This window comes from Equus caballus, chromosome 5 (genome assembly GCF_041296265.1).
Source record: "Equus caballus isolate H_3958 breed thoroughbred chromosome 5, TB-T2T, whole genome shotgun sequence".
NCBI lineage: Eukaryota > Metazoa > Chordata > Mammalia > Perissodactyla > Equidae > Equus > Equus caballus.
In genome coordinates, this window is record NC_091688.1 from 6,316,141 (window position 1) to 6,604,498 (window position 288,358).

General features: G+C 35.9%; 2 protein-coding genes across 16 annotated transcripts; one reads left to right on the forward strand and one right to left on the reverse strand.

The window, feature by feature from the left end:
- Positions 1-23,897: 23,897 nt before the first annotated feature.
- On the reverse strand, positions 23,898-202,790 carry KIFAP3 (kinesin associated protein 3). Of its 8 annotated transcripts, none has more exons than XM_070267657.1 (22): positions 202,360-202,790; positions 201,316-201,514; positions 157,999-158,130; positions 153,135-153,289; positions 150,935-150,990; positions 150,234-150,375; positions 142,066-142,165; positions 140,865-140,989; positions 138,311-138,409; positions 129,508-129,686; positions 118,876-119,038; positions 94,070-94,170; positions 87,237-87,345; positions 85,901-86,013; positions 85,329-85,494; positions 84,362-84,487; positions 79,901-79,999; positions 73,065-73,150; positions 59,165-59,354; positions 53,303-53,402; positions 28,324-28,392; positions 23,898-24,355 (listed from the first exon to the last, which is right to left on the reverse strand). In XM_070267657.1, exons 2-21 carry the CDS (start codon positions 201,393-201,395, stop codon positions 28,347-28,349), a joined length of 2,367 nt encoding a protein of 788 aa, XP_070123758.1. In that variant the 5' UTR covers positions 201,396-201,514; positions 202,360-202,790; the 3' UTR covers positions 23,898-24,355; positions 28,324-28,346. The 8 variants fall into 8 exon arrangements, with proteins under 8 accessions (XP_070123758.1, XP_014595004.2, XP_070123760.1 ...); XM_014739518.3 differs by having other exon boundaries at positions 201,316-201,435; positions 202,360-202,773; XM_070267659.1 differs by lacking the exons at positions 201,316-201,514; positions 202,360-202,790 and adding exons at positions 171,893-171,989; positions 172,347-172,632.
- A 56,242-nt stretch (positions 202,791-259,032) lies between these two features.
- Positions 259,033-276,481, forward strand: NTMT2 (N-terminal Xaa-Pro-Lys N-methyltransferase 2). Of its 8 annotated transcripts, none has more exons than XM_023640535.2 (5): positions 259,044-259,309; positions 266,034-266,183; positions 268,779-268,954; positions 274,124-274,388; positions 275,192-276,481. In XM_023640535.2, the coding sequence occupies exons 1-5, from the start codon at positions 259,156-259,158 to the stop codon at positions 275,428-275,430; spliced, it is 984 nt and encodes a 327-aa protein (XP_023496303.1). In that variant the 5' UTR covers positions 259,044-259,155; the 3' UTR covers positions 275,431-276,481. The 8 variants fall into 8 exon arrangements, with proteins under 8 accessions (XP_023496304.1, XP_070123762.1, XP_001491918.2 ...); XM_023640533.2 differs by having other exon boundaries at positions 259,045-259,309; positions 275,144-276,481; XM_014739541.3 differs by having other exon boundaries at positions 259,045-259,309; positions 274,139-274,388; positions 275,144-276,481.
- Positions 276,482-288,358: the final 11,877 nt, after the last annotated feature.

Consider the following 288,358-nt stretch of genomic DNA (forward strand, 5'->3'; position numbering starts at 1 on the left):
TCCACCCGTTACGTGGTATTTCCACCATAGAGATATAATAGATGTAAATAACCTCTTAGCATAGATAATAATAAAATACAGTAAAATAATTTAAAAGTTATGAGTACTTAGTTTTTCTTACCTGTTAGAATAAAATATAATCTATTTAATGATGAGTTTATATTTTACTTTTAAATAATGGCCATGTTTAAAACTGGCTTGCAAAATTCCTGACCATGTAAGTCAGCTCTCATGAGCCAGTGTGAGCCACTTTGCTGGGTGGGCTCGAGCACGCCACTGCGGTGATTCCTTTTTAATCCAGGTTGGACAAAAAGAAATTTATATTAATGTTTTCTTTCATATTTCTTTTCTCCAAAAGTAGACATGCCTTCAGATTCCACACATGGTAACAAGGTATTCATATTTTCTGGTTCTATTTCTCATTGTAAATTAATAAATTATTTTATTAATCCTTGCTTTTATATGCATCAATCGTTTTGAGTTTGATTGTTTTTTCTCCTAGAACTTGATCATAGTTGGTGTCCAAACTCTCGACTCCAGCAAACTAGGACCAGACACTGGAATCTCGTATCCAGGGCCATCTGTGGCAGCCCTTCAGAGACGTGGCTGGGAAGCATGTGAGCCTGCCCCGGGTCACACCGTACAGTCTTCATTGTGCATCATTTTCAAAACCACAGTGCCACTTCCTGGCCAGAGCCCTTCTAGCTATTGCCTTGTTTTACCTTTACGAAGACTATTTTCAACTTTATTGCTTAGTTTCTTCCGATATGCCAGGCTCCAAAGTCAGCAGACCTGAGTTATGCCCACTTTTGCTGCTCACATCTGGAACATCCTTGGGCAAATTCACTTTGCTCAACTGCCATGTTCTCAGCTGCAAACTAAAGCTGGGGACTAAAGCAGTTCCTACTTCATGGCATTTTGTGAGGGTTAGAGCAGATGAAGCATGTCAAGGGCACCATGTGTTAAACATTTCAGTAAATTCTAAATGCTGCTCTTACTCCTCTGGGACCAGCCCAGCCCCTGGGGTGCATGGCTGTTTCACCAGGGTTCTCATTCCCTTCAATCTGGCACCCTCACCTTTCCATAGCCTTAGGGGTGCAAAGCCTCAACCTGGGCCTCTCATATTTCCCTGAGAGACCTCATTCTACAGTTACCAAACCAGCTTTGTTTTTGCCTGCCACCCAGAAAGCCAAACACCGAGGTGACGAGATTGCAGCAGAGTTTACTCACAAGGCAGCCATGTGAGGAAGTGAGAGCATGAGCCTCAAATTCGCTTCCCCAAAAGTAGGGACTCAGGCATATTTATGGGGTGGAGGGCAAGGTGGTCTGAAATGTGGAGATAGGTGATTGGAGGTGAGGAGAGGTGAGGTAATTTATAATCTACACAAGCGTAGTCAGACTTCATGCCTCTTCACAGGACCCGTGTTCACAAAATGGCAGCATTAGCATGATCTGAGGTTGGAGTTTTAGCCTCTTGACATAAAAAAGTCACGTATCAGACATCTGTGCAGGCTCAGTTGATGAGTTTGTGGTCTCAATTGGCCTGAAGTGGACAAGGGGTGCAAATGCCTGAAAAACAGCTCATTCACCCATTACCATGGTGACCTGGGCTCTAGGGAGATGTTATCTATGGGAGCCTAGTGGGAGTCAGATAACTGTGCTGTTTAGGGACTATGCTAACAATGAGTGGGTTAAACAGCCAAAAGCTATAATCAGTAATTGCAAAAAGGAAAAAACCTTTAGTTCCTAGCTACTTAATCATCAATGGCTAACCCTCTGCCAGTTTCAATCCCCCCTATTCTTTGGTCATTCCTCATTCTTGAGGGATTTGGGGCAACAACCAATCAAGCTACTTCCTGCTGAATCAGGGTGTAGATATGGGTTAGAGGAATGAAACTGTTTAGCACTCATTTGGAAATATTCTCTTATTCCAAGCTTCAGGTTGACATTTTTGTATTGTTAGAATTTTGTATCTTGCTCCACATCTAAAACATCTAAAAAGCACATTTTATAATGAAGTGTCCAACAAGAAGGATAAGAAGTATAGACAATCCAAATTTTAACAGTCCCTGAAAAATAACCTAATCCCAGTGGGGCCTCCATCTGATCTTCAGGTGGGGCAGACATCTGGTCCCAGTTCTGATAGTCTTTTGTTTCACTGGATATGCATCAGAGACCAGAAATGCACTATACCCTGATCTTTCAGTTGTCATAGATGCTGGCCATCAGCACAGACTCTCTGCCTGGGGGTCATCACAGTCCTAAGGAACTCAAAAGAACAAAGTTATGAACTTATAGCAGCTGAGAGGGTCCATAAAATCTATAGAGCATGTCTGGGTTAGTTAATCAGAGGTCATTCAAAGTTACAATATGGTTTCTTTTTTACAATATGGCTTCCCTTATGTCAACGTTTTGTGGACTGGTATCAATCCACCCTTTTGTTGTTCATCCTCAATCTTAAGGGATTATCCTGTTGATGAGGGGCGTAGGTTGTTCCATCTCATTGAACCAGTCTCTTAGTAAGACAGTGGTGCAGGTGGGCCCCCAAAGTTCAGCCTGTAATGTGTAAGCAAGTAACCAAGTATTTAATAAGAAGTGTTTCTAGAGAGACAAAAAGCAAAACAAAGTTAATGGGGAGCAAATTATAAACCAGCAAATTATTTCTGAGCCCAGGCAGCAACAAGTCAAAAGATTTCTAGGTGGCAGAGTTGAAGCATCTTTTGCAGTTTGAAATGTCCCTGATGATGTCATCAGGTGTCCAGGTATCTTACACAGCAACAAACATGAATCTCTCTTAAGTTTTACATCAAGTTGTCCAGCTTCAGTATGCAAGGCTTCAGGAAAAAGGGTAGGTTCAGTTCTCAATGACTCCAAATGAAAATGATGGGAAAAAATTGAAAATGTTAGTTTGGAGATTTGTAGCCAGATATTTCAAGAGACTAGAAAAATTCAGGATCCAGTCCAGTTAACAGATGTAAAACAAAAACCTCAAAGACAATTATCAGAACTAGAACCTAGTATCCATGAATGTGTACTATAGTTTTTATTGAAACATAATTTTTCTCTCTAAAATCACCCTCATTTTTACCAAAGATAGCCAAATTAAGAGTAACTGGTTTGCAAAAGAAGCTAGCTTCAATAAAACTTAATTCAATTATTTACATAAGTACAGCAAGAATAACTATTGATCATATAGGCTTTTTAAAATCTGCTTTGCTGGAACTTTTTATAACGAATCTCAGGTTCAACCTTAAAGGCCTCTTGAGACCAGGAAAGCCAAGCCAAGTATTTGTTATCAGGCTTCACCTGCAATACCTTAGATTTGGGTGGATTCCTCTCTTCTTTTGAGGTTCCCCAAAGTATTTCGAGGTTCCAGGCACCTGCCAGATAAGTGACCTTCCTTACTTACCCAGGTTGCAGGAATCCTTGTAAACAAGATAGCAGGCCAATATTTCCAGGTGGCTTTATTCCAGGAAGTCAACCTTTATTCCTCAAAAGCTGTCATGTCATATCTGGGTCTGTATGTTTCTCTCAAATGTGACATTCCAGTCAAAGGTTTGGTAAGATAACCGATGTTTCCAGTTGTGTCTTGTTATAAGGACAACAGATTCTTATTGAACTTATGTAAATAACTATGTTGCCATGAAAACAATACTCACTCATTAAGAGTTCCCAAATCCTGGAGGGATCAGGTAGGGAAAAAAATAAATGTTTCAAATCTGCTTACAAAGGTATAATTTATCAAATTGATATGTCATAGTTAGCATGAGAGAAAAAGACTTCCTTAAGGGGCTAGCCCCGTGGCTGAGTGGTTAAGTTCAGTGGTCCAGGGTTTGGATCCTGGGCACGAACATGGCACTGCTCATTAGGCCATGTTGAGGTGGCATCCCACATGCCACAACTAGGACCTACAACTAAAATATACAACTCTGTACTGGGGGTTTGGGGAGAAAAGAAAGCAGGAAAAAAAAGGCTTCCTTAAATCTGGAAACAAAACAGAACATCAAAAAAATCAGCAATATCTCAAGTGAAAAGTCATATAAATCATAATCATCCTCATCAGTTCATTCAGCCCTGTGTAATCAATTCTTGATCTTAATCGTCTGTTGGCAGTTTTATGAGGTCATCAGTTTCTCTGTTAGAGTTCTGTAATTTCTTACCCAGTTCAGTTTTGTGATCTGAAACTTTATCAGAAACCTGTATTCTAGAGTAAGTGTCAGAGTCCTTTCCATGAATTTCTCTGAAGATGAAACATATTTTGCAAAAACATCAGAGTAAAACAATAACTGTCTGTAAACAGCAAGATCCCCAAATGGCAACTGACAGAGAAATTTTGCTAATTTTGTGACATACAATACTTTAAAATAATAACCAGGATTGTGGCTGACAACCAGGACAGATCAGAATTTTAGGAGTTTTATATAATTTTTAAACATTTATATCAATAACATTTATCCACATAATACCACCTAAGAAAGTTTATGATCACTTATTTGACAATGCTTACCGTGTAATTTAACATACAAAATAAGCCTAATAAGTTTAGTGTCTTCCTCCTTATAGGAAGAGAGAGCAAATCTCTTTGAGAAGTCTCAGAGGCCCTCTGAAAATCCTGAGAGAAATTCTCTCCCTTCTTCTAGTCCAAAAGAAAGCCTGTATTGAGGATTTGAATATTTGGGTGGGATGGGGAGCTTGTCAAAAATATCAAAAGCTTTTAAAGCACTTGGTCCAATAGGAAACAATGTTCACTCTATTCAATCAAAGTAATAACAGAAACAGTCAAGGGAAAACAGTTAAAACAGTCAAAAAAATCTTAATAGAGAGACCTCAGTATTTCTGAACATAGGAAATTATTTTAATAAAACATAGATTTTCTATCTTTTAGGTAGACTTACAACAATAAAGAAAAACAGCCTTTCATAACCCCTTTATCAAGAGCAGACCAGAAGTTCAAGAAAATTATCCTTTTGAGAGAGAAAATCAGATTTTAATTTTTGCACCAGCTTATTTTTTTTTTTTTTACATTAAAACTCCTTGCTTAATTGGATTTACTTTAATCTTAGCCAACTTGACCAGGCATAAAACTTGGAATTTCTCTTTCAAAAAGCTTCCATATCTTTCTTTTTACTTTCAGAATTTATCCCATGCTTCCTTTTTTTTTTCCTCCTACTTCTTTAGGACAAATTTATCTTTCTTAACCCAACAAAAAAATATTTGCATTCTTTATACCTTCTATACTGAAAACATACATTTTACTTTCCTTGTATACAGAACTGTTTGCCTTGTTAATTTTTAGTAGCTTTAATTACATATATTAATTAGAATTTTTAACCCTTACAGACCCTAGTAAAAACTAAGCAATTATGAACTGTCTTTTACATTAGCATACTGTGGCTTGGCAAATTTATAAATACATTTTTATAATTTCTAGAAACATGCTACTTCATGCTACTATCTTAATAAAATACAAGACATATTTATTAATAGACCCAAACACCTTTTAATTTCTTTGTAATAAGAAGCCAAAAGTAGATAAATCTAGATGTCTAATGATAATGTTTCAGTATTTTATCTTCTTTGAAAAATGACCCAGATATTCAGTGAGTTTTTTATCATTCAGTTTTACCTAGCAACACTTCAAAGTTTCAACTTACCAAAAAGATTTTGGAAGTTATTTTAAATAAACATGTCATAAGACATAATTATTTTTAAAAAGTTTACCCAACACTTTTATCTTTTTCACATCTATTTAGTTTACTTGTTTATAATAACTATTTAGATTGCCCATAATACTTCATGAGACATTAGACAAAATTAGCTATAATTTTAAGTTATTATTTTGGCTAACCAGTTTTGTAATCGAGATAACATCAGCTTATTTGATGAATAAACCCAGACATGTCTGCATCATATCCAAATACTGACAATTCTAAGGGCATGCTTATTTCAATCAAACCAACAATCTTAAAAAAGCATTCAGTTACCAAAGATTAATTTCATATCATGTTAACTTAAAAGACATTTAGATTAATTTCATTTCCATTTATAAATATTTAGGTAGGGGCCAGCCCAGTGGCACAGTGGTTAAGTGCGTACTTTCCACTTTGGTGGCCCAGGGTTTGCCAGTTTGGATCCTGGGTGCAGACATGGCACTGTTTGGCAAGCCATGCTGTGGTAGGTGTCCCACGTATGAAGTGGAGGAAGATGGGCATGGATGTTAGCTCAGGGCTAGTCTTCCTCAGCAAAAAAAGGAGGATTGGCAGCAGTTAGCTCAGGGCTAATCTTCCTCAAAAAACAACAAACAAACAAACAAAAGAATAATTTAGATAAGTGTTTACTTTAAGTCAATTAAACAGAGCTGTTAATTTTTGGCCATACCATCCCGAGATAAAAATATCACACACATTTAACATACATATAGACACACATACGTAGAGACTGCACAGCTATTCTTTAAAAATTACTGCCATGAATCAGGTACAAGTCTCTCTAGTTATGAATCCAGGTTTTTATTTTAAGCCTTTCTTTTACTAATATTTGTGGAGAAGACACTCAAGATGCTAGATTTTTGGGGAGGGCACTTTTCTGGCTGTTTTTTTGGCCTTTTTCCTTTTTTTCCCCTTTAGTCTTAGGAATTAGTGATGGGTCAGAGATTCCCCAGAGGACTCTCAGGCTCTCTGAGATAAGGGAATGGGTGGAACTGCCTCTACAGCTGCATTTCCAGTCTTACAAAGATTTCCCTTGCTCTTGATTCCTCAGAAATTGAGTTGTAACTCAAATGACATTATGGGTTGACCTACCTGTCCAACTACATCATAAAAGCACAGGGAAACTACTCAAGTTTTCTCCAAGATGGAGTTTCTGGGGCATAACCCATCCAAAGTTGAAAGTGTTTCCAACTAATTAAAATGCACCCGAGGGGTGAGTCTCTGGGGATGCTTGCGGCGTCCCCATGGCGGTAAAGCCGGTGTCTGACTGACAGCAGCCGGAGAAGGGTGCGGAGCCTGACTGCAGGTGTCAACATAGTTATAAGATTTGGTCAAGTCCCCTTCAGCCCGGGCACTTAGTCCGTGAGCCAGCACAAGGCGAGCCAGGGAGGCAGGAGGCAAAGGCCTGGAGCTGCCCGGGGCGGGCTCCCAACACCAGGGTTGAGAGTTAAGTCCCTGGAAGAAAGTTTTTCAAGTTTGATTTTACAGAAGGTCTAGGTTCCACTCAGGTCCAGCCTGAACTGAACCCCGACTTGATGACAACAGAGGAGCTGACGAACAAGACAGACAAAGAAGGGAAAGAGGTGATCAGGCCTCACCCTCCCGGCCTCTTCCCAAGAGTTATCAAGATAAAGGTCACACAATGACAGCTCCTGGGCAAGACAGTTCACAGAATAAGTTACAGGTCTCCTCTCTCCACAACTGACTCAGTAGGGGCCTAAAATCCTCAACAAGCTCTTGAGAGGAGACAAAACAGGGTTCCAGATTGTCAGTCAAATGACTGACCAAGGGGCTAACCTGGAATCACTCCGGGTGCCCAAAAACCAGAGGAGCACTCCTGGGGGTGGAACTTGGACTCTCTGAAACCAGGCAGAGGACAACTCCTAGGGGTGGAATGAGGACTCTCCCATTCCAGGCAGAGGAGGACTCCCGGGGGATGGGGTGGGGTGTGGAGCTTTCATTAGCTTCTGTAAGACCTCGAGAGGAAGCTGAGATTCCAAATTTGATTAAGTTCTGGAGACTAGTCATTGCGAGAGCTCTCTGATTGTGGCCCCGTGGCATTACAGAAAAATAGCATATTTTTCTTTTTTATGGACTCATAACTGAAAGTCACCCATTTTGAAGAATGCTGCCTAGGGGGCGCTGCAGGTGGGAATCAAACTAGTATAATTTAGACACAGCCAGTCAAAGTATACTTATGCTGCAGCTAGAACCAGATCTCAAAACCAAACCAAACCAAGAGCACTTCTGCGAGCGGATCACCTAATTCTTCCTTATTATCAAGCGTCCTCAAAACCAAGACCCTCACAGGGAAGGCCAGACCAAGGCTTCCCTTGTTGGAAGTCACGGAGGGCGTCCCCTGCCAAACCAAGGCTTCCTTTTGGAAGTCAGACTCAAAGGAAGAAGAAATAAGAATCCAGTCACTTGTACCGAAGTAACTCACCAAAAAGACATCTCCCAAACCCAGAAAGCATCTCTCTACTGCAAAGTTAAAATGCATGCCAAGCAGTCGGCAGCGTCACGCCAGGCAAGAATCCCGGACAGTCCTGGGGAAACACCTGGCGGCTGCTGGACCCACCCACAGGCTCTCCACGCTGGCAGGGGGCTGACGAGTCTCTGGCAAAGACGTCTGTCTGGACTGAGCTCCTAGCTGGCTCGCCATTTGTTACCGAAGCAGGTTTGCTTTTGCCCGCCGCCCAGAAAGCCAAACACAGAGGTGATGAGATTGCAGCAGAGACAGGGTTTACTCACAAGGCAGCCATGACAGGAAGTGAGGGAATGAGCCTCAAATTCGCTTCCCCAAAAATAGGGACTCAGGGATATTTATGGGATGGGGGCAAGGTGGTCTGAAATGTGGAGAGAGGTGGTTGGAAGTGAGGAGAGCTGAGGTAATTGATGATCTGTGCAAGCGTAGTCAGACTCCACGCCTCTTCATAGGATCCATGTTCACAAAATGGCAGCCTCTAGCATGATCTGAGGGTGGAGTTTTTAGCCTCTTGACGTCCAAAGGTCGCCTATCAGACATCTGTGTGGGCCCAGTTGATGGGCTGGTGGTCTCAACCGGCCTGAAGTGGACAAGGAGTTCTAATTCCTGAAAAACACCTCACACACCCATTACCATGGTGACCCAGGCTCCAGAGAGATGTTCTCTATAGGAACCTACTGGGAGTCGGACATCACATTCCCTAAACAGCACAGTTAACAATGGGCGGGTTAAACAGCTAAAAGCTATAATCAGTAATTGCAAAAAGGAAAAAAACTTTAGTTCCTAGCTACTGGATCATCAATAGCTAACCCTCTGCCGGTTTCACTACCTTTTTAAAAAAATTATATTTTAATGGCTTCTCTCTCCCCTGCTATAATGTAAGTTCCACAAAGAAAAGGATCTCTTTGTCTTGTTCCTTTATCTACCCTAAGTGCCTGGAACACTACCTGGCCTGCTGCAGTGCTCAGCAGATAGCCATTGCTGACTGAAGGAACGGAGGTGTGGACAGAGAGGCTAGTCCCGTCACAGTCACCATGTGGGGTAGGGAGGGGATTACTTTTTTCATTACCTTCCTGCATATTGCTTTATATGTTACAGTGAGCATATATTACTTTTGTATTTTTAAAGACAATTTAATAAAAGAATAAGGACCTGAAATGTAAACTTAGATTGGAAGCTCTTGCAGTCTTACATCTAATAAGACAGCGCTCACAGTTCCTCATTATGTGGTCGCAGCCTTGGCGAGGAGGGGAACGTCACAGCAGCTGCATAGCATTTGACGAGAAAGATGGAGGGAGAGAGCACGTGCACATTTCCTGACAAGGTGTAGATGGCCGATGAGTTCATGTCACATACTTAAGGCAAGAAATAGTGACATGTGATCCTACATTAGTTTCTCAGTTCTCTCAGAAGCTGTGCTTCCAGCTCAGGACAAGTTAAAAACTCTTTGCTGTTTCCTTAAAAAAAAAAAAAAACAGTCCCTGTTCCTCCCCATAACCACTGCCCTGAGTCTCAGGCTACGCGTCTCCCGAGTTACTCCCCTCCTGCCTGCAAACACTCAACCCCAGGCTAAGTTCTAAGTCAAGGAAGCAGCAGCTAGATTGGGCAACTGAGTGCTTGTGGGACAAAGGGACTCTGGGTGAATCTGTCCCGTGGTCAGCAAACATTTTAAAAACAAGGAAACAGAGCCCAAAGACTTTAGAGCTCCTCTTACAAGATTTTGCCCTCGCTTTTGGCACTAAATTTTCTTAAAAATTATTTTCCCTTTTTCTCACAGCAACTGTTTTGTTCACCTATCCTTTCAATTCTTTTTTTTTTTTTCCCAAGGAAGATTAGCTCTGAGCTAACATCTGCTAATCCTCCTCTTTTTTCTGAGGAAGACTGGCCCTGAGCTAACATCCATGCCCATCTTCCTCTACTTTATATGTGGGACGCCTGCCACAGCATGGCTTGCCAAGGGATGCCATGTCCGCACCCGGATCCAAACTGGCGAACCCTGGGCCGTGGAAGTGGAACGTGCGCACTTAACCGCTGCGCTCACGGGGTCTGGCCCCTTGATTCTTTCATTTAACTTCTTTTCCCCAACTTTTGCTTCTTTTTCATTTACTTCTTTTCTCCACTGTATGGAGTAATTAGAGTCCCTTAGGCATGAAATCTTCAGTCCAGTGTCATTGTCACAGTGAAGGCCACACCAGTGTGTACTACCAAGTGGACGGGAAAGACGCCTGTGTAACAAAAGTGCAGGGGACAGTCCCACTGCTGCTTCCCGCCATTCTGATAAGAGAAGGAGAGGAAGAGGAAGGGTTTATCTGCCTTTCTTACCTTTTTTAACAAGAAAGCAAGAAAAAGCTAAAGGAGTCAGGTAGGACTGTGCTGAAACCAGATCAGCCCTAAACCAAAAACATTGACAGCATTTTAATAACAGGAAATCAGACCAAGGAAGGGTAATTAGGTTTTACATGAAAATGTGATCACACCGAGAGTCTCAGGGAAAGACGAACTCAAACAGAAGGAGATGCCATAAGATTAGGCCTCAGAACAAAGGCAGGGCTGGGGAGGGAGTTTGTCCAGGTCTAGACAGGGGCTCAATTCATTGGTGCTCTTCCGCTCCTCATGGTAGTAAACACATCGTCTGCTTAGGTAGCTGTGTGCATTTGGAATTTCACTATGTCCTCAGTTTGAGTACTTTATTGCTGCCTCTCTAGAGTGGCTAGAGTGAGAAATGGATAAACGAAATGTGGTCTAGCCAGGCAATGCAGTAGTATTCAGCTGTAGAAAGGAATGAAGTCCTGCCTCCTGCCAGGACATGGAGGAACTCTGAAGAGATGCTATGTGAAAGAAGCCAGACACAGAAGGCCACATATTGTGTGATTCCACTTCGATGAAATGTCCTGGATAGGTAAATCCATAGAGACAGAAGGTAGATTAGTGGTGGCCAGTGGCTGGGGGTAGAAAGGAATAGGGAGTAACTGCTACTGGGTACAGTGTCTTTTGGGAGTGATGAAAATGTTCTGGAATTAGTGGGGATGGTTGCACAACCCTATGAATATACTAAAAGCCACTGAATTGTACATTTTAAAGTGGTGACTTTTATGATATGTGAATTATTTCTCAAAAAAGCCCCTGTAATACGTGTGAGCACATGCACACGTGTACATGAAGGGGGATGGGTGTCATATTCACCAGTTCATTGTGTAACAGCTTTAACAAAAGGGAACTCTATCTCAATAGCAGGGCTTATATCATATCCTATGTCATTAAAAGGCAAGTATGAGAAAAACTGAAAACTAATTGGGGATAGTCTTAAAGCCAACATTAGAAATGTTAAAAAAACAGAACAAGTGGCCAGACTTAACTAATTTTGATGAGAAATGATTGCTAGGCTTGACTTACCTTTCCAAAGAATTTCACTGCATTTTTAGAGTTTGCAGATACCTGAGCGCCCCAGACTTGCGTGGGTCTCCTTTTCAAAAATCACTGAATTATTAAGACTGAGTCCTTCAGCCCAGGTTTGGAAATAAACGAACTCTGAACATTAACGAAAAGGCAAGCGTTTACCTTAACTTGCCCTCCTGGAGTCTAGGCCTAAGCAGGCAGCTCCACGTCCCATCTGTGTGAGCGGTTATATTCGTGCTCTGTGGGGCCAACGTCACAGTCATGCCGAGCGCAGGGCTGTTTACACAGGAGACTTGAAACGCTGGCAATTTGTAGGTAAGGAGGAAAAAGAGCTGGACTCGTGAGAGATATTTATTCTGCTTTCAAGTAGCAGTGACCAACCGCCAGATTCCAGAATCACTTACCTCAGTTCCCCAAACAACCAAGCTGGCAAGATTAAGACTTGGAAGAGAAAAGGAGCAGAGGAGGGAAGGTCCCTGTGAACATTTCTTCCCACAAGTTAATTAACCACAGAGTTTCTGTACTGAGCTGTCATAAGGATCAAATAAAAGTGTTTTTTTACACTGCAAAGCCTCATATATTGGACCTCTGCTAATCAAAGTATTTCCAAACGGCCTTGAGAGATTACAATTTAACTGACGATTTCGCTGAGAAATGCATTTAAATTATACACACTACAGGGTGCTGGAGTGTTGTTCTCTGTTGCTCTTCATTTACGGGATAACTCAGGAACTCATGACCTTCATATCTCTAGAAAATGCTGTTGGTGGGCATAGATGTGCAGACAACGTGAAGAGATTTAGGGAAGTCATAGTACTGGCGATCTGAAAATTTGTATGGGCCTGTGGACATATCCTTCTCTCATACAGCTTATATTAGTTATCAATTGCCGCATAACAAACCATCACACACTTAGTAGCTTCAAACAACATCATTTATTTTTCTCACAAATCTGCAGGAGTTTGGGTAGGGTTTGGCAGGGCAGCTCATCTTGGCTCATGTGGCATCAGCTGTGGTGGCTTGAGACCGGGGGCTGGAATCATCTGAAAGGTTATTCACCTCTAGCAGGTGATGCTGGTTGTCTGCTGGCCCATTTATTGCAACACCCATATGTGGCCTCCCCATGCGGCTTGGCTCTCTCACAGCATGGTAGCTGGTTCCAAGAATGAGCATTCCAAGAGAACAAGGTGGACCTGAAAGTACTTTTATGACTTAAGAAGTCATGTAGCATCATTTCTGCTTAAGTATATTGGTTGAGATAGTTAAGAAAGTCCACCCAGGTTTAAAGGGAAGAGACATTGACTCCACTAATAGATGGGAGGAGTGTCAACATCACTTTGTAAGATGAGCACGTGGGATGGAATATTTTGGGGTGGCCATCTTTTCAAAATATAATCTGTCACATCAGCCTCAAACCCAGAGGCGTAAAACAACACTTGACCATTTTTCACAGTTTTTCGGTTGAGTGGGTGGTCCTTCTTCTGGTCTTGCTGACTGCTTTTTGGTCACAAGTCCGCTGGGGTGGAGTCAACTCAGCTGAGACAGCTGGATGGCCGGGCTTCTCTCTCCAAGTGTTTTCACAGCATGTCAGTCTCAGAGAGCACCCCACAAGGGCAAGGCAGAAGCTGCAAGGCTTCTTGAGGTGTAGGCCCCAGAACTTACACATCATTTCTGCCACATTCTATCAGTTGAAGCAAGCTACAAGATGATCCCAAATTTAAGAAGTGAGGAAACGGAGATCTCAGGATAGAGGAGCCTAAGAATACCATGGCCATCTTTTTCAATGAATAACATTACCTTACGGCCACAATTATTTACATTCTGTCCACATGTAAAATACGCTCGCCTCCCCTGCCGAAAGTCTCATACCATTACGGCATTAGACTCTGTCTCAAAGCGCAGGATCTCATCATCAAAATCACATTCAGGTGAGGAGGAGGCTCCTTGAGTGTAGTTTTCAGGTTCTCCTCTAGTATAGTTTCCTCTTGATTCAGAGTTCTGTGAACTGAAAGAAGTTCTCTCCCATCTTACTCCCTGTCCCCACCCAACATACAATGGTGAGACAGGACAGGACAACCACAAAGGACACTCCCATTCAAAAGGGGAAAAATGGGAGACATGCAGCAGTTACCGGTTCATAGCAAATCTGAAACCCTACCAGGCACACTGGCTGGTCCCCTTTACTCTGGGGTCAGGGAATGTATCTTAGTTGGGGCGCAGTATTGCTCCCTGGGAATGCTTTCCTATTCCATTCCCAACTGTCAGCTCAGCTGACCTACAGCAACTTCAAGCCCCACACAAGACACAGAAGAAACAGCTTTTTGTAGACTTCTCCACTAGCTCCTACAATTGTATAAGATCTAATCTCTATAATAAATTCCATATGCTATCTCAGAGTTGATCTGTTTTTCTGATCACCTTCTGACTGATATAAGAGCAATTAAAAATAGCTGACTCCATCAGTCCCAGAATTTTTTTTAGTGGTATTACGCACTGTGGACTTAGGATTTTACATCTGTGGAAGATCCCTATAGGGTCAAGAAAGGAGCAGCAGCCACCGGTGTGATTTTTTTTTTAAAGATTGGCACCTGAGCTAACAACTGTTGCCAATCTTCTTTTTTTTCTGCTTTATCTCCTCAAACCGCCCCCGTACATAGTTGTATATCTTAGTTGCAGGTCCTTCTAGTTGTGGGATGTGGGACGCCGCTTCAACGTGGGCTGACGAGCGGTGCCATGTCCGCGCCCAGGATCCGAACCCTGGGCCGCTGCAGCGGAGTGCGCGAACTTAACCACTCGGCAACGGAGCTGGCCACCAACGGTGTGATTTTGATCTAAGGAATTCCAGGGAACATAGACAAATTTATATCCTTAGAAGAACAACCATTTTCTATCTAGTTGGACCTGAGTTGAAAGGCCTCATGGGTCTGGTGCCTATAGCTATAGCAACAAAGCTTCTAATTATATTTGGATCAGATAAAACTCTGAGCAGTCCAGAATGATGGCCTAGATCTCGACTGGATTAAAATAACAATGGTACTTTGAGGAAAGGGTCAAACTATAACACTCACAAGCAGGTGGCAAGGCAAACACTGGTCCTCCTCTCTTGTAAGAGATGGCTATGTTAATTGAGATCAGAGGGGAGCCTCTGCTAAAATGAAACATGCCTTGTAAGATTAACAGTGGAAACACAAAGGCTACTTGTGGGTCAAGGATAGCAATGCCACCATAACCTGGCATTAGGTTAAATGCTAGGCTTCCGCCTGATGATTCCCTTGTAGGACCAAGCTAATTGGCACAGTGTACTTAGCTCCAGGCAGTCTCGATGCAAACAGAACAGGAAACCGAGTGATTGGTGGGCTGTAGCTAATGGACTGGCCAAGTGGTCAAACAGATGAAAACAAAATGGCTACATAATTAATGAAAAACCAGTTTGGGCAAAGGAACCATCAGACTGGTGTTATATGTAGATACTCAGTTGTTAGAGAGAGGTTTCTAAATATAATAATGAAACAGATGCTCTAACCTGAACAATAAGCCTATAAAAAGGAACGTGGGGTAATATGGGTTCTTTCCATTACTGATTCTGTTCATGGAAGTGTCTGGAAGGTGGACTCAGACAACATCCTGATAGTTGGGCATCACACTAAAATGAACAAAAAATGGATCTAAATGAGTGAAAGCCAATCAAATATTCTCTAATTTAATGTCCTAACTTGTCAGACATTATAAATAGGTCCTGGGCTGTGTTCCTAGGAGAATACTTTCCGGGTAACATGGTAGATGGATTCTACGGAACCTCTGATGAAAGTCACAACAGACAGTACTGACTTACTGCCCTATGGTTGTATTCAGGGTTGTGGCTGCATTTGTTTCTGCCATAATGACATGCCAAAATGCAGCAAAAAGGTTGGAAGAATTGTGGGAAAGATATGCAACCCCTGAGACCATTGATCATGACCAGGAACCTCTTTTATACCTCAAAATCTATTAAACAGTGAACAAGTAACATGGTAATTCAATGGAATTTTTAGTCCTATGGAATTTGTTCTCCGTAGATTTGATTGTAACTGGAATAATAGAATGACAGAAAGGCCTATTTAAAAAGACAGCTGAAGAAACACCTGGGACCAGAATTGATTTCAAATGAGCAAAAGAGTCAAGCCAATAGGTTAAGGAACAAATGATGAATATAAAGAGGGAACTACAACTTCTGAGAGACAATGTGAGACATTCCACACTGCGTCAAGTAATGACACCCAACCAGGCACAGAAGAGAAACCTTAGCTTAATTTTCAGAAAGGCTTGCGAGGTCCCTAATTGCATTTAGTTGTCGTTCTTTTCCCCCTTGAGCTGCTGGGACTCAGTGGATACTTTCCTCAACCAAAGATGAAGCATTGTTGGGAGTTGTCCTTCCAATGAGAAAAGTACCTTGCCCAACAGGGAGGATGGCTATTTAGGCTATTATAAATCCCTTCCATTTGCATCAAACACTTATTTTGCAAGACTAGAGACCTGCTTATTCAAAGAGAAAGGCTCACCTAAAAGAAAAGCAAGCAGTAGTGAAGGCAGAAGCAGAAAGAGGTAACTGACGGCCTCAGTGACTCACCTGCGGTGAAGATGAACAAGCTAAGAAAAAGACACACTAAGATATAATGGAAAAAAGTTATATTTGCCCTTTTGTAACAATTTTGGCTACATTGTTATACTACACTATTAATCATGTTAAGGATGATGACAATATTTATGACCAGTTGTGCAACTCAGCCTTCATTTGTGATGACCATTAGGATGGTTGATTTTGTGTGCGCTGTATTGTGTGCTTGCAGGTATTCCAGCGGGCACATTTTGCTGTGGCTACTTTTAAGTCACCTAATAAATTTTATGTGGAAGCAGAACCCCTATGTCCTGGTGCCTGAACTAGATACAATAATTGTAGGAATATCACACCACCAGCATCTGCCACATGTGCTGCAGTAATACAGAGATAGTATCTACTAGCACAGGAATTTCACGCTCACAACATCCCTACTCTGCATATAATTTGGACAGTAACCTATAAGTTAGGTGAATGGACAAGTACACTGGCATTTAAAAAATGCTGCGTGTGGGAGTTTATTTACTGGTTTCAGTCAGCAAGGATATGCCTGTCGGTTAGTTTCCTATAAAGTAGAGATTCTCAATGCTAGTTGCACATTAAAATCACCTGGGAGAATTTTTAAACCATAACGGTGCTTGGGCTCCAGTCCCAGAGATTATGATTTAATTGTTTGAGTTGGAGTTTGGGAAGCAGAATTTTTCAAAATGCTCCTCAGATGATTTATTGAATGCATACTAGTGTAAAAAACAGGACCCACAGGATGAACTAACGCAATGGTTCTCAAAGTGTGGTCCTTGGATCAGAAGCAGGAGCATCACCTGGGTACTTGTTACAAACGCAGATTTGGGGGCCCCATCCCAGACCTGAACTGGAAGCACCTGGATGTCGCCCAGCGGGCCCTGCAGATGATTCTCATGGACGCCGGTGTTTGAGAGCCACTGAGCTAGGGAAATGATTCGGTGGAGTCTGAGCAAGCATCATTTTATTTCGACTGATGGGTGAGAAAGAGAATTGTCTCAAACTTCAGCTGGGGCAGAATGCTGTGGTCTGATGTGATTATTTGCTCTTTTTGAGAAGAAATTAGTTTTCCTGAAAAAAACCGATAAACTTCTATGAGAATTAGACTTCTGGAGGGCCAAAGTTAGCTACACAGCTGTTCAACTGGTGTAATAATGCTAAAGCAGAAATTCTTCTCTTTCACCTCCTCCTCTTGTTCCGCCCTCTTTCCCGTTCTTCTACCCCTCTCCTCCCCACCGCCCCCCCTCCCCCACTCCCCCCCTCCCCCCCTCCGCCGGCTGTAAGTGATTCCTGGTAGGTGCTTCTAGACCGGAAACCAGGAAGATCGGGAATATTTGCCTATGTAGATACACTTTCTTTGTGTAGATCCATATTTCCTCTGGTGTCATTTTTATTCTGCCTGAAAGACTTCCCTTAACATTTTTGTAGTGTCAGTCTGCTGGTGATAACTTCTTTCATCTTTTGTATGTCTGAAAATGCCTTTTTACCTTAATTTTTGAAAGATATTTTCACTGTGTATATAATTCTAGGTTGACAACTCTTTCAGTACTTGAAAGATATTACTCCACTGGCTTCCTGTTTACATTGTTTCTAATGAGAAATTTGCTATCATCCTTATCTTTGTTCCTCCTTATACATGACATTTTTTTTCCTTGCCTTTAGTTTCTTTTAAAATTTACTCTTTATCACCGGTTTTAAGCTATTTGGGCAGTAGAGATTGTAAAACACCAGTAGAACACAGCGTGAATATGTATGGATGGACAAGTAAACTTATTTCTATAGCTTTGGCATATGTGTATTATTATGGATTGAATTGAGTTCCCTCCAAAATATATGTTGAAGTCCTAACCCCTAATACCTCAGAATGTGACCTAAACTTGGAAATAGGGTCTTTACAGAGGTAATCAAGTTAAAACACAGTCATGTGCTGCATAATGATGTTTTGGTCAAAGACAGACTGCATATATGATGGTGCTCCCATAAGATTAGTACCATATAGCTTAGGTGTATAGTAGGCTATACCATCTAGGTTTGTGTAAGTACACTCTATGGTGTTTTCACAATGATGAAATCACCTAGTGACACATTTCTTAGAATATGTCTCCATTGTTAAGTGATGCATGAACGTAAGGTCTTTGGGTGGACCTTAATACAATATGACTGGTGTCCTAATAAGAAGAGGAAATTTGGATACAAAGACAGACATGCAGACATGCAGACATGCAGAGGGAAGATGATATGAAGACACAGGGAGAAGACAGCCATGATACTGAGTGCTGCATCTACAAGCCAAGGAATGCCCAGGATTGCCGGCAAACACCAGAAACTAGGAAGAGGCAAGGAAGGGTTATTTCCTATAGATTTCAGAGGAAGCATGGTCCTGCCGACACCTCGATGTCAAAGTTCTAGTCTCCAGAACTGTGAGGCCATACATTTCTGTTGTTTTATACCACCCAGCTTGTGGTACTTAGTTACAGTAGCCCTAGGAAACATAAGTTTCATATATGTGGTTGATTTGGAGCATTGCACAGGTCCCACCTACTCAACCTCCCTCTGCACAAACAACTTATAGGATTCCATCAGGACCAGCTGTCCACGCCAGGGGTACAGCATTCCAGGTCTGAAGTCCAGTTAGTCCTGCATTATCCCACTTCATAGGAAGCCCTGCTGCTTGAGCTAATTTCAAGGCTTGCTAGACCAGCCATTGGAATATGGTGGCTACTGCCTCAGAGTGAGTTTTTAGTACAAAGAGACTAGTCCCTGAAACCAAGGAACTACCAAATTGAGCCTAGGCCAAATTGCCAACCCTCCCAATTATGAGCTAAATAAATGGTTGTGGTGTAAGCCACTATGTTGGAATGGTTTATTAAGTAGCAAAAGCTGACAGACCCTTCTAATAATGCCTTTGCCTTAAAGTTTACTTTTTCCTTATATTAGTATATTTACTCAATCTCTTGTACTTGAATGAGTTTAACTGAATATACAATTGTAGGTCAGCAGTTATTTTCTATCAGCTCACTGAAGATATTCGTCTATTGGCTATCTTCTTGCATAGCTGTTGAGATCTGTTGTCAGCCCAATTATAATATCTTTGTAAATATTCTTTCTTTCTGGCTCTTCCTCTTTTTCTCTGATATACTGCAGTTTCATATTGGTGCATCCAGGGATCTATATGTGTGTGTGTGTGTGTGTTTCCTGTCTTGGGATTTGGTGTTCTTCATTGCTATGGTCTGAATGTTGGTGTCCCCACAAAATTCATATGTTGAGACCTAACCCTCAAGGTGATGGTATTAAGAAGTGGGGCCTTTGGGAAATGCTTAGGTCATAAGGGGGGAGCCCTCATGAATGGGATTAGTGCCCTTATAAAAGAGGCTGCAGAGAGATCCCATGCCCACTTCCACCATGTGAAGACACAGTGAGAAGGTACCATCTATGAAACAGGAAGTGGGGCCCTTTCCAGCCACCACAGCAAATCTGTCAGCACCATGATCTTGGACTTCCTAGTCTCCAGGACTGTGAAAAATAACTGTTAGCTGTTTATAAGCCACGCAGTCTGTGGTATCCTGTTTTAACTGTCTGAATTGACTAAGACACTCATTTTGAAGATTATCTTTCAATTTGGAAAATTATCTCTTCAAGTACTGCCTCATCCCATTATTCTCTTCTAGAAGTTTCTATTCTATATGTCATGTCCCTTAAAACCTTATATTCCTCTTTATCTTTCTGTGATGCATTCTGGCTAATTTTTTAAAAATCTAGCTTTATGTCCTCTTGAACTACATCTAATTTGTATAACTCAGAGATTGAAATTTAAATATTAATGTATTTCATTTCTAGAATTTTTAGTTTTCCATGTGTCTTATCTTTCCCATTTGTCTTTTATTTCTTGCTCATGTTTTTAATGCCCTCTTTATTTCTTAAATATTTTAAACACCTTTAAAAATATTCTCTATATGAAAATTCCAATATCTGATGGGAGAAGGGTGCTTCATTTTCTGTTTATTTCTGCTCTCTCCCATTGTGGCTTTTGTCCTCATTGTTTTGTAATTTTCCCCTGTGAGCTCACGTTCAGTTGATATCTGTGAGAATCCCGTAAACCTGGGTGAAGGGACATTCCTCTGGAGAAGATCTGTGTCTGTTTCTGCCAGGTGCTCCAGAGTTTCCAATAGTATACAGATGGTGTAAATTTGACTTCAGGGGAGACTTCTCCCTCCTCACCTAAAGCCTAGGCTGCATGGGTCATTTTTTCCCTAGGAGATTTTTCTCACTTAAGAATATTCATCTCCTTCACAAAGCAAAAACAAAATACTAAAAAAAATAAAGATAATTGATTATGTGTAGTATTTTTGAGTTCCAAATCTATCACTCACCAAAAACAACTCTATGGGTCAGACTCCACTGTCTTCTGCCACTTAGTGTCAAATGTCTGAGGGCAGGCTGTTTCTTTGAAGGTATTTTGTCTTTCTTTTCAGGATTCTTATGAAAATTTAAATTTATTTTTCTCAAGAACTTTTCCAGAATATGTCAAGATAGATGTTAGTATCCATTTTTAAAAATGGCTCACATATTGTAAGGACAAAATCCTCAGGAATGTTTTCCTCCTATATCTTTGACTGTTGTTCCTGTATATCTTTTTACTTTTTTTTTTTTTTTTTTGAGGAAGATTAGCCTTGAGCTAACTACTGCCAATCCTCCTTTTTTTGCTGAGGAAGACTGGCCCTGAGCTAACATCCATGCCCTTCTTCCTCTACTTTATATGTGGGACGCCTACCACAGCATGGCTCTTGCCAAGCAGTGCCACGTCTGCATCTGGGATCTGAATCGGTGAACCCTGGGCTGCTGAGAATTGGAACGTGTGAACTTAACCGCTGCGCCTCCAGGCCAGCCCCTGTATATCTTTTTAAAATGACTCTTTTATTGGAAAATTGACTAGCCAAATGTTGGTGCTCAAATTTTTATCTTCTATAATATTTTCTTATTGACTATTTAATCTATATTCTTTTCCTTTGCCTTCTGAGAGCTTCTCAATTTTTTCTTCCAAATCACTGATTTTTTTTCAGTATTATTAATTCTATTCTTTAATGCCTCTCTACTTCAGGCAAGAGTTTATCCTAAGTAGTAGGAAGGTTCTCCTGTACTCCACAGGGAACATACATTGAAGCCTAATACATTATCGCTTCAATTTAGTAGACTTTCAGGTACCTGGCTAGAATGTACATATGGGGTTTTAGACATCTGAGGAGACACCAGGATTTTCTAAATTCCCATTAAAGTAGCAAAAGGACACGAAAGAACACAACTCATCTCACTGAAAACCTCAATATAGCCTCAATAATAGAATTTGAGAATCCTGCCAATAACCAGGACAACTGGCTGGATTTTGGAAAAAACCCTCCAGGCACTATTTGGGAAAAATTAGGGAGATCATTTTATATTTCTGTCTTATTCTCTGTTTCATCACTTAACATACACAGAGTCTATAAAATCCTGAAGACCAGGCAGCAAGTAAAAATTAATCTTGTAACAAGAAAGAAGGCCTCTGAAAGTAGGCCTTCAATTAGGTTGAAGAAAAACCATTCACTTTTCTGTGGGACCTTCTGAGAATTTGGCTTAGTCCTAAAGATTCTTGGCGTATTCCTAGCAGCAGGAAGGAGCCCTGCCAAGGGAGAGCCGTGTGACTGTTGGCTCCAATGAGAGCTACAACTAGTAACAGTAGCAAGTTCTTTCGTGTGATGTGCCTTGTCTATCACTTCTGAAGTCTCTATAAAGTTATGATGAAACGTACAGCTTCAGTTCTGTTGTCTGTGCAGAACTAAGCAATAGGTGTGTCACACATATGGAAGGGGAAAGGAAGGTACAGAGCAGCGTTCTCTTCCCCACTTCCTGCATGGAAGCAGTGGTAGCTCTCCCATGTCGAGGGCAGCTGTGATCTCATGAAGACGAAGCAGTGTGGGGACAAGAGGAGGAAACAGAACATGAGAAACCCACTCCTGGCCCAGTGTGAGAAAGCACCTTAGGGAACTCTCAGAAAGAGCAAAGAACTCTTGAGAAGACAGAATTTCCAGCTATAAACCATGGTTTGAAACCATGACAATTTAGTTATCAAAGTAAATGTGACTTTAATTTGTAGTCAAAATCCGGTGAGGCCAGGATATTTGGCTTATATATAAACAGTATTTCTAAAAGTTCCCAAGGCCAAAGCCTTTTGTTCTCTAAATATAGAAGAATTTTAGATATTCTTCCTTGGTCCTTTAGTAAAACTTTCCTTTACAAATAATGCAAAGGTAAATCCGTCCATGCCTGAGTGAAAAGATAACAATTTCTAAATTTGTGAAGCCCTAAAATAATGACAAAAAATATGCAGGGGAGTAAGCATGTGAGCACAGCCCTGGGAATGTTATGACTTGTGGGAGACGTTCCTCCGAAATCAGTCTGGAACAGCATAAGGGAAGTTAAGTGCAGAATGTTTGCTTTATCTTTCCATTAATGTCACTCATTATGTCTATTTACACTTTGTATAGGTGACAAAAAGGCAAGCGTTGAGGTTACTGGATTGGAAGCATGGAGACAGGTTAGTCACCAGCTAGAAAGATAGCTCGGGCAAGTCATTTAATCTCTGCTGGCCACAGTGTTTTCAATGAGAGAGTTTGACACGATTCCTTCTAAAGACTTTTCCAGCTTTAACATTCTATCGTTAAAACAGAAACTCAGACAAATAAATGCATATTTTCAGAAAGATCAATCAGATTGTGAGTTCAAAGATACAAATCCTATCGTATATTCACATATTCCCTAAGGAGCATGATACACTTCCTCATATATAACAGGTAGTTAAGAAAGTATCTGTTGCTTATATTTAAAATTTTTACGTGACCAATTTCTCAAATAAGTAGATGGACTGAGTTATTTCAAAGGCCCTTCCCAGCTCTACTATTCTCTGCTTAAAATATAAATCAAGTCAAATAGTGTACTAGATCCATAAGATTTTAAATTCAAGGACAGAAGTCTTGTCTTTGGTCTGTGTAGTCCCTTCAAAGCCTCATCTAATTCCTTCCACAGCAGGTGCTCAAAGAAATATCTCTATAGTTATTTATTTATTACTTTGTTTTTCAAGTAAATTTTCAACATTATAACATTAATAAGATATTTTCAAAACTCATTATTAATTATAATGTCTTTCCATTTCTTACTATCCAAATAGATCTTACAAAAACAAGTGAACAAATGGGAAATGGTGTCTAAGACAGCAAAATATTCTGTTCCTTAGTTTTCCTCAATCAGACTTACAGTTAGCTTTGCCATACTTTAGATTTCATGAACAATAAAATTTAAAAGCCAAATACTAATCTAGTTTCATGTATACCAATAAATGTTCCAGGTTTTCTCTATTAGAATCAGAAAAACATGAATTCAAATTGCTGACTCTGCTCATATATAACATCCCATAAGGCATATATTCCATTGTTAACTAAAACTCAGAGTTCAGAACTTTCGGAAGTAAGCTTTCAGGCATATGGCATGGAAGAAAAAGGTGACGTTCTTTTTACAAATTTTAAAGGTAGCACATATCACAGGAAATACTCAAGAGTTCACAAGGAGAAAAAAGGGCAGGGAAAAATAAAATTCATACGCACCCTATATAAGCATGTAACTCCTAATGAAACACATTAAATAGGAACACGACTTTTGCTAATTCATTTGTACTTCATGCTTCTTTTTAATAGAAATTAAATTAGTCACTTAATGTACATAATGTAGTGTTTGTTTTCCAGTCTAGTTGCTTTTCAGCATTTACTTTTCAGTCTCGTGGGAAATGTTATTCAGCATCAAGATGTGGCTTGATGACTGAACAGTGTCAAGCATCAATTGTACTTAATACAGGACCAAAGCAGTGGAGTTAATCTGCAGCTAACAACATGGAAAAATAAAAAGAAACACATATCCACAATAGTATCAACATGCATTATTAGGCCAAAATTCAAAGTTAACCCGACCCGCACAGATTTCTTCTAAGCTGAGAGAACAAACGGAAAGGGATGACTTTATCGAGCTCCATAGCCATAGTAGTAAGGTTCATCAGGGCGGAATCCATACGCTGTGGCAGGGCGTCCAAGAATGCCAACTGACTGGCCAAAGCCATCCATTCCAAGGCTAAAGAGAGAAAAAGAAATGATGTTATATTTTTCATCACTCATCTACAATACAGGTCAAGTAAAAGGCCTGGAATTTTACACCTCCAAGATTCTCTTCCTAGCAGCAAAAGTAATTTATGTGGCTATCATTAACCATCTTTCTTCTTTAACTTAACATAGCCAAAAAATGTGTATAATAAATATTTACTTCTAATGATGTGTGTTAAAAATGTTGGAAACCTCTGTCATCAGATACCATTCAAGATGAAGAGGAGGACAGATCATAAAAGCTTTAATAAATTACATTCATATATGGCTTCCATGCCAGATTATGAAAAGATTTTACATGCGAGCAATTATTAGTAATACACTGTTAGGGAATGATAAAATTAAAACTCTAGTAAACTGAGTTTTCTATTTATAATAAGATCTCTTTTTCATATGAAGATATAGGATTAATCCACTATTAGTTAGGACATGCAATTTGAGTTTTAGCAGTAAACTCTCACTCAGGGCCAAATCACACTATATATAAGCATATGACTAAAAGAACAAGACAAGGAATTTTACGAAATTTGCAAGTTAGCCAGATTTGATCTGCAAATCCTTCTTCTGACTCCTCCATGCAAAAATTACTAAATAGCACCTGTTTCTTTTGAGTGTCAGCAAGGTAATTATAAATTTTGGTTCAATTTATTCTATGGAAATAATAGAAGCCCAAAGACAACCTTCACAGTTACAAAGATAGCTTGAAGCATAGATAAACTTTGATTATCATTTAAAAAAAATTATTCTTTTGTCTATTAATAAATTTATTAAAAAATCTGTTCTCCAAAGCACTTTTTAAGAATCAGAGAATTATCCAACACTTAGCAAAATGACAAGGTATTTATTTTGCCAGGCAAATATGGCAGCTGTAACATGCTCATGCATAGCTCATGCAGTGAATGCTAGTGAGCTTATTTCTAGTCAAAGGAAATGGTTTATAATGCATAAATGTAAGCTTTGAAAAAAAACTTAAATAATTTAAGATTATACTAGATGAAAAGATACTTTTCTCTTTACCAGCAAAATCTTAATATGATTAAAAAATATATTCATATAGCCACCAACTTCCTCTCGCAACTCAAAATGAGATTAAAACACTTTAAAAGTAACTATTAAAATGTTAAGGTTTTAAATAATTTGTGTATATGTGTACAGGGACAGACTAAATACTAAATGTAAAGAACCGGAATACATATGGGGCATATTATTTATGTGAATCTACCTCTCAGGGGAATGGAATTTCTGAAATATAAGTTTCAGGTTGGCATTTGTAGTGAGTGATACTGGACAAATCAAACTTTTTGGGCTCCTTCTACATAAAACACTCTATAATTTCTGAAAGTTGTTTGAAATTTTTAAGTTTGAATTTTATTTTGAAATGGCAAAACATAAGCATGCCCCTCCTACCTTGGTCCTACGGGAAGAAAGATGAAATTTTATGATGAAGAGAAATATTACTCTAGAGATAGCTTCAAAGATGTTTCAGAAATTAATGTAGTCCCTGAACTAAGATATACCCGTATCATTTTAAAATTAGAAGAAAAGCTGACAGTTGAATTTTTTTCTCCTGAAGCACTAAGGCTAACAAATATTCATGTATCTAAACAACTCTCAATTACATAAAGGTTGACGTATAGCTTGCGGATTTCAGCTCCTTCCCTTTTTATCTTTTTACTCATTAGCTGCCTTCAGCCACTCCTCATATGCTTTATCACCTCTTCTGAGGCTCAATAGAAGCAGACTTAGGCTAAACTTTGTTTCTCAACCTAGAGGCTGTGCTGAGATCTCTTTCAAAAACTTGGAAACAAGAGGCACACAGTAGTTCAGTGAAGAAATACGCAAAGGCACCTTCAAAACAGAACATCTTACAGAAGAACTTACAGCAATATGACTGTAATCCCATCTAAATGAAGAAGATGAACTTCAGCAGGGTGTCTGTTCGCACAGAACAAGGAGCTGTTGTTCAGCAGAACAGAGGCAATGTCGGTAGAACGAACCTCAGCAATTCCTTGAGGTGACCTATAACACCGTCAGGAGCACCTGACCTTTCTGGCAGTCTTGTCCTCATTGAGGAAGGGGCCTTACAAAGGTTCTCAGAGTCTGTGGTCATTTTACATTCAAACTGCAAAATTCTCCATTTTTTATTTCTATGACCAATAGGCAAACTTCTGATTACTGTTTCCCCATGTGGCTTGCCAACAGGGTAAAGAATAAACTTAGACATTATCTGATCTGCCTGATGGTTATACATTTCACTGCAAATTGACAAATGGATATTCTGTTTTTTTTTTTTTTTTTAACATGTCAGTCACACTGTTGGTAAGAATTTGCATCCTCAAGTTAGTGAAAGTAAGACCGAACCTTGAACACTGATAAGTTTGAGTTTCTGAGCCTGCAAGTTTACTGTGATAAAGTTCTATTTTTGCAGTCAACAGTTCACCCAGGGACATATTACAATGTACAATAAACAACTTTTTAAACTTCCACAGATATCGAGAAAAATTTTCAAGGAGAAAAATTTGAAACCAACTCCTGAAATGAGTTGTTCTGGCATTATCCATCACATATCACAGATAAACTTGCTGTTTAAAGAAAAGAATATTTAAAACATTATGACCAATTTAGATGGTACTTTGACATAAGTCCTAAGTCTTTTTGCATTAAAAAAAGATCAGCTATATGCATACAATTAATATCTTCTAAATAAAATTCACTCTGAAATAGAATAGTTTGATTCTTTAATCTCTCATTTGATTCTAATACAGTGGGGAAACTGGACCTTTCAGGATGCTAAAACTTGGAGATAGATATTCTTTTAGGACACGTGGACACTTAGCCTACTTTCTCCCTTGGGATAAGGATGTAGCCTTGTTAATGCGAAATCTGGTTCAAAACCAGAAGAACCTGATAATCATTTTTCCTTTAAACAGAAGTGGATAGATTCTTTATGTAAATTCTTCTGGAAGGGGATAGAAACCATGAATATAAAAGGGAAGAGTCACAGCAAAAATTGTGCTTTCCTGATCCACTAAGACTTGACTTGAGTCAACAGTATCAAAGGTACTTGCAGGCCTCACTAGGTCCTCTGAGAATCAAGGGAAACTCAGCTGTGATACGCTGCACCTGCTCTTGCCCTGTGTGATTATTCTGCTTCAGGTAAGAGGCAATGTTACCTCAATAAAAAAAAGTTTGTGTATTTTGCTATTTATATTGGAATTTAATCCAACACTGCATGTGTGTCTCTGTATGTACAGATTCTCTTTCTGGTAACCTATATAAAAAGGCTCTGTGTCCCTTGAGATTACAATATGCCACTACTGGACCATCTTTTCTTTACAGGACTAGTTATGTAGAGTCATTTAAACTTTATCCTCAATGTCTAGATAGCATATTTTGGAACTTAAATTAGAAAAAATAATGAAAATGCAATATCTCTTCTTGAAAATATATGATTCTAGTCCAAAGAAAATGGTTACCATTTGTTGTGAAAAGACAACTAGGAAAGGTAAGGCCCCAAAAATCCACCTGCTATTAACTTTTACACCCCAAGAACAATGATTCTTGGGTACATAGTAAGGCAAATGACAAATTCTTCATAAGTAAAAAATTATATTTAAAATTCAACAACAAATCTAAAACCATATCTAGATTTTATTTTTAAACAAACATTTAGAAATCTAATTAGCATTCAGCAAGCAGAAGACTGCATTTTTTGTAATATTTACAAGACTTCAAATTTTTAAGAGCATTCATTAGAATTCTAAACTTGAGATGATTCAGAGAGGGGGAAAAAGAAATCCAGGCATGACAAGTGATGCTCCACATGCAGCACATCACAAGGGGGATGGCAGCCAGCAAGGAATCCTGGCACTCGGAGGCTCTTATTAAACTTCTGTGCCAGAGCTGACGCTCCTGTAGAAAGGGAAGAAAATCACCTACCTCTGGCTGTTTGTGAGGCTTAATTAGTGCATATTTGTAAAGCACTTTGAATTCCTTGGATGAAAAGTGCTGCATAAGTGAAAAGCATTATTATTTTATTAAAATTAGATAAAAGCAACACAAGTCTTTTTCTTCTTTGAAATTCCCAAGTCAGCAAAATGAATGCAGAGCAAATAAATAATGAATATATTACTGGATGCTACAAAAAAAAAGAAGAATAAAGTCAAGCCAAGTTCTCTTTTCATAGGCTCATAGCATCTTTGACTTGGAAACACTTTAAGAAATAATCTAGTCTACACTTCTATTCACAACACCCTTGACAGGATCTATCCAGTTCTTGTCACAACACCTCCAGAAATGGAATGCTCACTACATTGTCAAGGCACTTCGTTCCATTTATAGACACATCACAATGTTAGAAAGTTCTTTATTACACTGACCAGAAATCTGGATCTATTAGTCCTAGAATTATCCTCTGGAACCACACAAGAAGTCTAATTCTTCTTTAATATGACTATTTCACAACTCTCATCAATCCTCATGACATGGTCTCTAACACCTTACCATCTCATTTGCTCTCTATGATCAGTATTTTTCTTAAAACGAAGAAGCTGAAAATAATACTTATGATGTGATCTGAAACCAATACAGAATATAATGAGATCCCATTTCTACTAACGTAGGTTAAAACTGTACTGATCTCAAACAAATTTTTTAAGGAGTTGTTACCACAAAGTGGCTTATACTGAATGTATACATGTGTATACACACCCAGACGTACATGAAATTTTCACTTAAAACTACCATGTTTAATTTCATCTTTTTAGTTTGGGTCTTTCTATAGGGATTCTATTCTCCCCAAGACAAAATCCTTTATGACAATATATTTATCAACAGGGAACAGTAATTCTTATTAACTACCTATCTTTGTAATCCATATGATAATATCAAAGGCTGGAATTCTTTTGGGATTGTCAAGTGAAAGGACTTAACATGGGCTTTCTTCAGAGGAAACTCTTCAGGTTATTATGAAACTGTATGAAATGATTTGATAAAGAGTTTTCTAGAATAGTGCATTCTTTTGATCAATGACTCCAATATATTGATCATAGAATCAACATCAGTATGTTTATTTTCCTTTCTAAGAAGATTATAAATTGATCATCATAGTAATTTCAGCTTAAGTATGATTTGTCATGGGAAATTTAGGTCTATGTAATAGTGATCCTTTGTAAATCCATCCATCCATCCATCCATCCAAATAGTTCTTGAGTTCCTACAACGTGTTAAGTATAATGTGAAGAGTCAGTGTTAAAAAAAAACTGTGCTCCTGGGAAGGCAATAATAAATGAGACGTGGTTTCTGGCCATGGATTGGAGGCAACTAACATGGAACAAAATTTTGATAATAATATGATGTACCACCCTAGTAAACTGCTATAGAAGAACAGAAGAGGACCAAATATTTAATATACTATGAGAGTATGTTAGAGGTATACACATGTTGTTATGGAAGAATCTCAGGAGCTAGAAAGTCTTCATAGAAAATACTTTGATTTTAATGAATCTGTCACTTCCTGACATTATATCTTGTTTTTTGTCTTTATTTCCTATTAGAGTGCAAGCACCATGAAGGGTAAGGACTGTTTTATTCATTCTACATCACTAGCATCTAGCACTGTATGACATGGAGTGGCACACAAAAAGTATTTGATTGCATGAATGGATGAATCTTAAAGGGAAAATAGGACTTCACAGGTGAAGAGAAAGAATTCCTGACAGCGTGGCAGCTTGAGCAAGAGAGAGAAGGGGCAGAACAGCAAATGGTTTGTTATAGTTAAAGTCCTAGGTTTATGATGTAAGCAAGTGACAGGAGAGAAGGCTAGAAAGAGAGGTTAGGACTAGATTTTGAAAGCTCTTCACATGCCATGTTAAGAACTATATATTTCTGAAGTTGTCAGTAGTATTCAAGAAGGGGAAAGACTTACTTCTGTGTTTTAGAAAGATAATTGTGGTAATAAAGGGGGTCGAGAGGCAAAACCAGGGGGAACATTTAAGAGACTGTTATGGCTGTCCATATGCGAAGCAATGACAGCCTGTAGTGGCACTGGCAGAAATAACAATAATCAAATATGCTACATTTCACAACAAAAAAATGGTATCTTTTTCTCTTTTGAAATGGTTTTTTAGTTATACTTTTACGATTTGGGAAGTGAGAATGAAGTGAAAGAATTTCAAAATTGGTGAAAATTTTAGGGGTTACAGTTAATTGGAATGAAACAATTTTTTCTCCTTTAATATGGGAATATGCTTCACAAATAACTAAGAGGCTGTGGTATTCCCTGCAGATGAAATCAGATTGTAGAATATGCTTCATACAATAACTAAGAGGCTGTGGTATTCCCTGCAGATGAAATCAGATTGTAGAAGTAGTTTTCCTCTGTATTCAAGAGGAAGGGCTGGGCTATTCTGGCAGAAGACAACATTTTTTTTTTCTTTAAATTCTTATATATAGTAACAAGAGAAGTAGATTGAATCAGATAATGCCTATAAAGTTATACCTAACATTTGTATAGTGATACACTATTAAATGGAGATCTAAATGTTTTTAATTTATAGACCCACCACTAGATGGAGAGCTTGTCTTTTCACTGAATATCATGCAGTTTTTATAAAGTTTTAAAGCAAGCTTTATCAAATTTAAACTTCTCAGCATATTTAACCTTGATAGGATGTAGTTTCCATTGCTTTCTCATATAATCAAAGTCTTCATTTTATAAATGTGAAACAATTTAGTTAGAGCTAAATAGGAATATTTATCATTCATTAGCAAAAAAGTTTTAGGAATGTGGGGCCTCTGAAAATGACAGAAGATGCAGATTGTCTTGGACCCTGAAAAATGTCATGTACATGCATGTTGAAGTATTACTATTATAGGATAGCTTCTAAAATTTTCATCGAACCTGTCAATAGCATCTTGTTTCTATAAATTTATATGTGATAAATATATATTTATATTACTTAAAGGTGTTACTTATTGCTTTGGACTGGAGATTTTGTATTATTGAGAAAATGAGCACAGTTAAGAAGTCTTTTAATGAATTTCACCAATATATACCAAGTCTAGCTGTCGTTTTTCATTTAGTTTTCTTTAGTCAAACTTTTATATGCGTGATTATCAATTTTCCTTTTATTATGATAAAACTAAATGGTTAAAGAATCTTAAAGAATCATACTTGTAGTGAAACCAAACAAAGTACTATTTTCCCCCAAATCAAGGGCAAATGATATGAGTAGTGCGCAGTTGTATTTAAAGTGCTCATCTGGGATTTATTTAAAAAAAAATCTTTTTAAAAGACATCTGTCAGTTCTAAGGGGAAAAATATAACCTTGGGGACAGACCCTTTCAATTTAGTTACTATACTGAGATGCTTCAGATAAAAACTAATTTGTACTAACGATGAAGGAAGCATGTGTAAAATAGTCAACTGATTTATTACAAACGGTAGGAATTCCATCTCACTGACGCTCCTCTAGCATCATTCAATTTACACTTCTCTTATTACACATCTTAGCCTGTTGTTTAACCCATCTGTGACAAGTTTTGGCCAATTCTCCGGGCTGGTGAATTAAAATCATCTAGTCCTCTTTTCAACCGATGAGAAAAAGGCAGCCTTTTGGAGTTTCAGGCTTGATAGACGGAATTCAGTTCCATCTTGCTACAGTATATAACCTACACCTACTTTAGTGTTCTTGCGGGTAGTTGTCTTTGTTTGTGTGTCACTTGGGGTGCTTCCTATCTTTGTGAACTTTTGTGAATTTGGTGATGTATTATAAATTTTTGGTATATTTTGTCCACCTTTTCTGTTTATCTATATAGGAGGGAAACCTTCCAAGTCAGTTCAGTCCACCATCCGTTCCATTTTATGCTTATCATCTGCTCTGCACACTCAAGGAAATAATTTATAAATCTTGTATTCCTGTGACTTAAAATTAGCTTTCTTGAAGAGAACAATGTTGTGAAAGAAATAACTGAAGCCATTAGAAGATATTTTCTTTTTCCTTATTTGTAGCAATTAACAGAAAAAATACTCTGATAGGTGTCTAATGGAAGCTGTCAGATGTGATTATCAAGCCGAAGTACTTACTCAAAACTATAACGGCCTCAAACTTTTTATAGCAATCTTTTAATGAAAGTATAACATCTAATCATCTTTAACTTACATTTCTTTAATTAAGTAGAAGGACTTCTTGAAATTGGCAGTTCTATAATATCAAGCAATGCCTCATTTCACACCATCAAATGTTAAGGGAACTTACTGAGCTGCTTAAGTAACCCCTAGGTCAACAAAGTGAGTCATTAGCACCTCCTTTGAATAATTGTTTGTCTGTTACTGGTTTAACATTTATATAATCTGTCATAATGCCTTGGTTTTTTAAGGTACAAAAATTACTGCTGTAGGCTTAAAGCAGAGAATATAATGTAAGTAGCAATGTTTTCACAGTGATAGTTTAACCATACTGTCTGGTACTGAGTGAGTTAAAGACTGAACACCACAGCTAATTACTATGTAATGCTAACCTTAGTTGCTGGTTCATTTTGAGACTCTTTAAAATATGAACTGTGTATTTTACCCCTATGCACTCTCTTAATGATTTGTTTTTTTAGACTGAAATCACTTCCAGCCATCAGTTATACTCTTGGTCTCTACATATGCACTTCTCCAAGCACAAATATTTCTTTTTCCTATTGGTGTGCCAGCCCTGTCAGAGCAAATTTCACTTTAAACTAAATGCTATGATACTTAAAACCTCTTGGATTACTCAGGCTGCTAGCGTGATCTATGACCTTCCAAGAATGACAGCTGAACTTTCCAATTTGCTTATATTGCTGAGGGAACTAGAAAGCACATGCCAAGAGGAAAATGTTTCTGATGTTGAACAGAGAGAAGAGTTCTTGTTGGAGGTGGGAGCAGGAGACTATTAAGTACTGAAAAATACTAATAAGAAATGAAAAGCAACTAAACATGCTGTAAAGTCTAAGACCACAAGCATAATTCAGAAGTTAATGCTAGTACTAAAAGCTTTTTAGTCCAGTTAAAATATGAATAGTGACCTTCAGTTATTGTAATTTAAGCACCAACCTGAACCTTAAAATGACAATGTACTATCAAAATGAACAAGTTCAAGAGACGGAATAGAATCTAAAACTATCATGAGTACTATACAAAATAGGCTACATCAATTCCCCATCCTTCTTCATAAAACAAACAGAAATCTGACATATGGACATAATCAAAGAGCCAATATGGCTATCTAACATGCAGGCTACCCCTACTGACATATCAGTCTATTGTAAATGAAAACTTAAATGTTAAGCTTCTGTTAAAACCTTGTCTCCAAAGTCCTTAAATAAGTAATAAAGTTTGGGAATATCTTGATATAGTTTTGGAACTTTTCACTTTCTTTTACTACCTTACATAAGAAGTGGATAAATGTTTGTTCTAAAAAAACCTCAAAAATCTTATCAAATATAAGAAGCTTAATGTAAAGTTTCCAGTTTATGTCATAGTCTTCTTAGTCATTTATTTGTCTCAGTAATTTTTAGGCTGGGAGAAAAATAAATCTACAAATTACCTTTGGCTGATAAAAATAAAATGGTAGTTGATAAGTAAAAACTTTTTTTGTAGCTAAATCAAACTAATATTTTTCTAAAATTGAGGACACAGTATGGATAATAGAAACTATATTTAAATGAATTAAAAGTGTGTGTTTTTAAGTACCTAAGCATGAAAGTTTGAAAATTTGATTCTAAATAAGTTTATAATAACAAATATACAACAAAAAGATTTCCTTGCATTATTATATTTTGAAACATGTCTGTTGGACAGTGTTATATACAGTGAAAATACTTTCAGCCACTAAATCAGTAATTTTAGTAATCAACACAGGTCAGATAAATATTTCATAGTTATTTAGTGTTCTCTAGAACATTCAGGATCTCAGTATATATACAACATACTAACATTGCATTTAGCACCAGAAGAATAAGTACTAAAGTAAATCTCTACTCTTAAATTTTATAGGTTCTCTTGGTCCTTGGGAATGTATTCATTATATTATGGGTCTGTAAAAAAAAAAAAAAGGTAAATTCATTTTCTACTGAGGTCTAAGGCTAATTTTAGATTGTCAAGACATGGACTGATTTAAGTCACTGCGATCAACCCGATCTGACGATGAGACGAGGACTTTCCACGTCATCTTCACAGAATGGGGCTAAGCACCCTTGGACACACATCGCATTGACACCCAGCAAATTCAGCGCAGGCTGCAAGGTAGAAGTATATGACTATAACAATTATATTTCTGATTTGTACCCTATTACTATATTTTAAATTAAAGTTATTTTCAAAGCAATATAAGGAAACATCATACTTATTTTTTTTAATCACTGATATACATGGGCATTTTTCTCTCTTAATTTAAGGACTGGCAATTATGTTCATAAATTCAGCAAAACTAACTTAAGTATGAATATCAACAACTCCTGAAATTTATTAAAGTTAGTGGAGTGCAATGACCTCAAAACCAGAATATCTGGATGTGATTTCTGTCTCTACTGATATAACTTACTTCAGTACATACTTGTAACTTTCTTTGCCATGACTTCTTTTTTTTTGTAAAATAAGAATGGCTATCCCTTTTAACATTTCTCTGCCTTGAGATTATTCTATTTCCAAGTCTCTTACAAGAACAATATAAAGACTCTTATAGTATATACTTGGTATTGCTATCGTTATGACATATGAAAATAATAGAGCCTTCCCTAAAAATCCTTAAGAAATTCTGGCTCCTGCCACATACTCTAGACAGTTAAGAGATACTCTATCATACTTGGCATGCTTCTTACACATGCTTTCTGTTTGCCTTTACAGGCTCTTACATAATTCATAGAGATTTATGCCTACACATAGGTGACTAATTGTTGTTGCACTAAAATAATGCCATGGCCAATCATGTCTTCCTTTTACCATAGTGAGACTAGACTGCTTGTATAAATAAGGTTATTCAATCAAAACCCTTCAAATTCTATGTCGTGATTGATGCAAATGATACAACACCTTTAGGGATGAAAAATACTGGGAAAGTCTCTTTACCTGCTTTTCATCTTATTTTATATTTAGTGAGTTTATTTTGAAAGTAGTAAATCAACGGTAATGTTTTTAGTTATTTCATGCAAATCATCAGTTCCCACACTGCATACATTCCTATACTCAGGTTTACTACTATAGTGTTGCCTTCTCTTTGAAAAAGACACAGGTCATGGAAATGTTAAAAATGGGGTATTTTCATTCTGTGATGTTTGTTGTCTTGGGGTTACGCCAACTTGACAATCTGGGACAAGAGACACAGGTCATGGAAATGTTAAAAATGGGGTATTTTCATTCTGTGATGTTTGTTGTCTTGGGGTTACGCCAACTTGACAATCTGGGACTTGTAAGCAAAGCTGGGCAACTATGGGAAGAATTCTTCAGGAAGATGGGAATGCACCATTCATTTTTGAGATAATGGGCTGTCTAGGGTATTAGGCAGTATTTCAAACTAGCACATAGGTATATCTATCTATATTAGTTATTTCAAGTATGCAGGACAAGGAATGATTACAAATTGATTTATTTAAAATGACTAATGACTATGGTGCCCACTTGCTGATGGCAAACAGTACTTCCCTCCCCCAGACTTTGAGGGAAAAAGGCAAGATGCAACTGTGTAAGAAATTGTAATAGTTTTTTTTCCCCTTGGTATACAGAGAAAGAGTTAAACTGCAATATTTATAAAGTCCTTATAACACAGAAACTTTTTCTACACTTTTTTGAGGCTTTCAAGAATTCCTGTTTATTTACTACCTCAAAAGAGATCTCAATATGAGGTTTGAACACCTATGTAAATACAGCTTTCTGGGGTTTCTTGTATCAATTTGGAAAGATGTAATTCTTAAGTTACAGTTGCAATTTAAAATTTTACTTGCCTAACTATGTTCATAGAAGCTTCCTCCCATCCTTTCTCATTTGAGGGGCTCTAAATTAGCCACTCGATACTGTCCACACAAATATGGATTCCTTTTTAAGACTGCTTTGCCTTTTAATTTCTGACAAGCCAATACGAAGGTGCTTTGTTTTTGGTTGGGAAAATCTGAAATGGAAAAAATCCATACAAATCTGGATTCTTTTTTAAGATTGCTTTGCCTTTAAATTTCTGACAGGCCAATATGCAGGTGGTTTGTTTTTGGTTGGAAAAATCTGAAATGGAAAGAATTTCTGAAAAAGTAGGATGCACTAACTTTAGATAAAGTCTAAACAAAGAAAATAGCCTTAAAAAATATAAGTTATATTACTTGAAATAGAATAACTGACTTACGCCCACACAACAAAAAAGATATTCAGGAAATCACTAATTATGCTCCTGTTTATAAGTCTATTCAAAACAGTATTTAAAATCTCTAACTTCGATTAAGGCCCCACAAAACCACTTGTTGACTGTGCCTCTCTAATCTGAAATGAGACTGTAGAAATATGTAGATTTTACATAAAAACCAAGATAAACATACATAGATTTTTACATTCACCAATAATGAATTTTAATAATAGTACTATAAAGTTTAGACAGTTACTAATCAATATAAAAACAAAGTGGCATTTGAAAATAGATTCCATTACAGAGTGCCACACTTGTCTCTTTGAAGTCGGGGTCTGATTTCTATTTAATTGATAGAGGCACTAAGCAGTTATGAGATTACCAAGTGATTTGGCCTACTACTGAAAGACTGAATATTGGCCTAAAATTCCTACAGTAAAACCTACAGGATTATAGTCCATAATTAATCCCCTTAACTCCAGACATCTCCAATGCCAAATAACCATCAGTGGAGGTTTACTGCCTTTTTTTAAAAATGAGAAAACCTGATGTAATTTAACAAATCCTTTGTAATCTAAAACTCTTTCAATGAAAAGTTTTGAGAATTCATCAACAGCTATGACGTCACTGTTAAAAGTTTAAAGACTAAAATGTTTTGTCACTTGTTCCCTTGGGAATATCCATCATCTACCTACCTACCTATCTAGGTAAATGAGAAGTTTCTACTCAGTTAACATCTGCCCATGAGATGGGAGGATTGGAAATCAACATTTACATCAAATTCCTTGATACAGTGTCTCTCCTCAAATCTCACAATTATTCAAATTACCTTTTGCAGGACACTGATGTGTTTCTAAAGTGGCATTACCTCTATTACAAAGCTACAACAACTTGCTGTCTGGACTAATCCTTTGGAAGTGCTTATTGTTATAATGAAGTGATTACATTCTAGTGAATTACCAGACCATCAAAGTGCAATGTTTTATTAAACAGCCTATACAATTAAGGAGGCTGTATTTCAATAATAATGTGATCCTCTGTCAAATATTGTACTGCTTAGCTTAAAATGCAAAAAAACTGAATCTATAAATCTATTTACTTTTTTATCTAAGAAAATTCATCACAATATCTTTTAAAATTTTTTTAATTTTATTTTTTCCAGCTTTGAGATATAATTGACATATAACATCATCAGATTATCTGATTTCTTTTTGTCTTTGGTAAGAAAATACTAAAGGTATAATCTTTTGTAACGGAAGTAAGTTAATGAATTACAACACTCCAAATAGCATACTTTTATACAAAAAATGCTTATTATTTAAGATAGCATGGCATACTTCTCTAAAGATTAAGGACAATTCAGAGATGTTTAAGATGTTTATTCCGTTGGAATACACACACACACACAAACACACTTATTTGATCAAAGTACGGGAATAACATAAAAGGGGGCAGGAATTGTAGAAGACCACTTATGTCCAAATACTGACACGGTACTTAGTATTAATGCCTTAATTCCCTTTCTAAGCCTGATAATACTATTACCCTTAAATATTTTCAAAAAAAGAAAGTTGAACTAAAAAATAATAGGATACTTTGTCATCTCAAAAAATTATATTTTAACCCTGAATCATAAGCTTCTCAAAGGGAAAAGGATGATTTCTTATTCGTCTCTATATCCCCAGAGCCCATGCAAGTGACTGTCAATTAAACAGGTTATTGAATAAAGGAAATTTTAAGTGTTAAAAGAAAACATTAAATGTATATCCTTACCTTGCTTATATCTTTATTTTATACTCTATAAAGTTAATTTCACTTGTCATCAGAGAAACTTTAAGTAAAAGTTAAAAGCATCTTTCGGAAATAACAAAATAATCTCCAATAGCATATATGGGATACTTCTGATTTACTAATTACCAACAGGTCATTAGTTAAGACCCTGTAATAGGAAAGAAACAAGATCAAAGAAATCCTTTACCCATTTTAAGTATGGGGTAGAATTGGTTTCTACAGAACATAGGCTATTTGATAATGAAAACTAATAAAAAAACTTGTAATATTGGGACAGTATAAGTTTTTGGCAATAAACAAAGATTTTTTTTATGATAGAGAATGCTTACATTTGGGATAGATGAGTACTGGTTAGTATATTCAATTACATATGTGGTAGTAAAATCAAGAATTTCTTTACTTGATCTTAACTATGAAGGCAAGCATCTTCATCTATATAAAATACAATTCAAAAGACAGTTATCTTATATAGATTATTAAAGTTTTCCCATATAACATAGGTTCCTACCAATAATTTTATAATATAAGCATATAATACTATATATATATATATATATATATATATATATATAAAATGTATTTTATAAATACTCTGTATTGTACATTTGGAAGGATGATACTGAAACAGTAAATATTAAATATAAAATTAAGACCAAAAAAGTTAACATGAAAATAAAATACAGCATGGAAAATGGAGTAAGACAAATATGTGTTTGAATACTGGCTGTGACCATTATAACTCATTTAATAAACAAACATCTATGGAAAACCTACTGTGTGCCAGGCACTGTAGATAACTTTGAACAAGATGGTCAAAGTTCCTGTTCTTCTGGAGAATATATTCCTTGGAAGGAGTTAGATAAACAAGTGAACCAAAAAATAAAAGATTAGGGTGCTAAAAAGGACAGTAACTAGAGCATGGGGGAGAACTGTCAAATCAACTTCTTTGATAGTTTTGTCAGGAAAAGACTCTCTGAGGAAGTCACAGTTGAGCTGAGACTTAAAAGATAACAAGTTAGTTACTCAAAAAGTCAGAATATTCAACTTAACTACTAAGGTGCTGAAGTGAAAAGGACCTTTGTGCATGTCTGTGGAACAGAAGGCAGCCCAAAGGGAGTGGAATTAGTAAGCAATTAGGACATTTGTAGGAGATGAGGCTGGAAGAATAGATACATGTCAGATAATGCAGGACTTTACAGGCCATGGTAAGGAATTTACATTGTAGTACAGGAGCATGGGAAGCCATTGTAGGCAGGAGGGAGACATGATCTGATTTACACTTTAAAAAGATTACGATGATTAATGTGAAAAAAGTAGATTTAAAGGGATGTTAAGCTAGAAGCAGGCAAATTAATCAGGAGGCTATTGAATGGTTCATGTGGCAGACGATGGTGGCTTGGACTAGGGTTCTCACAGTGGAAATGGAAAGAAACAGCCAAATCTGAGAGACAGTCTAGAAATGCAAACAACAGGACTTGCAGATGGTTTGCACTGGGGAGAGTGGTAACGGTGAGGAAAAGGGAGGAATCACGGAAGGCTCCAAAGTTTATGACATGAACTACTGGATGGTGGTGACATTTACTAAGATGCAAGATTAGGGGAGGAAACTGTGTGCATGTGGGAAGTCAAAAGTTAAGTTTGATGATTTTATTTAACATTCAATTGGATATGTTAAATAGTGAGAGGACTAAGGCTGGTGGTGTTCAGAGGAGAGGTCTCATATAAAATATAAGTTTATCAGTAGTATTTAAAGCCACGGTATCTGGATGAAATCCTCTAGGTGGAGAGCGTAGTTAGAGAAGAGGGCTCCCCAAAATGGTACAAATAGAGAACAGGGCCAAGACTCTGAAGTAACAAGCATCTAAAGGGGAAAAGGAGGAGGAATATCCAGCAGAGAACACTGAGAAGGAACGGAGAATGGCTTAAAAGTCAGAAAAATGGGGTATCTTGAGAGCTGAAAGAAGGGAGTTTCAAAAAGCAGGGCCTGGACATCTGTACCAAACACTGCTGAGAGTTAAAGATGAGAAAGGTCCACTGGATTTGGCAATATGAAGATTACTGGTGATGTTGACAAGACAGGAGAAATTGAAGAGTGAATGGGAGTCTTTCGAGACGTATTTTATGAAGGGAAGTGAGAAATGGGCAGTAGTTGGAATATGAAGTGGGGCCAAAGAGTTTATCTTTGGAGATTCCAGATTATGTTTATATTCTGACAGGAATGATCTAATAGAAGGGAAAAGAAGGATGACATGAAAGAAGTCCTTGAGAAGGCAAGAAGGGATGACGTTCAGAGCAAAATGGACTGATGAGATTTTAGGAAAAAGGGACACTTCCTTCACTGTAACAGAAGGGAAGACAGAAAGGTGGGTAAAAATAAGAGTAGAGATTGGGTGGTGGAAAGATAACCTTGGGCAAGTTGGTTTAACTCAATACGCTTTTTTTTTTTTCTTTAGATAATAATATCTCCTTCCCTGAGCTGTTGTGAAGATTAAATTAGATAAGAGATATAATAAACAGCAATGAGCATACTGCCTGGTACTCAGTAAATCTATTTCAATATATGCGATCATTATTATTAATCAACATATCTCAGATTGCAGATGGATTTGAAACCATTTTAGAGAATATAGTTTCAAATAATACAATTAGAATAAACATTAAGTCTGTATGGCATTGAAGCCTGCATTGTTTCTAGACCTTTCCAGTAATTTCATTTAAAACTGGACTGGACTATTCATGTTCCAGAAACAAACTTTTTTGAGCAGTTTCACTTTTAATATATATTTTTTAAAGAACAGGAGCAACAAAAACTTAAAAAAATTAATGTTTATTTTGTGCAGAAATTTTCTGTGGATTTTCAAATCCAGAATTTTGGATGGATTATGGACTAATGGTCTGATGCAGATTTAAAGTTGCAGAAAAACAAAGAAGCAAACTACAGAGCAGGTCCCCCTAGATACAGAATCTAAAATCCTGTTTTAGCCTCCATTATTTTTCTCCACATGCCAACCACAGTTGAAGTACACACAGATTAAGTACATATAGGCTTATATGAAAACCCAATAATTTTAAAGTTCAACATTTCTACATTCTAACACCTTCTGAAAAGCCCTAGAACAGTGCTACGCCTCTCTCTCTTTCAAATTTTCAAACCACTCCTCTCTCACCCTTTTTTCTTATTGGGATAACTAACAACTGGTACTTTCACAAAAGTGAGTCTTCTATTTTATCAGGAAATCTGACTTTACTGCCCCCAGTTTAGAAATATTATTCTGCGTTTCAATACATTTTTAGTAATTGTTTTTATGATAGTTATCTAAATCAATGAAAGGGTATTACACAGTTGATTTACACCAACATTTTAACTTTTATGAGAATAGAAATTATTTATTCTGTGAAAGCAGATGGTTATAACAGCAACTGTGATTTTAATGATGAGAAATTAGAAGCTGACTTTTTATGTATTTTGTAATATTTCATATATTTCATAAATATGATATATTTACATACAATATTAAAAATCTATTTATCAATGGCTATCATCTAAAATGGCCTTCTGAAAGAGAATTTCTTAACAGAGATAAGTTCCAGTTGCCAACCACAAAATAAGACAGTAGAAAAGACAGGAAGTATAAGTGAAAAATAAATTTAACAACATATATTAACTGAATCAAATAATTAATGCCTCAACCAAGAGGTTTCATTGTAGCAAAAAAAAATTAAAAAAATGAGATTTTACTGTACTTCAGTATGAAGATGCATACATTTAATAATGTACAAAATTTAGGTTGCTTAAATGTGATTTTGAATTTCCATTGATTTATTCAAAAGATATTTATTATACTTCCAATATGTGTAAGAACCCATTTGATAAGATGATTCAGTGGATGCTTATAACAATATTATTTTTACTTTAAGAATAGCTGTTATAATACAGAGATCAAGTTTTATGAAATCCTTTAAATTCCATTAAATACTACAGAACCTTCTCTAATCAAAAGTGAAAAATAATGTTCTGACATTAAATAAACTCATTAAGTGCAAACTTATGTTGAAACTGAACATAAAAATAATCAAAGAAATAACAAACCAGCATATTTTATTTGAGGGGAAAGAAAGGCTTGGTCTTTCAAAAGCATTAAAGTAGACCCAATTTGAATCTTAATGGTAGTATACATACATGTGCACCCACCCCCCACCCTGCCTCCCCAACACATGTACACCTTTCTTCTCTCAGTTTATTAACATTCTAAATCTTTCTCCCAGGTTTAGTCTTGCAGCCACTTACCTGATAAAGTAGGTCACTTAAAAAAGGAAGAAAGCCCAATAAAATGAATTACAAAGGCAACAAGATTAAACTGATTGCACTGTTTTCATACATCTAGTTGAAATTCTGCAAATATGCAGTTGGCTCTGGTTTGGCATTTAACAGCATGCGATCAGTAAGGAGGAGGAAATTTTATTCTCATTAACTGTTGCAGATTTACTGCAGTGAAAAAGGGCTATGTAACCCGAGATGTGACAGTACAGAAAGATCAAAGCCATGGACTGGAAACTAAATAAACCCTCTGGCTACTTCCTGCAAGGAAAATTCACTTTGGCAATGTAAAACAGAGCCCAGTTAAAAACTACTCTCAGTTTTATGAGCTGTCGTAGCAGCTCAAGTGGTTTGGACTGGCTGAGTTTAGAACATTATATTTCCTTGTTTTTGTCTTAGATACTTCTGTAAGCAGTTTTATAGACTTTTTTTTTTAAACACAATAACAACAACAAAAAAAGAAACTCTTTTCTTTTGGTTGAAACTGAGAGGGTAACCACTAAACTTATGAAAGCAGGCAAGTCTTCATTTGCACATTCCTTTCTCATTTAGTTCAGTTTAATATTTTGCTCTTAGATTCAGCAATATACACTTACTTTAATAATTCATCTGCAATCTGTACAATTCCTATTCAAAATAAGTGCAAATCAGTTTACAGAGCCCACATGGCTTGTATCTGAGGGGTGAGCTATTTGTAATAGCACATCTGGAAAGACTACAAGCAATATGGAGAATATGGGAATTAATTAATACTACACTTAAAAACCTACAGGCTCTAGGTTTCATCTGTTTTTTTTTTTTTAAGTATTTAAGAAAAAAATTTGGTTTAACATTTCTAATATAAGGAATTTTAAACAATTGATAAATATTTAAATCACATTGTTAAAATCAATCAAAACACAGAAGGGCTAGAATACATCAATCTTAAATCAGAAAATATCCCTGAGTTTAGGAGTATGCTCAGTATCATTGAATCCAGACTCAAAGAAAATAAAGATGACATGCTCTATTTTCCTCTCTTTTTATTTTTTTGGAGGGGATGGTGGCACTTATCAACCAAATTGCTTACAGTTTTGTTACTCTCGTTAGAATATGAATAAGCAAGGCTTTATAATGCTAATTTGAATCCTACTCCCTTAAAAAAATTCATAATTTTTTTGAAAATAAGAGTATTTCATAGGTTAAATATGTCATAAAAGCAGTCCTTGCTTAAGGACTTTCTATTTTCTTTCCATTTAAATTTACAACAAATTTTTATATATCAGTATAGCCAAGAAAAATGCTATTAATGCATATAAAAAATGTACGAACTTCAACACTAGATAATCACTCTTAAATGGTGCTGATATAATTAACTTCCCAGTCATGACTGGATTAACTCCCATGTCATTTCCTTTAGTACAAAGCCTCACCATAATTGACGTGTTAACATTTTTATAGGATCCAGTCATATTCAGATTACTTTTCTTTTGCAGACTCAGTTATACCGAATTTCTTCTCCTAAATGAAAGTCTTAATAAAGTGGCAATAATTTGGTTTTCTCTGGGAGCATCTTTGGACTTCTTATACAGCTAATAGGAATGCCTCCAAAAACTCTGCTCAGACCACCAGATTGAAAATTAACACAAACTTGACGAGGCCAGTTCTGTCACCAACTTCTCTTCCTTCTAAATTTCCAAATAAAAGTAAATCATTTAAAATATTTTTTCAAGTCAGGAATATAATTTCTCTAGGATAAAGCATTTCCCCAAGTTTCTAGGATTCTAAGCCTTGTTTTTTGGCTTGTATTTCTATATTTCCGTAAAGTTTACAATTTGCTAATGCTGATGTGTGATAATCTAATAAAATTTGGCCTTAAAAAGTTATAGGCCCAATTTACTAATAAAACCTAATTCAATTCTCCTTGGGAAATGCAAATCATTAGTGTCCAAGCAGTGGAAACAAATTTCCTTGCTTTTCAAGGCTAGAAAGCAGTTGTCTCTATTAAAAAATCTAAACAAATAAGACAATTAAGACTAATACACGAGGGTTAATTTATAGGCATAAAACAACAGCATCATGTATATAAACATTTACGTTGGTTAATTAGCTAAATAAATGATTTGCATGAGACATTAGCCCTTCTGGATGAGATTATCCCACTCATTTCTTATACAACTAGATTAATCTGTTGAGAACTTAATGAACTAAGAGAATTTAACAGTAGTGAACTAATTACTTAATGTGTGAATAAATTTTTAGCAACTTGCCTCCAAGCAATCTGAGGCATCAAATTGCAGTAAACCATGTCAAATGTATTACAGCAAAATAGGTAAACAATATGTTTTATTGCAAAACAAAACCTACCTACTTGTTCTGAATTTTAATAACATTCATTCTAAAACTTTCTAAAGCACAGTTCACTGTTACACTAAAATATTTACTTGCTGTTTGGAGGCAGTAATGGTATAAGAATAAGAGTGCTGCCTCTTACCAAGCTTAAAGGCTAACCTATTAGCTTTCTGTGTTTGGGCTAGTACCTTAAAAATCTCTGAGTCTTAATGTCTACATTTGTTAAAATGGGGACAATACTACTGTTTGCCCTATCTACCTTACACACTTGTTGATGATCAAGTGAGATATACGACGATATAAATGATAGCTAAACGCAAGTTATTAGTCTTTGTGCACTTAGATTTAGACCAAAAAAACCCGCCTGACACATTTTATTCTTTGAAACTTTTAGAAGGCTCTTAAGACATTCATCTTCTGAAATTAAAAAGAACCTAACTGGCAGAATTGCTATGGGAGTATTTAGAAAGAAAAATGTGATTTAATGTAAAGATTGTGCTAGAGCAAGAGTCTCACAGTGTAAAAACCATTTATTTGCATTTGTTTGATTTTCTCATCAGAAGTGTGTCACACAGCTATCCCCACTCTTGCTCTCCTGTTTTCACCATCCCGCAAGTTTAAGAGTAAAATGACCACTTCATTATCTTAGATATACTTTTACCTGTCATATAGTATTATTTCTTAAGAACGGTTTTATTCAAGAAATTTTACCATACATTTCTGATTGGTTAATACTGATGAAGGTGGGAAGAACTTAAAATTATTTCTATTGGTTATACCTAGGTATAGGACTTATTACTGAGCTTAAAATACATGTTTAAAAACAATGTCACTTATATGACATTAAATATGATTATAATAAAAAGTTGCATAGATCTGGATATTTTTAGATTAAATCATATACTTTGAAACAAAGCAAATTTTAAAAGCAAATAGGATATTGTCTTGTTACCCGACCCCGTTGTTTAGGTAAATAAGTTCTACTGTATGTGTTTTCATTATGATTTAACAAAATTCCATTTAAACTGAGATGCAACTCTTGCAAACATTTCAACCTAGATATAGCTAAGAACAAGTATTAGGGACCTATGCAAATGTGCATATCAAGAACAGAGAGTAAATTAAACATATAACAGTGCCTTGTATATACAAAGCATTCAGTTAAGTTTTTGTCTTTTAATATTATACATTGTTTGATAATAGCCTTGTCTTAAAATGAAGATATATTTATACATTAAGATTAAATCAACAAATGTCACAATGTTTTAATACATGCAAATGAATATAAATGGAATGACCAAATATTCTAAACATACTGTCAACTTTCATTACTAGAATAACAGATGCAGCAGTGGTGTACTCAGTTTTATGCTATCAAAACATCATAGGTGAATAACTTTTTTATCAAAAAAGAATTTTCTTTTTCTTTTTTATTGCAGTGACATTGGACTATAACATTATATAGCTTTCAGATGTACATCATAATATATTTTGAATTCTGTGTAGATTACATCATGTTCACCACCCAAAAGCTAATTATAGTCATCCACTCACATGTGAACCTAATCATCCCTTTTGCCCTCCCTCCTTCCCCTCGGGTAACCACCAATCCAATCTCTGCTGCTATGTATTTGTTTGTCATTGTTTTTATCTTCTACCTATGAGTGAGATTAAAAAAGAATTTTCAATAAGGAAGAAGCAAATTAAAAGGTTTTTGTGGTCAATTCTTTAAAAAGTGAATAATTGGGGCTGACCCAGTGGCATAGTGGTTAAGTCCGGTGCATTCTGCTTCAGTGGCCCAGTGTTTGTGGGTTTGGATCACAGGCACAGACCTACACCACTTGACAAGCCATGGTGTGGTGGCAACCCACACAGAAAATAGAGGAAGACTGGCACAGATTTAGCTCAGGGCTAATCTTCCTCAAGCAAAAAAGAAAAAAAAGTGAATAATTTTATGTAAAGTGAATATCTATTGCTAAGTATATCTATTTTGACCTTCATATTTACTTAAATGAGAACATCAGGGTAATATAATCTAATATGTGGAAAAAATCATGTGGCACACAAGTAGGTGCTGAAAATAATGTTTATTCCACAATTAGACAAGTGTACCTCACTATACTCAGTATCTATTTTCTGACACACAACCATTTATTATATTTAGATAATTTATGTATCTAGTCTTTATCTCTGCTTATTTCATAAAGATAAATTCTTAGAAATAAAGTTACAGAGTTAAAGGAACTGAACAATTCAAGGCTCCTGTTTTCTATTATGAAATACATTCCACAAAGATTTTATCCATTGAAATTCCCACAAGAGGTGTATCAGAGTACCTCTTTGCTCCTATGTGAGGGTATTAGCATTAAAAAATCTTTGGCAATTGATAGACAAAAATGGAAGCTGACGATTTATTATGTAACCACTGTGTCTGGAAAAATTACTAAGGTCAGAATTTTTGTTAAAGACTTCATGAAGCATGTTCTCTGCTGAGAGAGGTTAATAGGAAAAGAAATTAATAAATAATAAAAAAGCTATGCTCATTTTGTTTTTTCTTTAAAATTGGCACTGGAGCTAACAACTGTTGTCAATCTTTTGTCAAAGCCCACCAGCAGATAGTTGTATATTCTAGTTGTAGGTCCCTCTGGTTGTGCTGTGTGGGACGCCTCAGCGTGGATTGAGAGTGGTGCTGGGTCTGCACCTGGGATCCGAACCAGTGAAACCCTGGGGTGCTGAAGTGGAGTGTGCAAAGTTAACCACTCAACCATGGGGCTGGCCCTGCTATGCTCATTTTTGATAAAAATTTTACAAAACTAAATAAAGTAGCTTTAGTTAATGATTATCTTTAAAAGGTTTTATAAGTATTTACCAATTCATATAGTTCCTACAATGTTGCTGAAGATATGATTGGTCTCAACATCTCTCAAAGGAAATGTTTCTAGGAGGTTCTTTTCAATTTCTTTTGATCCTTTCCATATAATTTCTATACTACTGCCACAGTAATGCAGGTCACTAAAACTTAAACTATTAGAACAAATGGAAGAGTTTGGGTTATCAATTAAAAACTGATAAAGGACTTAGTAAAGAAGGGATTTTACTTTCCCTCAAAATAAAAGAATTGATTGAACAGCCAAATTAGGGTTGTAACATAGACAGTAATTTGTTTTCTCCTTTGAATAACTGCTTTGAAATAACATCATAATATATACTTCTAAGAATAATGTGTAGTTCTGTAAACACTATACAATATGTTTTAGATAGGGAATATATAATTTTGAGCTTGCTTTTCTCCAGTGAAAAAACTGAGTAAACCTAATAGCTGAATATAATTAAGGTAGTCTTAAAGCTAAAGAAATAAGTCTAATTTTTAGAATTCTAGAGTAGAATTGTAGAATTTAGAATTGTAGAGTCCTCAGGAACTCAAGAAAATTTACACATCTGTCTCAGGAAAAATTATACATTTAAAAATTTGGGTAAAAGATTATTTCTTATACATTAAGGAAATAATTTGTTAGTTCTAACATTTCAACTGTCATTTAATGTTTGAAACAATAAATTGGAGAGAACAAAATATAAGGTGTATATTTGTATGTATAATATATATGTAACACTCAGAAAAAATGCCAAAGTAATTTAAGAAAGAAAAAAAAAGAGGCAGGCTATAAAATACACACACAGAAAATGAAAGTGTAAGAATCAGATGGCTTAGACGATATATACGTCTAGTTCATCTTTGACTCTAGTGAAATGGTCAGTAAATGACATCACTGTGCCAACCACAAAGAACTCCAGGCCTTCTGAAAAATATTTTTCAAAGCCCCAAGGAAATCTAAGCACTCTCTGCAATTTTTTTTCCAGTTTATGAAAATTGGATTCCTATAAAAGAAAAATGGACCATTTTTACTGCAACAAAAACTGATTTGTAAAAGCTGGAAGCAGTTTAAAAATACTCAACATGCGGTTCTTGTTAGTCGTGAAAAGTAAGAGTTATAATAAAAAAAGGTCCAAAAATATGGTGTGGATACATGGTATATAAGGGGAAAAAAATCTAGTCTTACTCCTATTATTTTTAATTAGCTTCAATAGCAAGTTCCACTTTACTTTCAAACACCAGTTCAGATTTTGGGAGGGTAAGATTTACATCTGACCCTCTGAGATTGGCAACTCTATAGCTAACGCCTTGGAGCCCCTAATGTATTTTGCATTACCTCTAAATGTCGGGAAATTCTGGCGCCAAGAGGTTCAAACTGATAGTGACACATGTCTAAAACCCAGGATTTGCTGTCCAACTGCCAGTATCTATTTTATCAAACATCCAGTCTCCCTTGTAGAATAGGATAGATGAGTTTAACAGCTTCACTGTTTCCAATTAAATTGCCTTGCTATATTATAAAAATGCAGGCTTTTAGATTAAGAAGGACCCCTTGACTTGGATTTTAAGAAAAATACCAATTTGAAATCTCTAAGTCTGGCTTAGTTTCCCTATGTTAACAGATTTGTCCTATTACTAAACTTTGTCATTTTAGGAAGAAAGTGAAGAACTTTTCTTTGAACAATTAAAAAAAAAACCTCTTATCATACAAACTGGAAATTTGTAATTTACCTTGCAGGAACTTGGGATCATCTACTCTACCTGAGCCCACTGAAACTGATATGTTAACAAACCCACAAAAATTGAAAAGCCATGAGTACTGGCTGAAGAGCATGCCACTTGGCACTGTCATATTGTTTCATGTTCTCAAATCATTAAAAACAATGGTAATGATAAAAATTCACATTTTAGACATTAATTGTTTTTTATTCTTCTTCTTCCAGATAACTTGACAGTGCTTATTTATCAAAGACATATAATAAAAAACAGAGAAAGAATTTGTAAGTCATCTGGACAATTTCCCTGATTTAAAGGGAAAAAAAACCCCTCAAAATAGATAACATTTTCTCTCTTTAAAAGTATTTAAAGAATCAGCTTTTTCAATATTAAAAATTCAATCAAGACACCATTCTTTCATAGTTAACCTAAATTTTTCATGTTGTCCGCTAAGTCTGCTTACACAGTGTAGATCAAGAATAAAAGTTCAACACCTCCTGTTTACATTTCTCAAAAAATACTCCTATTTTGCTTAAAATCAGCTAAAATGAAAAATTTCAAAAGTGGTATTCTAAGCTAATGTTATTTTATCTAATAGGCTTTAAATTTACCTACTGGATATCAGAAGCTAAAACATAGCTATTAGTTTAAAATTTTACATCTGGAACACTATGCAGCAAATTACCTTGCCAAAATATGTGAATAATTGTGTAGCAACTTAAAATACTTAAATCCTTGCAGAATTAAAAAATAAACCAGAGTTCAGATCCGTGGTTTGTTACTACCAAAGAAGAGCACAGAAACCCTATTAAAAGGGAATCCTAACTAACCAAAAATGATTGAATAAAAGAAAGAGTAAATGATTCCAGAGGAGGTCAATAAAACAGAATGTAGCAAAGAATAACTATGAAGTTTTGGCTATTCTGTACACTTATGCTGTATCTCTGCTGATACATCTTAAAGTCTCTTTTTATTTGATCTATTATCTACAAAAAAACCTGAGGAAACTCACTGTAAATTATTTCTTCTGGAAATAGAAAGAGAAAATGATACAGTTACATGATTTAAGGCCTGAAAAATTACAAACGACAAGAGATGAAAGACACAACTTTCTCAGGGGAAGTTCTTCTTAAAGGGCAAACAATTCTCAAATCAAAATGATTATAATAAAGAAGTATATCACTCTTTTGATTTGAAAAATAGTCTATAGTAAGTTTTATTAACTAATCCTGTAAGCCAACATTACTGTGATGTATCTTTTATGATGTAACAGAAGCTACTTAAATATTTTTACCCTAAAAAGGAACTGAAGTTACAAAGGTAAGATGATTTTCCCAAAGTCATTTTAAAAAGTTATTAACAGAACCAAGGAATAAAATCCTGAAATCTTTGGACACAGTGAATAATCAGGCATTGAGTGTAGCCATCTCCCAAAACATTTTTTGGTTTTGTAAAATGAACATTTTTGAACATCAGAAATGAGAGATTTTACTGAATAAGCTTATTTAAGTTTGTTGTTTTGTATCTTCAATTTTAATGAAAACGTTCAGGTTCTTAAAAATCACATAATTACATTAAAAAAATAAAAGTGTCTTTCTTAAATAAGTAATGTATGATTAGTATCAGTCTGCTTTCTTTAGATTCACAGTATTTGAAGGACATACGAAAATAATGTTTTGTTCATAGTGAAACATAAATGGCAGAATAATTCATTTTGTAAATGCTATCAGCAAAAATCTTTGATATAGATACTAGAATTATATACCCAAATCATTTCCTCCTTTTCCAGTTATGTTTTAGAAAACATTTGCACAGTGAATTATCACATGATGGAGTATAGTAGTTATAATGATTAAACAGAGCCTCTATTTAAATAATTATAGCTAATATAGACAGAAACATCAGAAGTAATCAAAAGCCATATGCTTTCTGGCATTTCACCACGTTTAACTTTTATTTCCTAAGTCAAGGAGCTTCTCACCATGACAATCCAGTACACCGATACAACTATTTCTAAAGTGCTATTATTTATTAAAGTCCTCTACAAAACACTGAACTACGTTCATGTAAGGTTACAGCATTTCATGCAATACTCTTATTTTTCCACTATGCTTTTAAACATTGGGTCACAACCATCAATGAGTTGTGAAATCGATATAGTGGGCTGCAATCTGCATTTCAAAAATGAAATAGAATAGAAGAGAACAGAATATATCATTGTACATTACAGGCAGTAAGAGTAACTACTGTTTAAGACATTTTCATTTTCCATATATGCATAGGTATGTACATACACGTAGGTATATACATATAAACAAATATGTATGTGTGCACTGGGTTGCAATATGAAAGGTATTTCTTAATGTGGGTTGTGGTAAAAAAAACACTTTAAAAGTCACTGAGTAGGCTATGTTTCCTTCCAAATTAGGCATCACGTTATACTGGAAAGAACATCAGCTCTGGAGACATACAGACCTAAGTTCAAATTTTTTTCTCTACCATCCTACTAGCGTGAGTCAGCTACTTAAACTTAAATTATTGGAGACTTCCTTGATTTCTTTATCTGTAAAATAGCTACAATAATATTTGCTTTAAAATGTTGCTGTGAAGGTTAAAATAGATATGATGAATATTTGTCAAACAGATTATACACAATAGATGATCAATAATGGCTGCAATAATTATTATTAAAATGCCTTATTACAAGTGGATCATTAAGAGTTATAACATATTGGTCACAACTGTATTCTTTCCTTTGAAGAAATACATAGACACATTCTCCAAACAGAAAATAGTTTATGTTAATGAAAAGTAGAATTTTATAAGAGGAAATTAAATCAATAATTTAAAGAAAAGAATAAATAGCCTTAAGGGCAAATAAGACTACATCTACTCATTGAACTAGTTTAATGTGAAATTTTAACAATCAGCCTAAATGAAAATATTACACCTCTAGGAATGACATGAAGGGGAAAATATTGTTTACACTTTCTGGCAGATTTAAAAAATCTAGGATACCAGTAATGAAGTGGGATAACTCCTGGGGGAATTTTATTATAATGAAGAACAATGCTGGCATGTCTGAATTTTTTCCCCTAAATGTTTTATTTGAATACCATCCAGGGAAGAAAAGTCTTTAATATAATCAAAGCATCAATTTTTAAAAACAGTGATGTCTGAATAATTGTTAAAATACATATATTGTGTTCTTATTTTATATTATATTTTATTGGCTTTGGAAAGCACTTAGGAAACAATCTGGGTTCATTAATTTGGCAAAAGTACTATTTCAATAGACAGCCTGTATTTTCCAAAGAGATGAAGCATATATTTTTTTTCAGATCTGTGACCTCTATTTTTTTACATAGAAAATGTGACTTCATAAGTTAATTTAAAATCAAATAAGCATTGTCTTGAAAATATTGAGGATATTTTTCCTCTTCAATGAAAAAAGAGAAACGTGGGGTGAAGAGAATTCTAGTTTTGCAAAAACAAGAAAATCATCATATATTAGATTTTTTGCAGGAGACTGTTTACCTGCCAGGAAATGAATGCTGCCCAACTATCTCTCCATTTTGAAGGTGATAATCATTGAAGAAATCTGGACTTACAGCTCCCTCAGAAGCAATTAATCCATCTGGAAAGAAGGAAAATGGTAACTAGTGAAACATATTCGTAGGGAATAAAAAAGAAACTATCCTATCAAGCAACACAATAAAAAATAACCTGTATATTTAATCTGGAATGAAAAATGTTAGCATGACATGCTATGCTCTCTGGGAGTATGAACAGAAGACCATACATATGTAAGTGTTCTTTTACAACAATGCAGCAAACAGTTGAACATTTATTCAACATCTACTATGTGGTAGTACTATACTACCCTTACAGAGACGAATAAGATAATCTCTGCCTTCAAGGGGCTGACAGTCTTGTGGAGAACACAGAAAATGATAAGGGGTGAGGTGAGGTATGGAGGGACAGTAAGGATGGCCCACTCTAAGGAAACAGAAGGAGTGAAAACAAGGACATTAAACATCATGGTGTCAGTAAAGAGCAACACTCAGTATGTCTCACATTTTATACCCGGACAGCTTCATTTATGTAGCATGATTAGGGAATTAGATATTTCAAAAAAGTGAATTTCTAAATAAGCAATGCTTGACACTTTAAGTGCCAAACCTTAAAACTCACACACAAACTTGGGTCAGAAATTTTTGTAAATATATTTTACACTCCCTGTGTTTTTAAAAAGAACACTGAACATAATTTAAATACTTCTTGATGACTCAATCTTCATTACAAGCATCAATTATTATATAGTCATGCTCTAGGTTACTAGATAGACTTCACTACCTATGCTCAATGGCTCTATACTACTATGCTTTTTGAGTTCTTTTTCTTTGCTTATAAAGTGCTTCTTTTCCTAAATCAAAGTCTTTATTATTACATCTTGCTGATTTTAGAGTGATACCAGTTTCTCATTTACTCTAATCTCAGAATCTTGAGAACCTATTTTTGAAAAAATTAAGAATAACAAGAATCTGAGGGAAAAAGATCCAATTGATGGCTTCAGGGCTGTCCTATGCATGGAACAAATAAATTTTAGTATACAGCTTTTATAATAAGTATTTGGAAAGCACTGAGGCCTTTTAAAGTTTCCTTTTCTGAAAGTATTCTAGGTTGCTAAGTGACCTCTAGATAAACGTTGGCTAGGTCATACCCACAACACTGTTTATAAATTTGGCACATAGAAAGCAAATTATTCAGTCACCAGATGATCATTTTATACCTACCATATGGATAATAATACTGTGCTAGGTCCTGTGGGAAATATAAAAAAATTACAATACATAATTTCTGTTTTCAAGAATTTTAGGTTAAGGAAAATATAAGACAAACACTTAGGATGCAATTAAATAATACCTTTCATTAATAAATTATATACAGCAGGAATGTAAATATATACCAAAAGAGACCTGGAGGTAGAAAAAGTTCTATGTAGAGGTATTACTGTGTTCTGCAGGGGTTAGAAAGTCCTACTTGAGGAAAGAGGGCAGCAGAGGTGCAACTGATTTGAGTCTTGAAAAGACAGGTAGGAATTAGATGACAAGATCTGTTTGAGGAATAAGAGTATTAAAAATCGAGTAAATGGTAAAATTAAGTAATAGAGTTGATGAATGAGTGAGATGATTTCTATTTCTCTAAGACTCCTGTAACTACTCATTTGTTCCATATATGCATTTGTTACATATCATATACTAAAGACTTGTATTATTATTTAATTGTTGAACTGTTAATGAATAACTTTGGTATTCATCTTATTACTTTAGTAAAATTAAAATACTTGAGTGTCTAACATTTAGTCCAGTTTTTATGTTCTCTAAAAGTTAAAGATTCTATAAATCAAAGACAAGCTAAACACAAAAAAGTTACAAAAAATGAAAGTATGGGAAATGCCAAGACACCATAGATTGAGAGCTAAGCAGCTAAAAAAAATTAATTTTATATGGATCTAAGACTTTGTAAAAAGTGTGGCTAAATTAACGAGGTTAAGACCACAAAAATCAACAAGTTCCTCTGCTACATTAAAACCAAATAATTGAGGATCAGGGTTTAAGATCTGCCAATTTTAGAGGAGCAAAGCTAAGTAAAATGCCAAAATAAAATGTATACCGCACTTTGAAAATAAACAAAAATATTCAAGTAGAATAAGATTCTAACTCTCAGAAATGTTTCAGACATAAATACAACCAAATAAAAAGATACCTGAATTATGTTTTAGAAGTTTATATCACATGAAACATGACCTAGTAAAGTAAGTCAGATCAGAAAGAAATTAAATGACAAACTGTTGTCAAATTCTTAACATCTTCATTTTGATTCAGAGCTCCCACTGTCTTCAAAGGGAAAAATGAGTAGCAAAAGATAAATGGAATACAGGGAACTACAAACTGAGAGCCCATCAATAGAAAGCAAACAAAATTTCTGAGTGTAAAGATTCAGCCAGAAATTTTATAAACCCAGAATACAACTAGCTTAATAATATAAAAGCTTGATATTAGGTTAGTAAAAAAGAGTAAATTTATACTTCTGAACTTAATTTTTAATAATCCTAGGGCCCTGCAATTCATTCAGTAAACTACAGTTTCTATAGTGCCCTTTAATAGCTTGACAAAATTTAGGCAACTCTAACATATGAGCAATTTTCTTCACTAGAATGAGGTATAAAAGTTAGATGATACCTTAAATTAAATCCTCAACTCAAGCACTCATCTCAAGTTCTCTGGAACTCTGTTTCTCAGTATTCTGCATCCAAAATTAGTTCTTTTACAGGAATACTAAAAAGGAATCATCTACAGTATTAAGTACAAACTCCAGATAAATCTAGGTGTGTCCTTCTCAAGCTGCTCCTCTAACCCTATTGTTTTAAAGACAACAAGGAACCAAGGAATTTCATGTAACATTTAAACGAACAGAGAACAAACAGCAGACAAGATGACATACACCAGAGCACTCTGTAAGCTGTAGAGCATTATATGGATGTAGGTTATTACATTAAATGAAACCTTTCAGACCATAGTTATATAAGACACCTCTTTGAGGTGCTCCAAATAACGAAGGTAAATATGGTTATACGTAAAATGGGGTATGACAAGGATGAAATCAAAGCAAACTTATTGTCAGCACAGGTAATTTATCAACCTTCTGGTTTCTGAAAGTCAGTTAAAAAACTGGCGTATATACATTGTAAATAAAAGTAAAAAATACAAAACTCAATAACTTCTTATATATTGTTACTGAAATAAATTTTACCTTTATTTTTTAAAGTCAAATCAAAACATAATATTGGGCATTTTGGTGAACTAGCTAAAAGTGAAATTGTGACTGTGAGGGAGAAAATAGATATAAATAATGGAGAGAATAAGAAAAAGAAATGACTAAAATAGATAAATCATAACTTATTTGGCTGTCCTTGATAAGACACATCATAGAAACACACAGGTAAATGAAAACTATGGTTTTGCAATGATCCTGAGACAGAAACAAACCATTTTAAGATTCACATTCCAGAAATACATTCACATGTTAAATACTAACATTCACCACAGTTGATGAAGAACAACAACAAAAAAGTAAAAAATCATTTAGAAATGTGTGGTGGCAATACAACTTTACAAATTATAACATACTTCCTCTGTGGATAAAGTACTAAAGCAAACAGCATCATTTTCATGATAGAAAAGGAAATTAATCAGTGACTAAAATCACAATAATTTTAGAGTTTAAGGAAAGAAATACTGTAACTAAAGGAGATGCTAGATTCCTAATTCATGTGACAACACCAAGATCTTTTTTTAAAAGTAAAAGCAAAAGAGAAACAGATACATTTTGACATATTTAACAGTTTGAAAATACAAAGGACAATACTAGTGACTAGGAAGAAGCAAACGTATTTCATTCTGCAGTAAAAGATTAGACCCAGGGAATCACAGGCTATTTAAACTAATCTCTGTGGCTGAAAAGCCACTAAAGCTGCTTTTATTGGAAGCAGCCTGAAGTTTTATGGAGACCGAGGCACTTAAATAAGATGGCTCAAGCATTCAAATGAATCTGTAATATTACAAATTTATCTGATGTTTCTGAAGATACAACTGCATACAATAAAAGCTGACATTATCTCAATTTTCATGCCCATATCAAGAGACACCACAGAGATTCATTTAGGTGACGAATTACTCATGGAAAAGTAACTAGGTAAAATAATAAACTAGAAAAAATATAGATGGCTTGATATGAAGAACTGTATCTCTAAACTCATAGCAATGTAATCTCCACTGCTAAACGTCAACCACATCATCAGGCTACTGGTATTAAAAAAAGCAACAACCATGAGGATATCTAATGATGATATTTCACCTCTCAAATGCTTAAATTTATTTATACTTCCATCAGCAGTGGCTGCTTCTAAATTTTGATATACAAAAATATACATAATTCAGATTTCTCACAAAAGCATAAGTTGTACAATTAATTATAAAATATTTCACTGAAAATGTTTGATTTTCATTTTAAGAGCTTAATTTAAATGAATTAATTTTGGAAAAGTGGTACAACTTTTGAAAAATCCGTTCTGAAATTCTGATTGTGTTAAAGCAACAAAGCTGAATACTGAGGTGGTTAAAAGTTTTATTTGGTTTTGGAAACTGGTAATTGATTCACCCTGAAAAGTAGCTATCAATCTTCAAAGCAAGAAACTTGATTCCAAGAAATTCTGATTTCTATTAACACAAAAATTCATATCATATATATTTTACATCATTTTACTTCATGAATATCTGAATATGTAAGAACAGCTGCTTGCCATTATTGAACTAAGAAATTCTGGTTGGTTGAAATTAATGATCTATTCCATCTGGTTTGAAACACAAAGCAGTATTTCATACTGTAAAGTTCAGTTAGGAAGAAATCTATTTAATGTTCAGAGTAAAGTATCAATTTTCCAGGATTCAAGTATCTATATCAAATATAAAAATAATTCAGTGTTTATGTGCAATTTGCACAATACATGTACACATGTAAACACGTAAGTGAACACAGAGTAGGAAAAAAAAGTAAGCCATTAATTCAGATCTAATTACTTTAATGCTTTTTATTTCCAACCTGCTATAGATCTTAATTAGAAAGCCTTTCCTTCCTCTCTTCAACTAAATGACTTCAAGGAAGTAATATTAATATTGGCAACAAGGTAACATATTAAAAGCCAAAATATGCAAAAACTTACCAATCTTTATGGAAAGAGGCAGTATGGCAAAATCAACGAGGTTATAACATATATAAGATATATGTAAAAATTAAATTTTATCTTGAAAACACCAGCCGAATTTAGAAGGAAAAAACTATTGCTATAAAGTGTCTAAATCTTCCCAACCAAATAGTCACCAAATAGTTTACTAGTTCAAAACTAAAGCAAAACCATAGCAAAATTAGACTGTTAAAATGAAACATACTGAAAAACAAGACATAAAGTAGTAAGTTATACATTTAAATAAATGCAGGATTAAAAAAATGAATTATTACATTTTCAAACAGAAGTCAGAAATCTTGAAGATGTGATTTTAAGTTACACATTCTAGAAAGTAATAAACTAAGAGCAATTAATTTTCCTGGCTACAGCCTTTTTATGGGGATCACATCAAAGACTAACTTGGAAAAAACTAATGGTGAATTAATAGGTTTGCTTGGTGTGTACTCATGTTATGCCTAAAATCATTAGCAGAAGACCATTTATATACTAAAAGAAGTGCTTACAAAGCTTGGGAATGAGCAGGGTTGGCAGACCAAAATCTCTATTTATAGCACACAAACTGTTTATTTTTGCTTTGGTTATCATCTTACCTGAGTTGTAGAAAAGGTCAGGTCTTTCGAGAATATCTCCTTCATGGATGTATGGCTCAATACGATCATCACCATACAAGTACTGCTCACTCTCATCCATCTGACGACTCTCTACCATCTCCAGCCACTGAGAGTTATGCCAACGAAACTTTTCACTCTGAATTTTCTTAGCCCATTCTTCATCATATTCCTAGTGAAAACAAATAGTCAACTATCATTACATAAGCTTACGAAGGGACTCCCTTGGTACTCAGATAACAGCACTTCTATCTCATAAGAAGAGTAATTTGGAGGGCTTCAATTGGGTCAGAGAAAATATTTAAAAAACCTGTTCAGAATTATTTTATACAATAATCAATAAAAATCAATTAAATACATTTCTGTTTGGATTCCCAAATGCCAATGGCAAAAACTGGAAAAGTTTAAATTTTATGAATTCTTCATACAAGTACTGCTAGAATTTAGGTAAGCAATCAGATTTCAGCTTCCAAAGAGTTTTGTGGCACTGATGACAGATGGTTAAGCGTTAAAATTACATCTTTCACTATATCTTTTTGTTTAGCTAACACTTTTCAGTAGGAAAATAGAATTACTATTAAGGTATTTCTCCTAACTATTTAAATGGTTTACTATGGAAAACAAATAGCAGAATCTAACTCAATTTTGTTTCAATCACAAAATAATGATGTTGTCTTATTTAATCATAATTATTTCCTTAAATGTCTATCTCCTGCTTCAACCATTAACTCCTGAGAAACAAGACTGGCTTAGTCACTGCTTTATCTGTTAACATCTGTTCCAGAGAAAGTCCCTGGTGAATGTTTTTGAAGGACAAATAGGCAAGTTACTATAAACTACAGCCCAACCGATCTAGCGCCCTACTTTTTCCACAGGTTGTAGCTACTACTGACTAGTGTATTCACTTAATTAATGGACAGTACCTCTGATGGCATAGATGAAAAAAAGGCTTCAGGTTATTTCTTGTCATCCTAATCCTAGGGATCTTTGTTTTAAATTCCTCTTAATACTTTTAATTATAGTTATCTAAAAAGGAACTGGGAAGGTCCCAGGCAATAGTACTGTCCTCTAGTAGTCAAGATGATCATGATCACTAAGAAGTGGATCAAGTATACATTTTAGTCAAATGTTGAACAATTTTCATCCAACGCTGAGGCTCAAGTCAAAAACTGTCATCACAGAATGAATTTCTGGGATGTAAGAAGTCTTAAATTTTATAATAAATGTAATTATTATGATTATCCTGTTAAAATTTTACTTGTTAAATCTTAAAAGTGTCATATTATCAATAAACCTCTTAACATGTCAGCTGTAAGACTGTATGTTCTACACCATACATCTCTGAAACTATACATATGCTCCTTTTCAACTGAGTTTAGTGGACTTAGAAGATACTTTCTGGCTATGGTCCTGCTAATGGTAATTTTGCCACCAAATTACTAAGTTTTCCTTCTTTCTAATAGGTATCTATTAACATTCCTATTAGTTGTCAATCTATTTCCTAATATAATTATTTAAATTGTATAAAAGAGCTGTCATAAACATTATTACACTTTAAAATAATAAGCATTTATTAATTCAACTGTTATAATTTCAATATTTAAATCATTGAGATTTTTTTTACTCCAAGTTACATCTACAATGGTAACCCATATTTGAAATTGGCAGTTTAGATATAAACAATAAATCCAAAATCCCAATGCTCTATCTTGTTGTTATGGTTACAGTGATTAGATATGATGATAATTTACACAATTGTCCAATCGATGATGACATAAATTCTTCTGATAACGAGATAATACACACAAAGCATTTAGAATATCTATATTGAAAACATTTAGTATTAGCTATTACTGTTAATTAATTGAGGTAATAGCTTTCTGAATTAAGAACTATAATTATTGGCATTTTACAAATGAGAAAATGAGGCCCAGAACACTGAAGTAACTTGAAGAGTACAAAGCTGGTTGTGGCTATTCCAGCACTGCAAACCTTTGGCCAGCCATGTGGAAAAGGCAATTAAACAGAAATGAACGCTGTCAGGGTCACTGTAGAATGGGTTCTTCAGTGAACGAAACTCTAATAAATGACCTCCAAAGTCAACTTTCAGCTCTAAGATTCTATGAATGGGCTGAATTGTTGACCAAGCAGTGATATGGGAGGAAGTGGCTTCTGGTCTGGTAAATATATTACATAACACCTTGTATTGTGAATCATGTTCTTTCTGACCTGGCTGCACATGAGAGGGTGCTAGGGAAAGAGGGAGCTGAAAAAATAATAGCACAGAGATGTTGTTACAAGTAGTTTCACTGACTGTAGATTTTAGTGGTTCATTTTGGGTTTCCAAAATTAAATAAAATACTAAGTGGTGCTAATTATGGAATATGGGCACTGTGATTAGCTTCAAAATAATTTAGCCCAGGGGCCGGCCCCATGGCCGGGTGGTTAAGTTTGCGTGCTCCACTTTGGTGGCCCGGGGTTTTGCCAGTTCAGGCCCTGGGCATGGACCTAGCGCTGCTCATCAAGCCATGCTGAAGCAGCGTCCCACACAGCACAATCAGAAGGGCCTACAACTAGAATATACAACTATGTACTGGGGGGCTTTGGAGAGAAGAAGAAGGAGAAAAAAACAAAAGAAGATTGGCAACAGATGTTAGCTCAGGTGCCAATCGTTAAAAAATAAAATAATTTAGCTCAAACGCTAAATATAACTTTGAACCTCTTTAAAATTCATATGACTTCACAGGCATACGTTTTGGTTCCACGTGAGGCATGGTGTTATGTGCTCAATTAAAGTTAGCTGCAAGAATATATTGTCACACTAGAAATGACCAGATAATTTAAGAAGAATGATCACATACACTTACAAAAGAACAAACTTATTATTCACTAAGATAAAAAATCTAATGCATAAACAAAAAGCAAACGCTATTTGGGGCATGAAATTATCCATATTAATTAGCTTTTTTTAAAAAAGATAAGTTAGTTACAGGTCACCAAAACTCCCAGAATATGCCTTTTAATACCAGAAATCCTATTGAATCTACATTAAATATTGGAACTAATTTGAGTGGTGGTGTTTCTTTTAGCAATACTAGCCTGTTTCACTTGGCAAGAGATATAAAACTAACTTTCCATTTTAGTAGAAAAACTTAAAATCTCATTATCTAAATGAAGGCGTATTCAAGGAAGATGATAGCAAGACATATGATTTGATTGTTTTATTATAATTTAAGTTCAAGCATATGGATTCCTAGTGTAAGAACAGAAGATAAAACCCAGTCAAGTGCCCAAAGCATATAAAATACGGGGTTTGCTACTCCACTAGGAGTAAAACTTGCCTCTTACTAATATCTGTGAAATGTTACAGAGGTAGGTATAATTTTTAAAAAGTAAATCCTTAAACCATGTATTCATAACACATATGTAGCCAAGTAAGTAATGCTCTGTACAAAAAAAAATTCATGCTTATTCTAGGAGTTACCATCTTATACCCTTCTCATAAGATTTTATTATTCTAATTTAATAATAAAAAGACATTTAATAAACGTAGAAATGTGTAACATGATGCTGTTTTCTTCACAAATGATAGCCTTTCTAACTTAACCCTTTTTGTCACCCTTCAAGTTTATAAAATATTCTCATTAATGAACCTACCCATGCAAGCCTGAGTTTTTAAAAAGAGACTACTCACACTCCATTTGACAGAAATCTGAAAACACAAACAAAAAATATCCATGAGAATCCACGGCTAACTGATACTAAAGCTTGACTTGTTATTGTATTGGGAAAGCTGATTTGCCAAGGCAGTGAGTTAGCACAGGCCTAGCACCAAATGTAATAAGACTACCCTTACACTAATCTGAATTCCTTTCAAGTTTTTGCCGCCTTATTTTTTTTTTTAATCAGTTTATGACTATATAAACCCAGAGAACCAGGGCATCTCTTAACATTCTAAGTCCTAAAAGTATAGTAGCAATGAAACAGATTGCACTGTCATTTTATTAAAAATAATTTTACTCTGATTTTTAAGTATTTTTGTACGATAAAACCATAGGTTTAATTTTCTATGATTAACATAATGATTAACATGTGCAATACTGTTTACAGGATCACAATGAAAACACTATGGCTGTCTTCTCAGCTCTTCAGAAAAAAACCCAAACAGTTTCTCCTTCAGGAAACACAAGACAGAATATGTTATTCTATACCAAGCTGTATAACCATTTAGGATATAGAAAATTATGTTTTGCAAAAGGTCCAACCATGATTACAGATTCCCACTACAATGCATCCACTACAATGACAAGGGGCGTTTTCACAAGAGGTGGCCTTGAGACTTAATAAGTAAGCGTGGCTTTTTGTTACAGATCATAGCAAAGAAAATGGCAAAAAACCTTAATCAAACAGAATCAAGGTCTTAAAGTCTCGAGGAGTTATAACATGACTTTTTGAAAACATTTGGAGTTTTATTATCATAAGACTATCTCATTGTTGAAAATTGAAAAATTATAGAACAAATGTCCATAATACCTTTACCTAGATAGAAGCACAATAAATACTGGTATATATTGTTAACATGTTAACAGCCTTATATTTGCAACTCCTCCCCAGCCCCCGTCTCTATGTGTGCCTTTCCTTCTCTCTCTCTCTTTCACACGCAAACACCACACACACGTACTTTCTTCTCTCTTCCACTTTTAGTGAAAACCAGTAAAAACTTTATCATACTCCAATGGACCAGCATTCTGGAATCCCCAGCCTCAGCTATCCTGTGTATCTATCCGTAATGAGTATAGTTTAATAGCCGTGGCAAAGTCATAGCTTCTCTGTGTCTCTCAGTATGAATATAGATATTAGTAATATGGTATGGTATAATACAAAGAACACTGAATTAGGAGTTAGGAGACCTGGGTTCTGGTTCTGGCTCCGATACTAATAGAACTATGCAAACTTCTAAAGGTATTTTAATATTTTTTGGTCTTAGATTCTTCATTTCCAAAATAAAACAAATCTAAGATTTATGAAGTTGTAACATTCTATAAATAAAAATCTACGATTAATATCATTACTTCATAAAGCTGTTGAAATAACTATTGCCCCAAACTGAAGAATACTGGCAGTATAAGGAGTTTATTTTAAATAGCAACTCTAAATGAATATCTAGTGTCAAAAATTTAACAGATTGAACACATTATCAATTAAAACCTATTCCCTCTAATCCCTCTCCCCCAAATCACTACTTCCCTCTTCTATCACCCACCCCCATTATCAGGAAAGAATTATGGAAATTCAGGGATGTCAAAGCTCAACCACAGCCAAGATATGTCATAAAAATCTATCAAGCCATTGTGGAAATAGTGTAGGAATGGAGCTGTTTTTTCCTTCATTTTTGACATGCTTCTTTCCACAAGGAGTGCATCTTGATAGCCTTATTCTGAGACTTGAGTTCGTCTTGTATTTAAAGTCCACACGCTTTGTTTTTTATTTTCTTCTCTTCTCAGCTCCTGACATTAGGATCTTAAGCACTCAGTTTCCATAAATTCTAAAGTGTCATGAAAGACTTATGGTTTGATTTTTTATGGAATGTGCCATCTTTTTTGAAGTCCTATATCATTTTGTTTACCACTTAACCACTGAAACATTAAGAAGCCTTAACAAGCCTATTCTCAGAGCCTGCTCACTATCAGGAAAACCCTTTGTCACTGGCTTCCGTCACACCTTGTATCTGATTAACACACTATAGGATAACATAGAGCTACATAGATCTGCTTTGTGTTCTAACATAACTGATAGAAAACAGATTTTCCTTTCTCCTTTAATGTGGCAGCCCCCTAATTGAGAATGTAGTATGGTTTATTTAATACAATTCTTCATACTAAATTAAAGCAGATCTAGAGTAATTTAGTTGCTCATTAAGCTTAAGGTAACTGCTAAAAAGATGCCTTTTATATCTGAGAAAATACTTCTCCCAATGATAAGTATATGATATGTATATATAGATATACACATAATTAAACACACATACATGATAGAGTTGTTGACTTTTATGCACATACTATTTCTCAACAGTATTATTCCAAGTATTGTGCAATAGTCTTGACTACGACATTTTTTAACTAGACCTCAAGGTACAATTATCTCTGCAATCTCTCTTTAAAGCACTGAGGCTTATCTGTGCAATATCATCTCAAATATCATGTCCAGTCTGACCACGAAGTAAAAGATATAACTAAATCAAACTTATTTAAGTAAGAAATCATGATTTGTCTTTCATACTATGCTTGGGTTCTTTTTAATCCAAATGTTGCCAATTAAAAAAATTTTTAAAGTAATACCCATTAAATTGTCAGGGAATACACACATTCATATATATAGGTATGTAAATTCTGACAAGCAGGAAAAATATCTTAAATTTCTGTTTTTCAAAAAAGGTTTATGCAATACAAAAATGAACTCCAAAGGAGGACTAACCAAACTTATCTTACTAAACCCAATTTGACTGTAAGGAGCTGAGAAATAAAAATTAAACTTACAAATCTGAGAAATGAAAATTTACCAAGACTGTAAAACAAGCAAGAACCAATCCCACTTGCTCTGGAAAGAACATCTTAGAAGTCTCTGTCAACAACTCACTTGAAAATTTCTGCCCTGTGCCCATACCCAACCTGCAAGTCAATTAAAAGTGACTGCTGTCTATCGTCTTACCCAATTCCTACCCATTCCCTGCTTTTGAAAGCCTGTCCTGAAATAACCTGAGTTCTAATGTTAACTCTAACCTTAATCCTATGAAACTTTCTCTATAACTTCCCTTTGTAAGATGTTATGAGACATTTTTTAAAGTGCTCTCCCTTGCTGGCAAGATTATTTGAAAACTCAGCTTTCCTGTCTGACATAGGTTTTGCTGGTAATTTTTGTGGGGACATACCGGTTGATGTCTTAGAGGTCATGTCTAATCCTACACTTGTTTATCTCATTTTGATACACTAGTCGTATTAAATATAATTTTTCTATACTGGAATGAAGATAGCACCTCGTTTTCCAAGTTTAGAATACTATAGTTAGGTATCAATCCTAGATTATTAAAATATACACAATCTGCCCATGAACATAATTAGAGCTACTAAAAGAGAAAGGGCCATCATTCAAAATCTCAATGACACAAACCTGTGTTAGTATCAAATCACACGGGCCTGTGGCTGGCTAGAAAGACAACAGACATCAGTCTCTTACCAGAGAACCTAGGCACATCCCTTTTCCCATAAAGACCCTATAGATACAATGCGCCATTAGTATAGAAATCTCTTGACAGGGCTATGTAGTAGTACTGCCTATGGAAGGTCAGTTCTTGTCTAGATGACAGTATTCTGGTCTTCTTTAGAGTCTGGATTGTAAACTTTCATATTGTTGAAACTTTGTGTTGTTGAGTTTTGTATTCCCAGTGTCTATATTAGCATCTGGAACATAGTATGTGCTTAATAAACATGTATTAAATGTTTGACAACCAGTAACGTCAGGGGAGGAATTTGTTTACCAACTGGGGAAGAATTTATGAGGTTCTCAAATACTTCACACAAAGTTGAGGGAGTACGAAAGGACAAAAATCTAACTGGGGTTTTAGAAGCTCTCTGTGTAGAAGCTTCTGTTCTCCCCTTCACGAATCTCAAGGCCTGGAAGAGAAAAGGCAATGGTCAATTGCCATATACAGGCATACCTTGGCTCATTGCACTTTGCTTTATTGTGCTTTGCAGGTACTGTGGTTTTTACAAATTGGAGGTTTGTGGCAACCCTGTGTCAAGCAAGTCTGTCAGCACCATTTTTCCAACCGCCTTTGCTTACTTCATATCTCTGTATCACATTTTGATAATTCTCACAATTCAAACTTTTCCATTATTGTTATTCTATTTGCTATGGTGATCTGTGATCAGTGATCTTTGATGTTACTATTGTAATTGTTTTTGGGTGCCATGAACCACATCCACATAACATAGCGAATCTAATCAATAAATGTGTGTGTTCTGACTGCTCCACCAACCAGCTCTTCCCGTCTCTCCCCATCTCCTCAGGCCTCCCTATTTCCTGAGACACAACAATATAGAAATTAGGCTAAAATAAGCCTACAATGGCCTCTAAGTTTTCAAGTGAAAGGAAGAGTCACATGTCTCTCACTTAAAATCAAAAGCTACAAATGATTAAGCTTAGTGAGGAAAGCATGTCAGAAGCTGAGATAGGCTGAAAGTTAGGCAACTTGAGCCAAACAGCCAAGTTATGAACGCAAAGGAAAATTTTCTGAAGGAAATTAAAAGTGCTACCCCAGGGGTCGGCCCGGCAGCGCAGTGGTTAAGTTCGCACGTTCTCCTTCTTGGCGGCCTGGGGTTCGCTGGTTCGGATCCCGTGTGCGGACATGGCACTGCTTGGCATGCCATGCTGTGGTAGGTGTCCCACGTATAAAGTAGAGGAAGATGGGCATGGATGTTAGCTCAGGGCCAGTCTTCCTCAGTAAAAAAGAGGAGGACTGGCAGTAGTTAGCTCAGGGCTAATCTTCCTCACAAAAAAAAAATAAAGTGCTACTCCAGTAAACACAGGAATGATAAGAAAGCAAAACAGCCTTATTGCTGATATGGAGAAAGTTTTAGTTGTCTAGATAGAAGATCAAACCAGCCACAACAGTCCCTAAGCCAAAGCCTAACCCAGAGAAGGCCCTAACTCTCTTCAATTCTATGAAGACTGAGAGAGGCGAGGAAGCTGCAGAAGAAAAGTCTAAAGCCAGCAGAGGTTGGTTCAGGAGGTTTAAGGAAAGAAGCTGTCTCCATAACACAAAAGTGCCAGGTGAAGCAGCAAGTGCTGATGTCGAGGCTGCAGCAAGTTCTCCAGAAGCTAATTAATGAAGGTGGCTACACTAAGTAACAGTTTTTCAATGTAGACAAAACAGTCTTCTGTTGGAAGAAGATACCATCAAGGACTTTCACAGCTAGAGGAGAAGCCAATGCCTGGCTTCAAAGCTTCAATGGACAGGCTGATTTTCTGGTTAGTGGCTATGCAACTGGTGACTTTAGTTGAAGCCGATGCTCATTTACCATTCCAAAAATCCTAGCGCCCTTAAGAATTATGTTAAATCTACTCTGCCTGTGTTCTATAAATGGAACAACAAAGTCTGGATGACAGCACATCTGTTTACAACATGGTTTACTGAATATTTTAAGCCCACTGTTGAGACCTACTGCTCAGAAAGAAAGACTGCTTTCCAATTATTACCGCTCACTGACAATACATCTGGTCACCCAAGAACTCTGATGGAGATGTACAACAAGATTAATGTTGTTTTCATGCCTGCTAACACAACATCCATTCTGTAACCCACGAATCATGGAGTAATTTCCACTTTTAAGTCTTATTATTTAAGAAATACATTTCATAAGGCTATAGCTGCCATAGGTAGTGATCCCTCTGATGGATCTGAGCAAATTAAATTGAAAACCTTTCGGAAAGGATTGACCATTCTAGATGCCATTAAGAACATTTGTTATTCATGGGAAGAGGTCAAAATATCAACATTAACAGGAGTTTGGAAGAAGTTGATTCCAACCCTCATGGATGACTGTGAGGGGTTCAAGACTTCAGTGAAAGAAGTAACTGCAGATGTGGTGGAAGCAGCAAGAAAACTAGAATTACAAGTGGAGCCTGAAGATGTGACTGAATTGCTGCAACCCCATGACAAAACTTTAACAGATGAGGAGTTACTTCTTATAGACGAGCAAAGAAAGTGGCTTGAGGTGGAATCTACTCCCAGTGGATATGCTGTGAAGATTGTTGATATGACAACAAAGGATTGAGAACATTTTATAAACTTAGCTGATAAAGGAGTGGCAGGGATTGGAAGGATTCACTAGAATTCTGAAAGTTCTACTGTGGGTAAAATGCTGTCAAACAGCATCGCATGCCACAGAGAAACTGATCATGAAGGGAAGAGTCAATTGATGCGGCAAACTTCATTGTCTTATTTTAAGATACTGCTACAGCCACCACAACCTTCACCACCCTGATCAGTCAACAGCCATCAACATGGAGGCAAGACCCTCCACCAGCAAAAAAAATTATAACTAACTGAAGGCACACATGATACTTAGCACTTTTTAGCAATAAAGTTTTTTTGTTAAGGTATATACATTGTGTTTTAGACATAAAGCTATTGCACATTTAATAGACTACAGTATAGTGTAAAGATAATATTTACATGCACAAAAACCAAACCAAAAAATCTATTACTTGCTTTATCGAGATTCTGGCTTTACTACAGTGCTCTGAAACCAAACTCGCAACATCTCTGAGGTATGCCTGTAATCCCTTTGAAAGACCAAGACTCTAGGATCCTCTCTCCTTGCTTCCCTGCTCCTCTCTGTACCTACCTCATTCCCTGCCTCCTGAAGCTACATATAAGGCCTAATCAGACAGGAAACAGCTTGCTGATGAGGCCAGAGAAACTGCACCACCAAAGGCAATAATCCTCCATGGTACAAAGAGTACTAGCACTGCACATCTGTTTCAATTCACCAATTGAGGGCTTGGGCCCATATACCTTAAATCAATTCCATAATTTGGGGGACAAGTACTTTACACACAGAACGCATATTTCCTTAAGGCTTGCAAGGCATCTAGTTTTTCTTACTATTATTCCATGCTGTCTGTCTTGAGTGAACAAGAAATTTGTTTTCTTAAAGATAAATTGCCTTAAGCTACAAATACTCTCATTACTTCTAAATTTTTTTCAATTTTTTATTATTGTACAACTTGGTCATGTTAATATACCAGGAAATCAAAACCTAATGGTAAAGTCTTAAGGGATCAACCACTCCCATTCTAAGCAGGTTTCTAACAAACTATTTTAGAAAGTTGGTTATTTAGCTATTACTAATGCTAACTGGACAGAGACTTTGCATTCTCTTGACAGCCTATTTCTGGAGTTTCATCATCTTTGCTGTGTCTAATAAAAGTTTCTCCTGTTTCAAATTAAGCCAATTTCCTCTTGTTTTACCCTTCAAAAAGATTCAGGACTAGCAAACAGCACTCTGAGTTGTGATCAGTAATAGCTGAGCTCAAAGAACCAAAGACTGGCAGCTATACCTCAAGTGGATCTGAGAAACTATCTTTTTACTGATGTATTAAAATGGCCTACTCCTCAAATTTCTCCCAAACAAGGAAGTGCAGGAAGCAAGGAGTGTAACTTTGGTCTGAGGTTAGCTGATAATTAAATTGAGGTCAAATCCAAATAAGTCACCAGAGATTCAGAACGTGGGCAATGTAACAGATGATGCACTTCTACACTAGAAGAGGCAGCTTCCCACTTACTGCACTGTCCTCATCAAGGCCTTTTCAGTTATTGCCCTATTCAGTTAAGTGCCCTGATAGGAACTTTTAAAATGCCAAATTCAGCCATTTTTCAGGATAATCTTAAAGTAAACTATAAATAATAACATGTCTGGCCAAAATATATATAGTCCAAATACATACTCCAATACATACTTTCCACAGTTACAATCCAAACAGTGAACAGATTATCTTCTCATTCCATTTTAAAAATTAAAATGAGCAGAAAATAACATAGATAATTAACTATACCAAGGAAGGGAAATGTTGGTTGAGATATTTAATCTAGATATAAACGTCTCAACTAGGTCTGAGTTTTGGTCTAGTTTAAACAAAACATATTGAGTGACTGTCATATGGTAGATGCTTCATATATTTTTTCTCTAACCCTTAGAAGAGCTCTGCAATCCTCAGAAGTGTCATTGTAAACTGAATCACCAAAAAGTTAGCAAAATGCCTGTGGATACAGAGGGCCAATGTACTAACTCAAGCAATCAGACATCTCTTAGGAAGCCATACAGAGCTAGCTGATATATACAAGTTTCATTTTGCTGATTCTTCTTTGAAGTCCTCATATCAACAAGGCTCTTTATGAATGTAATAATCTAAAATAATTTTGTTTGTGGTTTTACATGTTAATTCTGACCAGGATTTAAAGTTCCTTCAAGGAGGGTAGGATCAACAAGTAAAATGAAGACTAAAAGTACTCATTGGATCTAGAAAAACGAAGGTCAGGTGACTTTCGTGAGCACCATTTCAATGAAGTAATGGAGGCAGAAGCCAGAGTTAGCATAGGTTGAAAGGAGGATGAGGAAAGTGAAGAAATGAAGTTAGTAATATGTAGAAAATTATTTCAAGATGTTGGTTCTAGAGAGAAGGCGAGAACTAGGACAGTATCTAGAAAAGTAAAGTAGACACAGGGTGGTGATGATTCCTGTTTAAGATGAGAGACTTGAGCCCAGAGTTTAGAAATAATTGGGAATAGAAATTTTTATCTTATAATAAATATACTCATATTTTATACTATATATTTTTATAATACAACTGAGCTGGCCTTTTGGAACTATCACTGACTTCCATTCTAAACCAAACATAGCTAATACGTAAATCTAAACATAGTATTACCTTCCATCTAACTTTTCTCAAAAGAAGGTAACTTAAAAATTATGTTAAAAGCAATTCAAAATAGACTGACATCTCTCTCCTTTCCTTATTGCTTAAGGTAAAATAATCACATACAGAACTTTAAGAAGTTTCTTATTCTTACACTATATATACAACAATGACATTAGTGATCTAATAGAAAATAGTACATGAGTCATGAAATTGTTCTCTAGGAGTAATAAATATTCTATATTCATAAACCCTGTGACCAGTGTGACAGTGGCTTACATGTAGGAAACATCTTGGTGGAGCAATAATTTAATATGTAAAGTTTCCCTGTTTTGATTTAGAGATCAAAGCTAAAATGTCAATGTACTCATTTAGTTTTAAACCAGTGATGATATACCCAGTCAAATCCAAAAAGCAGATGCTATCAAGTAAGATGAATTTCTGAAATAAAATGTAGGAAATTGACAAGAAGGTGCTTGACGGTGATTGCCCATTTTCATAAGAAAATCACTAACAGAAATGCCAACTTAGAAGATTTCCAATGAAGTTAATTGATTCTTTAAAATGTTATTCTGATCTTTCTAAAATGTTTAAGTTAAACTCTGAAAACTACTAAATAGGCTATCTTCAAGAAACTTTCTACAGGGTGAGCCAAAATAAAAAGTATAAATCCAGTTCAAAGAAGGAAGCAAGGAGGTTGTGTGTAGCAGTATATGCCACAAGTGAAAAAGATATCTAAAGTAATAATCTAGTATAAGGCACATCCCAGGTATGGGCCCAAGTCCCGGCAGAAGACTGGTGTGCAGCATGATTTGTGAAGAAAAGTCCTCACAGTGAGCAAGTTTCTAATACAGGACTCAGATTATCCCTCTGATCACATTCCTCTGGTTATATATTATTTAAAAACTTCTAAAGTCACGAATAACATTAATATTTTTGTGTGACTCATCATTCTAAAGCAACTTACAGAAAAAGTCTATGTATACAAGAAAAACTATCAAAGATTTGAAAAAACAGTTGATATAAGATTTGATTTATTAAAAAAATTTAATGGCCAAACTGCAAAGTTGACTGTGTTGAGTTGTGGCAGAAACTGTCACCAAATTTTCTGCTTCTAAGCAATAATTTCTCTGAAAACCAAGTGATTCTGAGATAACATGTAGACCAGACCTAAAACTCTGAATATGTATAAAATCTCTTTAAGTAAGGAGCCTATACTTAAAAGTTGAAAGCCAAAGGTATTAACAATGTTTAAAAAGTGAATTTAGTATCACTGTATTTTTTGAGCTTTATCAAATACAAATTTGTATTTATACTGAAAGCAAAGTTCTAAAGAGGTGTGCAATGTCTTTTTTCCCCCAAAATGAAGATTATTATACTTTGTATAAGAAGAAAAATTACTTACCGCTATAATATCTAATGTATTATCACAGACCTTTCGGATTTCATTATTTTTATCATGCATCAGATCTATGAGATATGCTGGAGCTTCTGAATATAAGTGGTTAAAGATACAACTGTATTTGAAATTGAGGCTACTCAGTCATATTTAGAAAATCCTGTATTTTCTAAATTTACATGCTAACTTAAAATTTAACTTCAAATTTTAAAATAAAATCATTCATACAAGATGACCAGAAAGATTTAATATTTCATTTGTTTAAAAAACAGGGATAACAAGGATAAGAAAGAAAAACAAAAACTAGATAAAAATGAATAAGAAAATAGAGCCAGTAAATCTCAGAGAGCAAAAGGGCATATTTTTGAAAACATGAAAAGTGTGAAAATAACTGAAGAGGGAGCACCAGAGCTGCATAGCTATAAAAACTTTCTTGATTGTTCTGGCCCTCATAAAAGTTCAGGAAAATTAGTTTCACACTAAAAGAGGAACAGAGGGGCTGGCCCAGTGATTAAGTTTGTGTGCTCAACTTTGGTGGCCCAGGGTTCATGGGTTCGGATCCCAGGCACAGACCTACACATTGCTTATCAAGCCATGCTGAGGCAGTGTCCCACATACAAAATAGAGGAAGACTGGTACAGATGTTAACTCAGGGACAATCTTCCTCAAGCAAAAAGAGGAAGATTGGTAACAGATGTTAGCTCAGGGCCAATCTTTCTCATCAAAAAAAAAAAAAAAAAAAGAAAAGAAAAAGAAAAGAAAAAAAGAGCAACAGAGAAGAATCACAAACCAATTCCCTATATTGTTATCATAAGAAAGAGAAAACAGAAGACATTTTCACATAAAGATGGAAGCTGCAACCTAATAATTCAAAAAGAGACAAAAGAATTTAAGAAAACAATAGACTATGGATGACAGAACAATATAAATCAGAATTAGAAAACTCAGAGAAATAAAATAATTCAGCAAAGAACTGAAAATAAAAGTAAAAATAATTTCAGGTACTTAAAACTAAATTTATAGTAACACAAGAGTAAATAAAAACAACAGATAAAATTAAGAGAAACAGAAGGTAAAAAGGAAGAAAATCTGTAAAATTAAAAAATAAATGAAAAGAGATTTAAAAAAGATTAGAAAATGACAGTTATTAAAGCCAGGCAAAGAAGATCCAACATAATAGAAATCCCAAAGAAGACAACCAAATCACAGAACAAATACTAAAAGTTATAATTCAAGAAAACTTTCCTGAAATTTTTAAAAAAGGACAAAATTACATACTGAAAGAGCACAATTGCATACTTGGAAAAATCAAGCAAGGATGATGAATACCAAGTCAAATTCTAATAAAACTACTTGGCTTTAAAGAAACAAAAACATTCCCTTTGGTCTTCCTGGCAAAAAGACTGAGACACTTATAAGGGAAAGAAAAGTAAATTGTCATCAGACTTTCTGACAGATACCAATAATTAGTAGACTGAAGACTTCTCACTGGCAGCATTCAGGCCGGAAGACGGTGGAAAAATGCCTTCAAGTTGCTGAAGAAAACAAGTGGCAACCTGGAATTCCATATTCTGCTTAATTATTCTTAAAGAGGACAAACTAGTTATTTTCAAATGCAGATATATTTTATTATTCATGGATATTCACTAAGCAGTATAAAAGAATATAATTCATTATGAAAGAAAATCAACTCTGAGAAATAGAGGAATGGAATTCAAGGAAAAAACAGTAAAAGAGGAAATGGGTCAAGATATTGTAAATCCCAAATAAGCCCTGGTTTTTAAAAGGCAATAATTAAAATAATAATTAAATTTAAAATGCTAGAAAAATGTTATAAAAATAAGGTAAAACTATTACACTTAACAGCAAATAACATGGAAGATGGAAATAGGGACATTAGACTTGCAAGGATAGATACATTCCTTTAGAACTTGGTGATAATGTGTGTTGAAATTTGAGTTTTAACTCTCAAAAGAAGTGGAATGTGTAAATAACAAATAAGTAGGGAGAAAAGGAAGAGCAAAGAAAAATCAATACAGAAACCTCAATGAATCTAACAGAGGCAGTGAAGCAAGAGAAAGTTTTGATCTCCAATACTTCTAGTCTGCCTTGGTTAAAACCATACTTGAAACAGAGGCCCAAGGTTTCTACCAAGAAACTCTAGCATGTGTGCAAGCAAATGATATTCTTTGTAGCAAACGACATGCTTTGTAGCACTGATTATAATCCTAAAAAAATTTTTATTGAAGCTGGCCTGGTGGTGTAGTAGTTAAGTTTGTGCACTCCACTTTGGCAGCCCAGGATTAGTGGGTTTGGATGCCAGGTGTGGACATACACACTGTTCATCAAGCCATGCTGTGGTGGCATCCCTCATACAAAATAGAGGCAGACTGGCACAGATGTTAGCCCAGTGACAATCTTCCTCAAGCAAAAAGAGGAAGACTGATAACAGATGTTAGCTCAGGGCCAATCTTCCTCACCAAAAGAAAAAAAATTTTTTTTATCGAGTTTCATAGCAAGTGGCAAAGACAGAGGTTAACCCAGATCTTCTACTTGTCAGTGTTACTTACTAGTTTTTTGGGGAAAAGAAAAGATATATTTAAAATGTAGAAAAATATAGCTGTGTAGCCTCTGGAATGTATTTTTTTTTAAATTTGAAAAGAATATGGTGTTTATTTCCTGTCTTCTCCCCAGAAATGTAAGTTCCATTCGGGCAAGGACTTTGTCTATTTTGTTCACACAGTATCCCCAGCTCTGAGAGCAAAACAGGTGCTCAATAAATTGTTATTTAATGAATAAATAAATAAGAACTACTCTACATATTCTACATGGTTTTTGTGAGGATAAAATGAAAATAAAATTCTTAGGAAAATCTTAGAAATTCTCAGGGGGAATCTAAAAGGACCTAGACAAATTTGTTTTTTTTTATTTCCTTATTGCAATTGTTGGGATTATATGAAAATTCATTATTACAATAGCATTGGTTCTCAGTTTCAGGTTCTCAAATCCTATGAATTGTGCTGAGAGCCATTTTTAATATTCCAAACATCTTAATATAAATCATATATTTACCTAAAATAAGTCTACACTAGCCATCTCCAATGTCAAGTTTCTCTCATTCTGTTTAAAATTATATCAAATAATACTGATCAAATTTTCTAATTTAAAAAATAATGGGAAAAAAGTGATTTCTTGTCTAATAAATCTCTATTTAAAATATTTAAATACATTGCTTTCATAGAGAAAATCACAACAAAATGCTTAAAATTATGGTGAAATATTTTAATAATAATTTTTAGTTGCCAGCCCTGGTGGTCTAGTGGTAAAGATTCAGTGCTCTCACTGCCTTGGCCCAGGTTCGTTTCCTAGTCAGGGCACGCCACCCATCTGTCGGTTGTCATACTGTGGCGCCTGCATGTTGCTGAGATGCTGAAAGCTGTGCCACTGGGATTTCAAATACTAGCAGGGCCACCCATGGTGGACAGGTTTCAGAGGGGCTTCTAGACTAAGACACTCTAGGAAGAAGGACCTGCCACCAACTTACGAAAACACTGGCCATTAAAACCCTGTGAATAGCAGCAGAGCACTGTCTGACGTAGTGCTGAAAGGTAAGAGGATGGCTCACAAAGACTGGACAGAGTCCTGCTCTGCTGTACACAGGGTCACTAGGAGTCGAAATCAACTTGATGGCATTAAGAACAAATTTTTAATTATGTGACAAAATACTTAAGAAGACATAAATGTCACTGACATCAACAAAAATCCTGGTTTTTGAAGATCAAACTGCTGGGCAAAAGCACTTCAGCAATCTTCATCCAATCTTAAGACGTGGATGAAAGCATCAGATCTAAGTAGTATTCCTTGATGCTTTCGTAAAAATTTTAATTCACCACATGTTTTCTCTCTCATTCTCAACGTTCTCAACATGTTATACTGTTCAGAATAACTATTTAAGAAGTACTGACTTCAGGTTCAATAGCTTAATAAAAACCGAACTTGAGAAAAAAGGAAAATAAAGTTACATTGAGAAGAAAACTCAAATGGAATGGGTCTTAATACTGTGAGCTTTGATAATAAGGTCCTGAGAGTACATGTGAAACAGACAGACCAGAGCAGGGACAGTAACACTTATCCACCATGTGTCAGGCACTCAGCAGGAACTTTACATCATTCTTCTTTGTCTTCACAAAAAACCCTACGAGAAGCCATGTAAACAAGGGTTGTCTTTCAGAGAAGTTACCCAGGAAAGCTATACTTTCATTTTCATGTTTTTTAATACGTGTTTCTTACAGTGTGTTCTATAGTTACATAAATATTCCATATATAAAAATATCCTTTTAGAGACTCTCAACCCAGAAAAGCATATTAAAGGTTCCAAGAAGACTCTGTAGCAAGAAAATCTATTTAATTCAGGGTTTCCCAAACTCATTTATTACAAAACCTTTTTTCATTAATCAACTATTAATACTATAGTAATATGTTCCATGGAACACAGCCAGGAAAAGTTAATTTGTTTCAATGATGTTAACATGGCTCAAAAGTGTATTTGGAATTTATATTCCTGGGAGAGTTAGTTTATAGGCTACATTTAAAAACTATTACTACGATAAAAGGTGATCTCTCAATGTAGCTGATAAGGCAAAACAGTATTTGCATTTTGGTAGCTCATATCAAAATGGGCATTTCTCAAGTAGACTTGTTATTCATCAGACTTGATTCTTGGAGACCTTATATAGTTCCAGAAATTAAACTTGTCTTCCAAAGCAAGCCAATTTTCCTCCAAAGATGATACTTAAAGCATGTGTTATTGGCTTTGATTGTAATACCAGGGGAGTTTCAAAATGTTTTGAGCAATAGTCTATCATCATTGAAGAGAAAAAAGTCTCCCAAGGCCTTAATTTTAAAAGGGCATTAACCATTTAGATACATGAGTTCACTGAGCAAACGAGTACTGACTGCATGCTAGGTACTATATTAAGTTTTGGGTATAGATAAAAATGAGGAAAACAAAGCCAGTCCTTGAGCTTGAGGAGCTCAAAATCTTTTGGTAGAGAAAAGTACATAAATACATAATCTAAAGTACTTTATTAGAGGTGAAAATAAATTACTCCTACAGGGAACGAGGGAGGAACAGGATTAGAAAGGCTTATCTGAGAAGATAGTTGATATACTTATCTTTGATGAGCTGAAAACTGTCAGGTAAAAAAATGGAGAGAAATGCATTTGAGGTTGATAAGGCACACAAAGAGGCAGTAAGTTAGGACAAGGTGGGTCATATCTGATACACGAGAAATTGGGTGTGCTAAGACAAAATTATATATCATAAGGTTATAGGGGAAACTTTGGGAATATAGGCTAACATCAGGTTTTGAAAAGCTATGTATGCTAAGCAAAAGAATTTAGATTTTTCTCATGGGTAATGAAGGATTTTATGCAGTAGAGATCAAAAGCAGATTTTTTTTTTTGTACATAAGCAGGCAGACCATCACAATTAAAAAAAACAAAGATGGGGCTGGCCCGGTGGCGCAGAGGTTAAGTGCGCGCGTTCCACTTCGGTGGCCCAGGTTTTGCTGGTTTGGATCCCGGGTGCAGACATGGCACTGCTTGGCAAGCGATGCTGTGGTAGGCGTCCCACATATAAAGTAGAGGAAGATGGGCATGGACGTTAGCTCAGGACCAGTCCTCCTCAGAAAAAAGAGGAGGATTGGCAGCAGTTAGCTCAGGGCTAATCTTCCTCAAAAAAAAAAAAGAAAAAGAAACACAACCCCCCCCCCCAAAAAAAAACAAAGACACAAAGATTCAGCTTAGATACCACTTTCACTGCCAGCCTTTCATAACATCCCCAGACTTGGTCATATATCCTCTCCTTTGCCCTATGCACATACTTTTATGATACTGATCACACTAGATCATAATTTTATATTTCTTATTTACTTGTCTATCTCTCCCATTAGACTACAAACTCCTGGAGGACAGGAACTGACTTTTTCATACATCCAGCAGTTAAAACAGTATCTGTTAGATGGTCAGCACCTGATAAATGTTTGCAGAATAAATGAATAATTGTGTAGTAAAAGAGAGAACAGACACAAAATTTTCTGCTATAGGACTGGGTGGATGATACTGTTATTTACCCACTGTGAATAGAAAAGGTAGACTGTTTTTTAGGGAAAGATGTTGGTAATATTGAGTACCCTTTTGGATGCAATAATGATAAACCACCACTTAGTGAGTATCTCTGTGTGTTGGGAACTATTATAGGCAATTAAAATCTGTTAGTACTTATAACAATCCTATAAGATAGGTTGCCTTTTTTATTTTAATAATATTATGGCCATTTTATTAATGCAAGATTGTATGCTCAAGGACGTTAAGTAACTAACTAAAGGTCCTATAGCTTATAAGTGGTAAAAGATAATTTAAAATTAGGGCTATCTGACTATAATGCTCTGTAGGCTACACCACACAATGCCACTTTAGGTAGGTGCAAGACATCCAGGCGGCAGTTAGAAACAAATGCCTGGGACTCAAGAAAGAGGTTTTGAAGATATTAAATACTTACCATATAGTTGGTAGCTGAAATCATGGGAATAGATGTGTTTTCCCATGTAGAGTGAATGAAGTAAGATTAAAAGAGGACTAAGGATAGTCCTAGGAACCTCTGACATTTAAGTTATGTTAATAGAGAAAGAAGTTCTGTCATGTTTATGTTGCTCTCTAAATTTATTTCAAAGCTTGATATTTTCTAGATTATTTGAACATTTGTAAGAAAAAATACCTAAAGATGCATCTCTTCTGAATATGTGAAATGTCATTGTCTATTGTAAACATTGAAAGGATACGTGTCTCCTTGATTATGACATCTCTTGTGGCTTGGTGGAAAACCATCTGGTAGAAGACATAAATTATCTGACACACAAATTCATCATCTTCTTGTTGAGCTGAAAGAAAACAGAAAACTTCAAATGAAAGAATACTATGTTTATATACAAAATTGAACAACAGAGAGGGGAAAAATGGAGAATGAGAAAAACTAAAAGTGACAATGAGCCACGTAAAAGGACAATTAGTTTAAATTATTTACAATTTATGGGTGGCATATATCCTTTACATTTTAGGCGTTTTTTTGTAAATTACATGATGATGATCAGAGAGGAAATTTCATAGCATTTTTCAGAAGTTTTAGTAAATTTGGTTGTAGTTAAACTAAATAGGTTAAATTATTTTAAAATACAAAGATAAAAAATAAGATTTTGTGAAAGAGAAATTATATCATCTCTGAGCTTAAACTAGACTACTTGAGATTGTCTCAAAAGATTAGGTTGTATTTAGGAAGCACTGAGGAACAAAATTGGTTTAAGGGAGCAGTAACAGTGCTTCTCTGTAATTTTCACTATGTTTTGCCACCAGGTATAAAGAAATTACCACCATTATTTATTTATTTTGGTCCATCATAAGAATTCTTCAAACAATTCTACTTTGTGAAATAAATCTAGTTCTATTTTGTCTCTGTAATGTTGACTTCACATGAAAAAAACAGTTCTTAAAAAAGATCACACCTTCTAAATTCTAAATTTTTGGTAGAAATTAGACTAGTAAAAAGAGGTATTTTTCTTTGTTGAATAACGTTAACAAAAGTAAACTTAGTGACATGAAATAATAAGGTACTTTAGTTTCAATCTAATTAATTATAAAAGTAAAATAATTTATCTAATATATAGGTTAATTAATAAATATTTAAAATCAAACAAACAATACTTTAACAGAACAGCTGATGTCCACTGATTGATATGTAATGAGAACAGGAAATACTTAAAGAAATCTAATTTTTAGATACTGGTTATAAGATTTGATTTACTAATAGTAAGTGTGCTATCAACTCTTGGCAACAGTTCAGTATCTGTTAGACACAGATTTACAGGTCAACAGAGTATACAACTAGTCGTGTGAAATAAACTGTGGGCCCCTTAAAGTCCAATCTATTTCAAATGATTTTCCTCACTAACGTGCCAAAGTATTAGTCTCCCAGACTACTTAGGCTAAAATTCTATTAATTACTCTTTGGTATACAGTGTCCCCCCTCTTACCCCCGAGGGTTCTAATTTGAAAATTCATATATTTCTTAAAAAGAGTAGTATACAGCCTCTGCCTGTGATAACCTCATATCAGAGTTAGAGAACATCAAAACATAGTAAAACCCCTGAGCTAGCTCTATTAACTTGCCTTATCTGTAACTCAGCTCTCTCAATCACCATCAGTGTGGGACAGAAATTCAAGGACAGAGGCCATTTTGTCTCAACATTCTCCAGCTCACCACAAAATCTTCATTCTTGCTCTGCCAACTACATTGCCTTCACTTTCACCTCCCAACTATCTAGTCTCTCTTCTAATTATTTCTAATCTGAAAACTATTGGCTGTGAGAAGGGTGTACCAAAGTAAATACATATGTACTATATGTAGGAATACTTAAAATATGGAAGTATTATCTCTAGATGACCTATTAAAATGCATTATGTTAAAGAATTTACAAATCAAATTTTTAAAAATTCAAAAGAGAGAAATGGGCAAAAGACTTAAATAGGCACTTCACTTTATTAGCCATATCTAAAAGGCTAATAAACACCAAGAGGTACTCAGTTTCATTAGGGAAATGCAAATTAAAACCACAATGAAATACCACTACAAAGGTTACAATTAAAAAGACTGATGGGGCCGGCCTGCTGGCATAGTGGTTGAGTTCATGCACTCCATTTCAGTGGCCCGGGGTTCACAGGTTTGGATTCCTGGTGCGGACCTACACACCATTCATGAAGCCATGCTGTAGCGGCATCCCAAATACAGAATAAAGGAAGACTGCCACAGATGTTAGCTTAGGGTCAATCTTTCTCACACACTCACACACACACACACACACACGCAAACACACAGACTGACAATGACCAGATATAGTGGTGATACAGAACAACTAGAACTTCTGTACATTGCTGGTAGGACTGAAAATTGGCACAACTATTTTGGAAAACAGATTGACATTATTTACTAAAACCAAATATATACTACTTTATGACCCAATAATTCTACTCCTAGGTATGTGTCTAATAGAAATGAGTACATATGTTCACCAAATGAAAGGTTTAAGAATGTTTATAGGAGCACTACAGTCATGTGTCGCTTAAGAACAGGGATTAGTTTTGAGAAAGGTATCATTAGACGATTTCATCCTTGTGAGAATATCATAGATTTGTACTTACACAAACCTAGATGATATAGCCTACGACACATCCAGGCTATAGGGTATTTATCTTATAGGGTCACCATGAAACATGTGGTCCATCGTTGGCTGAATTGTCATTATATGCCACATAACTGTATTTAAAATAGCCCTTTTCCTTTCAAAAAACAACAACAACAAAACAGAAACAAAACCACCCTACTATCCATCAATAGTAGAAAGGATACATAGTGGTATATTTACACATCAATGAAAAGAAACACACTGCTGTACATAACATAGATGAATCTCACATTTATAACATAGGGCAAAAGAAACTAGATTCGACTTACATGAAGTTCAAAACCAAGCAAAATTAATCTATTGGTAATAAAGGATAGAAATCAGTTTGGAGAAGGTGATAATGACTGGGAAGTGACAGAAGAGGGACTTCTGGAGTGCTGGTAATATTTTATTTTCTTATGTGAATGGGAATAACATGGGTATGCTCACTTCGAAAATTCACTGAGCTATATACACTTATAATTTGTATATTTTTCTTTACGTATGTTACACTTCAAAAAAGTCCATTAAAATAATACAAAATGTATATTATATATAATACCTGGTACAGGAAAGACTGAGATGAGTGTCCTTTTAGGTTCCCATATTAGTATATTTAACTTCTATACTACAACTACTTTTAATGAATAATATCTGCTATGGACTGAATTGCATCCCTCCAAAGTTCATATGTTGAAGCCCTAACTCCAAATGTGATTATATTTGGAGAAGAGGCTCTAAGGAAGTAATCAAGGTTAAATGAGGTCATAAGGGTGGAGTCGTCATCTTATAAGATTAGTATTTTTATAAGAAGAGATGCCAGAAAGCCTGAGCTCGCTCATGTGCTCTCTGCCGCATGAGGATGTAAGGATACTCTCTCTTTTTCTGCCACAGTGGCCTGCTACAAGCCAGGAAGAAAGACCTCACCAGGAACCAAATCAGCTGGCACCTTGATTTTGGACTTGCAAGTCTCTAGAACTATGAGAAAATAAATTTCTGTTGTTTAAGCCACCAGTCTGTGGTATTTTGTTATGGCAGCCTGAGCAGACTAAGACAAGGTCCAGAGAACTTGACCCTAAAAGAATAACATTAGATTTAGATAAATTTTGTATGCCATATGCAGAACAATGAACCCTGGCCCCTTAAGAGCAATACAAAGGTAAGGGGGAAGACTAACTAGGCCTCCAGTGTCCAATATTGCAACTATAAGCCACTGTGGCTAATCAAATTAAAAAATAAATAAAAGTAAAAATTCAGGGTCTCAGTCCCAACAGCAACATTTCAAGTACTAAATAGCCACGCACATAGGACAGTGCAGATAAAAAACATTTCCTTCCTTGCAGAAAGTTTAGAGGACAATACTATATCTGGATCTAAGAGGGAATATGATACTTAGAATTAAGCTTCCAAATGACCTTTCTGATTAGAAATCAAGATATTAAAAAACAAGTTTGCATAAGAGATCCAATTCAACCAACACAAAGTTCAGCAAAAAGAAGAAATGATAGAATATTGGTTGTTCAAAGCTGATGAGAGGAGGGCAATTATCTGTAAAACTGGTTCTGAATTGCTTTATAGCAACATTCTTTTTTTTCTTTTTTTTTGGTGAGGAAGATTGGCCCTAAGCTAACATCTATGTCAATCTTCCTCTAGCTTTTTGTATGTGAGATGCTGCCCACAGCACTGCTTGACGAGCAGTATGTAGGTCTGTGCCTGGGATCTGAAGCTGTGAACCCCTGGCTGCTCAAGTGGAGTGTGCAAACTTAACCACTATGCCTCTGGGCTGGCCCCTATAGCAAAATTCTTAACTTTGCAACCTGAAGTTCTTTGATATTACTCTATCTAATCCCAGTAAGAGGTATATATAATACATTTTTCTTAACTATATAATTTAATTTGGTATAAGATGGTTAATGTAACAAGATAAATAATATTTCATGATTGTAGACTATATTTTATATTTAAAGATGTAAACTGACTTGTTTATATATTAGCATAAAAATAAATTAAGATTAAATTATAATTTACCATTTAGCAATTCGATGAGTGCAGGGATTATCCCAGATTTGGCTAGCAATGCAGCACAAGAGTCATCCATAGACACAGTTCCAATCATTATAACCACTTCTAAAACAAGGTCATCTTCTGCAGCACCTAGTAAAGTCAAATCACAGAAAGTTTTCATTGAAATGTCCTGATCCAAATCCTTTTATATTACCAAAATTTCAATGTACAGAAAAGATACTGAAAGCTCTTAAATCAGTTCTTATGAATCCTTAACATGCTTAAAAATTTGTCTTTTTTCAAAATTTCCATATTCACTGATGACAGTGGTGAGGGAGGACAGCAGAGAAGTCAAAATAATCTTTGAAAATACAAATGAATGGCAACGTAAACAGAAAACAGAAGTCTCACTGGATGCCTCAAAGAACTTTGCACATGCATGTGTACACGTGTGTGGGGGGGATGGTATTTGGTAAACTAAAAAAGTAAGAAAGGAGGGAAGATAGGGAAGGAAAACTAATATTAAGAAAATATATTGTCATGGGGGCCAGCGTTGTGGCATAGAGGTTAAGTTCAGTGCACTCCACTTTGATGGCCTGGGTTTGTGGGTTTGGATCCCAGATGCGGACCTACACGACTCATCAGCCATGCTGTGGCAGTGACCCACATACAAAAGAGAGGAAGATTGGCACAGATGTTAGCTCAGGGCTAATCTTCCTCAAGCAAAAAATGAGGAATATTGGCAACAGACGTTAGCTCAGGGAGAATGTTCCTCAGCAAAAAAAAAAAAAAAGAACGAAAGAAAGAAAGAAAGAACATATGTTAGGCAAAGGAGTATATACAAAGAGGAGAAAGAAACTAGAACCAGAGGTGTTGGAAGAAAATGTGTTACCTATATAATAATAGTCACAAAATACTGCTCTAGCAGCCTTATTTGCAACAGCAAGAAATAACTTACTGATTATCCAAAAGTGAAATATTTACCACAGACCTGGTTTTAGTTTATCCTTGAGGTATGGAACTAACTTGTACTCCTTAAGAACCAATTCCCAGTCTAAGTCTGGAATGGTCAAATTTGCAAGTGTTCCTAAACATTCAATCACAAACTCCTCCTCTTCATCATTAGAGATCTGGGCTGCAAGGTCCCCAACATAATCCTGAACAAAACAGAATTTTAATACAAGTTTAAAACATGATTTCTGCAAAAGAATCAATCCAATAATTTAACCCATAGGAAGAGAAGATAAGTATCAAATATCACTCTTTGGTTTTAATAATCTTAAGCTAAACTGCTAAGGGAGCCTAGGGAACTGGTTTAAGGTAAGAAAACTGGAGTGAGGATGGAAGGGTTAGGAGGAGGGATCACAAAACATAAACAACGTTAAAACTTAGGTTGAGATTTCTAGGAGCTAAATTTAGGACAAAGTTGGTAACAGAAGTGCCAACTTGGATAGTGAGTTAATATTTGATGAGAGCTCAGGAAGTTATATTTCCAAATATAGCACTTTGAAGCTTCAGTTCTCAGGCTATTTTAACAGAGAGAAAGCCAAAAACTATACTTACAATAAACAAAGTTTTAGTTGGTCCATCATGCTGGGAAATGTTCCTAATCATTTTCATCAGCAATGGATCTTTGAATTTCAGAGCCCTCTTCATGAGCATCTTCAGCCCATTTCCTGAGAGAGAAAAAGAGAAAATTTCTCCACTAAATTTAGGTTCACTTAAGTTTACTGATTTTTTAATTTATAGTTCTCAAAAAACCCTCAATTTACATATAGTAAAATGCATAATTTTAAGTGTATACTAGATTAATTTTGATAAATGTATGCCCCTGTGTAACTATAGCCATATCAAGATACAGAACATTTCTATTCACTCCAGACAGTTCCCTTGTGCCCCTTCCCAGTCAATCCTATGCCCCAAACACAATCACTTTTCTTCCTTTCTCCTCCTTTTCCTCTTCCTTCTCTTTTCCTTCTCTTTCTTCTTTTCAAACATAGATCAGTTTTGCCTGTTCTAGAATTGCACATAAACGCAATTCACACAGTATGTACTCTTTTGTATATGGAATATGCAACACAGATTTTTCAAATATAAATACTTTTTGACCCATAAAAATTATACTTCTAGGAATTTATCCTAAGAATATGAAAACGGAAATGTGGATTCAGAGAAAAGAAAATTACTGTGGCACTGTTTGTAACAGAAAAGAAGTGGCAACAAACTAAATATTCAAAATAGCAGGGATTTTGCAGCTATTTGCAATTATGTTTTATAAAAGTACTTAATCACTTAAAATGACATTCAAGATATTATTAATTTTAAAAAAACAGGTCACCAGGTAGAGAGAAAAGAACCCCATTTTACTTTAAAAATATGCATAAGCATTGCACCAAAATTTTACCTATGATTATCTCTGGATAGTCAGAATAAAATTTTAATGTTTTCCTATTTGCTTATTTGTACTCTTTATATGTATACTTTTCAAATAAGAAAAAACTACTGAGCAGACTCTGAAATATCGTAACGCATAGCAAGTCATCTATGAAGATATTATAGAAATAATACCTAATACATTTGTATTGTATCATCTTACATTGTAACAGAGTGCTTTGCAAATAAAAAAATTTCAGCCAGAAAATATTTTTAAATGTTAAATTTCAATTAAAGGTAACTGCCCTTGGTTTATAAAATGTTACTGAAGGGTAAGAGTTTCTACTCATGATATAAGAGTATTCTGAGTCTATTTGACCATTAAGGATTATAGCCATAATTTTAAAAACAATTAAAAAATATGATTTATATAGCTACTATAGCTCTTAATTCCTTATTATCTATTTTCCATCATATGCCAATTGCCATATGATAGAGGTTATCTATGAGGCTCAAAGGCACTAACCTTCACAGATAAGCTGTACATTCCTTTTGTTAGCAGCAAGATTAATGCAGAATGAAATGAGTTCCAAGTCAATTCGCTCATCCGAACATTCAAAGAGCATCTTCATTAACTAGCAAGAAGCACAGGGAATATTTTACTTAAAGTAACACAAAAACCAGAAGCAGTATTTTATTACAATGTGTTTTAAAATAATATAATACAACTACATTTTTAACATATAGAAGTGGTAGGCTCCACTACTGAATAACTGAAAAAATAAATGATTAATGAACTACTAGATGCTCAGCATTAAATATAAACTTCAAAGTTCAGTGGAGAATACAAGAGAAATAGATAAAGCCTCTATATTTAAGGAATTTAAAATATTGTGTGGAAGTGGATTCTGAGCATTCAGAGCAAAGAAAATAACTTGTGCAAAGCTTACAAGGCAGGAAAGAACATGATTCTTCTGAAGAATGAAAGGAAGGCAAGCATGGTTGAGTGAGAGAGAAAGTTTTGAGAGATAAGGTAAAAGCCAGATTATGCAGGGTCTTGAAGTGCATGTTAAGGATTTGGGGCTTCATCCTAAGGATAATGGGAAGCCATTAAAGCCTTCTAAATAAGGAAAGTGTCAAGATAAGATTTGTATTTCAAAAAGATCTGGCTGATGTAGAAAATAGACTGAAACAGGGTAAGAAAATGTGGGAAAACCATCTAGGAGGCTAGAGGAAAAGTCCAGGTAAGATCATGGCTGCCCGGACTAGGGAGGACAGTAGGGGTGAGATAAAAGAATAGATCAGAGATATATTTAGGCAAGAGGATAAAAATCGGATTTAATAACTGACTAGATGTTGGCGTAAAGGGAGAGGAATAGGCAAAGATGACTCCCAGGTTTCTGCACTGAGCAACAACATGGATGGCAGTGCTAACACTTACTGAGCAACAACATGGATGGCAGTGCTAACAAAAACTGAAGCTAGGGTAGGAGAAAACTTTAAAGAAAAGATCGTAATTTTGGTTTAAGATGTGTTAAGTTTAAGCTGCCTATGTGATAGTAAAAGTTATAACTGCAAGCCTGAGTTTAGAAGAAACGTTTGGACTAGAGGTATAATTTTAGGAATTATATATGGTTGATAACTTGAAGCTGTAGGCTGGATCCAATCACTTGGGCATGGGTATAAAATGAGAAAAGAACTCTATTTAATGATAAGAGAAAGAGAAGGATGGTCTGAGAAGCTGCAGACGGAAAAGTAGTAGGAAAAGGTAGGGTACCTAGGCCATTTAGCAGTAATCCAAATTTATTGTGATGAGAGATAGTTGCTATAATAAAGGAGAAATTAACAAATTTTATGCTATAGTTTTGCAAAGCTAGTCTTCTATTATTGGTAAATCAGCAAATTAACTTAGTGTATATTATGTAAAGGTATTTTTCTCTAAGTCAAATTGCTAACATATGGAAGTGAACCCTAAAATTTGTAATCTAAAAATTTCTTATGTTTTCCCTCAGGACGATATCTTTTTTAGATAAACATGTCCTTGTGAATCCAGCACAGTGACTTATATACAGTAAGTGAATAATAACTATTTGTTGACTGGTTAGACCCTATTCTGTTAAATCTTGTTTTGATTATTCTCTCTGTTAGTTCCAGATTACTTCTAAGTTTTAGAAAGGATACATGGTCAACACACAAAAATCAACCTTATTTCTATGTGCTAGAAATGAAAAACTGGAAACCAAAATTAAAAACACAAATCCATTTATAATTGCTCCAAAAAATTAAAATACTTAGGTAAAATTCTAACAAAACTACATTATATATATATAAATCACCATATGCTAAAACTACAAAACATTATAGCAGATGAATAATTGGTATGTATCATGACTTTTCCCAGAGGGCCGCTCTTTAACCACAAATGTTGCTGCTAATGGAATCTTTGGGTAAAGAATCATTAACACTTAATAACGTTACAGAATAAAAAAATTCTATGGCAAAAAGAAAATCTCATTTTAATTTATTGGCTATACATTTAACAGATTTTGCTTTCTATCTACATATTAACTGCCAATTAAAATTAAATTACAAATTAATAAAAATGTAGGTGACAATCTCCTAGTTAACATAATTCGTATGTTTTTCCTATTCATTCATTCGTATGTTTTTCACATAGCGGGTTTCATAAAAACCCACTATAGATTTCTTCCAAATTTTTACAGATACAAGAAGCTTTTTTATAATAACAAAAATCAGTTACATCAAAGCAATGCTTTAAGAATGCAAAATATCTGTTGCTATTTACTTGAAATTAACCTGATGGTATAAAAGTTGCCCTTAAAAATGGGGTTACAGGTGACTTGTTCAGAAGCCAAGTGTTTGGTTTTCTTTTTTTTTTGGTAATTTCCATGTTAAATCCTGTGGTGAAATAATCAGGAGCTAGATTTTTAAAAAATAACGCATAGTTTGAAATCTTATCCAAATCCATCCCCTAAAATCAAGAGAAATTAGGACTAAATGTGAATAAAATGTATCATGATATAGAATTAGTTTTTCATAATAAGAAAGAGAAGCACTTCAATTTTAATTAAAGCATTCACATTTTAAAGTAATAGTTTAGTTCAAACTTCACAAGCAACATTATGTCTTTAATTTGATTGCTATCCATGGCACTTCAAAAGTGAGTGTAATTGCTGACATCTAGGAAATATTAAAACTAGATTTGTTCTGTTTTAACTATGTCCATTGTCATCTTTTACTAATTTAACAGGAAGGCACTAAAAGGCCTTCAGCCTGTGCAATGAAGAGGCAATAGTGTTCAATCAGACAAGTCCCATATTGAGTATCAGATACCAAAGACCCATGACTGAAATCACTGTGTCTAGACTCTCTGGCACCTGCCTTCACTTATTTACCAGTGACCAGAGGCCAACCCCCACAGCTTTCTGTATTCACATACACCTCTACCACCCCCAACCCCCTACCCAAACATCTTTGAATGATTATGGCAGAACTGTGCATGCCTCAGGAATCTCTTCTGACTGGCTACTCCCTAACTCTGCTGTTTGAAGTGATGCTCTGGTTTCTGAACTTCAGCAGATAATGGCAGGCAGGAGCAAAGGGGGCTGTCAGAAAGGACGTTTACCAGCATTCAGCTAAAAAGAAGCATGTAGATCAAAGAGGGGCCAAATAGGACAACTGTGGTGGAAAACATGTGGATCACTATGAAGATTCTTGCACACTGTTCTAGGGTAAAATATTGAATAACACTATGACATCATTACCTAAACATGTACTTTGATTGGCCATTCTATTACCAATAAATACTTTTATAAGCATCTGGATGGCATTTGCACCTATTTAAACAAAACATGCATCTTAGAGGTCTAAATAACAATGAACTGTTAATGTGTACTTTTAACTATTATTAGAATACAACCATTAACTCCTGGTTATCCCCAAGTATGCTTATTTGAAACAATTACAATTCACCCACTGAGACCACTAAGATTATATATAAAGAAAGACTTGCCCTGGCCCCAAAATTTTGCATAATAGTGACATAATAGGGAGAAAAAATTAGAATATATTAGATAATTAGAGGCAATAGTGTACAAAAGAAGCAAAGTAACATAATGTTGGGAGAGATTATAAGGCATCTTGAATATATAATCACCTACTCTGAGTGTTAAATAATTTACAACAGTGAACTGTAATCTTATTATAGGTTTATCCTATAAAACACATATAAGAAAGGCAGCATTTAAATTGGACTACAAATGGGTCCAAAGTAAGAGAAAGATTTGATATTTTACTAATAGTACTTTACTTTTGTATAGTGTTTTACAGTTTATAAAGCTCCTTTACATATACAGCTAATGTAACTAAAGAATATGACCATACTCCATATTCTTTTTGATCACTGAAATGAATATGAATGACTAATAAACTACTGCTTTCCTACTTTCAAAGTTATTTTTGGCTTCTAATTTGAAAAATTCATTTGCAATACTTGATCTTTACTCAACAAAAATTACTGTTCATAATTTCAAAGTGAACAGAGTATTACATTAACTCTAAGACATTGCAAACTCCAGATATGGCTTTACTTAATAAGTAGCTGAATCAGCTGCTGTCACAAAAGAGTTTAAAGCTTTACTAGTATTATCAACACTACTTCAAGTAGTCAATACCTCTGAAAGGAGGATCTTTTTAATTTCTGAAGAAAGCTTGGAAATTTCAATTTAATCCCAGATTTGCTTTTCACGATTTTTTTTTTTTATAGTGAACTTGGCACTGGGTGGGAATCAAACCACGTCAACCTTTCCCTAAATGTGTCAAAATTGAGCCCTATAAAGTACAAGTTAGAGGTTGGATGGTACTTTAGAAACAAATATATTCTAGGGTATCATTTGATTTCTCAAAATATGGCCTCATACTGAAAAGCTTCAGGATGTTTATGACATAATTTGGTAACATAATCTCCCTATTCATATAAGGGTTGAACTTTTAAAAAGAAAAATTTTAAGAAACCCCAACAATGTTGACCACTGAATGAGCTTTGGAAGATGTATTTACAGAACACAGATCATAAAATGTTCTGAAAACCTGACTGCAGAAATGTTTGATGTTAGAAAATTCTCTGGCAAGAAAACAGGCATGAACACTGTTCTTGAAAAGGTATGGGTGAATTTTCTATACACACAGTTTTCAAGTGCAATAACAATGTCTCAAAAGCAATCTAAACAGGCTCTTATTTCTGATTCTTTATTTAAAATAAACTGTCATATTTTATGTTTGAGGTTATATATTCTAAAAGGGAAGGATAACTCCAATTTGAAAATTCAACAAAATAGGTTTTCCACTCCTTTGCAGTTTACCTTTATTTCTCTTTATTTAATGTTATTCTGTTTAAAATCTAATCTGGACAAAAATGGTCAACCTACACAAGAATATTATTTTTTGGCTGCTTTCCCATTCATATCCTCTAGTCAATGACGTTCTGACACTAAATCGGATTAGAAAAGGAATACCCTTTGAAACTGCAAAGCAGAAACCCTTGTAACATATGGAGTGAGACTGTAGTAAATCACCTGTAATCTCCCTTTGACATGGCTACTCTTTTATTGAAAACTTGTTTGACAAAGAGCTTGATTACACTTCGCATTGACTACAGTCTGACGTGTTATCTCTATAAGAGAAGCCCTGCCTTGTTAGATAAGATATGCTGTACATCCTTTGAAGGATGTCTATTTCCTGTAAACAAGCATAATTGGATTATCCCCTGATATAAAAGGCTAAGAAATTATCCTTGAGAGTTTACCAGTTTTTTAACTGCATAAAGTGTTAAAATTCTGGAACAGCAAATTCAATTTTAGAACTGCATTATTAATTTGAGATGAATAGAAGGATGGTCACTAAGAATAAAAAGAGAAATTACACCCTATTTTTTACTACATATTAATTATTTTTCAAGTAATATACATTTAATAACATATTAGGCTAACAAGGAATTGCTAGTACGAGTCTTAAGAGGAATTACTTTAATAAGTATCACTTACTATTTATATTCCTCTAAAAGTGTTTTTAAAGGTGTATTATTTTTATTGTATATTATACATCCTGCAATTTTGCTTTTTCTATTTTAGAAAACCATTTTATTAAAAAAAATGATGTAATATTAAAGATCAGACCAACCAGTGTACCAATCATCAGATATTCAACTTAGTGGAGCTCAGTTTAGTAAAGAGTAACAGCACAATAGTGATTCTATGAATGTAAATTCCCTAAAAGTAAAATCATATTATAATCTCTACTCTTATAATGTCACTGGTCCACGTCAAAAAAATAAAATCACTAACTCCTTCAAGACAAATGTACTTAACATATGAAATATATCAAGCAACTGAATCCTAGCAAAAATCTTTCTTGAGAATAGTGCTAGAAAAATAAAAGAATTTCAATGAAGCATTTTCTCATCAGAGAATGCAAAGCATTTAAAACCATCAACCATAAATAAAACAAAAGGCAAACGACAAAGTTGGGAAATGTCTGTAATATGACAGAGTTAAAATAGTTATTATATATATAGATCTTACTTATTAATCCTAAAAATATTAACATGCCAATGAAAAACCTGGCAAGGGACATGAATGAATAACTTATAATATGAATAATAAACATATTAAAAAATGTTCAACCTCACCAATATTTATGGAAATGCAAATAAAAACAAATACAGACACTCCATTTTTAGAGAAATGATACTATCCAGTGTTGTTAAAAGTGAAATGTGTCAAATACACAAGTGTTCATACCTTTCGACCTAGTAATACTTGTAGGAATTTAAACTAAAGAAAAAAATCACAGATGTTGAAAAGCATTTATATACTATGATAGCTATTCCGCATTATTTCATTTGCTTACATACTGTTTTTATGTGATATATTGGAGAAAAACTAAACACACATTTTAACAAAATTTAAATTATGGTTCATTTATGAAATAGAATACAACTATTAGAAACATTTTTTGAAGAATGTTCAATGACATGGGGGAATACTTATGATCTATTAAGTAAATAAAGCAATATATAATTACATATAGCATAAAATCCTAATATATTATTTTTTGACTTGTAGAAGAAAAGGTACCAAAATTTAAATGGTTATCTCTGAGTTTGGGATAACAGAAAGTTATTTTCATTTTTATACTGTTCTGTACTTTCCAGATTTTCTATAATAAATTTATATTATATTTAAGAGGGAATTTTTTGAGAAAAAGGATATCTAGCAAATCAAGAGAAAAAATGAAAAGTACCTACTTTTTGCCTTTTTAAAAAACACTTAAACCACTTACCTGTGGTATGCAGTCAGTGTATGCAAACATTGATTTAAAGCGGTCATCCATGCTTATGTGGTAAAGAACACACATTGCTATTTGTTTGTAGTTTTCATTGCCTGGAAATAAGAAATCACGGATATGGTGATATATCAAATATATATATTACTAATTTCTTTGGTATAACACACTGAAATTACTGCATTAAAACTTTTAAACTACTGAATGAAATCCTTCTATAACCCTAATTTAAAAACTATTTCGAGCTCCCTATTTCAATTTCAAAGTTTGGAGCACAGAAATATCACTAATTTCCAAGAGATAATATGTATTTTGCAAGGTATGTTTTTGAAAAAAATTAACCACAAACCTAAGAATTAATCATTTTCAGTAGCCCACTATAAAACAGACTGGGTCATTCCCCTCCCCACTCTTAACTGACATATTGACAGTTTATCAAAATATGTCACTAACACAGTTCATTAACAGTGATGATGTATAAGGAATAGTAAACAAAAAAATATATTTAACTCCTATGAATCAGAAACTGCAAAAATAATCTAAATGATGAAAGAAGTAGAATAGTATTTGTATCACTAGAAAAAATACATGGGGGGCCAGCCCAGTGCCGCAGTAGTTAAGTTTGCATGCTCTACTTCAGTGGCCTGGAGTTTGTGGGTTCAGATTCCGGGTGCAGACATACACACTGCTCATAGAGCCATGCTGTGGCGGCATCCCATATACAAAACAGGAAGATTGGCACAGATGTTAGCTCAGCGACAATCTTCCTCACCAAAAAGAAAAACACAGACACACAAAAACATGACTATAAAGTGCTAAAGGCTATAAACTAAGCATAGTCTAAGGATTGTCTCAGGTCTTCTGAAGTCAGATTATTCTAGTTTTAAACACCCTGAAACTGAAAAAAGAAAAGTGAATAATATATCATTGATCTGAAAAATAAAATGGGACTTTAACATATCATGTAATCCTTCTACCTGATTTCAGACCGTATTTTAAGGATCTATTTATGATCTCAAAGTCACTGACAAAACAAGAGCTAGAAAAGTTGTTTAGCTTAAAAATTTTATGCAAAAAATAATATCCTTTTAGAAAATTCTGGGCTTATGAGAAATCCTTGAAGATATCTGGAGTTAAAAAAAAAATCAAACGGTAAACGAATTTCGTTGATAAATAATCTATCAAGAGGATTTCAAATATATTTTAACTTGGAGGATAAATTCCTTTATCCTTTGTCTACCATAGCACAAACATACTTAGCGTTTTTTTAAATACTGTTTTTATATTCTCACTAGATTTTTTCATATATAAGAATATCTTTTTAAAGTGATTAGAAATTCTTAGAGGACAAATTTTGGTATTTTCACAGGACTTAGAACAGCACATGGAAGTTTCTCAATAAATATCTGGTGGTTGATTTTATTTTTAATACTTAAACAGCATGGTGACTATGGTTAACAACACAGTACTGTATATGTGAAAGTTGCTAAGAGTAGATCTTAAAAGTTTTCACCACACACAAAAGAAATAACTATGTGAAGTGATGGATGGGTTAACTAACCTTATTGGGTAATCATTTTGTAATATATACATATATCAAGTCATTACATTGTATACCTTAAACTTACATAATGTTGTATGTCAATTGGATGTCAATAAAGCTGGGGAAAAAAGAGCAGTGTTATATATAAAAAAAATCAGAGGCTAAAACTGAAGAATAAACACATTTAGTAAAAGACAGAGATTACTTGTTCTACAAGACCTTCAGATTTGAGACAGAAGTGTTTTAAGTAGTTTCAAGGGATCTTTTACAAGTAAGTAAAAAAATATAGTAACCTTCTATCTCTAGCTCCTTGTTTTCCTGAGGTTTTATGTTAGATAAAAATATATTTGTGTCAAGGAAGAATAAAGCGAATCTTTAAAACTACCTATCAAATAAATATCATCCCTATGTTTCAGATGAGGAACCTAATGCTTAGAGAGAAATAAACACTTGCCACACAGTCTTGTAAGTGGTCATTACAAGTGGTTATTGTAAGCTGTAAGTAAGATGTTATTGTTTTGTTGTTGGTGCCCTCGAATTGATTCTGACCCCTAGTGACCCTGTGTACCGCAGAGCTGAACCCTGCCCAGTCTTTTTGCGCCATCCTCTCATCTTCTGGCCTATATCTGATAATGCTATGCTGCTATTCATAGGTTTTCAAGGCCAATTTTTTGGGAAGCAAGTAGCCAGGTCCTTCTTCCTAGTCTGTCTTAGTCTGGAAGCTCTGCTGAAATCTGTCCACCATGGGTGACTCTGCTTACATTTGAAATACTGGTGGCATAGCTTTCACCATCACAGCAACACGCAGCCACTACAGTACGACAACTGACAGACAAGTGGTGTGGTTCCCTGACTGGGAAAGGAACCTAGCCATGGCAGTAAGAATGCTGAATCTTAACCACTAGACTACCAAAGATACTATTATCAGGTATAAAAGACTAATATACACTGACACATGATAGAATAAAATATATTTCAAAATAGAATTTTTTTTTTTTGAAGATTTTATTTTTTCCTTTTTCTCCCCAAAGCCCCCCAGTACATAGTTGTATATTCTTCGTTGTGGGTCCTTCTAGTTGTGGCATGTGGGACGCTGCCTCAGCATGGTTTGATGAGCAGTGCCATGTCCGCGCCCAGGATTCGAACCAACGAAACACTGGGCCGCTTGCAGCGGAGCGCGCGAACTTAACCACTCGGCCACGGGGCCAGCCCCTCAAAATAGAATTTTTAAAAATCCAGACTTTTACATCTTTTAAAATTGCTTGGCTAAAGCCTATTTCCTATGGCTTTCCGTATCAATGTAAAAATGACTCCTTGGGATAAAACAAAAACAATAAAATCTATTCTATGTTTGTCAGATGAACACATACTAGTAAACATTTCATCTTAACTAAAAATCTATGAGTTCACTAACTGAACTACTGGGAATACAACATATGCAGGAACTACATTTTATATGTGAAATAATATTTTGTCTGATATTTTATGTCTGTTTCTCCATAACATCATAATTTACAGAAAATCTGCATAATAAAGAGTCCAGGTCAAATCATTTTACGTAAATTTCAGGTCTCTTCTACTATTTGAAAAACTTCAAATCTACGGAGAAGAGAGAAGCTGAATCAGAGAGAGGAACTCTAAGGATAATGACCATAGACTTAGATAAAAAGTTAAGACATAATAATATAGGAGAAAGTAATATTTACCAACCTTAAAGACTAGTAAGTCGGAAACACAAGTTAGCTATAGGAAATACAGTACATATACTAAGTATTTGGGGGTGAGAATTTTATTTGGAGGAAAATGTAATACAAAAATTGTGAAGTTACTCCAGAAAAGAGAAAAGTAGAGGCAAACTGAGTATTCTCGACCCCAACATTTTGTTCTTGGGATCAGAGGAATCTAAATAGAGAAAAAATCATAGATTTTAATAAGTCACATTTTTACCCTGTTGAAGGTATTCATTTATACTTATTCTAGTATAAAACATACTTGCCATAGGAAAACAAACCTTTGCACAGATTTTCATTATATGTAGATTAAAAATGAAAAATTCTAACTTTATTCTCCAAGGAAGAAGGTATCCCTTAGGGTTAGTCAGATTATACTTCATGGTATTCAGCTTTTTTCCAGGGACTGAGACATTTTAAAATCTTTTCAAGTAGAGTCCTACAGCAAAGTCCTATTCTGAAGGCAAGTTTCTGTTTCTCTGCTATTCCAGTTTCTTTCTACATGTTGTTCAGCTGTGGGTATGTTCTAGTCCTACTTAACTTTTACAAAACATTATTTGAGGATGTTTTCTCTATGTAATGGATTCACTGAAAAGTAGGAGTCCAAGTCACACAACTTACTAAATGGTATAAGAACAAAGAGAAATCAATCACCATATAAAAGACTCTTCAACATCAAAGTAAATCATCAAACATATTAAAATTCCATGTGGAGCTAAGACTTTAGTAGGAAACTATTCTATCTTTGAGAAGAGTCTGTCTTATTGCTGGTGTCGATAAAGGATTCTAAAGAACAATGTTCTAAGGTGGTGCATAATTTATGTAAGGTGAGAGGAAAGAAAGATTTGCCTTTAAGAGACGTGTACTCTATAAAAAGGATAACAAGGTCGGTCTTCTAGAGCTAATGATAGATATCTACATCTATATACACATATAAATAGCTTCCAAAGGATAACTCAGGATAAAAGGTATGTGATGTGACAGAATAGAAAGTCTGGAGAAGAGCCCTAAAATTATAATTTCTAAAAAGAAAATTGAACTGAGTATTCTCGTTTTGTAAAAAACTGAGTTTTGTAAAAGTTAAGTAGGACTAGAACATACCCACAGCTGAACAACATGTAGAAAGAAACTGGAATAGCAGAGAAACAGAAACTTGCCTTCAGAATAGGACTTTGCTGTAGGACTCTACTTGAAAAGATTTTAAAATGTCTCAGTCCCTGGAAAAAAGCTGAATACCATGAAGTATAATCTGACTAACCCTAAGGGATACCTTCTTCCTTGGAGAATAAAGTTAGAATTTTTCATTTTTAATCTACATATAATGAAAATCTGTGCAAAGGTTTGTTTTCCTATGGCAAGTATGTTTTATACTAGAATAAGTATAAATGAATACCTTCAACAGGGTAAAAATGTGACTTATTAAAATCTATGATTTTTTCTCTATAAAGATTCCTCTGATCCCAAGAACAAAATGTTGGGGTCGAGAATACTCAGATGAACAACATATGTAAGAAACAGATCTCACATACAGCAATAATTTATATTAGTTTTTTTATACAGCAAAAATAAATATCTAGTTTCAAACAGTAGAATGATTCATTCTGCAGCCAGTCCTCATTCTGCTCTGGTGTGCTTTCTTTCTCCTTCTCTCTTCATATTCATGGCCAAAGGGGAAATCTGCTTGCAGTTCTCCCATACCTGCCAAATTCTTCTCTATCTGTGATCCTCTCTTAAAAAATCTCTGAACATGTCCCCCATTTCCCATAATCTTTACTTAAAATGATTATTATGCCCAAAAATGTGCTGGAAGCTAAAGGACTGAAGGAAACAGAAGCCCTAGGGATACAAACCTATCCCAAAAGATTGGCAGGCATCCTATCTTTTTATAATAATAATTCTTTGAGAGAAGGAGAAAAGAAAAGGTTAAGCAAACAGTAATATTGTTCCTATTGCATGTTAAGCATACATTTTCTAATTTAGCCCTTAGAACAACTGAAGAGGTAGGTAGTATCTTTGATTTGGAGATGAGGGAATGACATTCGTTAATGTAATAAATCCTTCAAAAGGAGACGCATCTGTGAATCTGAGAGTCAAACCTGTGTCTCACTAAAGAACCTGTGCATGTACTTTCTACTAAGCCTTCTAGGAGACAGCAGAAAGAGTGAAATCAATAATGCCAAATAAAGATAAGTTATTATCATCATTCTTTGGTAGCACAGTAGAAGAAGGAGACGTGGTTAGAAGAGCTCTAGAGAATTGGGAGTCTTGGGGAAGAAGCTAAGAAGATGGTAGAAGGGAAGAAAGAGGATAAAATGCAGAAAGACAGTTATTCATCAGAGGACCTGTGCCCGGATAGAGTAGGTTACAACAGATGAAGGAAGTTCTTGACTGGGACAAAATGCATTATCCTCCAAGCAGTTTTGGGAACTACAGCTATAGCAGTTCTGAAACTCCCTCTCACTAAATTGGACAAGAACTGCTATCAAGCAGCGTTTGTTTTCATGGGAAAACAAGGTGCTAGAAGCTTGAAAGGTGAGTACAATGGTAAATAGAGGCGGTACAACATTTGGAGGCAGACTGCTTGGGGTCAGTTTGTGGCTCTGGTACTTACTAGTTACATGGCTTTGTGAGTGTTACACTCTGTGTTTCCGTTTCTTCATCTGTGAAATTAGGCTAACGACTGTACCTAACTCAAAGGGTGGTTATGTGAGAGAATCCTGGAAAAGAAATTGGTACTGAATCTGATACATTCATAAACCAAATCAATATCATGAGAAATATCATTTCTTACTATCATTATTATGTTGACAGTAACATTTTTCTGTTTTACCAACAGTACTATCATGTGCCCTTAATATATCTGCTGTCTTTCTGTTTTTCTATCTTCAAGATTAGACTGTAGTTACAGGTAAAGTTGGCTTGAGAGACAGCCAAGATTTCTCTGAGATGAGCCAGACAGGGTTCAGAGGAATATTCAGCGCCTGTGGCTGAGCCACTTGTCCTTCTAACTAATCACTTTCCTATAGAGCTCTACTATTCCCAAAGTATGGGCCTAGGAGAGCCACCTCATACTGCAAGGCTCCACTCAATGACCCGTATCTGATAAGAAACCTTCCTCAATCTCTCATTCTCACAGGATTCTAAATTCCTTAATGAAAATAAAACTTGAGAAAAGAAAATAATCAAAGTATACATTATTGTCATCAGTACATACTCCTCCACCACCACCACAAACACACTGTGAATTTCTCTTCCTTCTTTCATGCTTTCTTGTCTGTAATGGAACTGAATTTCACTCCTAGAGTGGGGAAATGGTCATGAAAGTGATGGGTATCAAGAAGATGAAAGGAGACAGAGAGAGAAGTCTGAGAACATTGAAGACAAACCTCAAAATTAACTACATCACTTCATTTATCTTTAAGCAGCATGTCCCAGGCAAATAAAACCTAGAGGTGTTTCCCCCTCGTTGTTTGGGCTGAGCACAACTGAACAAAAAGAAACTGGAATAAGACTGGCACTATACCAGAGATATTTTTTTTCCTTGAGGAAAGTGTATAAAGAGGTAATGACAGATCTAAGGGACTACAATATTGTACTCAGAGTCTATATAACCCAAATTGCTGATATGTCTTCTAGATTTTGTCTGGATATAGGTTCCCTAGAATTCAATCAATTGATATACAAATATCTCTAAGATAGATTTTCTTTCCTTTTTGTATTTATTTAGGGAATAAAAAAAGATATAAACTGACATTTGCCCTTTTATTCAGGAAAAAGATGTAAATATTTTATAAATGGTCTTGTTATCCATATGTTACCTTGATGATTCTAATCCAGATCTTATTGTTATAAATCACATATTTCCTTCCTCCTCTAAAGAATTGCAATATATGAATGAAGACTACAGTATATAAACCACAGGTATCTTATTCATTGAATCATAAATTTCATAAATGATTAATTGCTTGATAAAAATGTAGCCTATAACTTTATGACATCTAGCAGATATCTGACAGCTACAACAAAAGGACAAAGTATTTTAGAACAAAAGTGAATACTGCAGTGGGAAGAAGTCTGGAAATAACCTGAATTCATCTCTTCAAACACAGCTGCACACAGAAAGTAGAGGCTTTCTGGCAGCCAACATTTATTATTACTTAAAGGCTAATTTTCAGATCACACAGCAATAAACAGCCACTAAGAGAGATTAAATGGTCCAAGTAAAATTAAGAGCTTATACCCTTTATTATAAGCTCATAGTCTTCTTCATTCATTGGAAGAAAAGATATCTGAGTTCTTAAAAAAATAAACCTCAAAAAACTCCCAAAACAATCTTGTATGTCCTAAATGAATTCAGGGTTGGAGAGTAGGATTTTCTCATAAGAATTCATAACTAAGACCATAAACTCCAGCTAACCAGCTATGATTCCTCCACATCCTACAAACAGCAGGCATTTCAAAAGGGCTCCTTTATGACTCACAGACATCAATTATTCCCTAATGGCATCCCAAGTAAAAACAGGCTGCCAATAGTCAGTATGCTGGCATAGGACCAAAGGCTCTGTGAATTTTGAGCAGAGCAGTGAAAAGACTGAATATTTTGAGAACTAGGTCCTTAATGACTAGAGGTGGATTAGTCAAATCTGTTCAAGTAATAAGACCAGGGTGGAAAAAAAATGGCCTAGTCATTATGATTCCTTTGGTATTTATGGTAATAAACATGAATCATGATGAACTCACTGGCTATAAATACAGAGGTCACAAGTACTTCGATAGGATTTCCACAGGAATTCACTGTTAATTAGCTGGATCATTATTTGAAAGTGTTACTGAATTATCTTAGCAGTTGTGCAGCCATACCCAAAAAACTGGTCATTGCCAGCTGAGGGCAGTTAATGCCTTAACAAACTGGTCATTAACTCCAGTAACTGATTTTGTGGGAATTATTGCACTTATAAAGTACATTCAAGAGTTTTTTTTTTTTCTTTTTAAAGAAATTTGCAGCTGTGGTTCAGCTGCAGCAGCTGAAGGAGAAAAAAATCCGCTCTCTGGGCTGCTCTCACAATCGATTTTCTGCCAATTAAAGGGCAAACATGTGCTGATGGGTTTTGAATTTTAAAATGTCTTCAGTTTTTTATCTCTGAAGTGATTAGTAAAAACACCATTTAGCTACTAATTTTGTAAGACACTTGGGATTTTCCATTCACAGTTCAGTCAAACAGAAATATGAGTTCTGAACACCAGAACTTAAAGCCAAATTTCCACTTCTGCAGTAGACCCAGCCCAACACTTTGTAAAAACAGAGTGAGAACACAAATTATGAGCCACATTATTAGCCAGATTCTCATTCCCTCTACACTTCATGCCTTCATTCAAAGTAGAAAACTCCCTTTGAAGTCACAAAGGCTCCATGAAAAGATAAGAGAAGTGGGAATATAAGCAGCCTTATATTAGAATAGAGCAGCATTAAGGTGATATATTACCCCTAGACAGTCTACGTTAATACAGCGTACTTCAAAAATTGCAAGTGTCTTTCAGTTTACTATAGAGTTAGAGCCCCTAAAGCTCTATCAATACGGTGAAAATGCCATAGGCAAAACCACCACTTAAAAGGTAACTGCAACAATTACTGAACATATATATTGACTATATTGAAATATACTAAAAATATATTGAAGGCATACTAGAACATATTTTGTACATGTTTCCATATAATTTTACGTTTAACTTATTACAGCACAAACTGCAGATACATATCCAGTACGACTGGACAGCCTTAGTTAAAACTTGATTTGGAGAGACCAATTTTTAAGATTGCAACTATACAGGACAGTCTTCTGTTTTATAACAGATTTATTCACAGACAACTCTAGCAAAGATTCGAGATGAAGAGATAAAAACTGAAAGTTTTTAACCATGAGTTGAGGGGAAAAAAAAGACAGAATTTATAGATTACAATGATCAGTATAAAAACAAGTATAACAACAGTTTTGTAATACAATGGTTCGTGGATAAACGATTTTGGTGTCCAATTATTTAATTTAAAAACTATAACGAAAGGAAATTGTAAATCTACCATTAAACTTACCAGCTCTGTCACATTAAGAGGTACTCACTAAATAAGTACTCTAAAATTCAACACTTTTGATATATTTTCATCCTTTTTAGTATGTATAACTGTACATTTTGCCACATAGCTTATTTTTCAAATATTTTCAATTATTTTATTACCTTCTCTGTAGTATTCTTTTATTACAGCCAGAGCCTACGACAACAACTTATTTATAATATACTCTACAAAATATGCATACTTGCAGTACAAATGATAAGGACCAAAATAAAGCCCTCAACAATGACTGCTTTCTAGCCTACAGGTCCACATCATTGACTAATGTGCTTTGGTTGGCTTTTACCATCTAGAAATGGAGATACCCCAGGCAATATTCACACATAGAGTATTGGAACCAGCTGGTGACAGAAGAATCCTAAGAAAAAAGGCTTCTTGATTTAATTGGGAAAACAGGAGGAAGCATAAATTTTACTGCCATTAATAACTTCAAGCAATCTTGATATGACTCTACCTCACCCTGACGGCTAGACATGTGCTTTTTGTTAAAGTGTTTGCCACATCTGACCCCCATTGTTTGCTCACTTGATCAGGTAAGAAAATGTAGGTTTATTTATAGGATAAATGAGGCCTATTAAAATTGAGAAACAGTGCAGTAGTCTGAGGAGCTGCATACTGAAACAGATGTGCGAAATTCCATAACAGTTTTGTAATAAACAGGCCAAATGAAGTTATTAAAAAAAATCTACTTAAGTTTCTTAAAGAAACCATCATAAAGCCAATCTAGTTTTTAAGAAGACAGGAAACACCTCCTAGTTGGAAAACGTTATTATTCTGACCATTTCCAAATAGTTCTTAATAAACAAGCCAGAAAAGGCCATCTACAAAATATTACTCTTCACAAAATAAAGACAAGCTTGATTTCTTCATTTTATGAAGCTTTTGCTAAGTTAAAAATTAAGTCATATTGATACATCATGAAAAAAGTAAATTTAACATTATAGAGGAATTTCAAAGGTGTTCAGAACTTAACTTTTTCAATTTTGTTTTAAGGACAAATGACAGAATGGTCAAAGGAAATAACCTTTAATTTTTAAGTGATCAAAGTTTAGGGTCCAACAGTATCTGCTCTGGCGGTCTCCAACAATAAGGGAAATCAGACTTGTCTCAACCGGAAGAAATCAAACATTTATCACTTAACTCTTGACCTGGTCTGACTCCCTACACGCTGATAAAATCTTTCTACAGCCTTAGAAAATGTCCTGAAACCCAGATTACCTAATATAATCTAGATCAAGATGAATCAGGTGCCATTAAAACCATTCTGGGTCTACTCACAGAATGCAAAAACATTTTTATCAGTTTAGAACACCTCAGAAACTCTAATTTATCTTCCAGTGAAGAGAATATAGTCTAACATTACTCTGACTAAAATTTGGATCCTTTTTGAAACGATTCACGTGGAATTGTGAAGAAGCCATGACAATGTGCTACCGAATCTAGAAATCCTAAATTTTCTGCCATAACCAATAAAACTAGTTTTAGCACAAACCAGCCATGCAAATTAGCATAGACTCATGACCCTCAAATTTCAAAGAATCAAAATTTATACAGATAAGGATTTGAATCAAGATTTAAATTACGGCTCAACTTTCATACAAGTAGTATTCAGTGCCATATATGGATCAATGACCAGTGTGGTTCTGGTGATTATAGGGCAACTTTAAGAAGGATGTCTGAGCTAATTAACTTTTTTAGTTAACTTGCACACAGAATCATAAATTATATGTTAAAGTGCCTAATACAAGTTAAGCACTTTATGAATATTTATTATGAGTTTGATCTTTAGCTATTATAATTATTGGAAAGCTTGGTAAAATCTCTAGGTAACACTAGTAATTCCTCATTTTTTAGGAAATATTCTCATTGCTGTTTATAAATGAACTAAGGAAGTATCCCAAGGCAGGGTAATTTGTGATGCTCGATTCAATATTATATGGCCTTTAAATACTTTAAAAGAACAATATGCTAAACTAGGATCAAGCCTGTCATTTCATTGATCTGAATAGTGCTTTTCAAACTATCTGTAGTGGAGGAACAGGTTTTAATTTTTTCTCCTAATGTGTCAAAGACCAATACTTTCGTAAAGTACAATAAAAATGAAATTAGACAAAAGATATGCAAAATAGAACTTAAAAATTTGTATTATTATATTCAGCAGACATAATTTTATTTGCTATAAGTGCTTAAATGCCATTCTCAATTTCTGGATTTACCTATTACAGACCAGTTAACAGTCTATGAATGTGCATTGGTCTGTGGACCACATTTTGAGTATCACTGTATTAGAAGACTCCTCCCTTGAATTTACTAAAGAAATCTATACCATATAATGTAAGTGAAATTAAAGTGCTACTTCAATGTTTAAAACAAATCCCCTATAACCAGACCTAGGAATGCAAGATACGCCCCACTATTCAAAAGTTCGCTTTATGCCACTTCACTTTTATGAAAGACCTGCCATTAGTACTTGTTTTTGCTAACAGAAAGAAATCTGAAGAGGATTTTCACTTTTCTGAAAAAAGGCAAAAAGCACAAATAACGTTCAGCATTTGTTTTGCAACGAGCTGTTACAGAGGCTAAGCAGTGAAGCACACTGTCCTATTTCAGGCCTTCCACAGCAGCCACAGCAGCCACAGCAGACGGCGAACCTCCACCTTCCACGTGAGGCAGGCAGACATGGAAGAAAGAGTAGACGTTAGTGACCGGCCTGCCCTGGTGGACTCAGAAGGTGATGAGATGTTGGCAGACGACCCTCTTCCTCTCTCTCCTACACCCCAGTCCCCTGCAGCTCCCACCACCCCAGCCTCCGACAACCTAGCCTACCGCACGTCCTCACCACCGCCTCTCAGCCTTCCAATGTGCTCGCTGCCTTCCTGGTTCAGGTAAGTGAAACTACGTGGTGTGCACGTTATTTCTACCTTCTGTAGGCTGTGTATTTATCATATCGTTCCTGCTTTTACTATATGTTAGCGTTACTTTAGGCTTTATTTATAATTTGGTATGATTTGGTAGGTTACTTTTTGGGGTCTGGGAACACTCAAAAAATTTTCCCATATAGATTAATGCTAATTGCTTCTTTGTTTTATGCAATTTTGGCTTATGAAAGCTTTCATGGGAATGCTTTACTTTCAGATAGTGAGGGAAACCTGTAGTCAAAATTGCAAGGCAAGACTTTTTTCTGTGCTCCTCATCTTTTTCATTCAGCAACCATTAGCCCCTCAAGCCTTCCCCTTCCTTTTCTTCCTCCTTATTAATAACATTGTATAAGGCTTTCTAGTTATGAAATAAGTACCTATTAATTCTCTCACCTGATTTGCACATCAATCCTATGAGATAGGTCCTATTTTATTCCCCAATTTTCCAAGCAAGACAAAAGGCTTCATAAAGATCAACTGACTTGCTTAATGTTACTCAGCTAATAAAGAATGAAAGGAAAGAAGACAACTCAAGCTCAGGTCTTTTGATGTTCATTCCTCTCATGTGTTCCTTTCATACACTAATCCATCTAAACACCCACCAAATATTTACTGTGAATCTACAATGCGCCAGGCATTGTTGTTGGCACTGGGAATATAGGAGTAAATAAAACTGATACAACTTTACATTTTCAGGGAGCTTCTAGTCTTTGTCCTGGCGTGGTGGTAACAGTTGGGTGAGTGATGAAGACAAATAAACAAGATAATTATATGAAAGGCATATTATGTGGTGATTAAGTGCTATGTAGAAAAATAAAAGGATAAGGAGAAAAAAAGCATCACAAGCCAAGGGCTGAAATTTAAGTAGGATAAACTGGGAGCAAAGCCTGAAAAAGATGAGGGAATGAACTATGCAAAAAAAACTAGGAAAGGACATTCTAGGCAGAAGGAACAGGAAGTGCTAAAGTCCTGAGGTAGGAGTATTCCCATTGGGTTCAAGGAACAGCAAAGAAGCCAATGTGCCTTCAGCAGAAAGAATAAAAGAGAGAGTACTAGAAGTTATAGTTACAGAATTCAGGAGCCAGGAGAGAACATACAAACTCTTGTATGTAGGCCATTGGTTCTTCCTCTGAGATGGGAAGTCATTGGAGAGTTGTGAGCAGAGTCATGACATGATTTAATTTGAATAAGATCAGTCTGTTGTGTTATGTTACGAAGAGACTGGGGCACAAGGGCAGAAGCACAAAGGTAGTCAGGATGCTACTGTATTAAACCAGGAAAGAGACGATGGTGGCTGGGACCACAGTGGTAGCATCTATATTTTGAAGATGGCGCTGACTGACCTGACAGATTGGATGTAGGGTAGGAGGGAAAGAGAAGAGTCAAGGATAACTTCCTCAGTTTGGGCCAGTTAACTAGAAAGAGGAAGTCACCATTTATGGAGATGGAAAAGATTGTGAAAATAGTGGGTTCAGGGAGGGTGTGGAGGGGTGGGGAGGCTCAGGAGCTTAATTTTGAACATGTTAAATCTCAGATACTAATAAGGCACCCAAGTAGTAAAGTTTGGAGTAAGGAAATCAGAGAAGAGGCTGAAATTATCTATCTTTCTATTTATATCGGGGAGTCATCAGTATAGATACAGTATTTAAATGGAATGGATGAAGTCACCGAGGGAGTAAGTGTGACAAAGAAAAAGTGTGAGGACTTAGCCCTGGGGGGTATCCTAATGCTTAGAGACTGGGGAGATGAAGTGGAAGCAGAAAAGGAGACTGAGAAGGACTGGGTACTTAGGAAAACCAGAAGAGTACTGCATCCTGGAAAATCAATGAAAAAAGTTAAAGGAGGAGAGAATTGTAATAAATGCTGTTCACAAGTTGAGTAATATGAGTGCTGGGAATTGACCACTGGGATTTAGGAATGTAGAGGTCACTGGAACTTGACAAGAGTAGTGTGATGGGGTGTGGGGACAGGAGAGGAGTATGAAAGCCTGATTGGAAAAGATTAAAAAGAGCGTAAAACAGTGAGGGAGAGAAGTGAGAGAGAGAGAAAGAAATTGAGAGGACGAGAGAGAGAGGGCACGAGCAGAAGGCAGATAGGAAAGGAAATGAATGCATACAAAAAGGAAGAGAGAAATTGAAGACATGAAATGAAGACAACTCTTTTGGGGGCATTTTGCAATAATGAGAAGAAAAGAAATGGTATGATAGACGAAAGGTAAAAGAGTAAAGTGAGAGTTAAGAATAATCTTTATTAAGATTGAAGAGATAATAGCATATACGTATATCAATGGAAATATTCTACTACAGAGGGAAAAATTAATGATGTGGGACAGAGAGGAGAACTGTTGGAGCAAGAACTTGAGTAGGTGACAGGGAATGAGATGGGGAGGGAGTGTTGGCCTATGGTAAGAGTAGGGGCAAGTTCATTCATAATAACGGGAGAGAAGCAAAGTACAGACACAGACGCAGATAGGAGGGTAAGCATGGCAATAGGAACTCATGGAAGTTCTCTTCTGACTGCGTCTACTTTCTCAGTGAAATAGGAAGCAAAACAACAATGAACTGAGAATAAGGATGAAGATGAGGTGTTGGATTTGTGAGAAGGTAGAGGAATGAAATTTCTCACCTAGGTGAGTACGGGAAAGACCAGACAAAGAAAATGTAGTGTGATTGCTAGGCAGCATTAAAAGTCTAGTATTGGTTAATTATCCAGAATTTACTCTATGCTGCTGTCACTCTGTGCTCAGGGTCTCCCACCTCCATCCTCCTACACCATGTCACACATTCCCCACCCACTTCACAAAGCATCAAAGCAACTGTTAAGAATGACTCTCACTAAGACATGGTTGGCTGAACACTCAACTGTCCAAAGGGCAAGGCAAGAAATATAACTAAATGTCTAAGTATAAGAAAAAATAAAGATTATCCTAGGAGAATGGGAGGGTTTGCGTTGTACATCGAAATCCAAATATAAAATTAAGAAAACATACCTTGGCAAAGCCAAACATGTCTTCTAGCTGGATTTAAGCTGCTAATTTGAGACTCCTCGTGTATTATTATTACAAGGAGTGTTCGCATTTAATATCAATTAAAATCTTTAAGGAAATGCTCTAATTCACTGATTATCAGAGTATGGTCTGAAGACCCCTAAAGAGGATTCAAAAAGTCATATCCTTTCTATAACAATACTAATACAGTATTTTCGTTTTTTAAACTCTCGTTCTTTAAGAGGTTACATGACATGACATATATGACAGACATGGAGATTTGTTGAGGGACATATGAGAGCCAGCTGTTTTCTATTAAACCTGACTTTAAAGAGTTTTGCAATTGTAAAACTATGCCACTCCTCTCACTAATTTTTGTTTTATTTTAGAAAAGTTATTTTTCATAAAAAAATTTGTTAACATGTAGCAGGTTTGTTATTTAAAAATGAATAAATATTTAAAATTTTTCTCAGTTTTAATTTTGAATATAATAAACATCCATAGATACAATCCCCCCATAAACAAAAGCTCTTTGGGGGTCCTCAATAATTTTAAGAGTGTAAAGGGACCTTGACACCAAAAGTTTGAAAACTGATGTTCTAACCATTGAATTCCTACAGTCTCCAAATAAACGGAGAAGACTTACAAAAGAGCAGAGAAACTCTGGAAAGTGCTGATTGCCTACAATTTACAGGGAGCTACCTAATTTGCCTAACTGTTATGTTAGCTGTGCTTATTCTATTTTTATTTTAACAAATGCAAAAATTCACATATGTAGGATAAGACCTGTATATTTTATAAGGTTTATTCCCTTGAGTTTAAATTCCTTGGAAAATCAAGTTAAAAACTGAAAAGCCGACATGAAAACCCAGAACATTACTCAATTTAAAATACATATAAATATCATCCACAAAGGTAAAAAAAACCCAGCATAAGCAAACTCAAAATTGTCCAAAAGAGTTCACCAGTGAAATCTGGCAGCTTTTTTTTTTTTTTGGAGGAAGATTAGCCCTGAGCTAACATCCTTTGCCAATCCTCCTCGTTTTGCTGAGGAAGACTGGCCCTGAGCTAACACCCGTGCCCATCTTCTACTTTATATGTGGGACGCCTGCCACAGCATGGCTTGCCAAGAGGTGCCATGTCTGCACCCGGGATCTGAACCGGTGAACCCCTGGCCTCTGAAGCAGAGTGCTCGAACTTAACTACTGCGCCACCAGGCAGGACCCAAAATCTGGTAGCTTTTTAATAAAATTATTAACTAGGCACTCTGTAATACACTGTCTCTGTCATCATGTGATGTTAAGCTTTATGCACAAACCAATGTCGTGATGAACTAGGCTCTTCCTAAGAATACGCTTCAGTTGTGTATTTATGCTTGCTTCTGTGCTAGTATCACCCCCAAGCACATCAAACAATACTCAGCTTATGAAACATCCAAAACAAAGAAACTAAGTGCAAAAACATTATTTGCTTGGTGCATCAGAAAAAAGCTAAGAAAATTTAGTTTTTCAAGTTACTTTTGAAACATTATCAGTGCAATCTCCAGGGAAATGAAGAATACACTATGACAAGGAATTTCCTTGCCATACCCCAACCCAGGATATTCTGACATAAGGAAGCACTCTTGAGACACATCAAGGTCAAACGGCTTAAGGACTTATAACAAGGGAATATTTTTTTTAATGATCTTTACTCTAGGATGAGCCAAAAGATCTTTAAACACTTTTAAAAAGTTAACTCGAGATCATAAAAAAAACCTGAACAAACTAACAACTAGATAAGTAAAGCCAAGCTCTCTAGGTCCAATTCAAGTTGCACATAATCGTATTTACTGAAACCATTGGCTATGATAGGTCTCCCAGATGGTAACATAAAGTTACTAGGCATAAGAAACTATGTGTTAAGCACAAGGATGAACAGAACTGAAAAGATTTATAAATGATACTGAATTAAGAGATAAGTTTAGGATCCTTATAAAACCTTAGCAAAATAACATATCAAAAACTGAAATAAGAAATGAATAAATTTGGTGGATTTAAGAAAAGAAGAGCAAAGGAATATTTAGATATAAGATTTTCCATGGACCAAAATAAAATTTTTGAAACATTTTGAGAGAGAATGCCTTCTTTATGCCTACGAAAAGATCAAAACTATTCAAACAAATCAATTTCAGGAGAAGTAAAGAAAGAAAATTTTAAATATTGATTTCTAAAATTCCTTATTAATCCCTTTATGTGTCCCTGATATCAAAGGAAAAGCCAAAATCAAAATTCCTAAATGAAATGCTTTAGATGATAAAACAATATTAAAATAATTTTTGGTTCAATTGCATTACAGTTCACTCAGAGCCTCACATGGCAAAAGAGCTGAGCTATATAACACAACTTCTCCTCTGCTCTTTAATAGTTATTCACATGACAAAACCTTTCTCAATTGTAAACACTTTTTCATTTATTCCGCAATTCTCACAACAGCAGGAGTCGCAATGTACTAGTTAAATGTTTCAGGATACAAGAGAAGAGGATTAAATGTTCATACAGCCCAGCTTTATTAGAGCCTGAAAGATTCATGATTCATTGTACTCTAGTTAAAATAATCTATTATTAAGTATAAAAAGATTTTTCAGTTATGGGGTCCCCAAATAATAATAAAGAAAACCTACTTAAAATCTGATAGCATTTTCAGTTGAAACAGCATCCCTAAGAAATCACTTCCGAAAAGTTCTACCACATGTATAGCCCTGTAAAAGTGCTTTTGCATTTTTGCATCTTTTTAAAAATAAGTAATTTCTACACATAAAGTGGGTACTTCTTTAATTCGGTCATCTGTCAAACTGAACATATACTAAACAATGAATTTATTTGTAATGAAAAAAGCAAACTGACCACTCATGTTGCACTGTACACTCTTTAATTCCTTCTCCATGACTACAGTGAAGAAAATGCACCCCAAATTCTTTAAATATTTGATTTACAGAAGGTTTTTTTCTACTTCAAAAATAATTTCAATTGCATAGAATCACTCCAAGTACTTGCCAAAGAATAACCTAGAATAATTTAGATTATCTACTGCTCAACACATTAAAAATCCAGCAGAGACAGTGATATTTCTGAAGATTTGAAGGGAGAGAACTCTAACCACTTCCCCTAGTTCAATGATTCCCAACTGAACATCAAATCAATTGGAGGACATAAAATCAATGAGTAAGTCATAAGTAGAATAAGAGGATAGAAAATATAATGCACTGCACACAGAAATGGTAAATACTGCCTTGTGAAGATTTTTTAAAATTACAAGTATTAAACAAAGTGTATTATATCATAAATAAAATATGTATATTAATATACACATATGGATATAAACACATACATATATACATCACATACATATGTGAGTATTGAGTTGCAATGTAAAGTATATCTTACTTATAGATTGGGGTAAAAGATGTTTGAAAGTTACTACTCTAGATCCCTTTAAAATCTATGCCTGCTATAAGGCTTCCTCACTATAACTTCTATATAATCATAGTGGCTGAAGATCAGAGATATTAAATATATCACTGAATAACTCAATTGAGAAGTTCAGTTTATTGTGTTAGGAGTTAATGATTTAATTTTCCATACAAGTGAAAAATGCGCTAACAAATACAAAAATGACCATTCTAATAATCACTTATCAGGAAATCATTTATGTACTAAATGCAACCTCTTTGAACATAGCAAAGAGTACAATCAAGCAAAACAAGTTTCTTCACAGTCAAAAGAAATGTTACAAAGTCCACGCAATAAATGTTAGTAGGAAGACAACCCTTTGGGCATTTGTTTGGAATTCATTTTTAACAAAACACACTTCAAATAAATTCAGTTGTTGGTTTCCAAGACCACAGATTAGAAACACATCATTAGAGGAGAGGAAAATTGCTGCTGGTACAGAAGAAATGAGAAGTGACAGCTACGGACAAGAGGGAAAAACAGAAAAACTGTATATAAAAATTCAAATATACATGGCATTCTGGGGCCATTTAGCAAAATGAAGTACTTGAGCACAGCAATATTTACAGCCTTGTATAATAAATTATCTTCAGAACTACAAACTTGGATCAATGATAATAAAAACAACAATAGCTAATAATCATATAGCACTTGAACCTAAGCACTCTGGCACCAAAGTCCATGGTTTTAACCACGACACTATATTACTTCTCAATAAAAATTTAAATTATTTTCATGGTATTAAGGTAAATTTAAGAAAATACTTAAGAAAAGAAAAACGTAATCAATTTTTAAAAGACCTTCACACAAAATGATTAAATACCCTTATGGTATAAGCCTAGAAAACCTGCTTAACAAAAAGACCCATTTCTGGATATCTATTGTTTGTATTCCACGTATTTTTACAATAATTTCACAAATTTATAATTTCCTAACATTAACTGCATTATCTTGTTTAACCCTTTCCTATTAATATGTACCATTATTATCTACGCATGGAGATGAGAAAACTGACATACGGGTTAAGTAATCTGTAAAACACCACATAGCAAGTAACTGATGAAGCCAATATTCAAAGTCATATAGTCTGGCTCCAGAATTCTAGCTTTTAATCAATGTGCTCTGTGTTACTACAGTTGCTAGATATACTACATATGGTAGTATTTGCCATAATGTCTCAGGATGTACTTTTTAGGATAGTCTGGTAATCCCGGAATTACAGCTAAAATTCAAAAAAACTGAAAAACACCTGTCAGGATTATTAGGCTGCTTGCTTACTAATGTTCCAGTTCTAATCCTTCCAAGCATTTCCCCACCTCCTTAAAGTTTGGTATAGCCATGTGACTTGCTTTTATCAATGGAAATGTAAATAAAAATATGTTTGTCACTTCAGAGTGGAAGCCTTTAAGAGAAGTTTACAGTTCTCCATTTCTCTATTCTCCCTCCCCTGGTGCCATGGTGACCTGCAGGCTCTACGGTCTGGGTCTTTTACTGATGCTAATATGGACCAACACTTTCTACTTGCCCATAATGGACATAGAATACCAACAAGAAATACATTTATGTTGTATTTTAGGCTACAGAGATCTTACGATTTGTTTACTAATAATCATAGCCTTGTTCTCTTAACTAATAGACTTAACAGATAGGTTTTTCCCGGGAAGGGATGAACAAAAGGGCCATTTTTAGGAAACGATAAAACAAAAACAACTCTGAAGTTTATAAAATGGTAATGTTCCAAAAGTTCAAATTGAGTCAGTTAGGTGGAATTTGAAAAATGTTTTTTTCCATTGGCTCAGCTTATAAGGGGCCTGATAAAGAGTAGAAAATAACAGTGCCATTAAAATAATTAAAAGAATATGAAATAAGTAAATAGATCTAAACTTGTCGATATTCTGAACACATAGACATATTGAAGCATTTCACAGAAGTTGAAGGCACTGTTCTCTAGTATATTTTAATTTCTCTTCAATATGTACATTTTCTCCCTTTCCTTGATCCTGGAATATCAGTAGATAGTCTCTTTTGTTTACTATGTATGATTGCCATTGTTTCCATGGCTTGTAAGTGGAATTAAAAGGAACAATTAAAAAAAGTTATTAAGCAAAAGACATGAACATTTGAAAAAAAGAAACTGCTTAAGTTAAAATTCAGTGACTTGCGAGCCACAAGAGAGGAGAAAAAAGAAAGTATGACATACTGAATCTTTACCTAAATAGGAATGATTTTAGAGCCTACTTATTAGTCCTCAAATCAAAAGTTGTCATGAGTCTATAAGTGAATATTGGTTCCTCACATGGCAAAAGAGCCAAGCTGTAACCAACTTTCTCTGCTTTTAATAATTATTCAAATCATAACACCTTTTCATGTTTTTTTTTAAATTTATTCTCCAAGAAAATTTTTGTGGATATTTTTATGAGTAATGTAATTTAGCCATCATCTATTTTATTTACCATAAAAAGATAAGCTGAAAGGTTACTAAAGCAAGCAAGCTACCCATAAACATCTCAGCATAATCATGTGGCTTTCAATTAGTTTTTACGGATCAGCCAAGAACAGAGGTGGAAACTTTTAAGATCACCCATTTCTACCTATGTAACGTAATGTTAGAATAATACTAGCTTCTTATTCTGCTAGTGCAGTAAAATCTGATGCCCTAGGAATTCATAATATTTCAAAGAAAACAATGAAGCAGCACTTTGAAAGAATGATTCAAAGGAGGTAAAATGTTTTCAGTTGCTCTTCCTACTCAAAGCTTCATTTCTCTACTGCATGAAGATTCCAAGATCATCACTGCCTCTCGGTAAGTCTAAACTTGCTGTATTTTTAATGTATTTGTTGAAAAGAGAAACCATATTTCTCTGACTGTTATGTCTCTTTTAGTGGTTTCCTCTTTGCACTTTTATTCACCTATTGGACAAGTTTTTCTTTTTTAACCCTTATTACCTCTCCTAAGTGCCAGATCTGCATTTCCATCTCCTCATTGAACATCTTTGTCTAAGATGTCTCCAACATGTCTCAAACTAAATTCATCACTGATTCCCTCTAATTACTTCCTTCACACTTCTCTATTTCTGTTCCTGGCACTAGCAATCTAACAGTCACTGAGTTTTATGAGTTCTTTCTCTCCCACTATACATGTTCCAACAGTGACAATGTCATATTAAGTCTACCTATGATATATCTCTTTTGCCCTTTCCTTTTGCCTGAGATCTCACATATTACCTCTTCTCTAATCAAGATTTTCTTTACCTCTTGTCTTGCTACTACAATAGGCTATTATTCTCATCTTTAGACTCTAGTTCTCGTCCATCCAAGAGAATGATGTCAGATTAATTTCCCTAGAACAGTACTGTGATTATGATCTAACCAGCTCAAAAACCTGCAATGATTCCCACCACCAACTATTTAAGTATAAGTTCTTAGCATAGCCTTAAGCTTCATAATACCACATAAGAGCATAAACCCATTTTTTTTTCAAACGTCTCCCACTATTTCTTACTTATTGTTCTTCATGCTGGCCTAGCACCATCTATGCCTTATGTAATGTTGATCATTTTATCTGAAATATTTTCTACAGCCTCTATTCTTCTTCCTTTGTAAATATCACCTTGTTAAAATGAAAGACCTGTCAATGCCCCTCTCAAATCGCATTTTGTCTATGAAGTACAAATATGGGAACATTCTCTTCTTGAAATCCCTGTATATCTATAGATTGAAAAATATTTCTTGGTAGTGCGTAGTACTGTGCTTTGCCATAGTAGATTACCAACATTTTACTGAATTAAATTGGATTAAACTGCATATACATCACAGGGAAGTAAAGATAAATAAGCTACTTAGTTTCTCAACAAAGATTTAACTTCTATGAGAAGAATATGTACTCAAAGATAAGTCAGCAACACTTATAGAATGTCCACTCTACATGAAATAATAATAATAATAATATGATGATGATGATGATGTTGGTAAGAAAAATGATAATAGCTAACATTTATTAAGAAAATACAATGTGTCAAGTACTGTTCTAAGCACTTTGCATGTAATACCTCATTTAATCCTCAAAATAACTTCAAGTTTGTTATAGTTATTATCCCCACTTTAGAGATGACGAAAGGAAATCAGCGTTTGGATAAGTTTGCCCAATGTAACACGGTTAGAAGTAAACAGTCACAATTCTAATAAGACAATATGACTCTAGAAATTGAGCTTTAGAAGAGATGAAATATCTTATGTTTTGGATACTAACATCTTATATCCCCAAATTACTATTTTTTAACAAAATATGAAATGACTATCCTATGAGTAATATCACAAAAGTCCCTTTTAAATCATTTGTTTCATAAAAGTAGGTGACGGGATACTGAAAAAACCAAATAGACTATGAATTCCTTCAGGACAAGGACTGTAAGTTACTCATCTTCATACACTGAAAATCTGACCTAATGTTTGATACATAATTCTGTTAGATTTATGATAAATGAAGGATCACATGAATTAATTTCAAGGCCTATCAATTTTACTTTTAAAGCTATCCAGTTTCCTCACTAAATGTTCGTATTCCTTTGGTTCCCCAAAAGAAATTTCTGAAAGTGCTCCTCAATAGAGTTTCTTATAAAATGTATTAATAAAAGTCCTGTGCAATATTTGTGGACTGGCCAATGGAACAAACGTTCTTGGACTGAATAACAGACTAATGAAGATCCTATTCTGAGAAAAACAATAATAAATAAGTTTCCTTAAAACTTATTTTTTAAGGGTACTTGGAGAACTGGATTTTTTAATTATAGCTCTGCCTAGTGTACTTAATTGCAGTCTACTTAATATAACTATACATAGTACTTTATTATAGTAGTTAATAAATCCAATTTTGGCAGCAGATCCACCTGAGTTTGAATTTGAGCTCTGCCTTTTATCAGCTGTGTAATCCTGAGAAAAAAATCTCAGATGGGGATTCCATGAAATAATGTAAATAAAGCAAATAGCAAAATGACTGGAATAGTAACACTGAATAAACGTCACTACTAGTATTATAAAGAAAATAATGATGATGTCATTGAGAGATTAGATTCATAGATATTAGATAGCTAAGAGGAAACAATGTTAAATCATTCCACTACTATTGGTAACTGTTAAAAATACTTGAATATAAGGAGAAAGCTACAAAACAAGAATGAAACTGTAGTACAGAAACAAAGGAACAGTCTTAAAAGATGAGTAAGAATTTGTTTTCTGGTTAGGAAAGAGAATGGCATTCCAGGTAGAGGCAAAAAGGAGGTGGACAGGCACTCAGGCACAAAAGAGCTTGCTTAGGGAACTGTAGGGGGGTCAGTATGGACATAACATAAAGTATACGTTGGAGAGTAGCAGGTGCCTATAAAGAGAGACATTGATCAGATCATAAACGGTTTTTAATACTCTGCTAAGAAGCATTATGTATGAGCACAGAAGAGTTAACTCTTGAATCCACCCTTAACATATAGAAATCTTATTAACAGCTAAAAGAAAATAATGTTTCATAAACTGAATCCTCCAAAACAAATATTCTCTAACTCATGCTATTTAAAAATTCTCTTTTTTACTTAATGACAAAAAGGGTCCCCAAAATGTGTATACTCGTATTTTAAAAGCATGAGAAAATATTTTAAAAGCATGAGAGAATATAAGAACTTAAATGACATCTGCTTTTTAAAAGAAATGCTGAAGAGAAAATAACTTTTCCTTCTTGCTTCCTGGGTAGTACCATTATATTTTTACTTCGGTTTCACTTTCACATAGATAAATGAAGTCAGGAGTTAAAAGTTTCTATTCCATTGCATTCTACAGCACCATGGAAATCCTGGCACACATCATCTTTCATTCATTCTGTTTACTTTTATTATTAAGTTCCCAATCAAAGAAGACATGCAGAATGATCTTTGCTCAACAGACTTTTCAACACAAAGCTCAATTTTTCAACGATGTTGGAAATTCCAAGCAACACTATCATTAATTTTTAAAAAGCATACCTAGGAGTGCAGTGAGTTTGGGAAGCAGTCCAACTTGTACCATCTTATTCCTTAGCCCTGTGTCAAAGGACAGGTTTAGTAACAGTCGGAGGGTGATATTCAGCAGATCTTCATGTTCACAAGGTATCATTTTTACCAGTTTTTCGACAATATCCATTTCCACCTATGTAAAATAATAATACAAATGTAGTGAGGTACTGTTGCATAATCAGACAAAAAAGACTACAAATAATTATTTTTTCATTGTTTTTATCCTCATGTATATCTCTTTTATAAGTAACTAGTTGTTAATCTATATACTCTCATTTTAATCTATAAACTTCTCTAAAATCAAACTTTTGAGGAGAAAATATGAATTTCCACAACATTTCTTCCTTCCTTCACTTAACAGCATCAAATGGAAGACAAATTACATTGTGTCTTGGCCTTCAAGGATTCTACAGTCTAAAAAGAGAGCAGACGAATAGAAGAAATAATTAAAATACAACGTGATAAAAACAGAATGCACAAAGTATCCTGGAAGCAACGTGGAAGGAAATACTAAGCTATCTAGAAGAACGCAAAAGATTTCAAATTAGGAACAGAGTTTTAAAAAATGTGTAATATTTGCTCTCTGGTTAAGGCAGGCAAAGGCAAAGTAGGTAGAAGAAAAAGCCAGTGGACAGGCATCTAAGCATAAAAGAGCTTGTTTGGGGCACTGCGAGTGCTTTGGTCTGGCCATCGTATACAGTACACGCTGGGGAGTAGCAGCAGCCTATACAGACAGACATTAGACAGACGACAAAAAGCTTTTAATGCTTTGTTAAGAAGTTTAACATTTTTCTATGGGTTATAGAGTACCTTGGATTATTTTAAGGCCAGAGGGCGATATGGTTAGACTAGTAGCATAAAGATAAATATATTAATACATACATACATACAAACATCAACAACATATATATGTACACAAAAAAAGACACAAACAAATGAATAAGGCACACTGTATAGGACAGAATAGAATATGCAGAGATCAAAGGCAGGCACTTAAGAATGTATTGCATTAGACATGTGCGATGTGACTTGGGTCTGAAACAAAGTAAGGACAAAGAGCTAGGAAAAGGAAAGAATAATTTGAGAGGCATTTAGGAGATATGGTCAAAGCATTTGAACGGGAATTGAAGAGAAAGCACTGAAGATGACTTTCAGGTTTTTGGCTTGGTCAGTGTGTTAGGGGTCCCAAGACAAGTCCGAGGTTCAGCAATTTGCTAGGAGGATTTACAAGATTCAGCATATAGTCATATTCATGACTATGAGTTATTACAGTGAAAGGATGAAGAGTAAAATCAGAAAAGGGAAAACGCACACGGAGGCATAGTCCAGAAGAAATTATGTGTAAGCTTCCTAGAATCCTCTCCCCTAGAGCCACACAAGATATGCTCCAGCACCGAACTGAGACCGAGATCAGCACCCAAGCTTTTATTCGGAGCTAGTCACACAGAAACCCTCTGCCTAGAACAAACTAAAATTCCAGACTCCCAGAACGAAAGGCGGAGTTTAGCATAAACCACACTGCTTGTGTAAACCATGTTTATCAATTAGAGAATAGTGAGAACACTACTGAAATCCAAGTTCCCAGACACCAGCCAAGAGCCAACCTTGTAGGAAGGCCTACCTGAGGAGAACGGCCTCGGGCCCCTTTTCTGCACAGTCAATAAGGTGGATGTAAGTGTCATTAAGTAAGATCTGTACATTGAAAAACAAGTGTTGGACAAAGAAGATAAAAAAATATTTTAATTTTTGTCATGTTTAACTTGAGGTGATATTCGGTGGATACTTGGAAAATCTTATAAAACTCAAGAGAAGCTTGGCTATAAGTAACAGTTGAAACTCTAGGATAGGGATCAGCAAACTATAGCTAGTGGGTCTAATCTGACCCACCATCTGTTTTCATACAACACAAGAGCTAAAAACGGTTTTTGACTTTTACATTTTTAAATGGGTAAAAAAAATCAAATGAAGAATAATATTTCATGACACATGAAAATTATTTGAAATTCTAATTTCAGTTTCCATAAATAAAGTTTTACTAGAACATAGCCATGCTCATTTTTAATAGACTGTCCAGGGCTGCAATCATGCTACAATAGCACAGTTGAGTTGTTGAGACAGACACTGTATGAGCTACAAGACCTAAAATATTGACTATCTAGCCATTTACAGAAAAAGTTTGTTGACCCCCCAACTCTAGAAGATTATGAAATTGTTTCAAGAGAGCTTGTTTTAGAGTGAGAAATCACAGAGGACAGAAGTTATTTGGTAACATAAGCTCTGTATTCATATTTCTTAACATAGCAATCAGAAAAATTTGGTTATAAAAATACCTCACATCTTTATTATAAAACAATAGCTAAAAAGAAGAGAAATTATATAAAACTACCTATTTTTTTGTTAATTACCAAAAGATCTATGAATAATCTTGCTCCATTTTTCTTTTCTTGGAGATCTAAAGCATTTATTTATGCCACCCTTTCTATATCTTTACTGTAACCTTTCAGTGACCTCACAAAAATCACATTAATAATTGAGCCCTCAATATACATTTTTCCTTTCATTTCATGCCAAAGAGTAAACCAATTTTGTTTTCAAATGCTAAATTGACAACCCAACAATAACTTTTCCTTCAGACCTCTATCTGCACTCCATGGCCACACTGCAGTCACATCCTAGAGCTCTTCGTGAAAAAGTACAAATTCATCTCCCAAGACTCTCTAATTTGGTTCTCTTATTCTCCTAATTTAGTCTTCTAAGTGGCTGGGTCAATCATTCATTTGTTAACTTCTTAGAACAATTTCTACAGAGGTCAGTGACAAATATTTATCACATTTATACAAAATTGTAATTCTATCACTAGCTTCATTGATTACAGTGAATAACTTCGTTTCCAGCTTTATTTATTTATTCATTCAACAAAGATTTCTTAACTAAGCCTTGGGAATATACTGGTGAACAAGAAAGAAATGGTTCCTAACTTCATGGAGTTTATATTCTAGAGGAAGTGAAATACAGTAAAGAAACAATTACAGTTATTTAACTGTAATTGTATAACTAGTATATATGAGAAAACAGCAGAGAAACATGAGAGAATTTAAAGAGAGGACTGGATATAATCTCAGTGTAAGGAGTTGTCAAGGAAGGTTTCTCTGAGGAAAAATAATCTCCCAGATGAACAGAAGTTATCTGAAGTTAGTAGAAGAGACAAAAGAGTGGTCTAGATGGGAAGACACAGCATGTGCAAAGGCCATGAGGTAAGATGGAAAATACAGCATTCAAAGAACTCTCTAAAAATTGTCATTCTGACTACAATATGGAGAATGTACTAGAAGGAGGCAAGAATAGAAATAGATTAATTTAAATGCTATGGAAGTAGTCAGGCAGAAGCATTAGTGATTAAAAAAACATAGGCAGAACCTCAAACTTACTCTTAGGATGTAAAAATCTGGAAAGGACATGGTTCCCATCCTAAATGCAAGAAAAATCCAGATACAAATTCCTAACTTAAAAAAAACCAACAACCCATCAGGGAGCTGAGGTTGCAGGGAAATTAACAGGCCTGAGATAAGAGAAAAATAGGCACCCCCAAGGAGACAAGGGTCATGAGCATTGGTTTATATGGGGCAGGGCACTAGAGGAAAAGAGAGCTGGCACAGGAGTGGGTAAGAAGGTCGCACCAAAAAATTTTAAACAAATTGCTAACAGCCAAGTGTGAAGTAGCCTAAGATTATAGAATTCTGAAGCTGCTGGTGCTCAACGAGCTTGCAACCACTTGAAAGCTTTTTTGCAAGGGTCTTATCAGAAGGTCACAAGAAAAACTGGGGACAAGACATGGAAAAAAACTTCCCCTCAGTGGCATGGGCCTAGGAGAGGGCACAGTTGCCACTGGGGAAAAGGCATAAAACTCTGTTCAGATATTTTCGCTCTATTTCCCCTACAAAATAAAAGACTTAAGGCTCTTGGGGAAGTACACCAAACCCTGTCATATCTAAAGCACACGTGAATACCCACTGCAGCTGGAGGACAGAAACAGAAAAAAAATTCTGAGAAGAGGAGTTGACAGGATGACTTCGGAAGCCTCAGTGTTGAGACCCATGGACACAGCACCAGCCTAAGACTGGCCTAAGGCTAAATTAGAACAAGAAAAAAAGTCTCCTTTCTTTCCCCATCCCTGCCCCTGGCATTGGATTAGCAAAAGCTAAGTACCAAATAACACTGCATCTTGCTGAGGGAGGGTTAAAATGAGGAGAGAGATTCACCTTGAGGCACATGCACACTGGGAAAGCCTGAAGTGGAGGGTAAAAGATGAACATTGAGAAAAAGCCTCTGGCGACCAATACCCCACCAAAGATGAGGCAATGCCAGATGAAGTTGATAGTGCATGAAGGGTAAACAAATGCAGCTAAACTCCTGACAAGAATAACATAATCCCCCACATTAAAGGCCTAGAAAAAAAAGGTCTGCCCATTTCCAGATACAAACACTACTTATCTCAGTCTTTACTAATCTACACATCACATCTAGCTATCAATCAAAAATTATAATACATAAAAGAACAAAAAAATAACCCCTTGATAAAGAGATAAGACAATCAACAGAACCAGATTCAGATATGACCTGTATAATTATCAGACAGAGAATTTAAAATAACCATGACTAATATGTCAAAGGCTCTAATGGAAAACATGAATAAATAAATAAAAAATTTCACAGACAAAAACATACTAAAAGAATTAAATGGAAATGCTAAAAACACACATACATATAATACAGAGATGAAGAAAACTTTCAATGGGCTCATTAGTAAAAGTGATATAGCTAATTACAGAATAAACACACCTAGAGGCAGACCAATGGAAATTTTCCAAACTGAACCAAAAAAAAAAATAGAAAGAAAAATGAAAATTACAAAACACAGCAACATAGCATCTAAGAGCCATCAGACTCTATCAAATAGACTAACATGTAATTGGAATTCAGTAGGAGAAGAGACAGAATGGGATAGAGGAAATACTTGAAGAGATAATGGCTAAGGATGGTCCAAAAACAATGAAAGACATCAAACCACAGATATAAGCTCAGAGAACCCCAAGTAGCATACAACACACAGACACCCCTAAATATATATTTAAACTGCTGAAAACCAAAGATAAAATCTTGGAGGCAGGCAGAAAATAAGACTCATTATATATAGAGGAGGAAAAATAAGAATTATATCAGACTTCTTATCAAAAACTATGCAAGCCAGAAAACAAGGGTGTGATATTTATAAAGAATGTCAATGTAGAATTCTGAATACAGTGAAAATATCTTCCAAAAATCAAACATAAAATCAAAAGTTGGTTCTTTGAAAATACCAATATTGATAAACCACTAACCTATTAAAAAAAGAGAGAGAAGAAACAAATTACCAATAGCAGTAATGAAACAGGGAAAATCACTTCAGACTTTCAAATGTTAAAGACAGAAGAAGAGAAAAAGTACAAAGAATTTTATTACATACATTTGACAACATAGATGAAATGGATAAATTCCTTGAAAGATACAAACTATAAAGCAACCACTCAAAAAGAAATAGATAACCTAAATAGTCTTACAGGTATTAAAGAATTCAAAGAGAGAAACTCCAGGACCAGATGACTTTTTTACTGGTGAATTCTAGTAAACATTTAAGTAGAAATAGTACCAATTCTACACAAACCATTCCAGAAAAATTGAAGCGAGAATGCTTCCCAACTCATTCTATGAGGCCACACTTATCCTAATAGCAAAATCAGACCAAGACATTATAAGAAAACTATAAACTAGTAATCCCTCATAAACATAGATGTAATAAACTTCAACAATATATTAGCTAATCAAATCTAGTAATACATAAAAAGGCAATGTATCATGACCAAGTCGTGTTTATCCCGTGAATGCAAGACTGGCTCAACTTTTGAAAGTCAATCAATGCAATTCACTATATCAACAATCTAAAGAAGAAAAACCAGCAGCTCAATTGACGCAGAAAAGGCATTTGACAAAATCCAACATCCATTCATGACAAAAAGTCTCAGCAAACTAGAAATAGAACAGAACTTATTTAAACTTACAGGGTATCTACAAAAAAACCTAGATAACACTATACTTAATAGTAAAAGACACTGCTTTCCTCTTAAGATCAATAACAAGGTAGGGATGTCCACTCACAGCATTTCTTTTTAACCTCATACTAGAGGACCTATCCAGTACAATAAGACTAAAAAATAAATAGCAAAGCAAACAGATTAGAATGGAAGAAATAAAACTTTCTATTTACAGATAATTATCTACTAAGAAAATCCCCAAGAATAAACAAAGAGCAACTACAACTAAAAAATGAATTTAGCAAAGTCACAAGATACAAGGTCAATATGAAAAAATCTGTATTTCTATATACTATCCACAATAGGAAACTGATAATTTCATTTTTAAAAACTACCATTTGTAATGGTAAAACACTTAGGTATAAATATAACAAAATATGTGCAAAATATGTAGGCTAAAAACTACAAAATGATGGAAGAAATCAAGAAAGACCTAATTAAATGGAGAGCTGTACCATGTCCATGGGTTGGAAATCCAATATGGCTAACATATTGAATCCTGCTAACAGATTCAATGAAACTCCAATCAAGATTCCAGGATTTGTTTTTTAAAGAAATAGACTAGTTTATTCTAAATGAATATGGAAAGTAAAGAATCTGAAACAGCCAGAACAATTTTGAAAAAGAATAACAACATTTGAGGCCTTACACTACCTAATTTCAAGACTTACTATAAAGCTGCAGTAATCAAGACAAAACTCTATCAGTGAACGCACAGATATATGGATCAATGGAACAGGAAAGAAAGAGTCCAAAAATGGAACCACACATATAAAGCCAATTGATTTTCAACAAAGGTAGAAAGAGAATTTCAATATGGTGCAAAGGCAATTCAGTCTTTTCAACAAATGGTGCTGGAACAATCGGACATCCATATTCAAAATGAATCATCAGCCAGGAGCCAGCCCGGTGGCTCAGCAGTTAAGTTCGCACATTCCAGTTTGGTGGCCCAGAGTTTGCCAGTTCAGGTCCCCAGTGCAGAAATGGCACCACTTGGAAGCCATGCTGTGGTAGCTGTCCCACATATAAAGTAGAGGAAGATGGGCATGGATGTTAGCTCAGGGCCAGTCTTCCTCAGCAAAAAGAGGAAGACTGGCAGCAGATGTTAGCTCAGGGCTAATCTTCCTCAAAAAAACAAAAACAGAAAAAACAAAAAAAAATGATCCATACCTTGCACGATATAAAAAATTAACTAAAAATGGATGGATCATTGATTAAAAGAGAAACAGCAAAAAACGACACAAACCTTACAAAACTTCTCACAGAAGATGTAGGAAGAAATTTTGTGACCTTGAATTAGGCAAAGATTTTTCTTAGATACAACACCAAAACACAATCCATTAAAAATACTTTTTGATATACTAGACCTCAAAACAACTAAAACCTTCTACTCTTCACGGAAGAATGAAAAGACAAGCCACACAGAAGAAGAAAATACTTGCAAAACATATAACTAATAAAAGACTCATTCAAAATATAAAAAGAATTCTCAAAACTTAGTAACAAGAAAGTAAGCAACCCAAAGAAAATATATCCTCTTTGTTGTTCCTCTTAAAATCATATTCTAGTATGACTTATTCCCTTTTTGTTATATTGTATTAATATAAAAAATATGAAAATAATTTAAATTATCAATTGAAAGACTTTTTTTAAAGCAAACTAAATTTCCTTTAAAATATAGAACTCAAAAACAAGGTCAGTATTAGTTCACATGCTCAATAGTAAAACGAACACTTTATTTAAATAAATAATACAACTTCACAAATAGATCAGCCACCCCTCCCTTTCATCCTTTCTAAATAAAATTGCTACAGGCTTCATCTGTTACTAATTATATTAAGTATGATTTTTCCTTTGAAAAAGCAAGACTACACACTGGTTGTTATAGTAAACTTAATAATAAAGTAACCTGGATAGGTTTTTTTATTAATTTGTATTTCCATTGCAGAGAATGGAATGTAAAATACGTGTCACGTGGTCCAATTAGACGGTTAAACACTAGGCACAGACTTCTAATCATGTCTTTCTGGTTGATAAAAGACCAATCCCCAAAGCTAAATTTAGCAATTGTCTCAACATGCAATGCCCTCTCTATTCTATGTCCATAAAATGGAATTTATAGTTAATTAATACTTTTAATAAACATTCTATGTAAAGTGACAGTTTATCAATAATCTATTAGCAAATTTATTTCAGCCTTTAAGTAATTCTTTTTCAGTGTTTCTGGAAGCCATTCAAAAACTGCTTACACTTAATGTTGCTAAAAATCTTCTTTTTTTGAAAAAACATAGACAAAAAAATTTTTTGCTCTGGAGGCAGAGAGAAAGAGTAGGGAAGCCAAATACATGGAGATGTTTCCTTCAGCAAATTACTTAACCTCTCTGATCCTCTGCTATTTCATCTACAAATTAGGAGGTAATTCACTAAATCTAGACATAGATGTAAGGTCCAGCTAAGATCTAAAAATTCTGATTCTACAATGCCCTTAAATAAAATGCATTTCTTTCACAATAAAAGATGAAATGCATACTATCTACAGTAAAAATCTGGCTCATCAAATTATTCTTAGGACCTTGGATGAATTACCTCCTCTGAACCTCAGTTTTTCCCTCCTCAATAAAAAATGAGGTTTGCTGAGACAATTTATATTGTATCTTCCAAATAAATGATCTCAGCAGAAAATAACTTTTAGTAATTTTCTTGAGATCACTTTTGACAGATGGACACATAAGAAGTGTACTACCTAAATACAAATCTAATCAACACATAGTAGATACCTGCTGAGCAAATCTATTTGAGTTTTGTGACCCTACTAAAGGTGAATTTAATCTAAACACATAAACGGAAGAATATACTTCAACTTATAGTCAGGGGAAGCAACAATTTAGCCACACTCTAACTACTTAGGAGTATACATGTCACCATGTCATCATATTCTTAAATATAAGCTCAATGAAAACAAAAAACATGTTTTTGATTAATCTAAGCAAATTCAATCTTAAAACAATATCTGGCATATAGTGATCATCAATAATTATATACTAATGATGAAAACGATACTAAATATCTGTGGGTAAAATTAAATTTCATATATTTCAAGTATCAGAATTCAAGGCACTTATTAAATCTGATAAATCAGTCAGGTTTTCAAAGAGCTTTCCATGTCATTTAACAATCATAAGCTACTTCTTAGTTCATTTGATTTTAAAAGAAGACAAAAGAGTAGGTAGAAATACTATGTATTTAGACTACCTGAAGAAGAACCCACATATACCAATAATACACAGTCTTATAACGATTGTATCAGCATATAGTTCTAAAATGGTCATCTATGGAGTTAAGGCCAAAGATCCAATAATTCCATTTCTAGGAATATATCTTAAGAAAATAGTCAGAAATATAGACAAAGATGCATGTACAAATGTGTCCTCTGAAGTATTACTTGTAATAGCTAATATTATAAACAACTTAATATCTGAAAACAAAGTACAGTTAATGTATGATCTATTCAACATAACACTGTGCTAACAAAGACTTTTTAATGATGTGGAAAAAAGATAATTTTTATTCTATCTTTATAATATTACTGTATTATGAATATTTTTCAGAAGAGGAAATAATACACAATCAACTTGTATTTCTCAGACTATTGCATCATCATGAGACGGCAAAAAGGAGCCTACTATAACAATTCAAACAAGAAATGAAGAGGGTATAAAGAGGCATGAACTAATATAATGGCACCAGGAACAAAAAGAAGGGATAGCTTCAAGAGACACTTAAGAAACAGAATCAACAACTGCTACCAACTGGAATGGCAGATGAGAAAAAAAAGATTGGGCTAAACTGTAATTCCACACATTTCCAATATCAGAAACGAAGGAGAAAAAAATACTTTAGGGGAAGATAATAAGGCCAGATGACTCTGAAGCAGAATCTTAAATTAGATTCCATATATTACGTTTAATATGGAAAGATTCATCCTATACAATATACCAGAAAAAGATTTTTATCCAGAAAGTTTCAATTATCTGGAATATTAACTAATATGGAACCTATTTTCTTTTCTTTTTTTTTTTGGTGAGGAAGATTGGCCCTAAGCTAATATCTGTTGCCAATCTTCCTCTTTTTTTCCTCCCCAAAGCCCCAGTACATAGTTGTATATCCTAATTTTAGGTCCTTCTTGTTCTTCTATGTGGGATGCCATCTCAGCCTGGCTTGATGTGCGGTGTGTAGGTCCACACCCAGGATCCAAACCAGTGAACCCTGGGCCGCCGAAGCAGAGCGTGGGAACCCAACCACTATGCCACCCGGCCGGCTCCTGGAATATATTTTCTCATGAAGCCATTCAAGTGAGTTATTACTATAGTAAAATTTTCATTCAGAATTATCTTAGTAGGAGGATAACATGTTCACTTTTATCAAAATGTTCTAACTTGAAAGTGGTGAACATGAATGTTTCAATATAAGTTACCATATCATTTTTATTCTCCATAAAAATGCTGAGTTTCTTCAAGAATGATACAACTAGAATAAGCAGCTCAAAATTGTCCCGATCAAGAGCCTTCACCAGCATGTGAACTATGTTCTTGTTCCTCATCTTCAGTTCTGTACGTGTATCCTCAGCAAGATTCAGAAGCAAATAAAGAGCAACTAGAAAAGCAAAATAAATGAGAGTTAAATGATTGGCACATTGAATAAACAATTTAATAAATTGTTTCTACTCACCAAAATAACAGATGTAGTTCTAAGAATATATTATTTTGAAAATTTTAACTAGTTCTAAGAATATATTATTTTGAAAATTCTAACTAGTTATTAACTCATTCCTTAGAAAACATTTACTATTAATGAGTGATACATGTTATATAAAATAAAGCATATAATATATCTAAATTAATATTCTTATGATACTGAGAAGGACACAATAATCAAAATACGACAATTGTTCCTACCCTGTTGGAGCCTAAAGATAAGTAATAATCAAATGGTAATTAAAGGTTTACGTTAGCAAGTAATAAAACAGGCAAATGGGAAAATAATGTTATACACGTACAAAACAAGGTAAAACTTCAACAACTAAGGGCTGCTGTTTAAAAAGAGCTATAATCCAAAATGTATAGTATAGTTAGTGCTGAATTTGAGAATCCTAAAACCTATTTTTCACATTCCAACTAATTTTCTGATAGTCACTGTAGGAAATGGCCATATAAAATTGACTAATACAATCGCTACTGTAGACAAAGTTGAGGTCACTTTCTACTAGTTCTAAGTAAAATTTCTTTTAGATACCTGTAATAAAAATGCCTAGGTTCTCATTAGAAACTCATATAATTCTTCCCTTTCGACAATGAGAATTATGTAACAGATAATGTTTTCCATTTTGCCTTGACTGGCAGGAAGCTTCAGAGTTAAGACTTGAATGGTTTCTGTCAGAGTTATGTAGGCTATTATTGTCAACATAGTCTTTTTTCTCTCTTAGGGCATTGATTTTACTCATTATTTTAGTATTTCACTCCATGTATTCTTATAAACCATCTCTCGACCTTTATGCAGAGAAGGAATATATGCATATACAAAAACATTAAATTTAATTTATTTAACAAATATTTGAGATGGAAAGGCAATTCACACTAATTAAGTACCTAATGTAGGCTAGGCACTGTACTAGCTAATATTTAAACAGTAACTTATGAGGAAAGTATTACAAAAAATTTTACAGATGGGAACTCCAAATTCAGAAAAGTTCAATCATTGGCCCTAGCCACACAGCAAGAAAGTGGTCAAGCTAAATTAAAATTCAAGCCCATCAGAATTCAAAGCTCACACTTTCAGACTACTGCATCATGCTGACTTTCCATGCAAGGCACTACTAAAAGATTTTAAAGTTCTGGGGAAAAGCATGTAGTAGACTTCTCCTTGCAACCAAGATAGATGTGGTGGGTTGAATAGTGTTGTCTCAAAATTTATGTCCACCCAGAACCTCGAAATTTGACCTTATTTGGAAATAGGGTCTTTGCAGTAAGTAATTAGTTAAGATGAGATCATAAGGATTAGGAGGGACCCTGAATCCAATGACTAGTGTCCTTATAAGAAGAGAAGAGGACACAATAGTGACAGATGTAATGAGAAGGCCATGTGAAGATAGGGGCAGAGACTGAAGTGATGCAGCTACAAGCCAAGGAACACCAAGGATTGTCAGGAGCCACCAAAAGCTAGGAAGAGACAAAGGAAAGATTCTTCTCTAGAGTCTTCAGGAGCATGGCCCTGCTGACACCATAATTTTGGCTTTCTAGCTCCTAGAACTGTGATAGAATAAATTTCTATTGTTTTGAACTATCCAGTTTGTGGTACTTTGTTTTGACAGCTCTAGGAAATTAATACAATAGAGTAACAGGGACTAGATTTCAAACCCTCATTCCAAACAACAACAAAAAAACGGACTAAAATACATGAAATGAAGGTTTTCACAACACTGGACATCAGATAGTGAAGGATACTGATCGAGAGATAAGAAACAAACAAGACAGCCCTCTGATTGCCCAACAGCAAGAAGCCATAAGAATCCCTGAGTTGAAGAGATGGAATGCAGAGACCCGTAAGCCAAGGTGGCTGGAGTTCACAGAAAAGAGAGGAGAGAGGAGAGAGCTGTACAGAGAGAGAACACTGGAGTTCTATAGACAATTACCTTGTGTATTGAGTAGAGAACTGACTAGCCACATGTGTTATGAATCTGACTAATGATGGGGACAGAATAAAATGAGAGAATTAAAAGAAAAAGTACATGGTGCACACACAAGGCTGGAAATAATGCCTGTTTCTACCAGCCATTCTGGAAACTCCATAATTCACGGGGCCTTGGGTAGAGTTCTCAGAGGGTTTTACCTTAGTAGTTAGGAATACTTAGCTTTAGAATAAATACTACTCATGTCCAGACTAACAAATCATAAGATCAAGATCCAAAAGAATCAAACTGTTTCCAAGCAACTTAACTACGTCTCAGAACAAAGCTCAAGAGTATTTACAGGAATAAAAAAATATCCAACACATAACAATGTAAACTTCACACTGTCGAGCATCCAGTCAAAGATTATCAGCCATTCAAAAAAGCGAAAAAGAGGCCAGCCCAGTGGCACAGTGGTTAAGTTCGAGCACTCTGCTTCGACAGCCCAGGGTTTGCAAGTTGGGATCCTGGGCATTGACCTAGCACTACTCGTCAAGCCATACTATGGCGGCATCCCATACAAAAAAACAGAGGAAGATTGGCAAAGATGTTAGCTCAGGGCCAATAGACCTTCTCCACTCACCAGTTAGGCTGTGGAAGTGCCCCACATAGAAAAAAAATAGAGGAAGACTGGCAGAGATGTTAGCTCAGAGCTAATCTCCCTCAAGAAAAGAGGAGGATTGGCAACGGATGTTAGCTCAGGGAGAATCTCCCTCAGGAAAAAAAAAATTATAAAAAAGGGAGAAGGCAGATCAGTAACACAAAGATCTCTGAGAAATCCCCAACTATTTGGAACCAAAATGACTCCCTTTTAAATAAAGTATGGGTCAAAGAAGAAAGAAAAATGGGAATTGGAAAGTATTTTGAACTGAATGAAAATGAAAGCAGGAAATATCAAAATCTGTGAGATGCTGCCAAAGCAATGCTTAAAGAGAAATTTATAGCCCTAAATATCTTCATCATAGAAGAAGAAAGGTCTTAGATGAATGACCTCAGCTTCCAGTTTAAGAAATTACAAAAAGGGCAAATTAAACCCAAAGTAAGCTGAACAAAGGAAATAAAAAAGATCAGAAAAAAAAATCAATGAAATAGAAAACATAAATACATAGAAAATCAATGAAACCAAAAGTTGGTTGAGAAGTTCAAAAAATTGATAATCCTCCAACTACAACAATCAGGAGGAAAAAAAGACATAAGGTACCAATTTCTGGATTGACAGAAAATATTACTACAGATTTTATACATATTAAGAGAATAATAAGGGAATACTAACATAGAACAACCTGAAATGCACAAATCCCTTTAAAGATTCAAGCTACCAGAGCTCACTCAAGAAAAAATAGAGAACATGAATAGTACTACATCTGTTAAAGAAATTGAATTTGCAGCTTAAAATATTTCCATAGAGAAAACTCCAGGGCTCAGATGGCTTCACATTAAATAAAACATTTAAAGAAGAAATAATACCAATTGTGCACATACTCTGCCAGAAAGTTGAATAAGAGGGAATATGTCCCAACTCAATCTATGAAGCCAGCATTACCATGATGCCACAACCAGATAAAGATTTTATAAGAAAACTGCACACAAATATCCCTTATCGGCAAAGAAGCAAAAACTATAAACAAAATTTTAGAAAATTTAATCCACAAACATATAAAAAGGGTAAGTGGATTTTAATCCAGGAGCCCAAGGCTGACAACATTTGAAATTGAACCAATGTAATTCACCATATAAACACACTAAAAATATAAATAAAAGGCTTCTGGATTTTAAAAGATGAAACTTATTTGCAGACACATACCATCTATGTAGAAAATATGGTAGAATCTACAAAAAAGTTACCAGAACTAATCAATAAGTGAGTTCACCAAGGCTGCAGGATACAGAACCAATATACAAGAACTAATTATATTTCTATATACTAGCAACAAATAATCAGAAATTCAGATTTTTTTAAAAAAGAGTGTTCACAATAGCAACAAAAAATATGAAATGCTTAGGGATAAATCTGACAAAAGATAAGAAAAACCTGAAAACAACAAAACCCCACTATGAGAAATTGAACTATACTTTAGACCAAAATGGATCTAACAGACATAGATAGAACATTCCATCCAATAACAGCAGAATACACATTCTTCTCAAGCGCACATGGAACATTCTCCATGAGAGACCAATACTTTAGGTCACAAAATAGTCCTAGCAAATTAAGAACAACTGAAATCACACCAAGCATCTTTTCCAATCACAACGGCTTGAAACTAGAAATCAATAACAGGAGGAAAGGTGGAAAACTCACAAATATGAGGAAATTAAACAACACACATTAGAACAATCAATGGGTCAAAGAGGAAATTAAAGGAAAATCAAAAAACATCTTGAAACAAAAATGAGAACACAACTTACCAAAACTTAAAGGATGCAGAAAAAGCAGTGCTAAGAGGAAAGTATTTTATAGTAATAAACACTGACATTAAGAAAAAAGAAAGATCTCAAACAACCTAACTTTACCCCTCAAGGAACTAGAAAAAGAAGAAACAAAGCCCAAAGTAGTAGAAGAAAGGAAATAACAAAGATCAGAGTGAAAATAAATGAAATAGAGACTAGAAAAACAATAGAAAAGAGCCACGAAACTGAGTTTTTTTAAAAGAGAAACCAAATTGACAAAATTTTAACTAGCCTTACCAATAAAAAAAGAAGACTGAAATAAAATTAGAAATGAAAGTAGAGACATTACATCACAGAAATACAAAGGCTGTTAAGAGACTAATAACAATTATATGCCAACCAATTGGACAACCTAGAAAAAAATGCGTAAACCTCTAGAAACATATAACCTACCAAGACTGAATCATGAAGGAGTAGAACACCTGAACAGACCAATAATGAGTAAGGAGATGGAATTAGTAATCAAAAACCTTCCAAAGAAAAACCCAGAGGGGCCAGCCCAGTGGCATAACCAGTTGGGTTCGCGTGCACTGCTTTGGCAGTTCAGGGTTCGCTGGATCAAATCCTGTGTGCAGACCTAGCACTGCTTATGAAGCTATACTGTGGCAGGCGTCCCACAATAAAGTACAGGAAGATGGGCGCAGACGTTAGCTCAGGGCAAATCTTACTCTGCAAAAGAGGAGGATTGGCAGCGGATGTTAGCTCAGGGCTAATCTTCCTCAAAAAAAAAAAAAAAGAAAGAAAGAAAAGCCCAGAACCAGATGGCTTCATGCGTAAATCCTACCAAATATTTAAAGAATTAATGCCAATCCTTTTCAAACTCTTCCAAAGAATTGAAGAGGAAGAAACACTCCCAAACTTATTTTATGAGGCCAGCATTACCTTGATATAAAGCCAGATAAGAACGCTACAAGAAAAGAAAACTAAAGACCAATATCCCTGATGACCATGATGCCAAAATTCTCAAAAAAATACTAGCAAACCAAAGGCACCATCACTTTAACAGGGTCATACACCATGATCAAGTGGAATTTATCCCTGGGATGATGCAAGGATCGTTCAACATACACAAATCCATAAATACGATCCATCACATTAACAGAAAGATAAAATCACACGATCACCTCAATAGACACAGAAAAAGTATTTGATAAAATTCAACATCCTTTCATGATAAAACTCTCAAAAAACTAGGAATAGAAAGTAATTAAAATAATGATAGCCATATATGAAAGGTTCACTGCCAACATCACACTCAACAGTGAAAAACTGAAAGTTTTTATTCTAAGATCAAGAATAAGGCAAGGATGCCCACTCTTGCCACTTTTATTCAACATAATATCAGAAAAACTAGCCAGAGCATTTAGGCAAGAAAGAGAAATAAAAGTTATACAAATCTGAAAAGAAGATGTAAAACTGCCCATTTGCTGAAGACATGATCTCACATATAGAAAAATCCTTAAGACTCCACCGAACAACTTAGAATAAACAAATTCAGTAAAGTTTCAGGATACAAAATCTACATACAAAAGTCAGTTGTGCTTCTATATACTAACAACTAACTATTTGAAAAAGAAAACAATCTCATTTACAACAGCATCAAAAACAATAACATACTTAGGAATAAATTTAACGAGGGAAGCAAAAGATCTATACACTGAAAACTGCAAGACATTGATGAACAAAATGGAAGAAGACACAAATAAATGGAAAGATACACTGTGTTCATGGATCAGAAGAGTAAATATTGTTAAAACGTTCATACTACCCAAAGACATGTAAAGATTCAATGCCCTTGCTATCAAAATTCCAAAGGCATTTTTCACAGAAATAGAAAAAAACAATCCTAAAAGTCATATGGAACCACAAAAGACCCCCAAAGAGCTAAAGCAATCTTGAGAAAGTATAAAGCTGGAGGCTTCATACTTCCTCATTTTAAAATATATTACAAAGCTATAGTAATCAAAACAGTATGCTAGTGGCATAGAAACAGACATATAGACGAATGGAACAGAATCAAGAGCTCAAAATAAACCAATGCATATAAGATCAACTACTATTTGACAAGGGAGCCAAGAATATTCAACAGTGGAAAGGATAGTTTCTTCAATAAATGGTGCTGAGAAAACGAATATAAAAGAATAAAATTGGACCCCTATGTTACACCACTCACAAAAATCAGCTAAAAATTGATTAAGGACTTAAATTTATGAAGTGAAACCATAAAACTCTTAGAAGAAAATACGGGGAAAAAGTTCCTTGACATCAGTCTTGGCAATGATTCTTTTGGATATGACACCCAAAAGCACAAGCAACAAAAGTAAACATCAACAAACAGGACTACATCAAATTAAAATGTTCTGCACAGCAAAACAAACAATCGACAAAATGAAAAGGCAACCTACAGAGTGGGAGAAAATACTCAGAAATCACATACGTGATAAGGAGTTAACATCTAAGACATATAAGGAACTCATTCAACTCAATAGCAAAAAGACAAATAGTCTGATTAAAAAATGGGCAAATGATCTGAACAGACATTTTTCCAGAGGACATACAAATGGCCAATAAATAAATGAAAAGGTGATTAGTGTCATTAATCATCAGGGCAAGGCAAATCAAAACTACAATGAGATATCATTTCACAACTGTCAGAAGGGCTATTATCAAAAAGACAACAGATAAATGTAAGCAAGGATGTGGAGAAAAGAGAACCTGGTGCACTGTTGGTGGGAATGTAAATTGGTGTAGCCACTACGGAAAACAGTACGGATATTCCCCCCAAAATTAAAAATATAACTACTATATGATCCAGCAATCCCACTTCTGGGTATATACCCAAAGGAAATGAAATTATGATATCAAAGAGATATCTGCATTCTCATGTTCACTGCAGCATTATTCACAATAGTCAAGACTGGAAGCAACCTGTGTCCATTGATGGATGAATGAATAAGGAAGATGTGGTATAGATATATAATGGAATATTATTGATCCATAAATATGAAGGATATTTTCTGCCATTTGCGACAACACAGATGGACCTCGAGGAAATTATGCTAAGTGAAATATGTCAGACAGAGAAAGACAAATACTGTATGTTCTAACTTCTTCATGGAATTTAAAAACATTGAACTCACAGAACCAGAGCACATTGATGGTTACCAGAGGCTGGGTTGTGGGGGAAATGGGGAAACACTGGTCAAAGGGTACAAACTTCAGTTATAAGATGAATAAATTCTGGGGATCTAATCTATAGCATGGTGACTATAGTTAACAATACGGTATTGTACACCTGAATGTGGCTATGAGAGTAGACCTTAAATGTTCTCACAATAATAACAACAACAACAAAATGGTAATTATGTGAGGTAAAGAATGTGCTAACTAACCTTATTGTGGTAATTTTGCAATGTATGTGTAATTACAATGGATAATTACGCATATATTGCAAAATTACCATATATATCACATATATATGATAGGTGATAATATAGATCAAATTATAACATTGTACATGTTAAATTTACACAGTGTTATATGTCAATCACATCTAACAAAGCTGGAAAAATAGTCAACTACAAAGCAGGAATTGAATGCATACTTAGAAGCTCCACCTCATTCTCACCTTCATAAGATTTTCCATCTTATCAATGAGAAACCATATTATCGAACTTTTAAATCTCTCAATAAACCCCAGAAAGAAGACACTATTTTTTTAATTAAATAATAGAAATATTTTGAAATTTTTTCCATCAATTTTCTAGGAAAGCAATAAAATAATTCACTATATAAGTTATTAGGGTTTGAGGAAAGATTCTTATTATTGAAAAGGTCACACATTGGATTAAAAAATCATATCTGAGTAAATAAATTACAAGCATATATACATGTAAGAGCTGAATGGGGCCTGTTGGTGGAAAAATAGTGGAATGAAATTTAAAACATTATTACCCATGTTAAAGATAGAAGAATGTGTAGCACATTAAAATTTACAGAACGTTCAATTATTCTCTTATTAGCTTTACCAATCTGACAAACAATGGAACAAAAATGTAGAGTAAGCACTTCATTTCTTTTCTGATTGCTTAGGAATTCCTACCTCGTAAGAGCTGTTCCTGTTTTACCACAAGCCCCTGGTATTTTTTAAAGGTTTTTTCATAATCTTTCCTCAACGTTTGGTTTTCAGGGTCTTCATCAAGTAAGCAAGTTAAGGATCATCCATACTCATTGAAGCAAAGAAAACCTACTGAAAAACATTACGAATAACAGCACTACTAAATTTCATGTGCAATGCTATCCACTTATTTTTCCTAACCAACAGTTTAAAATACTCTCTTCTGCATAATAATTGTGTTATAACAGGACTTTTTAACCAAGGGTCCAAGGATGTGCTTGGAGTCCTTGGGTGAACACATGTTTGGGCTTCACTAAATACCTGAATCCTCGGAAACTGTATGGAAATATTTTATGTATGTGAATGAGTCTCTAACTTTTAACAGATTATCAAGTGGGTCCACGAACCAAAAAGATTACTACCTTAGAGAATGATTTAGTTAATAGGAATACTGAATTCCACTTCAGACAGATGCCCAGAATATTCAATAGATGTGGATTAGATCTAAAACTTTCTAGCATCGTCTTCAGACTGGATGCCAAAAGAGAAATATCTCAAAGTTAGAGGTAAACAAAATTTTATAATTACAACTTACAGCCCCAAATAATTCCCTGGACACCTGCAGAAATAACATGATACTTGGGGCCGGCCGGGTGGCACAGCGGTTAAGTGCACATGTTCTGCTTCGGCGGCCTGGGGTTCACTGGTTGGGATCCTTGGTGTGGACATGGCACCGCTTGGCAAGCTATGCTGTGGTAGGCATCCCACATATAAAGTAGAGGAAGATGGGCACAGATGTTAGCTCAGGGCCAGTCTTCCTCAGCAAAAAGAGGAGGATTGGCAGCAGTTAGCTCAGGGCTAATCTTCCTCAAAAAAAAATTACAAAAAGAAATAACACGTTACTTCAGTCTGACTTCAGGATCCCCAAGCACTCAAAACTAATCTCCTTGTTGAATGCTACTTGCATCAAAATGCACGGAAACTTAAGACTTACTAAAATAGTAATAATTCAGGAGAAAGGAACAGAATTCTGATAGGTCATTTTTATATTTTTTCAATTATTGTAATCTATTGATTCTAAGACATGTTTTTCCCACACCTAAGCATCTCCAGAGTTTGGATGTGTCTTATAAACCATGATCTGTCATAATTTAATTGGAAGCATTTTTTTCCTTTCAGAGTGGTTCATAAATAATGATGTATCTTATAATCAATTGTGTCTGACATTTATAGGAATACGGTATGTCCTAAAATATCAGTTCTTGTCACCAAACAATAACAAAGTATAAATTAACTATTGCTAAAAGTTCTATTAGCGGTTCTCTCTGTACCCACCCAGTTTAAATGAATTTTGGGTACATTCATGAGACTTGGGACTCTAGGAAAAATCTGAAGTCTCCAGGATTAACTGAGTTACCTATGTAGTTTAAGTCAATACCAATCTAGACGTCAGAAGCTTACAGCATACACAGAAAATTTCTAAATCTGGAAAGATTCTAATTAAGAAAAGTCTAAGCTTGTGTGTGTGTGCAGGTGCATTTCTATAGTGTCTTGGGGATCAATGAATGGGAAGTAAAAAACATGATATTCAGCACAACAGGAATAATATCTTTCCTTTTTAAAGAGATCAATAAATATTGGGTCCAAAGAAACATTACTAGCATGGCTTGTTGATCTGCAAACTACGTCATATAAGAACAGATATGAATAAGCCAGGGCCTTAAATCTAGAAGAATTCAGTTGTAGAGGCAATATGGTAAATACCTCCAAATATAAGAAAAGTGATGTTGAAGAGAATATCCTTATTCTATATTACTTCAGTACGCAAGATTAGAACCAAGGGATAGAAGTTAATGGGAAGTGGATTTTAATACACTAAGCAAAAGAACATTATAATAAATAGAATCCCAAGCCACAGAATGAACTAAATCAATAATCAGTGACACTGTTAAAGAAGAGACTAAATAACCCATTTGTAAGGGAATCTGTAGAAAAGATTCCTGTATTGAAAGATAGGTTAAAACAGATAATTTTCAAGGTTCCTTTCACAGGTTCTATCATTCTGCAGGCCTCTCAAATTTGTATGCATTAAGAAAAGCATTTTTGGGCTTATTTAGAAAAGTAGAATTTAAAACTATGTTCATCACCAAAATCACACCTATTCCAATCAGTCACCTCATTACATAGACAGAACTACATAAGCAACAATGGTGAGCCAGACTTCAGCTAATCAAAAGATCTTAGGGGATATAATGGTGTACCCACTTAGAGACTTACCAGTTCAGTTATCCAGGACACTACTATCTGTCCACCCCCATCTTATCAATTAATTAAAGTTGGAAAGAGATAAAAAGTATACATCAATCTATATTCATTCTGATAGTTTCAATCTTCATCTTAACCTTCAACACTTTCTTGCATTTTTCCAAGAAATGTGAATGGCAAAAAGAAATAAAAAAAGAACAAAACCATCTCAATCCATCAAAGGTTATAACAACAGGCAACAACAGTAGGATGAAATGCCATTCTAAAAGGATATCAGCTTTCTTCTTCTTAGAAAGTTCTTCTTGCCAAAGCTCATGTCTTTTTAATTCATGATCAATAATATTCATACATAGAGCTCCAATTTTATAGTGAGTGATAAGTCCATGAAACTGAGAAAAGCTTTAAAGAAGAAATTTTAGTATGTATTCAAAGGAATACTTCTCCGGGTTCAGGAAATTTGTTATGGGTAAACACTGGCACAAACATTGTAGAAAATAAATTTGATATACATATTTCAATAAATGAATACACCAAAAGTATACTAGGAAGACTTGAAATTATAAGCTTACTTTAGCTATATTTTAACATACTACTGTTACCTGAAGAGCAATTATTTTTAAGTTAGAAATTAAATAAAACACACTTTTTGTAATTAGCCACCATGTTATCTATTCAAATACTCTCAAAATAAGTTTTCAGACTACTGTCTAACAAAACTAAGAATATAACAATTCTATTATTGAATAAAACTCATACCAGAGAATAAACTAGTAAAGTATTAGTAATCAGGTTTTGCATATGTTTCCTAAACAAATCATTCATCCACGTATTTGTTCAGTAAATATTTATTTGCCAGTGCTAGCACATTTTTAGAATAGAGGCAAGTAATTCTCTAGGAATTCGCTAGAAACTTTTCACAATGTTTCAAGAAACATCTGTCCAAAGAATATATATGTATACATAATATATATGCTACATAACAGATATGTGTTTGTACACACATACATGTGTGTATGCATGTGTGTGTATAAATGAACATTTACTGGCACTTACTCTGGGTCAGGTTTTATTCTAAAAACTATCCGAAGAGGATGCTACTACTTTATCCACAGTTTACAAATAAAGAAACTGAGGCACAGAGAAGTTAAGTAATGTAACCAAGATCACACAGCTAATAAACAGCAGGACTTGGATTCAAAGCCAGACAGATTACTTACAGTGCACACACTTTTAAGCTCTAAACCATTATACTACCCTACTGTGTGTGTGCACATGTACATACATGAGTGAGTGTAGACTGAATGAAAGAACAACAGAGAGGACAGAGAATGGGAAATAGAAGAAGAGTTGAGAGGCAGAGCATGGGCAGACACACAGGAAGATCAAGCGAACTAGTGATCTATAATCTAAGCCAATGACAGACAGAGAGAAACAGATGTAGACTAGCACTTGTTTTTCCTAATTTTTACACTTACCTGGAAAAGCAAAAAAAGATGTAAATTATGTTTGTAGCTAACTCAACACTTTGCTTCCAGTCTTCTCTCAGGACTCTTGCTAGTGCACCAAGGGCAGTTTCTAAAGAAAAAGGAGACATACAAAAATGATCATTTGTCTTGCGTCTGGTACAAAGGGTGATTGGTTTTAAACGTCTACTTATTAGTAAATAACAAAGCTAAGATAGAACTGGGACAAAAAAGTAGGATGCTTCTTTCCAACACAGAAAACTCTTTCCAAAACTGAAACACAAGTTTAACTTAAAACTCTTAACACGCAGCTTTAAGTTGATAACTATGAAGAGAAAAATAAAATATGATTCAGATAAAGTAACATAATAAGTATGTTATAGTGACAAAATAATAAAAAGACGATTTATTTCTTATTTGCATTTCCACTTGTAATCTTGTTACTGTTGTACCAATTTTTTTCTTTTTTAACATCTGATTTAACGTTAGTGAGTAAGTAAAAAACCTAGAATAAGTCTAAAAAAATAGCAAGCAGTTTAGCAGGCTAGTACTAGCTCCATTAAGCAAACTAATAACCAAATAAAATTTATACACAGAAAAATAATTCTAATATTTTAATCATTGTAAATTGATGCTAAAGACATAAAAAATCTTTCACAAAATTAGCTTCAGAATAGAATAATAAGCATTCTTGCTAGAGTTTTATCTTGAGAAAGGTAAAATCAATTAATCGATTAACAAGAATTACCATATATTAAGTAAACATAAAGTAATGAGACCAATTTCAAATTGTGTTGTTACATGGCTTACCTACTCTTAAAATAATAAAAAATTAAACGAAATATCTGTGTGTTATATAGAGACCATAATTCAACTCTCGTTAACAGGCACCCAGGACCTACTGTACTTTGTGTACTGCACTTACCAGTATTTATTATGGTAATGAAAATGTTCAGTTTATTTGAGCTTTCTGGCCAGATTATGAAACAAGAATACACTATATTATTAATCCACCTTAGTAAGGCATTTGTTAAACAAACTAAAAAACATCTTATAATAACATTTCACGATGTTATTCATATTCACAATGCAGAGTGCTGGTACAACATATACTTGACTCCAAAATTATTCTGGAGGCAAGTAAATAGGTAGGCAACGTACACTAACATGCAAAGGCTCCAAGAAGTCCTTCTTAATAGAGAATCTGGTTTGGCCTTGTTTAATCCAGTATTACCAAAGGCACTTACCACTATAACACAGAGGGAACAGTATTTCTTAGACTATACTTTTGAAAATGATGTACCGTAATGTCATGAACTTAGGCATAGGTTATTGACCTATTTTCCAAATTTTATTTCATCTTACTCCTTTCATTTATCTCAGTTTTCTGAAGGCAGAACAGGTTATCACTCCCTAAAATCCCACTCCAGAGAATGGTCACTAGCTGACTTATCTGGGTGCTTGCTGGAAAGCTCCATTCCCAGGGTCTGTCTTTACAGTCTCGCATCACTTAACAATGGGATACATTCTGAGAAATGCGTCACAGGCAATTTCGTCACTGTGTGAACATCATAGAGTGTACTTACACAAATCAAGATGGTATAGCCTACTACACACACAGGTTATACTGGCAGCCTATTGCTCCTAGGCTACAAACCTGTATTGCATGTTACTGTACGGAATACTGTAGGCAATTATTACACAATGGTATTTGTGTATCTAAACATAGAAAAGGTACAATAAAAATACGACATAAAAGATAAAAAATGCTACACTTGTATAGGGCACTTACCATGCACTGACAGACAAGTGGTGTAGTTCTGCGCCTGGGAACTGAACCCGGGCTGCCAAAGCAGAGCACGCTGAATGTTAATCACTAGGCCATCAGGGCTGGCTCTGTAAATTTTTACTTTATATGTTTTTTATTTTTTTAAACTTTTCAACTCTTTTGTAATAGAACTTGGCTTAAGACACACATTGTAGAGTTGTACAAAAATATTTTCTTTCTTTATATCCTTACTCTATAAGCTTTTTACTACTTAAAAAATTTTTTTTCTTTTTAAACTTTTTTGTTAAAAATGACGATATAAACACACACATTAGCCTAGGCCTACACAGGGTCAGGATCATCAATATCACTGCCTTCCATCTCCAAGGTCCTCAGGGGCAATAACACGCATGGAGCCGTCATCTCCTATGATAACAATGCCTTCTTATGGAATATCTCCTGAAGGATCTGCCTGAGGCTCATCTTGAGGAGGTGCCACGTTTTTCAGAAATAGGTCCATGGTGATTTGCTTGGTTTGTTTCTTTTTTTTCATCACAGATTTGCTTATAAGTTGATAATATACCATGACCATTCTTCCCTATTAATGAAAAGTGTCGGGGGTGCAAATTTTCAAACTTTTTAAGGAGCTTGCAGAGGTCTGCAAAAGCTCTCTTAAACCCTTCACTGTGAATTTTCTTGGGGGTTCTTCTCTTCCTTCTCCAGCAGTTTCCTTTCCTCTTGCCTCTTCTTCAGATACGTGTTCCTGTTCCAGTTCCAACAACTCACTAGTCAATTGCTCAGGAACCACCTCTAGGAGCTCCTCAAAGTGCTCTGCATCCACATCCAAGTTAAAGTTGTTTGCTATCTCAACCACAGCCTCACTGGTTTCTGAAACTTCTTCATCCTTGGCAAATCCTTTGAAGTTATAGACAAACCTCCTGAGTGTCTTCTTCCAGATGCCATTCATACACTCCTTGGTGAGATCACCCCAAGCCCAAGCAAAGTTCTTGATGCAGTCACAGATGTTGCAGTCCTTCCAGAACTGCATCAGTGTCTTCCTTAGTTGCAGCAATAGCCTGGGCAATGGTCCTCCTTAGGTAGTAGGCCTTAAAAGCTGCCAGAACTCCTTGATCCATTGGTTGCATCAAAGAGGTGGTGTTTGGAGGAAGAAACACTGCTTTGATATTGGGATGAAGATCACCAATAAAAGGAGGATGTCCAGGAGCATTATCAACAATAAGCAAAATCTTCAAAGGTACGTTATTCTCCAAACAATACTTTTCCATTTTGCTGGCACAGCAATTCAGGAGGGCATCTTGAAAGAAAAGCTGGGTCATACTCACTACCCACTTTCACATTACGTAATGAATAACAATAACAATTCTTAAAGAGTTTAAACCACCCACAAATAGTAGTAAATTCAACATCATAGTCGGGTCCAGCCTTTTCTTTCAACATTGCAAACAAATCTTTTGCTTTGGCTGTGATCATCATGGTGCTAACAGGGACACACTTCTGTGTCTGGTCTTCAGTCTAGGTCATTAGACATTTCTCCATGTCTGATAAAGGTCCTTCTCAAATTTTTGTTAGTCTTGCTGCCTTCACTGAAACAGATCCTTAAACAGCTTCTACTACTTTGTTCATGCTCTTCAAGATCATAGCTATGGTGGAATGGGACATACCTGACTGGTGAGCAATAACCATCACTGATTTTCCACCTTTGTAGTCCTCAATCACTTTCAATTTCATTTCCAGGTCAATCACTTGGTGTGGTCTCTTACTGGCAACATTAGCAGTGGATTTTGTAGACTTAGGGGCCATGACAAACAAAACAATGCAAGATGAAATCAAGCACGAGAGAAAATGATGCAATCAAGATGTGGTAAACATGAGATGTATGAGGCTGCTGTCATAATAACACGGCATACCATTTCACGGTAAATGTTTTTTTCTAAGTAGAAAGAGTACACTATAAAATAACCATAAAAAGAATAGTATAGCATACTGTATACATAAACCAGTAACATAGTCATTTATCATTATCAAGCATTATATATTGTATATAATTGTATGTGCTATACTTTTACAAGACTGGCAGCGCAGATTTGTTTACACCAGCATCACCCAAACAAGTGAGTAACACGTTTTGCTATGACATTATGATGTCACTAGGCAAGAGGAATTTTTCAACTTCATTATAATCTCATGGGACCACCATTGTATACGTGGACTGTTATTGACTGAAATGTCATTATGCAGTGCATGACTGTACTTTACCTGAGTCAGAGCTTACTCTGTAAAGACAGCCTTACACTCAGGGCATTTGTTGAAAACTACTGGTAGTAACATTGCAGTTCTGTGTGGCAGCCTTGTCAGCTGGAGTTAACAAGAGGCGGATAAAAACACTTTAAAAGGAAAAACTGGGAAATTATATAATCACAGGGTCTTCAAAAAGCTCCAACATGAGAAGCTAGACGCCCATGTACATGTGCAAGAATGTGCACATGCCAGGGAAAGATCAGAGAAGGACCTAATCTCTCTCCTCTAGCCAACCTTGGGGCAATGAACAAGCAGGAAGTGCAGGGTAAGCCTTGTAAACTACCTGCTTGAGCACTGAGGACATACCCCAACACACACACAAAGAGCACCTCAGCAAAGGCTGGGGCACTTAGTGCCAGGCATTTAGGAAAATCTCTATTCAGACATTAGCTATCACTAAACTAACTGAGCAGAGGCTTCAGGAGCTGCACAAAGAACACACTTTATAGAATTAATCCAGGAAACTCATTAAACAAACAAACAGCAAAACTAACAAGCCCTAGAGGGAGTGGGAATCTGATTTCCCAAGTTGCCACAATATTATTTCAACAACAACAACAACAAAAAATACAAGATATGCAAAGAAAAAGGACAGTACATCCCATAATCAGGAAATAAGAGCAGTCAATAGAAACTGACCATGAGGAAGCTCAGACATTGAACTTATGAGACAAAGATTTTAAATCAGCTATTGTAAATACGTCTCACCAAATAACGATACCAATAAAGAGATACAAACTATAAAAAATAAACCAAATAGAAATTCTGGAGTTGCAAAGTACAATATCTGAAATGAAAAATTTATTAGAAATCTTAACAGCAGATGTGAACTAGAAAAAGAATCAACAAATGAAAAAGGCAGGTCAATGAAGATCATCCAGTCTAAGGAACAAAAAGAAAAAAGAATGAAAAATAAACAGAGCCTCAAAGACTTATGGAACACCAACTCATACTAACATAAACATAATGGGAGTCCCAAGAGGAGAGCAGAAAAGGAACTAAATGATTATTTAACAAAATAATAGCCAAAAACTTCTCAAGTTTGATGAAAAACCTTAATCTGCACATTCAAGAAGCCCCACAAACTTCAAGCAAGATAAGCTCAAAGATATCAACACCTAACAACATCATAGTCAAACTGGCAAAAGCCAAAGGCAAAGAAAATGTTGAAAGCAGCAAGAGAAAAGCAGCTCAATATGTACACAGGCTCCTCAATAAGATTAACAGCTGATTTAACAACAGAAACCATAGATACATGAAGACAGCATGATGACATTCAAAGTGCTTAAAGAAGAAGACTGTCAACCAAGATTCTATATCAAGCAAAACCATCCTTCAAACACCAAAAAAAATTAAGTCATTCCTAGGTAAACAAAATGCAGAGAATTTGCTGATGGCAGAACTTCTCTATGAAAAATACTTAAAAGGAGTCCTTCAGGCTGAAATGGAAGGATACTGGAGAGTAACTTAAATTCACACAAAGAAACAAAGAACACCAGCAAAGGTAACTATATAGATAAATTTAAAAGACAGTATAAATAATTCTAATTGTACTCTTTTCTTCTATCTGATTAAAAAATATATATATCAGTAAGTATAATACTGTGCTAATGGGCTGATAATGTATAAAGATGTAATTTGTATGACTAGAATAGTACAAAGGAGTGGGGAGGAAATAGAAGGATATTGGAGCAAAGTTTTTGCCGTTAAAGGTTTTTGCTTACTGTTAAAATTAAGTTGGTATTAATTTGAACTAGATTATTTTAATTTAAGATGGTAACTGGAATCCCAGGACAACCATTAGGAAAATAATTCAGGAAAACATAGTAAAAGAACAAGAGGATTAAAATAGTATACTAGAAAATATATTTAACATAAAAGATGTTCAATAAATATAAATGTATTAAATATATGTAGATAAAAACTAAACATAAATATATTTAACATAAAAGAAAGTAGTAATAGAAAAACTGAGGAACAAAAAAGATAAAAGACAGAAAACAAATACAAAATGTCAGGTGACAATGCTACTTTATGAGTAATTACATCAATGGTAAAAAGACTAAACACTCCATTCAAGAGGCAGAAATTGGCAGAATGGATTAAAAAAAACGTGATGCAACTACATGCTTTCTATAGCAGAATATTAGATTCAATGACAAAAATTTGGTGAAAGTAAAAGGATGGAAACATATATCACGCAAAAAAAGAGAAGTAATAGATTGAGAGAAACTTTCTAAGTACATAAAAAAAGAATATAAATATGCTATATATAAATGTATATATTTATGTATATAAAAGAGAAAGGATATATATTCACATATAAATATACATACACTCATATATATGTGTGTGTGTATATATATATATATATATAGAAATACTTAAGATATGAATATAAACTGCATAGGGTAGGAATTCCAAAAGTCTAATGACATGAGAATAGATCAAATTCATAAGGAATCAGGCAAATGCAACTTAAAACAAAAAGGTGCTGTTTACTATCAATAATACAATAGCAAAAATTTTAAAGTTTGACAACTTTCACATTCTGTTGCTATGGGGATAGAGTGGTACAACCATTTTGGAGGGCAATTTAGCAATGTCTCTTAAGACATTATAACATGTATTTCTATATGACCTTTGTGTACACATCCTAAAGAAACCCTTGCTTGTGTATATAAGAAGATAGGTACAAAGATGTTCACTGAAACAATATTCTGTACTGAAAAATCTAGAAACAAGTTAATGATGATCAATTGAGGAAACGCTAGAAGAATACATATAATTTCATAAAATACAATAATAAAAAGTAGTTTAAAATTGATTACATTATATGCATATATATGCACGTAATCTCAAAACATTACGGCATGAAGAAAAAAATTTACCAAGTAAGAAGTACGACATAAAAATTCATGTAAGGCAATATTCTATATTTTAATACAGGAAAAAAACCTACACACATATATATGTAAAAGTATGAAAAAGATCTGAAAGAATGCACTCCAAACTCCTAACAGAAAATAAAGAGTAATGGTCAAAGGGGGTTTTATCTGTAATATTCTACTTCTTTTAAAACAGTATATTAATATATGAGTTATATATATATATTTTTTTTGCTGAGGAATATTCGCCCTGGGCTAACATCTGTGCCAATCCTCCTCTATTTTTTTGGATGTGGGAAACTTCCACAGTGTGACTGTTGAAGAAAGTATGTCTGTGCTCAGGATCTGAAACTGTGAACTCAGGCCACCAAAGAGGAGTGTGTGGAATTTTAACCACTCTGCCAGCGGCCGGGCCCATGAGTTGTATAATTTTAAAAATACTTAAGATGTACAAATTTCCTAACTGGAATATTGGTAATGTCCTAAGACTCTCTGGACAGATCTCTGGATATATGCACCAAGCTACAAAGTATTGGTGTGCACTGTGCAGCCTCCATAAAATGAGCTGAACAAGAGAGAAAAAGGTATTTTTTCTTATGTGATGGAAATCAGGTAATAATGACATCTCCATATTTTATTTCTGGCATAAGTATACTTAGAAAACTATGCATTTAAAATAATTCTTTAGTGGTATTACTGAGAAAAAAAAGATTTTAAGAGGACTTTACCTCCTTTTTCTATATTACTTAGCACTTTTAATGAAACAAAAGCAAATACCTGGCATCAAACCAATCTAAATGAAATTATAAAGATTAATGTCTTTTGCTGTGCTCCTAAAAGAAAACGAACATTGGAACTCTAACTAATTTAATAAAAGCATATAGGCACATGTGAAAATGTCAAAAGTTTGACATTGTACGCTAGTTCAAAGAATAAAAAAAGTCTTCCAGATTAGAAGAAAAGATACAATACCGTTAATTTTCCTTGTTTAAATTAAATGATTTGTGAATTCTCCAAAGAATATTTAAATGTTATGCTCTCATGTTAAGAAATCTGAATAAGAAAGAAGCTAATAAAGAGCTGGGAAATAAGTGCATTCCTAAATTTGGTATAAATAATTTTAGCTTATTCCTCTATCATAATAAATTCAAAAAGCATATTTCATAATAATTTTTGTACTTTAAATATTTAGAGATATAAGTCACCATTCAATAGTAGTTCTTCCAAGTTATCAGGATTTCGAGCAAGCTGTAGAATCAAAGCAGAACCCCGAACCTTGTCAGGAATATCTTCATATAATAACTCAATGTATTCATCCATGTCATTAATGTTAGCGACTTCATCAATCTAAAACAGAAGAAAAAGAAGGAAGTCCTCTAAAAGAACAACAATGCTCAAGAGAGCCACTGTCAAAGGAATCATATTTTGTGATCAATATATTACCCTTTATAATAATTACACAAGTTTTCAAAAGACTCATGGAAGCCTTCTTTTTGTAGAGAGGGAAATTAGACCTTTGAGTGCTAGGACTCCAACACAAATGTAGTTATAAACCATATGATAAAATGAGACACACACAAACTCTAAAAATGGTCTATCAATAGAAAGTATCTTAAATGTAATGCAAAATAATTTGTACCTACTATAATAAACTATTTCAAAACATATCGCAATAAGAATATTTATAATATTTGACAACTTATTTTATCAAAATAAATTGTCTGAAAAACACTCCCAACAATTTTTGCCTTTACCAACTAAATACTAATTTTCTACCTTTTCCAAGCACTTTTAAGTTCAATCGTTTTTAAAATTCCACATCCATTTAATGTAATTGTATGAATTAGTGATAGTAAAAGGCAACATTTTACAATCAGTTCTCTATTAGGTAAGAATATAGTCTTACCTCCATTCCTTCAAAAGGAGGTGGATCTTTAGGCTTGCTTGATTTTTCTTTTTTTTCTGTAAAAAGAAATTACTTTTTAATGAAAACTAGGGTTTCAGGGTTTCTGGGTAATTTTTATTTTCAGCAGCTGAGTTTAACTTTAGCTAAGCTGGGAATCTTAAAACAGAATAGTTTATGAAATAAACTTTTTTCCAATGTATAAAAATTGCTCATGTATAATCCATCTGTTCTAATGAGGATATCAAGGACAGTATAAATGAGTAAACTCTATAAATAATCCCAAAATTATATCAGGCAGCCATTTTAACTTTCTCCTTGGTTAACTTTTTGGGTATGTAAACAGCCAGACTTGCCAACAAGGAGCAAAATAGTCTATTTTAAGTATTCTTTCTTTCCCTTCCTAATTCACATTTAAGGTGGGAACAAGAAAACTGACAAAGCAAAGAAAAGAAAAATGAATGAGTTGAGTACATAATATAAAAACTAAAATGAAAATTAACAAAGGAAAAGGAAAAGAAATGACCTGGGTTAAAGTTAAAAGCTAAAATAAACAACAGCTTCTAATTAATGTTTTTAACAAGTAAAATTAGGATTATAAGTTAAAAGGCAAATATTTAATGTCTGTGATAATTTAATCCTCACCTCTTCTCAAACAAATTAAACAGGTGTCTAAAGGTGCTGAATACGACTTTGAGCCATTCACATTACTGAATTATTTAATTCATAGTAGAATTCCATTTTCTAACAAAAATATTATCAAAAATACTTCACTGATTTGGGTCGAAAAACCTAAGCAATGCATGTACATCAAAATAAGTTTGAGTAGTATCAAAATTTTGATTCTGTAATTAGCAAACATGTTTTCCATGTAAAAGGAATTAGCTCTGATTGTTTTCAGAGGATGGTAGCCATTTTAGATAAGGTTATGCTTTCTCAACAGCTAGATTTTGCCTCAAACAGATAATTTACTATGACAGTGGTTTTAATGAAGCAAAGAAAAAAATCATTTAAGGTAAAAAAATCACATAATCAAATAAGTATTACTGTTTTGTTTCAATCACTTTTAGGGCAAGATTTCTGGCTTTGAAATAGTGAATATCAAGTAAAAAAGTTAAAAATGGAATAGTTTTTAAAAAATAAGTATATATTTAATATAATATAGCATTTCATATATGTTATCAAAAGTTAATATTTATTTAGGGGCTGGCCTGGTGGCGTAGTGGTTAGGTTCACATGTTCTGCTTCCATGGCCCTGGGTTCGCCAGTTTGGATCCTGGGCATGGACCTAGCACCGTTTGGCATGGACCTAGCACCAATCATCAAGCCATGCTGTGGTGGCATCCCATATAAAATAGAGGAAGATTGGCATAGATATTAGCTCAGCGACAATCTTCCTCACAAAAATACCCAAAAAACTTCAGCATTTACAAGAGATTTCAAGGACACCATATTTAAAACTCACCCGTGGTGAAAGAAAGATACATAAAATAATAAATACTATGAAATAGAATAACTAACCATTCATAATAATCTGAGATAATCTTCCATTTAAATGTCTGTATTTTTATTTTGTTTCATTTTTGGTTTAGAGTATTTGAAAATGTCTTCTATAAATAATTAATTGCTTAGCTCTAATATTTCAATGGCTTGGTTCTTTTATGAGGAAACTAAAGACAGAAGAATGGCAACAATAGAGATGTTGAGGAATGAAAATATAATATTTTTCTAAAAAAGATTCATAAAACATATCTTTAGAATAGTCTAAAGCATATGACATATTTTAACATTTAAATACTTAAGTAATAAATTCAAATTATATTAAATGTCAATAGGAAATTTAGAAAATATAAATCTAGTACGGGTAGCAAAAACAGGTTTTCTGCCCCAAATTCTCTCCTTTTATTACTCTAGAATGACTATGACAGACATTTGCTTTTTTATTCTTTATTTCAGCATATTTGTACACACACACATACACACACACAAACACACAGTATGAAACAGAAACAGATCATTTTGTGTGGAAGCATCTAATATAAAAGCCTGAATGTTGGAAACTATTATATTTATTCATTTTTTCATTCATTTAGCTATTCACAGCACTGGCAAAAAAAAATCCCACCATTCAAATACTGAAAGCACAAACTATAGTCAAACAACTCTGGTTTTGCACTAAAAAGTCAGGAATTCTTCTACTTACCTTTTCCTGACAATGAATCACGGCGGTTCTGTAGATAGTACAACAGCTGTTCTACCTCACTTAGTTTCGAGGGATGAATGAGCTTACATTCTTCAACCACCTTCCGTGCCAGGGAAGTTATATCTGTGTTGGCATTGAGACTCTTAAGACGAATGCTGCAAGCATATCAGAATTTTCCAACTCAGGTATTATTAAAGTAAGTGATAATTTAATGTCTTTCAAATAATTTATAAAGCATTTAAATGCACCTGACATAGACTCTTTTAGCAAAATATAACGAAGTATTAGACATAATTAGGCTTAGAAAAATGCAAAGCAATGATTTTCTTTCAACTAGACAAATGAGATAACAAAGGAAAAATAAAATCTACATCTGACTCTTCTAAGCAGGACAGCATATTCAAAGATTTAGTTTTAAAACAGTATTTCTGATGTAATATATATAAAGTCTTTAGTCATTATTGGATGTGAGAATCCATACTGCCAAAAATGAATCATTTTCTTGACCATATTCACAAGCATTTAATTTTTTTACTTAGTGCCAAGATACAATATCGATATTGTATTCAGATTCTGTTATTCTGGTGGAAATTAAATAGAAGGAAGAAGAAAAAAAGGCAAGACACATTTTAAGACCTATATGAGGAATTCTGGGGAACAACTGAATATATTTTATACTTGTTAGTACATTAAAAAATAATAGACCAGCTTCTCCCTCCTTTTAAATTTAGTCCAGGAGATTCATTGGAAGCTCAACAAGAGAACGTTGTTCTGAATCTAGAAACAATTGCCAATTTACACGGAATCATGGCACCAGGGAGAGCTATGAAGACATAAAATTAGGTTCAGGGTGAAGACTCAAACTGGTGGCAAAAGACTCTTTCAAGCAGATGCTCTCACGCAAGTCTTAGCTTCAAAAAGAGAAACATAAGGGGCTAGCCAGTGGCATAGTGATTGAGTTTGTGAGCTCCACTTTGGTGGCCTGGGGTTCACAGGTTCAGATCCTGGGCGTGGACCTAGCACCACTCATCAAGCCATGCTGTGGCAGCATCCCACATAAAACAGAGGAAGACTACCACAGATGTTAGCTCAGAAACAATCTTCCTCAAGCAAAAAGAGGAAGATTGGCAACAGACGTTAGCTCAGGGCAAAGCTTCCTCACACACACACAAAAGAGAGAAACAGAAGAAAGCAGCCACTGTGCAGGATTATTTCTTGGTGAAGATGGCCAATTTTTGGAGCAACATCAACGTATTAGAGGCAGCAGGGACAGAGAGCTCAGAAAAATGCCCTGTATTCAGCATTTGTGAAATCATTATTCAGATGTAGATGATCTCTCCTGTAATAAGTCCAATAGAATGACTTAGATATTATTCCCAGCTATATAGCCATCCCCAAATCTGCTCCTCTTAGAATTCTACAAGCTACCTAATACCCTTTAATAAATTCCTTTTATGCTTAAATTTGCTATAGTGGCTTCTAATATTTGTAACAAGAATCACAGCAACACTCTATCCCTTTATTTTTTCTTTAATCAATTTGGCTGTTTATGCTCCTACCTTTTAAGTCTTTTAAACTGTTGATTATATTTTTGTGTAATTTTAGCCGCATATGCGAGGGCAGAGATAGAAAGGAGAGTACACTCAGAGAAAAACTCTCAAAAGACCTCTCTATGTTTAAATTTAACAAGAAACTGGGAAATCTTGACAGTTTCTATAAATCTGATTGAAAAGAGGCACAACAGAAACTCTATAAATATATATTTTAAAAATTTCTTACTAGTCTTCTTTAGAGCAGTTTTAGGTTTACAGAGAAACTGCAGAAAGTAGAGTTCCCATACGTATATTTCCATTACAGCTGCCCAACCCCCCATGCTCTGCCCTATATAGTTTTTTCTACTATCAGCATCTTGCATTAGCGTGGTACCTTTGCTACAACTGATGAACCAATACTGACACATTATTATTAACTAAAGTCCACAGTTTACATTAGGGTTCACTCTTTGTATTGTACAGTTCTATGGGCTGTGACAAATGCATCATGCCATGTATCCACCATTAAGATATCATACAGAATAGTTTTACTCCCTTAAAAATGCACTGGGATCCAGCTATTCTCCTTCCCACGCCCTGAACCCCTGACAACCTCTAATCTTTTTTACTTTAGTTTTGCCTTTTCTAGAATGTCACCCAGTTGGAATTACACAGTATGTAGTTTTACCAGTCTGGCTTCTTTCACTTAGTAATATGCATTTAGGTTCCTTCATGTCTTTTCAGAGCTTCATAGTCGATTTCTTTTTAGCACTAAATAATACCTGACTCTACGGATATACCACAGTTTGTTGACTCGTTTGCTTATTGAAGGGTGTCTTGGTTGCTTCCAATTGTTGCCAACTATAAATAAAGCTGCTATAAACATTCATGTGCAGGTTTTTGTGCGGACATAAGTTTTCAATTCATTTGGGTTAACACGTAGGAGCACAACTGCTTGATCGTATGGTAAGCCTATGTTTAGCTTTGTAAGAAACTGCCAAACTGTCCGCCAGAGTGGCTATACCATTTTATATTCCCCCCATCCATGAAAACGTTCCAGTTGCTCTACATCCTCACCAGCATTTGTTGCTGTCAGTGTTTGATTTTACCCATTCTAATAGGTGTGCAGTGGTATCTTGATTTAACAATGCAGATTTTCTATCTTTTTTAGATCTGTTTTTCAACCAACATATATATTAGCAATCTGATTCATCTTTCTCCCCATCCAAGATAACAGATTTTCTTCTTTTAGTGTCTAAGTCTCTCTCCTAAATCCTTCCCTTATTATAAAAGACAAAGCAAAAACAGGTAGTACCAGAATTTTTAGGAAATGTCAGCTATATGTTTACTGATTATTCCTATAATAAAAAAATAGAATCTTCATTAGGCAGTCCATGCCTATTAAGAACACCAACAAGTCACAAGCAAAACACCTATATTATTTTGGGACTATAACCCTCAGTTTCTTATAAAGAAATCATCAGAAAACCGGGACTCTGTTGAAGATAGGCTTATACATTCCTTTGTCCAATAAGGGAGAATGAAATATAAGATAGCACTGACTACCCTAATTCAATGACAGTTTCACTTCATACTATCTCAATCTATATGCATGTCCCCCTCAAAATCCTCACCTCCAGCTGCCATCATTGATAAAGCATCTTGAACTATCAACAAACCATATCCTCCTATTGGTGCCACAATGATTCCTCTTCAAATCTTGTGCAGCCAGAGTTTAGTATCACAAGGTTGAGTTACTCAAGTTTTTCCCTTACTGATGTTTAATTCCACTTACCGTAGCCACAGTTGGTAGTAACTCTTTCCAGGTGGCTGGCTCTCTAGTGAATGTATCCCTTGTCTAGAAAGCCTGCAGATTTTCAAACCTTAACAACATTCTCTTATTCTAGTTGAATAAAGCTACTGATTGCATTCTTAAGAACTAAAAACTAAATTTCTCTCATGAAATGTGGATGTATTAGGTTCTAAAGGCAGACTCTGATATGTTAGCGTTTCTTTGGAAATCAAATTAATAAGATCTCAAGAGATTTTCACATGTTCTCAAGTGTACAAGACTCAGGCAGCAATCAGAAATACACAAATGGAAGTGAAAAAGTGTGATAAAACAAAAAGTGTGAGCATGTGAATTAGAATCTACAGTGTGGGTATGTGTGTACGCAAGTGTATTTCTCTTCTAGTGGATTATCCAAGGACTCAGTTATTTTCAATGAATTATCTGTGTAACTTAGTCTCCTTCCAACCCAAATAAGAAGATAGATTAGAGATCTTAGTAAGACACTAAGCAGCTTCTCTTTTCAGGGTGCTATACACCAAAGTTTATCAGTTGCAGCGCTATTAAAATTTTGGGTCAAATAACTGGTCGTTTTTAGGTGGCTATCTTGGGCACTGTAGGATGTTTAGCAGCACACTGGCCTTTATCCACTAGATGCCAATAGCTCCCCTCCAGTTATGACAACCAAATATGTCTCCAGGCATTGCCAAATGTACCCTGGCAGAAAAATCACAACCAGTTAACCACTGCTATATATTTAAAATAAAGTGCTTTTCAGTGTGCTAAATACTATCACATACACTGCCAGCAGCCTGAATATACTTAATACTACCCAAACACACTAAAATTCTCTTTAACTAGTTCCCAAATCCAAACTTTTCAAGGGGGGAAGAAGGTTGGGAGAGAATACTAGGTGATCTCAGACCTTCTCTATTTCCACAAAACTATGGAAAAAGGGCAAGATCCTCACCAGGACAACTGCAGAATTAAAGAAAAAGGCCAGTTCCCAAGGGGTTCTGGGAGATCTAAGCTCATCTCACTGAGTCAGAAAATACTTGTCTTATTACTAACATCTTTCAGAGGGCTAGATTTTTAAAAGATGAATTCAAGGTGCATGTCCCATTTGAGAATTTTGGAAGTCATACCCCTCTCTGCAATTCTAGGGAAGAAAGAAGAACACAGGATCCCCTAAAATACAAATTTCCTAAATTCAGCTAAAAAGTCTCACATAAACATATCTTTTATAATTGATTTCATAAGTTGTAGTAGTTTATATTCTATTATATGCATTTACTAAATGGGATAAATCAGAATAAGTATTTTTCAGCAGGTTTCCATTATGCTTACATAAACACAATTTTCTCTGGAATAAATATACTCCATATTTATAGTCTAAAATAGTCTCCGTTTCACTAAGATGAAGTATGTCTAAAAGAATGCCATAACCATTTATCATCTATGCAGATTTAAATAACATCAGATTTGTATAAAGTTTGTATAAGGTTCACTATTTTCAAAATGTGCACAAATGAAGAAAACTTACATTTTTTGGCATTCCTTTCGTTCCCCCAACATGGGATCCCCCATTTCTCCAAGAATGGTAGCTTCCACTTCATAATGAACAATGAGTGCTTTTTCTGATGGATGAACATCAATATTTCCTCCTTTAACTTTCCTATATATAAAATAAAAAACGGCGTAGCTAGATTACAAACTCACAAAATGTCCAGGGTTTTTATCCAGTTCCTAGTTCCAAAAACATGTGGGCTGGATTAACATATACATTTAAATCAGATTTACTCTTAACTTGGGCAGAGAAATAACTCTTTTTTCTCCAACTCTGTAAACTCTGTACTATACTTATAATTCTTGGTCTTGCAGAAAGTACCTTTATGAATAGTTGCACATGGGAAAAAATACAATTACCCAAAGAATCATTCATAAGAGCAAGTGAATGAAACAATTAAGACGGTTTTAGAGAATAACCTCAACCAAAAATCAGCAATTCAAAACCACAAACAGCTGCCCCAAAATTTATATTAAAAAAAACCCCTGCCCAATAATTAGCCCATTAACTGTATCACAGAATGACATAAAGAAATTATCTAAACTGCAGTATTTATTTTGGATCATCTTATATAAGTATATAAACTGCAGCATCACTATCTAAATCATTCTTCAAATAACACTCAAATTACACAACAAAAAAGCATTTATGGGTTATGTTCTATAGTTACATATCTCAAATTATAGTATCATTAGTAGTTTCCATAGAAAGGTTGTATATACTTTGTCCTCAAGCCCCTAAAGTAAACGAATAAATTTTTAACTGTAGACCAATTTAAAAGTAAATCAATGATGAATTAATCACTACTTGTCACTCGACCACTTTGGAACGTGATAAAATGAGTTGTATTAGAAGAGAATATGCAACGGACACAAGCGAAATTTCCCACTGTGGTCACAGCTAGCTAGCTAGCTAGTGGGATCTTTTAGACTGATGATAAGTAATATAAATATGACATCTTAAATTAATTCCAATAATCAGAAACTCAAAACGTTTCCTTCAGTTAGGAATAACTAGCTTATTATGCATATTTTCAAAGTAATTTTTGATGATTTTTTTCACCAGACTTCTTTATGAAAAGAAGGGTAAGGATCTGAAATCCATGTTAGGATGCTGATTAAGAGTCAAGGGTAGTAAAGATAGGGTAGGAAATCAAATATACCACTGCCAGAGTCAAGGTAGGTCAGCAACTAAACTGATAGTAAGACTTATGGAACAAAGCTTGTAAGGAAGGAGAGCAGTTAGAAACCAGGCAGACCAGTAAAAATTAGGGAATTAGGAAATCGGATATATACACACATATTAACCAAGATGGTGCAGATTCCAAAAGCTAAGACCAATGGATACAACTTCAGGTTAGCAATCAAAAGCTAGAGAAATCACAGGAATGAAAAGAATAAGGAAAGCTAAAAGAACAGATGTAATATAGCACTACAGAAACTATATTAATTATAAAGCAAAGTAGTTATTTGCTTTCTGATGAGATGGAGAGCAATCCCAGTACTGAACTTCATATATAGAAGGGGGTAACTATAGCCAATTAAGTGAGAATTGTAAAGATAAAATATAGGTGCAGATCCAAAGAGTAGCCTCCTATCACCACTTTCAAAATGGGCCTTCCACATATTAACAGCTAGGAGAAAAGCATAATTCTTGTCCTCTGGTCTGATATATTGCCTTTCTCCAAAGAAATCAAATAGTTTAAAGAACCTCACCATTCCTTTTCAGTTTTTGTTTGCTTTTTGTGTGTGTGTGTGTTTTCAAGGAGTAAGCTAATTAAACTTTTTAAATTTCTTTACCACTAAAGCAATTTATGTTTATTGTAGGAAAAATATAACACAGAAATTAGCAAAGAGAAAAAATAAACTCAAAAGCCTAGAAGAAACCAACTTTGCCATTTTAGTACATATACATCCAGATATTTTTCTATCTATATGTAAACAATATACAACCAGAGAGTGGCAGCTCTAGAATTTCTTTATAGAACAGGCTTAAGGGTAGCAATCTGATAGAGTTGAAATTACATTTGAATAGCACTTTACATAAGATTGACACAAGTATTAATAGTTTATATCAATGTAGGGGCTGATGGAGAGTATGCGATGGTAAACCCCTCCCCTGTCCCCCTTGGCAGTGCCACTGAATATATAAAATACACATATTACAAACTAGGTCCATATTATACATACTATGTAGTAGCATACTTTTATTAGTATATAGTGACTTTATCAAAGAGAATACTTTGCCTTTAGAACTGCATACACTCACATTCCAGATACTCCATTTGTTGAACACCTTGATTATTTCTAACCTATGTTGAACAAAATTTACAGAATTCATTTACAAAACATTCAAAATCATTGCAGGACACTTGGCTGATTTACAGAGTAGTTCTTTAAGGGCTCAAAATATTTTGTAATTGTTACTTTATATTTATCTATGATATAAATATTTTTAAATTGACAACCATGATTTCAAATTCTATTTTGGTTGGTAAAATATTCTAGCTTATTTGGATACAATTATGAATTACATCTGCACGCAATCTATGAAAAGTATGTACTGGCTGTTGATAGTTGATTCACTAACATCAAAACTGACTTTAGTGGAGCCATTTTAAAATGGAGTTGGAGCTGCCTTTACAGAGAAACTGCCTTGTTGTCTTGAATCTTGGACTGGGCCAAAATGGCAATTGTTTTACAAACAATTGTTTGAGAAGTCAGAGGAGAACCAACATCTTGATCACAAAGACTAATGACTGTGAACTTTCTAAAGATAGAATCAATAGTCAATCAATGTTTACCCAAGACCAGCTCTCTGCCTCCAATTTCAATTATAACTCTTTGTAATACAAACCTCCCTTCTTTCTCTTTAAAAGCCCCTGACTTTTACTCCCTAGCTACTATGTGGGTTTCTACCTGGATCTGTGTTCCCAGAAATGCAATTCTTTGATCCCAAACAAACGTTTTGTCTCTTAAACTGGTTTCTGTTTGAAGGCTGACAATAAGAAAACTGTTTTTACCATAACAATGTGTCTCACCAGAATTTATATTTGTATCATCACTACAAAATAAATAATTTTATCTTAAATGTTGACTATCAAACTGAATTTCACATAGCCTACATAATGAAGTCAGATGTTTAACTACTGAGAGAATGAATCCAAATGTTTTACCTGGGATCCATGAATAAGATGAAAAAAATTTAACCCATTATTGGAATTGACTGATTTTCTATTTGAAGCATCTTATGACACTGAAATTGATATCTTTTAACTGTCTGCAAATTTCTTCTACTAACAGAGCCTTCGCAATATCAGCCCTACTTCACTTTTTTTAAAAATGCACAAGAAAACTGAAACCAAAAATGTGCTAAACTCATTTAGAAAATAGGTTTTTTAAAAAATCTCAATGAGAAGTCATGCTTCACAGAATGATATAAAATACACCTTCTATAACTACATGTGATAATTGTTACCTCTGGGCATAGTGTTCCTAACTGCTAACTTCTGAAGTATATCCTGATCTTTCTAGACTTCATGTGGTTGATCCTATCATCATAATCTCCAAAATAGATATTAAATGCTGACTAACATTGTCTTATACCTTCCATCATCAGTTTTCTAGAGAAACAAAAATTCAGCCCTTAATTTTTCATTAAACAGGTACTTTCTAAAAAATTATTGCTCTCATAAGGATTTATTGCAGATTCCTGTTCAGATGGCAACATAGCAGGATCCTGAACTCACCTTCTCCCACAGATCCACTGATCCTACAGCTATATATGGAATAATTTCCTCTGAACAAATGTCCAAAAATTAGGTGAGCAATTCCTACACATTGGGTGAATGAGAAAAAACCCATATTGAAGCAGACAGGAGAAGCTGAGACACAATCTTGCCATAAACCCCACCCCCAGCACAGTGAGGCACAATTGGGAAGGAACTCACAAACCTGACCTTCTACCTGAGGAGTGAAGGGTTTGAACCCCAACTTTTAATCTGGCACTGCAACTTTTAAGACCTGCACTTGAGGGATGAGCCCCCAAAACATCCAGCTTTGAAAGCAAACTGGGCTTATGTCCACGAGACCCACAAGGCTATAGTAAACAGAGAGACAGTTCTTAAAGGGCTTGTGCACACAGACTCATCCACCCCAGTGCAGAGGCAACTGACTGAAAAGTGCCCAGAGTCTCTGTGAAAGAGGCTTATTTGCTTATCTGAAAAGCTTAGCCTGAGGCATCTAATATAACACACATCGACCAGCCCTCTTTGGGAGCCACACCAAGACATATTATAATAAAAGTATCAAAAGTTAAAGACAAAGAGAGAATCTTAAAAGCAGCAAGAGAAAAACAACTTGTTACATACAAGGGAACCCCCATAAGACTACCAGCAGATTTTTCAGGAGAAATTTTGCAGGCCAGAAGGGAGTGGCACAACATATCCAAGCGCTGAAAGGAAAAGCTGCCAAGCAGTTTTTACTCAACCCAGTGAAAGTGTCATACAGAAATGATGGAGAGTGAGTTTTCCAGACAAGCAAAAGCTAAAGGAGTTCATCACCACTAGACTAGCCATACAAGAAATGTTAAAGGGACTTCTTTAAGCTGAAACAAAACGGCACTAATTAGTAACGGGAAAACCTATGAAGTCTCACTAGTAAAGGTAAATATATAATAAAATTCATAATAAACTAATGATGTAAGGAAGGTAGGTTAATTACTTATAAAGGTAGTATGAAGGTTAAAAGACAAAAGTAGTAGAAAAAAGACCTATAAATACAATAATTTGTTAAGGGACACATAAGATAAAAAGATGTAAATTGTGACATCAAAAACACAAAACATAGCAGGAAGAGTAAAAATGTAGAGCTTTAGAATGCGTTCAATCTTAAGGTGTTAAAACAGACTGTTATAAAAGTAAGTTGTTTTATGTAAGCCTCACGGTAACCACAAAGTAAAAATCTATATGGATGCACAAAAGAGAAAGAGAAAGGAATCTAACATGGCGCTACAGAAAATCATCAAATCACAAAGAGAGCAAGAGAAGAAGAAAGGAACAGAATTACAAAACAGCCAGAAAACAAGGAGCAAAACAGCAATAAGTACCTACCTATCAATAATTACTCTGAATGTAAATGGACTAAATTCTCCAGTCAAAACACATGGAGTTGTTGAATGGATAAAAAGACAAGACCCTTCTATATGCTGTGTATAAGAGACTCACTTCAGATGCAAGGACACGCAAAAACTGAAAGTGAAGAGCTATAAAAAGGTATTCCATCCAAATGGAAACCAAAAGAAAGCTGAGGTAGCTATACTTAGACAAACAGACTTTAAGACAAATACTGTAATAAGAGAGAAAGAAGGTCATTACATAATGATAAAGGGATCAATCCAATAAGAAAATATAACATCTGTAAATATTTATTTATACACATAATACACACAGGAGTATTATGTGTGTATACGCATAATATACAAATATACAAAGCAAATATTAACAGACCTCAAGGGAGAAATAGCATTTCAGACAGACAGATAGATATAACAATAGTAGGGGACTTTCATACCACATTTCATCAATGGATAGATCATCTAGACAGAAAATCAATAAGGAAACATCAGCTTTAAACAACACATTAAACCAGATGGCCTTAACAGATATAAACAGAACACTCCATCCAAAAACAGCAGAATACATATTCTTTTCAAGTACATATGGAACATTCTCCAGGACAGATCACATGTTAGGCTACAAAACAAATCTTAATATTTTAAGACTGAAATCATATCAAGCATCTTTTCCAACCACAAAAGTATGAAACCAGAATCAATTACAAGAAGAAAATGGGAAAATTCTCAAATATGTGGAGATTAAACAACATGCTACTGAACAACCAATGGGTCAAAGAAGAAATCAAAAGAGAAATCAAAAAATACTTTGAGACAAAGGAAAACGGTAATACAATATACCAAAAACTTAAAGAATGCAGCAAAAGCAGTTTTAAGAGGGAAGTTAATATAGATAAATGCCTATATTAAGAAAAAAGAAAGATCTCAAATAAACAATCTAACTTTACACCTCAAGGAACTAGAAAAAGAAGACCAAATGAAGCCAAAATTAGCAGAAAGAAGGAAATAACAAAGATCAGAGCAGAAATAAATGAAATAGATATTAAAAAGACAACAGAAAAGATCAATAAAACTAAGAGTTAGTCCTTTGAAAAGATAAACAAAATTGACAAACCTTTAGCTAGACTTACCAAGAAAATAAGAGGACTCAAATAAATAAAATCAGAAATGAAGGAGGAGGTATTACAATTGACACTACAGAAATACAAAGGATCACAAGAGATTACTTGTAACAATTATACATTAATAAATTTGACAACCTAGAAGAAATGGGTAAATTCTTAGAAACATAGAATGTATCAAGACTGAATCATGAAGAAAAAGAAAATATGAACAGATCAATTACTAGTAAAAAGATCGAATCAGTAATCAAAAAACTCCCAACAAACAAAGTCCAGACCCAACAGTTTCACTGGTGAATTCTACCAAACATTTAAAGAAGAATTAATACCAATTATTCTCAAACTCCTCCAAAAAACAGAAGAGGAGGGAATACTTCCAAACTTATTTTACAAGGCCAGAATTACCCTGATAGCAAAACCAGACAAGGGTGCCAGAAGAAAAAAAATTATAGGCCAACATCCCTGATGAATGTAGATCCTCAACAAAATACTAGCAAACCAAATTCAACAATACCTTTAAAGGATCAGAAACCATGATCAAATGGGATTTATTCTAGCAATGTAAGGATGGTTCAATAAATGCAAATCAATATGACATATCAAGTTTACAAAATGAAAGATAAAAGTCATATGATCACCTCAATAAACGCAGAAAAAGCATTTGACAAAAGTCAATACCCATTTATGATAAAAACTCTCAACAAAGTGGGTACAGAAAAAATGTACTTCAATATAATCACATATGACAAGCCCAAGCTAACATCATACGCAATGGTGAAAAGCTGAAAGCTTTTCCTTAAAGATAAGGAACAAGGCAAGGATGCTCACCCTCACCACTTCTATTCAACATAGTATTGGAAGTCCTAGCCAGAGTAATTAGGCAAGAAAAAAAAAAATCCAAATCAGAAAGGAAGAAGTAAAACCATCACTATTTGCAGATGACATGATATTGTACATAAAAAAACCTAAAGGCTCCACCAAAAAACTGTAAGAACTTATAAATTCAATAAAGTTGCAGGATACAAAATTAACACACAAAAATCAATTGTTTCTATACACTAATAATAAACTATCAGAAAAAGAAATTAAGAAAACAATCCCATTTACAACTGCATCCAAAAGAATAGAATACTTAGAAATAAATTTAACCAAGGAGGTGAAAGATCTGTACATTGAAAGCTATAAGATAATGATGAGAGAAATTGAAGAAGACACAAATAAATGGAAAGCAATTCCATGTTCATGGATGAGAAGAATAAATATTGTTAAAATGTCCACACTACCCAAAGCAATCTACAGATTCAATGCAATCTGTATCAAAATCCCAATGGCATTTTTCACAGAAAGAGAACAAACAATTCTAAAATTTGTATGGAACCACAAAAGATCCCAAATAGCCAAGCAACCTTGAGAAAGAAGAACAAAGTGGAGGCACCACAATTCCTGATTTCAAACTATATTACAAAGCTACAATGATCAAAACAGTATGGTATTGGCACAAAAACAAGATATGGTATATATATACATGAATTATTCAGCCACAAAAAAGAAAAAAATCTTGCCATTTGCAACAACATGGATGGTACTTGAGAGCATTATGGTATGTGAAATAGAGAGAAAAAACTGTCTTTTATGATCTCACTTATATGTGGAATCTAAAAACAAAACAAAACCCAAACTCATAGACACAAAGAACAGATTGATGCTTGCCAGAGGTGGGAGGTGGGTGTTGGGTGAAATAGGTGAAGGTGGTCAAAAGGTACAAACTTCCAGTTATAAAATAACTAAGTCCTGGGAATGCAATGTACAGCATGGTGACCACAGTTAATAATACAGTACTATATATTCGAAAATTGCTAAGAGAGCAAATCTCAGGAGTTCTAATCACAAGAAAAAAAACTGTTACTGTGAGGCAATGGATGTTGACTACACTTACTGTGGTGATCATTTGACAATATGTACAAATATTGAATCATTATGTTGTACACTTGAAACTAATATAATGTTATACATCAATTATATCTCAATAAAAAAAAGATTTCAAATCAATAACCTAATTTTGCACCTCAAGGAACTAGAAAAAGAGCAAGCTAAACCCCAAGCTAGTAGAAGGAAGGAAATAATAAAGATAAAGACAGAGATAAAAGAAATAGAGAATAAAAAAGCAATAGAGAAAATTTAAAAAGTCGAAAGTTAGTTCTTTGAAAGGATCAACAAAATCAACAAACCTTTAACCTAAGGAAAAAAGAGAAAAGCCTCAAATTACTATAACTGAAAATTAAAGTGAGATATTACTACTGATCTTACAGAGATAAAAAGAATACTATGAACAAAAACTAAGGCAAAAAATTAGATAACTTAGATAAAAGAGACAAATTCCCAGAAACACACAAACTACCAAAACTGACTCCAAAGGAAGAGAAATTCTGAATAGGCCTATAATAAGTAAAGAGGTTGAATCAGTGATCAAAAACTTTCCCCAAAATGAAAGTCCAGGACCAGATAGTTACACCAGTGAATTCTACCAAGTATTTAAAGAAAAATTAACATCAATCCTTTTCAAACTCTTCCAAAAAATAGAAAAAGAAGGAATACTTCCTAACTCATTCTATGAGGCCAGCATTACCCTCATACCAAAGCAAGACAAAGACACCACTAAAATAGAATGTCTTTTATGAATGTAATATCACTTATGAATAGCCTTTATGAATATAGATAGAAATAGATATCCTTTATGAATATAGATTAAAAAATCCTCAAAATACTAGCAAACAGTATCCAGCAGCATATTGAAAGTATTATACACCATGATCAAGTAGATTTTATCCTAAGAATGCAAGGGAGCTTCAAAATATAAAAATCAGTCAATGTAAGAAAGTACATTAATAGAATGAAGAAAAAATATACATGATTATTTCAATCGATGCAGAAAAAGATTTGACAAAACCCAACAATCCTTTCACGATAAAAGCATTCAATAAATTAGGAATAGAAGAAAATTTCCTCAATATGATAAAGGGTATTTATGAAAAATCTACAGCTAATATTATACTCAATGGTGAAAGAATGAAAGTTTTCCTGCTAAGATAAGGAACAAGACAAGGGTGTCTCCTTTCACGACTTCTATCCAACATAGTACTGGAAGTTCAAGCCAGAGCAATGAGGAATGGAAAAGAAATAAAAGGAGTCTAGATTGAAAAGGAAGAAGTAAAACCATCTCTATCTGCAGATGACATGATCTCTGATGGTGAAAACTGTCAGAGCTAATAAACTCAGCAAGTTGCAGAATACACCATCAATACACAGAAAATCAATTGTATTTCATTATACTAGCAATGAAAATCCTGAAAGGGAAATTAAGAAAACAATTCCATTTACAACTGAAAATAATAAAATACTAAGGGATAAATTTAAGCAAGGAGGTGTAATACTTATACACTGAAAACTACAAAACTTTGCTGAAAGAAATTAATAAGAGCTAAATAACTGGAAAGTATCCATATTCACAGACTGTACAACTTAATATTTTTAATATGGCAATATTCCTCAAGGTGATCTAAAGATGCAATACAATCCTTATCAAAATCCCAAAGCCTTTTTTGCAGAAATGTAAAAGTGATCCTAAAATTCATATGGAAACACAAGAGACCCTGAAGAGCCAAAACAATCTTGAAAAGGAAGAACTAAGTTGCAAGACTCAAACTTCCTGATGTCAAAATGTACTACAAAGCTACAGTAATCAAAATAGTGAGGTACTATCATAAAGACAGACATATAGATCAGTGGAATAGAATTGAGTCCAGGAATAAACGCCTACATCTACAATCAACTGATTTTCAACAAGGGTGGCAAGACTTTCATTGGGGGAAAGAACAATCCCTTTAACACATGGTGCTGGGACAAGTGGATATCCACATGTAAAAGAATGAAATTGTACTCTCAACTCCCACTACACAATTAACTCAAAATAGATCAAAGACATAAATTTAAGAGCTAAACCTAAAAAACCCTTAGAAGAAAACAAAGGGGCAAATTTTCATGACCTTGGATTTGGTGATGGTTTCTTAAATAATGACATCAAAAGCAACAGCAATCAAAGAAAAAATAAATTTAACACTTTTGTATATCAAAGGATACTATGAAGAGAATGAAAACACAATTCACAGAGCAAGACAAAATATTTGCAAATCATTTATCTGATAAAGCTCTAGAATCCAGGACACATAAAGAACTCTTTTGTCCAAAGAAGATAGACAAAGTCCAAAAAGGATATTAAAGGTGCTTAATGTCACTAGTAACTAGGGAAATGTAAATCAAAACTACAATAGAATCATTTCACATCCATTAGAACGGTCATAACTTAAAAAACAAAAACAAAAACAAATAACAGAAAATAACAAATGTTGGTGAGGATCCAGAAAAACTGAAACTCCATACATTGCTGGTGGGAACATAAAATGGTGCAGCCACTGTGGAAAATGGTTTGTTGGTTCCTCGATAAGTTAAACATAGAATTAGTATATAACCCAGCAACAACTAGGTATATACCCAAAGAGTGAAAACACGTGTTCAAACAAAAACTATTACAGGAGTGTTCACAGCACCTTCATTCACAATAGCCAATAGATGGAAACAATCCAGATGTCCATCAACAGACGAACGGATAAACAGTATGTGCTATATCCATACAATGGATTTTTATTCAGCTACTAAAAAGAATGAAGTACTGATGAATGTTAAAAAATGGATGACTGCTGAAAACATTATACTGTGTGAAAAAAGCTTTACACAAAGACCATACTTCAGGCATACCTCAGAGATATTGCAAGTTTGGCTCCAGACCATCACAATAATGCTAATATTACAATAAAGCGAGTCCCACAGATTTTTTGGTTTCCCAGTGCATATAAAAGTTATGTTTACACTATACTGTAGGCTATTAAGTGTGCAATAGCAGTATGTCTAAAAAAAATGTATACACCTTAATTAAAAAATACATTACTGCTAAAAAATGCTAACCATCATCTGAGCCTTCAGTAAGTGGAAATCTTTTTGCTGGTGGAGGGTCTTTGGGAAAAAACAGTTATCTGCAAAGCGCAATAAAGGGAAATGCAATAAATTGAGGAATCTATTTCACTTATCATCTACTTACAGCACTTATCATAAATACAATAAAATAACTACTTCTGATAATATACTTTCTAAAGTCTGTATTCCTTGCGACATTATAAGCACGATAAAGGCAGAGAACGCACATCTCATTCATCTAATACTTTTTATCACTTGGCTGAGTGACTTTTACATGGTAGGATTTCAAATAACTACTGAATGATTGAATGAATGCCCTTAACTCTTAAAATCCTTCAGTGGCTCCCCATTCCTCTTGTAAGTCTCAACTCTTTACTGCAGCTTATAAATCCTATATGATTTGGCCCATTTTTCTTTGTAGCCTTATTCTCACTTTATTTAATAACTATTTAGTGAGTACTTATGTTCCAGGCACTGTGCTGGGTGCCTGGATACAATGGCAAGTAAAATACATAGTACCTTACCCGTTTGAAGCTTGTAGACCAGTAGTAAAGACAAACAATAAAAATAAAGCAGCAAGACTGGGGAAAGACAAGGTATTAGGTATCATGTGAAGCTACCAGGTACATCTGACATAGATTGTGGGGTGGGAAAGGGCGGCCCAGGAAAGACTTTCTGGAAAAAGCAACATTTATGCTAAAATAGAAAAACTGAAGATTTTCCTGAGTGAAGAACAAGGCAAGTTTCAGACAACGGGAAGGGCACTTGGAAACTAACAGTGAAACACATAGGGATCTAAAAGAAGTTATTCCCGTAAGGCTGAAGTATGGAATTACTGGGGGTGGGAAGGGAGCAGAGAGAGAGGAAGCCGAAAAGGTAGGTGCTCCAACTCTAAGAGCAACGGAAAGCCATCGGAGAGTTTCAAGAGGAGGAAAAAAAAAAATTACCTGATGTTAACTATTTATTTGTGTGTATATCTGATTGAGAATATGAACCGTGCCTATTAAATCATTTCCCCAGTGACCAGAACAATGCTAGGCATACACTAGGTTTTGGTAAGTATTTATTAACTACTATTGAATCAAAACACTAACTGGTAGCAGAACAAAAAATGAAACATGATTTCTAAATCTATAATCTATTACAAATGTAAACATAAAGAGATTACACATTCCTGAGTGATAGCTATAATGAAACCACTGAAATTAACTAATTAAAATTAGAATGAATCAATTAGATTAAAAACATATGCTATCTGGTTAAAACCAAAATATAAAAGTAAAAATATTACAAAAAGAATACATGTAATCATTATCAAAGAACTAATTAAAATGGAAGGGTCTGTCAGACATCTTAAACCATCAGGCCTGTGTGATTATATGCCAGCTGCATATTTCTAACCTGAAAGCAGGCAATGCAAACTTTTTATTACTTATATTGTCAAAATTAGACAAAATTGAGAGGTGTGTATTTCAACTTTTTCAGATTCTGACCTTATTTTACTTCAACCATTACAGTGACTAGTTCAACTTTATTTTTGAGCTCTAGGTGATACGGCTTTAAAAGTAAGCAATAGGTTGAGAACTACAACTCATAGTATGCGTAAGGGTCCATATGGGTACAAGAATCCTAAGAAAAACTATCTTCTGGAACAATTATCTTACATTAAAATAAGCTAATGGTATAACAGTCACTCTTCGCTCTAGAAAAATCTTGACTTTAAAGTTAAAAGAGAATTTTTTATGTTCTGTCAGAAAATTTTCAACAGAGATATTTTAAAAGATCAATGTAAGCAACATTTAGTGAGGAAATACTGACTATATACTTGCTATGATTATATTCCTTTTTAAAAATTTTACTGATAAAGCCTGATTATTTGACAGTTTCAGATACATTTATATAAAATGAGAAAGGCAGGCAATATACGCCTCAGTCCTGCAAAGACAGTGCAGATGGTTGGTTGGTTGGTTGATTTTACAATTGTCTGAATCCTTTTTAAGAGTCAATTAAAGGTTAGATCACCAGGATAAACATATTCAGTAAAAGTATATTATGATTTGAAATAATGCCACCACCTTACACACGTTTTATCTTTTAAAAGTATTTTCATATTTGGTCTTCATATCTTCATAAGGTAATATCTGCCCCATTTTTAGATAAGGAAACTATGCCCAAAAGAATACATGTGACCTTCCCAATCAGTAATAAGGACTTAACTAAAAATGGAGAGTCCTAATTAAGGTTTGTTTCTATTGGATCATTTCTAACTCTTGGTCCACTGAGAGGTACCTTTTTTATCAGGGATGATCTTATCCTCAAAAGGAGTCAAACAAATAGCCAGAACAGATTACAATTTTCTTTGAAGAGTAATTGATACTACAAATATTTTCAAACTAAAGAAAGTACGGCTGTTCCCCTTCAAGCTCCTGAACAAACCTCTTGATAATTATGAACCTCCTACAAAAATTATACTGTACACATGGCAGTGAAATGGATGAATTGAATGAGGAAAGCAGAAACACGCTGGAAAGTAACATCTCATCACATCTCCCAGCCTCCCATAAATTACAAGCCACCACATGTTTGACCTTCATCATTTCAAACCCCCACGACAGTGAATCCCAAACTGAAGACACAGAGGGGAGGTGCCAGAAGACTTCATCCCCAGGCTCCCGCGGGATTTATCTATTAGAGAAAAATAGAGAGTCGGGGGGGGGGGTGAGTCGGGGGGGAGGTTAGGAAGCCGCGGTTTACTCCGCCCTCCGCCCCTCTCCCCGGAACAATGTAATGTAGCAAAGAAACCAGCTTCGACGCCGTCAGGGCCCCGCCGAGGCAGGTAAGGGCTGGAGAACCTCGCCCACCAAGCTCCTCTTTCCCCAATTCACCTTTACCCTCCCTTCCCGTGACTTCTCCCCCCGTCTCCCATCCCTCCTCTAAGCTCCTAGCTTTGCCCAGAGACACCTCACGGCCAACCCAAGAACCTCTAAGGATCTCCTCAGGGCCCGGGCGAGGAGAGTAGACCGAGCCTTGGGGAGTCGTCACCTTTTGAGGTATCTGGCGTCCTCCCCTTGCATGGCGGCGGCGGCGGCGTGGGGAGAGTGGGGGTATCTGAAGAGGCCGGCGGGGCTATTTCCGGGGATAGTGACCAAAGTACCCCCACACCCAAAGGCGATGACAGTCCTGAGGCCTGCAAGGCGGGGCAGCAGCGGCGCTGCGGTTACCACGGTGAGGCCGCAGACTCCTCCCACAGCTCCCAGGCTCCAAAACACTGGCGCCGCCCAGGGCCGCCTCTGCTAGCCTCGCCTCAAGGCGCATGCGTTTGCTCCGCGGCACCGAAGTGCGCAGCCTCAGTATGAGGGCCTGGCCGCTGGAACTCATCTGACGCAGCATGAGGCAGAGCGCGAAGGTCTCTGCGGCAGATTTAGGCATGCGTGGTTAAGGAGGGGCGCGCTAGTCATCCCCCCCCGCCCCCCCGCATAATAGGAATTGAAAAAGAGTCGTCCCAGTCAGCCGAATTGGTATTTCAGGTCCTGGTTTGGGAAGGAGAGGGAATCAATTAACTACAGAATGCTATGGAGCGGTCCAGCCTTCAACTAATACCCTGCAAAGTGAGGTTTATATTTGGAGGCATTGTGGAAAAGGAACTGCACTGTTTGCACTGAGAAGCTTTAATTTGTGGAGATAGTACAAGATGAATACGATTAATATCAACTTTGATTTAGTGGCGAATCTGTCACTTCCACTTTGATATCCTAAATCTATAATACACCTTCCTCCGACCCCACACAAAAAACGGCTCCTGAAATTCCAACTCCTCCCCTAGTTATCCATAACTCGAGGTACGTTTGCAATTGTATCCTTTGAATCAGGCGACTTGGCAATGCAGGCCATAGGAAAAAAGGGATGTTTCTGAACCTTAGCAAGTAAATGTCCTCTGATTCAGATCTATTCCCATGGGCTCAGCTATCACATCTATGCAAATGACTTACATTGTTTTACTCAATAAATACTGAGGGCCAGCTTTATGCCAAAGATCAAACCAGGCTTTAGGGATACAAAGAAGACACTCCACTCCCCCTCCTAACCTGTAATCCTGTCACTTACTCTCTTAGGTCTATATTTTCAGTCACCTTGCGCCGTGTCTACATAGGTGTTCCACTGCCTTTTTCAAATGCATTAAGTTAATGCAATGCACTGCATGGAATATTAAATATAGAGACACAGTTCATACCTGCTAAGAGAGATTTTTTTTCTGCCCACCCATTCACACTAGCTATGCTCCTGTTAGTGTTGTAGCCGTTCAACTAGTCCTCCAGGGAAGAATATCTAGAGCTAACTTTGACATTTTCCTCTGTATCATGCCTTTTTAATAAACTATTGCAAAATTCTATCATTTCTTCCTTCACGATATTCCTGCAATCCAACTTTTCTTCTCCATTCTCACTTTTACCTACTAGTCTAGCTACCTTATACTTGGAGTACAGCGATTCTTTCTTAATGGACTTCCTATTTTCTGTTTTTTCCAAAAATTCGTTCTGAAAACTGATATAAAATTTTACAAATTATCATTCGTGGCTAGATTACCTTAAAACCACACAATACCTAAAATTGCCAGATCACAATATCCGCTAATGTAACATGCATTCTTGCAATGTAAGCTCCTTGAGATCAGAGATTTTGTTTTGCTCACTTCTGTATCTTTAGAACAGCATCTGGCCCATAGCTGGCAATGAATGAATATTTGGAGTTGAAAAAGAAATGCATACCTGAACTTCAAACAACAACAACAACAAAAATCTAGAGGAAATGGCCAGAGGCCAGAAAGAAAGAGCTGAAAATTAGAGCAACAAGTAGATAAACTGAAACTGGGACTGAGCTAGAGAAACTGCCAGTCTGTAGCAGGAAAAGTACAAGATGAGCCTGGGCATTTTATGATTAATGGTAGGGAAATACTCAGAGAAAGATGTCCAAAAGACACTGGTCAATTTTGAGGCAATTTGCATCAAAAGGAATAATTACTGTAGTTGATTTAACACATTAATAAAAATCCAGGAGTCCATAATGATACACAACAACAGACAGAAAAAACGAAAAACAAAACTTGGCTTTCATTGAAGGCAATGACTACATCAAATCCTTACTCTGAAAATTGGTAAAGGAAATAATTAAGCATTTAATTCAGGCCTTTTGGGAGTAAATTATACTTTACCTTATCTTGATGAGGGAAAGCTCCTCTTTACAGAAAATGCCTGCTAGTAATAGAGAAAAATAATTGTAGACAGTAACTATTTTGCAAGCCCCAATGAATAATGGATTCAGCTACACCTCATTGATTTATTATAAAATATTTTAAAAGGTGGCAAAGTTTCACTCCACAGATTACTTGATAATTCTAAAGGGGAAAAAATGTTACTTTATAAAAGGAAGATGTGGCTGTTAGCATTTTAAACAAACAAGCAAACTTAGCATCATTAGTAGTGGTAGTACCTGAAAGTATATGCAATAGGAAACACACAAGATCACCTATTAAGTATTCTTGGCAAAATTAACTTGAATCTAACGAAGCTTTTAGATCTCATATGCAATACTAAAGAAGATGATCCTGAAGAGTGGGGAACGTACCCAATTGGATATCAAGATGTATCATAACAGAATAATAATTACAAGGTGTACTACTGGCATAGGAAGAGAACCCCAGTGGAACAAGAAAGAGAACTAGACTCGTACATATATCTAAACTTGAGATATGACAGAAGTGAATTTTCAGATCATTATAGAAAAAAAGGATTTTCAATAAATGATTTGGAGACAATTGGTTATGCATATGTAACAAATTAAATTTAATCTCTACCTCGTGCCATACACAAAAACTTATTTCACATTGAATAAACTGTTAAATGTGAGGAATAAAACTTTAAAAACATTTAGAAGCAAATATAAATTATCTTTATGACCCTCAGTTTAGAACACTTCTTTTTTTTTTTTGAGGAAGATTAGCCCTGAGCTAACATCCACTGCCAATCCTCCTCACTTTGCTGAGGAAGATAGGCCCTGAGCTAATATCTATGCCCATCTTTCTCTACTTTTATATGTGGGATGCCTACCCCAGCATGGCTTGATAAGCAGTGTGTAGGTCTTCGCCCAGGATTTGAACCCGCAAACCCTAGGCTGCCAAAGCAGAGCATGCAAACTTAACCACTGCGGCACTGGGCTGGTCCTTAGAACACATTTTTAAACAAGATACAGAAAGCACTAAAAATAAGATATTGATAAATTTGCTACATTGAAATTAATAACTTCTGAATACCAATCAAGACATCATAAAGAAAGTGAAATGTCAAAAAATGATATAACCTGTTTGTATCACATAAAAACTAACAAAGGATTAAATTAAGACTACTTTAATATCCTCTATGAATCAAAAAGGTAAAGACAATGCAATGGGAAAATGCACAAAGAAGAAAAAGAGGAAATAGGAATAGCAAGAAAACAAAAACATGAAAAGAAGCTCCATCTCAATAGTAACCAGGAAGATGCCAATTAAGACCATAAAAAGATACTATTTTACACTGACCAGGGTGCAAAACTTAAGATGTCTGACAATACTAAGGACAGGTGAAAATGTGAAACCTAGAAAATTATTTAGTAAACATTTCAGATGTGAGTGTACATTGGATCTACCACTTGAGAATAAAATGTCTTGTTTAGTAAAGTTGAACAGGGCATATACCCTAAATCTCTGCAATTCTACTGCTAGTTATATAGCTCAGAAAATTCTAGCATATGTGCACAATGAGGTTTGTTCCAGAATTATTGGAACAGTATTGTGCATAATATAAAAAGAACTGAAAAATAACTCCAAAATATTTTTGCAGGAGAATGGATAAATATGTGTGAAATATATACATAATACAATATTATACAGCAGAGAAAGTCAAAGAACTAGAACTACACACACAACGTAGATAAGTATTAGAAACATTGTATTGAATGAAAAGAGCCAATTGCAGAAGATTACATACAGTATGATTTTTTTTAATTGCAGTAGAATTTACATGCAATAAAATAAGTTCTTGGTATGCAGTTCTATCAGTTTTGAGAACCACGTAAGTCATGTAACCACTATACAATAAAAATGTAGTGCAATTCCATCATCTCAAATTCCTTATGTTCCTTTGGAGTCATCCTATTCCACCAACACCCGGCTCTGGTAAATACTGATCTGTTTTCTGTTCCTATAATTTTGCCTTTTCCAGAATATCATCTAAATATAATCATACATGATGTAGCCTTTTGAGTCTGATTTCTTTCACTTAGCTAATGCATTAGGGGCCATCCGTGTTGTGTTTCAGAAATTTTTTCCTGTTTTATTGGGTAATATTCCATTGTATGAATGTACCACAGTTTATTCATTCACCAGAGTTGGGTTGTTTCTATAAAGTCACTCTAAACATTTGCATCCAGGTTTTGTATGAACTAGAGCTCCCTGTTCTCCTGAACAAACACCTAACAGTGGGTTTGCTCAGTTGTATGGCAAACTTATGAATAACTCTCTGAGACTGCCAAACTGTTTTGCAAAGTGGCTATGCCATTTTGCACTCCTACCAACAATGTATGAGTTTAGATTGATCCACTTCCTCATCAGCACTTGGTATTGTCAATTATTTTTATTTAGTCATTCTAACCAGTGTGTAGGGATATCTAATTTGATTTAAATTGTATTTCAGCAATAATTAATGGTATGAACATCTTTTCATGTGCTTATTTACCATTTTTATGCCAATTTGGGTGGAATCTGTTCAATATTTTGTTCATTTTTTATATGTGTTTTCACTAGACTTATCAAATTGATCAGAGAGATAGCAACAGATAGAATAAGTAGATAAAGATATAGAGAAATTATTGATGTCTGAAATTAAAGAGAGGACATCACTGAGATTTTACAGGTATATATAAAAATGATAATAAGGAAATATTGTGAACGACTTTATACTGGTAAAATTAACAACTTAAAATTGGGAAATACCTTGAAAGATACAAATTATTAAAACTCAGACAAGAAGAAATCGAAAATGTTAAAGCTCTATGTCTTTTAAAGAAATTGAACACCTAATTATAATCTTTCCCACAAAAAAACACTCAAGGCACAGCTTCACTGATGAATTCTACCTAAGAAATAATGTCAACTTACACACTCATGCAGAAAATGGAATACTTACCAACTCATTTAAAAAGGTCAGCATTATCCTGTCATCAAAACCAGACAAAGATATTATAAAATAAAAGCTACAGATAAATATCCTTAGTGAGCATATATGAAATAATCTTTAACAAAATATTAGGAAATTAAACCAGCAATACATAAAAAGAATACTACATCGTGATCAAATGGGGTTTATCCCAGGTATGCAAGATTGGTTTAACATAAGAAAGTCCAATAGTATAATATGCCACGTTAAAAATATAAAGGTGAGGGTCCAGTCTGGTGGCATAGTGGTTGGGTTCATGGGATCCACTTCAGCAGCCTGGGGTCCACGGTTTTGGATCCTGGGCACAGACCTACACATTGATCATCAAGCCATGCTGTGACAGAGTCCCATATACAAAATGGGGGAAGACTGGCACAGATGTTAGCTCAGAGACAATCTTCCTCAAGCAAAAAGAGAACATTGGCAACAGATGTTAGTTTAGGGCCAATATTCCTCATCAAAAATAAATAAATAAATATATACATATATGTATATATATACACACACACACACACACATATATAGAAAGGTGAAAAGCTATACTATTTCATTGAAAATCATTTCAGTAGAGGCAGAAAACGAATTTGACAAAATTCAGGATTAAAAAGCCTATCAACAAACTAAGAATAGAAGATGACTTCCTCACTCTAACAAAGAATATCTGTGTAGATTTATTTCCAGCCTCTATATTCTGTTCCATTGGTCTGCATATCACAAAGTATGATAGCTCCAACTATGTTATACTTTCTCAAGATTGTTTTGGCTATTTGAGATCCATTGTGGTTCCATATAAATTTCAGGATTATTTTTTCTATTTCTGTAAAAAAATGCCATTGGAATTTTGAAAGGATTGCATTGAATCTGTAAATCTCTTTGGATAGTATGGACATTTTGACAGTAGTAAGTCTTCCTATCCATGAACATGGGAGTCTTTCCATTTATTTGTGTCCTTTATTCTAATATATCAATGTTTAATAGTTTTTGTTGTAAACATCTTTCGCTTCCTTAGTTCAGTTTATTTCAAAATGTTTTATCCTTTTTGGAGATATTATAAATGGGATTGTTTTCTTAATTTTTTTTTCAGATAGTTTATTGTGAATACAGGCACATCTTGGAAGTATTGCGGGTTTGATTCTGGACAACTGCAATAAAGCCAATATCACAACAAAGATAGTCACACAAATTTTTTGGTTTCCCAGTGCATATAAAAGTTATATTTACACTGTACTCTTGTCTATTAAGTGTGCAATAGCTTTATGTCTAAAGAAATTACATACCTTAATTAATAAATGCTTTATTGCTAAAAAATGCTAACCATCATCTGAGCCTTCAGTGTGTTTTAATGTTTTTGCTGGTGGAGGGTCTTGCCTTGATGTTGATGGCTGCTGATTGATCAAAGTGGTGGTTGTTGAAGGTTGGGTGGCTGTGGCAATTTCTTAAGACAACAATGAAGTTCAACATGTCAGTTGACTCTTTCATGAATGATTTCTCTGTTGCATGCAATGCTGTTTGATAGCGTTTTACCCACAGTAGAACTTCTTTCAAAATTGGAGTCAACTCTGTTAAACCCCACCACCACTCTATCAACTAAATTTATGTAATAATCTAAATCCTTTGTTATTTCAACAATCTTCACAGCTTCTACATCAGGAGTAGATTCCATCTCAAGAAACCACTTTCTTTGCTCATCCATAAGAAGCAACTCCTCGTCCATTAAAGTTTTATCATGAGATTGCAGCAATTCAGTCACATCTTCAGGCTCCAGTTATAATTCTACTTCTCTTGCTATTTGCACTACATCTGCAATTACTTCCTCCACTGAAGTCTTGAGCCCCTCAAAGTCATCCGTGAGTGTTGGAATCAGCTTCTTCCAAACTCCTGTAAATATTGATGACTTATTCCCATGAGTCACGAATGTTCTTAATGACATCTAGAATGTTTACTCCTTTCTGGAAGATTTTCAATTTACTTTGCCCTAGATTCATCAAAGGAATCACCTATCTATGGCAGCTATAGCCTTATGAAATGTATTTCTTAAATAATAAGGCTTGAAAGTCGAAGTTGCTCCTTGATCTGTGGGCTTCAGAATGCATGTTGTGTTAGCAGGCATGAAAACAACATTAATCTTGTTGTACATCTCCATCAGAGCTCTTGGGTGACCAGATGCATTGTCACTGAGCTGTAATATTTGGAAAGCAATCTTTTTTTCTGAGCAGTAGTTCTCAACAGTGGGCTTAAAATATTCAGTAAACCATGTTGTAAATAGATGTGCTGTCACCCAGACTTTGTTCTTTCATTTATAGACCACAGGCAGAGTAGATTTAACATAATTCTTAAGGGCCCTAAGATTTTCGGAATGGTAAATGAGCATTGTCTTCAACGTAAAGTCACCAACTGCATTACCCCCAACAAGACAATCAGCTAGTCCTTTGATGCTTTGAAGCCAGGCATTGACGTCTCTCTAGCTATGAAAGTCCTAGATGGCATCTTCTTCCAGTATAAGGCTGTTGTGTCTCCACTGAAAATCTGTAGTTTAGTGTAGCCACCTTTGCTAATTATCTTAGCTAGATCATCTGCATAAATTGCTGCAACTTCTATATCCATGCTTGCTGCTTCACCTTGCTCTTTTATGTTATGGAGACAGCACTTTTATGTTATGGAGACAGCTTCTCTCCTTAAACCTCATGAAGCAACATCTGCTAGTTTTGGACTTCTCTTGTGCAGCATCCTCTCTACTGTCACTCTTTATAGAATTGAAGACAGTTAGGACTATTCTCTGGACTAGACTTTGGCTTAAAGGAATGTTGTGGCTGGTTTGATCTTCTATCCAGACCACTAAAACTTTCTCTATATCAGCAATAAAGCTGTTTGGCTTTCTTACTATTGATGTGTTCATTGGAGCAGCACTTTTAATTTCCTTCAAGAACTTCTCCTTTGCATTCAGAACTTGCCTAACTGGCACAAGAGGCCTAGCTTTCGCCCTGTATCAGCATTCAACGTGCCTTCCTCACTAAGCTAAATCATTTCCAGCTTTTGATTTAAAATGAGAGATATGCAACTCTTTCTTTCACCTGAATACTTAGAGGCCATTGTAGGGTTGTTAATTAGCCTAACTTCTTATTTTAATTATTATTTTATTGAGGTCATATTGGCTTATAACATTGTATGAATTTCAGGTGCACATTATTATATGTCAGTTTCTGTATAGACTGCATTGTTTTTACCACCAATAGTCTAGTTTTTATCCATCACCACACATATGTGCCCATTTACCCCTTTTGCCTTCTCCCTACCCCCTTCCCCTCTGGTAATCACTGTTTTCCTTATCCATGTGTTTGTTTATCTTCCATGTATGAGTGAAATCATGCCATGTTTGTCTTTCTCTGTCTTCGCTTATTTCACTTAGCATAATATCCTCAAAGTCCATCCGTGTTGTTGCAAATGCTGCAATTTTGTCTTTTTTATGGCTGAGTAGTATTCCACTGTGTATATATAGACATCTTCTATATCCATTCATCCATTGATGGGTACTTGGATTCCTTCTGCATCTTGGCTTTGTGCGTAGTGCTGCAATGAACCTAGGGATGCATAAATCTCTTTGAATTGTTGATTTCATGTTCTTTGGATAAATTCTCAGTAGTGGGATATCTGGATCATGTGGTATTTCTATTTTGAATTTTTTGAGAAATTTCCATACTGTTTTCCATAGTGGCTGCACGAGTTTGCATTCCCACCAGCAGTGTATGAGGGTTCCCTTTTCTCCACATCCTCTCCAACATTTGTTATTTCTTGTCTTGGTACTTATAGCCATTCTGACAGGTGTAAGGTGAAATCTCTTTGTAATATTCATTTGCACGTCCCTAATAAGTAGTGATGTTGAACACCTTTTCATGTGCCTGTTGCCCATCTGCATATCTTCTTTGGAAAAAGGTCTATTCCTATCCTCTACCCATTTTTTGATTGGATTTTGTTGTGGTTTTTGTTGAATTATATGAGTTCTTTATGTATTTTTGAAATTAACCCCTCGTTGAACATAGGATTTGCAAAACTTTCTCCCAGTTGATGGCTTGTCTTTTTGTTTTGTTAATGGTTTCCTTTGCCTTGCAGAAGCTTTTTAATCTGATGTAGTCCCATTTGTTTGTTTTTTCTTTCATTCCCCTTGCTTGAATAGACATGGTATTTGAAAAGATACTGCTAGGCCCATGTCAAAGAGTGTACTGCCTATATTTTCTTGGAGGAGTTTTATGGTTTCAGGTCTTACATGCAAGTCTTTAATCCATTTTGGACTAATTTTTGTGTATAGTGTAAGATAATGGTCTACTTTGATTCTTTTACATGTGACTATCCAGTTTTCCAAACAACATTTATTGAAGAGACATTCCTTTCTCCACTGTATGTTCTTGGCTCCTTTGTTGACGATTAGCTGTCCATGTAGTTTTATTTCTGGGTTTTCAATTCTGTTCCATTGATCTGTGGGTCTGTTTTTCTGCCACTACCATGCCGTTTTGATTACTATAGCTTAGTAGTATATTTTGAAGTCAAGGATTGTGATACCTCCAGCTTTGTTCTTTTTTCTCTGTATTTCTTTTGCTATTCGGGGTCTTTTGTTGTTCCATATAAATTTTAGGATTCTTTGTTCTATCATTGGGATTCTGATTGTGATTGCATTGAATCTGTAGATTGCTTTAGGTAATATGGAAATTTTAAATATGTTTTTTCTTCCAATCCATCAGCATAGAATATCTTTCTGTTTGTTTATGTCTTCTTTGATTTCTTTAACATGTTTTATAGTTTTCAGTGTATAGGTCTTTCACGTCCTTGACAAATTTATTCCTAGATAGTTTTTCTTTTTTTGTGATTGTAAATGAGATTGTATTCTTGACTTCTCTTTCTGCTAGTTCATTATTAGTGTATAGAAATGCAATTGATTTTTGTGTGTTAATTTTGTACCCTGCAACTTTGCTGTAGTTGGTGATTATTTCTAATAGTTTTCTGGCAGATTTTTTAGGGTTTCCTATGTATAGAATCATGTCATCTGCAAACGGAGTTTTACTTCTTCCCTTCCAATTTGGATCCTCTTTATTTCTTTTTCTTGCCTAATTGCTATCGGCAAAAATTCCAGTAGCATGTTGTATAAGTATGGCAAGAGTGGGCCCACATCTTGTTCCTCTGCTTAGAGGGATGGCTTTCAGTTTTTCACTATTAAGTATGATGTTGGCTGTGAGTTTGTCATATATGCTATTTATTATGTTGAGGTACTTTCCTTATATACCCATTTTACTCAGAGGTTTTATCATATATATATGTTGGATCCTGTCAAATGCTTTCTCTGCATCTATTGAGATGACCATGTGATTTTTATTCCTCATTTTGTTAATGTAGTATATCACATTGATTGATTTCTGGATGCTGAACCATTCCTGCATCCCTGGGATAAATCATACTTGATCATGGTGTATGATCCTTTTAATGAATTGCTGTATTTGATTTGCTAATATTTTGTTGATGATTTTTGCATGTATGTTCATGAGTGATACTAGCCTATAGTTTTCCTTTTTTGTGTTGTCCTTGTGTGGTTTTGGTATCAGGGTAATGTTAGCCTTATAGATTGAGTTAAGAAGTGTCCTATCCTCTTCAATATTTCAGAATAGTTTGAAAAGGATAGATATTAAATCTCCTTTGAATTCTTTGGTAGAATTCACCAGAGAAGCCATTCGGTCCTGCACTTTTGTTTTTAGGGAGGTTTTCACATTCTCTTTCTTCTTGATTCAGCTTTGGGAGGTTGTCTGATTCTAAGAATTTATCCATTTCTTCTAGGTTATACAATTTCTTGGCATATAGTTTTTCATAGTATTCTCTTATAATCCTTTGTATTTCTCTGGTATCCAAATGCTGTTGCAAAAATGGCACCGATAAACTTGCTGTCTGCGGGAGTGCCACAAACCTTCAATTTGTAAAAACCGCAATATATGCAAAGTGGAATAACATGAGGTGCAATAAATCAAGGTATTCCTGTACATAGAAAGGCAACTGGTTTTTGTATGTTGATTTTTGTATCCTGAAACTATTTTGAATTCATTTATTCTAACAGATTTTTGTGGAGTCTTTAGGGTTTTCTACATATATATGATCATATCATCTGCAAACAAAAGTAATTTTACTTCTTCCTTTCTGATTTGGATGCCTTTACTTTCTTTGTCTTGCCTAAATGATGCAATTAGTACTTCCAGTATTGTGTTAAATAAAAGTGACAAGAGTAGTCATCCTTGCCTTTTTCCTATTCTTAGAGTAAAAGCTTTTAGTTTTTCACTGTTGAGTATGTTAGCAGCAGACTTTTCATAGATGGTCTTAATTATGTTAAGATATTTTCCTTGTATTCCTAATTAGTTGAGAGATTTTATCATGAAAGGATGTTGAATTTTGTCAAATCCTTTTTCTACATCTATTCAGATGGTCACATGATTTTTATCTTTCATTCTACTAATGTGAAGTATCACATTTATTGATTTGCATATGTTGAACCATCCTTGCATCCCAGGGATGAATCTTATGGGATGAGATTAATCATGGTTGTATAATCTTTTTAATGTGCTTTTAAATTCATTTTGCTAGTATTTTGTTGAGAATTCTTGCATCTATATTCATCAGGGATATTGGCCTATAGCTTTCTTTTCTTATAGTGTCCTTATCTGGCTTTGGGATCACTATAATGCTGGCCTTGGAAAATGAGTCCAAAAGTGTACCTTCTCTTCAATTTTTTGGAAGAGTTTGAGAAGGATTGGTGTTAATTCCTCTTTAAATGTTTGGTAGAATTCAACCGTGAAACCATCTGGTCCTGAGCTTTTGTTTGTTGGGAGGTGTTTGATTACTGATCCAATCTCCTTACTCATTATCGGCCTGTTTAGATTTTCTATTTATTCATAATTCAGTCTTGGTAGGTTGTATATTTCAAGGAATTTTTCCATTTCTTCTAAGTTATGCAATTTGTTGATGTATAATTATTTAAAGTTGTCTCTTACGATCCATTGTATTTCTGTGGTATCAGTTGTAATGTCTCCTCTTTCATTTATGATTTTATTTATTTGAATCCTCTTTTTTTCTTGGCATGGGTAAAAGTTTATCAATTTTGCTTATCTTTTCAAAAACCAGCTCTTAGTTTTGTTATCTTTTATTTTTTTAAGGAAAGATTATTTTTAATCACTTTTTTTTGTTGTTTTTTTTAATTAATGTTAGGATAGATTACAACCTTGTGAGATTTCAGTTGTACATTTTTGTTAGTCATGTTGTGGGTACACCACTTCCCCATTTGTGCCCTCCCCCCACCCCCCCCCTTTTCCCTGGTAACCACCGATCAGATCTCCTTATCAATATACTAACTTCCACCTATGAGTGGAGTCATATAGAGTTCGTCTTTCTCTGACTGGCTTATTTCGCTTAACATAATACCCTCGAGGTCCATCCACGTTGCTGTAAATGGGCCAATTTTGTCTTTTTTATGGCTGAGTAGTATTCCATTGTGTATATATACCATATCTTCTTTATCCAATCATCAGTTTCTGGGCATGTAGGTTGGTTCCACATCTTAGCTATTGTAAATAACGCTGTGATGAACATAGGGGTGCAAGGGACTCTTGGGATTTCTGATTTCAGGTTCTTAGGATAGATACCCAGTAATGGGATGGCTGGGTCATAGGGTATTTCTATTTTTAACTTTTTGAGAAATCTCCATACTGTTTTCCACAGTGGCTGTACCAGTCTGCATTCCCACCAACAGTGTATGAGGGTTCCTATTTCTCCACAACCTCTCCAACATTTGTCGCTCTTGGTTTTGGATGTTTTTGCCAATCTAACGGGTGTAAGGTGATATCTTAGTGTAGTTTTGATTTGCATTTCCCTGATGATTAGCGATGATGAACATCTTTTCATGTGTCTATTGGCCATATTCATATCTTCTTTTGAGAAATGTCTGTTCATGTCCTCTGCCCATTTTTTGAGCAGGTTGTTTGTTTTTTTGTTGTTAAGCAGTGTGAGTTCTTTGTATATTATGGAGATTAACCCTTTGTCGGATAAGTGGCTTGTAAATATTTTTTCCCAATTAGTGATCTGTTTTTTTGTTTCAATCCTATTTTCCCTTGCCTTGAAGAAGCTCTTTAGTCTGATGAAGTCCCATTTGTTTATTCTTTCTATTGTTTCCCTCAACTGAGGAGTTATAGGGTCTGAAAAGATTCTTTTGAAACTGATGTCAAAGAGTGTACTGCCTATATTCTCTTCCAGAAGACTTATTGTTTCAGGCCTAATCTTTAGGTCTTTGATCCATTTTGAGTTTATTTTGGTGTGTGGTGAAAAAGAATGGTCAATTTTCAGTCTTTTGCATGTGGCTGTCCAGTTTTCCCAGCACCATTTGTTGAAGGGACTTTCTTTTCTCCATTCCAGGCCCTCTGCTCCTTTGTTGAAGATTAGCTGTCCATAGATGTGTGGTTTTATCTCTGGGCTTTCAATTCTGTTCCATTGATCTGTGGACCTGTTTTTGTACCAGTACCATGCTGTTTTGATCACTGTAGCTTTGTAGTATGTTTTGAAATCGGGGATTGTGATTCCGCCGGCTTTGTTTTTCTTTCTCAGGATTGCTTTAGCAATTCGCGGTCTTTTGCTGCCCCATATGAATTTTAGGATTCTTTGTTCAATTTCTGTGAAAAATGTTCTTGGGATTCTGATTGGGGTAGCATTGAATCTATAGATTGCTTTAGGTAGTATGGACATTTTAACTATGTTTATTCTTCCAGTCCATGTGCATGGAATGTCTTTCCATCTCTTTATGTCGTCGTCAATTTCTTTCAAGAAAGTCTTGTAGTTTTCATTGTATAGATCCTTAACTTCCTTGGTTAAGATTATCCCAAGGTATTTTATTCTTTTCGTTGCGATTGTGAATGGGATTGAGTTCTTGAGTTCTTTTTCTGTTAGTTCATTGTTAGTGTATAGAAATGCTACTGATATCTGTACGTTAATTTTATACCCTGCTACTTTGCTGTAGTTGTTGATTATTTCTAATAGTTTTTCTATGGATTCTTTGGGGTTTTCTATATATAAGATCATGTCATCTGTAAACAGCGAGAGTTTTACTTCTTCGTTACCTATTTGGATTCCTTTTATTTCTTTTTCCTGCTGAATTGCTCTGGCCAACACCTCCAGTACTATGTTGAATAGGAGTGGTGAAAGTGGGCACCCTTGTCTTGTTCCTGTCCTCAGAGGGATGGCTTTCAGTTTTTGTCCATTGAGTATGATGTTGGCTGTGGGTCTGTCATATATGGCCTTTATTATGTTGAGGTACTTTCCTTCTATACCCATTTTATTGAGGGTTTTTATCATTAATGGGTGTTGGATCTTGTCAAATGCTTTCTCTGCATCTATTGAGATGATCATGTGGTTTTTGCTTTTCATTTGTTGATGTAGGGTATCACGTTGATTGACTTGCGGATGTTGAACCATCCCTGTGTCCCTGGTATAAATCCCACTTGATCATGGTGTATAATTTTTTTGATTTATTGCTGTATTCGTTTTGCCAAAATTTTGTTGAGGATTTTTGCATCTATGTTCATCAGTGATATCGGCCTGTAGTTCTCCTTCTTTGTGTTGTCCTTGTCAGGTTTGGGGATCAGAGTGATGTTGGCTTCATAGAATGTGTTAGGGAGTACTCCATCTTTCTCAATTTTCTGGAACAGTTTGAGAAGAATAGGTATTAAATCTTCTTTGAATGTTTGGTAGAATTCTCCAGAGAAGCCGTCTGGTCCTGGACTCTTATTTTTGGGGAGGTTTTTGATTACTGTTTCTATTTCCTTACTTGTGCTTGGCCTATTCAGATTCTCCATTTCTTCCTGATTCAGTTTGGGGAGATTGTAGGAGTCTAGGAATTTGTCCATTTCTTCCAGGTTGTTCAATTTGTTGGCATATAGTTTTTCATAGTATTCTCTTATGATCTCTTGTATTTCATTGGTATCTGTTGTGATTTCTCCTCTCTCATTCCTAATTTTATTTATTTGCGATTTCTCTCTTCTTTTCTTGGTGAATCTGGCTAAAGGTTTGTTGATTTTGTTAATTTTTTTAGAAGAACCAACTCTTTGTTTCATTGATCCTTTCTATTGTCTTTTTTGTTTCAATATCGTTTATTTCTGCTCTTATTTTTATTATTTCCCTCCTTCTACTGACTCTGGGCTTTGTTTGTTCTTCTTTTTCTAGTTCTGTTAGGTGTCGTTTGAGGTTGCTTATGTGAGCTTTTTCTTGTTTAGTGAGGTGAGCCTGTATTGCGATGAATTTCCCTCTTAGGACTGCTTTTGCTGCATCCCAAATGATTTGGTATGTCATGTTCTCATTTTCATTTGTCTCCAGATAATATTTGATTTCTTCTTTAATTTCTTCAACGATCCATTGTTTGTTCAGAAGCGCATTGTTTAGTCTCCACATTTTTGCACCTTTCTCTGCTTTTTTCTTGTAGTTGATTTCTAGTTTCATAGCATTATGATCAGAAAAGATGCTTGATATTATTTCAACTCTCTTGTATTTATTGATGTTTGCTTTGTTTCCCAAAATATGGTCAATCCTTGAGAATGTTCCATGTGCACTTGAGAAGAATGTGTAACCTGCTGTTTTTGGATGAAGTGTTCTATATATATCTATTAAGTCCATCTGGTCTAATTTTTCATTTAATTCTATTATTTCCTTGTTGATTTTCTGTCTGGATGTTCTGTTCATTGGTGTTAATGGTGTGTTGAGGTCCCCTACTATTATTGTATTGTTGTTGATGTCTTCTTTTAGTTCTATTAAGAGTTGCTTTACAAATTTTGGTGCTCCTGTGTTGGGTGCATATATATTTATAAGTGTTATGTCTTCTTGGTGGAGAGTCCCTTTTATCATTATATACTGTCCCTCTTTGTCTTTCTTTATCTGTTTTGCTTTGAAATCTACCTTGTCTGATATTAGTATAGCGACACCTGCTTTCTTTTGTTCATTATTAGCTTGGAGTATTGTTCTCCATCCCTTCACTCTGAGTCTGTGTTTGTCTTTGGGGCTGAGGTGTGTTTCCTGGAGGCAGCATATTGTTGGGTCTTGTTCTTTGATCCAGCCTGCCACTCTGTGTCTTTTGATTGGGGAGTTCAATCCATTTACATTTAGAGTGATTATTGAGATGTGGGGGCCTACCACTACCATTTTATGTCTTGTTTTCCAGTTTTCTTCAATTTCCTTTGTTTCTCGTCCCATGGTTTAATCTGTTCTGATGAAGAGCTGCTACTCTCTGTTGTTGTCCTTCTACTTATCTCCTCTGCTCTTGGTTTTGTAGCCCCTTTCCTTTTTTGGATTTTTCAGGAATGAGGGTTTTCCTGAGGATTTCCTGAAGAGGAGGTTTTGTGGCAATGAACTCCCTTAATTTTTGTTTATCTGGGAAAGTTTTTATTTCTCCATCATATTTGAAGGATATTTTCGCTGGGTAGAGAATTCTCGGCTGTAGATTTTTGTCCTTCAGATTTTTGAATATATCATTCCACTCTCTTCTAGCCTGTAAAGTTTCTGCTGAGAAATCTGCTGATAGCCTGATGGGGGTTCCTTTGTAGGTTAGTTTCTTTTGCCTGGCTGTATTTTCTCCTTGTTGTTGACTTTTGCTAGCTTCACTACTATATGCCGTGGGGTTGGTCTTCTTGCATTGATAAAGTTGGGAGATCTATTGGCTTCTGTCACATGAAGATCCATCTCTCTCACCAGATTTGGGAAGTTCTCAGCCATTATTTCTTTGAATAGGCTTTCTGCCCCTTTCTCCTTCTCTTCTCCCTCTGGTATACCTATAATCCTTACGTTGCATCTCCTAATTGTGTCTGATAATTCTTGGAGAGTTTCCTCATTTCTTTTTAGTCTTACTTCTCTCTCCTCCTCTGCCTGAAGCATTTCTATATTGCCATCTTCCAAATTGCTAATTCTTTCCTCCATATTATCGGCCCTACTGTTCAGTGCATCTAGATTTTTCTTAATCTCCTCTATTGTGTTCTTCATTTCCAATATTTCTGTTTGGTTCTTCTTTATCGTATCAAACTCTTTTGTGACATAGCTCCTGAACTCGTTGAGTTGTCAGTCAGAATGCTCTCTTAACTCATTGAGTATTTTAATGATGGCTGTTTTGAAGTCATGATCATTTAGGTTTTATATCTCATTTTCTTTGGGATTGTTTTCTGTGTATTTGTTATTTTCCTTCTGTTCTGGAGATTTAATGTATTTTTTCATATTGCTTGATGTTGTTGATTTCTGCCTCCGCATAGAGATAGAGTTTAGTTGCTCCTTCCATTTGTTTCTGCTGCTGTGGTGGGGGAGCAGCTGTTTATACTGCACCAACCAGGAACCCTATCTGCAGTTGCTAACTGGGCCTGGGCCCCTCCTCGTAGTCACAGTGGTCCTTTGGATTCCCTCCTCTGCCGTGGGGGCTGTCACAGGGGGGCTTCAGGCTGCTGGTGCCTACTGTTGCAGCCCACCTAGACGTGCTCCCTCCTTGGGGTCTGCAACGGTGTTATGGGCTTTTCCAGCGGCCAGGGGTAGGATCACTTATATTTGTCGCTCCGTCACTGTCGGCACCCACAAAATCTCACTTGTCCACTATGGGTCGCAGCAGAGCTATTGGCATCTTCTACAGTCTGTGGTTAGCTCACCTAGCTATGCTACTTTTGTCCCGGGGTCTTCAAGCCTTGTGGCTGCCGCATGGGTGCTTTCTACTAGTGCTGTGCAGAGGCTTTCCCTGAGGCTGCTGTGAGCCTGTAGGGTTTCCCCCTAGGCTACGGAGCTGGGTGGCTGGAACTCCACCCAGCCCCAGTCCTGTTCCCCAGGAACTCGGGGAGCCCTTTGCCCTGTCTTGGGGATAGCTGGAGATCCTGATTTCAGTGGTAGCTGGTCAGCTGCTGCCCTCCCTGATATTCTCCTCTCCGGGACCCTCCCGGTGTTGTGGATCCTGGGCGTGGGCCCTCCGCTAATAGCAGACAGAGAGTTTTGTCTGCTGCCTGGGCAGAACTCTGGAGCTTCCCCTCCAGGCCACAGGGCCGGCCTCTGGAGCTCCCCCTAGCCCCAGTCCTCTCCGAGACCTCCGACAATCCCTTACCCTACGGGGTGGGCAACGGCAGCTGGGGGGTTGCCTCGCCCTCTGGGGTTCTCTCCGGGACTTTCCCGGAGTTGTGAATGCTGGGCGTGGCCCCTCCGCTAATGGCAGACAGAGAGTTTTGTCTGCTGCCCGGGCAGAACTCTGGAGCTTCACCCAGCCCCAGTCCTCTCCGAGATCTCCGGCAATCCCTAGCCCCACGGGGCGGGCAACGGCTGCTGGGGGTCGCCCCCCCCTCTGGGATTCTCTCCGGGACTTTCCTGGAGTTGTGAATGCTGGGAGTGGTCCCTCCACTAATGGCAGACAGAGAGTTTTGTCTGCTGCCTGGGCGGAACTCTGGAGCTTCCCTTCTGGGGCGCGGAGCCGGCCTCTGCAGCTTCACCCAGCCCCAGCCCGTTCCGAGATCTCCAGCAATCCCTAGCCCCACCGTGCAGGCAGTGGCAGCCGGGGGACCTCCGTACCCACAGTGATTCTCTCTGGGACCTTCCGGGCTCCGTGAACACTAGGCAGGATCTCCCTGCCAATGGCGGGGAGAGACTCTCCCCGTGGGCTCAGGTGTGTAACTCTAGAGTTTCCCTCTGCGTTTAGGAGTCATTGCGGGGGGTTTAGGTAGGGTTCTGGTCACCTGTTTCCACCATCGCTCCTCTGTTGTGTGCTCGCTCCTGCCCTAGATGTGTGTTGATCTTCTGGGGGCGTCCATTGGAAGAAAGCCGCTTGCAGGTACTAGGCTGTTCGGTCGGGGTCAGAGAGTTTTCACCTATTTCCACATCCTCCCAGAGGAAAGTCCATCCGCCTTCCAATGTATAGTCGCGTGGGTCTCTCAGACGTCCTGAGATGCTGTCTGGATATCCTTTGTTAAGCGATGAGTGTCCAAATAATTGTAGACTCAAAGCGGGAGAGACAAAGAGGACTACTCACGGCGCCATCTTGGATCCTCCTCCTTGTTATCTTTTTTATTGTTTTGCTAGTCTCTATTTCATTTATATCTGCTCTGATCTTTGTTATCTTGTTCATTTGGAAATTAGTTTGTTCTTCTTTTTCTAGTTCCTTGAGGTATAAAGTTAGGTTGTTTATTTCAGATTTTTCTTTTTTCTTTCTTTTTTCTTTTTGAGGAAGATTAGCCATGAGCTAACATCCACCACCAATCCTCCTCTTTTTGCTGAGGAAGATTATCTCTGAGCTAACATCCATGCCCATCTTCCTCTATTTTATATGTGGGATGCCTGCCAGAGCAGGGCTTGATAAGCAGTGCATAGGTCCACACCCAGGATCTCAACAAGTGAACCCCAGGCCATCAAAGTGGAATGTGCCAACTTAACCACTGTGCCATTGGGCTCGCCCCTCTTTTTTCTTAATGTAAGAATTTGTGGTTATAATCCTCCCTGTTGGTACTGCTTTTGCTGACCTATAAGGGGTATGCTGTTTCCATTTTTATTTTTTTCAAGATAATTTATGATTTCCCTTTTGATTTCTTCTCTGACCTATTGGTTATTCAGGAATGTGTTAATTTGCACATATTTGTGAATTTTTCCATTTTCTTTGTGCTATTGATTTCTAGTTTCATTACACTGGGAAGATACATGGTATGACTTCAATCTTATTAAATTGTTAAGACCTGTTTTGTGACCTAACATGTGATCTATCCTGGAGATGTACCATGTGCACTTGAGAAGAATGTGTATTCTGCTGCTGTTGCATTGAATATTGTATATATGTCTGTTAGGCCAATTTTGTCTATAATGTTGTTCAAGTCTACTATTTCCTTATTGATTTACTGTTTCATTAATGATTTTCTGTCTGAACTTTCTATCCATTATTGAAAGTGGCATATTAATGTCTCCTACTATTGTTATATTGCTGTCTATTTCTCTTTTCACTTCTCAACATTTGCTTTATATATTTAGGTACTTTTATGTTGGGAGCATATATATTTATAATTGCTTTATCTTCCTGCTGAATTGACCCTTTTATGATTATATAATGTCCTTCTATGTCTCCTGTGACAGTTTTTAACTTAAAGTCTATTTTGTCTGGTATAAATATAACCACTCTTGCTTTCTTTTGGTTACCATTTGCATGGAGTATCTTTTTCCATCTCTTCACTTTCAGCCTATGTGTGTCCTTAAACCTGAAGTGTTTCTCTTACAGGCAGCATACAGCTGGATCTTGTTTTTTTACCAATTCATAGTTGATCAACTAGTCTTCAACCAGCATGCTAAGAATACACAATGGGGAAAAGATTATCTCTTCAATGAATAGTGTTGAGAAAACTGAATATTCACAGGCAAAAGAATGAAATTGGACCTCTATCTTACACCATACACAAAAATCAACTCAAAATAAATTAAAGACATAAATGTTTAAGACCTTTCTGAAATTGTAATTCTTCTTCCCAGAAGAAAGCATTGAGGAAAACCTTCATTACATTGATCCTAGAAATGATTTCTTATATATGACATCAAAAGCAAAGACAACAGAAGCAAAAATAGACAAATGAGACCACGTCACACTAAAAAGATTCTGGACAATAAAGAAAACAATTACCAGAATTAAAAGGCTATTATGGTATGGTAGAAAATATTTGCAAACCATATATCTGATAAGAGATTAATATCCGAAATTTACAAGGAAGTCTTACAACTCAATAGCAAAATCAAACAAAAACACTAAAACACATTAAAAAATCATCAAATGACTTGAATAGACATTTAACCAAAGAAGACATGCAAGTGGCCAAGAGGTGTATGAAGAGGTGCTATCACTAATCATCAGGGAAATGCAAATCAAACCATAATGAGATAACACCTACACCTGTTAGGATAGCTATTCTCAAAAAAACAAAAGATAAGTATTGATGAGGATGTGGAGAAAAGAGAGCCCTTGTACACTGTTGATGGGAATGTAAAATGGTGCAACCGCTATAGAAAACATTCTGCAGACTCCTCAAAAAATTAAAAATAGGACTACTATATGGATCTAGCAATCTCACTTCTGAATATTTATGCAAAAGAACTGAAATCAGGATCTTGAAGAGCTATCTGTACTATGAACAGTGAACATAAGAGCTATGTTCACTGTAGCATTATTCACAATAGCCAAGATATGGAAACAACTTAAGGGTTCATCAATGGTTAAATGGATAAAGAAAATGTGGTATACATATACAATGAAATTTTATTCTGCCCTAAAAAATAAGGAAATTCTGCATATGCAACAACATGGATGAACCTTGAGGTCACTATACTAAGTGAAATATGACAGTTACATAAGGACAAATACTGCATGATACCGCTTCTACAAGATATATGCAATAGTAAACACGTAGAAGCAGAGAGTAGAATGGTAGTTGTCAGGAGCTGGGGAATTGAGAAATGGGAAGTTTCCATTCAGTTTCAGTTATGCAAGATGATTAAGTTCTAGAGATCTGCTGTCCAACATTGTGCCTACAATGAACAATACTGTACTGTACGTGTAAACATTTGTCAAGAGGGTAAATCTCATGTTGCATTTTTATCACAGTAAAGAAAATAAATATCCATTAAAAACCTACAGATAGGGGCTGGCCCCGTGGCCGAGTGGTTGGGTTCGTGCACTCCACTGCAGGTGGCCTAGTGTTTCGTTGGTTCGAATCCTGGGTGCGGACACGGCACTGCTCATCGGGCCATGCTGGGGCGGCGTCCCACAGGCCACAACTAGAAGGACCCATAACAAAGAATATACAACTATGTACCGGGGGGCTTTGGGAAGAAAAAGGAAAAAAATAAAATCTTTAAAAAAAAAAAACCTACAGATAACATTATACTTAATGATAATAATCTAACACTTTTTCTCTGAGACTGGGAACAAAGCAAACATGTCTGCTCTCACCACTTCAATTCAACATTTTCCTGGAGGCCATAGAAAGTTTGATTAGGCAAGGAAAAAAAAAACACAAGTAGATTGGAAAGGAAGAAGTAAAACTATTTTAATTCACAGATGACATGATCATGTATATAGAGAATCTTAATTAGGGGATTAAAAAGGTACTAACATGAATATTTAGTAAGGTCATAGGATACAAGTTTATTATACAAATATCAATTGCATTGATGTATACTATCAATGAATAATTGGAAAACAGAAGTTAAAAATACCACTTATAATAGCATCTGAAAGCAAGAAATGCCTAGAGATAAATCTACCAAACATTGTGCAAGGCCTCTGACAGTACCAAGAGACGTACTCTGACAGTACTAAGAGAAATTAAATATGACCTAGGGAAATGGAAAAGCGTGTCACGTTTATTGACTGGATGACTCAATATTATTAGATTGTCAGTTTTCCCCAAATTTATCTGTAGATAATATGCAATCCCAGTCAAATACCAGCAGGATTTTTTGTAAAAATTTAAAAGCTGATTCTGTGTTGTGTATGAAAATGCTAAGGACTTCTAACAGTCTACACAATTTTAAAGAACAAATTTGGAGGACGTCGTGATTTAAGGCTCTACTATAAATTTCATTAATCAAGTCAGTATGATATTGGCATAAGGATAGACATACAGATTGACAGAAGAGAATAGAGAATCCAGAAAAAGACCCACTCAATTATGGTTCAATTAATTTTTCAGACCATTTCTTAAAAGTTTAAAAATAATTATAAATTCACAGAAAGTTACAAAAATAGTTCAGAGATGTCCCCTGTATATTCGCCTTGTTTCCACTAATGGTCACATCTTGCATAAATATATTACATTTAGAAAACCAGGAAACTGAATTTGGTACAATGTCTGTATTTAACTCTATGCCATTTTATCATGTGTAAATTCCTGCAACCACCACCTCAATCAGGAACTAGAATTATTCCATCATCATCATGATCTACTGATATCTACATTTTACCAGACTGAGCGAAATGTAGAATTCATATCTCCCTTTAAGCTCTTTTACCCTCTCCCATTTTTAATATAATTATCTTAAATATTTCCTACACATACATTTGGAACCATATCAGATAGTGTTATAATTTTGCTTCAGTCATAAGACAATTTAGAAAACTCAAGAGGAGAAAGAAAGTCTACCATACTTATCCATATTTTTGTTTACCATGTTCTTTGTTTCTTTCTGATGTTGCGAGGTTCTTTTGTTTCCTTTCTGTTTAGAGAACTTCCTTTAGTCATATTTTAGGGTATGTCTGCAATTGACAAGTTCTCTAAGCTTTCCTTCATTTGAAGGAAAATGATTCCTGAAGGATAATTTTGTCAGATGCAGAATTCAGAGTTGACAGTTATTTTGGATTCCATTGTTTCTGATTAGAAATATGGTATCATTTGAATTACTTTTCACCTATATATAAGATATAGTTTCTCTCTCATTGTTTTCAAGATTTTTCCTTTGGTTTAGTTTTCTGAAGTTTGATTATGATGCGTGTTGGCATGAATTTCTCTGGGCTCATCATGTTTGGAGTTGTTCAGTTTCTTGAATCTGTAAATTTATGTTTTTTGCCAAATTTGGAAATGTCTTTTGCCATTATTTCTTCTACTACTTTTTCAGTCTCACTGTCGTTCTCCTCTCATGATAACGTGAATGTTAGCAGTTCATTATAATTCCACAGATCTTTCAGGTTATGTTCATTTCTTTTCAGCGTATTTTCTCTCCGTTGTTCATATTGGGTAATTTCTATTGTTCTGTCTTCAAATTCACTAATTCTTTCATCTCGCCTCTCCATTCTGCTGTTGAGCCCATCTATTGAGGTTTTTTTTTTAATTTGAGTTACTATATTTTTTCAGTTCTAAAATTTGCATTTGATTATTCTTTATATCTTCTATTTATTTACTGATACTCTATTTTTTCATTTGTTTCAAGCATGTTCATAATTTCTTAGAGAAGCATTTTTATGATGGCTGCTTTAAAATATTTATCAGATAATCCCAACATCTGTGTCATCAGTGATAGAATCTATTGATTGTTTCAAGTTGAGATTTTCCTGATTATGGGTATGATGCATTATTTTTGAATGTTGGGTATTATATTATGAAACATGGATGTTATTTAAATCTTTTGCTTTATCAGGCTTCCTCTGACAGCACACCACTCTGGGAAGGGAGGGTGCCATTTTGCTACTGCCGTGTGGTAATGATGGTATGGATGCCCAACTCAGCTCCTTTGACACTCTGGGCGTCAGACATGTCTCATTATTGCTCCCTACATGACCTCCACTGACACCATGATGGTGGATGGTCACAGAAAGATGTGATGACAGGAAGACTAGCAAGATGGCAGTATGAGAAGGTCTTGGCAGACTGTTGCTGAGTTTGAAGATGGAGGAAAGAAGCCATGAGTAAAGGAATGTGGGTTGCCTCTAGAAGCTGAAAAAGGCAAGAAAACTGATTCTCTAGAAACTCTAGAAAGGAAGAAAGCCCTGCTGACACCTTTATTTTAGCCCCGTGAGACCCACTTTAGACTTTTGACCCCCAGCACTGTAAGATAATAAATTTATGTTGTTTTAAGTCATTAAGTTTGCAGTAATTTGTTCCTACAGAGTTGGAAAACTAATACAGGTGTACAAGGTATCTTATCATAGAGTAAATTTCCATTTCCCTGATGACTAATGAAGTTGAGTTCCTCATAGGATAACTCAACTTCATTAGTCATCAGGGAAATGGAAATTATTCTATAAGAAAGGTCCAGGAACAACTGAATTTTCATGAAGAAAAAAATGGGCCTCAATTCTTTCTTTACACTATATACAAAAGATGACTTATGAGGATCATAGATACAAACATAAGATCTAAAACTATAAAACTTCTAGAAGAGAGCATATGAAGAAAATATTTGTGAACTATGGTTGGCGAATATTTCTTAGACATGATACACAGAGAACCATAAAATAAAAAAAAATTTTTATCTTGATGTCACCAAAATGTAAAACGTTTCTCTGAAAGACATTATTAAGAAAATGAAAAGGCAAGTCATGAACTGACGGAAGGTATTTGCTGTTAATATATCTGACAGATGAATTGTATTCATGACATGAAAAGAACTATTGTAACCCAATAATAAAGACGCAAACAGCCTAATTAAAAATGGGCAAAAGATTTGTATAAACACTTCATAAAAGGATATATATATAGCTGGCCAATAAGCATCTGATAACTTTTTTAGTCATCAGGGAAATGAAAATTTATTCTGTTCTATGATGAGATACACTTTATACCTATATTAGTTTTCTATCTCTGCAATAAAAAAACTACCATAAACTTAGTGACTTAAAAAACACAAGTTTATTTACAGTGCTGGAGGTCAGAACACTGAAATGGGTCTCACTGGGCTAAAATCAGGTTGTCAGCAGGGCTTTCTTCCTTTCTAGGGCTCTAGAGGAGAATCTGTTTCCTTGCCTTTTTCAACTTCTAGAGATCATCCATATTACTTCACTCATAGCCTCTTTCCTCCATCTTCAAACCTAGCAACAGTGTGCTGAGTCCTTCTCATACTGCCATCTTGCTAGTCCTCCTCTTGTCATCACATCTTTCTGTGACCACAGCCAGTAGAGGTTTTCTGCTTGTAAAGGATTCATATAGGCCCACTTGGATGATCCAGGATAATCTCCCAAGGTTGAGGTAGGTCCTTAATTTTAGTCACATCTCTCAAGTCCTTTAAGCCATGTAAGGTAATGTATTTGCAGTTTCCAAGGATTAGGACGTGAGCATCTTTTTGGGGCGGGGGCATTATTTTGCCTACCACCACACCCACTATAATGGTTAATATTAAAACATCAGACAATACTAAATGCTGGCAAGAATGTGGAGCATCTGGACTTCTACATTGCTTATGAGAATGCAAAATGGTGCAACTATTTTGGAAAACAGTTTCGCGGTTTATTCAATAGCTAAGCATGCATTTACTCTATGACCCAGCAATTCCACTCCTAGATATTTACCCAAGAGAAATGAGAATATATGTCTACAAAAGTTGGTGTTCACAAATGTTCATAGCAGCTTTAAGCATAATAACACAAAATTGGAACAACTCAAATGTCCATCAATATGTCAATTGATACAAATGGTAGGCTATTCACACAATAGATACTATTTGGCATTAAAAAAACCAAACAACTAATATGAGCAACATCATGAATGAATCCCCAAAAAATTATAGTAAAAGAAACATATGGTTTGAGTCCATATATAAGAAATTCTTGAATAGGAAAAACTGATCTATTATGACAGAAAGAAGACAGGTGGTTGCTCGTGCCAGGCATAGGGGGCAAACAGACTGCAGTCAAGCTGGAGAGAACTTTGGGGTAATGGTTACAACTGTGAACTCATTTGTCAAACTGATCAAACAATATATTTAAAATGTATTCATTTTATTGTATGTAAATTAGTCCTCAATGTGTTTGTTTTAAAAGGTATAACAAACAAGGCAAAAAGTAGTAAACTAGATTGATGAATTAAATAGAAAGTTAAATACAGTTGAAGAAAAAAATTGTAAATAATACGAGGAAATAACACATAATACAGCACAAAGCAATAAAGAGAAAAGACTATAAAGAGAAGGCATTAAGGGATAGGAAGGATAACATGTACGGGACCATAAGCCTTTGAGATGACTTCTGGAAAGAATGGAGAGAATAGAGACAAGGCAATAATTAAGGAATGAAAAATGTCCTAAGTTAATCAAAGACATGGATCTCAAGAAGAATAAATAAGAGAAATGTATAATTAGATATAACATAATGAAATTAAATAATTCTAAAGATAAAGAGATTTCAGAAGTCATCATTCTTTAATAATTTTATATGTATTAATTTCACACTTCCCTCTCATTCCTTCCCCCAGTGGATTACAAATTGTTTGAATGAAGAAACCCAATCTCATTCAGCACTAGGAACAGTCTTGGTAGAGGTTAAGAGCCTGAATCTGGAGTCAGAACTGGGTTACAGTACTTGTTCCACCATTTATTTACTCTTTGACCTTGGGCAAGCTAAACATTATAAGCTTCAGTTTTCTCATCTATAAAATAAGAATGAGAACAGTTCGTATGTTTTAGAATTATTGTATTGTTAAATGAAATCACATACATAAATTTATACCAGAGTGATTATCACATAAATGGTGGTAATGTTATCGGCTGAAGTAGGTGTTTAAAAACTATGTTTAATCATGACTCTAGACAAGTCACTTAAGCTCTCTGTGCCTTCATTTAGTAAAATTGGGATAAACGCTCACTATAAAAGATTGGGGTAAGGAGAAAATGAGTTAATATTTTGTGAGAGTGTTGTAAAATTACATGAAAATGCCAGAGGTTATTATTATTTCATCCTTAAATTTGCCAACTGTATTGTGAATACTGAACTAGCCACGGTGAGGAGTTTAAAAGTATTGAGAAAAGTGATTTCTGCTTCACAGTCTTATAATTTGACACAGAGGAGGGAAGGAATACAAAGATGCATAAAACCACCTATGACAGAACCATTTAGATATAAATAACCCCAATGATACATCAACATTCCAAGGATAGTTAACTAGAGGGCTTTGGAGCTGTAGGAGTCATGCTTCATTGCTTTAGGAAGACTTCCTGCTAATACCAGTTCGCTCCTTCTACAAAACTTTCCCTCATGGAAGCTTTTTCTAAGCTCCAGACTTAGTAAAGTGACTTCTCTGTTCTCCTACTGCATTAATTGTACTTTGTGGACATGATTTGTTTATAGCTCTATCTTCTCCAATGAGAGTAATCCAAAAAGTGTAAAATCATGGATTTCCAATTACATTTCCAATCACAGTGCTTGGCACATAATAACTAGTAAATGGTAACTGCTGCTGTATCAGATATAATTGCAGCCTTGAAGGAATACATAAAGTAGTCACCAGGTATGTGCACAAATAACTGTTGAACATTTTGATGCGTGTCATAATGGCAGCATGAAACAAATAGAACATTGGCACAAAGGAAGGAATAATCCACTCATCATGGCAGATAGAGGCTCAGAGTAGGGCTCACAAAGGATGAATAAAAATTTGTTTAGCAGAGAGTGTAACAGGGACATTCCAGGGAAAAGTGATAATACATACAATGACACAAACTCGTGAAATATCATGGTCTCTTTAGGTAACTGCAAGTAGGTGAACTAGCTAGAGAATTAGGTTCAAGTGGGAGAGCAGTGAAAAAAGAAGTTTGGAAAAACCAAGAGGGTCAAAATTGTGGAGATCAGGGCCTGGCCAGTGGCATAGTGGTTAAGTTCATGCACTCCACTCCAGCGGTCTGGGGTTTGCAGGTTTGGATGAGGGCACGGACCCTCACACTGCTCATCAAGCCATGCTGTGGCAGCATCCCACATACAAAATAGAGGAAGATTGCCACAGATGTTAGCTTAGGGCCAATCTTCCTCAGCAAAAAAAAGTACATTGTGGAGAGCCTTGTATAAGAGAGTATAGTATCTGAATATTTTCTGCAGGCTTTAGGAGCCATGGAAGTATTTTAATATAGAAAAGTCATAGGTTAAAACTTATTTACTTTTAGCAATATTAATTGTCCTATATTTTATCCACATAGCAACATAGAACAGAAGTGTAAGAATTACATCTTTTATTCTCCAAATATGTTGCCTTTATATTTTAATCTTGATTTGCTTCAAGAGTCCATAGAAAATCCTTTCTTACCTTGTGATTGCCTTTGGGATGTCATCAAATGGCCACTGTGGTCCAAAGAGTCCACATCCACTGGCTATTAATGCAGTCATCTTGTCACTTTTCAAATTAATTTGAGTTCATGTTGCACATCTTAATGCAAAGGAGATTTCAGTTGAAAGGACTCTTTAAAATACATCCTCTTCTTGATGGTGGTAACATCTGTTTTCAACTAGTATGACATGAGTATAATTATGACATAATTAAGTGTCAGGACAGAGAGGGAGGTGGCCCTCTAGGAAAATAATCTCTGTGCTTTTCTCCTTCCCCAGGTTCTCTTACAGCCTGAACCATACTGTAAGAAAACAGTTGTCTGATACGTCAATCTGATGATCCTTAAAGACATGCAGTCAAATGAAAGTATTATCCAGTGTAAATAGAATATGTGTGTTAGTCACACATGTACACACACACATTCAGGAATACACAAAAATACCTGTGTCTGTGAATTGGTATATGTGGATATATATACATATTCAATTGGAAGTTCTCTGCAAGACAGCATGGCTATTGTTATGCTTTCGTGTGTGTGCTTTTGGAGAGATGCACATAGCATGGTACAGGAGGGGGAAGAGGATCTGTGTATATCCAGCCAGATCAGCTGTATGTATTAATTTAACCAAAATTTATGAGCAGGCATTGCTTTAGACTTGAGTATTCAAAAATGAATAGACATAATTCCTGACTTAAAGAACTCTATCTAAATCCAGTAGGAATACACAGAGTGAATAAATAAATGAAATTTGAAGTAATACATTCTACGATATGGCTACAATGTATTTCTATATAAATAAAGGCGATGACTGTAGAATCATTAGACACTTAATGCCTATTCTGCACAAGGCACACATTCAAGAATTGAGGCTATCGGATACAGACCTCACCTTAAAGGAGTTCAAGTCTATGACTAGGCAGTCAGGGAACAAGTAACTGGTGTCTCAGCCATGTTTCCCCCACATCTACATCCCAAGTCAAGTTTATTTCTTTCTGGATCCTGTTATTTTAAATTGCTCTTACCTATTGATTTTGTTCTTATAAAGAAGATGGCACACCATCTCTTTTCAATTTATTGCTTCAGTTCCATAATCTCTCACAATGATAGAAGTTTCATTTGAGTTAGAGATATTAAGTGAATCCAATCTCTCATTCAAAGCACATTAGTGCATCTTATGTGTTCCAGGCACAATTCAGAGCTAAAGTAGTAGTCTGGATAAGATAAATTCAGGCACTGGCTATATCAGCAACTGGATATTTCCTTGGAAGCCTTAGTAGCAGAATTAGAAAATTTTTAGAGCTAAAAAGCACACGACAACTACTACCGCACACGTCAGCTGGAATGAGTTGAAAGCTATTTGGTCACCAAGGAGTGCTCTCTCCTCTTCACCTCTTTAGGAAAGGTATTGCCATCACATAAGTGTTTGTGACATACCCTCTGGGTCATTAAGAACAGAACCAGAACTGCCAGTTCATTCCAGGTCAGTCCCTAGCAACTTCCAGTTAGCAACAGTAACTTTGAAGTTGAGTGAGAAATAATTTGTGCTTCCAGGGTTGAAATACCTTATGTTCCAGTGGGTGACATCATCTTGGCCTTTTAAGTGTGGGGCTGACATTAAATCATATGTTTTTTGGCTTTAAAACTTTTAACTTTTCTTTTTCTTTTCTTTCCCTTCTCTTCCCCACTCTTCTCTTTGTTCCTTCTTCCTCCTTTTCTTTCTTCTTTCTTTTTGTGTATAGACAGCATATGTGTCATAAAAATAACTGCATATTGGAAACAGAATTGTTTCTGATTTGGGAAATTTCCTGCCAAATCCCTGTCTCTTCAATGTAGTCATTATCAGGAGAGGAAGTAGTTGTATATCAAAGACCCTGAGAAATGGTTGAAATAAGGTCAAAATCTTAACTCTGTGTGTTAGTGACAAAACAGGTTTAAAATTCATTTTGTTTCAGCTCACACTTCTGTCCACACTTGTCCACACGACCTTTTTTTAAAGAGAGAAGTAAAAAATGAGATGCTGCTATTGCAAGCTTGACAAATTGTAAAATATTTCTCTCAAACCAATCCTCTTCCTACCTTTCTCCCTCATTGACATAGGAGCTTCTTTTTCTTTCCAGATGAGTCAGATGAGAGGATGCCAAGATTGCTCTGAGTAAAAGATGCGTGTGTGCCATCACAAAAACAAAAAGTAAAACCAAAGTAAACCCAATGCCACTCGTGCACTTACTAGCGTTTGTTCTCCTCAGGACTTGGTGATCTGTATTTCTCTTGAAATGATCTCTTGACTGAACTCTATCGAATGATCTCCATAACCAAGTGGACGTGCTGGTGAAAATTCTTCCATCTGAACTGAGGATGCATTAACAGCTTAAACATTTTTAGCAAGACTGGTTTTATTTTACCTTATTAAAATATTTTTATGACTCCCAGAATACTTTTTGTTTTTAGACCTTGAGATGCTGGGCTAGGATTCATTCCAAGGTGATTCTGTTACCAGTACATTCAAGTTTATAATATCATTAAAATTGAACAAATGTGAAAAGCCTGAACTGGAAAGTCAAACATAAACTAAAGGAACACATACTCTACTCTTTCATTTTGCTGGTCTATTTACTCAGAGCAAAAAGAAAATGAAATAGGCCGTAGGAGGTGCTCAGTAAATGAGTTTTGAATGAATGTTTATAAACAAGGAGAGACATCACCAAATAAATTGAAACTTACTGGTGCTTTTTCATAAAGTAGTAGGTTCTGCATTTAATTTTTTGTGTGTTGGCCCTTAGAGTAAAGACTATATAGAAATTGGGACTTTTGCATTTTTCTCTCTTAAATAATAGTATCCCTCATGGGGAGAGTAGTTGACAAAAGGAAGATTGGATGCTTGTCCTCTATTTACTTCCACCTTAGTACACATTTATTTTGTTTCTGTTCTATTGGTTTCTTCTGACCCAAGGATAAATCTGTCATATTGCACTAAAAAACTCTATATAATCATGTGGCGGGAAGGGGGAGGAATATTTATTGAGGATATACTATGGGTTGGGCACTAACAGAAACAAAATTGTAAGAGGGAAAATTATCCATATTTTACAAATGAGGAAACAGAGGTAATTGATACAAGTTGTCAGACCCTATATTATTATTGTAAAATTTTCCTGTTTTCTTTTTACCTTTTTATTATAAAGTAAAACATATAGAAAATCATACAAGTCAGATGCAAAGCTTAGTAAATTATTATAAGGCAAAAGCCCTTGTAACCAGATCAAGACAGAACTTTTCCAGGCAGCCCAGAAGCTCCTCCATGTTCTCCTCCCAATGTCAGCCCCTTTCTTGCCTCCAAAAGTAATCATTATCCTGCCTTTTATACCAATCATATACTTGTTTTTCTTTATGTTCAAACTCATGGTGTATCTCTAGACACTAGAGTTTAAATTTTCCCATTTTGAAAAATTTGACATGTCTCTTAAATCTCTTAATTTACAGATTCCTCCTCTATCCTTTTCTTTTCTTTACATTATTGAAGAATCAGCAGTATTTTCCCCTGTAGATTTTCCACATTCTGGAAATTCTAATTGCATACTAATGATGGAGTTTATTATCTTTCTCCCACAAATATGTATTTTGTGGTAATATGGCAGCTGAACCCAGAGGTTTGATCAGACTCATGTTTGACTCCTTTGGCAAGATAATAAGTGGTGGCGTATTATTTACTCAGGGAACACAGCACCTGGTATTCACTTCTTTTTGATGTTAGTAATCACTGATGCTGAATGCCACAAGTCTCTATTCAATGACTCTCTGGTCATTATGGTTGTCTGAAGCTCATTCTCTAGTATATTCCATAGGAAGTGCTCGTGGGAACAATATTTCTTGAGGCCTTCCATGTTGATAACAGTTGTGTGTGCCTTTTTATACTTGAAGTTCACTATTATTGGATATAAAATCCTTGGCTCACATTTTCTTTCCTTCAGTATTTTAAATATGTTACTCTGTTTTCTTTTGGTATAAAAGTATTGCTGATTAAAAGTTTGTTTATCTAATTATCTTTCCTTTATAAGTCACATGTTTTTTGCCTAAAAGGCTGAATATATTTTTTCTTTTTTATAAACTCCAGTAATTTTACTAGAATATGTTTTGATCTTAGTTATTCTGCATGGATAGACTCATTTATATGGTGTGCTCTTTCAATATGTAGTTTCACATTCACGTTTTTAAAATATCAGGAACATTTTCTTGAATTATAGTTTTAAAAATTTGTTTTGTTCTCTTGCTTGGGTTTTCATCTTCAGGACCTCCTATTACTCACATGTTGGATCTTCTGTACCTATCTTCAGTATTTGTCATTATCTCTTAAATGCTTTTTATCTCTTTCTTCATCTCATTATCATTTAGTTTTTTCCTCTTGATTTTCTATGTTTAATACATTATTTCTTGCATTTCTTTACTCATGTGTTCCAGTATAGGTTACGTTTCTAAAAGATTTTAAATTTCTAATTCTTTTTTGAATTGTATTAACTTATTCCTAACTTTTCTACTTTTGATTTATGTTATTATGTCATGTTTTATATCATTAATATAGTTTGAGTTCTTTTGAAATAATGAGTTACAATTTTGATCTTTCTCTCTCTCTTTCATGTCTTTCTGATGTGATTCCATTGTGATGATATGGAATTTCACCTTGATACATTTTTTTTGTTCATTTTTTATGAAATTAGTTTTCCTGATGTTTAAAAAGTAGTAACTTTTCTAACTTCACAGGCCTCCTCTTCTGCTGTTTGCATGGAGTGTTGAAAAATAAACTCTCTTGCTTTCTGAGATTTCCTAGCTTTGTTCACCTTCCCCCCTTTTATCTGTATCTTCTTTCCTTTATCTCTATTGTCTCTTTCTTGCTAAATTATGCCTCCAGTCCCAGTAGTTTCTCATCAGTGTGGAGCCCTGAGCCCTGATGGGTCAGATTTGAGAGTTCCTAGACAGCAGACTGTCACCTTTATAGAACTTACAGCGAGTGCTTTATACTTGCATGCTGCAGGAGTGAACAGCACCTTTCTCAGTCTCAGCCACTCTTCCCAAATTGACCTGTTGTACTTTTCAGGTATTATCTGTTGGGTGTTTTTTTTGGTTCTCTTATTCTTAGGATCATCAAAAGCCTTATTTCCCCCTGCTATGTCCCACACAGATGCCAATGACACACTTCTTGTGTCTCTTCTTAGTTTGTTTCTACCTGCTTGTATTTTGAGGTTTGTGTTGTACCTTGTTACCCAGTTTTGTTGGATTTTTGGTTTTGGTCTCTATGTGCTGTCTTTTTAGTGTGGTGATTTGAGAGGACCCAAAAAACTATACTGTCATTACCATCTTCCTAGAATCCCATGGCAGTTACTCTTTTTATATACCGGGTCCCTGAGGCCCAAGGAGGTAAAGTTATTTGCCCAAGATCACACAGCTAGCAGCAGAAGATAAATGTACATGAAAGCACCTTTGTAAGTGCCAGGAGCAGAGAAACTGCTTAATGCATGCTCTTTTCTTCCTGCTCCCCTCCCTCCCTTCCTCTCTTCTTCCCATCCCTCGTCCCTTCCTCCCTTGGCTCCACTTCTCCCTCCGTCCCTCCAGAGCCTCGATTTAAACCCAGTTATTTCTGACTTCAAAGCCTCTGCAAGATCGTTTAATATGCTGTTTCTACCCCATAATGTGAAGTCATTGGAGCTTTTGATTCAGCAAAACCATTTAAACAAAATTAGTTTCACTAAAACCTACGCTTGTCTTGTTCTAAGAACATTTTCCTCTCTGTTTTTGTGCTCACATGCTTTTCAAATGGAATCTACATATGTCAGATCCTTTTGGCACATGCCTCATTAAAATATGGTTTGTTAGAAGTAAATTGATGCTCTTATTTTAAAGAATCTATTTATAGGCATTTTATATAATCCTTTAAAAGATCTTTTTCATCTTCCACTACCACCCGGGAATGCACATTTGATAAGGTATAAATGAAACCTGAACCTGAAAAACCTTGATTTCACTTTCAAATTTAAAATCCACAGAGTTTAAAGAGATTTTAAACTTGGCTGAAGTAAAATGTCCTGCTTTTGAAAAACCTTATAAAAGCGCTCCTTTGGTTAGAAAGCTATGCAGCTCTGAAGCACAAGTTCATAAAATTCTAAACTCCATTGGTTAGGGTGCTTGGCTCCTGATGATACTTAAATGAAACTGATTTACTCAAAAATTGAATGCACCATGAAGGCTCCCAAGAAATTTATACTGTACACTGTGTCATGTAAAAACTCCCAATTTACTAATTCTTCATAATCCTCTATGTAAGGCCAATTAGTAATTAGATCTTGGGGAGCAAAGTTTTGCTTAAGGTATGAAGTCACCGTACAAGTCCTAAGGGATTCATAGCTCTATTTTGAGCCAGTGCCTTTATAAAATCCCGTTCCAGTTTCTGGGTCTCTAATGGATTTCCCAGGTTGGTGATACACCACACTGAAAATGCCATTTCCTTATTTTTTTCCTCCTTGAACTTCCTGCTCTTACTGTGCAGGCTTAGTTCATACTGTTTGAATTTACTTATTGTGGTTTGCATAAAATTATCCTTCACTCATCTACACATAGTAGATAATGGTTATTTGCCTATAAATCTAACAGGTACTGAGTTTTATTTACCCTCCTGCTCTGTGGGCACTCTCTGAACAAACGGGCAGTTGTTCTTGAAACATTCTCCATTTTTATGAGATTTGGAACTGTTTCCCCTTGTTGCTTTGTGTGCTTTTTCGCAGCTTGAGGCTCCATCTTTCATGGTGTTTACTCTGGAGCTGGTGTGAACAGAGGCTCTTGGAAATGGTAGAGTGTTAATATCCTGGAGTGTGTCTTGCTGCATGAAAAAGATCACTTCTCTAGGCTGCTGGGAGCTACAGCAGAAGCAGGCCTTTCACAACACATACAGACATACACGCACAGTCATGAGTGGTCACACACCTACGCTCACCCTCTCACGCTCTCTGATTTTGCATGTGCAGAAACAGGCCAGGAAACCTGACCCCATGTTGATTGGAAAGCTGCTTTGCATTCATTTCCAGAATATTTGGAACTCACATATGTTCCTCATTAATGTTCATGTTTGATTGTTCTAAGTAATTTTTTAAAAATTAAATAAACCTGTATCAAAAATTGTCACTTTGCTTTAAAGAAGCACAACTGACTCCCTTTGGGGGGGCAAATAGGAAAAAAAGAATGAGATGAAATATTTCTGCTTCTTTACGTGTATTTCCATAAATGAGAGTGGCTTTAAGACATAGTAAAACATTTGAGGTTCAAGGGACTTTAAATAGCTTTTGAACAAACCAAGCACAAAGTAGCATTACTTATACAAAGAAACTTATTTAAAGCAGGGCCCATTAATGAAATGCAGTTTAAAATCATGTCTGTTTTAAATATATGTTCAGGATTAAAAGTTACTGGGCCAAAGACTGAAAGTTAAGTAAGCTGATACCTGAATATAATAACTATAAATTTGGAGGCACATTAACTTTTTCAATCCCTAAGGGTATGATTTGGTAAAGTATTATACCCAGCATAATATACTTAGGCCTTAATGACTTCATTAATTTCCTAAAATGCAATTATTTGAATCTATTTATATTTTACCTAACAACCTACATTCTGTCCCCAAACGCAGCCTGGTAATGCTGTAGCCCCTTTAAGACAAAAGAGGAAAAAAGCTATCTATCTGTCTATCAATCATCTATCTATATATCTGAATCCGAGTGGCTAAAGCAAGTATTTCAAGATCCAGATATCAGGTTTGCATTGTCTTCTGACTCCTTACCTACTGTTTTTAGTTCATTCTTTCATCCTACACATTTTGGATAGTGTTTTATATATTAATCATATTTTTTGTTTTCTACATTTGACTTCTTGGGGGCCTTGGGGATCCAAGGAGGGACTTCCCCTCCCTGGATTATCTAATTCCTAGAGGTAGCAGACAACTTGCCTGTGAACATACTTTTGATATGCAAACCAACCAATCAGAGCTCATACCCCCAATCACCTCCTTTATCAAAGTCTCACACACCAAGCCAATAGTCTGCCTCCCTTAAATCACTTTAGGGCCAGATACCAGACAGCCAGGGACCACCCCTATAGCACAGAGCCCACTGAAATTAGTCAAATTATCCGATCCTAAACTTACGCAGTGTACTTACCCTGCCTCATTCATCCCTTCCCTCAAAAACCATAATAAAGGCTCTGGCTCATAATTTCTCCTCCTCTCCTTCTGCCTCCTGATTGACCCAAGTGCTTCCCCAAGTGGCCCTGCAAGCCATGGAGTACCCCTCCTCTTGAGAATTGTAAATAATAAACTATCTTTTCAATGGTCATCATCTCCTGATCTGTTGGCCTCACCATACCTGATTAAAACAAATCCTGGGTACATTTCAATATACCTTGGCACCCATCCCTATTGCAGACTATTGGCATCTCTCTAGCTCTTTTTGCTTCCTGCTCCTAAAGAACTTTCGGACTCTGTACTGTGGCTACCATTATTAGACACTTGTTTTTTGTGAGGTATCCTCTTGTAAAACTCCTGTCCCAGAAGGGTCCCTTCAATTAGTGGTGGTTAGGCATCAGCTTGGTCCCTGGCTTTTGAGGTAAAGATGCTTTATCTTGCCAGGCAAAACCCACTCTCCAATACTGCCTCAGCGGGGAGATGATTTCAACTGTGATGTGCTTCTCCTGCTGGACCTGCCCTAGCCACTGCTATCATCTCAAGACCACGACTAGTCTTACCTCATTAGTCATGCTCAGATCCCAATTCTCCCATGAAATATAAGAGCCTTATGGCTAGTCTTCTAGGCTCATTTCTGCTCTTTCTTATATATTTTCTCCACCATCTTCGCTCAACCACCTCCTTACTAGCTAGCTAAAGTTCAATTCTTAAATCCTCTAGGAACTCTCCAATAAACCCCCTTCCTTACATTTCATTATATTTAATTGAAAATTTTATCATTTGTTTTCTTTTCCTCTCTATTTTAAGTGCATTTTTCTTATTTAGCTGTGTTACCGAACCTGGAGTGAGTTTGCTCACCCGTTGCACAGCAAGCCAATCTCTGACACCGGGTGTGGTGGAAGAAAGCAGGAACTTTATTTTTGCACAGCGCTGAGCAAGGAGAGAGGGCAGCTAACGCTCAAATCCCAATCTCCCCGAAAAGCTAAAAGGAAGGGTTTTTATTTGGGGCTTTAGGTAGGGGAGGGGGAGCATATGGCCATGCTGGTCAGAGCTTTCCCACCAGCCTGTCTTTGGCCTTGAGACACTTGCAGAGAGGAGGGAGCTCATGACCTTGCTGGTCAGCAGCTTTCCCACCAGCTCGTATCTCTTTGTGGGGAGGAGATGGTGCAGGTGCTTGTCCTTGACGGTGTCTGTCGCCATGGAGGATAGCGGATTCTGGAGGCAGGAAGCCAGAGAGTAAGCAGGGAATGAGTGTTTTGGTTTTAACTCCATATATGCTCGGTTTAATGTGGGGAAACTGATACCAGGGTCGGTATCAGCTGGATTACTAGATTTTAAAATACTTGGCACTGTAAGAAAAGCTTGGAATTTGGAGTCAGAGGACTGGAGAACGTGTGCTAATTCTATTACTTACAAGCTATATTAGTCTGCTTGGTCTCCCATAGCAAAATATCATAGACTGGGTAACTTAAAGAACAGAAATTTACTTTATCACAGTTCTAGAAGCTAGAAGTCCCAGATCAAGGTCAGGCAGGGTCGGTTCCTAGTGAGGACTCTCTTCTTGGCTTGTAAACAGCCATCAACTCACTTCCTCCTCTTGTGGCCTTTCCAAGGTACATGCATGTGGAAACAGAAAGAGCTCTCTGGTGTTTGTTCTTATAAGGACATCAGTCTTATCAGATTGCACACCCCGCCCCCCCCATAACCTCACTTAACCTTAATCACTTTCTTAGAGGCCCCATATCCAAATACAGATATACTAGGGGTTGGGGCTTCAACATATGAATTTCAAGGGTACACAAACATTCCAAGTGACTATGGCAATATCTTTACGTTTGAAAATGAGGACAGTACTACTCAGAATTTCTTCCCAAAGCCTACTAAAGGGCTGAACCGCATTTAAGTGCTCAAAGATAGTTATTGCATTGAATTCTAAATAAAAAAATATATTCTGCATATTTATCAAATTGATGTAGCAGGACAATAAATAAATTTATGTCACCTGAGACTCTGGGATTAAGTTTTCTGGCTTTAAGTATTGGATCTTGGCTATTAGAAAGGCTTCACAGTTTTGCAACTGGTTCTTTCCGTTGCCCCTCACATACGACGATGTCTATGATGTCAAATTCTCTTTCTCTATAAAAAGAAGTTTTTAAGAATGTTTCAGAGGGAATCACTTTAGTCATCATACTGTCAACCTAGCTTCACGCTCCAGTGTGAAAAATCCCAGAGTTCTAGCTGAAATATAGAGAGGCTCTTTACAATTACACGTCGTGGTTGTAGGGGCCAGTTTTGTCCCATTTAGAATTTGGTCCTCTTTTTTAGTAAGTTCTATCTTGTCCCTTCCAGGCCTATTAGACTCTTTTCCTGAAGAAAAATAAACTTTTGGTGAGTATTAGGTAAAAAGTTCAATTCAAGTTAAAATCACCTACCTGGGCTACTCCTTAGAACTTCAAGTTAGCTTCTCTGTCCTTCCTGGTCCCTAAATCATGGATCTTTTGAAATGATATCTCCTTATGCTGCCACCAGTTATTACCAGCTCTTCCTTTGATTTACCCTCAAATTTATCTTTATTCTCACTTTCTTTCTGCTCCATTCTTAGTTAAATTCTCATCATGTCCCAAGAAAAACACATAATTTTCTTCTCTAAGCATTCTCTCGCATCTGAATTCCTATTCTCAGTTAATGCAATTACTTTTCACCTTGTTGACCAAATTAGAAACCTTGGAATCACTTTGGATTCCTTCCACTTTCACATCCCTTACATGTACTTGATCACTGAATCATGACGGTTCTCTTAAACACCTCTGAATTCATTCATCCATTCAACAAGTGTTTGTTGAGAACTTTTTACATTCCAGGCACTAGGAAATTGATGGTAAATGAGATCAGCCCTGTCCCCACCCTCATTGGTTTTATAGTCTAGTGGGCAATGAGTATTCCCTGCTTGGGAAAGTACTGAGTACTCTGGACTCATAGTAATAAGGGAATGTCAGGGCAAAGGGAGTACAGAGGGAATAGCAGGTGCAAAGTCCTGGGGGCAAAAGAAACAATGTCTCTTAGGGAAATGGAACAAATTTCAACAATTACAACTGCCTTCTAAATCGTTCCCTTACCTCTAACTAATCTTCTGTTTGCTGATAAATCTTTCTACAACACCGACTTGATTATTACGCCCTTGTTTAAGAACTATTGATGAATTCCCATTACCTACAGAATAAAGTCCAAACTCAGCATATCATACATAAACCTGTGTGGGATAACTTCAGCCATCCCACATTACTCTGCCATTTCCCAAATTAAAATACACTTTTAAATTCCATGAATTTGCTTCTTCCTCCTACATTTGTTCATCTAATGAATTCATTTTAGACTTCAGATTTAATGTCATCACTATTAAAACTCCCCTGACCCTCCAATTTATCAAAAAAAATTTATTGCTTTTTTCTTTGATTTTGTAGCTTGCCATTAGCTCATATTGTTTCTATGACTGCTTCCCTAGTTAGATTTTATATTTCTCAAGCCCTCTAACTTTTTTATTTTTACTCTTTTTCCAGCTCTGGAAATAGTGCCTAACATTTCATAGGTTTTCAGTAAACATACACTAAATTAAGTTGAATTCACTCTTTCACAAATACCCTTTCCTCTCCTCACTGGGATCAATGTATTTGACTCTTTTGTTTGATTTTTCTCCTTCCTATTTTTAGAAATCATTTATCTATTAAACTCTAGCCTTACATTTAACCGTGAAAGATCTTTAGCAAAGGTACAAGTGCTTGTGGAGTGCACCACTCATTTAGTAGAATTATTAATGATTGATAAAATAGAGCTTACAATAACATATATTTCCCTATGCAGATACTAACATCCTGATACTGATTCTTGAAATCTAAAATAATGTGTCATTTAACTTCTCCAATTCCTGCTTTACCTGGATTTTTTCCCTACTAACTAGCACATATTTAAATAAATAAATAAATACATGTGATGTTCGGTCTGATTCAGGAGAAGTGTTTACCAACAGATTTGCAGGCTAAAACAAGGGTCACCATAACAAAGCATATATTATTGGCAAACAGACAGTATCCTGAACTCCATGTTTCAGGATGCTCTGCGTCCAAACTATCTAATTAGGAATTTATAATATAGGGGGGGAAAAAACCATGTATATTGTTCTCCATAAAAAGGATGCTGTTTTACTGGTGTGCATTTGCTTGTGTTGTTTTCTCTGCCAATAATATCCTTCCCATTCTTATTCTTTTTAAGAACTACTCTTTAAAAACAAGCTTTATTATCGCCACTTCCATGAAGCATTCCCCAAGCCTCCTGACAGGGTTGGAGTAAGTATCTACAGAACCCTGTTTTTATCTTTAGCAGAGCACATTTTGCATTATATTGAAATTATCACTTTACTGTCTATTTTTTCCACTTGAGTGTAAGCTCTTCCAGGAAAGGATCCATGTTTATTAATTTATTTTATTCCAGTGTTCCTGACACACAGGAGGTGCACAGTAAATGTTTGTTGACCTTACTGAATTTTGATCTTTAACTGAATTTTATATACCAAGTGTATTTTCATGGCTGGCACGAGGCATAAATGTGAACTTTGTCTCTTGTCTTCTACTGTAATCTTCTTTCCTATCTTTCAGGGCCTGCTCCGTTGTCTCCATGCTTTTCCAACAGCCTTCTCTCATGGTTTGGAATAGTCATTAACACTAAGATGTTAGTGAGGAACACACCAATGGAGTGAACTGTTTCATTTTAGGCACCAAGATACCTGAGGCCTATTATGGTAGGCCTGGGACTTTCCAGTTCTGGTTAAATTATGCTAAGTATGTCACTACTTGTTGCTGCTTTTTGCTTCTACCATTAAGTAGCTTTGAAACTCAACTAATCTATTTACTGTGGGTCCTTCTGTATGACCAAATCTAATTTGGAGAAATGCTGGCTAAAAATAATCCAAAGTTTCTTTTAATTGAGCTAACTAAAATTTCTCTGAGGTATCCAGCAGGAATTTGACATGTTGATTTCTTGATCCATTCAATGTTTACCCTTTAGGATACTCATTAATTACCATACAGATTTCTGCCCAAGCTTTGCAAACTAAACTACCAGAATAGTAATTGGATTTCTGTACATTAGCATGCCATCTAAGGACTTTTCCAATCTGACTTCTCAATCCCCTCTCAGTCTGCGCATCAAATATTCTCTTTTCAATTCATATAAGACTGCTTCTAAAACACCAAATCACTGTGTATTTTTACTATTCTATAACTTAGCTCACTTGGTTTGCTTTTTCTGGATTTCTCTTCTCTTGTTATCTCCCTTTAAAATTCTGACTCATCTTTCAGTGCCACCTTTCCTGGAAAAATAGTTATTGATTCTCAAAAAAGAATGAACCACTCCTTCGTCTATGCTCCCCAAACACTTTTGTCTAGATTACAGAGTTAATTACAGTGTTATAACTTGTTATATCATTGTGTCTATCTCCCACTAGAGTATGAATTCATTGAGATAAAGGACTGTGTCTTCCTCATGTTTTTCTCCTCCCTTCTCAGTCCATTTTAGATCCTAGAAACCCAGAGCACTTTGCTTATACTCAATGGAAGGCTGTGTGATAAGTAAAGTCAGTAAATCAAAGGAACCAGCATATACTGAACACTAAAATAAAGTTATACTTTTAGAATAAACATTTCTTTCTGAGTTATAGGACCTCATTAGCTTTGGTGTTTCATTTATGTTAATGGCATTAGCAAAGTGAACTGTATTTATTACTGTAACCATAGGATGAAGCTGATCATCCAAACCAGAGTCTGGATGGCAGTAGAGAAAATGCAGGGATTAACATGGATATTTTATTGGTTGACCTAAAGATCCCTTAACCTCTGAAATCAAATGGTATCTGTAATGTTCATTATGGGCTTATGAAGAAGCTTATGGACAAAATAGATGCTGGCCATGGTGCTGAAGATTTAAATCGCTTGCGACAATCTCTTAGCCATATGGTCTTACACAAGATCATAAAAATCAAATCAGTGCCAGTCTAGCACAAGTTTGATTTATTTCATAGATTCTATTTTAATACATACCTATATCACTGCCCACAACACTTATCAGTTCTAATTAGTATTTCTCACAAAGAGTAGATTTAAGTACATCATTCCTGAATTAATTTTTTTCAGGGACCTGAAATGTGTGTGTAGTTCTCTGTCATATTCTTATTACAAATCCTTGTGGAACTACTATGGAGGGCTTCATAAAATTAAGGTGTTGTCAACCAGATTAAGATACAAGTACCAATAAGCATTCGTGAGAGACAGGTCTCTTCATTGAAGAAAATCAGATTTACTTTGTAGACATTCTTCCTCAAACTTACTTATTGGATATATCTTTGTTTGCAGGCATTGTTTTAACACTTATAGTAAGAAGTGAGGAAAGATGTTTAAAGTAGGGAGGTTCTGAACTAAGCAGAGTTGATGACATTAATCTTGAGATAGATTGAGTATACAATACTTTTTCCCGTTACGTTAGCTTTACTTGTAGGTGAATATTTTTATAGGTGTGTAGCTTAGGCCTAAATAGAATCTCAGTGTTGAAGTAGTGAATGTCACTATGCTTATTCCTTTCAAAGTCTTTTTAAATGAAGATCACTGAATAATAGTATCTGAATATGGAGGAGAAGAAATAAAAGAACAAATCTTTCAAACGTTGTTGTTAAAATGTTTTTAAAGACAATATCTTTCCACATTGTAAGGTGTTTTTTTGTTCTGTACTTCTGTCTTACTTATCTCACGTGACTGTTGAAGGAATGAATTGAGGTGATGAGTATAAAAACATTCTGTAAACTAAAACTTCCTATGCAATGTAAGATTTTGTTATTACTATTTCAAATTGGGTCTTGATTCTAAGCCTTTTCACCTTTTATTCTACTCTTTAAACTCTGGATGGTATGTGAAGACTCTCAGAGATAAAAAAGTCTGAAAAAGGTTAAACAAATAAATTCCTAGATCTTAGACTTTGCTATATACTTATTCCCAAAATTTTTCTGCCTGTTTTTGAGGGGCAAGTATTACTTTCCCACCTCCTGTTTCACAGTTTTCCTCTCCTCACTTTCCAATCAAGACATCCCATTCAGGATATTATTATGTTATATTTTTCTGAGGTGTAAAAAATCTCTGTGGCTCCAATAAATAGGATGATTTGAAATACTAATGTGATATTGAGTAAATTGATGTTTCTGGGTAACAGCTCCATTTGCAAATAAAATTTCCACTTCTTTTCTTTCAACAAAATAGAGGGAAGATGTAATCAAATTATTAGCTTATATCTAATTAAAAAGAATTTCTGATAATAGGTCATATAGGATTTTTTATATAAACAATAAGAAATGTAAATAAATATATAGATGTGGTGTGATAAAACTTTTATTCCTACTATCAGAACTGTTTCTAAGCGTCTGCACAATTGTTTTAAAACAAATTGTAATAGAATTTATCATCAGCCCTGTCTCATTTTATTTAAAAATCATTTATCAAATCTGAACAATGCTTATGTTTTGACTTCTTAATTTGGCAGTACCCAGGGTCTTTTGGTATTTTTCTCTATCTATACTCAGTTCTTTGTCTTATTTCATCTAGTCTCAGGGCTTTAAATTCTATTTGTGTACTGATAACTCCCAAATTTGTATCTCTAACCTCTCTTAGGAACTCCAGAATTACGAAGCCAACTATATCCTCAACATCTCCACTGGTGTACCTGACATCGCCATCTTAAAGTCCTGAAGTTTTCTCAACACTTGCTCTACCCAGAGCTTTTTCCGTTATTTGAAGGATACTCCATCCTCTCAGTAGTTTGGACTCCAAACTTGTCTTGAGTCTCCACTGTGTCTTATCTGAAGTAATGTGGTAGTTTCTTAACTGGGGTCCTGAGTCTACACTGGTCACCTTATAGTCTATTCTCAATCAGCAGCCAGGATCGTCTTGTTAAAACGTGCCATTTTATGGTATTCCTCTCCTAATCCTGAAGAGGTAACTGTGATGGTTAATTTCATATGTCAACTTGGGGGGCCACAGTGCCCAGATATTTGGTTAAACATTCTGGATATTTCTGTGAGGAAGTTTTTCCATGAGATTGACATTTAAATTGGTGGACTTTGAGTAAAGCAGATTGCTCTACATAATGTGGGAGGGCCTCATTCAATCAGTTGAAGGCCTGAATAGAACAGAAAACTGACCTCTGCGAGCAAATGGCCTTGAGACTGAAACTGCAACAGTGACTCTTCCCTGGGTCTCCAGCTGCTGGCCAACTGTGCAGATTTTGGACTTGCCAGTCTTCATAACTGAGTGAGCCAATTGCTTAAAATCAGTCTCTATCTATCTGTATTTATAGATACGCATTCTATTGGTTTTGTTTCTCTGGAGAATCCTGACTAATAAAGTAACATTTTAAAAGATTTTACTTTTAAAAGACCAGGATACTTATTATCGTGTCATCTCTCCATGGAAGCAATAAGACAAGAAAAGAGTTCAGTTAAAGTGAATATTTAGATTTTCTCCTTCATTAATTTTTCTAATATTTGTATTAATCTAAGCTTTCAAAATTATTGACATAATATATGAATTTTAGACTTTCTATTGCCTTTATAGTTTTGTGCCATTTTTTATTCCTGATATTATCTTATGTGTGATTTCTCTGTTTTTTTAATCAGTATTTGCAGATATTTGACTATTTTATTAATCTTTTCAAAGAATCAGCTGTTGGTTTATAGTTTTTTTATATCTTTTGTATCTTTAATTGTTAATTTATTTTATTAGTTTCTATTTTTATCTTTATATTTTTCTCTACTATATTTGAAATGTTTAGCTCATTATTTTTCAACTTTTTAACTAGTGTATTTAATTAAGATTATACACTACGTGGTCCACGATCCATCATCCAAAACCTTGGGGTCAAATGTGTTCCAGAATTCAGTGTTTTTGGATGTTAGAATGGCAATATGACATATATACTGTGTATTATAAAAATCCCCAGTAGGATCGGTGCCAATCCTCTGTATTCACATATACTGAGATAATAAAAACTATAATTAGCCTGAAATCAGATCAGGTCAAGTTTTGGTGTCAAATTTTTTAAAAATTATCTTTCATGGATTTTGGGAATTTAGAATTACAGATGAGGAGTTGTGGGCCATATCGTTAACTATGTCTCACAGATTTGATACATAGTGCCTTTGTTGTTAATTCTAAAAATGTCCTAATTTTCAAAATGGCTTATTTGTTAACCCTAATGTAGTTAGAAATAAGTTATCTAGTTTCCAAATGTATGGAGATCAGGGGTGATCTTTTAATTTTTTGAGATCTTAAGTGTAGCGTTCAGTCAGTTTTGACAAATGCTTACACTTGTATAAGCCACACCCACATCAAGACAAAATTTCATTGCCTCAGAAAGTTCCTCTGTACTCCTTCCCAATCAATTCCCCCCCAATAAGCAGGCACTGATCTGATTTCTACCATAACTTAATTTTGCCTATCCTAGAATTTCATATAAGTGGGATCAAAGAGTAAGTACTTTTTGTGTCTGGATTCATTCAGACAGAAAAATGTTTGTGAAAGTTATTCACGTTGTTGCATGTGTGTACTTTTCCCCTTTTCTATTGCTAAATAGTATTCTTTTGAATATACCACATCCATTTTATGGCTCTGAGGGATAGAAATGCTATGAACAAGGGCGTTTGTGGACATATGCTTTCATTTTTATTGGTTAAATACTCAGGAGTAGAATTGCTATGTTATATAGTAGATGCGTGTCTAACCTTTTAAGAAACTTTCAAAGAGTTTTCTCAAGAGGTTCTATCTTTTTGTATTTCCAAGAGCTATGTATTAGAGTCCCAATTGGCCTTCATCCTCTCCAACATTTGATGTTGTAAATTGTTTTTATTTTAGCCATTCTTGTATGAAAACAGCAATCTCATTGTGGTTTTATTTTGCATTTCTCTGAGGACTTTTTCATGTGCTTATATACTGCTTGTATATCTTTTTTTGTAAAGAGTTTGTTCAAATCTTGCCCATTTTTTGTTGAGTTGTGTTTTTTATATATGCTGCATATGATTCCATTTTAGATATATGCAAATATTTTCTCTCAGTTTATGGCTCACCTTTTCATTTCTTTGCTTGTAATTCATGCTTTCTGTGTCCTCTTTAAGGAATCTCTCCTATGAAAGTCATAAAGATATTCTCCTGTGTTCTGGAAACTGTGTGGTTTTAGCTCTTACATCTAGTTCTATGACCTATCTCAATTTTTGTGTATGGTATGACATAGGGGGTCAAGGTTCATTTTTTTATTGTATGGATATCTACTTATTCCAGAACCATTTGTTGAGGAGATTTTCCATTCCCAATTGGATTGTTTTGGCGTGCTGGTGAAAATCACTAGGCTGCACATGTTTGAGTCTATTTTAGGACTCTATTCTATTCCATTCTCTATCCTTTCACCAATAATACACTGCCTTGATTACCATAGCTTTAAAAAAAAGTTTTGAAATCAAGTAGCATGAGTACTCCAATTTTTTTCTTTGCTTTCAAGATCGTTTTGACTATTCTAAGGTTCTTTGATTTTCACATATATATTATAATCAGCTTATCAATTTATGTGTAAAAAGGCTTTTGGGATTTTGATTGGGCTTGCATTTAATCTAAACCAATATGGTGATTGTGATGGTAATGTATTGACAGCTTTCCTGTATTTAGCATCTCTTTTTTTACATCTGCTTAATTTTGTTTCAGTAATTTTACACTTTTTAGAGGGTGGGTCTTGTACATCTTTTGTTAAATTTATTCGTAAGATTTTTATGTTTCTTGATGCTATTTTAAAGGGTACTGTTTAAATTTCTTTTCTAATTGTCCGTTGCTACCACGTAGAAATGCAATTAATTTTTGTATATTGAGTTTGTATCATGCAACATTGTTAAAATCACTTATTAGGTCTAGTAGTTTTCTTATAGGTACTTTAGGAGTTTTTATGTAGACAATCATGTCATCTGCAAATAAAGACAACTTTTCCTTTTTCCAATTTCTATGATTTTTTCTTTTGTCTTTTTGTACAAGCTGCAATCGTCAGTATAAAGTTCAATAGAAGTGATTACAGTGGACATCTTTGTTTTGTTCCCAATCCGAAGTGGAAAGCATTCGCTATTCCACTATTAAGTATAATATTAACTGTAAGTTTTTTGTAGATGACTTTTATAAGGTTGCAGAAGTTTTCTTCTATTATTACCTTGCTGAAAGTTTTTATCATAAATGTGTGAAATGCTTTTTCTGCACGTATTGAAATGATCATAAGATTTTTCTTGTTTACTTTGTTGATGTGGTGAGTTATATTGAGTAATTTTCAAACGATAAATAAACTTTGTATTCTGGTGCCAAATCCAATTTGTCATGGTGCATTATCCTTTTTATGCATTGCTGGATTCAATTTGCTAGTATTTTGTTAAGGAATTTTACATCTATGTTCCTAAGGTATATTGATCTGCGGTTTTATTTCTTTTTTGCTCTTTTTTCTTTGTCTGGTTTTAGTATCAAGGTAATACTAGACTCACAAAATTAGCTGCTAAGTGTCCCTTCCTCCTCTATTTTTGAAATGTTTGTACAATATTTGTATTATTTCTTTTTTAAATGTTTCATAGAACTCACCAGGACATTCTTCTGGGTTTGTTAAGTGATTCTTTTCTCTGCTGTGTCCAATTTGCTGACAAAGTATTGAAAGTAATCTCTATCTTCAATATCATATATTTTCATTTCTAGATTTTCTATATGACTCTTTTATATAATATTAATCTCTCTGCTAAAATTCCCCATCTGTTCATCCATTTTTTCATTATATTTTAAAAACATTTTTATCTTAATTATTTTAAAGTCCCTGTCTTATAATTCCAACATCTGGGCCATCTCTTGCATATTTCATCCATTGCATATTTCATGATGGGTCATATTTTCTTGGTTTTTTCTTTGAGTATGTCTCATAATTTTTGATTGAATGTGAGGCACTCAATAAAAGTACAGTAGATACTGAGGTAAATAACATTTACTCTCTGAAAAAGGCATTCTTCTTCTGTGAGGTCATTAGTTACTGGATTAAATTAAACTAGTCTGTAATTGAGCTAGGTCTGGGTTTTGTGGTCACTTAATTATGTTCAGGGAACCATAGGCCTCATGTTTTCCCAGTGGTGGATTGTTGCCGTCCTGTACTTACTCTAAGGCCTGGTGTGCCAGACACACGTCTCAGTTCTCCTGCTCTGGCCTCAGAATTTAGCAGGCGTCAGTACCAAAGAGTAGCCCTCTCTCAATGCTCCTTTTCTTTCCTCCAGAATGCTATTGCCTAATATTTGGCAGTGCCCAGAATGCAGGAGAGTTTTCTAAGTTCAGCTGCTCCTCCCTAAGATTTAGGGAGACTTGTGATCTTGTGTCTTCAGAGTGGAGTCTCTCTCAATGCTCCTTCACTTCCCTCAGCACCAGACTGCTGCTGCCTAGTGCTTGGTACAAGGCTTGGAGTGTGTATGTGTGAGGGGAAAAGGGTATTCTACTTGGTTTTCCATCTCTGCCCTCAGAATTAAGCAACCCTTGCTTGCATGAGCCTCAAAAGAATTCTTTCTCTGGTCTCCTCTTCCTTGCCCAATGGCAGACAACTGCTGTCTTATACTCAGTGCCAGGTCCGGAGCAGAGAGCTTTCTCTCTCAGTTTTCCTGCTCTGTCCTCAGGTTAGGCATACCCTGCATACCTGTAATTTAGCAGATGACTGTCTCAGTTCTCCTGTTGCTCTCCATCTTTTCCATGAGCTCTTGGTTAGGAGATGTGAAGAGTTGATGACTGCTCCTGGCTCTCCTTGTGTCTGGGCTCTCAGGATTCTACGCTGTCATGCTAGCGCATGTGTAGTTTTTCGATATTTGTTAAAATTTCGACTGATTTCATCTTACCCATGGCTGTGGTAACTTCCTTCCCCTCCTCCTGTTCTGTCAAAGGCAAAACAGTCATGTGCTGTCCCTTCTGAGAGGAGCTTGTCACTCGTCTGATTCTAGTTCATTAGGTTACCTTGTGACATCAGATTGTCACAAGGCTTTACTTAGCTAACTCATATTATCATTTACATTTTCGCTCAACTTTCATTTCCTAAGTGACAGCTTCTGTGTTCTAGACGATAAAATACTCTTGCTTTCCCCTCCCATAGCAGTTTGCACCCTTCCCATGTTTGTAATAGTTCTCATACTTTTACTTCTAGAACATCTGTAGCTTTCCTGAAAGCAGAGCTTATGACTGTCTTAACTCACTGCTGTAAATCCCGAAACCTAGTGTAGATCCTGGTATTAGTAGGCACTCAAGAAAACATTTGTTGAATTAAATTGAAATTCTCACTTGAGCTGGGAGATATTTTGGGTTTCCTGACTGAATGATAAAGGAAGGGAGATCATTTCTTTTTGGATTTGAACAGCATCATCTAAATCCTAGTGGTTCCCTTAGCAGTTTGAATTATCATCTTTACCATTCCAAGTGTTGCTGGGAATGCCATATGTCTGAAGTTAGGACCATGGTCCCTGGCATTATATAGTCTTAGTTTTGTGTCCCATCTCCTTAACTAGTAGCTGAATGACCTTGGACAAATTACTTAATAGCTCAAAATCTGACTTTCCTCATTCATTAAATGTCACCAATCTCGTTGAATTGGTATGAGAAATATTTTGGTGAAGTATAGTTGACATACAATATTATATTAGTTTCAGGTGTACAACATAGTGACTCAATGTTTATGTTCATTATGAAATGATCACCATGGCAAGCGTAGTAACCATCTGTCACCATACAAAGTTATTACAATATTATTGACTATATTCCCTGTGCTGTGCATTATGTCCCTGTGACTTACTTATTTTATAACTGGAATTTTGTACCTCTTAATCTCCTTCACCTATTTCCCACATCCTCCCACACGCTCCCCGCTGGTGACCACCAATTTGTTCTTTGTATCTATGAATTTGCTTCTGTTTTATTTTGTTTGTTCATTTGTTTTGTTTTTAAGATTCCTCATATAAGTCAAATCATATGATAGTTGTCTTTCTCTGTCTGACTTATTTCACTTGGCATAATACTTTCTAGATCCATCCACGTTGTCACAAATGGCAAGATTGCATTCTTTTTTATGGCTGAGTAATATTCCTGTGTGTGTGTGTGTGTGTGTGTGTATACATGTGATATATATATGTCACATCTTATTTATCCATTTATTTATCAATGAACATTTAGGTTGCTTCTATATCTTAGCTATTGTAAATAATAGTACAATGAACATAGGGGTGCATATGTCTTTTTAAATTAGTGTTTTTGTTTTCTTCATATAAATACCCAAAAGTAGAATTGCTGGATCATATGGTAGTTCTATTTTTAATTTTTTGAGGAACCTCCATACTGTTTTCCATAGTGGCTGCACCAATTTACTTTGTCACCAACAGTGCATAAGGGTTCCTTTTCTCCACATCCTCACCAATACTTGTTATTTATTGTCTTTTCGACAATAGCCATTCTGATAGGTGTGAGGTGATATCTCATTGTAGTTTTGATTTGCATTTCCTTCATGATTAGTGATATTGAGCATCTTTTCATGTGTCTCTTGGCCATCTGTGTGTCTTCTTTACAGATCCTCTTCCAATCTTTTAATTGTATTGTTTGTTTTTAAGCTGTTGAGTTGTGTGAATTCTTTATATATTTTGAATGTTATCCCTTATTGAATATATCATTTGCCAATGGCTTCTCCCATTCAGTAGGTTGCCTTTTCATTTTGTTGATGGTTTCCCTCACTGTGCAAAAGCTTTTTAGTTTGACGTAGTCCCATTTGTTTATTTTTGCTTTTGTTGTCTTTGCTTGAGGAGACAGATCCATAAAAATCTTGCTAAGACCTATGTCAAAGAGCTGACTGCCTATGCTTTTGTCTGGGAGTTTTATGATATTAGGTCTTACATTTAAATCTTTAATCCATTTTCAATTTATTTTTGTGTATGGTATAAAAAAGTGGTCTAGTTTCATTGTTTTGCATGTGGCTGTCCAGTTTTCCCAACATCATTTATTGAAGAGACTCTCTTTTCCACATTGTATATTCTTGCCTCCTTTGTGGTAAGTTAATTGACTATGTAAATGTGGGCTTATTTTTGGACTCTGTATTCTGTTCCATTGACCTATGTGTCTGTTTTTGTGCCAGTACCACATTATTTTGATTACTATAGCTTTGTAGTTTAGTTTGAAATCAGGGAACATGAAACTTTCTGCTTTGTTCTTTCTCAAGACTGCTTTGGCTATTTGGGGTCTTTTGTGGATCCATACAAATTTTAGGATTATTTGTTCTGGTTCTGTGAAACATGCCATTGGTATTTTGATAGTAATTGCACTGAATCTATACATTTTTTTGGGTAATATGGACATTTTAATTGTATTAATTCTTCCAACCCATGAGCATGGTGTATCTTTCCATTTATTTGGGTCATCTTCAATTTCTTTTGTCAATGTCATATAGTTTTCAGTATAGGTCTTTCACTTCTTTGGTTAAATTTATTCTTAGATATTTTATTCTTTTTGATGTAATTGTAAATGAGATCGTTTCTTTAATTTCTCTTTCTCATTGTTCATTATCAGTGTGTAGAAATGCAACAGATTTCTGTATGTAGTCATCAAGGTCTGTAATGACAGAAATACATGCTGAGAAATGTATTGTTAGCTGATTTCATCATTGTACAAACATCACAGAGTGTACTTACACAAACCTAGATGGTACAGCCTACTATACACCTAAACTGTATGGTACTAATCTTATGGGAGGTCCATTGTTGACTTAAACACTGTATGTGGCACATGAATGTATTGGTTTGGTATCCTGCAACTTTATTCCAACTTTTCATTTATTAGTTATAATCATTTTTTTCGTGGAGTTTTTAGGGCTTTCTATAGATAGTATCCTGTCATCTGCAAATAGTGACAGTTTCACTTCTTTCTTTCCCATTTGAATGCCTTTTATTTATTTTCCTTATCTGATTGCTGTGGCTAGGACTTCCAATGCTATGTTGAAGGAAAGTGGTGAGAGTGGGCATCCTTGTCTTGTGCCTGATCCTATAGGACATGTTTTCAGTTTTTCACCATTGAGTATGATGTTAGCTCTGGGTTTGTCATATATGGCCTTTATTATGTTGAGGTATGCTCCCTCTAAATCTACTTTGTTGAGAGTTTTTATTATAAATGGATGTTGAATTTTGTCAAATGCTTTTTCTGCACCCATTGAAATGATCATATGATTTTTGTCTTTCATTTAGTTAATGTGGTGTAACACGTTGATTGGTTTGTAAATATTAAAGCATTCTTACATCCCTAGAATGAATCCCACTTGATCATGGTGGATGATCCTTTCAATGTATTGTTGAATTTGGTTTGCTAACATTTTGTTGAGGATTTTTGCATTTACGTTCATCAGGGATATATGCCATTTCTTTTGTTGTAGTGTGCTTGTCTGATTTTGGTATCAAGGTGATGCTGGCCTCTACAATGCTGGCTTCTACAAATGAGTTTGGAAGTGTTCCTTCCTCTTCAATTTTTTGGAATAATTTGAGAAGGATAGGTATTAACTCTTCTTTAAATGTTTGGCAGAATTTACCTGTGAAGCTATCTGGTCCTGGACTTTTGTTTGTTGGGAGTTTTTTGATTATTGATTCAATTTCTTTACTAGTAATTCATCTGTTTAGACTTTCTATTGTTTCTGATTCAGCCTTCGTACACTGTATATTTCTAGGAATTTTTCCATTTCCTCTAGGTTGTCCAATTCGTTGGCATATAATTTTTCGTAGTAATCTCTTATAATGCTTTGTATTTCTCTGGTGTCTGTTGTAATATCTCCTCTTTCATATCTGATTTTATTTATTTGGGCCTTCTCTCTTTTCTTCTTGAGTCCAGCTAAAGGTTTATCAATTCTGTTTGTCTTTTCAAAGAAACAGCTCTTAGTTTCATTGATCTTTTATGTTATGTTTTTAGTCTATAGATCATTTTTATCTGCTCTTATCTTTATTATTTCCTTGCTTCTACTAACTTTGGGCTTTGTTTGTTCTTCTTTTTCTCGTTCTTGTAGGTGTACGGTTAGATTGTTTATTTGAGATTTTTCTTGTTTTTTGAGGTAGGCCTGAATTGCTATGAACGTCCCTTTTAGGACTGCTTTTGCTGTGTCCCATAGATTTTGGAAGATTGTATTTCCATTTTCATTTGTCTCAAGGTGTTTTTTGATTTCCTCTTTGATTTCTTTGTTGACCCACTGGTTGTCTGTAGCATGTAGTTTACCTTCCACATGATTGTAATTTTTCCAGTTTTCTTCTTGTAATTGATTTTTAGTTTCATACTGTTTTGGTAAAAACAAGATGCATGTTATGATTGCAATTCTCTTAAATTTATTGAGACACGTTTTTTAGCCTGACATGATCTATCCTGGAGAATGTCTCATGTGCACTTGAAAAGAATGTGTACTCTATTTGGGGATGTAATGTTCTGTATGTATCTATTAAATCCATCTGATCTCATGTATCATTTAAGGCCAATGTTTCCTTGTTGACTTTCTGTCTTGATGCTCTATCCATTGATGTAAGTGGGGGTGTTAAATTCCCCTACTACTATTGTATTACTGTCACTTTCTCTCTTTATGTCTGTTAATATTTGCTTCCTGTGTTTGCGTGCTTCTATGTTGGGTGCATAGATATTTACAACTGTTACACCCTCTTGTTGGATTGATTCTTTATCGTTATGTAGTGTTCATCTTTGTCTCTTGTTACAGCCTTTGTTTTAGTCTGCTTTGAATGATATAGACATTGCTACCCCAGGTTTTTTTTCTATTTGTGTGGAATATATTTTTCCATCCCTTCACTTTCAGTCTGTGTGTGTCTTTAGATCTGTCATGAGTCTTTTGTAGGCAGCATATGGATGGGTCTTGTTTTTTTTTTTCTTTTTATCCTTTCAGCTACCCTATGTCTTTTGATTGAAGCATTGAGTCCATTTACATTTAAAGTAATTATTTGGGTGGTATGGACTTATTTTCATTTTGTTAATCATTTTCTGTTTTTCTAGTTCTTCTCTTTTCTTCTTCTCTTGCGATTTGATGAACTTCTTTAGGGTTGTTTGTATCCCTTTCTCTTTATTTTTTGTGTATATTTTATAGGTTTTTGGTTTGTGGTTACCATGAGGTTCATATGCAACAACCTATATATATAACAGTCTGTTTTAAGTTGATGGTCACTTAAGTTTGTCTACGTTCTAAAAGCACTACATTTTTACTCTCCTCCCATGTTTTATGTTTTTGATGTCATATTTTACCATCTTTTTATTTTTTATATCTCTTAATTAATTATTTTAAATATAGATGATTTTACTACTTTGTCTTTTAACCTTCAAACTTTTTATATAGATTGTTAATCCACCACCTTTGATATATGTTTGCCATTAAACAAGATTTTCTCTTTCATAATTTTCTTATTTCTAAATATGGCCTTTTCTTTTCCATTTAAAGAAGTCCCTTCAACATTTTTTCAAAGGCTGGTTTAGTGGCATATAGCATGCTACTTCTTCCTGATTTGAGAAGTTTCTTCTGGAAAATCAGCCGATAGTCTTATGGGGGTTCCCTTGTACATAACTAGTTCTTTTTTTCTTGATGCTTTTAAGATTCTCTCTTTATCTTTAACTTTTGATATTTTAATTATAATGTGTCATGGTGTGGGTCTCTTTGGGTTCATCTTGTTTGAAACTCCCTGTGCTTCCTGGACTTGGATGTCTCTTTCCTTTGCCAGGTTGGGGAATTTTTCCAGCCATTATTTCTTCAAATACGTTCTCTGTCCCTTTCTCTCTCTCTTCTCCTTCTGGGACCCCTATAATGTGAATGTTAGTACACTTGATTTTGTTACAGGCATCTCTTAAGCTATCCTCATTTTTTAAAATTCTTTTTTCTTTTTGCTGTTCTGGTTGGGTGATATTCACTACCCTGTCTTCCACATCACTGATCCATTCTTCTGCATCATCTAATCTGCTGTTGATTCCTTTTAGTGTATTTTTCATTTCAGTTATTATATTCCCAAGCTCTGATTGATTCATTTTTATATTTTCTATCTCTTTGTTGAAGTTCTCACTGTCTTCATCCATTCTTCTCCTGAGTTTGGTGAGCATCTTTATGACCATTCCTTTGAACTCTACCTGGTAGATTGCTTAACTTCATTTTGTTTAGTTACTTTTCTGACATTTTGTCTTTCTTTGTTTAGAACATATTCTTTGTCTCTTTATTTTGCCTAACTCTCTGTGTTTATTTCTATGTATTAGGTAGATAAGCTCCATCTCTCAATCTTGAAGTGGTGGCCTTATGTAAAATGTGTCTTGTGGGGCCTAGTAGCAGAATGCCCCACTGGTCACCAGAGTCAGGTGCTCCAGGTGTGTCCTTCATGTAGTCTGTGTATTCCTTCCTGTTGTGCCTGGGCTGTGATTGCTGTGGGCGCACTGATGTGCAGGGCTGGTCCCCCAGGGTGGAAGCCACTTTGAAGGAGTTCTGGTGCTGGCCAGGGCTAGTTGCTGCATGGGGCAGGGTGGGAATCTTTTTGGAGGGACATCAGCTAGGGCAGGGCCACAGGCGAATGTGGGGTCAGTTGGAGCAATGCTGGCAAGGTGGATAGAGAATGTTAGAAATGGTGCCTGTCAGGGTTGGGCCAGCTAGGTGGAAGGAGAGTAAAAAAAATGACACCAACCAGTGCTTCCATCCCCAGAGAAAGTTCCAACAGATCCCTGCCCCTCCAGCACATGCCCTAAAATTAGTCAATTACTCTCCTTCACATATAACCCAGGCACTTTTCAAACTGCTGCCTCTGCACTGGGACTTGGAGCAAGTAAGTTTGTGCACACACTCTTTAAGAGCAGAGTTGCAGTTTCCTATAGCTCTCCTGCTCTCCTTCACATAAGCCCTGCTGGTTTTCAAAGCCAGATGTTATGGGGGCTCATCTTCTTGGTGCAGGTCACCCGGGAGCCCAAAGTGGAGCTTGGCCCTTCACTTGCCCGAGAGGACCTTTGTGGTTCTGATGCCCCTCCTACTTGTGGGTCACTCTACCAGGGGTGTGTTTCTTGACTAGACCATGTCTTTACTTCTCCTACCCATCTCAATGTGCTTTTTTCTTTCTTTTTTTTTCAATTATTTTATTGAGACCATAATGTTTTATAACATTGTGTAATTTCAGGTGTACATTGTTATTTATCAATTTCTGTATAGATTACATTGTGCTCACCACCAGTAGTCTAATTTTTATCCATCACCATACATGTGCCCCTTTATCCTTTTCACCCATCCCCAGACCCCTTCTTCTCTGCTAACCAGTAATCTGTTCTTTTTATCCGTGTGTTTATTTATCTTCCACATATGAGTGAAATCATACGGTGTTTGTCTTTCTCTGCCTGGCTTATTTCACTTAAGATAATATCCTCAAGATACATCCATGTTGTTGCAAATGCCACGATTTTTGTCTTTTTTTAATAGCTGAGTGGTATTCCATTGTATATATACCACATCTTTATTCATTCATCTGTAGAAGGGCACTTGGGTTTCTTCCACATCTTGGCTATTGTGTATAATGCTGCAAGGAACATAGGGGTACATAAATCTCTTTGGATTGTTGATTTTAAGTTCTTTGGATAAATACCCAGTAGTGGGATAGCTGGATCATATGGTATTTCTCTTTTTTAATTTTTTGAAAAATCTCCACGCTGTTTTCCATAGTGGTTGCACCAGCTTTCATTCCCACCAGCAATATATGAGGGTTCCCTTTTCTCCACATCCTCTCCAACATTTGCTATTTTTCGTCTTGGTAATTATAACCATTTGACAGGTGTAAGGTGATATCTCATTGTAGTTTTGATTTGCATTTCCCTAATAGTGATATTGAACATCTTTTCATGTGTCTGTTGACCATCTATATATCTTCTTTGGAAAAACGTCTGTTCATATCCTCTGCCCATTTTTTGATTGGGTTGTTTGTTTTCTTGTTGTTGAGTTGTATCAGTTTTTGATATGTTTTGGAAATTAACCCCTTGTTGGATATATGATTTGCAAATATTTTCTCCAAGTTGGTGGTTGTCTTTTTGTTTTGTTCATGGTTTCCTTTGCCTTGCAGAAGCTTTTTAGTCTGAGGTAGTCCCATTTGTTAATTTTCTCTTTTTTTCCCTTGCCTGAGTAGACATAGTATTCGAAAAGATGCTGCTAAGACCCATGTCAAAGAGTGTACTGCCCATATTTTCTTCTAGGAGTTTTATGGTTTCAGCTCTTACATTCAAGTCCTTAATCCATTTTGAGCTAATTTTTGTGTACAGTGTAAGATAGTGGTCTATTTTCATTCTTTTGCATGTGACTGTCCAGTTTTCCCAATGCCATTTATTGAAGAGACTTGCCTTTCTCCATTGTATGTTTTTGGCTCTTTTGTTGAAGACTAACTGTCCATAGATGTGTGTTTTTATTTCTGGGCTCTTGATTCTGTTCTATTGATCTGAGTCTGTTTTTCTGCCAGTACTGTGGTGTTTTGATTACTATAGGTTTGTAATATATTTTGAAGTCAGGGATTGTGATGCCTCTGGCTTTGTTCTTTTTTCTCAGGATTGTTTTGGATACTAAAGGTCTTTTCTTGTTACCTATATATTTTAGGATTCTTTGTTCTATTTCTGTGAAGAATGTCATTGGGATTCTGATTGGGATTGCATTGAATCTAGATTGTTTTAGGTAATATAGACATTTTAACTATGTTAATTCTTCCAATCCATGAGCATGGAATATCTTTCCATTTCTTTATATCTTCTTCAATTTCTTTCAGTAATCTCATAGTTTTCAGTGTGTATATCTTTTACCTCTTTGGTTAAATTTATACCTAGATATTTTATTCTTTTTGTTGCGATTGTAAATGAGATTGTATTCTTGACTTCTCTTTCTGCTAGTTCATTATTAGTGTATAGAAATATAACTGATTTATGCAGGTTGATTTTGTACCCTACAACTTTGCTGTAGTTGTTGATTGTTTCTAATAGTTTTCTGATGGACCACCTAGGGTTTTCTGTATATAGAATCATGTCATCTGCAAATAGCGCACATTTCATTTCTTCCTTTCCAATTTAGATTCCTTTTATTTCTTTTTCTTGCCTAATTTCTGTGTGCAAAACCTCCACTACTATGTTGAATAGGAGTGGTGAGAGTGGTGGACACCCTTGTCTTGTTCATGTTCTCAGAGGGATGGCTTTCAGTTTTTCATCATTAAGTATGATGTCTGCTGTGGCTTTGTCATATATGGCCTTTATTATGTTGAGGTACTTACCTTCTATACCCATCTTATTCAGAGTTTTTATCATAAATGGATGTAGGATCTTGTCAAATGCTTTCTCTGAGTCTATTTAGATAATCATGTGGTTTTAATTCCTCAGTTTGTTAATGTGATGCATCCCATTGATTGATTTGCAGATGCTGAACTATCCTTGTGTCCCTGGTATGAATCTGACTCGATCATGATGTGTGATCTTTTTAATATATTGCTGTATTTGATTTGCCAATAATTTTGTTGAGGATTTTTGCATCTGTTTTCATAAAAAATATTGGCCTATAATTTTCCTTACTTGTATTGTCTTTGTCTGTCTTTGGTATCAGGGCAATGTTGGCCTCATAGAAAGTGTTAGGAAGTGTTTTTCTGTGCTCAGTTTTTGGAAAAATTTGAGAAGGATTGGTATTAAATCTTCTTTGAATATTTCGTAGAATTCTCCAGAGATGCCGTGTGGTCCTGGAGTTTTATTTTTTTCAAGGTTTTTTATTACTCTTTCAATCTCTTTGCTTGTGATTGGTCTGTTGTGATTCTCTATTTCTTCTTGGTTCAGTTTTGGAAGGTTGTATGAGTCTAAGAATTTGTCCATTTCTTCTAGATTGTCCAATTTGTTGGCATATAATTTTTCATAGTATTCTCTTATAATCCTTTGTATTTATGTAGTATCTGTATTAATTTCTCCACTTTCATTTCTAATTTTATTTATTTGAGCCTTCTCTCTTTTTTTCTTAGTGAGTCTAGCTAAGGCTTTGTCAGTTTTGTTTATCTGCTCAAAGAACCAGCTCTTTGTTTCATTGATCCTTTCTACTGTTTTTGTTTGTTTGTTTCAATTTCATTTATTTCTGCTCTAATTTTTATTATTTTACTCCTTCTGCTGAGTTTGGGCTTTGTTTGTTCTTCTTTTTCTTATTCTGTTAGGTATACTTTAAGACTGCTTATGTGAGATTTTTCTTGTTTGTTAAGGTGGGCCTGTATTGCTATGAATTTCCCTCTTAGGACTACTTTTGCTGCATCCAATATGAGTTGATGTGGTGAATTTTCATTCTCACTTCTCTCCACATATTTTTTGATTTCTCCTTTAATTTCTTCAGTGATTCATTGGTTGTTCAGTAGAATGTTGTTTAGTTTCCACATATTTGTCACTTTCCCAGGTTTTTTCTTGCAGTTGATTTCAGTTTCATAGCATTATGGTTAGAAAATGTGCTTGGTATGATTTCAGTCTTCTTAAATTTATTGAAGTTTGCCTTGTTTCCCAACATTTGGTCTATTTTTGAGAATGTTCCACGTGCCCTTGAGAAGAATGTGTATTCTGTTTTTGGATGGAATCCTCTCTATATACCTATTAAGTCTATCTGCTCAAGTGTTTCATTTAAATCCAGTGTTTCCTTTGTTGACTTTCTGTCTGGATTTCCTTGTCTCCTTTAGGTCTATTAATAGTTACTCTATATACTTTGGTGCTCCTGTCTTAGGTGCATATATATTCACAAGTGTTATGTCCTCTTGGTCGAAAGTCCCTTTTGTCAATATATACTGCTCCTCTTTGTCTCTCATTGTCTTTTTTATCTTGAAGACTGCTTTGTCTAATATACATATGGCAACACCTGCTTTGTTTTGTTTGCCATTTGCCTGGAGTATCACCTCCTATCCCATCACTCTTAGTCTACGTTTGTCTTTAGAGGTGTGATCTGTTTCCTGGAGGCAGTATATTGTTGGATCTTGTTTTTTAATCCATCCAGCTACTTTGTGTTTTATGATTGAAGAATTAAATCCATTTACATTGAGAGTGATTATTGATATATGAGGGCTTAATACTGCCATTCTAACTGTTGTTTTCTGGTTGTTCTGTATTTCCATTGTTTCTCTTCCTTTGCATTTCTGACTGCCATTTCATTGTGGTGGTTTTCTCTTTTTTTATGATGTGTAGCTCTGCTCTGATTTTTTGTTTAGTGGTTACCATGAGGTTTGTATAAAAGATCTCATAGATAAGATAGTCCATTTTCTGATAGCCTCTTATGTCCATTAGCCTAAGCAGATTCCCTCCCTTTCCTCTTCCGCTTCTGAGTTATTGTTGTCACAAGTTATTCTGTCTTGTGTTGTGAGTTTGTGACTAAGTTGAAGCATTTATAGTTACTTTTGATGCTTTTTTCCCTTTAGTTTTTAAGTTACAATTAGTATTTGCTACCCTATTCTGAAAGAGAGCCATAGTTTTCTGATTTCGTCTGTCTGTTTCTCTCCTTGCTCAAAGTTTTGTAGACTTTTGCCTTTTTGTTTCAGGTATGAGGGGATCCTTGATCTTTTCTTGTAGAAGAGGTCTAGTGGTGATGAACTCCCTTAAATTTGACTATCTGGGAAAGCTTTTATTTCTCCATCATATCTGAAGTATAGTTTTGCTGGATAGAGTATTCTTGGCTGAAAGTTTTTGTCTTTCAGTATTTTGAATATATCATTCCATTCTCTCCTAGCTGTAAGGTTTCTGCTGAGAAATCTGCTGAAAGCCTGGTAAGAGTTCCTTTGTAGGGCATTTTTCTTCTGCCTTGCTACCTTTAATATTTTTTCTTTGTCATTGAATTTTGCCAGTTTTACTATCATACGCCTTGGATAAGGTCTTTTAGCATTGATTTAATTAGGAGTTCTAATGGCTTCATGTATTTGTAAGTCCAGCTCCTTCCCCAGGTTTGGGAAGTTCTTAGTTAGTATTTCTTTGAACCAGCTCTCTGCTCCAGTCTCCCACTCTTCTCCCTCTGGAATACCTATAATCCTTATATTGCTTTGCCTAATTGAGTCAGATATTTCTCAAAGAATTCCTTCTTTAAAAAAAATCTTGGTTCTCACTCTTCCTCCACCTGAAGCATTTCTTATTTCTATCCTCGAAATCAGTACTTTCCTCCATAACGTCAGCTTTATTTTTTAAGGACTCTACGTTATTTTTTTATCTCATTAATTGTCTTCTTCATATCCACAATTTCAACTTTTTTTTTGTTTGTTTTATGGTTTCAATCTCTTTGGTGAAGTATTCGTTCTTCTCATTAATTTTATTCATGAGCTCATTGAACTATCTTTCTGAGTTTTATTGTAACTCATTGAGTTTCCTTCTGTTCTGAATCATTGCTGTAGTTTCTCATGGTGTTGGATGAACTAATCCTTTGCTGAGGCATTTGTGGTAGTATCAGGTCACAAATTCCACCTGTTACCACTAGGGGGAAGCAGAAGCTGTGTTTCTGATCCTGCCCCAACTGCTGGAAGTTGTAGGGGTATGGTGGGCATTCCACTGGCCAGGAAAGCATTCACGGGCAGGCTCAGGCCTGGCACTGTCTCTTCTTACAGCTGCACTGAGGTGTGTTCCCACTTGGGGGGCCACAGCAGTACTATGGGTGCTCCTGCTGGCTGAGAAAGCATTTACACAGGTATGTAGATCTGCCACCATCTCTTCTTATGGTTGTGCTGGCTGCTGTGCTTGGTGAGTGGGGCTTCTTTGTGGGGTTCAAGCCTGGGCCACTCGTTGGGACTGCAGCAGCACAGTGGGCTCTCCCACTGGCCAGGAAAGTGTCTGTGCATGGGCTCAGGGCTGCCTCTGCCTCTTCTTACAGTTGTGCTGAAGCACGTTCCCACTTGTGTGACTGCAGCAGTTCTGTGGGCACTCCCAAATGGGAAAGTATTCATGCACGTGCACAGGGCTATTGGAGAGTGCTTACCTATCTCTACTACTTCCCAGAGGGCCAGTCCATCCACCTTCAGATGTATAGCTGCATGGGTCTCTCAGGCATCCTGTTGTGCTGTGAGCATCCTGTTTGTCAATGAATGTCCATTTAGTTGTAGTTCAAAGGGGGAGAGATAAAGGGAACAGCTCACTCTGCCATGTTGCTGACATCACTCATGGCTTTTTTTTTATACCCTTAGCTGTGGGAAATCTGTTCTGCTAGTCTTTAGGTTGTTCTAAATGTAATTGTAGTTTTGGTGTGTCTGTAGGAGGAGGTGAGCTAAAGATCTTCTTATTCCACCATCTTGATCCTATCTAGGGTTGGTATAAGAATTAATTAAATTAATGTGTACAAAGACCTAGCAACTACTACACACTCAGTAAGTGGTAAGTATTTTTTTCACTACTTTTTGGTGTCCTTTCCCTGTTGTTTTTCCAAGAAGGGATGGGAGTTTCCATCATTAAAAGGGCTTTCTAAGAAGGAACAAGCAATTATGCTTACTTCCTTCCCCTAGAGTCAGTATATTATTAAATTGATTCTTTTATTTTTTCTGTTCTTTTATTTTCTTGCTTTATTTTACTTAATTTGCTCAGGAGCTATTGAACAAAACAGAGCAAAATATAGCCAGAAAGAATCCCTAAAGTCAAATATGAGTGTGTCAATATTAATCTACTGAAATTTAACCAAGCAAGAATTATTTTATTCACTTTGAGGTGGTACTGCTATTTAGAGAAATTTTGAACTATCCTTAGGCCTTAATATTCTTTGTTTTGAAAATTCCAACATGAAGTTAGGTTTACAGGCATTGTGGGAGTCCTGGGAGTTGAGCCTTCTAACCCTAAAGTAAACGCAGAGAATTCCTCTGAGAGCTGAAGTCCTTGTATGACCTCTCCAGCCCTTTATTTGGACTCCTTTCCTTCTCTGAGAATCTTCTGACTGTGATGTGGCAATGGAGGGATTTGAAGAGCAGCTCCATCTGTGTTTAAGGGTCTCCTATTGTGGTTTTCTCATCTCAAGAGCACATTTTAATTTCTTTATCATCAGTATCTTGTCTAACCTTTCCAGTACTCTGGTTTAGCTGCATAACGTTGTTTGGCCACTACCACTTTTAAGCAGTAGCCAACCGATACTGGCACAGTAATACCACTGTCAGGAGAAAAGGTTTGGACCATATGAAAGCATTAATCAGAAATAGTGTCATGAGTACTAAACCAAATCCTCAATCAAATGGGGCAAGCAAAGATTAAGGTTAGGTTACCAGGTTGGCCTCAAAAAGCATATAAGCATGAAGGAACTAACAGGTGCAGCAAACTGGAAGAAAATCAAGAATGCAGAGAATAAGATCAGATTTCCAGGCCAAAGTTAGGAACATTAATGGTAAGAGTCAAGTTGTTAAGGCAAGAAATGGACCACAGAAAAATCAGAAAACAGGAGAGCTGAGCTAGATTGTTAAGCCAAGGTCAGGAACTCCACAGGTCAACATCAGGAAGGATGAAAAATGTATAGATTCAGGTTTCCAGTCAAGGAATGTATGGAGTCAAAGAGATAGATGACCAGTAAGACCAAGAATGCCTCAGAGCCTTAAATACTTGGCTGCACCTGGCAGTAATATTGCTGTCCCTTATCCTGCCTTGTTTCTAACCTGCCTATTTCCCTGGGCCTTCCTGGAAAGGGTATAGAAGTAGTAAGGCCATCAATTACCTGCCCATCCTCCTCTACTAATCTCCTCCCCAATCCTAAGTATATTTGTTGCATTGGTGAACCATAGAGCTGCCCTGTATAGCCTTTAAATTATTTTCACCATCTTAGACCCTGAAAGTCAACAGATGCCGACAGTAGAGAGAACGGTGATCAGCAAAGCTCTGTTGGTCCCCTGCTCCAACCCAACCACCCGTTTCTGATTCCTGCTCTCCAAAGACAACTTTTACCTGTTTCTTCTGCATTTACCAGCTTATTTTTAAGGAACATGCTTCTAAGACTATTTCTTCATATTTTTCAGTTTTAGATATTATCTATTGATATCTTTGTAGTAGAAAATGAGGATTTAGATTTCTTACACACCTGTCTTCTATCCCCACTTTCTTTCTCCTATTTTTTCAGTGTTAAATCACAATCTTTTTGCTAAATTCAAGTTCAATATTTGTAATATTTTGATTATATGAATAACATTCTTAGCTATGCCATGTAGACATAATTATTTATGGTTTTACTCTTTTATAACTTTTGGTTTTCTCTGGGATCAAAAAATACCTCCTTTTTTAGTTCCTGAGAGTTCTATGTACCTATCACAAATTTCTTCTTATACTCTGTTAATCTCTTCCTACTGTATCCAATACATCAGGTAATCTATTTGATTCCTCCTGGAGACCTCCATCCTCTTGCTATAAACCAGACCAGTGATTTTCTAGAACTGCTGTATGCTTGCCATTATGGAAGTTTCTTTTCACTAGCATACTGGGAATTTTTTTCTTCTTTTGTGGTGGATTCCCTATTTTCTCAGATCCTGTAGATTCTAATATACTCCCTTTTTAAATAATCGCATTTTGTCCTTTAATTTTCATAAAGTAAACTTTAAACTTCAAGGGTATGCTATTTTTTTCCTCAGTGCTAAATAATAGAATTTCAATTCTCAGCCATAACAATTTCAGGCCTTACTAATAACTGGTGAAAGAAATCTGAGAAAAATCAAAATGAGAAAATGTTCCCTCATTCCTTACAGTTGCATAAAGAAGATACTCTGCATCATAAAACTCACCCTGATAAAATGATGATTTGAAAAATGTTACAAAATTCTCAATTTTACACTCCTGTCCAGTCTTCAGATTCGTGTAAGAACCCGTTTGTCTATTATTTATTTGTTTAAAACTGTTCTTGGAAGCATTATTTAAACAAAGGAATCTTTTAGACACCCAGACATTAGAATTGTGCCTATGTCTTATGAAAGATAATATTTTGCTTGTAAAATCTGCAAATCTCACTGGTTGTCTTATTTAATAATTTATTGCCCTTTTAAAAATGACTTTCATAATTTGTTGCAATAATATTCAAATGGACATGTCTTTTTGGTGAAAAATTATAAATACTTCTGAGGTTTATTTGTTGAGTTAGAAAAGGATTATAAATTTAAAAAAAATCCATGACTCTGTTGTGTTGTATATTCAAAAAAATTGTAAGCTTTTTTTCTCGTTTAGAGTGAACAATCCTATGTCTTCCTCTTGGTTGACACTCTCATTTTGGTGTAGCACATTCTTTAGTGTCTTCCTGTGAAATGGTACATAGAAGCTAATTTTTGGTGCCTTCTTCCGTGTTAAAAAGATGTCATTGTTCTTCCCACATTTCACAATTGATAGTTTGGCTGAGTATTAACATTTTAGTATTGAAATAATTTTATCTCAGAATTTTGAAAATTTTCCTTTATTTTGTCTTCTAGCTGCCACTGCTCCCTTGCAGAATTCCTGTGATGATGGTCTGAACCATGGTCATCTCTCACCTGGTTTACTGCAGAAATCTCCTGGCTGGTTTCCCTGCTTCTCTGCTTGCTTTGCTATAATCCATTCTCAACATTGCAGCACAGTGATCCTTTCAAAGCAGATCATGAGACACCTCTACTGAAATCCTTACAATGACTCCCCACCTCACTCAGAGTACTGCCAATGTCCTTCAAGTCCCTGCGTGCTTTGGGCCCTGTTACTTGTCTGTTCTCATCTCTACTTTCTTCCTCCACGTTTACTCTGCTCCAGGCACACTGGCCTCCCAGCTGTTCCACAAACTGCCAGAGCTGCTAACACCTTAGAGACTTTGCGCTGGCTGCTCCTCAGCCAGGAAGGCTCTTCACCCAGACGTCTGCAAGGCAACGCCCTCACTTCATTCAAGTCTTTGCTTAAAACACACCTTCTCAGGAGGACTACCTGGATTACCCTGTTTAAAACTACATGCCAGTTTCCTCTTCTCACTCCCAATCTACCTTATCCTGTTCTATTTTTTCTTTTTCCATGGCACTTATCAAGTTCTAACAAGCTGTATTATTTTCTTTTACATTTTGTCTATTGTGTAAACTCTAGGAGGGCAGAGAGCTATGTCTGGCTCTCTGGTACATGGTGCACAATACATACATAGTTGGTACACAAGAAATCTCATTTGAACGAATAAATTGGGGAGTGATTATTATATCTTCTTCCATATAATGTGACAGAGGCCCTTCATGTTAGTAATATTTCTGAGACAAAGGTTATGTACACAATCAAACTTTTCATCATTTTACTCCTCCTGTTTTCCATATTGTAGATAGAATAATCTTTCCAAAACGCAAATCTGATGATGTCAGCCCCAATCTCTACCCTTCTCCTGTGCTTAAGATGCCCCCATGGCTTCCTATGTTTTAGAATTGAGGCAGAATTCTTTGAGACAGTCTGTAAAGCTCTGCATAGGTTGCTTCTTGCCTGAGCCAGAGGGCCTTTTACATAAGCTATTCCCCCTTTTGGAATGCTTTTCCTTCCTTTCTTTGCTTAATTTACTCCAGGATCAAAGCCACATTCTAATAGTGAGGGAGAGAGCCTGGAAATAGAACCAGGCAGGGGGTGTGAGCAAATTTCTTTGATTTGTTGGGGAGTGAACATGTAAAATTTCAAACTTTCAGATATGTTGGAGATCTAGTTATGGTAGGGTGACTATAGGTAATAATACTTTATTGTATACTTGAAATTTGTGAGAAGAGGAGATCTTAACTGTTCTCACCAGAAAAAGTAACTATGTGAGGTGATGAATATATTAATTAGTAAACATTTCACAATGTATATGTATATTGAAACATAACATTGTACACCTTAAATACATTCAAATTGTATTGGTTGCTTATACCTCAGTAAAGCTAGGGAGAAGAAAAAAATTACCACCCATTCACACTGGTTCTTCTAATATCTTTTAATCCTAGTCTTAACAACTATTAAGTCGATGAGTTATGTTAAAAAACAACAACAACAACAGAAACGCTGTCCATTTTACTTTAATGGGGAGCAGCCTTCTTTCCCTCTAATTATACTTCTAGTTAACTCCTGCTTATTCCTCAGATCTCAGCTCCAGGTGACTATCTCAGGGCAGTGTTCCCTGATGAGACCTTATCCACCTTTGATAGGTTCTCATGGCGTGTGTGCCTTTCCTTCATAGCGCTCTTCATAGAGACACATGCTTCCATATGTCAGTGATCATCTGGCTAATTTCCATTGCCCCCACTGGACTGTGAGCGTCATGAGGATAAGGGACTGAGCTTAGTCTTGTTCACTATTTGACCCTTAGTGCCCAGGCGTCTGGCTCGTGGCAGGTGATAAAAAAAAAAAACCTATTTTTAAATGAATGCATAGGTGTAAAATATCTGTTTAGACATCAACTTTCATTCTATATTAGATCTTATCCAACCACCAACATTCCATGGTTCCCCCAAATTGTCGGTGTTCTAAACTTTAGGGTTTGCTCCCTCTTCCTCAGATGATATGTGCTGAATTCTATAAAGTCATAGCTGATCTGCTTATCTGCTCTTCTGTTGGTCTTTCTCGTGTTCTTAATAACTGCCTCATGTGGCTCTTCAAATCTGGAATTGGGTTTTCAATCACTGTATTTGAATATTAATTGTATATTATTCTGGTGTCAGTTTGGTTAATGATGAGTTTAAATGTGGTTCTAGAGTTGCCTAACTTTAAGAACCACCAATTTTCACTGTTTCTTAAAAATGAGTATATCCTAAATTTTTGTAAAATTTGGTAAAACAGCCCTGAGTGTGTGCAGACCTTTCATACAACTCAAGAAATGACTATGACTTTCAGGCCTTAATAAAAACCTTCAGAGTCCAGATAAAAGAAGTGTAGGAGATGAGGACAGGAACAAGGAATGAGTGATAGAGAAAAGAAAAAGCCAGGGGAGGACAGAGTAAAGAAGCAAATTGAAGCCAGGATTTTTTTCACACCAGGTTTCTAATCTTTGTTCTATAGAAATGTGGAAGTGTAAAAAAATTTATTGTCTTCTGACACTTGGCTTATGACATTTGGCTTCAAGACTCATTTTGGTTTTGAGAGGGAAGAATTCTCCGTACACTGATCATTTTCCTGTCCTAGTCAGTAAATCTGGGAGTTGTTTTTCTACCAGAGGTGATAGATTGGCTGTGATTCTGCCACGATCTGTTATTCAGTCCCACTACTGGCAGGTTTCACAGATTTGTAAAAGAGATGAGTCAATTAGGTATCCAGCCTGCAGCTGTGAAGTGGAACAAACATTAGTCGGCTTCATTTGGCTTCAAATGCAAGTCTGTCTTGCTTATTCTCTAGATACCGTGGATGTATGCATAAGGTGCAAATATAGAGAGACACTATTTTAAATTATGTCTCCAAACCCATCAGTGTTCACAACTGCACAATGTTCACATACATGCTGGCCAAAGTATATTAAAATCAGCCTGGAAAAATGACCCAAGGGAGTAAAATAGTTTATGACTTTGGCTGTCACTAGATATTTAATTCATTTAAAGTACCTTTTATAACTGGAATGATAGGAAACTTCACAGTGATCCCAGAGATCTTGATAGATGGACCAAGAGTAAAGGAGGGACAGCTTTTCAGCCTCACTTCATTATTGTCTGGCTTTCATCAGAGACCAGAGCAGTTGGAGAGTGGCCCACTGGGTCTGTGCAGAGAAGGACCAGTCAGTAACGCTTCAGAGGTTACCCTGGCCTAACTTTGGCATTTCACAGTAATGTTTCTGTATCATGTGTACAATCTAATTGCTGATGTCACCTGTAACTAGGATTTATACAGTTATTCTTTTGGACATAGTGGAACTGGAAAAATAAAAACATACTAAAACAAATATGCTCTGCCCTTAATATCAATCAAAAGACAACTTTAGTTAAAAACAAAAGGAAAAGCAAAACATACTTGGTCTAACAAGTTACTCTGTGTGAAAAAGGAAGATTGTCCAAGACATATAAATCATGGCCGCTTCTCTCTGCAGTAAGTACTTTTTTCCCCTCAGAATTATCATTTTTTAATCGGAAAAGCCCTAGAGTTGAAAGTATGCCTCGTACAAATGTCACTTCCAAGCTTCAGTGCTAATCCAGAGGAAATATTATCCTAGTGGTCTCCAAGGCCCAATGTCTAGGTGTTGGATACATGATAAACTTACATGGAGCTTTCTTAGTGAGATATAGTCCTCCAGAGAATTGAATTTTTCAAGGCTTAGTACAACCCAACCCTTTAAATAAGATTTAAGCTTCCCTTGTCAGGTTCTTTTAAGAGCTTTTTAAATTTTTTTTATTTGCTACTTTGACCAGGTTCTAATCCCTAGTCCCCAGTGACCACCTTTGGCCATCTCAACCATTTCATGTCTGGTTTCCCAGGGCCCGGTGCAACTTGCACAATCGAAGGTAATTTTTTTCTTCTCTTTTCCTTTCGATGAGAAGAGCCTCATCAAACTAATTTGAGATGGAAAACTGCAACAATAAGACTTTCTTGCTACTTTACTGATAATATGACAGGTTTTCTTTTACCATTTTTTCCCATCTCATAGGCAGCTCTCATGAATAAATTAAATAATGATAAATATTATTGGAAATAAAGAGTGGGTTTACTACTTTGCACTCTCCAAAGCACAGCTAAAAGATAATTTTCCTGGGCGCAGATGAATGGCTTCCAAAGGTTTCTAAAAAGTCTAGCAAGGGATAGTAGATTATCCCCTAAGTGATCATTGATTCAAATAAACCAGTATTGTGTGTCTAGTACATGAGCAACACCACTTTAGGCTTTGCAGGTAATATGGAATTGAATTAAACTGCTCTCAAATTGCTTGTAATGGAGAAAATAAAGAGACAAAAAGACTCGTGCTTTAACTGACACAGGGTTCTCTGCTTCCCCTGAGATGCCTGATAGCTCTGTAAAGCAAGACCAGGAACTGGTATAAATAAAACCTCAGGAGTATCAGTCTCAGTAGCTTTGGAATTAGTTGGCGAGCCTGAGATTCTTCCTCAAAAAGTGATCCAGGACCTATACTCATAGATCAGCACTGTCCAACAGACTTTTTGTGGTTGATAAAATGTTCTATATCTGTGCAGTCCAATATGGTAGCCACTAGCCACATGTGGCTATTGAGTCCTTGAAATGTGATTAATGTGACTGTGGTTCTGAATTTTAAATTTTATTTGATTTTAATTAATTTAATTTAAATTATTTAAATCAGCAAAATGAGTTTGGAAACAAGAACACTGTCCTCACATCCTGAAAGTTTTACAGAAACATAACTGCTCTTTAGGGAAGAGCCAAATACAACCTTGCTACTTTACAACTCACCCTAACGTTGATACTTGGCACATTTTGTGGCCCAACCTGCGTGTACATCTGGCAGCTGCCCATGGCCTGGATCACCTCCTTTTTCTCATTCAATCTCATTTCCTGTAGGATTTTCTCGAGTGAGATGGGCTCAAAGTGTTGTCTCGCTTTACCCAGATGCTTAAGCCAAACTGTCTCATTATTACAACCACATATGGTCTTGCATTTCAATAAAAGGTAAGAGCAAAAGAAGGGATTAAAGTTCAAGTGTGAATACCTTCTTTCAAAATAGTGGACTGAACTGAACCAGGAGCGTAACCCTGTCCTTCACTGCCACCTGTACTACAAACTAACTGAAATGCCGGAGAAAATATAATTTCAAATTAAAATACAATTGTTATGGACTAAATGTTTGTTTCTCCCCACACCTCTAAATTCAAGTGTTGAAGCCCTAACTCCCAATATGATGGCATTAGGAGGCGGGACCTTTGGTAGGTGATCAGGGTTAGACGAGGTCATGAAGGTAGAGCCCTCATGATGGGATTAGTGCCCTTATAAGAAGAGGAAGAAACACCAGAGTTTCCTCTCTCCATCATGTGAGATATAATGAGACTGTCTACAAGCCAGGAAGAAGCCCCTCCCAAGAACGGAATATGCCAGCACCTTAATCTTGGACTTTCCAGCCTCCAGAACTGGGAGAAATAAATGTCCATGTTCAAGCTACCCACGCTATGGTATTTTGTTATAGCAGCCTGAGCTAAGACAACAATTAAAAATTTTAAATGCTTTCATGTGCTTAAAAATGATGTGGAAATTTCTAAGAACCAGAAAGAAAAAGGGAGCTCAAAGCCAGAATGAAAAGTTGAAGCTGATACCATGGCATCACACAGGATTAGCTGATTAGTATATAGACCCTAGTAACTGAGGGATGAGTGTCAGTAATGTCCTGACACTTGCAGGCAATGACTCCTTGGGCCTGTGTGGTATGGTGCAGAGGCTAAGAGAATGGACTATTGAGCTACATATCTGGCTTCAGACTTCCAATCTGAAACTTATTAACTGTGTGACCTTGGGCACATTATACAAACCGTCTATGCCTAAGTTTCCTTATCTATAGAGTGGGGATTTAAAAAAGTAACTTCTCAAAGCGGTGCTGTGAATTGAATTATTATATGCAAAGTACATAAAGCAGTGCCTGGAATAACTCTCACACATGTGCACCAGGATGCTTTTAAAAAAATATTGGTAACAAAGGTTGGAAGCAACCTAAATGTTTATTAATAAGGAACGAGAAAAAGTGGTATTGTTATATAACAGCATACTATGTTGTAGTTAAAATGAATGAATATGTGTGCGCGTGTTTCTCACCCTCTCCCTGTTGTGCATTGAACATATAAGAACATGGATAAGATATCAAGAGCGTATTGTTGACTGAGTAAAGTGAACTGCAGCATGCCAACTTGTGTACATTTAAAAAATTAATAAGACAAATTTATGGATAAGTACATATATACTAAAAATAGAAAAACCTAGCTAGGAAAGACACATACCTCCAATTGGTATGTATTTTCTGAGGAAGGCAGCAGATTAACAGGGGTCAGGAAGAGTTCCAAACTGTATTTGTATAACTGTTTAATTCTTAAAAGAAAAAAATCTGAAGCTTACACAGCATAATATTACATTTGTTAACATTGGATGGAAACATGAATGCTTGTTCTGTAAATCTCTGTAAGCCTGAAATATTTCATGATTTTCAAAATCCAGTCAAATAGAAAATAAAAAACATAAGTGTGGCAGAGAAGAAAGCCTCTAATTTTCTAGATTGTATGTGGAACAAATAAACGCATTTTGAGAAACACTGTCCTCAATGCTGCATTGTCCAGAGGACATCCTGAGTCCATGTTTCTAGCCTTAGTCCAGAGAGAGAGAGAGACAGAGACAGAGAGTGAGAGAATATTTTAATTTGTGTTACATACTGTGGATGAGGCAGTATGTTCTTTCCAGTACTTAGGGCTCCTAAAAATTTAAATCTGGTCTTGCTATGTGTTCAGTTTCAGCTAGTTTAGAACACATCACCCAAAATCTAGTTTGCTAAATGCACAGTGGAACAAGTATGGAGGCTCATATACTTGTGAAAACATTGCTGATAGAAAGCCAGGGACAACTTGAGTAAGAGGCAGGATATCAGGTAAAGGAAGCATGATGAAGGGAGGGAACCAGAGCAGAACGCTGTTTTCAAGTGAAAGTGTACACAGAGTTCTCATATATAAAAGTTACAGTCTGCTCCTCTGGCCAATGTGAGGGTGGGAAGGCCAGAGGCCACTTGCTTGTCCACCTCCTGCCCCCAACCTCTAAAGACGGATTCGTACTGATAGGCAGATTCTCTTTATATTCCAATCCATATTTCTACTTTTTCCCTCAACTTGCCTTCCTACAAAAATGGGAAATAAGAGTTGATACACTGAAGGAAAAACTGAAATATGAGGATGTCAACCTGAGACTTCATCATATTTCTTAATTCTTTAAGTAAGATGAAAAAAGAAATATAATTTCATTTTCTTTTATTAATAATTATCTGATATCTTTTGGTTAGGGAAAATGTGCAAAGATTAATTTCCTTAGATAATGTTCTATACACTTTTACCTATCCAGAGTCATAGTGAAATATTAAATTATGGAAATTATGTGAAACCAAGCATTGTTATAACTTAAAGGAGAGTTTGATATGAAGTTGAATGTTTTATAATTTCCTCAGTTAACATAAATAAGGGAAATGAGAAAAGTATACACACATACACCCCAAACAGATGTTTTAGGCAGGGACATTATTCCTCTTATTAGAGATGTGAATATATTTTGCTAAAATCTAAATTCTTGGGGAATCCAGCCCCCTAATAAGAGCTAAGCAGCCCAGTTGCATTCCTCTCCTTCTCAGTAAGAGAGGAAGGATCCTTCCAGGACCACTCCAGCCTTTCCGTCTGTTAAATTGAATGACTTAACTTGAAAATTATGGGTTTAAATATTTCTTCAGCTGCAAAGGCTCATTTACGTCAAATCTCATTTTTATTTAATAATGACTGTTAAGTTGAAACCTAACTGCTGACCTTGAATCTAAATTGGTTCATACACACAATGGATAGCCTTTCTGTACTCCATGAAGCACGACAGTGGATGAAAATAGTCATCTAAACTTCCCCTTGTACCATCTATTCCAAGCACACGTAGGGTAATGTGCTTTGTTAATGACTTCCGAGTTATAAGCAGGGGTGATCTTGGTTGGGTGCCTGTTTCTTAAACAAAACAGTATAAAGCAAGAAGCAAACACTTCAGATGAGGTGGGACCAGTATATGGTGAAGTGAGGCTTTGAGTGGGCTGTAAGTCACTCATTGAAGCCTGTTTACAGTATTTTTCATACTACTGTCTCATTCTTAGCTTAAAGCATGCTTAAATGCCCATTTTAGCCCAAAGACACATCGAGTTTATCAAGCAAAAATTACTCATTCTGTATTCTCACCTTTAATATTCACTAAAACCTGTGTACAAGAATATACATTGATGATTTTATACTAAATTGAATTTCACTGATTTTGGCCTATTATTTTAGCCTTCTAAATCTACCTCCCTGGGTTAGAGTTTGGAATCCTGGTTCAAGTACTTTTATTTCTGCCTTGTTTTAGCCACTAATTCTCTATATATTATTCTCCATTTTCCTGTAGGATTGTTTGTATTGTTTTTATTTATTTGTAGGAACTATTCATATATTTAGTACACAAATTTTCATCGATTATTGATGCTCGAAATAGTTCCTATCCATTTGTGATTGATTTTTCACTTTCTTTTTATTTTATTTATTTATTTACAGTAACATCGGTTTATAACATTATATAAATTTTGGGTGTACATTGTTATATTTCGATTTCTGTGTTCACCACCCAAAGACTAATTACAATCCATCACCACACACATGTGCCTAGTCACCCTTTTGTTCTCTCCCCTCCCTCCTTCCCCTCTGGTAACCATCAATCCAATCTCTGTCTCTATGTATTTGTTTGTTGCTGTTTTTATCTGCTATGTATGAGTGAGATCATACAGTATTTGACCTTCTCCCTCTGACTTATTTCACTTAGCATAATACCCTCCAGCTCTATCCATGCTGTCACAAATGGCCAGATTTTATCATTTTTTATGGCTGAGTAGTATTCCATTGGGTATATATACCACATCTTCTATATCCATTCGTCCCTTAATGGGCACCTAGGTTGCTTCCAAGTCTTGGCTATTGTGAATAATGCTTCGATGAACATAGGGGTGCATATATCTTTACACATTCATGTTTTCTTGATTCTTGGATACATACCCAGCAGTGGAATAGATCCACCATATGATCACATAGTAGATCATATGGTAGATCTATTCTCTTAACTTTTTGAGGAATCTCCATACTGTTTTCTGTAGAGGCTGCACCAGTCTGCACTCCCACCAGCAGTGTGTGAGAGTTCCCTTCTCTCCACATCCTCTCCAACACTTGTTACTTCCTGTCATGTTATTATAGCCATTCTGATGGGCATGAAGAGATATCGCATTGTAGTTTTGATTTGCATTTCTCTGATAATTAGTGATGTTGAACATCTTTTCATGTGCCTGTTGGCTATCTATGTATCTTCTTTGGAGAAAGTTCTGTCCAGATCTTTTGCCCACTTTTTAATTGGGTTGTTAGGTTTTTGTTGTTGAGATGTAAGAGTTCTTTATATATTCTGGATATTAAATCCCTTATCAGATATGTGGTTTGCAAATATCTTCTCCCAATTGTTAGATTGTCTTTTTGTTTTGTCAATGTTTTCCTTTGTTGTGCAGAAGCTTGCTTGGTTTGATGTAATCCAATGTGTTTATTTTTTCTATTGTTTCCCTTGCCCAGTCAGACATGGTACTTAAAAATATGCTGCTAAGACCAATGTTGAATAGCATACTACCTATGTTTTCTTCCAGAAGTTTCATGGTTTCAGGTCTTACATTCAAGTTTTTAATGTGTTTTGAGTTAATTTTTGTGTTTGATGTAAGATAATGGTCTACTTTGATTCTTTTGCATGTGGCTGTCCAGTTTTCCTAACACCATTTATTGAAGAGACTTTCCTTCCTCCATTGTATGTTCTTGGCTCCCTTCTCGAAAATTAGCCATCCATAGATGTGAGGGTTTGTTTCTTGGCTCTTGATTCTGCTCCATTGATCTGTGTGTCTGTTTTTGTGCCAGTACCATGCTGTTTTGGTGACTATGGCTTTGTAGTATATTTTGAAATCAGGGAGTGTGATAACTCCAGCTTTGTTCTTTTTTCTCAGGATTTCTTTTGCTATTCGGGGTCTTTTGTTGTTCCATATAAATTTTAAGATTCTTTGTTCTATATCTGTGAAAAATGTCATTGGAATTTTGATAGGGATTACATTGAATCTGTATATTGCTTTAGGAAATATGGAAATTTTAGCTATGTTAATTCTTCCAATCCAAGGGCACAGAATCTTTTTCCATTTCTTTGCATCATCCACAATTTCTTTCAACAATGTTTTTTATAGTTTTCGATGTACACATCTTTCACATCCTTGGTTTTAAGTTTACTCCTGGGTATTTTATTCTTTTTGTTGCAATTGTAAATAGGATTGTATTCTTAATTTCTTTTTCTGCTACTTTCTTGTTAGTGTATAGAAACACAACTGATTTTTGTATGTTGATTTTGTATCAACCACTTTACCATATTCATTTATTATTTTTAAAAATTTTTCGTGGATTCTTTAGGGTTTTGTAAATATAAAATCATGTCATCTGCAGATAGTGACAGTTTCATTTCTTCGTTTCCAATTTGATCCCTTTTATTTCTTTTTCTTGCCTGACTGCTCTGGCTAGGACTTCCAAAACTATGTTAAATAAGAGTGGTGAAAGTGAGCATCCTTATCTGGTTCCTGTTCTTAGAGGGATAGCTTTCAGTTTTTCTCCATTGAGAATGATATTAGCTGTGGGTTTGTCATATAAGGCCTTTATTATGTTGAGTACTTTCCTTCTATACCCATTTTATTCAGAGTTTTTTTTATCATAAATGGATGCCGTATCTTGTCAAATACTTTCTCTGCATCTATTGAGATGATCATGTGGGGTTTTTTCCTTCATTTTCTTAATACAGTGTATCGTGTTGATTGATTTGTGGATGTTCAACCATCCCTGCATCCCTGGAATAAATCCGACTTGAGCATGGTATATGATTTTTTAAATGTATTGTTGTATTCAATTTGCTAGAATTTCAGTGAGGATTTTTGCATCGATATTTATCAGTGATATTGGCCTGTAATATTCTTTTTGTGTGTTGTCCTTGTCTGGTTTTGGTATCAGGGTAATGTTGGCTTCATAGAAGGAATTAGGAAGCTTCCCTTCCTCTTCAATTTTTGGAAGAGTTTGAGAACGATAGGTATTAAGTCTTCTTTGACTGTTTGGTAGAATTCACCAGGGTAGCTGTCTGGTCCTGGACTTTTATTTTTTGGGAGGTTTTTTGATTACTGTTTAGATCTTCTTACTGGTGATTGGTCTATTCAAATTCTCTATTTCTTTGTGATTCAGTTTTGGAAGATTGCTTGATTCTAAGAATTTATCCATTTCTTCTAGATTATCCAATTTGTTGGTGTATAGCTTTTCATAGTATTCTCTTATAATCTTTTGTATTTCTGAGGTGTCGATTGCAATTTCTCCCTTTCAGTTCTGACTTTATTTATTTGAGCCTTCTCTGTTTTTTTCTTGGTGAGTCTAGCTAAAGATTTGTCAATTTTGTTTCTCTTTTCAAAGAACCAACTCTTGGTTTCATTGATTTTTCCTATTGTTTCTTTTGGTCTCTATTTCATTTATTTCTGCTCTAATTTTTATTATTTCCTTCCTTCTGCTGATTTTGGGCTTTGTTTGTTCTTCTTTTTCCAGTTCCTTTAGACACACTGTAAGATTGTTTATTTGGGATGTTTCTTGTTTGTTGAGGTAGGCCTGAATTGCTATAAACTTCCCTCTTAGAACTGCTTTCTTCATTTACCCAGTTGTTGTTCAGTAGCATTCTGTTTAACATCCACATATTTGTGGCTTTTCTGATTTTATTCCTGTAATTGATTTCCCATTTCATACCTTTGTGGTCAGAAAAGATGCTTGGTATTATTTTGATCTTCTTAAATTTATTAAGACTTGTTTTGTGGCCTAATATGTGATAATCCTGGAGAATGTTCAGTGAGCATTTGAAAAGAATGCATACTCAGCAGTTTTTAAATGGACTGTTCCTTATATATCTACTAAGTCCATCTGGTCTAATGTGTCATTTAAGGCCAATGTTTCCTTATTGATCTTCTGTTTGGTTGATCTATCCATTGGGGTAAGTGGAGTGTTAAAGTCCCCTACTATTATTGTGTTGCTATCTATTTCTCTTTTTATGTCTGTTAACAATTGCTTTATACATTTAGGTGCTTCTATGTTGAGTGCATAGATGTTTACAAGTGTTATTCCTCTTGCTGTATTGCTCCCTTTACCATTATGTAGTGCCCTTCTCTGTGTCTTGTTACATTTTTTGCTTTAAAGTCTATTTTGTCTGGTATAAGTATTGCTGCCCCAGCTTTCCTTTCATTGCCATTTGCATGGAGTATCTTTTTTCCATCCTTTCACTTTCAGTTTGTGAGTGTCTTTACGTCTGAGGTGGGTCTCTTGTATGCAGCATATATATGAGTCTTGTTTTTTTAATCCAATCAGCCACCCTATGCCTTTTGATTGGAGCATTTAGTCCATTGACATTTAAAGTAGCTATTGATATGAATGCACTTATTGCCATTTCGCTACTTTTTTTCTGGGTGTTTTAGGAGTTCTTCTCTGTTCCTTTCTTCTTCTCTTGCTCTCTTCCCTTGTGGTTTTATGGCTTTCTTTAGTATTATGTTTGGGTTCCTTTCTCTCAATTTTTGTGTATTTATTATAGATTTTTGGTTTGTGATTACCATGAGGTTCATATATAATAACCTACATGTATAGCAATCTATATTAAGTTGATGGTCTCTTTAGTTTGACCTCTTGCTAAAAGCTTGCTCTTTTACTCCCCTCCTCCCACATTTTATGTTTTTGATATCATGTCTAACTTCTTTTTTTGTGTGCACGTGTATCCATTGCCTGTTTATCATAGAAATAAGTAAATTTTAGTACTTTTGTCTTTTGACTTTCATATTAGCTTCATAGGTGCTTGATCTGCTACCTTTACTGTATATTTGCCTTTACCAATTATTTTATTGGGTTTTTTGGATAATTTTCTTATTCCTATTTGTGGTCTTCTCTTTTCCACTTAAATAAGTCCCTTTAGCATTTCTTGTAAGAGTGGTTTCTTGGTGATAAACTCCTTTAGTTTTTGCTTGTCTGGGAAACTCTTTATCTCTCCTTCCATTCTGAATGATAACCTTGCTGAGTAGAGTATTCTTGGCTGTAGCTTTTTTCCTTTCAACACATTAAATATATCATGCCACTCTCTTCTAGACTGTAAAGTTTCTGCTGAGAGGTCAGCTGATAGCCTTACTGAGTTTCCTTTGTATATAACTTGTTGCCTTTCTCTTGCAGCTTTTAGGATTCTCTCTTTATCTTTAATTCTTGGCATTTTAATTTTAATGTGTCTTGGTGTGGGCTTCTTTGGGTTTATCTTGTTTGATGTTCTCTGTGCTTCCTGTACCTGATGTCTGTTTCCTTCCTTAGGTTAGGAAAGTTTTCAGCTATTATTTCTTCAAATAGAGTCTCTCTCCCTTTGTCTCTCTCTTCTCCTTCTGGGACACCTATAATACAGATGTTAGTGTGCTTGATGTTGTCCCAAAGGTCCCTTAGACTGTTCTCATTCTTTTAAATTCTTTTATCTGTTCAACTTGGGTGATTTCCTTTAGTCTTTCATCCAGTTGGCTGATCCGTTCTTTTGTATCATCTACCCTGCTATTGAGTCCCTCTAGTGAATTTTTCATTTCCAGTATTCTATTCTTCATTTCTGATTGGTTCTTTTTTATATTTTCCAATTCTTTGTTGAAGTTCTGCTGAGTTCATCCATTCTTCTCCCAAGATCAGTGAGCATCTTTATGCCTTTTTCTTTGTACTCTTTGTCACATATATTGTTTATGTCTGTTACATTTAGTTCTTTTTCTGGGGTTTTGTGTTGTTTCCTTACTTTTAATGTATTCCTTTGTCTCCTTATTTTTTTTTTTTTTTTGCCTCCTTCTCTGTGCTTATATCTATGTATTAGGTAGGTCAGCTACATCTCCCAATCTTGGAGAGGTGGTCTTATGTAAGAGATGCCTTATGAGGTCCAGCAGTGTGCCTCCCTCTTGTCACCAGTTCCAAATGTCCCAGGAGTGTCCCCTGTTTGGATTGCATGTGTCCTTCTGTTGTAGCAGGGTTGCTCTTGCTGCAGGTGCCTGGGGAGCCTAGGCTGCCGCCTTGGCTAGCTGGCTGTAATGTTCAGCTGTTTGTGGCTGCTATGGACCTTTTAGTCACTTTGTCTGGCATGGGAAGCCCCAGCACAGTTGGCTGAAAGTCTAACAGCACATTCCTGTTGTGGTTTTCTGTTATGTTAGTAGGCCCCAAGTGTAGCTGGCTGCTAGGCTCAGGGGCTTACAATTGCTGTAGGCCTCTGGCCTGCAAGGCTGTTGTCAGCTCTCTCAGGATTGAAGCTGAGTGGGGCTGGCTTCAGTCTTTGAAAGGTGGGGCCAATCCCCTACATGGCTACTTGAGAAACATAAGTCTGCTGCAGCTGGCAAGTCCTGGTTCCCAGAGGGCACACATCCCGTCAACACAGTCCTGCCCTGTGCACATGCCCTAACCCACTGAAGCAGATCCAGTTGTCCTACTGCAGAGGCCACATGCACTTCACCAATGCAGGCCTGCCACTCATGCACACCCTGCCCCACAGAGGCAGACCCACTTGCCCTGCTGCAGAGGTTTCAGGCACACCACCTATACAGGCCCACAAGTTGCCTGAGGGCTTGCTGTTGGGTGGGGCCAGTCCCTAGGGCAAGCTGCCTGCCCTGGCTGATCTGGATTAAATTGGTGCTCTAGTAGGTGGAGTAGACCCCTGCGCTAACAGATCAGGGGAAGAACTCCAATGGCATCTGCCAGCATCTGTGTCAGCACACCTGTACTAGGTCACAATAATGGCTGCTGCGAATGTCTCAGTCCCTGGAAAGTTCTCACCCCTCACTAAGATGTATCCAGAGCTTATGAAGTGAGTCTTTTTTCACCAAAGGACTGTGCACCTTTCTTTCTGATGATTTTAGGTTGCTTTCTGAAACAGGTGAATTTGTGCATGTACCCTTTAAGAGCAGGCTCTTTTTCCCCCCTTATCTCCAATAGCTTTTCTGGGGCTATTCCCTGTTATAGTGAATAGCCATCAAAGCCAGATATGATACTTGTCTTGATTATGCCGAGTCCAAAAGTTGTTTATGGGGATAACTGTCCCCTGCTCAGATCCCCCACTTCTCTAGGGAATGCTTTGTACCTTAGGATTGCTCCTAGCTGGCCATGAGGCACCGCAGATCAAAGGTGTTTTTTTTTCTCTCCAGAAAGGGATTTCTGCCTCTTCCACCTTGGTCAGCACCTTCTCTTGTTTCAGGGATTCTTTTTATCCAGTTTTAAGTTCTCTCTCAAGGGTAATTGTCCCCAAAGTAGTTGTAAATTTGTTGCATCCATGGGAAGAGGTGAGTTCAGAGTCTACATATGCCACCATCTTGACACCACCTCAATTTTTCACTTTCTTTATGATTTCTTTTGATTACTAGAAGTTCATTATTTAAATATTAATTTAGTGAAATTAACTCTTTTTCTTTAGGTTTTTGTTTTTTGCATCTTAGAAAAGATATGCTTTTTTACTCTGGTATCATAAGTAGGTTTTCTTATAACTTGTTGAAAGAGTTTTAGATTTGTGCTTTCCACATTTAAGTCTTCAATCTACCTGGAGTTGGTTTGTGTAGGATGTGAGGTAGGGATCCAATTGTGCCAACATCAGGACTCCTATTGAAAATATCTTTTCTCTACTGAAATACTATCTCTGTCTGACATCAACCATATGTAAATAGATTTGTTTAGAGGCTACATATTTTATATTAGTAATGTTTTTACCTATTCCTGTATGAATAACACACTGTTTTAATTTCCTTCTTTCTAAAGTAGACTTTTTTAGTTACTCTTCTAGTGAGCATCTATAAATGGTAAATTCCATCTTTGTCTAAAATTATCTTCATTTTATCCTCTCTGTTGAATTTTTGGTTTAAAGTATTATGGAATTTTGACTTGATATGTACTTTATATTGAGTGGATTTTCCCAATTATTTAGCTTATCACACTACTTAAGGAGTATGCTTTCTATTTAGCTTTTGTTTTCTTTCTTTATCTTTCTTATTTCTGAGTCTCTCTCCATGCTAATTTATTAACAGTGGTTTACTCCTCACCAAAGTATCTTCTGTGAGAAGGCAAACCAACTTTGATAAATTTAGAGTTTCCACCTTCTCTTGCTACCTTGCCACCTTTTCCTCTACATTCATTGTTTTCCTTTCCTGCCTGGAAATTGAATGCCTATGGTAGACTGTAGATATATAACATAACCACACTCACTTGGTATGAATATGGTCAAGAGTGGTGTGAGGTGGTAGCAAATACCTCAATACCATTTCAGCTGTGAGAGAAAAATTATTCACACAAGGAAACAAATGCAATGAGCCAGAAACTGGTATAAGCTATACCAGTATGAGAAATAGTCATAAAATCTAATGTGAGTCACAGAGATAAACAAAAGCTGAAAAAGCCATTCTGTATAAACCAATCACTCTTTCATCTCCATTCATGAATTACAGATCTGAGATATAAAGATTTTAGAACCCTTAATAATCCTTCTGCAAACATAAGTAATTAATGTCTATTTTATAGTGAAAGAAAATTAGTTCTGTAAAAACTGAGAAACCTGCCCATATGAATTGCCAAATAAAGAATACTGAGTAGGGGCCAGCCCGGTGGTGCAGTGGTTAAGTTTGCACGTTCTGCTTCTTCGCGGCATGAGGTTCGCCGGTTCGGATCCCAGGTGCGGACATGGCACCACTTAACATGCCATGCTGTGGTAGGCATCCCACATATAAAGTAGAGGAAGATGGGCACGGATGTTAGCTCAAGGCCAGGCTTCCTCAGCAAAAAAGAGGAGGACAGGCAGTGGTTAGCTCAGGGCTAATCTTCCTTAAAAAAAAGGGTACTGATTAGCTGGAGTCAATGATTGCCAGATTTTAGGTGTATTAACAAATACAAATAATGAAAGAGGATCCCTTTGTTTTCTTCTTCTCTTGCTTATTTTTCCCTACAGCAACCGAAAATTCTGAAGGATAGATAAATGAGCTCTAGTAGCACATTTAATTTGGATTTCTTTTCTTTTCAACTCTTAAATGCATAAAGTACAGATAATCTCCTGGATATGTGGCGAAAGTTCATGGTAAGAGACAGTGTCACATTGAATACAACCCAAGAATAGCCAGACAGACAAAGTGTTTTCAAGACCCATAACTTAACATCAGCTTTCTTCCAAAGATTATGATGATAATAGCTAGCACTAATTGGACATGTACTATGTGCCAGGCACTGTGATGTTTTACCTGGAGTTGTTTATTCCTCACAACAGTCATATGGGGTATATACTATTATCATCATCTTTGTATTATAGAAGAGGAAAGTGAAGCTCAGAGAGACGAAGAATTTGTCAAGGTTGTTCAGTATGTAAGCAGTGGAAATGAGTTTATAACTTAGTCAAATCAGTTAATTCCAGTTAAGAGCCTTCCTTTTTAACACCATGAAATATTCTCCCTTGACATTTCCCTGTTCTGTTTCGTATCATTTACTTTATCTCCATCCTCATAAGAAATGAGGCAGGATGGTGTTTGTGTTAGATTAGACTCCACGTTACTAACACAGAAAACCCAATTCAGGCTGGCATTAACAATAACAGATTTAGATAATGTGCCCACTCTCAAATGAAAACTGGGGCTGAAGAAATACCATGTATTGATTGGCTCAGGATGGGATAATGTTTCCATCCATGAGCCACACACTGTGGGAAGGGGACAAAAGATAACTCGCATTGCAATCTGGGCAATTCCTGAAGACAAGGATGGGGACGATCCCACCAAAATTGCATGGTTGTCCCTTAAGGTGGGAAGAGGGGAAATGGGAAAGCAGAAGCATAGGAAAATGACGGAAAAATAAATGAGCCAAATAAATGGAATCCTTACTTCCTTCCCCAGTAAAAGATTAACACACAAATTAAACTTAAAGAAAGATCATGGTTAGATTCCACGTCTTAAAAAAATTCCACTGATGATGTTTGAATTAGCTATCTATTGCTGCAGTGTAACAAATTATTGCAAAATTTAGCTGCTTAAAATAAGAAACTTTTATTTTTGTGGGTCGGTAACTTCAGTGTGGCTTAGCTGACTCAGGGTCTTTTATCAGGTTGGCTGGGGAAGATCTTCCAAGCTTACTTGTGGTTGTTGGTAGAATTTAGCTGGCCTGTTGCACTGAGGTAATTTCTTGCCATGTGGGCCTCTCTATAGGTCAGTTTACAAGAGGCAGCTGGCTTTCCTCAGAGCAAGCAAGCAAGAGGACAAAAGATGGCCAAGACAGTCTATTTATAACCTAATCTTGGAAGTGATATTCTTATCACTTCTGCCATATTTTATTGTATAGCACTGGGTCATCAAGTCTAACCCACACTCAGGAATAAGGATTACGTAAAGGTACAAATATCAAGAAGGAGGTGGGGATGTTTAGGGGCCTTCTTAGAAGCTGCCTATCCTAATATGTGCATTTGTGCTTTTGTGTGTATGCGTATGTGTATGTTTGGGGGCTGGAGGTGGTTAGTGGTTGCACATGGTATGGGGCCAATAGAGTATTGAATTTTTATGGATTTTCCTGTTAGGAACATTAGAGGGGTAAAATGATAGGCATGGTCATTATGAGAAATGGCATTCACAAGTTGAGAATTTGAGCCAGTTTAATAAAGGGACTATTTACAAAGGTATGGGTAAGTATAGGGAAATTACAAGGAATAGTTCATTACTCTTGGGCTTGTGACAGCCTGGCATATCACTACCCCAAGGCCTGAAGCAGTAAGAGGAGGGAGCAGTTATCAGAACTAGGAGAAGCTATTTGTGTGAGAAGACTCCTGGACAGAAGCTACGACTTTCCACCATTGGAAGCAGTCAGCCTATGGTATCTCCGCAGGGAAGGTGCCAGCGGAATAAATACCTTGACTCAATCTCCTCCAGTCTCCTCTTGGCACTACTCATTGGCTGAACCCAACTAGAAGCCAGAAGGCAAGGGAGTCTACTGATGTTGTCAATATAGATAAGCCTCCCGGGGCACATAGTAATGTGGGAAGAGTGGAGAGGGACAATCAGGAGATAGCCAGTACAGAAACCAAATGAGTACTTATGAGGAAAATCATATCCACAATAGGCAGAGAGGAAAAAACAGGCTCACACGACTGTTGTTTAGAGCAAGCTAGATGGAAGTTTGCTGACAGAGAAGGGTATTTAACATCAAAACAGGCTCTCGTATAATTATTTCTCCTGAAGATCCATAAAAATGGCAAACACATATCCATCTTTATGAAAGGATTTGGGCAAAATTGTACTGATAAAAGGAGTGCGGGTGGCTAAGATGACTTTCAAGGGTCTTTGTAACTTGAGGATTCAGTGTTCTGGGAGGAGTGATGGAAATCAGGGAATAGGATCTCCTGCAAAATATTCACAAGTCTTTGAAATGGAAATTAGGCTATTCAACTTAGGAATCAAATTAAAGCAAATATTCAGGGTGTTAGCAGGCTGTGCTCCTGCCTGTTTGAAGTGACAGCTAAAGGAGGGAGGCGTGCTTTTTCCTGGATGAAGCAGGATCTCGCTAGCCTGTTTTCATCTTTACTTAGCACCTGCTGGCTTGGAGTGGTGTCGCCCAGGCAATCAGACAGCATATGTGCCAAGAGCCTGACCTCCCATGTCTGCTGCCCCTCCCCTCATGCCCCATGACGACCTCTCCTGATATAGATGGACAGGGGAGTGGTTTAAAATGACAGTCTCAAGTTCATGTAGGAAGAGAAGGTTAATTCAAAGAAACAGCCAGGCAAGCTTCCTTTCTCTTTAGGAATAATTATTATCCCCTTTCACCATGGCCCACCTGGGAGCCCATTTTGCCTTTAGATCCCGCTGGCAGAAGACCGACGATGAACTCTGTCGACATAGCATGTCCTTTATCCTTCACAGAGCCATTCGCAATGACTTCTTTCAGAGCTATCTCTACCTGCTGGAAAAAATTCCCCTGGGTAAGTGAGTCAGAGCTACTAGATACGGGACAAAAAATGACTGAACGGACTGTGTGAGGTTGTGGGACTTCTGCAAGAGGAGTTACAACAAGGACACTTTTCAGATAAAAAGAACCCACAACCAATGTCAGTGGGCTTAAAGGTTTCAGTGGCATTCTTTCATGCAGGGTGCAAAGATCAAGTGCCACCTGGCAGGTCAGGTCTCTATTTGGGGACTTCCATGCACCCTCAGGCATGGTGATTTGCTTCACTGGGTGATGACTGCCTGAGTATCTGGCTTATAGAAATTCATTTTTTGAGTTTTGAAAGACAGGTACTTTTAGTATGTGCAAAAATTTAGAGGTGGGTAACTAGGTAACTCAGAGATGAGAGTATTAATGAAATATTGTATCACCTAAGAGTTAAAAAGACTAAACAGGAGTAGATTAAGGTGTCCTTGTTCTTTGTGTGTGTGTGTATGTGTGTGTGCACACACGTGTGTGTATGTCCATGAGCACATACTCTACACAATCCTTTCTGGCCTTCCTCAGTCACAATAATGGTTGGAGAGCCTAACAGAAGCACATTTTAGTTTGGTCTTTGAATATTAAGAAAAACACTGGGGCAGTAGTGTGTCTCCATTTTAGTTATTTCCTCTAGTTTTCAGAGAATTCAACAATAGGGCAATAAAAAGCTTATCTGGTTTGTCTACACTACTTTTCTCAGTCCTGTGAAAGTGGTTACTTCAGGGCACTCTTACAGTACTGGAGAGGAAATAACTTGTGATTAGAGAGTGAAGTATCCCCTTTTGATTTATATTTTCCTCCAATGAAACCAGGAGCAGTGTGTATCAGCCTCAGTCTGTTTTCTTAAGGTTGTCTGAGAGCACCACTATGCATGTGATGTAGCCAAGGTTTCCAGACATGGAAGGAGTTACACAATTCTTTGTATTGCATTCAAGAAAGTCTATGCTAGCAGCCTACCAAAGTCTCTTTTTGTAAATCTATTTCTGAGGGGATCTTTAATTCTACACATACAAATACTTTCACCTTGTATATATATATATATATATATTTCTTATAAAAAATTGTTTCTCATTTGTGACTTTATTTGATCCTCACAGCCATACTATAGGATAGATAGGGCAAGTATCATTATCTTTTCCTCTCACCTTCCCACATCCTCCCCCCATCTTATTTTTTTCAAATAGGGAAAAGAAAATTCAGAGATGATTAGATATTGTTTAGATACCAAAGCAAGAACCCAAGACCAGGGCTCTTTCTGGTAGATCGCACTGCCCTTAAGTAATTCTTTTAGGATATATTAGCTATCTCATTTGTATCTAAATGGAAAAATTAGAACAGTCCATTTGGAAGGGGATGATGTTCTGATCGCTATACATTGGCAGAGCATTGCTATTCTGGAGATGCTCTTTGGGCCACACCTCAGTAACAGTAGCTTGGTGGCTTTAGTTGCATTAGTCTGGAGAAAGAGATCAATTATAATAACTGATAAGAGACCCACTAAAGGGCAGATGATTGCCAATTTTTAAAAATAATTAGTAGATCAAAAAAGAATTCATTTCTGAAAGTAGCTGAAGATGAAATAAAAAGTTAAGAATAAAACAATCTCCTCCAAATCAGATGAAAACTATATGAGAGTTTTCAGGCTGCAGTGGATATTAAGCCTTTCAGTTTGGAAATAAAACATAGCCAGTGGAAATGCTCCCTCCCCAGCTCCACTGAGGTGTTTTAGAGTTGGCTTCCCCTTCTCTTGATGATTTCAAGACTTCATAGGAATGAAAATAAAGCCCTTCTTTTAAAGGTTGGGGAACCACTACCCTAGGGTCTACACAGAGAGTTTGTTGTCTTGGATAATTATGGGGAGAACAGTGGCTAACCAGACTCTTTGATTCCTTCTTTCCTTCCTTCCTCCCTCCAACTGCCTGCGTTAGGCAGCCCGTCTCACACCAGCAAACCATGCAGTGACATTCAGTCATGGGGACATTGGCTGACATATCCCCGACTAGCCTCAGAGATCATGGGGATGCAAGAGCATGCATATTAAAAACCTCTGGTGGAAGACTTTAGCTATGCCATTGAATACAACAGATCTTCAGAAAGAAATGGGAACAAGCCTGTTACTGTTCTCTGTGTTCTGCATGTACATCTCAGTTATCCTCACAACATTCCTATTAGGTAGTGCTGTATTTTTCCCCACTTTATATGTGAGGAACTGATACACGGAAGAGTTAAGTAACTCACCAAAGATCATGTGGTGGTGAGTGGGGGAGCAGGATTAGAACCCAGGCAGTCTGACTCCAGTCTGTCTTTTTTAACCACAAAACCATGCTGCCTCCCAATGTAAATGGCAACTTGACTCACGTGGGCAGCAAGATGTTTTACCACACTTCTTGATTTGGCAGAAATATAAAACACAGTCTATGAAGAGCACTGACTTTCTGTTGAGATAATCAACAAGACAGGCAGGCCAGTGAGTAGGTTCATATAATCTAGTTTTACCAGCCCAAGTTCAACTGGAGGCTTAGAGGGAATTAATTTTCCAAAGATGGGTTTTTGTGAACAAATAGAGAGTAGAATAGGAAAAAACTTCATATGAATTTCCAGTTGGTACACCAGCGATCAAAGGGGCCGATATATGGCCCAATCGGTGATGTTCATATAAGTTAACCTCAATAATTCTTCTACCATTATCCACAGCACATTTGTGAGTACATAGAAGTCAATGAATATAATATAAGTCAATTAATTATATATTAAGCAAGAGTCTATTACTCCTGGATGTAGTTAAAGGCTTAGTCTAGCTTCACATTTGGAACAACGGTTCCATGTGATTCAGCAGAAGGAGCAAAGGCTTTGCATTTAAGTAGGTATGGGTTAGGACCTGGCCATAATACTTTATTTCTGTGTGATATTGAGTAAGTTACTAAATCTTTCTGATTCTGTCATTATTCATCTATCAAACGATAATTATAACCCTCGCTTTGTAGTATCATTGTGAGAACTAAAAGAGATAATGTGAAGAAATGATATGAAAATGCCTAGCATAATGCTTAGCACATTGGAGGGACCCACTAATTGTTAGTACCCTTTTTCACTTGCCCCTTTTTAGAAGAATCAGTCTCTGAGGAGGAAATTGAGAACAGTGGTCACCCCTTTGCCATCACAATTAAAAGCCACAGTTAATAAAAACAATTCCCATAAGACACTTGGAACGTCGAAATGAAACTCAGCACACAACTATTGGCACTTTTCAAATTGATCTCATCCCTGTGGCAGGCGTTGCTGCACAACTCATTGTACATGATGCGTTTCTCAAATGTTTATTGTTCCCTTTGTAATGCAATGCTGCCAAATCGTTTTTCTCTTTAAAGAAATGGAGAATCGGATAATTTTCCTTTTTATGTAGCGGGCTTTTAGATACGTAGTGTGAGAGGGATGAGATGTGGGCTTGGCATTTAAATAGAACTCGGTTTAAACCCCAGTTGTGTTGTCACTAGCCACTCGATCTTGGGAAGTTTGGTTAACCTCTTGATGCTGGGTTTTCTTCTGTAGATAATGATGTCTATCTTACATATTCAGTTAGATATAAATGCTTAGCATATGTAGTGCATGTGTACATATTTGATCAATGATAGTTACTATTTCTTTATTATTTGTGTGTGCTTAATTAGAAGGATAGATATTTCATAAACTATACAAGAAGCATGACTTCTTTGTGCTTATGTCAGTTTTTCCCTGTAACCTCTCTCTACTTTGTTGAACCCGTATACTATTCAAAACACAAAAAAAGCTAGACAATATTCATTTCAATGAACATTCAAAGGAGGCCTACTATATCTTAAGCATAATGGTAAGTGCTGGGGTTACAAAGAAAATAAGATATAGCCTTATCCTGAAGAGATTAGTGTGGGAGAGAGATCCACATAGATAATTTTTGTGGAATGTGGAAATACAGTGGCGGAGACCACTGCAGGATGCTGCAGAGGGCCAGAGGAGGCATGGTGACTGCTGGTCAGCTTCTGACTCTTCTGATGCAAAATCTCACCATGAAAAAATCTATCCCCAGTATCTCTGTCTGACTTCTGGCCTTTCGAAATTTGACAGTAGGTTTGGTAGAACACTCAAGTAGGAATAGAGAATTAGGAATAACTCAGCCAAATGGGTAGGGGATGTGACATGTGATGGAAGCTTGAGTAGATCCTTGCCAAAGTGGGAAAGTGTATTGTCCCTCCCTCCCCACATTTGCTTATCTCGTTTGCATTGAAGCCTGAAAAGAATTTAGGAAACACTGAACTAGCCCTCAGATGAAAAAGAAAAAGCTCCCTAAAACTTTCAGGGTAGGCAGTTCATTATTTTAGAGACAAGAAATACCAGACACCCAAAGCATACAGAGAATAAATGAAACCTAGAGATCCTCTCAGGACAATTTTGAGACTTGGCCATGATAACATTCTAGCATTCTGGCACACCCAGACCTTTGGATTCCACCAGAAACATTGATAAAGTCCTACTTCCCACACTTCCCTGTTGGTGAAAAAATAGATATGAGTTCAGTTTTTTTAGATTCCACCTTTAAGTAAGATCATACAGTATGTGTCTTTCTTTGTCTGACTTATTTCGCTTATTGTAATACCCTCAGGATCCATCTGTGTTGTTGCAAATGGCAAGATTTCCTTCTTTTATGGCTGAATAATATTCCATTGTACCTAGAAACTTTTTCCTTTCTTCCTTCCCCTCTTCCTTTCCTCTCTTCCTTCCTTCTCTCCTTCCATTTTCACCATTACTTCTTTAATGGGTAAATTGGGAAGTGTTCACCTGCAAATCTCTTTTATGGAAGGTCTTACTCTTCATAAAGGCATTTTGTAATTGGGCTTTTTTGCTCCTATAAATAAAAGGCTAACTTGATCCAATATTCTGTCTCAAATCATTTCAAACTTACTGTCTAAACCCAGCCTGCACATCCTCTGGAGACTCTCAGATCAATTTTCAGTTGACAAACAGGTCTAACATCCAGAATAAAGTGTAAAATAGCTATATCCAAGCATTAAAAAGAAGAAAAGAAAAGGAGATACTCGGCAAACATAAGCACTTAGCTATTAACAAATTTTTTCTTAGAGAGTTCACGGAATCTTTATTCTTCTTCAGGGCAAATAAACTTGTACTCTGTTTTCCTTTTTGTAACAAGTAAACCATTGGAAGGTCCTTGGGAGTTCAGCTTATAATGTAGGTCAAGAAATAAGTACCATATTATATGAAGAGCTAACAAAATGTCTAGTCTCTGTCTTAGACTACCTCAAGTTTCACAGAGACATTACAACCTTGCAAAAATAAGCCATAGATGTATTTCTACATCTAGTAGAAAACGTGTGGGATGATGACCTTATCTGAGTCAACTTGTACCTTTGCAGGAGCTATCAGGAAGGGAGAACCTGGGGCTGGCCATGACACCTCATATATCTTTTTAGTGAAATGCTCCTGTCAATTAGGTGAAAATGAGAACTCAAGCCCATAACCATAAAAATCTACCATTGAGTCTGACCCCTGCTGAGCTTGGTATTCACTTGTGGTCTAAATGTTGCTGTCATAATGGACCATTCCTGTTTCCAGATTAAAGGTTTTAATAGACTCCACCAACTAGTTGACTTAAGCAGTGCTGATGAGTGTGGCTGCTTTGCTGCTTTGGTTGGATCAAGGAGAGCCCTGGGCTGTGGCTTGCCTATTATCCTGTGTGACATTCAACTCTGGGAAGACTCTGTGAGCTGTGAGTTTTCTGAGGCTGGTTTTCTGAGGCATGTAGAAGAATTTGGAACAGTCATGTTGTTAGGATGGTGATGCTTCATTTTTGTCATCCATGTTGAATTTGTAAGCATTTATTGAGCCACATGCTGTTACAAACACTTTACCAAGTGCTAGGGAAGGCAAATTGGTGCAGGTCAGATGTTCCCAATGCTTTGACCATGAGGACTTTCCTTTTAATGTTGTATTTTTTCAATCAGTAGATAATTAGCATATAAAATGGCAAAAATGTATCTATAAATTTATTAATAATTTTAAAAGATTTGTATTTTTAAATGAACAATCTATGTATTATAGTTAATATATATGGAAGATATAGAATATAATATTGTTATTCTCTGAAAATGATATATGTGGCATCTGATTCTTGTATTCCTTTCGGCAAATTCATGATCATTCAAGGGTCCAAACATTGGCTCCAATGTCTTCAAGTTGGAAAATACTGATGTCACTCCACAGATGGAACATATTATGATGGAACATTGTAACATAAGTGGTGTTTATTTGATTTTTAACTTTTAAAATTGAAATTTGGGGCTATGTAATTGTTGTCAACTCAGAGCCAAGTAGTGCACTAGTCCAATGTCACAATCTTAGTGTTGCCTGAAGAAAAATGTTTCTAGTTAAGGTTAAATAGATTCTCTTTTTTATACTCCTTATACTCAAAATTATGTCATATTTTGATTTACTTCATATACTGATCATAACATTTTTGTGCTGTTTGTGTATTTTGCTTGGAGCTTTCAACTGTCTTTTATTTTTGGTGGTTGAGATTAAAAATATGTGTTCCTTAGAATATCACTAACATCTCCTTGCTTCTTACCTTTACTCTGTCTGTTGTCCAGAATCCAGGTCATTCTACATCTTGAAGATATTGTTTTTGAAGCCTATGTTTTCTGTTGTAATATAAACTGATTTCTTTTTAGATCTGATAAATATCTGTCATATTGGGATTTCTTTTCATTGGATTCCTGGGTTAATTTCATCGTCTTTCGTCACATATCTTCTCTTGATTTTAACCCTCATTGGGCTGGAATATAGCTCCAAGAAACTTCTGAAGGATGAATCCATGGGAGGTAAATATTATTTCACAGTTTGGCTGATATTAAATTTTATCTTCAAAATGATTTTCCCTCAGGATATTTATGGCACTCCTCCATTGTTTTCCAGTGTTTCTGAAGAGATCTGTGCTATAAGCCTCATTCTACTTCTTTGAACACAGGGTTGCTAAATAAAACATAAGATGCCAGCTAAATTTGAATTTAAGATAATAAAGAAATAATTTTTTAGTGTAAGTATGTCCCATGCAATGTGCAAAATTTCGAGCATATTTATGCTAGTAAATTATTCATTGTTCATCTGAAATTCAAAACTAATTATGTGTCCTGTATTTTTATTTGATAAATATGGCAACCCTACTTGAAGGTCAACCACTTGTTTCCCTCTAAATAACTTTAGGATCTTCATATTACTCTTTTGTTTTTTTTTTTTTTGGTGAGGAAGATTGACCCTGAGCTAACATCTGTTGCCAATCTTCCTCTTTTTGCTTGAGGAAGGTTGTCTCTGAGCTAACATCTATGCTTATCTTCTTCTATTTTGTATGTGGGATGCTGCCACAGTATGGCTTGATGAGCGGTGTGTAGGTCTGTGCCCAAGATCTGAACCCATGACCCCCAGGCTGCTGAAGCAGAGCACACGAACTTAACCACTACGCCACTGGGCTGGCCCCTCTTATTTACTCTTTGTGTTTTGAAATTTCCTAAAGATGTGTAAATGTGGTTTTAATTTAATTATTATTTTTTAACCCGTGTTGCTCAGTACTTGATGGACCTGACAATCTCTTTCAGCTCTGGGAATTTTTCTTCTAGTGTTTCTGTAATAATTTTCTTCTCTTTATCTTCTCTGTTTTTGAGAATCCTAATTAGCTTGATGTTGGGCCTCCTAAGTCTTTATAGCTCTAATCTTTTTACTTCTGTTTTCTATATCTGTCTTTTTGTTTATGTCCTGATAAATTTACTCAATGTTATATTCAAATTTTTTGGTAATAAAAATGTTAATTTCTAAGAATTCTTTGAATTATCATTTTCTTGGCATCTTATCTTTGATTTATGGATGCACTAGTTCTCATATCTCTCCAAGGAGTTTTTTGTTTAGTTTTGGTTTAAATTCTCATCCATTTCCTGAAATATTTCTATTTTCTTTGGGGTCAGTTCTAATTGTTTATCTTTATTTTTTTTCTCACAGGCTGCCATTTTACCCCCATGTGTTTGGAAATCATTGTTTATCCATAGTCAGGAATAAAGGACAGGGTCAATGGTTCTAAGTAATGGAGAAGGTTTCCTCTGTTACATACTTCTCCTCTGAAGAGTAAGAATGAAAAGAAGCTCTACATGTGCAGGTAGATCTTACCAGACTCTGATGAGTGTGAGCAGGCGAGGCACTTCGAGTCCTCTATATGCCAAAATGAGCGTTGTTCTAGGATCCTGACACTAACTGGTCTAGTTCTCCTTAGGCAATTCATTTAATGTTTTTTTTTCTAGAGAAGAGACTTTTTTTCCCTCTAGGATTGCAGCTGTGTTGCCTGTTGCTTTTGCAAGGGTGCATTTGTCCTTTTATTGGTTGGTCTGTAGACAGATTTTTGATTAACTCTTACTTTGTTTTGCAACTATCCTAGGCTGCAAATTCTTGAGCTTTGTTCTATCTGCTTTGTGTCTTCCAGAAATTTGTTGAAATTATTAATTCACCTGTGGCCCCCTCTCATTTTCTTCACTGTTATGGGTTGAATTTATTAAAACAATTCTTGAGGAGTATTTGGGAGGTGGGGAAGCAAATGCATGTATTCTGCCTATAATCTTGAACCAGGAGTTCCTCCCTTTCGTCCACGTTCTATCATTTCCTCCTGAATGTTGTCTAATGAAAATATTTTGTATCTGCAAGGGTGCATTTTGGTTTACAAAACACACTTAAATGAAGACTCATTTACCTCTCAGAAGGTGGAACACATGTTTTTCTAAAAATAAATGTGTTAAAATAATACCTTATATGGTTTTTGAAATAATGAAATGACATAGTATATGTGAATGTGCCTCGCGCACTACCTGATACAGAATAGTTGCTTAATAAATATTACATCTCTTTTTATTATTCTATATTCAGAAGATAGAGCTCAAGCACATTTTTTGTAATATTGGTACAAAGAGATATTTGGGCGTGAGTTGCTTGAAAAAGAGATGAAAAATTGGCTACCCCTAATCAACCTGGTGATTAGAAGTAAGGATTAATGACTAAATTCTTATAAAACATTTGGAGCTCAAAGATAAAACTCACTGTGAAACTTGTGACATTCTTTCTTCTACTATAGCAAACTATTAAAAATTTTTAATACATTGATAAGCTATAGTTTTATTAAATTATAGGGTTATTAAATCATGAAAATGCCACATGATTGTGATTTATACACAAGATACCTGAAGATCAGAGGGGTCAAGAAGTTTCCTCAAGGTTACACAGCAAGTAAGTCACTGAGCCAGAACTCACACCCAGATCTTCTGACTTCAAACCAGTGCCCTTTCCTCCACAGCACAAATTTGCAGGTTTCTGAGAGGAAATTCAATGCATGATAAGACTGAACTTGTTCTGTCATATAAATATTAATACTATTTCATTTGCAGTTAAACTGTATGCTTTAACAAGTCAAGTCATCAATGGTGAGATGCAGTTCTATGCCAGAGCTAAACTTTTCTACCAAGAAGTACCAGCTACTGAAGAGGGTATGATGGGAAATTTCATAGAACTGTCCAACCCAGATATCCAGGCTTCTCGGGAGTTTCTTAGAAAATTTGTTGGGGTGAGTATTCAACTGCAGCTTGATGAGGAGTCAAAGTCCTTGCAAACATTGAGCTCACATGTGTCTGCGTTGTCACTTAAGTCATAATAAAGTCATATGGCTCAGCCAAGGGTTTAGCCTGAAAGCCTATTTTAAGATGTTCGGAAAGGACAGGTCACATCAAACCATTGTTTTATCCCACTTGGCATTCCTCCCTCTGAGCACCAGCTAATCTCTCCTGCTTCAGGGGAAGGTGAGCTAGCAGGACTAATATCACAATTAGGGGATTAGGAAGATATCTCTTTTAGAGTCTCATAGATAAACAGTTGACACCCAGATGATTGATGAGCGGTCATGCTATTTGGGATTTTGGGGTGATTTATTGATTCGCTGTAATACAAATTTGATGTAGTAGGGAAATGTATGCTTATGTTTGGCTTAAAAAGAAGTACAGTAGAATCTCTTTGTATTATTTTATACATAGTTCAGACATTGCCTTGAAAGAATGTGATCCCTTTGTAGTCCTGGTGTTGTGTGAAACTCTACTCCCTTACTTCCCTGTCATATGGAGACAGACAGTATAGAGTAGGGGCCAAAATCTTGGGCTCTAGAGTCATTATGGTTCTTCTACTTGCTGTATAAGCAACCTTGGGCTTGTTCCTTAAATGCTTTAAGCTTCAGTTGTCTTACCTGTGACTAGGGACTAACCATAGAACCTACCTCATAGGATATTATGAAGATCAAATGAGATAATATATATCAAGTGCTTGCTTTGGTGCACATAATTATTACCCAATAAGTCTAACTTATTGTTACTACTACTAATAAAAGTCTTTCATAAAATGCATTCATTACATTTTAAGGAACTTCATTTAGTTGTTAGAATATGTTTAACCCACACAATAAAGCTGTTGTTTGTCCTACTGAAAACACAAAGTCCTAACTGGCAAACAGATTCTGTTCCAATTCAGTGTGAAGTCATTTGTTTGAAATTTGGAGCCCACTTTATTCTGATAAATGAGAGAGTATAAATATTATGAATATTTGGTGTTGGCTAGTCAACATTCTGAGAAGCATGATATTATCCCTAGTGTTGAGGTGAGGTTCACTTCACATCCAGCCTCCAGGCAGCACCAAGTGCATGAGTAGAGAAAACAGGATCAGGATGGAGCACCACTGGGGCAGGAGTGTCTGGACAGCAGCTGCAGCCATAAAGGACTACGGAGTGGGGATGATGGCCATGCTGTTTGTGGGTCAGGTTAACCTGGAGTATTTCTAAATCAGTGTTGCTGACTGATTTCACTGAGTGCTTGCCCTGAGATGGTCTGTCACTCTGCTAAGGCCTTTAGAAGCATTGTCTCATTTACTTGTCACACAATTCTAGGAGGTAAGTACTATGATTATCCTTGTTTTTACAGTTGTGGAAACCGAGGCTTGGAGAGGTTAAATAAGTTGTCAAGGTTACACAGCTGGTAAGAGACAGAGCTGGGACTTAAGCCCAGCCAGGTCTGTCTGACACCAAACTCCCACTCTTAACTGTGACATATTTTTTCCATTTGTCTCATGAAGCAGAAAAATCCCCGCTTTTTTTTTTTTTTTTTTGTGGACCACAGACCTCAACTCTCCTCCACTCTGGCCGAGAGCAATCCCTCCTGCTTGCCTCGTGGTGAGGCCGACTTTGATCCCAATGCATTTCAGAAGCTTAGTTAGTAATCCAGCTGTCTTGTCACTCCATGTGGAATGCCAAGCTGACCACAGGGATGCTGGTCAGACAGAGCCCATACACACGCCCACGGACCTGGGAAAGGAAACAGCCCTGTGCTTGCATATTTATGTTGGAAAAGAGCAGCCTGCTCTTTTCAAACAAATATAAGGAGTCCTTCTTAGTAGACAAGGCTCATTGTGAAGCTGTAACCTCTAAGTACAAACACAGTCTTTTTTAAGGAATGATATTTTGGTACTTCGACCTTAATAATCTGCTAAATTAGTATCCAGGTCAAGATACAAGGAGTTAGGGAATATGAGTATCTGACATGATTTATTGTTGTGTCAACTGGGAAAAGGCAAATTATTTAAAGTTTTGGTTTCCTTTCAACACTTAGTGACGTGGGACAGTGGGAAAAGGTGTTTAAACTTGTTGCAAATGTGTTTACTTTAACAAATAAACAAATGATACTAATATGATGTCAATGGCATAGCTGATAACTTTTCTCAGTTTTAGCTTTCTAGTAGAGGCAAGTAGGGATTTATAAAAAGTAATCAATATTTGACGGCATTTATCTTTTCACATTTCTTAGAGATTGGATGACTAAAAATTCTGGGTCTAACTTGTTATATTTCAGGACTTTTATACAGTGGCATTTAGCACATTCATTTTAGTTTTAAACTCCACTGGATGATCTTAAAATAATGTTCTTCAAAACAAAATATATAAGCAGAATCAAAACCAGAATGAAATTCCTAAGAATATTTTACCATTTTATATGAATCCATAAGTATGAAAATAGCATAATAAATGAAGATGAAAATGACAGAACATCTTGTTTTGAAATCACGCATTGTGTGGACTTCTGGTCACATTCATGGAAGGGCATCAGATTTCAATACTATCACAGCTTCGGGCAGCTGTGGTGTCCAAGAGGCAGGAGATGGCGTCCCTGAGATCAGTCTTTAAATATCCCTTCTCAGAGGAGCTGCATGGGAGTGAGAGACAGAGAGAGAAACTCGGTGCCAGGTTGTGGGAGACAGTGCCATCTATGTGGAGTGAGATGGAATAAAGGGAACTAAGCCGTAGTGGCGAGAGGCTAGAGGTACACAGGATTTGGGTGAAAGACACCTTTTCGTGTGTGTAAATAACCATTGTTTCAAGAATAACGATAGTCAACTATAACACATCTAAATTGGTGAAAAGTACAAATCAGAGGGTGAGAATTTTCAAGGGAGTTCTATTTCAAATATTTCACCTCTCTGGGCCTCAGTTTCTTTGTCTGAAAAAGCAAGGGAAGTAGTTATGAGCAGTTTAAAAACTCTAGGGTTTTGCTGAGATCCTTCAAGGGCTAATTGGGAGATTGACAGGAAGGCTGAGTGGGTGAGGCCCTGCCTCCCCTTAACTAGAGAGGCTTCCTATTTGTTTATTCAATGAAAGAAAGTTCAGCTATTATAATCTTCTTGGAGTCCCCTGGCATGGATCTCCAGGGTCTCTTTGCTTTATTGCTCCAAGGTTCTGCTTCTAAAGCTGCTTGCTATGGTAACATGAGCAATGTGATCAATAGAGGCTTTAGGGCCAAGGAATGAAAAGAAAAATTTGTAATGACAATCTCTAATTGAGCACACAAATTTCTACTAAAGTCATTTTCAGTGGCTTAAAATAATTTCCCTATACTTTGCCCCATCTTGTTTATGTTATGAATTTACTTAGACGATGCTTCTTTTACGGCCTTCACAACTACACCTTTAGCCTAGGCCTTTGTCTGACTTCGTTTAGTTTGAATTATGATATGTGAACGAGGGAGTGGCATACTGAAGTAGGAATGGCAAATACATGGCACATGTACTACCACTTGTCCTTCCCATGCTCAAAGCAGACATCACTAATCACTCACACACCTCTTTCCTGCTGAGTCTGAATGGAGCCGTAGAATTCTTTTCAACATAGCATTAGACAGACACTACCAAGGGAATCAGATTGGCCCTTGAGGTAACAATCCTAAGGTACAACTGGCTTTGAATTCACACAGTTCCCACTTCAAATTCGAGTTCTTCCATTAGCTGTGTGATATTAGAAATCTGTTTCCTCATCTCCAAACTGGGGAATTATCATTGTCTTGTGGGGTTGTTTCAATTATTACATTTATTGGAGATGCAAAGAGCTTGCTACATATAAGCCCTCAATAAATCATGCTTATTATTCTTCCATTTGAAAAGAAGCTACAGTTTCTTCACTTTTTGTTCTTCATTGTACCTTTCTTGCTATAAAAAAGGCCTTTTAGGTGGACTGGAATGCAGCATTTCTGATGTTTCCTTCTGCTCAAACTTCACCTTTTGATTCTTAGCCAAATGTTTTTTTAATCCTTAGTTCCTGAGAAATCAAGAGTAGGCTTTCTCCTTAAGATCTTGATTGGCAACTTCAAGTATCTTGTTACTATAATTTCTAGCGCAAAACGTATTCAGCAGCCATCCCAAATTATGACCAAATAATTTAGACCAGCTGAGTCTTTGAGATATATACACTTAACCCAAAGATCCAGCTGGTCATATATACGTCCATAAGTGTATATGTATATAGTACTTTATAGAAGTGAGTTTGAGAATGTTTTCGTTGGCTGATTTCCCCTCATCCACCACCTATCCATTCTTCACTCCCAGTTAATTTAATGCACAGACTTACTTAAAAAAAAAAAAATTTAGGGGGCTTTGTGCCCAGTAGTCATATAGTTTTTGGTACAAAAGCAGGAAACAATTTTTAGTGTGAGAAGAGACAAGGAGACTGTGCTGCAGCCCCTTATCCACATGAATGAGCTGTGGGCCATCGGGCTGGGTCCGAGGAGAAGCTGGCCTGAGGGTGGGCAGTGAGCTCCCTCGGCTCAGGCCCTAAGAATTGCCACCCACACGAGGAGAGCAGATAATTCAGAGCCCCCAAAATCAGTTTTGAAATAAATAAAATTTCAATCATCCCAATATGAATTGAAAGGTGTTCTTTGAATGAATTTTAAAAGTAACTTTAAAACTCAGAAAGGCTCTCCCTGCTTTACACATTTTTTGTTTTTGTTTTTACAAAGCAAATGTCCATTTAGCTGTGGGTTTGACCTAAATTTAGAGTTAACAAAGTTATATTTTTGTAGGGCTTTCAATGACCCATTTCTTAGGGAAATTACCAAATGTTTAAACCTAAGGCATTGTTTTCTAAAATCCTATTTTGAAATTCTTTTAAAGACCTATATTTAGATAAAATAAAGAAAGTGAACACTAGAAATGTTTGGATATGTTTTTAGAAAAGGTAATTGAATATAACTTCTATAACTTGACTGTGGTAGTGGGTAAGTGCCTGCATACCTTTGTTAAAACTCATTGAATGGTACACTTAGAGTAATGCATTTTATTTTATGGAATCAACCTAAATAAAGTTGATTTAAAGAGGTAACTAGAGTGTCCAAGACTCAGGGTGGGTGTTGTACCTGAAGTACTCCACAGGGTGCCTTTCTGCAGGGGCCTGGGCGAGCTGGGACGGACTGCGCCTTGGATTGCGGCTCTGGGATAGGAAGGGTCAGCAAGCATGTCTTGTTGCCAGTTTTCAACAGTGTGGAACTGGTGGACATGATGGAATCGTTTCTCCTCGAAGCCCAGAACTACCTGCAGGTCAAAGGGGACAAAGTAGAAAGCTACCACTGCTACAGCCTGCAGGAATTCACACCCCCACTGGGCAGATATGACGTCATCTGGATTCAGTGGGTCTCCGGTTAGTCCTGCATGGCATTGCATCTGCCCTTCTCCCCTTCCCAGCAAGAGAAGACAATACCTGGGTTAATTTGAGGATTGTTGGAGAGGGAGCAAGGACAAAAAGGAAGATCGCTGTAGTTGTGCTTGGCAGGTTGCTAGCCTTAGGTATCGTGGGAACTCCCAAAAAGCTCTGGTCCTCCAGCTTTCTCCCTTAATATTCTCTGTACAAGCCTGACAATGCCCATCCTTAGGGATGGAGTACCTTAGGACCAACCTAAATCCTAGCAGAAATGTAAATACTTGACAAACTTTAAAAAGTGGGTCCAAAAAAAAGTTTAGCCCCATTTATAGGCAAAACTAGACTTTGTCAGATTTAAACCCCCAGGAAACTAGATAGCAGTGAATTAGATTTTGATCTAAGTGTGTGTGTGTGTGTAGGAGACACAGAGGAGTGATGATAGAGTTGGGTTGTCTGGAGGACATGGAGGGGACCCATGGGATGGGCAATAGTTTATCTCATGCCTGTGAGGTAGATAGACAGGTAGTATACTATCTACTCTATAGACAAGGCACTGAGCCCCCTCAAAGAGGATGCCTGTCCTCTTATCTAAATCCTCAAAGGCTCCTGTAACTATTATAATTCAGGCTATTAAGTAATTCACATGTGAGTGAACAAATGGTCTCCTGATTCTTAGCCTTGTGGTCTTTCCTACTCACCTCCCTCCCCTTCCACCGTTTCATCCTATTCCCCCGTTTACTTGGCCTCACCTGTAGGGTACCTGACTGATAAAGACCTTCTTGCATTTCTTTCCCGGTGCCGAGATGGCCTGAAAGAAAACGGCGTCATCATACTGAAGGACAATGTGGCTCGGGAGGGCTGTATTTTTGATCTCTCTGACAGCAGTGTGACTCGGGACATGGACATCCTCCAGAGCCTCATTAGGAAGAGTGGGCTGGCGGTGCTGGGCCAGGAGAAGCAGGACGGCTTTCCAGAGCAGTGCATCCCAGTGTGGATGTTCGCACTGCACAGCACAGACACTCCTGACCAGCAGTGGGAATGAATGACTGGACTTTGGAACAGAGGTGCTGTCCTCTGAAGTGCCCCTTGTAATTCGTGGAGAGATGGAGAGAAGGAATGCAATGCATGTTTGAAAATAATCGATGTAGTATGTACAAGTTTCCACTAATTGTAAAAGTACATGCACCCTGTGGATTTTCCAAAAGATAAATGGAGTGAAACATCAGGAAAAATTTTTTAAGAAAGTGCTTGTATACACCTCAACTGTTCAGTGTATACAAAAACAGAAGAGGGAGCAATGTTCACAAATTCTAAACTGCCTTGGTCCCTGAAGGTTTGCATTATAGAGTATTGCAGGATGGGTGGGGTAAAGTCCAGACCCCTTCCTCTGCCCTCATCCTAGATACATTATCCTTCCTTCCTCTTTGGGACTACTACTTCTCTTAGACAAAAACCTCCCACTAATTAAGCAGGCACCAGTCAAAATCATCTTATGAAAACAAGTCCATTACTTAATTTTGTCTTTAGCCTTTCTCTTAACAGAAAAAGCATATGGTTTCGCTTTCTATTTTGGGTCAGTTTCACCACCCAGTACTGTAATATGGATGTAATTTGATAACAGAAGTCTGCATTTCAGTGATGGGGACGTGTCTCCTTTCAGGAGAAAATGTTGTACCCTTGAAATTTCAGCTGTGAACATATAAGTAAATGTCATTGATAATCTAATTTTAGCCATTGGCTTCCAACACTGCTTGGTTCATTGCAGCTGCTCCTGTTTCCTTGACTGATATGACTGTTCACTGGAAAGAGAAAGGAAATGGTAAACCTGAAAACTGAAATAGCTGGATTAATGGAAGGCATTGGTTTAATTAAAACTATTTAAAAATCTTTCAAAAGCAAAGTGTAATTAATTTTTATTAGCAGAATGTTTAAAAATAACTGCTATTGTCTTTAAAACACTCCAATATCTTTATGTTGAAGCACATATATATTTTGATATATATTTGTGTTTTGATATATATTGAGTCTTCTATGAAATGCAAAGAATCAATTTAAATAAAGTCTGTTGCATGGATATGCTATCACCATAAAAATAATATTTGCAAGTTGTAGCTCTAACTTAGGAGGAAAAAAATCATTATAAAGCATTTACTACCTTGTTATAGCATTACCTTGATAGTTTCATGTCCTGGAAAATTATGTTACTTACTCTATGCCGACACCTTCTAGCTGTTGTATGTTACTCACCATGCTCTAGGGTAACATAACAGAATGTGAGATAGAACCATTGGTGAACAAGCCAGAGACCAGAACTAAATCAAATGGTGCATCGTTACCAAACAGACTGAATACGGCAAAACAAGGGATCTCATGTTTTAATCCTCTGTGTCTTGCAGCAAATTAGCTAAATCTTCTTTTTAGGACCATCCCAGGAATTTTCTATTTCTTTTACACCAGCACCCTTAGTTCTCTTAGCTCTTGACTTTCTGCTTTCCCAGTACTCATATGCTGATTGACACAATTATCAAAGTTGTCTGCTCCTGGGTTCCTGAGCTTATGGAGGAAATAACATAATTGTCCTATAGATATGGACATAGGATTTTTAACTCAGTTGAGTTTTCGAGGTTGATCAGCAGTCTTTTTTCTCTTCCTAAGTCACTTTCCATTCTCCTTAGAAATTTTCCAGATCTTTAATGCTCTACACAATTTCCCAACTCCGTACCCATGCCTGATTTAATCGAGAAAGTAGAAGTTGGGGAGAGAGTTGTATCAACACCCCACCCCGATACTGTTAATCATACCTACAAAGTAAAGGAGAGGGTGGCTTGAGAGGAGAGGCCATTGGAGCCAGATCATGCTGCCTAATAGGTCCTGTTAAGGTTTGGACATGTTATTCAAAGAACAAGGAAAAGTTCTTGAGGGTGAAAGTAAGGGGATGAATTTTCTGATCCTGTAAGTAGAGTCATAGATGCTGTAGAAGGAAGACATTTAGAGTGAAGAGCCATCTTCAATCTAATTCAGTGAGCCAAACACGCTGCTGATGTTTGTCAACACATCTCTGTTGTGGTATAAATAACGGACTACGTTAGTTCCCAAGTTCTGTCCGTAGTTTAACTGCTTCAGAATCATTTGGGAAACTTTTATAAAATAGAGATCCACAGGCTCTGTCCCCAGGAGAGTCTAGTTCTGTGAAGCGGGCTCAGATAATTCGTATTTTTTATCTCAAATGGACTTTGATCATTAGTTTTATTTGAGGATACTGACGGGGAAAGGAGTGAGGAGCTGGGCTCTTCAGAGCCACAGAAGAATAAAGTAGGGCAGGCAAAGGCGTGGGGCCAGGTTCAGGGAAATAGCTAGATGGTGAAGTCCATTCTCCACACTGATGCCAGTCCTTCTAAAATATAAATCTGACCATGTCACGTGTAAACCTTCAGTGACTCCCCATCACCAATAGGATGAAGTCTCATTTCTTTAGAATGACGTATAAAGCCTTTTGTGATCTAGTCCTGGCTTCCCTCTCCAGCCTCGGTTTTTCCACACTCCCTGCAACTACGCTTGACTACTTGTGGTTCCCTGAAGGAGCTATGATTTATGACTCATGGCATTTATAGATGTTACTTCCTTAGCACAGGGCATATCTTATTCTTTTTTGTCTGGCTCAGGCTTAGATGTTGCTGACTCTAGGAAAGCTTCTCTCATTCCCTGAGTGCTGGGTTAGGTGCCTCCACTATGTGCTACCCTCATATCCTCTGCTTAACATATCACAGCACTTATCATGTGACTTGTAATCATTTGCTTACTTGCTATTTCCTCTATTAAATTCTGAGCTCCTTAATAGAGCATTTATGGTTAGAGTCTCAGTCTTTAACATAGGCCCAGTGCACCACAGGAACTCAAACTTTTGTTGAAAGCATGAAAGGCAACGTTATAAGTAGAAAGACTCAGGGGACAGTCTAAGCTTCTGGAGGCATCAAACAGGAATCAGAGCAAAGCAGCAGGAAAAACTGAGGGCTTCTGACGTTCCATGAGCCCTGGGATATGCAAAACCAATCAACATAGTGATCAAACAGTGCAAGCTGTCAAGAACCAGGAAAGGCACAGAAACAAGACGGCAGTGAGCTCAGGGGTCAGACAAACAGCTGGCAGGGAGATTGTAGCAAGAAAATGAGGTCCTGAGATAAAATCCTGCCTAGTAAGGAGCTCTCTTTTTCCAATAGGAGCCAACCCAAAGATATGGCCAACCCAAAGCCCATAGTTTCATCAGATGAGAGGGTGCACCTCGTAAGAGAGACATGTTAAAATTGTACAAAGCCACTCCTAATCCTCACCTGTTTCCTGCTAAGCAACAAGTCCAAAGAACCAACCAGGTTATAGATGAAGTTAATCCTTCTGTGAATGTTGAATAGAAGTAGAAGGTACTTACCTGTACTCCACAGATGAATTAATTGCAAACATGCCTGCAACCCCAGATGAACTTTGGAGGAACCCTTCCTTCGTTTACACAGTGATTCATGAATGGGTGCCGTCTTCACCTGCTTCCTCTTCTGAGAATCTGAGCCACCATTCCTAAGCATCAGCATAGAAGCATGCCAAGTCTTGAGGGGTCGGCAGTTTTATAGATTCAGGACCATCATAAAAATATAAAACAAAATGAATAAGGTCATCCATGCGAAAGACGATCTGCTTTTTATTATGGGCACATTTTTGCCCCATTCTGGGGTTTTTTTCCTCTCCACTATTTCCTGTAACTGGTCTGTTTTGAGTGATGTATTGGGGAGAAGACCTGTGTCAGATATATTCAGCTGCCTGTCATGAGTAATTAAAACCAGTTGTGTTATTGCTTTCCTTAGTTCCAGCTGACTCTTTGATGCTTTGGTGTCCATGCCAGAAAACTACCTCTTATAATCATCAGAGGCCAGTGTTTTTGCAGAGGTCACCGCAAGCTAATTAAGCAAATATGTGAAAAATAGTTTTAAATTGTCTCAATTAGCAGAGTGTATGTATATGTGTATCTAGAGTGAGGTTGAGGAGAGACTTTTTAAATAACAACTGACTTGCAGAGTTGGTGATTTGGTGTCAGAGAACTATGCATATACAGCACCTTTGTACTTTCATTAAGTTGGCATGATTTGACCTTTTGCTACATGACAAGCTGTATTAGTTTCTGAAAATAAACATATATAAAATGTCCAAGAAAATTGTGGCTCAGTAATGGGAAAGACAGATATATAAATAATAATAAATCAGGATAAAAAGGACTAAAAGATTGGCATGTACAGAGTTTAAAGTACTGTGGAGAACAGAGTAATTCACTATGTCTCTGAGATTTGAGGGAGGCTCCGCAAAGTCATTCATTCAACACATTTTTTGAATACCTACTCTGGGCCATGCACTGCTCTAGGATCTCAGGATACGTCAGGAAATAAACCCCAACGATCCCTAGCCTTGTGTAGCTTGCATTCTAGGAAAGATAGGGATGCAATAAATATAAACTAGTAAATTATGTTTTATGTTAGAAAGTGGTAAGTTTTGGGGGGAAAAAAGGGAAAAACAGAGTAGAGTAAGGGGGATTGAGAGTCATGGAGGAAGATTGTAAATTTAAATAGTAGTTGGTACTGGCTTCACTGAAGAGGTGACATTTGAGCAAAGAAGTGAAGAGGGGGAGGGCATTGGCCATATGGATATCTGGGGGAAGAGGGAACAGTCAGTGCAAATGTCCTAAGTTTTGAGTGTGCCTGGGCTATTTGAGAAACAGCAAGGGGGTCAGGGCAGCTGCAGAAGAGCAGATGAGGGAGAGAGTGTGGTAAGATAGGAGGTTTAGGGATGTGACTGGGGCCAGATAATGTAGGGTTGTAGGTTATGGAAAGGAATTTTACTTTTATTCTGATTAAGAAGGGGAGGCTTTGCAGAGTTTTGAGTTTTGAGCACAGAAATGATATGATCTGACTTTCATTTTAAAAAGATTCCTCTGTGTTGAGGAAAGATAACAGTGAGGCAAAGATGGAAGGAAGGAGCCCACTTAGACCAGGAGTTGGCAAACTATGGCTCATGGTCCAAAAGCAACTAGTTACTTTTTTGTAAATTAATGTTTATTGGAACACAGCTGTGTCCGTTTACACTACAACAATAGAAGTGAGTATTTGCACAATGACTATAAGACCTGCAAAGCAGAAAATATTTACTATATGACCCTTTACAAAAATATTTTGCTAATTCCTAAATTGGAATATTATAATAATTCAGGAGAGAAGTATGATCACTCATACCAGGGTGGTGGCTCATACCAGGATAGTAAGAAGTGTTTGGATTTTGGATATATTTGAAATTAAAGCCGACTAGATTTGCTGAATGATTGGGTTTGTGGGAGTAGAATAAAGAGAGAAGTCAGAGATGAGTCTACCAGAAGGCCACCAGAAGAACATAGTTTCTATCATTTGAGAAAAGGGGAAGTTGGTGAAATAGTTTTCGTGGTAAGAGATCAGGAATTAGAACAGCTTAAACTCAAAGTTTGTGAGTTGTTAGATGACATTAAGTAAGATGTAGAAGAGCCAATTGAATATGCAAGTCTAAAGTTCAGGAGAGAAGTCTGGGCTGGAGATGGAAAATTAGCATAGAGATGGTATTCAGAATTGCAATTCTGGATAAGATTGTGAGAAGAGTGAATGAAAGACAGAGCATAGGACAAAGGATGAGCTGGAGCACTTAAACATTAAGAGTTTGGGAAGAAAAAGAAAAAATGGCAAAGGAAACTAAGTAATGACCAATAAAGTAAACCAAGAATGGGGTGTTCTGGAAGCTGAGTGAAGAGAGTATTATCAGGAAGACAGAGGGATTGACTCTATCAAATCTTTCTAATAAGTCAAGTAAGAGGAGAACTGAGAATTGACCAATGCAGCTTTGGTTGTGTAGGTAGGAACAAAAGCTGAATTGGAGTAGTTATAAGTGAGTATGGAAGGAGGAGGCTTTTTATTTTTGTTTTCAGGATGGGAGAAATAATTTGATTGTATAATTGATAGGAAGGATTTGGTAGAGAGACAGAAATTCGTGATTTGGGAAAGGAAATGGGAGAATTGCTAGGGCAATGTCATTGAATAAGACAGGATGGGATCTTGTTTGCAAGTGGAGGGATTGACTTAACCAATTCTCTGGATTATATCCTCTCTGGTAGGAGGTGAGAAGTCAAGGTTTACGTATGTAGATTCTGGTGGGAAGGTGCTGGGAGGCTATGGAAGTCCTTTTTGTTTGCTTTAATTTTCTCAGAGAAGTAGGGAAGAAGATCATCATTTGAGACTGTGGACTGAGGCGGTGTACTGTGGGTTTGAGGAGAGAGGAGAATGAACAAAGTAGCCATCACATATGTAGTAGAGTGAATGGACTGGAAAAGTATAATATGATCTTCAAGCAGCATATGGATTCACTTGAGGTTCATAATCAAGAGCATTTGTCTTCAGTTCATTCTTTTGCATGAATGAAGGCAGAAATTAGGTTAAAAGATGGATTTAACCAGGATTGTGGTTTTGCTGAGTGAATATAACAAGGAATTGAGGCTGTACACAAAGAAGTGAGCACATTGATTGATCATGGAATTTAAGATGAGTAAGGTGGAAAGAGGATATCAAGAAGGTTAGAGACAGTGAAAAGATGGAAAGATCAGTGGATTGGAGATCCTGGTGAAGTTGGAATTGGGGCGCTAGAAGGAATTAAGGGATAGATGGAAGGGATTATAGTTAGAGAATGGAATGAATTACATTGAGATTATGGAGGGATTATTGGTAATGACAAGGTCTAGGGTTATGAGCATATAAATGAATGGCTGAGATAGTGTGGAGGGTCAGATCACTGGAAGAGAGGTGTTCAAGAAACTGAGAGGCTGGAGTGTTGGATTGAATCATCTACTCTGTATATTGCAATCTTTCAGGAATTAAGACATTAGTACTATTGGACTGCTAGTGAAAGTGAACCAGGGACTAAAATCAGTGGGAAATAAAGGGGGGTGGGTTGGCGACATCAACAATGGGGAATAACGGGCAATATGGTTTAATTATATGAGATTCAAGCCCAGGAGTGTCTAGGGAGGGGAGAGAGAGAATGAGAATGGTTTGGAAATAGCAATAAGGAGCATGGAGGGTATTTACTTCACATACAATTTAAATTTTTAGCTGAGACTCCAAGGATGAGTGATTGTTCCTGAGGTAGAGAGGCAGGGCAAAGAATATTTCAGGCATAGTGAAATGGTTGGGCATTTACTAGCACATACCAAGACACAGAATTTAAGAAATGGTGAGTGTGTGGATCTGGATAGGGTGTCAGGTCGGGTACATGGTGGCTGCAGATGTAGAGATGCTGAGATGTGATAAAGCATGGTGGAAGAAAACGACATTGTTGAAATTTGCAGCTTGAGGCAGATCATAATCGGTCTTATACATTCCGATTTTCCTGTAAGCAAAAAGATCTACTAAGGTTTTCAGTCAGGGCACTGACCTCATCAGGTTTATTTCACAGAGGAAAATCATGCTGCAATGTGGAAAGTGGTTGGAGGCAAAGAAGATAACTAGAAAGCTACAGCAGTAATTGAAACTACAAATAAAAGGGCCTGAACTTTGTGCCCATAGGAGAGGACGAAACACTGGGAAGGTGAGATCAACAGGAGCTGGTGGTTGTTTGGATGTGGTTAGTGAGAGAAAGAAAGGAATCAAGGAAGGCTTGAAGATTTTCAACTACAGTCACTGGCTGGAATATGTTACCTTTTACCAATTTAGGGAATAAAGGAGAACAACTAAAACGGCTTGGTAGGTTACACATCTTTTAATAGGCAGACATGCAGCAGAGTCTCAGTGAGTATAGCTTATTCTGCAGGTATTTATTTCTGTCATGGAACTCAATATTCCTTAAAGTATCTTCAAGACTGGTGAGGATTCTGAGGGACTAATCATATTCTTTCTTTTAAGTGGCTTAGCCAATTTAGGAATAGACTCAGGAGTCAAGGATCAAATCCAGTATAAAGCAAGGCTGGAGAATGTATCTTGGATCTGCTTCTTCACATACCCTGTCTTCCCCCATTCCACAAGTCTGGATCTTGGGACTTGATTGCCCCACTGGACCACTGCATCCCACCCCCTACCCCAACCAGGAGAGTCAGGTCTGAAGGCTTGATATTTGTCAAGACAGATACAAGGAGATCTGCAATCTCCCTTGACCCAAGGAGGATGAAGGACTGACAGGAAAAGATTGCCAGGCCTCCACGCTTTCTTTCCACAATGAAACAAGAGGGTAGACAAGGCCTGCTCTGTGAGTCCAGTCACTTCTCCCGTTCTCAGTGAGAGAAGTCCCTGCTCTTTCTGTGGGAAGGAGTTAGTAAGAGATGGAAAAGGGACAGATATGCTCCCTCATTCCCTTACTGATCTCTCCTGGAAGTGGAATGGAAATCCGTGCTTCTCTATGGAAATGGAGGAATGGAGTAATAAGTATTGCCCTAGTGATGACAGGATGTATCTATGTTAGATACAGGCGAGCTGAAGTAGAAATGCAGGTAAGGTAGTCTAGTCATATTCAGGCCCTAACTAGGAGACTGCGCTCCCCTGTTTACAAAATGCAGGGCCAGGCCACTAAGTGAAATGGAAGATAGAGGGCTCAGGAAATACACTGGATCCTGGTCTAGCTGGGTGAAAAGGGAAAGGTTTAGTATGTGGATGTAAGGATGCCTTATAAAACTCAAGGGCGAGTGTGCAGCTGGGCCTCAGGATGGCAACAGAGACACGAAAGCCACTGGGAACCCAGGAAATAGACCCTCTCCACCTCAAGCTTTTGCTTCTTTCTGAATGTAGGCTTCATTTTTCTCGTTCCCAGGGGGTGACATTCTGTGTTCCCTAATCCATGTAACAGAAAACATGGGCAACCACAGCTTCCCAGTTTGCATGTTCTGGATTCAGCCACAGAGAGTGACCGATGGAGTGACTGACTTTTGCTCAGTAGCCTTCGATCTTGCTCTCAATTCTCATTTCACTGGAAAGAGTCACCAATGGGCCTGGCATAAGTCAGAGCCTCACTTCTTGTCTGATCAACTGTGCAATATGGCTGTGTGTATCCCATCCTCTCCATCTCCAGCTGTGGGCTATAATTGAAGGACTCACTTAAAGGAGGAGGAGAGTTGGGAAGATACTCCATAATTTTCTTCAATGTCTAAGTGATGATCTCAGTGACTGAGATCAGGAAATAATAAGAAAAGTTAAAATCATGTAATGTGTTCATGCTATGTCCTAGAGATGCAGTTAAACAGTCTCTTGATAGGAACTCTTAAAAAGAGTGTCTTGGGAAGACAGCCAACACGTGCACCAGGGACTTTAACAAGAATAAGAAGGCTGCAATTTTCCTGCACCATTTAAAAAATACGCATGGATTAAATATGCGTACAGAAAGGATTTGGGTTATTGTGAAAAGAACAAAAGGATGTCATGGAAGAATGTCTGGTTCTCACCCCCTCTAGGAATATTTGTCAAAAAGGAAAAAGGAATGTGGCAGACAGGCCCTCAGTGACTACCAGATGTTTTCTGACAATACGTTTTGTTAAAAATGAAATTTAGATTATGAGGGCCAGGCTCACCACAAATGAAATATTAGGGACATTTTGAGTCCCATTCATTAGACCTTCTGGGTGTTTCTCTGGGTCAAACTACCATTTCTTGACCTGAATGTTAGTCTGTCTCTGGAATATTAGCCCTTTGACCCTTGTCCTGGCTCAGAAGGGACATGAGAAGAACTTTTCTCTGTCTCTTCCTCACTTCAGCCCTTTGGAATACTAAGTTCTTTACATCTATGATTTTATTCAATTCTTTCAATAGCCCTGTGAGATAAGTGTTCCCATTTTACAAATATGGAAACTGAGCCTTAGAGAGTTTAAGAAAATAGCCTAAGATCATGTGGCTGGTTAAAGGACCAAACACAATTGGGAACCCAGAGCTGCTTGATATCTGTGCTCTTGAAGTGATCCATAGGGATAATGATAATATCTGGGAAACATGAAAATATTATGTTTACACTAGTTATATATTTATATGATTCTGTTCTCAGACATAGATGCATTCAGATATTTCATTTTATGTGAGAAAAATTTGTAAGTAGGCAAGAAAACTTCATAAACTTGATTTGTAATTTTCCCAAGTGTGTCTGGATCAGAATAACGCCTTTCTCCTTCCACCCCCCACAAAATCCTTGTCCCACTCCCACATAGTGTCAGAAGATTCTTCAGATTATTTTTAAGAGGAATGGCCACTCTGAAGAGAACTGTGCCAAGCTGGCTCCTGAGATGATTCCACTGCCATCAGACATGTGGTTTGGAGAACAAGATCTCTACTGAAAAGGCTAATCCAGAGTGGCCAGTCCTCAGGCCTTCCAGAAGAGGGCTCAGGCAAGCTCACGACACAAGATACTTGTCCCAAATGAACTGCTGACCCTCTGCTGGTCAAATCCTGGACTTGTCCTTAGTCTTTGGGTCTCTCTACTTGTCCTCATGAGATTTATTCTCTCTTCTTTATTATTGCAATATATTATTAGATCACTCCTCCAAACGTGTTCTCTGAAGGCATTTTTTAAAGTATTTACAATCCACGCAACTGATTTCAGGACGTTTCAAAAATTTTGTCAGAGTAATTCTTTTATGTTTTGCTTGTTTGCTTATAGAAAAAACACATGGTAATTAACTTAACCACACAAGTGACTTGTGGTTTACGTTGTTTTTTGGTCTGTACACTGAGTCTCAGGAAATCTTACAGAAGAGGAGGCTTTCCTTATTTTTGGAGTTTGAAATTTGATAAAAGTTATAACCTCTTTCTCTCTCTCTATATATATATTTATACCCACACATATGCAAAGAATTTTACGTGTTAATTCAAGAGAGGTGATATAGTGCAAATTATTATGGTGGTAAAACTACAGTCATTTAGATTGATTTTCTTTTCCAAACTTAGGATTCATCTCCACAGATTCCCCATTTTTTAAATGACATGCATATCAGAAGGGACCCTTGTAATCTTGAATCTTAGAAGTGGAGCTGACTTTAGAAATCCAACATCTGACTCAGACTTTCCATGTTAAATAATCATAGCAAATATTTATTGCTGCTTACTAAGCATTCCTGTAAATGTTTTAGATATATGAACTCACTTAGCTCTCATAATATTCCTAGGAGGTCAGTACCATCTTTAGTCCCGTTACAGTTACAGAACAGTAAACTGAAGCATAAAGGATGTAAATAACTCAGCTGAAGTTACACAGCTCAAGTTGAACCTGGGCAGTGTGACTCTGAGCTCTTCAGCACTGTGCAATAGTGTAGGGGAACTGTCCCAAAGATGATCGAGAAGAGGTTTCCTCCACCCTGACCAGCCCTCTGAGGCCTAGTGTTATCTCTGGATCCTTTCTGATATTCCCATATTTTGCTCTGGACAACACTTTTCACCTCTACCCTCAAACCCCACAAGATGATGTTCTAAAACTAAATGAGCACAAAACATAAAATAAGATAAATTGTAATAGCATAGATCCTGTCTAGACACTGCTCTTTTTTTTTCATTCTGGGAAAAAGTCTCAACTTTGCTGTATAGAACCTGAGTGCATTCTCTTTCTCTACTCTAGGAGACTGTCCTCTGTTGGTGCCAAATGTAGGCAGAGATGTCGAGTTGTGAAGTAAGGACTCTTCTGCACACCTTTTGCAGTGATGGATAACTCCTCTGTAGTGAGAGCCTGGTAATGGCTTCTCTAAGTCAACGTGCTACACCTGGGAGAGGTGAGAAGTCAGGACAACTGGTCTCAGAGAAGCAACAGTTCATTGGCTAAACTTCCTATGGACCAGGCCCTTTATTCTTTATCACAGGGGTTACATTTCAGTGGTTGCTAACCTGAGGACAGGGTGCAGACATAAATTAATGAGAAACCCTAACCCTCTTTTGAAGGCCGGTAGATTTGGAGGCCGCAAGGCCTGGCTACAAAAGAAATTATTGAAGAAGCCAGAAGCCCAGATTGTCTAAGGTGAACTATTGGACCCTTGCTAAGTAAAGATGAGCATTCTTAATGTGTGATGCTCAAGTCACTCTTTCCTTTGTAGGCTCAATCCATGATGATCAGGAAGAAGGCTGAGGCCAGGTGACTTAGTGTACAAATAGGTAGATTGAAATTTTTATTTCTCTGGGAAATTATGAGGGGCTGCTTTTTTTTTATTTTTTTATTATTTTTTTTAATTTTTATTCTTTTGGATGTACATCATATTTCAAATTCTGGATACATTACATCATGTTCACTACCTGAACACTAATTATACTGTATCCCCTCACATGTGACCCTAATCACCCCTTTTGCCCTACCCCCTCCCCGCTTCCCCAATGGTAACCACCAGTCCAATCTCCAATGCTATGTGATTTTTTTTGTTTTATTTTTATCTTCTGCTTATGATTGAGATCATATGGTATCTGACTTTCTCCCTCTGACTTATTTCACTCAGCGTAATACCCTCAAAGTCCATCCATGTTGTCACAAATGGCCAGGTTTCATCATTTCTTATGGCTGAGTAGTAGTCCATTGTGTATAAATACCACATCTTCTTTATCCATTCATCCCTTGATGGGCACCTAGGTTGCTTCCAAGTCTTGGCTATTGTGTATAATGCTGCAATGAACCTAGGGGTGCAAGTATCTTTATGCCTTTGTGTTTTCAAGTTCTTTGGATAAATACCCAGCAGTGGAATAGCTGGATCATATGGTAGATCTATCCTTAATTTTCTGAGGATACTCCAAACTGCTTTCCATAGTGGCTGCACCAGTTTGCACTGCCACCAGCAGTGAACAAGGGTTCCCTTCTCTCCACACCCTCTCCAACATTTGTTGTTTCCTGTCTTGTTAATTATAGCCATTCTGACTGGAGTGAGGTGATACCTCATTGTAGTTTTGATTTGCATTTCCCTGATAGCTAATGATGTTGAGCAT

Bases quoted from the DNA above. Each gene is read 5' to 3' on its own strand.
- KIFAP3 (XM_023640529.2), bottom strand. From the start codon at position 201,395: ATGACTGCATTAATAGCCAGTGGATGTGGACTCTTTGGACCACAGTGG. The intron at 87,346-94,069 runs GTAAGTGGTTTA...GCTTCTTGCTAG, and splicing joins ACACTGACTGCATACCACAG to TTAATGAAGATGCTCTTTGA. The intron at 73,151-79,900 runs GTATCCTTTCAA...ACTTATATTCAG, and splicing joins TGTCATAATCAAGGAGACAC to AAGCTCCAGCATATCTCATA.
- NTMT2 (XM_023640533.2), top strand. From the start codon at position 259,156: ATGGCCCACCTGGGAGCCCATTTTGCCTTTAGATCCCGCTGGCAGAAG. The intron at 266,184-268,778 runs GTAAATATTATT...TTTCATTTGCAG, and splicing joins GAAGGATGAATCCATGGGAG to TTAAACTGTATGCTTTAACA. The intron at 268,955-274,123 runs GTGAGTATTCAA...AGTACTCCACAG, and splicing joins TTCTTAGAAAATTTGTTGGG to GGTGCCTTTCTGCAGGGGCC.